Source organism: Aquarana catesbeiana, linkage group LG03 (genome assembly GCF_042186555.1).
Source record: "Aquarana catesbeiana isolate 2022-GZ linkage group LG03, ASM4218655v1, whole genome shotgun sequence".
Classification (NCBI taxonomy): Eukaryota; Metazoa; Chordata; class Amphibia; order Anura; family Ranidae; genus Aquarana; species Aquarana catesbeiana.
In genome coordinates, this window is record NC_133326.1 from 715,235,038 (window position 1) to 715,506,717 (window position 271,680).

The 271,680-nt window shown below is 47.5% G+C and overlaps 1 long non-coding RNA gene across 4 annotated transcripts; it reads right to left on the minus strand.

Annotated features, from left to right (window-relative positions):
* Positions 1–1,856: 1,856 nt before the first annotated feature.
* Positions 1,857–239,815, minus strand: LOC141133686 (uncharacterized). 4 transcript variants are annotated; one of them, XR_012243109.1, is made up of 6 exons: positions 239,531–239,815; positions 183,539–183,735; positions 137,241–137,335; positions 123,178–123,374; positions 47,858–48,054; positions 1,857–1,951 (listed from the first exon to the last, which is right to left on the minus strand). It is a non-coding gene; the product is annotated as an uncharacterized lncRNA (long non-coding RNA). The 4 variants fall into 4 exon arrangements; XR_012243106.1 differs by lacking the exon at positions 137,241–137,335 and having other exon boundaries at positions 239,531–239,763; XR_012243107.1 differs by lacking the exons at positions 1,857–1,951; positions 137,241–137,335 and adding an exon at positions 29,451–29,865 and having other exon boundaries at positions 239,531–239,763.
* Positions 239,816–271,680: the final 31,865 nt, after the last annotated feature.

Genomic DNA, 271,680 nt, shown 5'->3' on the forward strand with positions numbered 1-271,680 from the left:
GTTTCGGTCCCCCTTCCCAATTCGATTGGAGGATGGAAACAATGTCTATTGCTCTTCTAATTTGGTCTGGTCCCTGTCTCCCTGGTATGAAACCAACCTGGTCCTTGTGTATAAAGAGATTAATAAAAGATGAGAGGCGGTCGGCCAGGATTTTGGTGAGGATTTTGAGGTCATTATTAATCAGGGAGATCGGCCTGTAATTTTCAACTTCCTCGTGATTTTTGTTTGGTTTGGGGATGACCGAGATAAATGCAGTGTTCAGTTGTGTGTCGAGGGGATTACCTGTTTTAATGGAATTGAAAAATTTAGCCAGGTACGGAGCTAGGATTTCTCCATATTGTTTGTAGTAAGGGACCGAGAAGCCATCTGGCCCTGGGGCCGATCCGGGCTTTAAGCCTTTTATAACCGTCCTTACCTCCTCTACTGAAAAGGCTCCTTCCATTAGGTCTCTGCAATCTGTGGAGATCGAAGGGATCTGCAGATTGTCTAGAAAGGCCGTGGTTAAAGGGCCCTTCCCTGATTGTGGGGATTTGTAGAGATTTTCATAGAAATCATGGAAGGCTGACATTATTTTACTGGGGTTCGCCGTTGGGGGATGACCTGCGATTCTAAGTTTAGGGAAAGAAGAGGATCGGAATCTCGGGGTGAGTTTGGAGGCTAGCATTGAGCCGAATCTGTCCCTTTGGCAATAAAATTTGGCTCCACTCCACCTGATGTTTTTCTCTGCTTTGGCCATTAAGGTGAGGTTCAGCTCAAGTCTAGTCGCATCTAACCTTTCTAAAAGGACCCTGTTCGGGTGTTTTTTGTGTTCAGCTTTTAATGTGAGGAATGTTTTTTCAAGTCGTTGAATATCTATTAAGCGCTCCTTTTTGTATTGAGTCGCGATCCTGATTAGGGTGCCTCTGATGGTTGCCTTGTGGGCAGCCCACAAGGTCTCTGGGGAGATATTGTCTATGTCATTAAGGGTAAAGTATTCTTTAATGGAGTCTGCTATCTCCTTACAGTAGCGGGGGTCAGAGAGCAGGGATTCGTTTAGTCGCCAGTAGGAGCCACCTCGTCCCGAGATGACGTTTCTCAGGGTAAGGAGGACCAAAGAATGGTCCGACCAGGCTGTGTCCAATATTGTGGCTTTTTTGGAGAGGGGAATTAATGAGGAAGGGATCAGTATGTGGTCAATCCTGGCGTAAGATTGGTGGGGGGCGGAGAAGTGAGTGTAGTCCCTACTTCTGGGGTTTAGTTCCCTCCAGATGTCTATAAGACCATGAGTATGTAGCAGTTTAGCTATTTTAGTGCTTAATTTCGTGGGGCGCGTGAGCTGGTCCTTGGGGGGTCTAGTTTTGTCCAATCTCTGGTCAAACGCCACATTAGAGTCTCCTCCCATAATGACCTTCCCTTCCAGAAGGGGTTCTATTGTACCTAGGAGTCCCTGGAAGAAGGATGCTTGACCCTTATTCGGGGCGTAGTATGAGATGATTGTGTATAGAACTCCTTCCAGGGTCCCCTTCACCACTAGAAATCTTCCCTCCGGATCCTTATAATCTGAAATATAGGAGAATTTGCTATTCTTGGAAAATAGGATTGCCACCCCCTTAGTCTTGTTAGGGGCATTCGCTAGGAAGAAGGATGGATAGTACGAGTGGAGGAACTTTGGGGTGTACCGGATGGGAAAGTGAGTCTCTTGAAGAAGAACTACATCGAGTCTTAAGGATTTATAGTGATCCAAGGCCAGTCTCCTTTTTCTAGGTGAATTTAGTCCCTGGACATTGTGAGAGGCCACCTTGAGATCAGTTCCTAGAGTAAGTGCGTCAGACATCTGAGCAGAGGGGAGGGGGACTCAAGATCAAGCAGCCACTCACCAATGGAAGTCTTCCATGCGTTTCGGGGCAAGATACGTATTGGGCGTCTTCTGTGTTTATCTCTGGGGGGCGCGAGGCTCCTACCCGCAGGACGGCTGGAAAAAAGAAGGGGGGTGAGAGGAAATAAAGAAAAGAAAAGGGCAAACAGACACATAAGAGCAATAATAGTAACAACATGGGTCTCAAAATATGACCCTTGGGATCTTGTGGAAAATTTCCCACAACAAACCCAAAACAAATCTTCAGTCCAGCTGGGAGGCCGACTGAAGTCCCAAGTCCAAAGGACACTTAGGTTCTTTAGAAATGGGAGGAGGCACATGGTATCCACCCCGGACCCTATCTTTATCACTGTAAAACATGGAAACATACACACTAACGTTAAAGTGCAACTGAAATAAAATTCAAACAGCCCTTAACTCATGGCACTACTTGCCAGGTTAAGTGGTACTATACCTTAATATTTAAATGAAAAAGGAGAACACCCCACCCGCCTCAGCACTTCCACCCCCCTCCCAACCCCAAATATGAGATGTCAGGGATCCTGGATGACCCTGGTTCTACTTTGTAGAGGGAGAAAAGAAAAAAAAAAAAAAAAATGTACTTTGGGTCATCATTAGCTAGACATATGAGTAATCTTGCCCTGAACTAGAGCGGGGTTAGGAACCAAAATCCCATTATTACTCAAACCAATCTACAGTCCGCTTATGCCTAAAGTCCCGGCAATCCGAACTTCTTCCGGGGAGCGTCTGAGTCCGCTGGACAGTTCCGCTGAAGGGAAGAATGTAGAAAATCTGGTGATGGCCGGGTACTTTCTATTCCCTGTGGGGGGGGTTTTCGTTGTGGAAAAATAGTGCTATGAAGTGCATTGAGGGGTGTAGTTCTGAAGATGGGCTTATCAAGCCTTTGAGCCGTGGTGGGGTGTGGAGCTCCAGCTCCGGCAACTGTGTGGACCAGCACCCCGAACAAAAGTCCCTGCTGGGACATAGAAAGGAGAAGAGGCCAGCCTGGCCTTATGATGGTTTTCCCTCCTTGCTCCTCTTGGACGTATTCTTATTCCATAAGGGGGAGACAGGACTGCCTGGTGGGGGGCGTTTTGTCGAGCCTGATGAGGATGCAGAAAAGTCCATTGGGGCTTCCTGTGAGATGAGTTTAAGGGAAAGAAGCAGTTTTTCACCTTCTGAGAAGCTGGAAAAGGAGTGGGTTTTACCCTGCAGCGTGAATTTGACTGCGAAAGGGAAGGTCCAGCGATATTTAACGTCCCTTTGTGATAGGTTCAAGAGAAGAGGTTTCAGGGTTCTGCGTCTCTGGATAGTGGAGGGTGCTAAATCCGCGAAAATCTGGATCTGATGGCCCCGGTGTTGCAGTTTGGGGTTCTGACGGGATTGTCGCATGACTTCCTCCTTGGTCGCAAAAAAGTGTGCTTTCACAATTATGTCTCTGGGTGAGCCGTCTTGTCTGGGGGGACCGAGGGATCTGTGAGCCCTGTCTAATTCGAGACGCTGGGAGGGGATATTAGGAATGATTTCAGAGATAATGTCCTGAACCGTGGAGGGAATATCCGTGAAGGTTTCAGGGAGGCCTCTAATTCTGAAATTATATCTCCTGGACCTGTTCTCGAGTTCGTCTATCCTGGAAAGGGCCACATCTAGTTGTTCCTGAACAGACTGAAGGTGGGCTGCATTTTGGTTCGTTTTGGAGACCGTGCACTCCACTTTTTCCTCTATTGCTTCTATTCTCGAGCCTATATTTGATAGGTCAGCTTTGATAGTGTTAGTGATCTGATGTGCTGTGGTGGCCAGACCTTTCTCCAGCAATGAGGAGAATTTAAGAAACATTTCTTCTTGCATTTGGGTTAAGTCATTTAATGAAAAGCCTGAGGGCTGATGAGCTACCCCTGAGAGCTGGGCCTGTATGGGGAGGGCCTGGGGAGACATCTCCTGGAGCGCCCCATGTTTGTGGAGCCTGTGGAGGCCTTTGCAGCGGCCTGAGGTTTCTGGGAGCTCTGATAGGGAGACTGAAGGGCAGGTGAGGGCCCCTGTGTAGCCTGGGCATAAGTGAGAGTCGGTGGGGTAAGTACTGGCCTGTGTTCCGGAGCCTTGGGGTGCTGAGCCGCGTGTGGCTGTGTGGATTCCGTGCTGGCGGCCATCTTGGGAATCCCATCCGCTCCCGCCGTATCGAAAAGCGGGCCGAGATCTCTCCTCACCGGGGGGCCGGACATCTCCGCTGGCTCCTCGGAGGGTCCTTGACACGGGAGAGTTAGCTGGAAGCGGCGGGGAGGGCTGTATTCGCCGTAGTGCGGCTCTGCGGTCCGGGGTGGAGCGGAGCTCCTGGCTCAAGCAGCCATATTGGAACTCCCGCGCATGCGCCTTTTGCTCCAGTCATCTCTATGGCCTAAGAAACCGGAAGCTACGAGCATTTCATGAATTAGATTTCGCCGGATATAAACAGCGCCATTGGGAAATTGGGAAAGCATTTTATCACAACGATTTTGGTGTGATCAGATGCTTAGAGGGCAGAGGAGAGATCTAGGGTCTAATAGACCTCAATTTAAAAAAAAAAAAAAAAAAAAGAGTACCTGCCACTGCCTATTGCTATCATAGGGAATATTTACATTCCCTGAGGTAACAATAAAAATGATAAAAAATAAAATAAAAATTAAAGTAACAGTTTAAAAATAAAATAAAGCAAAAAAAAAAAGAAGAAGCACCCCTGTCCCCCCGCGCTCACATGCAAAAAGGCGAACGCAAGCGTCGGTCTGGCGTCATATGTAAACAGCAATTGCACCATGCATGTGAGGTATCACCGCGAAGGTCAGATCGAGGGCAGTAATTTTAGCAGTATAGCTCCTCTCCAAATCTAAAGTGGTAACCTGTAAAAGCTTTTTAAAAATGTATGTAGTTTGTCGCCGCTGCACGTTTGTGCGCAATTTTAAAGCATGTCGTGTTTGGTATCCATGTACTCGGCATAAGATCATCTTTTTTATTTCATCAAACATTTGGGCAATATAGTGTGTTTTAGTGCACGCAAATACTGTTAAAAAAAAATGCAACACCCACCATTTTAATCTGTAGGGCCTTTGCTTTAAAAAATATATAATGTTTGGGGATTCAAATTAATTTTCTTGCAAAAAAAAAATATTTTTTCATGTGAACAAAAAGTGTCAGAAAGGGCTTTGTCTTCAAGTGGTTAGAAGAGTGAGTGATGTGTGACATAAGCTTCTAAATGTTGTGCATAAAATGCCAGGACAGTTCAGAACCCCCCCAAATGACCCAATTTTGGAAAGTAGACACCCCAAGCTATTTGCTGAGAGGCATGTCGAGTCCATGGAATATTTTATATTTTGCCACAAGCTGCAGGAAAATGACAATATTTGTATTTATTTTTTGTACAAAGTTGTCACTAAATGATATATTGCTCAAACATGCCATGGGAATATGTGAAATTACACCCCAAAATACATTCTGCTGCTTCTCCTGAGTATGGGGATACCACATGTGTGAGACTTTTTGGGAGCCTAGCCGCGTACAGGACCCCGAAAACCAATCACCGCCTTCAGGTTTTTTAAGGGCGTAAAATGGTGATTTCACTTCCTTGCACACAGTTACGGAGGCCATGAAATGTCCAGATGGCACAAACCCCCCCAAATGACCCCATTTTGGAAAGAAGACACTTCAAGCTATTTGCTGAGAGGCATGTTGAGTCCATGTTATATTTTAAATTTTGCCGCAAGTTTCTGGGGAAAATTTTTTTTTACAGAAAGTTGTCACTAAATGATATATTGTTCACACAGGCCATGGTTATATGTGGAATTACACCCCAAAATACATTCTGCTGCTTCTCCTGAGTACGGGGATACCACATGTGTGAGACTTTTTCAGGAGCCTAACCGGGTACGGGACCCCGAAAACCAATCACCGCCTTCAGGCTTTCTAATGCCGCGTAGGAATCATTCCATCAGACATTCCGATCGTGTGTGGGCTTCATCGGACTTTTTCTTTCTAAAATTCTGACGGATCTAGAAATAGAACATGTTTCAAATCTTTCTGACGGAATCAGTTCCTATCGGGAAAACCTCTCGTCTGTATGCTATTCCGACGGACCAAAAATGACGCAATGGCAGCTATTGGCTACTGGCTATTGAACTTCCTTTTTCTAGTCCCGTCGTATGTCATCACGTTCTAAACGATCGGACTTTGGTGTCATCGTGTGTAGGCAAGTCCGTTTCAGCGGAACTCCGTCGAAAAAACCCGTCAGAGTTCATTCTGATGAAAAAAACGGTCGTGTGTACGCGGCATTAGGGTGCAAATTTTTGATTTCACTCCTCACTGCCCATCACAGTTTTGGAGGCCATGAAATGCCCATATAGCACAACCCCCCCCCCAAATGACCCCATTTTGGAAAATAGACACCCCAAGCTAATTACAAAAAAGAGAGGTATGGTGAGTATATTGCAGATCTCGCTTTTTGTCACAAAGTTTTGAAAATTGAAAAAAGAAAAAAAAAATTTTTATTTTCTTAATTTTCAAAAACAAATGAGAGCTGCAAAATACTCAGCATGCCTCTTAGCAAATAGCTTGGGGTGTCTACTTTCCAAAATGGGGTCATTTGGGGGGTTTTGTGCCATCTGGACATTTCAGGGCCTCCAAAACTGTGATAGGCAGTGAAGAGTCAAATCAAAAATTTACACCCTTAGAAATCCTGAAGGCAGTGATTGGTTTTCGGGGTCCTGTACGCGGCTAAGCTCCCAAAAAGTCCCACACATGTGGTATCCCCATACTCAGGAGAAGCAACAGAATGTATTTTGGTTAGACATCAAAGAAATTTAGGACAGCCGCACTCCAAAAATATTTGCCTTTATTCAATAGGGTGTTATCTAAAATACAGGTCACAGCAAAGTGGAACAAAGCTTACGCGTTTTGCACTACAAGGAGTTCTTAGTCATAGCTTAATGTATTTTGGGGTGTAATTCCACATATAACCATGGCATGTTTGAACAATATATCATTTAGTGACAACTTTGTGTATTTTTTTCTTTTTTTTGTAATTTTTCAATCACTTGTGACAAAAAATAAAATATTCAATGGGCTTAACAAGCCTCTCATTTCCTTGGGGTGTCTACTTTCCAAAATGGGGTCATTTGGGGGGGTTTTGTACTGCCCTGCCATTTTAGCATCTCAAGAAATCAGATAGGCAGTCATAAACTAAAAGCTGTGTAAATTCCAGAAAATGTACCCTAGTTTGTAGATATAACTTTTGTGCAAACCAATAAATATACACTTATTGACATTTTTTTACCAAAGACATGTGGCCGAATACATTTTGGCCAAAATGTATGACTAAAATTGAGTTTATTAGATTTTTCTTATAACAAAAAGTAGAAAATATCATTTTTTTTTCCCAAATTTTCGGTCTTTTCCGTTTATATCACAAAGGCAATCAAATACCATCAAAAGAAAGTTCTATTTGTTGGAAGAAAAGGACGCAAATTTTGTTTGGGTACAGCATTGCATGACCTCGCAATTACCAGTTAAAGCAGCGCAGTTCGCGCCCCCCCCCCCCCCAAAAAAAAACAGCCACCACTGTCATAGACTGATAGATAGATTGATAGATAGACGGCGTTGTGCTGCATTTTGCAGAGCAGAGTAGGGACTGGCCAGAGAGGGATTATTTTGAAGCAGTTGACCGGCATAAAACTTACATTGCAATGAATGTGAACTAAAAATCCCTGTTTTTTGTGAAAAGTTTACTAGAAAGCATAGTAGTGTGCATCAGAGGGTTCAACCAGAATTTATAGCGGTCACTTTCATTTAGCACCTGATGGGTTATATATATGTATACACTATTGGCACTATATACACTGGATATTCCATAGAGGGCACTATATACACTGGATATTCCATAGGGGCACTATATACACTGGATATTCCATAGAGGGCACTATATACACTGGATATTCCATAGAGGGCACTATATACACTGGATATTCCATAGAGGGCACTATATCCACTGGATATTCCATAGAGGGCACTATATACACTGGATATTCCATAGGGGCACTATATCCATTGGAAATTCCATAAAGGGCAGTATATACACTGGATATTCCATAGAGGGCACTATATACACTGGATATTCCATAGAGGGCACTATATACACTGGATATTTCATAGGGGCACTATATACACTGGATATTCCATAGGGGCACTATATACACTGGATATTCCATAGGGGCACTATATACACTGGAGCATTTGCATATTGCAGAGCAGAGTAGGGACTGGCCAGAGAGGGATTACTTTGACGCAGTTGGCCGGCTTAAACATGTATTGCAATGTAATGGGATATTTTTAAAAAAAAATGTACATTCTTTTTTAAAAAAATTAAAAAAACCCCTACATAACTAAGGGCTCATTCTCACAGGTAATCTGGCTGTGTGAATGAGTATTTTTTTTTTTCATGCCGCTGGAGCCGCCTGTCAGACTTACCTACAGGTGTTATCATGAGTGAGCGCGTTTCCACATGTAGGGCAGCCTATTCATGTCAATGGGCAGCCCTAAGAGTCAGAAACACAAACAGTCCTTGTTGTGTAGGGGTGATATTAAAAACTAACGACAGCGTCGCGTTGCTTGCTAAACAGCAGCGCGTTTCTATGAGTGTCGGGAAAGGGTGCAATTTTTGCACGTGTCCCTGACACGCATTGATGTGAATGTAGGATTACTCTATGGAGATGCAGCGGCTGTACAAACACGGCTGCAGGCTCTAATCTGACTGGTGTGCAGGTGAGCGGCCCCAAATACACACTGTCTGTGTTCGGGGACTTACACATGCTGGACGGGCCCCTGTCAGGTAAGTTGTACGGGGCCCTGTGATTTCTAACAGCAGTCCCGGCTGTTCCGCAGCTTCTCATTTCCCGACGACCAATGGAAGACAATACAGGAGCCAGAAAGAGGAAGAAAGAGGAAGAAAGTTCCACCATCACCAACCAGATCTGTTCCAATAAATATTTCATCTTACGTCTACTCCTCTCCTTTTCTGTTTATTTTACAAACTGACTCCAATCCCTCCGATATTAATCAGCGACCTCCTGGTGTATGTGCAGCTTTCACTGCGGGGGGAGGGGGGATCACAATACTTACCACACAGAACTACAGGTAGAGAAAAACATTTTTGATTGGTACAATGACCCCCCTAATCCTAACTCTTACCCCCCCCAACCCCATCCTCAACTACTACCCTGTAATCCTGACCCCCATCCCCTAAACCCTGAACCTAACCCACTACCCAATCACAGTCATTTGTGGTCCGTTAGAGGAGATTTTCTACAAGTTATTATTGGACAGGAACCTCCGATCGCGCTATTGTTACAAAATTGGCGACAGTTTCCGATCTTAACCAATCCTTCCTCAGGCCGAGCAAACTCTACAATCCCGGTAATATATTTGATTGATACAAATAGTACCGGAAATTGCCGAAATATTGATAACAATTTTGGAGGAGATTTACTAAAACTGGGTTGTGCAAAATCTGGTGCAGATGTGCATGACAGCCAATCAGCTTCTAGCTTCCGCTTGTTCAATTAAGCTTTGACAAAGAAACCTGGAAGCTGATTGGTTTCTCTGCAGAGCTGCACCGGTTTCTGCACTCTCCCCTATAACTCTCACTAATCCCTAATTCAGATAAAAGGTAAGTTCTCCTTATAATGAGAAATGAAAAGGTGAACTTACTCCAAATATCCCGCCCACCCCTCCGGGACATGCTGTATCCATCCTAATGCTCACAATGCCAAGTGGTGATTGGACGGCACAGCCATGTGACCCTGCTGACCAATGAGAAGTGACTCTGAAGCTTCTTCTTCCTGTAAGGTGTCCCAATAGAAAAAAGAGCTTCAAATATCCCGCCCCCCCCTCCGGACCCCGATGTACCCATCCTAATGCTTGTCATAGAAAGCCCTCATCACCATGTGACCAGGCTAACCAATCGGCAACCTGGGGCGTCGGCAATAAAGCGGCGCTTTACCATCGTATTTGCGGGGGGGGGGGGGGGGGGGGGGAGGTATTCAGCCCCTAGTGGGGCACTTTTAACCCCTGCTAGCGGCCGAAAAAGGGTTAAAACCACCCGCAAAGCGCTGCCGGCAGTATAGCCGCGCTGCCCACTGATTTCAATGAACAGGGGCGGTGGAGGAGCAGTATATACATCACTCCTTCACCGCTCCAAAGATGCTGCTAGCAGGACTTTTTTTAACGTCCTGCTAGCGCACCGCTCCAGTGTGACAGCCCTCGGGGCTTTCACACTGGAGAGACAGGAGCGGCTCTTTCAGATCACTTTGCAGGCGCTATTTTTAGCGCTGTAGCGCCTCAGTGTGAAAGGGGTCTAACGGAAGTGACGTTCTAAACAAAAAATACTTACTGAGCATGCGCCATGTTTTCCAACATGACCGCTACTCGTTCCAATAAGTTTCTAATCTGACAGAACACGAAGACAGCAGCGGACATTTTCTTACACCCAGGCAAGCAGGCAGAAGGTGGCGTCGGCCATCTTGGTACACCCAGCACTGCTCAGCGGTGAATTTGTCTATTTCAGTATATAAGGTGAGTTAACTGCTAGAATAATGCCCCGTACACACGGTCGGACATTGATCGGACATTCCGACAACAAAATCCATGGATTTTTTCCGACGGATGTTGGTTCAAACTTGTCTTGCATACACACGGTCACACAAAGTTGCTGTCAGATTAGGAAACCTATTGAAACGCATAGCGGCCATGCTGGAACGCACAGTGCATGTGCAATTTTTTTTCGCAACATCACTTCTGTTACATTTTCTGATGGGTGACGGTATTCTGATAGAACAACGGCACTGCTTTACTTTAACTGACAATTGCGCGGTCGTGCGATGTTGTACCCAAATAAAATTGACGTCCCTTTTTTCCCACAAATAGAACTTTCTTTTGGTGGTATTTGATCACCTCTGCAGTTTTTATTTTTTGTGCTATAAGCAAAAAAAGACAGACAAAAAAAAAAAGAACAGACAAAACAAACAATATTTTTACTTTCTGCTATAAAACATATCCGATAAAAAAAAAAAATGTTTTCATCAATTTAGGCCAATATGTATTCTGCTACACATTATTGGTAAAAACAAAAAACAAAAACCCCAGTAAGTGTATACTGATTAGGTTGCTCAAAAGTTATCGTGTCTACAAACTATGTGATATAGACTGGAATTTTTTTTTTTACTAGTAATGTCATTGATCAGCGATTTATAGTGGGGCTGCAATGTTGCGGTGAACAAATCGGATACTAACTGACACGTTTTGGTAACCAGTGACACCAATACAGTGATCAGTGCTAAAACAATATGCACTGTCACTGTACTGATGACACTGGCTGGGAAGGGGTTAACATCAGGGGTGATCAAAGGGTTAAATGTGTGCCTAGCCAGTGTTTGTGTACTGTGGGGGGAGGTGCTTTTACTAGAGGAAGACATGGATCCATGTTCCTGTTTTGCAGACACAGGATTCATGTCTTCCCTCCTGACAGTGCCGGCAGACATCAAGTCCGCATACCCGCTGATCGGCTTCCGCTGTGCATAATCGTAGCCAGTAGCGTAACTAGAACCTTCAGGGCCCCGGTGCAAGAAACCATGAAGGGCCCCCTGAACCTCAGCCGGGGGCCTTCCCTCCGAGTCCGGTGGTGGAACTCCAGGGCCCGGTTACAGGTATGACCTTTGTGAGCCCTGTAGTTCCTCCACTGGTATCAGTAGTTTATTTTTTACCATTTTTTAGGAGCCCCGTTGGGGGGCTTTGGTGAGATATCAGAGGTCTAAACAGACCTCTGATGTTCCACCTTTGAGACAAAGAGGAAGACTGAGGACAAAGCCCCCAATCCAAGTCTCTGCAGCCTCAGCTACATAGAATGAATGGACAGGAATAGCTCTGTACAGAGCTTCCTGTCCGTTCATAAAACTGAAGCATAGTAACACAGTTTACTATACGCCACAGTTATGAATGGACAGAGTCAGTGATCGGTACAGATCACTGACTCTCAATTCAGAAAAAGAAGGAGCGGTAAATTACACATTTACCGGCCCATTTCCCACTCTCTGTCCTGACAAACTCCCAGCAGCAACCAGCAGGGGAGGGGGTGGGGGAACCTGGCAGAGCCCACAAGGGGGTTGGGGAAAGAGCACACAGGGGCTGGAGCGTACACCTTGCTGGTGCTGTACCCGCCCCCATCTCCAGTGACCGCACGCTGGTACCCCCCCTATCCTCCAGCCAGGGGAGATGGAGTCCCTGTCCCCAGGAGAGATAGGGTCCTTTTTCCAGGGCAGATGGCGTTCCTGCCCCCAGGTGAGATGGGGTCCCTGTCCCCAGTTGTCACTAAATGATATATTGCTCACACATGGCATGGTTATATGTGGAATTACACCCCAAAATACATCCTGCTGCTTCTCCTGAGTACGGGGATACCACATGTGTGAGACTTTTTCAGGAGCCTAACCGCGTACGGGGCCCCGAAAACCAATCACCGCCTTCAGGCTTTCTAATGCCGCGTACGAATCATTCCGTCGGACATTCCGATCGTGTGCGGGCTTCATCGGACTTTTTCTTTCTAAAATTCTGACGGACCTAGAAATAGAATGTTTCAAATCTTTCTGACGGAATCAGTTCCTATTGGGAAAACCTCTCGTCTGTATGCTATTCCGACGGACCAAAAACGACGCAATGGCAGCTATTGGCTACTGGCTATTGAACTTCCTTTTTCTAGTCCCGTCGTATGTCATCACGTTCTAAACGATCGGACTTTGGTGTCATCGTGTGTAGGCAAGTCCGTTTCAGCGGAACTCCGTCGAAAAAACCCGTCAGAGTTCATTCTGACGAACAAAGGGTCCTGTGTACGCGGCATTAGGGTGCAAATTTTTGATTTCACTCCTCACTGCCCATCACAGTTTCGGAGGCCATGGAATGCCCATATAGCACAACCCCCCCCCCCCCCCCAAATGACCCCATTTTGGAAAATAGACACCCCAAGCTAATTACAAAAAAGAGAGGCATGGTGAGTATTTTGCAGATCTCGCTTTTTGTCACAAAGTTTTGAAAATTGAAAAAAGAAAAAAAAAATTTTTATTTTCTTAATTTTCAAAAACAAATGAGAGCTGTAAAATACTCAGCATGCCTCTTAGCAAATACCTTGGGGTGTGTACTTTCCAAAATGGGATCATTTGGGGGGTTTTGTGCCATCTGGACATTTCAGGGCCTCCGAAACTGTGATAGGTAGTGAGGAGTCAAATCAAAAATTTACACCCTTAGAAATCCTGAAGGCGGTGATTGGTTTTCGGGGTCCCGTACGCGGCTAGGCTTCCAAAAAGTCCCACACATGTGGTATCCCCGTACTCAGGAGAAGCAACAGAATGTATTTTGGTTAGACATCAAAGAAATTCAGGACAGCCGCACTCCAAAAATATTTGTCTTTATTCAATAGGGTGTTATCTAAAATACAGGTCACAGCAAAGTGGAACAAACTTACGCGTTTCGCACTACAAGGAGTGCTTAGTCATAGCTTAATGTATTTTGGGGTGTAATTCTACATATAACCATGGCATGTTTGAACAATATATCATTTAGTGACAACTTTGTGTATTTTTTTCTCTTTTTTGTAATTTTTCAGTCACTTGTGACAAAAAATTAAATATTCAATGGGCTTAACAAGCCTCTCATTTCCTTGGGGTGTCTACTTTCCAAAATGGGGTCATTTGGGGGGGGGTTGTACTGCCCTGCCATTTTAGCATCTCAAGAAATGACATAGGCAGTCATAAACTAAAAGCTGCGTAAATTCCAGAAAATGTACCCTAGTTTGTAGACGATATAACTTTTGCGCAAACCAATAAATATACGATTATTGCCATTTTTTTTTTTACCAAAGACATGTGGATGAATACATTTTGGCCTAAATGTATGACTAAAATTGAGTTTATTGGATTTTTCTTATAACAAAAAGTAGAAAATATCATTTTTCCTCCAAATTTTCGGTCTTTTCCGTTTATATCGCAAAAAATAAAAATCGCAGAGGCAATCAAATACCATCAAAAGAAAGCTCTATCTGTGGGAAGAAAAGGACGCAAATTTCTTTGGGTACAACATTGCATGACCCCGCAATTACCAGTTAAAGCAGCGCAGTTCGCGCCCCCCCCCCCCCCCCAAAAAAAACAGCCACCACTGTCATAGACTGATAGATAGATTGATAGATAGACGGCGTTGTGCTGCATTTTGCAGAGCAGAGTAGGGACTGGCCAGAGAGGGATTATTTTGAAGCAGCTGACCGGCATAAAACTTACATTGCAATGAATGTGAACTAAAAATCCCTGTTTTTTGTGAAAAGTTTACTAGAAAGCATAGTAGTGTGCATCAGAGGGTTCAACCAGAATTTATAGCGGTCACGTTCATTTAGCACCTGATGGGTTTTATATATGTATACACTATTGGCACTATATCCACTGGATATTCCACAGGGGCACTATATACACTGGATATTCCATAGCGGGCACTATATACACTGGATATTCCATAGAGGGCACTATATACACTGGATATTCCATAGCGGGCACTATATACACTGGATATTCCATAGGGGCACTATATACACTGGATATTCCATAGAGGGCACTATATACACTGGATATTCCATAGAGGCACTATATAGACTGGATATTCCATAGAGGGCACTATATCCACTGGATATTCCATAGAGGGCACTATATACACTGGATATTCCATAGCGGGCACTATATCCACTGGATATTCCATAGAGGGCACTATATACAATGGATATTCCATAAAGGGCACTATATACACTGGATATTCCATAGAGGACACTATATACACTGGATATTCCATAGAGGGCACTATATACACTGGATATTCCATAGGGGCACTATATACACTGGATATTCCATAGAGGGCACTATATACACTGGATATTCCATAGAGGCACTATATACACTGGATATTCCATAGAGGGCACTATATACACTGGATATTCCCCTAGGGGCACTATATACACTGGATATTCCATAGAGGCACTATATCCACTGGATATTCCATAGAGGGCACTATATACACTGGATATTCCATAGAGGCACTATATACACTGGATATTCCATAGAGGCACTATATACACTGGATATTCCATAGGGGCACTATATACACTGGATATTCCATAGAGGCAATTTATACACTGGATATTCCATAGAGGGCATTATCTACACTGGATATTCCATAGAGGGCACTATATACACTGGATATTCCATAGAGGGCACTATATACACTGGATATTCCATAGAGGCACTATATTCACTGGATATTCCATAGAGGCACTATATACACTGGATATTGCATAGAGTCACTATATACACTGGCTATTCCATAGATTCACTATATCAATTGGATATTCCATAGAGGGCACTATATACACTGGATATTCCATAGAGGGCACTATATACACTGGATATTCCATAGGGGCACTATATACACTGGATATTACATAGAGGGCACTATATACACTGGATATTCCATAGAGGCACTATATCCACTGGATATTCCATAGAGGGCACTGTATACACTGGATATTCCATAGAGGGCACTATATACACTGGATATTCCATAGAGGCACTATATCCACTGGATATTCCATAGAGGGCACTATATACACTGGATATTCCATAGAGGCACTATATACACTGGATATTGCATAGAGTCACTATATACACTGGATATTCCATAGAGGGCACTATATACACTGGATATTCCATAGGGGCACTATATACACTGGATTTTCCATAGAGGCACTATATAGACTGGATATTCCATAGAGGGCACTATATCCACTGGATATTCCATAGAGGGCACTATATACACTGGATATTCCATAGCAGGCACTATATCCACTGGATATTCCATAGAGGGCACTATATACAATGGATATTCCATAAAGGGCACTATATACACTGGATATTCCATAGAGGACACTATATACACTGGATATTCCATAGAGGGCACTATATACACTGGATATTCCATAGGGGCACTATATACACTGGATATTCCATAGAGGGCACTATATACACTGGATATTCCATAGAGGCACTATATACACTGGATATTCCATAGAGGGCACTATATACACTGGATATTCCCCTAGGGGCACTATATACACTGGATATTCCATAGAGGCACTATATCCACTGGATATTCCATAGAGGGCACTATATACACTGGATATTCCATAGAGGCACTATATACACTGGATATTCCATAGAGGCACTATATACACTGGATATTCCATAGAGGCACTATATACACTGGATATTCCATAGGGGCACTATATACACTGGATATTCCATAGAGGACACTATATACACTGGATATTCCATAGAGGGCACTATATACACTGGATATTCCATAGAGGGCACTATATACACTGGATATTCCATAGAGGGCACTATATACACTGGATATTCCATAGAGGCACTATATTCACTGGATATTCCATAGAGGCACTATATACACTGGATATTGCATAGAGTCACTATATACACTGGCTATTCCATAGATTCACTATATCAATTGGATATTCCATAGAGGGCACTATATACACTGGATATTCCATAGAGGGCACTGTATACACTGGATATTCCATAGAGGGCACTATATACACTGGATATTCCATAGAGGCACTATATCCACTGGATATTCCATAGAGGGCACTATATACACTGGATATTCCATAGAGGCACTATATACACTGGATATTGCATAGAGTCACTATATACACTGGATATTCCATAGAGGGCACTATATACACTGGATATTCCATAGTGGCACTATATACACTGGATATTCCATAGAGGCACTATATACACTGGATATTGCATAGAGTCACTATATACACTGGATATTCCATAGAGTCACTATATCCACTGGATATTCCATAGGGGCACTATATACACTGGATATTCCATAGAGGGCACTATATACACTGGATATTCTATAGAGGCACTATATCAACTGGATATTCCATAGAGGCACTCTATCCACTGGATATTCCATAGGGGCACTATATACACTGGATATTCCATAGAGGGCACTATATACACTGGATATTCCATAGAGGGCACTATATACACTGGATATTCCATAGAGGCACTATATACACTGGATATTGCATAGAGTCACTATATCCACTGGATATTCCATAGAGTCACTATATCCACTGGATATTCCATAGGGGCACTATATACACTGGATATTCCATAGAGGGCACTATATACACTGGATATTCCATAGAGGTACTATATCCACTGGATATTCCATAGAGGCACTATATCCACTGGATATTCCATAGAGGCACTCTATCCACTGGATATTCCATAGAGGGCACTGTATACACTGGATATTCCATAGAGGGCACTATATACACTGGATATTCCATAGAGGCACTATATCCACTGGATATTCCATAGAGGCACTATATACACTGGATATTCCATAAAGGCACTATATACACTGGATATTCCATAGAGTGCACTATATACACTGGATATTCCATAGAGGGCACTATATACACTGGATATTCCATAGAGGCACTATATCCACTGGATATTCCATAGAGGCACTATATACACTGGATATTCCATAGAGGCACTATATACACTGGATATTCCATAGAGGGCACTATATACACTGGATATTCCATAGGGGCACTATATACACTGGATATTCCATAGGGGCACTATATACACTGGATATTCCATAGGGGCACTATATACACTGGAGCATTTGCATATTGCAGAGCAGAGTAGGGACTGGCCAGAGAGGGATTACTTTGACGCAGTTGGCCGGCTTAAACATGTATTGCAATGTAATGGGATATTTTACAAAAAATGTACATTCTTTTTAAAAAAAAATGTAAAAACCCCTACATAACTAAGGGCTCATTCTCACAGGTACTCTGGCTGTGTGAATGAGTATTTTTTTTTTCATGCAGCTGGAGCCGCCTGTCAGACTTACCTACAGGTGTTATCATGAGTGAGCGCGTTTCCACACATAGGGCAGCCTATTCATGTCAATGGGCAGCCCTAAGAGTCAGAAACACAAACAGTCCTTGTTGTGTAGGGGTGATATTAAAAACTAACAACAATGCCGCGTTGCGTGCTAAACAGCAGCGCGTTTCTATGAGTGTCGGGAAAGGGTGCAATTTTTGCACGTGTCCCTGACACGCATTGATGTGAATGTAGGATTACTCTATGGAGATGCAGCGGCTGTACAAACACGGCTGCAGGCTCTAATCTGAGTGGTGTGCAGGTGAGCGGCCCCAAATACACACTGTCTGTGTTCGGGGACTTACACATGCTGGACGGGCCCCTGTCAGGTAGGTTGTACGGGGCCCTGTGATTTCTAACAGCAGTCCCGGCTGTTCCGCAGCTTCTCATTTCCCGACGACCAATGGAAGACAATACAGGAGCCAGAAGGGGGAAGAAAGAGGAAGAAAGTTCCACCATCACCAACCAGATCTGTTCCAATAAATATTTCATCTTACGTCTACTCCTCTCCTTTTCTGTTTATTTTACAAACTGACTCCAATCCCTCCGGTATTAATCAGCGACCTCCTGGTGTATGTGCAGCTTTCACTGCGGGGGGGAGGGGGGATCACAATACTTACCACACAGAACTACAGGTAGAGAAAAACATTTTTGATTGGTACAATGACCCCCCTAATCCTAACTCTTACCCCCTTCAACCCCATCCTTAACTACTACCCTGTAATCCTGACCCCCCCATCCCCTAAACCCCGAACCTAACCCACTACCCAATCACAGTCATTTGTGGTCCGTTAGAGGAGATTTACTACAAGTTATTATTGGACAGGAACCTCCGATCGCGCTATTGTTACAAAATTGGCGACAGTTTCCGATCTCAACCAATCCTTCCTCAGGCCGAGCAAACTCTACAATCCCGGTAATATATTTGATTGATACAAATAGTACCGGAAATTGCCGAAAAATTGCTAACAATTTTGGAGGAGATTTACTAAAACTGGATTGTGCAAAATCTGGTGCAGCTGTGCATGACAGCCAATCAGCTTCTAGCTTCCGCTTGTTCAATTAAGCTTTGATAAAGAAACCTGGAAGCTGATTGGTTTCTCTGCAGAGCTGCACCGGTTTCTGCACTCTCCCCTATAACTCTCACTATTTCCTAATTCAGATGAAAGGTAAGTTCTCCTTATAATGAGAAATGAAAAGGTGAACTTACTCCAAATATCCCGCCCACCCCTCCGGGACATGCTGTATCTATCCTAATGCTCAAAATGCCAAGTGGTGATTGGACGGCACAGCCATGTGACCCTGCTGACCAATGACAAGCGACTCTGAGGCTTCTTCTTCCTGTAAGGCGTCCCAATAGAAAGAAGAGCTTCAAATATCCCGCCCACCCCTCCGGACCCCGATGTACCCATCCTAATGCTTGTCATAGAAAGCCCTCATCACCATGTGACCAGGCTAACCAATCAGATCTTTCTATTCTGAACATTATGATGGATACTTACTATGTATTGCGATAAACTGACCGGCACGCCGGCAGCACTGGGTGGCCGTTATGTGCAAGAGTCCGGAGGGATGGTCAGGATATTAACCACTTCACCTCCAGAATATTTAGCCCCCTTCATAACCAGGCCATTTTTTTGCGATACGGTGTCCTGTCAGAATACCGCTACCCATCAGAAAATGTAAGGCCCCTTTCACACTGGGGCGTCGGCAATAAAGCGGCGCTTTACCATTGTATTTGCGGGGGGGTATTCAGCCCCTTTTAACCCCTGCTAGCAGCCGAAAAAGGGTTAAAACCACCCGCAAAGCGCTGCCGGCAGTATAGCCGCACTGCCCACTGATTTCAATGGGCAGGGGCGGTGGAGGAGCGGTATATACACCACTCCTTCACCACTCCAAAGATGCTGCTAGCAGGACTTTTTTTAACGTCCTGCTAGCGCACCGCTCCAGTGTGAAAGCCCTCGGCCATGCTGGAACGCACAGTGCATGCGAAATTTTGTTCGCAACATCACTTCCGTTACATTTTCTGATGGGTGACGGTATTCTGATAGAACAACGGCACTGCTTTACTTTAACTGACAATTGCGCGGTCGTGCGATGTTGTACCCAAATAAAATTGACGTCCCTTTTTTCCCACAAATAGAGCTTTTTTTTGGTGGTATTTGATCACCTCTGCAGTTTTTATTTTTTGTGTTATAAGCAAAAAAAGACAGACAAAAAAAAAAAGAAAAACAAAACAAACAATATTTTTACTTTCTGCTATAAAACATATCCAATAAAAAAAAAAAAATGTTTTCATCAATTTAGGCCAATATGTATTCTGCTACACATTTTTGGTAAAAACAAAAAAAACAAAAACCCCAATAAGTGTATACTGATTAGGTTGCTCAAAAGTTATCATGTCTACAAACTATGGGATATAGACTGGAATTTTTTTTTTTTTTTTTTTTACTAGTAATGTCAGTGATCAGCGATTTATAGTGGGGCTGCAATGTTGCGGTGAACAAATCGGACACTAACTGACACGTTTTGGTAACCAGTGACACCAATACAGTGATCAGTGCTAAAAAAATATGCACTGTCACTGTACTGATGACACTGGCTAGGAAGGGGTTAACATCAGGGGTGATCAAAGGGTTAAATGTGTGCCTAGCCAGTGTTTGTGTACTGTGGGGGGAGGTGCTTTTACTAGGGAAAGACATGGATCCGTGTTCCTGTTTTGCAGACACAGGTTTCATGTCTTCCCTCCTGACAGTGCCGGCAGACAGAGTCCGCATATCTGCTGATCGGCTACCGCTGTGCATAATCGTAGCCAGTAGCGTAACTAGAACCTTCAGGGCCCCGGTGCAAGAAACCATGAAGGGCCCCTCTGAACCCCAGCCAAGGGCCTTCCCTCCGAGTCCGGTGGTGGAACTCCAGGGCCCGGTTACAGGTATGACCTTTGTGAGCCCTGTAGTTCCTCCACTGGTATCAGTAGTTTATTTTTTACCATTTTTTAGGAGCCCCGTTGGGGGGCTTTGGTGAGATATCAGAGGTCTAAACAGACCTCTGATGTTCCACCTTTGAGACAAAGAGGAAGACTGAGGACAAAGCCCCCAATCCAAGTCTCTGCAGCCTCAGCTACATAGAATGAATGGACAGGAATAGCTCTGTACAGAGCTTCCTGTCCGTTCATAAAACTGAAGCATAGTAACACAGTTTACTATACGCCACAGTTATGAATGGACAGAGACAGTGATCGGTACAGATCACTGACTCTCAATTCAGAAAAAGAAGGAGCGGTAAATTACACATTTACTGGCCCATTTCCCACTCTCTGTCCTGACAAACTCCCAGCAGCAACCAGCAGGGGAGGGGGTGGGGGAACCTGGCAGAGCCCACAAGGGGGTTGGGGAAAGAGCACACAGGGGCTGGAGCGCACACCTTGCTGGTGCTGTACCCGCCCCCATCTCCAGTGACCGCACGCTGGTACCCCCCCATCCTCCAGCCAGGGGAGATGGAGTCCCTGTCCCCAGTTGTCACTAATTGATATATTGCTCAAACATGCCATGGTTATATGTGGAATTACACCCCAAAATACATCCTGCTGCTTCTCCTGAGTACGGGGATACCCCATGTGTGAGACTTTTTCAGGAGTCTAACCGCGTACGGGACCCCGAAAACCAATCACCGCCTTCAGGCTTTCTAATGCCGCGTACGAATCATTCCATCAGACATTCCGATCGTGTGCGGGCTTCATCGGACTTTTTCTTTCTAAAATTCTGATGGACCTAGAAATAGAACGTTTCAAATCTTTTCGACGGAATCAGTTCCTATCGGGAAAACCTCTCGTCTGTATGCTATTCCGACGGACCAAAAACGACGCAATGGCAGCTATTGGCTACTGGCTATTGAACTTCCTTTTTCTAGTCCCGTCGTACGTCATCACATTTTAAACTAACGGACTTTGATGTGATCGAGTTCATTCCGACGGAAAAAATGGTCGTGTGTACGCGGCATTAGGGTGCAAATTTTTTATTTCACTCCTCACTGCCCATCACAGTTTCGGAGGCCATGAAATGCCCAGATGGCACAAACCCCCCCAAATGACCCCATTTTGGAAAGTAGACACCCCAAGCTATTTGCTGAGAGGCATGGTGAGTATTTTGCAGATCTCGCTTTTTGTCCCAAAGTTTTGAAAATTGAAAAAAAAAAAAAATGTATTTTCTTAATTTTCCAAAACAACTGAGAGCTGCAAAATACTCAGCATGCCTCTCAGCAAATAGCTTGGGGTGTCTACTTTCCAAAATGGGGTCATTTGGGGGGGTTTTGTGCCATCTGGACATTTCAGGGCCTCCGAAACTGTAATAGGCAGTGAGGAGTGAAATCAAAAATTTACACCCTTAGAAATCCTGAAGGCGGTGATTGGTTTTCGGGGTCCCGTACGCGGCTAGGCTCCCAAAAAGTCCCACACATGTGGTATCCCCGTACTCAGAAGAAGCAACAGAATGTATTTTGGTTAGACATCAAAGAAATTCAGGACAGCCGCACTCCAAAAATATTTGCCTTTATTCAATAGGGTGTTATCTAAAATACAGGTCACAGCAAAGTGGAACAAAGCTTACGCGTTTCGCACTACAAGGAGTGCTTAGTCATAGCTTAATGTATTTTGGGGTGTAATTCCACATATAACCATGGCATGTTTGAACAATATATCATTTAGTGACAAATTTGTGTATTTATTTCTTTTTTTTGTAATTTTTAAATCACTTCTGACAAAAAATAAAATATTCAATGGGCTTAACAAGCCTCTCATTTCCTTGGGGTGTCTACTTTCCAAAATGGGGTCATTTGGGGGGTTTCGTACTGCCCTGCCATTTTAGCACCTCAAGAAATCAGATAGGCAGTCATAAACTAAAAGCTGTGTAAACTCCAGAAAATGTACCCTAGTTTGTAGATATAACTTTTGCGCAAACCAATAAATATACACTAATTGTCATTTTTTTTACCAAAAGACATGTGGCCGAATACATTTTGGCCAAAATGTATGACTAAAATTGAGTTTATTGGATTTTTCCTATAACAAAAAGTAGAAAATATCATTTTTTTCCCAAATTTTCGGTCTTTTCCGTTTATATCGCAAAGGTAATCAAATACCATCAAAAGAAAGCTCTATTTGTTGGAAGAAAAGGACGCAAATTTCGTTTGGGTACAGCATTGCATGACCTCGCAATTACCAGTTAAAGCAGCGCAGTTCGCGCCCCCCCCCCCCAAAAAAAAAAACAAACAGCCACCACTGTCATAGACTGACAGATAGATTGATAGATAGACGGCGTTGTGCTGCATTTTGCAGAGCAGAGTAGGGACTGGCCAGAGAGGGATTACTTTGAAGCAGTTGACCGGCATAAAACTTACATTGCAATGAATGTGAACTAAAAATCCCTGTTTTTTGTGAAAAGTTTACTAGAAAGCATAGTAGTGTGCATCAGAGGGTTCAACCAGAATTTATAGCGGTCACTTTCATTTAGCACCTGATGGGTTATATATATGTATACACTATTGACACTATATACACTGGATATTCCATAGAGGGCACTATATACACTGGATATTCCATAGAGGGCACTATATACAGTGGATATTCCATGGAGGGCACTATATACACTGGATATTCCATAGAGGGCACTATATTCACTGGATATTTCATAGAGGCACTATATACACTGGATATTCCATAGAGGGCACTATATTCACTGGATATTTCATAGAGGGCACTATATACACTGGAAATTCCATAGAGTCACTATATCCACTGGATATTCCATAGAGGGCACTATATACACTGGATATTCCATATAGGGCACTATATCCACTGGATATTCCATAGAGGGCACTATATCCACTGGATATTCCATAGAGGGCACTATATCCACTGGAAATTCCATAGAGTCACTATATCCACTGGATATTCCATAGAGGGCACTATATACACTGGATATTCCATAGAGGGCACTATATACACTGGATATTCCATAGAGGGCACTATATACACTGGATATTCCATAGAGGGCACTATATACACTGGATATTCCATAGATTCACTATATCCACTGGATATTCCATAAGAGCACTATATCCATTGGAAATTCCATAAAGGGTAGTATATACACTGGATATTACATAGAGGGCACTATATACACTGGATATTCCATAGAGGGCACTATATACACTGGATATTCCATAGAGGGCACAATTTCCCCTTTATATTCCATAGAGGCGCTATATACACTGGATATTCCATAGGGGCACTATATACACTGGATATTCCATAGGGGCACTATATACACTGGATATTCCATAGGGGCACTATATACACTGGAGCATTTGCATATTGCAGAGCAGAGTAGGGACTGGCCAGAGAGGGATTACTTTGACGCAGTTGGCCGGCTTAAACATGTATTGCAATGTAATGGGATATTTAAAAAAAAAAATGTACATTCTTTTTTAAAAAAATTTAAAAAAACCTACATAACGAAGGGCTCATTCTCACAGGTACTCTGGCTGTGTGAATGAGTATTTTTTTTTTCATGCAGCTGGAGCCGCCTGTCAGACTTGGTTCACACCTACAGGTGTTATCATGAGTGAGCGCGTTTCCACATGTAGGGCAGCCTATTCATGTCAATGGGCAGCCTTAAGAGTCAGAAACAGTCCTTGTTGTGTAGGGGTGCTATTAAAAACTAACGACAGCGTTGCGTTGCATGCTAAACAGCAGCGCGTTTCTATGAGTGTCGGGAAAGGGTGCAATTTTCGCACGCGTCCCTGACACGCATTGATGTGAATGTAGGATTACTCAATGGAGACGCAGCGGCTGTACAAACACGGCTGCAGGCTCTAATCTGACTGGTGTGCAGGTGAGCGGCCCCAAATACACACTGTCTGTGTTCGGGGACTTACACATGCTGGGCGGGCCCCTGTCAGGTAGGTTGTACGGGGCCCTGTGATTTCTAACAGCAGTCCCGGCTGTTCCGCAGCTTCTCATTTCCCGACGACCAATGGAAGACAATACAGGAGCCAGAAGGGGGAAGAAAGAGGAAGAAAGTTCCACCATCACCAACCAGATCTGTTCCAATAAATATTTCATCTTACGTCTACTCCTCTCCTTTTCTGTTTATTTTACAAACTGACTCCAATCCCTCCGATATTAATCAGCGACCTCCTGGTGTATGTGCAGCTTTCACTGCGGGGGGGAGGGGGGATCACAATACTTACCACACAGAACTACAGGTAGATAAAAACATTTTTTATTGGTACAATGACCCCCCTAATCCTAACTCTTACCCCCCCCAACCCCATCCTCAACTACTACCCTGTAATCCTGACCCCCATCCCCTAAACCCTGAACCTAACCCACTACCCAATCACAGTCATTTGTGCTCCGTTAGAGGAGATTTACTACAAGTTATTATTGGACAGGAACCTCCGATCGCGCTATTGTTACAAAATTGGCGACAGTTTCCGATCTCAACCAATCCTTCCTCAGGCCGAGCAAACTCTACAATCCCGGTAATATATTTAGTGGATACAAATAGTACCGGAAATTGCCGAAATATTGATAATAATTTTGGAGGAGATTTATTAAAACTGGATTGTGCAAAATCTGGTGCAGATGTGCATGACAGCCAATCAGCTTCTAGCTTCAGCTTCTTCAATTAAGCTTTGACAAGGGAAGCTGGAAGCTGATTGGTTACTCTGCAGAGCTGCACCAGTTTCTGCACTCTCCCCTATAACTCTCACTATTTCCTAATTCAGATAAAAGGTAAGTTCTCCTTATAATGAGAAATGAAAAGGTGAACTTACTCCAAATATCCCGCCCACCCCTCCGGGACATGCTGTATCCATCCTAATGCACACAATGCCAAGTGGTGATTGGACGGCACAGCCATGTGACCCTGCTGACCAATGAGAAGCGACTCTGAGGCTTCTTCTTCCTGTAAGATGTCCCAATACAAAGAAGAGCTTCAAATATCCCGCCCATCCCTCCGGACCCCGATGTACCCATCCTAATGCTTGTCATAGAAAGCCCTCATCACCATGTGACCAGGCTAACCAATCAGATCTTTCTATTCTGAACATTATGATGGATACTTACTATGTATTGCGATAAACTGACCGGCACGCCGGCAGCACTGGGTGGCCGCCATATGCAAGAATCCGGAGGGGTGGTCAGGATATTAACCACTTCACCTCCAGAATATTTAGTCCCCTTCATAACCAGGCCATTTTTTTGCGATACGGTGTCCTGTCAGAATACCGCTACCCATCAAAAAATGTAAGGCCCCTTTCACACTGGGGCGTCGGCAATAAAGCGGCGCTTTACCATCGTATTTACGGGGTGGTATTCAGCCCCTAGTGGCCCTAGGGGCACTTTTAACCCCTGCTGGCAGCCGAAAAAGGGTTAAAACCACCCGCAAAGCGCTGCCGGCAGTATAGCCGCGCTGCCCACTGATTTCAATGGGCAGGGGCGGTGGAGGAGCGGTATATACACCACTCCTTCACCGCTCCAAAGATGCTGCTAGCAGGACTTTTTGTAACGTCCTGCTAGCGCACGCTCCAGTGTGAAAGCCCTCGGGGAGACAGGAGCGGCTCTTTCAGAGCGCTTTGCAGGCGCTATTTTTAGCGCTGTAGCGCCTCAGTGTGAAAGGGGTCTAACGGAAGTGACGTTCTAAACAAAAAATGCTTACTGAGCATGCGCCATGTTTTCCAACATGACCGCTACTCGTTCCAATAAGTTTCTAATCTGACAGAACACGAAGACAGCAGCGGACATTTTCTTACACCCAGGCAAGCAGGCAGAAGGTGGCGTCGGCCATCTTGGTACACCCAGCACTGCTCAGCGATGAATTTGTCTATTTCAGTATATAAGGTGAGTTAACTGCTAGAATAATGCCCCGTACACACGGTCCGACATTGATCGGACATTCCGACAACAAAATCCATGGATTTTTTCTGACGGATGTTGGTTCAAACTTGTCTTGCATACACACGGTCACACAAAGTTGTCGGAAAATCCGATTTTTCTGAACGCGGTGACGTAAAACACGTACGTCCGGACTATAAACGGGGCAGTGGCCAATAGCTTTCGTCTCTTAATTTATTCTGAGCATGCGTGGCACTTTGTCCATCGGATTTGTGTACACACGATCGGAATTTCCGACAACGGATTTTGTTGTCGGAAAATTTTATATCCTGCTCTCAAACTTTGTGTGTCGGAAATTCCGATGGAAAATGTGTGATGGAGCCTACACACGGTCGGAATTTCAGACAACAAGGTCCTATCACACATTTTCCGTCGGAATATCCGACCGTGTGTACGGGGCATTAGTGTGAAAATGAAGACTTGCCTGAGTGTAAGAAGATGTCCGCTGTCACCTTCGTGTTCTGTCAGATTAGGAAACCTATTGAAACGCATAGCGGCCATGCTGGAACGCACAGTGCATGCGCAATTTTTTTTCGCAACATCACTTTTGTTACATTTTCTGATGGGTAACGGTATTCTGATAGAACAACGGCACTGCTTTACTTTAACTGACAATTGCGCGGTCGTGCAATGTTGTACCCAAATAAAATGGATGTCCTTTTTTCCCACAAATAGAGCTTTCTTTTGGTGGTATTTGATCACGTCTGCGGTTTTTATTTTTTGTGCTATAAGCAAAAAAAGAGCGACAAAAAAAAAAACAAAACAAACAATATTTTTACTTTCTGCTATAAAACATATCCAATAAAAAAAAAAAAAATGTTTTCATCAATGTAGGCCAATATGTATTCTGCTACCCATTTTTGGTAAAAACAAAAAACAAAAACCCCAATAAGTGTATACTGATTAGGTTGCTCAAAAGTTATCATGTCTACAAACAATGGGATATAGACTGGAATTTTTTTTTTTTTTTTTTACTAGTAATGTCAGTAATCAGCGATTTATAGTGGGGCTGCAATGTTGCGGTGAACAAATTGGACACTAACTGACACTTTTTGGTAACCAGTGACACCAATACAGTGATCAGTGCTAAAAAAATATGCACTGTCACTGTACTGATGACACTGGCTGGGAAGGGGTTAACATCAGGGGTGATCAAAGGGTTAAATGTGTGCCTAGCCAGTGTTTGTGTACTGTGGGGGGAGGTGCTTTTACTAGGGGAAGACATGGATCCATGTTCCTGTTTTGCAGACACAGGATTCATGTCTTCCCTCCTGACAGTGCCGGCGGACATCGAGTCCGCATACCCGCTGATCGGCTTCCGCTGTGCATAATCGCAGCCAGTAGCGTAACTAGTACCTTCAGGGCCCCGGCCCCTGACGTTTCTGGATTCTGAGTCATGGGGAAAGCAAAATAATTGTCAAAGGATCTGTAGGAAAAAGGAATTTGAACTGTATAAAGATATAAAAGATATCCAAGGAATTGAGCATCCAATCAGCAGTGTTCAAACTCTAATCAAGAAGTGGAAAATTAGGGGTTCTGTTAAAACCAAACCGCAGTCAGGTAGACCAACTAGAAATTCATCCACAACTGCCAGGAAAATTGTTTGGGATGCAAAGAAAAACCCACAAATAACTTCAGGTTCCACTGGTAAGGGGCCGAAATTCTCACTCTGATGTGACGGGGTGTCCTCTGAAAACAGGGGGGGAGATCTCTGATGTGATGACAGTATCTCTGATGTGATAGGGAGATCTCTGATGTGATGAGAGTATCTCTGATGTGATGGGGGACCTTTGATGTGATAGGGAGATCTCTGATGTGATGGGGGTCCTCTGATGTGATGGGGGACCTCTGATGTGATGGGGGGATCCTCTGATGTGATGGGGGATCTCTGATGTGATGGGGGTCCTCTGATGTGATGGGGGAGTCCTCAGATGTGATGGGGTGCTTCTGATGTGATGGGGGACCTACAAAGTGATGGGGGGTCCTCTGGTGTGATGGGGGTGATCTCTGATGTCATGGGATGCTTCTGATGTGAAGGGGGGACCTCTGATGTGATGGGGGTTCTTTGATGTGATGGGGGATCCAATGATGTGATGGGGGGATCACTGATGTGATGGGGGACCAATGAAGTGATGGGGGTCCTCTGATGTGATGGGGGGATCTCTGATGTGATGGGGGATCCTCTGATATGATGGGGGGATCTCTGATGTGATAGGGGATCCTCTGATGTGATGGGGGGTTCTCTGATGTGATGAGGGGTCCTCTGATCTGATGGGGGTACCTCTGATGTGATGGGGGGTACCTCTGATGTGATGGGGGATCTCTGATGTGATGGGGGTACCTCTGATGTGATGGGGGTACCTCTGATGTGATGGGGGGTCCTCTGATGTGATGGGGGGGGTCCTCTGATGTGATGGGGGACCTCTGATGTGATGGGGGGTCCTCTGATGTGATGGGGGGTCCTCTGATGTGATGGGGGGAGCTCTGAAGTGATGGGGAGATCTCTAATGGGATTGGGGAACGCTGATGTGATGGGGGTACCTCTGATGTGATGGGGGTACCTCTGATGTGATGGGGTACCTCTGATGTGATGGGGGTACCTCTGATGTGATGGGGGATCTCTGATGTGATGGGGGGATCTGTAAAGTGTTTGAAAAAGGCCTCTCGCGCTACTTAAACAGTAATCTAAACCAATAAAAAGTACAAGTAAAAATGCAGCAAAATCTTTCAGTGTATCACATGTATCACAGCAGGATCATTTATGGATTATCATCTCCATCAATCCTAACAGCCACAGAATTTCATCACTTTTTATTCACCCTAGGAAGTTTTGGACATTTATTGACACTTATTTTATTTTATTTTTCTTTCTTTCTTTCTTTCTTTCTTTCTTTCTTTCTTTCTTTCTTTCTTTCTTTATTGACTTTTGTTTTTCCTGTACACAAGGTGGTACACACCTATTTTCACATTAGTTTATATTAGGACACATTTTAAGTATACATGGCATGATTGAGAATATATGATCTATGCGTGTAATTTTGTATATTATACATTGTCACTTCACTTGGATGGTTTAAATACACGTATTTTTTTTATTTATTTATATTTATATCCCATTTGGGATGATTTATTTAGAATATTCCATTGCAATTTGCACAAAATCACTTTATTCACCGGGATCTGTAAAGTGATGTGGGGATCTCTGATGTGATGGGGGTTCTCTGATGTGAAGAGGGTTCTCTAATGTGATAGGGGGATCCTCTGATGTGATGGAGGATCCTCTGATGTGATGGGGGGTCCTCTGATATGATGGTGGGTTCCCTGATGTGATGAGAGGATCTCTAATGTGATGGGGGGGGGGTCCTCTGATGTGAAGGGGGATCTCTGATGTGATGGGGGGTCCTCTGATGTGATGGGGGGTCCTCTGACGTGATGGGGGAGCTCTGATGATGGGGGATCTCTGATGTGATGGGTGCTTCTGATGTGACGGGGGATCTCTGATGTGATGGGGGGTCCTCTGATGTGATGGGGGTGATTTCTGATGTGATGGGGTGCATCTGATGTAATGGAGGGTCCTTTGATGTGATGGGGGTGATCTCTGATGTGATGGGGTGCTTCTGATGTAATGGAGGGTCCTTTGATGTGATGGGGGTCCTCTGATGTGATGGGAGTACCTCTGATGTGATGGGGGATCTCAAATCTTATGGGGGGACCTCAGATGTGTTGGAGGGACCTCAGATGTCATGGGAATCTCAGATGCAATGAGGAGTCCTTTCATGTGATGGGGGACCTCTGATGTGCTTAGGGATGTGCCAGGGGACCTCAAATGAGATGAGGGATCCTCTGATTTAATAGGGAGATCTCTGATGTGATGGGGGGGGGGGGGTACTCTCATGTGATGGGGGATCTTCTGACATGCTGGGGGTTCTCTGATGTGATGGGGGGTTTCTGATATGATGGGGGATCTCTAATGTGATGGGGTGCGTCTAATGTGATGGGGGACCTCTGATGTGATGGGGGTCCTCTGATGTGATGGGGGGTCCTCTGATGTGATGGGGGGATCCTCTGATGTGATGGGGGTTCTCTGATGTGATAGGGGATCATATGATGTGATGGGAGGATCTATGATGTGATGGGGGACCTATGAAGTGATTAAGGGTTCCTCTGATGTGATGGGGTACTTCTGATGTGATGGGGGTCCTGTGATGTGATGGGGGGATCTCTGATTTGATGGGAGAAGATCTGATATGATGGGGGACCTCTGATGTGATGGGGGGGGATCTCTAATCTGATGGGGGGACCTCTGATGTGATGGGGGGGTCCTATTATTTAATGGGGGGACCTCTGATGTGCTAGGGGACCTCTAATGAGATGGGGGGATTCTCTGATGTGATGGGGGTGATCCTCTGATGTGATGAGGGGGATCCTCTGATGTGATGGGGGGGCCCTCTGATGTGATGAGGGATCATATTATTTAATGGGGGGACCTCTGATGTGCTAGGGGACCTCTAATGAGATGGGGGATCTCTGATGTGATGGGAGATCTCTAATGTGATAAGGGGACCTGTGATGTGATGGGGGTCCTCTAATGTGATGGGGGGGGGGGTACCTCTGATGTGGTGGGGGACCTCTGTGATGTGATAGGGGATCTGTGATGTGATGGGGGGATCTCTGATGTGATGAGGGGATCTCTGATGTGATGGGGGGTTCTCTGATGTGATGGGGGATCTCTGATGTGATTGGGGACCTCTGATGTGATGGGGGTCCTCTGATGTAATGGGGGATCTCTGATGTGATGGGGGATCTCTGATGTGATGGGGGGAGTCCTCTGATGTGATGGGGGGAGTCCTCTGATGTGATAGGGTGGTTCTGATGTGATGGGGGACCTATGAAGTGATGGGGGATCTCTGATATGATAGGGTGCTTCTGATGTGATGGGGGACCTCTGATGTGATGGGGGACCCCTATGATGTGATGGGGGATCACAAATGTGATAGGGGATCTCTGATGTGATGGGGGGGACCTATGATGTGATGGGGGGGACCTATGATGTGATGGGGGGGGTCCTCTGATGTGATGGGGGGATCCTCTGGTGTGATGGGGGATCTCTGATGTGATGGGGGGGACCTATGATGTGATGGGAGGGTCCTCTGATGTGATGGGGGGGATCCTCTGGTGTGATCTCTGATGTGATGGGAGGTCCGCTTATTTAATGGGAGGTCATTTGATGTGATGGGGAGATCTCTGGTGTGATGGGGGGTCCTCTGATGTGCTGTGGGTCCTCTGATGTATTGGGGGACCTATGAGGTAATGAGGGGTCCTCTGATATGAAAGGGTTACCTCTGATGTGAGCGGGTGACCTCTAAAGTGATGGAGGTATCTCCGATTTGATAGGGGAAGACCTGATGTGATGGGGGGGTCCTCTGATATGATGGGGGTCCTCTGATGTGATGGGGGACCTCAACAGTGATGGAGATATCTCTGATTTGATAGGGAGGTCCTCTGATGTGATGGGGGTCCTTTGATGTGATGGGGGACCTCTAAAGTGATGGGGCGTCCTTTGATGTAATGGGGGTATCTCTGATGTGATGGGGGGTCTTCTGATGTGATGGGGGGCTCTGATGGGATGGGGCTATATCTGATATTATGGTGGGGACCTCTAATGTGATGGGGGATCTATAATGTGATGGGGAGATCTCTGATGTGATGGGGTGCCTCTGATGTGATGGGGGGACCTCTGGTGTGATGGGGGGACCTCTGATGTGATGGGGGACCTCTGATGTGATGGGAAGATGTCTAATGTGATGGGGAGATGTCTAATGTGATGGGGGGTTCTCTGATGTGATGGGGGGATCGCTGATGTGATTGAGGGACCTCTGATGTGATGGAGGACCTCTGATATGAAAATTGTACCTTTGATGTCATCAGTGGAACCTATAAAGTGACAGGGGTACCTCTAATGTGATGGGGGTATCTCTGATGTGATGAGGGGTCCTCTGATGTAATGGGGGGGGGGGGGGGTCCTATTAATAAGGGGGACCTCTGAGGAGATGGGGGATTCTCTGATGTGATGGGTGATTCTCTGATGTGATGGGAGACCTCTGATGTAATGGGGGGACCTCTGATGTAATGGGGGGACCTCTGTTATGTGATTTGGGGGATTTGTAAAGTGATGTGGGGATCTCTGATGTGATGTGATGGGGGTCCTCTGATGTGATGGGGGTCCTCTGATGTGATGGGGGGACCTCTGATATGAAAGAGGTACCTCTGATGTGATCAGGGACCTCTAAAGTGATGGGGGTATCTCTGATTTGATTGGAGAAGATCTGATATGATGGGGGGATCACTAATGTGATGGGGGACCTCTGATGTGATGGGGGGATCTCTAATCTGATGGGAGGACCTCTGATGTGATGAGGGATCATATTATTTAATGGGGGGACCTCTGATGTGCTAGGGGACCTCTAATGAGATGGGGGATCTCTAATGTGATAAGGGGACCTGTGATGTGATGGGGGTCCTCTAATGTGATGGGGGTATATCTGATATGATGGGGGGGGGTACCTCTGATGTGGTGGGGGACCTCTGTGATGTGATAGGGGGATCTGTGATGTGATGGGGGGATCTCTGATGTGATGAGGGGATCTCTGATGTGATGGGGGATCTCTGATGTGATGGGGGTTCTCTGATGTGATGGGGGATCTCTGATGATATTGGGGACCTCTGATGTGATGGGGGACCTCTGATGTGATGGGGGGATCCTATGATGTGATGGGGGGATCACAAATGTGATGGGGGATCTCTGATGTGATGGGGGGACCTATGATGTGATGGGGGGGTCCTCTGATGTGATGGGGGGATCCTCTGGTGTGATGGGGGACCTCTGATGTGATGGGGGAATCCTCTGATGTGATGGGGGATCTCTGATGTGATGGGGGGTCCTCGAATGTGATGGGGGGATCACTAATGTGACGGGGGACCTATGAAGTGATGGGGGGATCTCTAATCTGATGGGGGGACCTCTGATGTGATGAGGGATCATATTATTTAATGGGGGGACCTCTAATGAGATGGGGGATCTCTAATGTGATAAGGGGACCTGTGATGTGATGGGGGTCCTCTAATGTGATGGGGGTATATCTGATATGATGGGGGGGGTACCTCTGATGTGGTGGGGGACCTCTGTGATGTGATAGGGGGATCTGTGATGTGATGGGGTGCTTCTGATGTGATGGGGGACCTACAAAGTGATGGGGGTCCTCTGGTGTGATGGGGGTGATCTCTGATGTCATGGGGTGCTTCTGATGTGAAGGGGGACCTCTGATGTGATGGGGGATCCTATGAAGTGATGGGGGATCCTCTGATGTGATGGGGGGATCTCTGATGTGATAGGGGATCCTCTGATGTGATGGGGGGTTCTCTGATGTGATGAGGGGTCCTCTGATGTGATGGGGGAGTCCTCAGATGTGATGGGGTGCTTCTGATGTGATGGGGGACCTACAAAGTGATGGGGGGTCCTCTGGTGTGATGGGGGTGATCTCTGATGTGATGAGGGGATCTCTGATGTGATGGGGGGTTCTCTGATGTGATGGGGGATCTCTGATGTGATGGGGGATCTCTGATGTGATGGGGGGTCCTCTGATGTGATGGGGGAGTCCTCAGATGTGATGGGGTGCTTCTGATGTGATGGGGGACCTACAAAGTGATGGGGGGTCCTCTGGTGTGATGGGGGTGATCTCTGATGTCATGGGATGCTTCTGATGTGAAGGGGGGACCTCTGATGTGATGGGGGTTCTCTGATGTGATGGGGGATCCAATGATGTGATGGGGGGATCACTGATGTGATGGGGGACCAATGAAGTGATGGGGGTCCTCTGATGTGATGGGGGTCTCCCTGATGTGATGGAGGATCCTCTGATATGATGGGGGGGATCTCTGATGTGATGGGGGATCCTCTGATGTGATGGGGGATCTCTGATGTGATGGGGGGTCCTCTGATGTGATGGGGGGGGGGTCCTCTAATGTGACAAGGGGTCCTCTGATGTGATGGGGGACCTCTGATGTGATGGGGGATCTCTGATGTGATGGGGAGAGCTCTAATGGGATGGGGGAACGCTGATGTGATGGAGAATCCTCTGATGTGTTGGAGGGTCCTCTGATGTGATGAGGGGATCTCTGATGTGATTGGGGGTTCTCTGATGTGATGGGGGGATCTCTTATGTGATGGAGGATCCCTGATGTGATGGGGGGATCTCTTATGTGATGGAGGATCCCTGATGTGATGGGGGGATCTCTTATGTGATGGAGGATCCCTGATGTGATGGGGGGATCTCTTATGTGATGGAGGATCCCTGATGTGATGGGGGGATCTCTTATGTGATGGAGGATCCCTGATGTGATGGGGGGCTTCTGATGTGATTGGTGACCTCTGATGTGATGAGGAATACTCTGATGTAATGGGGGGTCCTCTGATGTGATTGGGGGTCCTCTGATGTGATTGGGGACCTCTGATGTGATGTGAGTCCTCTGATGTATTGGGCGACCTATGAGGTGATGGGGGGTCCTCTGATATGAAAGGGTTACCTCTGATGTGAGCGGGTGACCTCTAAAGTGATAGAGGTATCTCCGATTTGATAGGGGAAGACCTGATGTGATGGGGGGGTCCTCTGATGTGATGGGGGACCTCTACAGTGATGGAGGTATCTCTGATTTGATAGGGGGGTCCTCTGATGTGATGGGGGTCCTTTGATGTGATGGGGGACCTCTAAAGTGATGGGGGGGTCCTTTGATGTAATGGGAGTATCTCTGATGTGATGGGGGTCCTCTGATGTGATGGGGCTATATCTGATATTATGGTGGGGACCTCTAATGTGATGGGGGATCTATAATGTGATGGGGAGATCTCTGATGTGATGAGGTGCCTCTGATGTGATGGGGGACCTCTGATGTGATGGGGGGACCTCTGATGTGATGGGAAGATGTCTAATGTGATGGGGAGATGTCTAATGTGATGGGGGGTTCTCTGATGTGATGGGGGGATCGCTGATGTGATTGAGGGACCTCTGATGTGATGGAGGACCTCTGATATGAAAATTGTACCTTTGATGTCATCAGTGGAACCTATAAAGTGACAGGGGTACCTCTAATGTGATGGGGGTATCTCTGATGTGATGAGGGGTCCTCTGATGTAATGGGGGGGGGGGGTCCTATGATTTAAAGGGGGGACCTCTGAGGAGATGGGGGATTCTCTGATGTGATGGGTGATTCTCTGATGTGATGGGAGACCTCTGATGTAATGGGGGGACCTCTGATGTGATAGGGGACCTCTGTGATGTGATTTGGGGGATCTGTAAAGTGATGTGGGGATCTCTGATGTGATGGGGGTCCTCTGATGTGATGAGGGGTCCTCTGATGTGATGGGGGTCCTCTGATGTGATGGGGGACCTCTGATATGAAAGAGGTACCTCTGATGTGATCAGGGGCCTCTAAAGCGATGGGGGTATCTCTGATTTGATTGGAGAAGATCTGATATGATGGGGTACCTCTGATGTGATGGGGGTATCTCTGATGTGATGGGGGGATCTCTAATCTGATGGGGGGACCTCTGATGTGATGAGGGATCATATTATTTAATGGGGGGACCTCTGATGTGCTAGGGGACCTCTAATGAGATGGGGGATCTCTGATGTGATGGGAGATCTCTAATGTGATAAGGGGACCTGTGATGTGATGGGGGCCCTCTAATGTGATGGGGGTATATCTGATATGATGGGGGGGGGGGGAACTCTGATGTGATGGGGGATCTGTGATGTGATGGGGGGATCTCTGATGTGATGAGGGGATCTCTGATGTGATGGGGGATCTTTGATGTGATGGGGGTTCTCTGATGTGATGAGGGGACCTCTGATGTGATGGGGGGTCCTCTGATGTGACGAGGGGTCCTCTGATGTGATGGGGGTCCTCTGATATGATGGAGGATCTCTGATGTGATGGGGAGAGCTCTAATGGGATGGGGGAATGCTGATGTGATGAGGAATACTCTGATGTGATTGGGGACCTCTGATGTGATTGGGGGGTCCTCTGATGTGATGAGGGGATCTCTGATGTGATGGGGGATCTCTGATGTGATGGGGGGTCCTCTAATGTGATGGGGGGAGTCATCTGATGTGATGGGGTGCTTCTGATGTGATGGGGGACCTCTGATGTGATGGGGGGATCCTATGATGTGATGGGGGGACCTCTGATGTGATGGTGGGATTCTATGATGTGATGGGGGGACCTCTGATGTGATGGGGGGATCCTATGATGTGATGGGGGATCACTAATGTGATGGGGGACCTATGAAGTGATGGGGGTCCTCTGATGTGATGGGGATCCTCAGTGTGATGGGGGATGTCTGATGTGATGGGGGATCCTCTGATGTGATGGGGGGATCTCTGATGTAATGGGGGGGTCCTCTGATGTGATGGGGGGGTCTCTGATTTGATGGGGGTCCTCTGGTGTGATGGGGTGCTTCTGATGTGATGGGGGATCTCTGATGTAATAAGGGGGGGGGTCCTCTGATGTGATGGGGGGGTTCTCTGATTTGATGGGGGATCTCTGATGTGATGGGGGGATCCTGTGATGTGATGGGGTGCTTCTGATGTGATGGGGGTCCTCTGATGTGATGGGGGTCTTCTGATGTGATGGAGGGATCTCTGATGTGATGGGGGATCCTCTGATGTGATGGAGGATCCTCTGATGTGATGGGGGGTCCCCTGATGTGATGGGGTGCTTCTGATGTGATGGAGGATCTCTGATGTGATGGGGGGACCTCTGATGTGATGGGGTGCTTCTGATGTGATGGAGGATCTCTGATGTGATGGGGGGAGGGTCCTCTGATGTGATGGGGGGCTCACTAATGTAATGGGGGACCTATGAAGTGATGGGGGTCCTCTGTTGTGATGGGGGACCTCTGATGTGATGGGGGATCCTCTGATGTGATTGGGAACCTCTGATGTGATGAGGGGATCTCTGATGTGATGGGGTGCTTCTGATGTGATGGGGGTCCCCTGATGTGATGGGGTGCTTCTGATGTGATGGAGGATCTCTGATGTGATGGGGGGACCTCTGATGTGATGGGGTGCTTCTGATGTGATGGAGGATCTCTAATGTGATGGGGGGAGGGTCCTCTGATGTGATGGGGGGCTCCTATGAAGTGATGGGGGTCCTCTGATGTGATGGGGGACCTCTGATGTGATGGGGGATCCTCTGATGTGATTGGGAACCTCTGATGTGATGGGGGGTCCTCTGATGTGATGGGGGATCCTCTGATGTGATGGGGGATCTCTGATATGATGGGGGGATCTCTGATGTGATGGGGGGTGCTCTGATGTGATGGGGGATCCTCTGATGTGATGGGGGTCCTCTTATGTGATGGGGGATCCTCTGATGTGATGGGGGATCCTCTGATGTGATGGGGATTCTCTGATGTGATGGGAGGACCTCTGATGTGATGGGGGCACCTCTGATGTGATGGGGGGTGCTCTGATGTGGTGTGGGTGCTCTGATGTGATGGGGGACCTCTGATGTGATGGAGGTATCTCTGATTTGATAGGGGGGTCCTCTGATGTCATGGGGGACCTCTGAAGTGATGGGGGGGGTCTTTTGATGTAATGGGGGTACCTCTGATGTGGTGGGGGACCTCTGTGATGTGATGGGGGGATCTCTGATGTGATGAGGGGATCTCTGATGTGATGGGGGTCCTCTGATATGATGGGGGGATCCTCTGATGTGATGGGGGATCTCTGTTGTGATGGGGGGTCCTCGAATGTGATGGGGGGAGTCCTCTGATGTGATAGGGTGGTTCTGATGTGATGGGGGACCTATGAAGTGATGGGGGGATCTCTGATGTGATAGGGTGCTTCTGATGTGATGGGGGGATCCTATGATGTGATGGGGGAATCACAAATGTGATGGGGGATCTCTGATGTGATGGGGGACCTATGATGTGATGGGGGGTCCTCTGATGTGATGGGGAGGGTCCTCTGATGTGATGGGGAGGGTCCTCTGATGTGATGGGGGGTTTCTCTGATGTGATGGGGGTCCTCTGATGTGATGGGGGGAGTCCTCTGGTGTGATGGGGGGATCTCTGATGTGATGGGGGTCCTCTGATGTGATGGGGGGAGTCCTCTGATGTGATGGGGGGATCTCTGATGTGATGGGGGTCCTCTGATGTGATGGGGGGAGTCCTCAGATGTAATGGGGTGCTTCTGATGTAATGGGGGACCTACAAAGTGATGGGGGGTCCTCTGGTGTGATGGGGGTGATCTCTGATGTCATGGGGTGCTTCTGATGTGAAGGGGGGACCTCTGAAGTGATGGGGGGGTCCTCTCATGTGATGGGGGATCCTATGATGTGCTGGGGGGATCACTGATGTGATGGGGGACCAATGAAGTGATGGGGGTCCTCTGAAGTGATGGGGGTATCTCTTATGTGATGGGGGATCCTCTGATGTGATGGGGGGTTCTCTGATGTGATGGGGGGGTCCTCTGATGTGACGAGGGGACCTCTGATGTGATGGGGGGTCCTCTAATATGATGGGGGATCTCTGATGTGATGGGGGACCTCTGATGTGATGGGGGATCTCTGATGTGATGGGGAGAGCTCTAATGGGATGGGGGAACGCTGATGTGATGGGGGTCCTCTGATGTGATGAGGGGATCTCTGATGTGATGGGGGGTTCTCTGATGTGATGGGGGGATCTCTGATGTGATGGGGGATCCCTGATGTGATGGGGGGCTTCTGATGTAATGGGTGACCTCTGATGTGATGAGGAATACTCTGATGTAATGGGGGGTCCTCTGATGTGATTGTGGGTCCTCTGATGTGATTGGGGACCTCTGATGTGATTGGGGGGTCCTCTGATGTGATGGGGGGTCCTCTGATGTGATGGGGGGTCCTCTAATGTGATGGGGGGAGTCCTCTGATGTGATGGGGTGCTTCTGATGTGATGGGGGACCTCTGATGTGATGGGGGGATCCTATGATGTGATGGGGGATCACTAATGTGATGGGGGACCTATGAAGTGATGGGGGTCCTCTGATGTGATGGGGGATCTCTGATGTGATGGGGGATCCTCTGATGTGATGGGGGATCTCTGATGTAATGGGGGGGGTCCTCTGATGTGATGGGGGGGTTCTCTGATTTGATGGGGGATCTCTGATGTGATAGGGGGACCTCTGATGTGATGGGGGGATCCTATGATGTGCGGGGGGGATCTCTGATGTGATGGGGGGGGGGGTCCTCTGATGTGATGGGGGGTTCTCTGATGTGATGGGGGATCTCTGATGTGATGGGGGGGGGGGTCCTCTGATGTGATGGGGGGGGGGGTCCTCTGATGTGATGGGGTGCTTCTGATGTGATGGAGGATCTCTGATGTGATGGGGGGACCTCTGATGTGATGGGGGGGTCCTCTGATGTGATGGGGGGATCCTATGATGTGATGGGGGGGTCCTCTGATGTGATGGGGGGATCCTATGATGTGATGGGGGGATCACTAATGTGATGGGGGACCTATGAAGTGATGGGGGTCCTCTGATTTGATGGGGGACCTCTGATGTAATGGGGGATCCTCTGATATGATGGGGGATCTGTGATGTGATGGGGGGATCCCTGATGTGATGGGGGGTGCTCTGATGTGATGGGGGATCCTTTGATGTGATGGGGGATCTCTGATGTGATGGGGGGATCTCTGATGTGATGGGGGATCTCTGATGTTATGGGGGGTCCTCTGATGTGATAGGGGGTTCTCTGATGTGATGGGGGGTGCTCTGATGTGATGGGGGACCTCTGATGTGATGGGGTCCTATGATGTGATCGGGGTGATCTCTGATGTGATGGGGGGACCTCTGATGTGATGGAGGTATCTCTGATTTGATAGGGGGGTCCTCTGATGTCATGGGGGACCTCTGAAGTGATGGGGGGGTCTTTTGATGTAATGGGGGTACCTCTGATGTGATGGGGGGACCTACAATGTGATGGGGGGACCTCTGATATGAAAGGGGAAGCTCTGATGTGATAGGGGAAGCTCTGATGTGACGGGGGTCCTCTGATGTGATGGGGTACCTCTGATGTGATGGGGGATCCTCTGATGTGATGGGGGTCCACTGATGTGATGGGGAGATCTCTAAAGTGATGGGGGAACCTCAGATGTGTTGAAGGGACCTCAGATGTCATGGGAATCTCTTATGCGATGAGGGATTCTTTGATGTGATGGGGGGACCTCTGACGTGATGGGGGGTACTCTAAAGGGTTGGGGCATATCTGATATGATGGGGGGGTTCCTATGATGTGATAGGGGGATCCTCTGATGTGATGGGGGGATCCTCTGATGTGATGGGGGTTCCTCTGATGTGATGGGGGGTCCTCTGATGTGATGGGGGATCCTCTGATGTGATGGGGGGTCCTCTGATGTGATGGGGGATCCTCTGATGCAATGGGGGATCCTCTGATGTGATGGGGGGTCCTCTGATGTGATGGGGGTCCTCTGATGTGATAGTGGCGTGCTCTGATGTGATGGAGGGTCCTTTGATGTGATGGGGGGACCTCAGATGTCATGGGAATCTCTGATGCAATGAGGAGTCCTTTGATGTGATGAGGGGACCTCTGATGTGCTTAGGGATGTGCCAGGGGACCTCAAATGAGATGAGGGATCCTCTTATTTAATAGGGAGATCTCTGATGTGATGGGGGGACCTCTAATGTGATGGGGGACCTCTGACGTGATGGGGCGATCTCTGATGTGATGGGGGGATCTCTGATGTGATGGGGGGGTCCTCTGATGTGATGGGGGGGGGTCCTCTGATGTGATGGGGGATCTCTGATGTGATGGGGGACCTCTGATGTAATGGGGGGACCTCTGATGTGATGGGGGGGGTCCTCTGATGTGATGAGGGGATCTCTGATGTGATGGGGAGACCTCTGATGTGATGGGGGATCTCTGGTGTGATGGGGTGCTTCTGATGTGATGGGGGACCTCTGATGTGATGGGGGGGGTACTCTGATGTGATGGGAGGCACTCTGATGTGATGGGGGGATCTTGGATGTGATGGGGGGATCCTCTGATGTGATGGGGGGTCATTTGATGTGATGGGGGGGTCCTCTGATTTGTTGGGAGGTCCTCTGATGTGATGAGGGGTCCTCTGATGTGATTGGGGGTCCTCTGATGTGATGGGGAGATCTCTAAAGTGATGGGGGGATCTCTGATGTGATGGGGGATCTCTGATGTGATGGGGATCTCTGATGTAATGGGAGTACCTCTGATGTGATGGGGGATCTCAAATCTGATGGGGGGGGGCTCAGATGTGTTTGAAGGGACCTCAGATGTCATGGGAATCTCTGATGCAATGAGGAGCCCTTTAATGTGATGGGGGGGGGATCTCTGATGTGATGGGTGGTACTCTAAAAGGTTGGGGTATATCTGATATGATAGGGGGTTCTCTGATGTGATGGGGGAACCTCTGATGTGATGGGGTGCTTCTGATGTGATGGGGGACTTCTGATGTGATGGGGGGGATCCTCTGATGTGATGGGGGATCCTCTGATGTGATGGGGGGGCCTCTGATGTGACAGGGGGACCTCTGATGTGATGGGGGTCCTCTGAAGAGATGGGGGATCTCTAAAATAAAGATGGGACCTCTGATGTGATGGGGGGTCCTCTGATGTGAGGGGGTCCTCTGATGTGAGGGGGGTCCTCTGATCTGATGGGGGGATCCTCTGATGTGATTGGGGACCTCTGATGTCATGAGGGGGTCCTCTGATGTGTTGGGGGTCCTCTGATGTGATGGGGGTCCTCTGATGTGATGGGGGACCTCTGATGTGATGGGGGTCCTCTGATGTGATGGGGGTCCTCTGATGTGATGGGGGACCTCTGATGTGATGGGGGTCCTCTGATGTGATGGGGGACCTCTACAGTGATGGAGGTATCTCTGATTTGATAGGGGGGTCCTCTGATGTGATGGGGATCCTATGAAGTCATGGGGGATCCTCTGATGTCATGGGGGACCTCTAAAATGATGGGGGGGTCTTTTGATGTAATGGGGGTACCTCTGATGTCATGGGGTGCTTCTGATGTGATGGGGGGACCTCTGATGTGATGGGGGGACCTCTGCTATTAAAGTGTGATAGGGGAAGCTCTGATGTGACGGGGGTCCTCTGATGTGATGGGGTGCCTCTGATGTGACGGTGGGTCCTCTGATGTGATGGGGAGATCTCTAAAGCGATGGGGAGTCCTCTGATGTGATAGAGGGTCATTTGATGTGTTGGGGGGACCTCAGATGTGTTGCAGGGACCTCAGATGTTATGGGAATCTCTGATGCAATGAGGAGTCCTTTGATGTGATGGGGGGACCTCTGATCAGATGGGTATCTCTGATGTGATGAGGGGACCTCTGATGTGCTAGGGATGTGCCAGGGGACCTCAAATGAGATGAGGGATCCTCTGATTTAATAGGGAGATCTCTGATGTGATGGGGGGACCTCTAATCTGATGGGGGACCTCTGATGAGATGGGAAGATATGTAATGGGGGGACCTCTGATGTGATAGGGGGAACTCTGATGTGATGGGGGGACCTCTGATGTGATGGGGGGTACTCTAAAGGGTTAGGGTATATCTGATATGATGGGGGGTCCTCTGATGTGATGGGGGGTTCTCTGATGTGATAGGGGGATCTCTGATCTGATAGGGGAATCTCTGATGTATGGGGGGTCCTCTGATGTGATGGGGTGTCCTCTGATATGAAAGGGGTACCTCTGATGTGATGGGGTGCCTCTGATGTGATGGGGGGACCTATGATGTGATGGGGGGTCCTCTGATATGAAAGAGGTACCTCTGATGTGATGAGAAGATCTCTGATGTGATGGGGGGGGTCCTCTAATGAGATGGGGGATCCTCTTATGTGATAGGTATCTCTGATGTGATGAGGGGGTCCTCTGATGTGTTGGGGGTCCTCTGGTGTGATGGGGGTCCTCTGATGTGATGGGGGGACCTCTCTATGTCAGCATTATAAATAAATTATAGTAACAATGAGTGATTGTGCAAAGCTACGGTACATGTCAGCATTATATGAATCTGTAATAATATTATGTAATTGTACAATGTTACTGAATGTGTCAGTAATATTTAAGTATATATATTAGTAATAACAATAGTAATAGTTTTGAATTGCACAACGCTACAGAATATGTCAACACTATATAAATAAATATGAATAATATGTAAAATTGTACAACACTTTGGTATATGTCAGATCCATATTACATGATCTGGGTTGTTTACCTTATGTGGGCATAAGTGTCAGTTAGTGTCAGTTGGAAGATCAGACTGGCTGGATGTTTGAATAATAATAATATATAATTGTACAATGTGACAGAATAGATCAGAGCTATTTATATATAGATTAGTTATAATAATAGTTTTAAATTGCACAACGCTACAGAATATGTCAGCAATATTTAAATGTTCATGAATAATGAGTATAATTGTACAACACTTTGGTATATGTCTGATCTGTATTACATGATAAGTGCTGTTTACCTGATCTGGGCTGTTTACCATATATGGGCATAAGTGTCACTTGTGGTCATGTGACAGGAAGTGACATCACAGTGGGCTCCCAGCCTATAGTGCAGAGTGTCGGGAAGTAGTAGAGCCAATGTGTATTGGAGACAGACGAGTGCAGACACAGAATTCTGAGCTCTCTATCAGCATTCTATTATAGGAGAATATTCCATATATAACCTTCATATATAGATTGTATATATTGTACACAGCGCAGGAAGAGAAGTTTCTATTATCACTTTACTTTATTATTTCATATTTAATTAAATTATAAAAGCTGCCATGCAGAGAGGACAGGAGATCAGCAGAGAGGAACTTTGCTTTGGAACATCCACAATGTCCAATCAGAGGCGCAGGAAGAGGAGCAGCGAGGAAATCAATTACACAACCAGTGAGGAACTAGAGATGTTTGCAGAGCAGACAGGCCAGGTTCCCAGGAAGAGGAGCAGAAAGGAGGAAGTAGGGAGCTCCGCTGAGCAGACAGGCCAGGCTACCAGGAAGAGGAGCAGAAAGGAGGAAGTAGGGAGCTCCGCTGAGCAGACAGGCCAGGCTACCAGGAAGAGGAGCAGAAAGGAAGAAGTAGGGAGCTCCGCTGAGCAGACAGGCAGGGCTACCAGGAAGAGGATCAGAAGGGAGGAAGTAGGGAGCTCCGCTGAGCAGACAGGCCGGGCTACCAGGAAGAGGAGCAGAAAGGAGGAAGTAGGGAGCTCCGCTGAGCAGACAGGCCGGGCTACCAGGAAGAGGATCAGAAGGGAGGAAGTAGGGAGCTCCGCTGAGCAGACAGGCCGGGCTACCAGGAAGAGGAGCAGAGAGGAGGAAGTAGGGAGCTCGGCTGAGCAGACAGGCCAGGTTCCCAGGAAGAGGAGCAGTGAGGAAGTCTATTACACAAGCAGTGAGGAACTAGAGATGTTTGCAGAGCAGACAGGCCAGGTTCCTAGGAAGAGGAGCAGAGAGGAGGAAGCAGAGAGCTCCACTGAGCAGCCAGGCCAGGTTCCCAGGAAGCGGAGCAGATGTTACACAGCCAGTGAGGATCTCCAGAGCTGTGCAGAGAGGAAAGGAGAGAAGAGGAGATGGTCCCAGGATACAGAATGTGAGAGCAGTCGGAAGAAGAGGAGGAGTAGTGACGGAGGAGGTAAGGATTAGTTGTGAATCTTCATATAGTACATAGGAGAGAACAATGAATTCCTCCACCAACCTCATCCCTAAAGAGGAACTGGGCTCAGAGGAGGAGACATTTGCTCTGTGATAGGGAGCAAATACCAATTTTACTTAATATTAACCAGAGAAATGATCAACTGGACTCCCCCCCTCAAACCCCCCCAAACTGCTAGGTTTGGCACTGAAAATGTAACCCCCCCTATTTTCTTCCCCCACATTGCTGGCCATGTCAGTGAACATTTAACCACCTCATTCCCCAGTGACAGTTTAACTCCCCCATAATCCCCCACATTGCTAGGCATGGCACTTAAAGTTTAAAACCCCCCTCCATAATCTCCCCCCACATTGCTGCAATGGCACTGAAATTTTCACCCACTCTCCTCCCCAATATCTGGCTAAGGCAGCTAAAGATTACCCCCAACCATAATCTCCTTCCTCCATTGCTGGGCATTGCACTGAAGTTTACCCCCCACACCTCCCCCCTCTTCATTGCTGGGCATGGCAGAGAAAGTCTAATCCCCCCCACACTATTGCTTGGCATGACAAGAAAAGTTCAACCTCCCCATAATCTCCCCCGAATTGCCATGCATGGCAGTGAAAGTCTACCCCCCCCCCCTATAATACTGGGAAAGGCAGTGAAAATGTAACCCCACCATATTCTGCCCCCTCCCTCATTGCTGGCTATGGCAGTGAAAGCTCAACCCCCATTACCTCCAATGCTGGGCATTGCTATTAAAGTTTAACCCCCCCCAATGCTGGGAATGGCAGTGAATGTTTAACCCCCCCATAACCTCCCCCCACATTCCTAGGCATGGTGGTGAAAGTTTAACTCCTATAAATTGACCTAGAACACACCTATAGACTTGCTCAAAGCCTGCAGTTAGTCAGTGATTGGATGATAATTTCCCTGTGTAAATATAAACTTCCGGGGTCAGCTCTTCTCTCTGTATTGGAGACTTCAATTACTAATAGAATTCAGTGATAAGACCTGTATGTGGGCGGGGCAATAAACGTTATTTCTCTTTCTTCTCTCTAGCAGACGGCGGGACGACAGAACGTGTAGCGGCCCCTACAAAACGCGTAGCGGCCCCCAGAGGACACAAAGAGACCAACTTGACTCCGGAGAGTTTCATTTACCATAAGATACTTGGATCAGGAGCCTTTGGGACGGTAAGTAAGCAGAGATTAGTAATGAGGGGCCCATAGACACTGGGTGGGGACACAGTGCTGTGGTTTGGCCTAGATACCACTGGGGGGACACATTATGGCCATGTAGGACGGGTGCAGCATAAACATGTACACTCATCCAGCCCAAAAGACCTGAGCAGGGAGGACGGCACACGGTTGGGTCCTCCTCCATTCTGCATGGGGTGATGAATCAGGCGATATCCTTAGCTTAACCTTCAGCGCCCGGTGCTCTCCTCCGTTTTACCGTGACTCTCCAATGCCCCCCCCCCCCATACAATGTGGGACTGCTGTTCATGCATTATATGGGAGCTGTGACCAGTGAAGGAGCGAGACTTCGTCAGGGGTTGTGGTGCTGCGTGGAGGAAGTCTGGTGGAGTAAGGTGAACCTATCACCCTACTCATCATCCTTGGGCTCAGTCAGCAGTGTATAGGGGGGGAACCCCCTGCAAGGGAATGTTTTTTCCTCCCAGAGTGCCCCCATCAGTGCAGCAAACAATCAGAATCCAGCAATCTGACCTCTGCAGAGTGAATTCTGATTGGTAGCTCTGGTTTATGGCCCATAAGATACGGCCTGCTGTGGAAGATGACAGAGGCTCTTTATTAGGTGTGGCTGTCGACCATATTTCCACCAGGACAGAAGGAAGACAATCAGCGTAGTGCACTAGGAATGTTTAGTAATGATTTCAGGTCTTGTTTACATTTGCAATCGAGGGGCGGTAAAACCCTGCCCCTCAACCGCTCCCCCTGTTGCTGGGTGCCTATGAATGCTTTGCTTCGCTGTGGCGGCAGGAACGATACCCCCTTGTCATGCTCTGTGGCCGAATTGACCCATTTGAATAAATGATGCTGTGTTGCAACCCCCCCCCCACAACCATGCACAACACGTGTGGCTCCCCGCTATTGCTGTCTGAAGTGCGATCCGAATGTGGAATGCATGTCAAACAGCAAAACACGTGTGAACCAGGCCTAGCAGTTAGAGCACATGGAAATAGATAAAGTACTAACCGTCTCTCTCTCTCCTACAGGTGGTGCTGGCGACTCACATTGACAGCGGCGTGCTGGTGGCCGTAAAGATCGTTGAGAAGTGGCATGTAGCTTCATACTGCAATAAACTCGCCCTGTGTGAGCGTCTTGCCCTGGAGAAGGTGGGGAGCAGCCATTACTGTATCCACGCCTATGCCACATTCCAGACGGAGGTAAGTCTATTTTTCGAAAGACAGAGAAGTATAGAATGAATGGCGTGCATATAAAATAGTGCAAACATTGCTTCATGACAACTGAATGTCATCATCAGCCCAGTCCGGTGACATCATTGCTGGGTCAGTGATCTCAGCAATGTGATATATATATATATATATATATATATATATATATATATATATAGGTAGATACAGATGGATGGATATAGATACTGTAGAAGGATATAGGTAGATATAGATGGGATATATATAGAAAGTTATAGGTATATATAGATGGATGGATATAGTGTAGGTAGATATAGATGGATGGATACAGTGTAGGTAGATATAGATGGATGGATATAGTGTAGGTAGATATAGATATAGATGGATGGATATAGTGTAGGTAGATATAGATATAGATGGATATAGTATAGGTAGATATAGATGGATGGATATAGTGTAGGTAGATATAGATATAGATGGATATAGTGTAGGTAGATATAGATATAGATGGATATAGTGTAGGTAGATATAGATGGATATAGTGTAGGTAGATATAGATGGTTGGATATAGTGTAGGTAGATATAGATATAGATGGAGATAGTGTAGGTAGATATAGATGGATATAGTGTAGGTAGATATAGATATAGATGGAGATAGTGTAGGTAGATATAGATATAGATGGAGATAGTGTAGGTAGATATAGATGCATGGATATAGTGTAGGTAGATATAGATATAGTGTAGGTAGATGTAGATGGATATATTGTAGGTAGATATAGATATAGATGGATATAGTGTAGGTAGATATAGATGGATATAGTGTAGGTAGATATAGATATAGATGGATATAGTGTAGGTAGATATGGATGGATGGACTGTAGGTAGACGTCATGCAGTATATTTGGGTAGATTTATATAACACGTGACTCTGATTTGGACCTTCTAAGTGAAATGCATTGATTGACCTGTCTGTGTTCCCCCCCCCCCAGAGCCAACTCTTCTATGTCATGGAATATCTGAGCGGAGGAGATCTGATGAGCAAGGCGGAAAGATGTGACATCACCACCCTCAGACTGACTGCAGCGGAGCTCGTGTGTGGTCTGCAGTTTATCCACTCCACAGGTGTCATACACAGGTAAGTACTATTATTTACTGTACAATCCTCCCCCTCCCCCCCTCCCGCTGCCTGAACACCCAATGGTGACCCGTTCCTCCTCCTCCATCCAATGGACGCACACATAAGGAGAGGAGGACGGAGGAATGCAGACCGGATCATAGGAAACGTTGGGTGGTGCTAGGAAAGGGAGCTTTGTGATTGTTCATCCCTCTATGGATCTGTAATTCCCGGGATATATGGGAGGGATCATTGTCTGAACTACAGAACTGACACTCTTTTTTTTTTCTCCACAGAGACCTAAAGCTTGACAACATCCTCATAGATGGCACCGGTCACATCAAAATTGCAGACTTCGGCATTGCAAGTGTCTACACGCCTGAACGCAAGGTAAGTCCAATGTGCCCATACACAGGGCAATTATCAACCATACTAGGCCTGGATTAAACAGAACCTGTATATACAGAGCGATTATCAGATTAGGATTGGATTAATGACCTTGGTCCAGTTACCCATCTGGGTATCGCGTCCAGTCCTGGGGGCCTCATCCAGCCACTATCTGGTTCTGCGGATCCCGTCCAGCTAATACCTGCACCTGGGGGTTCTTCCCAGCTACCATCTGGCCCTGAGGGTCCTGTCCAGTCCTGGGGGGCCCTGTCTAACCATCATCTGGCCTTGGAGGTCCCATCCAGCTACCATCTGGCCCTATGGGTGATGTCCAGTCCTGGGGGTCCTGTCCAGTCCTGGGGGGGCGCCGTCTGACCATCAGCTGGCCCTGGGGGTCCCATCCAGCTACCATCCACCCCTGGGGACTAACATTTACACATTGAAACTGAATACTTGTTGTAATGTTGGTGCTGCTGGTCTCTAGCCTAACTTTTAATCCTTATCCTTCTCTCTCTGATTTCCCCACAGATGCTGCGTCACCCAACCATGGATTATTACTCGTTGGGGGAAACGTTACGTGATCTGGCTTTCGGTACTGAGTCAACCTTTAGTGCACTAGACAATCCCATGAACTGTCTAAGGCCACCGTACCTGATGGACACCGACCCCGACTTCGTGGACCTGCTGAAAAAGGTAAGTAGTGACACAGTTCCAGCGGGACAAGGAGAGTAGCCATATAGGCTCCGCCAAAGAGTCAGTGCACTTCATGAGCCATTACTGTCATCTTATGTTTTTCTGTTTTCTTTTTTTCCCTGTAGCTCGGAGACCATGAGGTGCACAAAGTGACTTACCGCAACATCAGAAAACACCCGTTTTTCAGAGGAATAAACTGGGAGGAGGTGGAGGCGAGAGAGACGCGCCCCCCATTCTTTGTACGTCGAAAGGTATGTATTTGATCAGTGTGTCAATAGGGGTTTTTTTTTGCATTGAAGTCAATGGGACACGATTTTGCATTGAAAATCAATAGGACGCGTCATGCCATTATCGGCACCTTTTTTTTTTTTTCTATCGGCAAAATGCAGATAACCTTATTCTTGGCCGATAATGTTCCGCAGCCAATATATCGGTGCATCCCTACATAGGAGGGGTTTCTCCTAATCATTCATGGATCTCATTGTTCTCTTTTTTCTATTTCAGGGCCTCACAAAAGTTACAAGGCAGAAGATACCACTGGAGGACCTCCTAGACGATGAGAACATTCCAGCCGAGGAGCAATTGCTATTCAATGGCTTTTCATTTGAGAGTGATCAATGGAGAGCCATACAAAAGCTAAACTGAAGCCGAAACACGCCAGGGTGGAGCTTATGGAAATCGGCGTAAAATACTGCGAGGAATTTCACGCCTAGTGTTCTTTCTCAACCATCTACCACCATTGAAATCCAGCAATCATTATATACCCCGAGGAAACAGGACTTCCAGAGAGTACAAAGTCCGATGGACATGCAGCTTCAAGGAAATCCTACCGGATCTAGGAACAGGACACATCATATAAAATAGCTGGACTGGGCTAAGTCCACAAGGGAGCTGGGACAGAGTCAACAAGGGAGCCAGACTGAGACTGTGAGGAAGTCAGAACTGAGCCTACGATGGAGCAGGGAGGAGTGTGCAGAGGAGCAGAGAGGAGTCTGTGGGGGGACAGACGCCTAAAGCTCTCCTGCATTCTCCTCCCCACTCCCTCGTAGACTTAGTCCCCTCTTCTCATCAGTCCCAGCCTGGCTCCGGGAGCTGGGACAGAGACTACAAAGGAGCCGGGACAGAGACTACAAGGGAGCCAGGACAGAGTCTACAAGGGAGTCAGACTAAAACTACAAGGGAGCCAGGACAGAGACTACAAGCAAACCGGGACAGTGACTCCAAGGGACCTGGAACAGAGTCTACAAGGGAGTTAGACAGAGACTACAAGGGAGCCGGGACAGAGTCTACAAGGGAACCAGGAAAGAGTCTACAAGGGAACCAGGACAGGGACTACAAGGGGGCTGGAACAGAGTCTACAAGGGAGTCAGACTGAGACTATAAGGGAGCCAGGACAGAGACTACAAGGGAGTCAGACTTAAACTAACTAAAACTAAAAGGGAGCCAGGACAGAGACTACAAGGGAACCGGGACAGGGACTACAAGGGACCTGGAACAGAGTCTACAAGGGAGTCAGACAGAGACTACAAGGGAGCCGGGACAGAGACTACAGTGGAGCCGGGACAGAGACTACAGTGGAGCCGGGACAGAGTCTACAAGGGAACCGGGAAAGAGTCTACAAGGGAACCGGGAAAGAGTCTACAAGGGAACCGGGACAGAGACTATAAGGGAGCCGGGACAGAGTCTACAAGGGAACCGGGACAGAGACTACAGTGGAGCCGGGACAGAGTCTACAAGGGAACCGGGACAGAGTCTACAAGGGAACCGGGAAAGAGTCTACAAGGGAACCGGGAAAGAGTCAAGGGAACCGGGACAGGGACTACAAGGGGGCTGGAACAGAGTCTACAAGGGAGTCAGACTGAGACTATAAGGGAGCCGGGACAGAGACTACAAGGGAGCCGGGACAGAGACTACAAGGGAGACGGGACAGAGACTACAAGGGAGACGGGACAGAGACTACAAGGGAGCCGGGACAGAGACTACAAGGGAACCGGGACAGAGTCTACAAGGGAACCGGGAAAGAGTCTACAAGGGAACCGGGAAAGAGTCTACAAGGGAACCGGGAAAGAGTCTACAAGGGAACCGGGACAGAGACTACAAGGGAGCCGGGACAGAGTCTACAAGGGAACCGGGACAGAGACTACAGTGGAGCCGGGACAGAGTCTACAAGGGAACCAGGACAGTCTACAAGGGAACCGGGAAAGAGTCTACAAGGGAACCGGGAAAGAGTCTACAAGGGAACCGGGACAGGGACTACAAGGGGGCTGGAACAGAGTCTACAAGGGAGTCAGACTGAGACTATAAGGGAGCCGGGACAGAGACTACAAGGGAGCCGGGACAGAGACTACAAGGGAGACGGGACAGAGACTACAAGGGAGACGGGACAGAGACTACAAGGGAGCCAGACTGAGACTGTGAGGAAGTCAGGACTGAGCCTACGATGGAGCAGGGAGGAGTGTGCAGACGAGCAGAGAGAAGTCTGTTGGGGGACAGACACCTAAAGCTCTCCTGCAGTCTCCCCCTCGCTCCCTTGTCGACTTAGTCCCCTCTTCCCAACAGTCTCAGCCTGGCTCCCTCAAAAATTTTGTCCCGGCTCGCTTGCAGACTCAGCCCAGGAGTCTACGAGGTAGCCAGTCTAAGACTGTGAGGTAGCGGGGCAGAGCCTATGCCCCGATCTGTAGGAAAGCAAGTGGGAGTCTACAGGAAGCAGGGAGGAGTCTGCGAGGGGACAGGGAGAGGTCTGCTAGGGAGAGAGAGAAGTGCGGGAGCGTAGGGAAGTGGAGTGTCAGAGAGCAGGGAGAGACTTTCAGGAAGTGGAGAGGAGTCTGCCAGGAAGAGGGGACTGAGTCTACAATGGAGCAAGGAGCAGTCTGCAGGGAAGCTTTGAGAGTCTGTTTGGCCCCTTTCACACTGGGGCGGGGGGTGGTGTCGACGGTAAAGCGCCGCTATTGTTAGTGGCGCTTTACCGTCGGTATTCGGCCATTAGCGGGGGTGGTTTTACCCCCCCGCTAGCGGCCGAGAAAGGGTTAAAAACCACTGCAAATCGCCTCCGCAGAGGCGCTTTGCCGGCGGTATAGCCGCGCTGCCCCGTTCCCGTTTGTGAGAGGTAAATCTGATGGGGGGGGGGGGGGCAGAACTTCCACTCTGCTCACCTAAGTGGGAGCTGATACCTGTCAGAAATAGGCACCAGCTCCCAGAAAAAAAAAAACTTCTAAAAGTGGTAGAGGAGGGAGGAGGGAGAAGGATGAGCAGAATTTCCCTTTCCAGATGAAGTTTTACTTTAAGGCTAGGTTCACATCTATGCAGAGTGCGGTTGATGCGGCTAGGGCTAGAGTTAGGGGCTAGGGTTATATGCTAGGGTTACAGTTAAATGTTAGGGTTAAGGGCTAGGGTTAGAGTTAAGGGCTAGGGCTATATGTTGGGATTAAGGGCTAGGGTTACAGTTAAATGTCAGGGTTAAGGACTAGGGTTATGTTAGGGTCAAGGACTATTGTTAAGGCTAATTTTTAAAGTTAAGGGTTAGGGTTTGAGGTAATCATTAGGGTTAGGGGCAATTGTTAGGGTTAACATTCTAGTTACTTATCCACATTAATCTATGTGAATGGAGGAATCTGTTCCCCCTTTGCGGGCCGAACAAAAAAAAAAGAACATTACATGTATGCCCGACATTAGAAGAGTGGGTGGATGTGTGGCGGAAGCTTCTAATGTTGGGCATAAAATGCCAGGACAGTTCATATACCCCTCAAATTACCCCTTTTTGGAAAGTAGACACCCCAAAGTATTTGCTGAAAGGCATGTTGAGTCCATGGAACGTAAATCAGCTTTGCAGGAACGCTTATCAGCTGCAGCACTGATCTGTTTATTCTGACAGCAGCAGGGTGCTATTTTCAGAATACATACGCAGTGTCTGCCGCACTGCAGGAGGCGATTTTTCACCTGCAGTTAAAAAAAAAAAAGAATGTGTATGCCCAAGCATGAGGGGCCTGGCATGGTCAGATTGTCCTTATGCTTCGGCATATAATTTTTTTCACTTTTTCTCTGGCAGAGATTTGTTTTTTTCACATTGATCAATGTGAATGGAGGAATCTGTTAGGGCTGGATGAAAAACACAATATTAGGTATGCCCAAAAAGAAGATTCTAATAGTGGTCATACCATACACTTTTTCAGGCAGAGATTTCTTTATTCATATCGATCAATGTAAATGAAGGAATCTGTTCTTTTTTTTGTTTAGCCCACAGGCTCCACAAAAAAAAAAACACATTACAGGCATGCCCAACATTGGTTTGGCATTAACCACTTGCTGACCACCGCACGACGATGTACGTCGGCAGAGTGGCACGGGCAGGCATAAGTATGTCCTTGCCTGCCCGCGGGCGGAGGGTCCGATCGGACCCCCCCCGGTGCCTGCGGCGGTTAGATTCTCGTCAGGGGCGATCAAAGGTGAGGGGGAGGCCACCCATTCGTGGCTCCCCCCTCGCGATCGCTCCTGGCGAATGAAATGCTTCCTCGGCTTCTGTAATGTAAACAGAAGCGGAGGAAGTGATGTCATCTCTCCTCGGCTCGGTATTTTCCGTTCCGGCGCCAAGGAGAGAAGACATCGATGTGAGTGCACAAACACTACACACACAGTAGAACACGCCAGGCATACATTACACCCCGCATCACCCCCCCCCCCCCCCCCGTCACACTGACACCAAGCAGTTTTTTTTTTTTTTCTGATTATTGCATTGGTGTCAGTTTGTGACAGTTAGTGTGGTAGGGCAGTTAGTGTTAGCCCCCTTTAGGTCTAGGGTACCCCCCTAACCCCCCATAATAAAGTTTTAACCCCTTGATCACCCCCCGTCGCCAGTGTCACTAAGCAATAGTTTTTCTGATCGCTGTATTAGTGTCACTGGTGCCACTAGTTCGGGAGGTAAATATATAGGTTCGCTGTCAGCTTTTTATAGCGTCAGGGACCCCCATATACTACCTAATAAAGGTTTTAACCCCTTGATTGCCCCCTAGTTAACCCTTTCACCAGTGATCACCGTATAACTGTTACGGGTGACGCTGGTTAGTTAGTTTATTTTTTATAGTGTCAGGGCACCCGCCGTTTATTACCGAACAAAGGTTTAGCCCCCTGATTGCCCGGCTGTGATATAAGTTAGGTTTTGGGGTCAGATAGGGTCTGCGTCGCCCCAGGCAGCGTCAGGTTAGTGCCAGTAGCGCTAACACCCACGCACGCACCGTACACCTCCCTTAGTGGTATAGTATCTGAATGGATCAATATCTGATCCGATCAGATCTATACTGGCGTCCCCAGCAGTTTAGGGTTCCCAAAAATGCAGTGTTAGCGGGATCAGCCCAGATACCTGCTAGCACCTGCATTTTGCCCCTCCGCCCGGCCCAGCCCAGCCCACCCAAGTGCAGTATCGATCGATCACTGTCACTTACAAAACACTAAACGCATAACTGCAGCGTTCGCAGAGTCAGGCCTGATCCCTGCGATCACTAACAGTTTTTTTGGTAGCGTTTTGGTGAACTGGCAAGCACCAGCGGCCTAGTACACCCCGGTCGTAGTCAAACCAGCACTGCAGTAACACTTGGTGACGTGGCGAGTCCCATAAGTGCAGTTCAAGCTGGTGAGGTGGCAAGCACAAGTAGTTTCCCGCTGCTAACAAGAAGAAGACAAACACAGGCCCGTCGTGCCCATAATGCCCTTCCTGCTGCATTCGTCAATCCTAATTGGGAACCCACCGCTTCTGCAGCGCCCGTACTTCCCCCATTCACATCCCCAACCAAATGCAGTCGGCTGCATGAGAGACATGTCCTCCCGAGTACCCCTACCCAACGAACCCCCCCCAAAAAAGATGTCGTGTCTGCAGCAAGCGCGGATATAGGCGTGACACCCGCTATTATTGTCCCTCCTGTCCTGACAATCCTGGTCTTTGCATTGGTGAATGTTTTGAACGCTACCATTCACTAGTTGAGTATTAGCGTAGGGTACAGCATTCCACAGACTAGGCACACTTTCACAGGGTCTCCCAAGATGCCATCGCATTTTGAGAGACCCGAACCTGGAACCGGTTACAGTTATAAAAGTTACAGTTACAAAAAAAAGCGTTTGCTCCCACGATATGTAAATCAGCAACTCCGGCGCTGTAGGAGGTGATTTCACCACCACAGTTAAAAAAAAAAAAATGGTGCATGTATGCCCATCATTAAAACTGGTGGATGAAGGGCGGCATTCTAATGGTGGGCATACCCACCGATCAATCTCTTTTTTGTGCAGCCCACAGGCTGCATGAAAAAAAAGATTACAATATTTGCCCAACAAGGGCCAGCAACATATTGGTATGCTGCTGGACTTTGAGTGGTTATACCAGAATGATGCCTGCAGGTTTAGGTATCATCTTGGTATCATTCTTTTCAGCCAGCGGTCGGCTTTCATGTAAAAGCAATCCTAGCAGCTAATTAGCCTCTAGACTGCTTTTACAAGCAGTGGGAGGGAACGTTCCCCCCCCACCGTCTTCCATGGTTGTCTCGGGCTCTCCTGTCCAGACAGGGAATCTGAGAATGCACCCGGTGGTTCTGCCAGCTGACCATAGAGCTGATCAGAGACCAGAACGACTCCAGTCATCTCTATGGCCTAAGAAACCGGAAGCTACGAGCATTTCATGAATTAGATTTCGCCGGATATAAACAGCGCCATTGGGAAATTGGGAAAGCATTTTATCACAACGATTTTGGTGTGATCAGATGCTTAGAGGGCAGAGGAGAGATCTAGGGTCTAATAGACCTCAATTTAAAAAAAAAAAAAAAAGAGTACCTGTCACTGCCTATTGCTATCATAGGGAATATTTACATTCCCTGAGGTAACAATAAAAATGATAAAAAATAAAATAAAAATTAAAGTAACAGTTTAAAAATAAAATAAAGCAAAAAAAAAAAGAAGAAGCACCCCTGTCCCCCCGCGCTCACATGCAAAAAGGCGAACGCAAGCGTCGGTCTGGCGTCATATGTAAACAGCAATTGCACCATGCATGTGAGGTATCACCGCGAAGGTCAGATCGAGGGCAGTAATTTTAGCAGTATAGCTCCTCTCCAAATCTAAAGTGGTAACCTGTAAAAGCTTTTTAAAAATGTATGTAGTTTGTCGCCGCTGCACGTTTGTGCGCAATTTTAAAGCATGTTGTGTTTGGTATCCATGTACTCGGCATAAGATCATCTTTTTTATTTCATCAAACATTTGGGCAATATAGTGTGTTTTAGTGCACGCAAATACTGTTAAAAAAAAATGCAACACCCACCATTTTAATCTGTAGGGCCTTTGCTTTAAAAAATATATAATGTTTGGGGATTCAAATTAATTTTCTTGCAAAAAAAAAATATTTTTTCATGTGAACAAAAAGTGTCAGAAAGGGCTTTGTCTTCAAGTGGTTAGAAGAGTGAGTGATGTGTGACATAAGCTTCTAAATGTTGTGCATAAAATGCCAGGACAGTTCAGAACCCCCCCAAATGACCCCATTTTGGAAAGTAGACACCCCAAGCTATTTGCTGAGAGGCATGTCGAGTCCATGGAATATTTTATATTTTGCCACAAGCTGCAGGAAAAGGACAATATTTTTATTTATTTTTTGTACAAAGTTGTCACTAAATGATATATTGCTCACACATGCCATGGTTATATGTGGAATTACACCCCAAAATACATTCTGCTGCTTCTCCTGAGTACGGGGATACCACATGTGTGAGACTTTTTGGGAGACTAGCCGCGTACAGGACCCTGAAAACCAAGCACCGCCTTCAGGTTTTTTAAGGGCGTAAAATGGTGATTTCACTTCCTTGCACACAGTTACGGAGGCCATGAAATGTCAAGATAGCACAAACCCCCCCAAATGACCCCATTTTGGAAAGAAGACACTTCAAGCTATTTGCTGAGAGGCATGTTGAGTCCATGTTATATTTTAAATTTTGCCGCAAGTTTCTGGGGAAAATTTTTTTTTACAGAAAGTTGTCACTAAATGATATATTGCTCACACAGGCCATAGTTATATGTGGAATTACACCCCAAAATACATTCTGCTGCTTCTCCTGAGTACGGGGATACCACATGTGTGAGACTTTTTCAGGAGCCTAACCGCGTACGGGACCCCGAAAACCAATCACCGCCTTCAGGCTTTCTAATGCCGCGTACGAATCATTCTGTCGGACATTCCGATCGTGTGCGGGCTTCATCGGACTTTTTCTTTCTAAAATTCTGACGGACCTAGAAATAGAACGTTTCAAATCTTTCTGACGTAATCAGTTCCTATCGGGAAAACCTCTCGTCTGTATGCTATTCCGACGGACCAAAAATGACGCAATGGCAGCTATTGGCTACTGGCTATTGAACTTCCTTTTTCTAGTCCCGTCGTATGTCATCACGTTCTAAACGATCGGACTTTGGTGTCATCGTGTGTAGGCAAGTCCGTTTCAGCGGAACTCCGTCGAAAAAACCCGTCAGAGTTCATTCTGACGAACAAAGGGTCCTGTGTACGCGGCATTAGGGTGCAAATTTTTGATTTCACTCCTCACTGCCCATCACAGTTTTGGAGGCCATGAAATGCCCATATAGCACAACCCCCCCCCCCCCAAATGACCCCATTTTGGAAAATAGACACCCCAAGCTAATTACAAAAAAGAGAGGTATGGTGAGTATATTGCAGATCTCGCTTTTTGTCACAAAGTTTTGAAAATTGAAAAAAGAAAAAAAAAATTTTTATTTTCTTAATTTTCAAAAACAAATGAGAGCTGCAAAATACTCAGCATGCCTCTTAGCAAATAGCTTGGGGTGTCTACTTTCCAAAATGGGGTCATTTGGGGGGGTTTGTACTACCCTGCCATTTTAGCACCTCAAGAAATGACATAGGCAGTCATAAACTAAAAGCTGTGTAAATTCCAGAAAATGTACCCTAGTTTGTAGACGCTATAACTTTTGCGCAAACCAATAAATATACGATTATTGCCATTTTTTTTTTTACCAAAGACATGTGGATGAATACATTTTGGCCTAAATGTATGACTAAAATTGAGTTTATTGGATTTTTCCTATAACAAAAAGTAGAAAATATCATTTTTTCCCCAAATTTTCGGTCTTTTCCCTTTATATCGCAAAAAATAAAAATCGCAGAGGCAATCAAATACCATCAAAAGAAAGCTCTATTTGTGGGAAGAAAAGGACGCAAATTTCGTTTGGGTACAGCATTGCATGACTGCGCAATTACCAAAGCAGCGCAGTTCGCCGCCCCCCCTCCCCCCCCAAAAAAAACAAAAAAAAAAACAGCCACCACTGTCATAGACTGACAGATAGATTGATAGATAGACGGCGTTGTGCTGCATTTTGCAGAGCAGAGTAGGGACTGGCCAGAGAGGGATTACTTTGAAGCAGTTGACCGGCATAAAACTTACATTGCAATGAATGTGAACTAAAAATCCCTGTTTTTTGTGAAAAGTTTACTAGAAAGCATAGTAGTGTGCATCAGAGGGTTCAACCAGAATTTATAGCGGTCACTTTCATTTAGCACCTGATGGGTTATATATATGTATACACTATTGGCACTATATACACTGGATATTCCATAGAGGGCACTATATACACTGGATATTCCATAGAGGGCACTATATACACTGGATATTCCATAGAGGGCACTATATACACTGGATATTCCATAGAGGGCACTCTATACACTGGATATTCCATAGAGGGCACTATATACACTGGATATTCCATAGAGGGCACTATATACACTGGATATTCCATAGGGGCACTATATACACTGGATATTCCATAGGGGCACTATATACACTGGATATTCCATAGGGGCACTATATACACTGGATATTCCATAGAGGGCACTATATACACTAGATATTCCATAGGGGCACTATATACACTAGATATTCCATAGAGGCACTATATACACTGGATATTCCATAGGGGCACTATATACACTGGAGCATTTGCATATTGCAGAGCAGAGTAGGGACTGGCCAGAGAGGGATTACTTTGACGCAGTTGGCCGGCTTAAACATGTATTGCAATGTAATGGGATATTTAAAAAAAAAATGTACATTCTTTTTTAAAAAAATTTAAAAACCCCTACATAACTAAGGGCTCGTTCTCACAGGTAATCTGGCTGTGTGAATGAGTATTTTTTTTTTCATGCAGCTGGAGCCGCCTGTCAGACTTGGTTCACACCTACAGGTGTTATCATGAGTGAGCGCGTTTCGGCACGTAGGGCAGCCTATTCATGTCAATTGGCAGCCCTAAGAGTCAGAAACAGTCCTTGTTGTGTAGGGGTGCTATTAAAAACTAACGACAGCGCCGCGTTGCGTGCTAAACAGCAGCGCGTTTCTATGAGTGTCAGGAAAGGGTGCAATTTTCGCACGTGTCCCTGACACGCATTAATGTGAATGTAGGATTACTCTATGGAGACGCAGCGGCTGTACAAACACGGCTGCAGGCTCTAATCTGACTGGTGTGCAGGTGAGCGGCCCCAAATACACACTGTCTGTGTTCGGGGACTTACACATGCTGGATGGGCCCCTGTCAGGTAGGTTGTACGGGGCCCTGTAATTTCTAACAGCAGCCCTGGCTGTTCTGCAGCTTCTCATTTCCCGACGACCAATGGAAGACAATACAGGAGCCAGAAGGGGGAAGAAAGAGGAAGAAAGTTCCACCATCACCAACCAGATCTGTTCCAATAAATATTTCATCTTACGTCTACTCCTCTCCTTTTCTGTTTATTTTACAAACTGACTCCAATCCCTCCGATATTAATCAGCGACCTCCTGGTGTATGTGCAGCTTTCACTGCGGGGGGAGGGGGGGATCACAATACTTACCACACAGAACTACAGGTAGATAAAAACATTTATGATTGGTACAATGACCCCCCTAATCCTAACTCTTACCCCCTCCAACCCCATCCTCAACTACTACCCTGTAATCCTGACCCCCCCATCCCCTAAACCCTGAACCTAACCCACTACCCAATCACAGTCATTTGTGCTCCGTTAGAGGAGATTTACTACAAGTTATTATTGGACAGGAACCTCCGATCGCGCTATTGTTACAAAATTGGCGACAGTTTCCGATCTCAACCAATCCTTCCTCAGGCCGAGCAAACTCTACAATCCCGGTAATATATTTGATTGATACAAATAGTACTGGAAATTGCCGAAATATTGATAATAATTTTGGAGGAGATTTATTAAAACTGGATTGTGCAAAATCTGGTGCAGATGTGCATGACAGCCAATCAGCTTCTAACTTCAGCTTCTTCAATTAAGCTTTGACAAAGAAACCTGGAAGCTGATTGGTTACTCTGCAGAGCTGCACCGGTTTCTGCACTCTCCCCTATAACTCTCACTATTTCCTAATTCAGATAAAAGGTAAGTTCACCTTATAATGAGAAATGAAAAGGTGAACTTACTCCAAATATCCCGCCCACCCCTCCGGAACATGCTGTATCTATCCTAATGCTCACAATGCCAAGTGGTGATTGGACGGCACAGCCATGTGACCCTGCTGACCAATGAGAAGCGACTCTGAGGCTTCTTCTTCCTGTAAGATGTCCCAATACAAAGAAGAGCTTCAAATATCCCGCCCACCCCTCCGGACCCCGATGTACCCATCCTAATGCTTGTCATAGAAAGCCCTCATCACCATGTGACCAGGCTAACCAATCAGATCTTTCTATTCTGAACATTATGATGGATACTTACTATGTATTGCGATAAACTGACCGGCACGCCGGCGGCACGCCGGCAGCACTGGGCAGCCGCCATATGCAAGAGTCCGGAGGGGTGGTCAGGATATTAACCACCTCACCTCCAGAATATTTAGTCCCCTTCATAACCAGGCCATTTTTTTGCGATACGGTGTCCTGTCAGAATACCGCTACCCATCAAAAAATGTAAGGCCCCTTTCACACTGGGGCGTCGGCAATAAAGCGGCGCTTTACCATCGTATTTGCGGGGTGGTATTCAGCCCCTAGTGGCCCTAGGGGCACTTTTAACCCCTGCTAGCGGCCGAAAAAGGGTTAAAACCACCCGCAAAGCGCTGCCGGCAGTATAGCCGCGCTGCCCACTGATTTCAATGGGCAGGGGCGGTGGAGGAGCGGTATATACACCACTCCTTCACCGCTCCAAAGATGCTGCTAGCAGGACTTTTTTTTAACGTCCAGCTAGCGCCCTGCTCCAGTGTGACAGCCCTCGGGGCTGTCACACTGGAGAGACAGGAGCGGCTCTTTCAGAGCGCTTTGCAGGCGCTATTTTTAGCACTGTAGCGCCTCAGTGTGAAAGGGGTCTAACGGAAGTGACCTTCTAAACAAAAAATGCTTACTGAGCATGCGCCATGTTTTCCAACATGACCGCTACTCGTTCCAATAAGTTTCTAATCTGACAGAACACGAAGACAGCAGCGGACATTTTCTTACACCCAGGCAAGCAGGCAGAAGGTGGCGTCGGCCATCTTGGTACACCCAGCACTGCTCAGCGGTGAATTTGTCTATTTCAGTATATAAGGTGAGTTAACTGCTAGAATAATGCCCCGTACACACGGTCGGACATTGATCGGACATTCCGACAACAAAATCCATGGATTTTTTCTGACGGATGTTGGCTCAAACTTGTCTTGCATACACACGGTCACACAAAGTTGCTGTCAGATTAGGAAACCTATTGAAACGCATAGCGGCCATGCTGGAACGCACAGTGCATGTGCAATTTTTTTTCGCAACATCACTTTTGTTACATTTTCTGATGGGTAACGGTATTCTGATAGAACAACGGCACTGCTTTACTTTAACTGACAATTGCGCGGTCGTGTGATGTTGTACCCAAATAAAATTGACGTCCCTTTTTTCCCACAAATAGAACTTTCTTTTGGTGGTATTTGATCACCTCTGCAGTTTTTATTTTTTGTGCTATAAGCAAAAAAAGACAGACAAAAAAAACCAAAACAAACAATATTTTTACTTTCTGCTATAAAACATATCCGATAAAAAAAAAAAAAAAATGTTTTCATCAATTTAGGCCAATATGTATTCTGCTACACATTATTGGTAAAAACAAAAAACAAAAACCCCAATAAGTGTATACTGATTAGGTTGCTCAAAAGTTATCGTGTCTACAAACAATGGGATATAGACTGGAATTTTTTTTTTTTTTTTTTTACTAGTAATGTCAGTGATCAGCGATTTATAGTGGGGCTGCAATGTTGCGGTGAACAAATCGGACACTAACTGACACTTTTTGGTAACCAGTGACACCAATACAGTGATCAGTGCTAAAAAAATATGCACTGTCACTGTACTGATGACACTGGCTGGGAAGGGGTTAACATCAGGGGTGATCAAAGGGTTAAATGTGTGCCTAGCCAGTGTTTGTGTACTGTGGGGGGAGGTGCTTTTACTAGGGGAAGACATGGATCCATGTTCCTGTTTTGCAGAGACACAGAATTCATGTCTTCCCTCCTGACAGCGCTGGCGGACATCGAGTCCGCATACCCGCTGATCGGCTTCCGCTGTGCATAATCGCAGCCAGTAGCGTAACTAGAACCTTCAGGGCCCCGGTGCAAGAAACCATGAAGGGCCCCTCTGTACCCCAGCCGGGGGCCTTCCCTCCGAGTCCGGTGGTGGAACTCCAGGGCCCGGTTACAGGTATGACCTTTGTGAGCCCTGTAGTTCCTCCACTGGTATCAGTAGTTTATTTTTTAACATTTTTTAGGAGCCCCGTTGGGGGGCTTTGGTGAGATATCAGAGGTCTAAACAGACCTCTGATGTTCCACCTTTGAGACAAAGAGGAAGACTGAGGACAAAGCCCCCAATCCAAGTCTCTGCAGCCTCAGCTACATAGAATGAATGGACAGGGATAGCTCTGTACAGAGCTTCCTGTCCGTTCATAAAACTCAAGCATAGGAACACAGTTTACTATACGCCACAGTTATGAATGGACAGAGTCAGTGATCGGTACAGATCACTGACTCTCAATTCAGAAAAAGAAGGAGCTGTAAATTACACATTTACTGGCCCATTTCCCACTCTCTGTCCTGACAAACTCCCAGCAGCAACCAGCAGGAGAGGGGGTGGGGGAACCTGGCAGAGCCCACAAGGGGGTTGGGGAAAGAGCACACAGGGGCTGGAGCGCACACCTTGCTGGTGCTGTACCCGCCCCCATCTCCAGTGACCGCACGCTGGTACCCCCCCATCCTCCAGCCAGGGGAGATGGGGTCCCTGTCCCCAGTTGTCACTAAATGATATATTGCTCAAACATGCCATGGTTATATGTGGAATTACACCCCAAAATACATCCTGCTGCTTCTCCTGAGTACGGGGATACCCCATGTGTGAGACTTTTTCAGGAGTCTAACCGCGTACGGGACCCCGAAAACCAATCACCGCCTTCAGGATTTCTAATGCCTCGTACGAATCATTCCATCAGACATTCCGATCGTGTGCGGGCTTCATCGGACTTTTTCTTTCTAAAATTCTGATGGACCTAGAAATAGAACGTTTCAAATCTTTTCGACGGAATCAGTTCCTATCGGGAAAACCTCTCGTCTGTATGCTATTCCGACGGACCAAAAACGACGCAATGGCAGCTATTGGCTACTGGCTATTGAACTTCCTTTTTCTAGTCCCGTCGTACGTCATCACATTTTAAACTAACGGACTTTGATGTGATCGAGTTCATTCCGACGGAAAAAATGGTCGTGTGTACGCGGCATTAGGGTGCAAATTTTTTATTTCACTCCTCACTGCCCATCACAGTTTCGGAGGCCATGAAATGCCCAGATGGCACAAACCCCCCCAAATGACCCCATTTTGGAAAGTAGACACCCCAAGCTATTTGCTGAGAGGCATGGTGAGTATTTTGCAGATCTCGCTTTTTGTCCCAAAGTTTTGAAAATTGAAAAAAAAAAAAAATGTATTTTCTTAATTTTCCAAAACAACTGAGAGCTGCAAAATACTCAGCATGCCTCTCAGCAAATAGCTTGGGGTGTCTACTTTCCAAAATGGGGTCATTTGGGGGGGTTTTGTGCCATCTGGACATTTCAGGGCCTCCGAAACTGTGATAGGCAGTGAGGAGTGAAATCAAAAATTTACACCCTTAGAAATCCTGAAGGCGGTGATTGGTTTTCGGGGTCCCGTACGCGGCTAGGCTCCCAAAAAGTCCCACACATGTGGTATCCCCATACTCAGAAGAAGCAACAGAATGTATTTTGGTTAGACATCAAAGAAATTCAGGACAGCCGCACTCCAAAAATATTTGCCTTTATTCAATAGGGTGTTATCTAAAATACAGGTCACAGCAAAGTGGAACAAAGCTTACGCGTTTCGCACTACAAGGAGTGCTTAGTCATAGCTTAATGTATTTTGGGGTGTAATTCCACATATAACCATGGCATGTTTGAACAATATATCATTTAGTGACAAATTTGTGTATTTATTTCTTTTTTTTGTAATTTTTAAATCACTTCTGACAAAAAATAAAATATTCAATGGGCTTAACAAGCCTCTCATTTCCTTGGGGTGTCTACTTTCCAAAATGGGGTCATTTGGGGGGGTTTCGTACTGCCCTGCCATTTTAGCACCTCAAGAAATCAGATAGGCAGTCATAAACTAAAAGCTGTGTAAACTCCAGAAAATGTACCCTAGTTTGTAGATATAACTTTTGCGCAAACCAATAAATATACACTAATTGTCATTTTTTTTACCAAAAGACATGTGGCCGAATACATTTTGGCCAAAATGTATGACTAAAATTTAGTTTATTGGATTTTTCCTATAACAAAAAGTAGAAAATATCATTTTTTTCCCAAATTTTCGGTCTTTTCCGTTTATATCGCAAAGGTAATCAAATACCATCAAAAGAAAGCTCTATTTGTTGGAAGAAAAGGACGCAAATTTCGTTTGGGTACAGCATTGCATGACCTCGCAATTACCAGTTAAAGCAGCGCAGTTCGCGCCCCCCCCCCCCCAAAAAAAAAACAAACAGCCACCACTGTCATAGACTGATAGATAGATTGATAGATAGACGGCGTTGTGCTGCATTTTGCAGAGCAGAGTAGGGACTGGCCAGGGAGGGATTACTTTGAAGCAGATGACCGGCATAAAACTTACATTGCAATGAATGTGAACTAAAAATCCCTGTTTTTTGTGAAAAGTTTACTAGAAAGCATAGTAGTGTGCATCAGAGGGTTCAACCAGAATTTATAGCGGTCACTTTCATTTAGCACCTGATGGGTTATATATATGTATACACTATTGGCACTATATACACTGGATATTCTATAGAGGGCACTATATACACTGGATATTCCATAGGGGCACTATATACACTGGATATTCCATAGAGGCACTATATACACTGGATATTCCATAGAGGGCACTATATACAGTGGATATTCCATAGAGGGCACTATATACACTGGATATTCTATAGAGGGCACTATATACACTGGATATTCCATAGAGGGCACTATATACAGTGGATATTCCATAGAGGGCACTATATACACTGGATATTCCATAGAGGGCACTATATACAGTGGATATTCCATAGAGGGCACTATATACACTGGATATTCTATAGAGGGCACTATATACACTGGATATTCCATAGAGGGCACTATATACACTGGATATTCCATAGAGGGCACTATATACACTGGATATTCCTTAGAGGGCACTATATACACTGGATATTCCATGGAGGGCACTATATACAGTGGATATTCCATAGAGGGCACTATATACACTGGATATTCCATAGAGGCACTATATACACTGGATATTCCATAGAGGCACTATATACACTGGATATTGCATAGAGTCACTATATACACTGGATATTCCATAGGGGCACTCTATCCACTGGATATTCCATAGAGGGCACTGTATACACTGGATATTCCATAGAGGGCACTATATACAGTGGATATTCCATAGAGGGCACTATATACACTGGATATTCCTTAGAGGGCACTATATACACTGGATATTCCATGGAGGGCACTATATACAGTGGATATTCCATAGAGGGCACTATATTCACTGGATATTCCATAGAGGGCACTATATACACTGGATATTCCATAGAGTCACTATATCCACTGGATATTCCATAGAGGGCACTATATACACTGGATATTCCATAGAGGGCACTATATACACTGGATATTCCATAGAGGGCACTATATACACTGGATATTCCATAGAGGGCACTATATACACTGGATATTCCATAGAGGGCACTATATACACTGGATATTCCATAGATTCACTATATACACTGGATATTCCATAGAGGGCACAATTTCCCCTTTATATTCCATAGAGGCGCTATATACACTGGATATTCCATAGGGGCACTATATACACTGGATATTCCATAGGGGCACTATATACACTGGAGCATTTGCATATTGCAGAGTAGGGACTGGCCAGAGAGGGATTACTTTGACGCAGTTGGCCGGCTTAAACATGTATTGCAATGTAATGGGATATTTAAAAAAAAAATGTACATTCTTTGTTAAAAAAATTTAAAAAACCCTACATAACTAAGGGCTCATTCTCACAGGTACTCTGGCTGTGTGAATGAGTATTTTTTTTTTCATGCAGCTGGAGCCGCCTGTCAGACTTACCTACAGGTGTTATCATGAGTGAGCGCGTTTCCACATGTAGGGCAGCCTATTCATGTCAATGGGCAGCCCTAAGAGTCAGAAACACAAAAAACAGTCCTTGTTGTGTAGGGGTGATATTAAAAACTAACAACAATGCCGCGTTGCGTGCTAAACAGCAGCGCGTTTCTATGAGTGTCGGGAAAGGGTGCAATTTTCGCACGTGTCCCTGACACACATTACTGTGAATGTAGGATTTCTCTATGGAGATGCAGCGGCTGTACAAACACGGCTGCAGGCTCTAATCTGACTGGTGTGCAGGTGAGCGGCCCCAAATACACACTGTCTGTGTTCGGGGACTTACACATGCTGGGCGGGCCCCTGTCAGGTAAGTTGTACGGGGCCCTGTGATTTCTAACAGCAGTCCCGGCTGTTCTGCAGCTTCTCATTTCCCGACGACCAATGGAAGACAATACAGGAGCCAGAAGGAGGAAGAAAGAGGAAGAAAGTTCCACCATCACCAACCAGATCTGTTCCAATAAATATTTCATCTTACGTCTACTCCTCTCCTTTTCTGCTTATTTTACAAACTGACTCCAATCCCTCCGATATTAATCAGCGACCTCCTGGTGTATGTGCAGCTTTCACTGCGGGGGGAGGGGGGGATCACAATACTTACCACACAGAACTACAGGTAGAGAAAAACATTTTTGATTGGTACAATGACCCCCCTAATCCTAACTCTTACCTCCCCCCCAACCCCATCCTCAACTACTACCCTGTAATCCTGACCCCCCCATCCCCTAAACCCCGAACCTAACCCACTACCCAATCACAGTCATTTGTGCTCCGTTAGAGGAGATTTACTACAAGTTATTATTGGACAGGAACCTCCGATCGCGCTATTGTTACAAAATTGGCGACAGTTTCCGATCTCAACCAATCCTTCCTCAGGCCGAGCAAACTCTACAATCCCGGTAATATATTTGATTGATACAAATAGTACTGGAAATTGCCGAAATATTGATAATAATTTTGGAGGAGATTTATTAAAACTGGATTGTGCAAAATCTGGTGCAGCTGTGCATGACAGCCAATCAGCTTCTAGCTTCAGCTTCTTCAATTAAGCTTTGACAAGGGAAGCTGGAAGCTGATTGGTTACTCTGCAGAGCTGCACCGGTTTCTGCACTCTCCCCTATAACTCTCACTATTCCCTAATTCAGATAAAAGGTAAGTTCTCCTTATAATGAGAAATGAAAAGGTGAACTTACTCCAAATATCCCGCCCACCCCTCCGGGACATGCTGTATCTATCCTAATGCACACAATGCCAAGTGGTGATTGGACGGCACAGCCATGTGACCCTGCTGACCAATGAGAAGCGACTCTGAGGCTTCTTCTTCCTGTAAGGCGTCCCAATAGAAAGAAGAGCTTCAAATATCCCGCCCACCCCTCCGGACCCCGATGTACCATTCCTAATGCTTGTCATAGAAAGCCCTCATCACCATGTGACCAGGCTAACCAATCAGATCTTTCTATTCTGAACATTATGATGTATACTTACTATGTATTGCGATAAACTGACCGGCACGCCGGCAGCACTGGGCGGCCGCCATATGCAAGAGTCCGGAGGGATGGTCAGGATATTAACCACTTCACCTCCAGAATATTTAGTCCCCTTCATAACCAGGCCATTTTTTTGCGATACGGTGTCCTGTCAGAATACCGCTACCCATCAAAAAATGTAAGGCCCCTTTCACACTGGGGCGTCGGCAATAAAGCGGCGCTTTACCATCGTATTTGTGGGGTGGTATTCAGCCCCTAGTGGCCCTAGGGGCACTTTTAACCCCTGCTAGCAGCCGAAAAAGGGTTAAAAGCACCCGCAAAGCGCTGCCGGCAGTATAGCCGCGCTGCCCACTGATTTCAATGGACAGGGGCGGTGGAGGAGCAGTATATACACCACTCCTTCACCGCTCCAAAGATGCTGCTAGCAGGACTTTTTTTAACGTCCAGCTAGCGCATCGCTCCAGTGTGACAGCCCTCGGGGCTTTCACACTGGAGAGACAGGAGCGGCTCTTTCAGAGCGCTTTGCAGGCGCTATTTTTAGCGCTGTAGCGCCTCAGTGTGAAAGGGGTCTAACGGAAGTGACGTTCTAAACAAAAAATGCTTACTGAGCATGCGCCATGTTTTCCAACATGACCGCTACTCGTTCCAATAAGTTTCTAATCGGACAGAACACGAAGACAGCAGCGGACATTTTCTTACACCCAGGCAAGCAGGCAGAAGGTGGCGTCGGCCATCTTGGTACACCCAGCACTGCTCAGCGATGAATTTGTCTATTTCAGTATATAAGGTGAGTTAACTGCTAGAATAATGCCCCGTACACACGGTCGGACATTGATCGGACATTCCGACAACAAAATCCATGGATTTTTTCTGACGGATGTTGGTTCAAACTTGTCTTGCATACACACGGTCACACAAAGTTGTTGGAAAATCTGATTGTTCTGAACGCGGTGACGTAAAACATGTACGTCGGGACTATAAACGGGGCAGTGGCCAATAGCTTTCGTCTCTTAATTTATTCTGAGCATGCGTGGCACTTTGTCCGTCGGATTTGTGTACACACGATCGGAATTTCCGACAACGGATTTTGTTGTCGGAAAATTTTATATCCTGCTCTCAAACTTTGTGTGTCGGAAATTCCGATGGAAAATGTGCGATGGAGCCCACACACGGTCGGAATTTCCGACAACAAGGTCCTATCACACATTGTCCGCTGTCACCTTCGTGTTCTGTCACATTAGGAAACCTATTGAAACGCATAGCGGCCATGCTGGAACGCACAGTGCATGCGCAATTTTTTTTCGCAACATCACTTCTGTTACATTTTCTGATGGGTGACGGTATTCTGATAGAACAACGGCACTGCTTTACTTTAACTGACAATTGCGCGGTCGTGCCATGTTGTACCCAAATAAAATGGATGTCCTTTTTTTCCCACAAATAGAACTTTCTTTTGGTGGTATTTGATCACGTCTGCGGTTTTTATTTTTTGTGCTATAAGCAAAAAAAGTGCGACAAAAAAAAACAAAACAAACAATATTTTTACTTTCTGCTATAAAACATATCCAATAAAAAAAAAAAAAAATGTTTTCATCAATTTAGGCCAATATGTATTCTGCTACACATTTTTGGTAAAAACAAAAAACAAAAACCCCAATAAGTGTATATTGATTAGGTTGCTCAAAAGTTATCATGTCTACAAACAATGGGATATAGACTGGAATTTTTTTTTTTTTTTTACTAGTAATGTCAGTGATCAGCGATTTATAGTGGGGCTGCAATGTTGCGGTGAACAAATTGGACACTAACTGACACTTTTTGGTAACCAGTGACACCAATACAGTGATCAGTGCTAAAAAAATATGCACTGTCACTGTACTGATGACACTGGCTGCGAAGGGGTTAACATCAGGGGTGATCAAAGGGTTAAATGTGTGCCTAGCCAGTGTTTGTGTACTGTGGGGGGAGGTGCTTTTACTAGGGGAAGACATGGATCCATGTTCCTGTTTTGGAGAGACACAGGATTCATGTCTTCCCTCCTGACAGTGCCGGCGGACATCAAGTCCACATACCCGCTGATCGGCTTCCGCTGTGCATAATCGCAGCCAGTAGCGTAACTAGAATTCAGGGCCCCGGTGCAAGAAACCATGAAGGGCCCCCCTGAACCCCAGCCGGGGCCTTCCCTCCGAGTCCGGTGGTGGAACTCCAGGGCCCGGTTACAGGTATGACCTTTGTGAGCCCTGTAGTTCCTCCACTGGTATCAGTAGTTTATTTTTTACCATTTTTTAGGAGCCCCATTGGGGGGCTTTGGTGAGATATCAGAGGTCTAAACAGACCTCTGATGTTCCACCTTTGAGACAAAGAGGAAGACTGAGGACAAAGCCCCCAATCCAAGTCTCTGCAGCCTCAGCTACATAGAATGAATGGACAGGAATAGCTCTGTACAGAGCTTCCTGTCCGTTCATAAAACTGAAGCATAGTAACACAGTTTACTATACGCCACAGTTATGAATGGACAGAGTCAGTGATCGGTACAGATCACTGACTCTCAATTCAGAAAAAGAAGGAGCGGTAAATTACACATTTACCGGCCCATTTCCCACTCTCTGTCCTGACAAACTCCCAGCAGCAACCAGATGGAGAGGGGGTGGGGGAACCTGGCAGAGCCCACAAGGGGGTTGGGGAAAGAGCACACAGGGGCTGGAGCGTACACCTTGCTGGTGCTGTACCCGCCCCCATCTCCAGTGACCGCACGCTGGTACCCCCCCTATACTCCAGCCAGGGGAGATGGGGTCCCTGTCCCCAGGAGAGATAGGGTCCTTTTTCCAGGGCAGATGGCGTTCCTGCCCCCAGGTGAGATGGGGTCCCTGTCCCCAGTTGTCACTAAATGATATATTGCTCACACAGGCCATGGTTATATGTGGAATTACACCCCAAAATACATCCTGCTGCTTCTCCTGAGTACGGGGATACCACATGTGTGAGACTTTTTCAGGAGCCTAACCGCGTACGGGGCCCCGAAAACCAATCACCGCCTTCAGGCTTTCTAATGCCGCGTACGAATCATTCTGTCGGACATTCCGATCGTGTGTGGGCTTCATCGGACTTTTTCTTTCTAAAATTCTGACGGACCTAGAAATAGAACATGTTTCAAATCTTTCTGACGGAATCAGTTCCTATTGGGAAAACCTCTTGTCTGTATGCTATTCCGACGGACCAAAAACGACGCAATGGCAGCTATTGGCTACTGGCTATTGAACTTCCTTTTTCTAGTCCCGTCGTATGTCATCACGTTCTAAACGATCGGACTTTGGTGTCATCGTGTGTAGGCAAGTCCGTTTCAGCGGAACTCCGTCGAAAAAACCCGTCAGAGTTCATTCTGACGAACAAAGGGTCCTGTGTACGCGGCATTAGGGTGCAAATTTTTGATTTCACTCCTCACTGCCCATCACAGTTTCGGAGGCCATGAAATGTCCAGATGGCACAAAACCCCCCCAAATGACCCCATTTTGGAAAATAGACACCCCAAGCTAATTACAAAAAAGAGAGGCATGGTGAGTATTTTGCAGATCTCGCTTTTTGTCACAAAGTTTTGAAAATTGAAAAAAGAAAAAAAAATTTTTTATTTTCTTAATTTTCAAAAACAAATGAGAGCTGCAAAATACTCAGCATGCCTCTTAGCAAATACCTTGGGGTGTGTACTTTCCAAAATGGGATCATTTGGGGGGTTTTGTGCCATCTGGACATTTCAGGGCCTCCGAAACTGTGATAGGTAGTGAGGAGTCAAATCAAAAATTTACACCCTTAGAAATCCTGAAGGCGGTGATTGGTTTTCGGGGTCCCGCACGCGGCTAGGCTTCCAAAAAGTCCCACACATGTGGTATCCCCGTACTCAGGAGAAGCAACAGAATGTATTTTGGTTAGACATCAAAGAAATTCAGGACAGCCGCACTCCAAAAATATTTGCCTTTATTCAAGAGGGTGTTATCTAAAATACAGGTCACAGCAAAGTGGAACAAACTTACGCGTTTCGCACTACAAGGAGTGCTTAGTCATAGCTTAATGTATTTTGGGGTGTAATTTCACATATAACCATGGCATGTTTGAACAATATATCATTTAGTGACAACTTTGTGTATTTTTTTCTCTTTTTTGTAATTTTTCAGTCACTTGTGACAAAAAATAAAATATTCAATGGGCTTAACAAGCCTCTCATTTCCTTGGGGTGTCTACTTTCCAAAATGGGGTCATTTGGGGGGGGGGGGGGGGGGTTGTACTGCCCTGCCATTTTAGCAGCTCAAGAAATGACATAGGCAGTCATAAACTAAAAGCTGCGTAAATTCCAGAAAATGTACCCTAGTTTGTAGATATAACTTTTGCGCAAACCAATAAATATACGATTATTGTAATTTTTTTTTTTACCAAAGACATGTGGATGAATACATTTTGGCCTAAATGTATGACTAAAATTTAATTGGATTTTTCTTAAAACAAAAAGTAGAAAATATCATTTTTCCCCCAAATTTTCGGTCTTTTCCGTTTATATCGCAAAAAATAAAAATCGCACAGGCAATCAAATACCATCAAAAGAAAGCTCTATTTGTGGGAAGAAAAGGACGCAAATTTCGTTTGGGTACAGCATTGCATGACTGCGCAATTACCAAAGCAGCGCAGTTCGCCGCCCCCCCCCCCCCCAAAAAAACAAAAAAACAGCCACCACTGTCATAGACTGATAGATAGATTGATAGATAGACAGCGCCGTGCTGCATTTTGCAGAGCAGAGTAGGGACTGGCCAGAGAGGGATTATTTTGAAGCAGATGACCGGCATAAAACTTACATTGCAATGAATGTGAACTAAAAATCCCTGTTTTTTGTGAAAAGTTTACTAGAAAGCATAGTAGTGTGCATCAGAGGGTTCAACCAGAATTTATAGCGGTCACGTTCATTTAGCACCTGATGGGTTATATATATGTATACACTATTGGCACTATATACACTGGATATTCCATAGAGGGCACTATATACACTGGATATTCCATAGGGGCACTATATACACTGGATATTACATAGAGGGCACTATATACACTGGATATTCCATAGAGGCACTATATCCACTGGATATTCCATAGAGGGCACTGTATACACTGGATATTCCATAGAGGGCACTATATACACTGGATATTCCATAGAGGCACTATATACACTGGATATTCCATAGAGGCACTATATCCACTGGATATTCCATAGAGGGCACTATATACACTGGATATTCCATAGAGGCACTATATACACTGGATATTGCATAGAGTCACTATATACACTGGCTATTCCATAGATTCACTATATCAATTGGATATTCCATAGAGGGCACTATATACACTGGATATTCCATAGCGGGCACTATATACACTGGATATTCCATAGGGGCACTATATACACTGGATATTCCATAGAGGCACTATATACACTGGATATTGCATAGAGTCACTATATACACTGGATATTCCATAGAGTCACTATATCCACTGGATATTCCATAGGGGCACTATATACACTGGATATTCCATAGAGGGCACTATATACACTGGATATTCTATAGAGGCACTATATCAACTGGATATTCCATAGAGGCACTATATCAACTGGATATTCCATAGAGGCACTCTATCCACTGGATATTCCATAGGGGCACACTATCCACTGGATATTCCATAGGGGCACTATATACACTGGATATTCCATAGAGGGCACTATATACACTGGATATTCCATAGGGGCACTATATACACTGGATATTCCATAGAGGGCACTATATACACTGGATATTCCATAGAGGCACTATATACACTGGATATTCCATAGAGGGCACTATATACACTGGATATTCCATAGAGGCACTATATACACTGGATATTCCATAGAGGCACTATATACACTGGATATTCCATAGAGGCACTATATACACTGGATATTCCATAGAGTCACTATATCCACTGGATATTCCATAGGGGCACTATATACACTGGATATTCCATAGAGGGCACTATATACACTGGATATTCCATAGAGGCACTATATACACTGGATATTCCATAGAGGCACTATATAGACTGGATATTCCATAGAGGGCACTATATCCACTGGATATTCCATAGCGGGCACTATATACACTGGATATTCCATAGCGGGCACTATATCCACTGGATATTCCATAGAGGGCACTATATACAATGGATATTCCATAAAGGGCACTATATACACTGGATATTCCATAGAGGACACTATATACACTGGATATTCCATAGAGGGCACTATATACACTGGATATTCCATAGGGGCACTATATACACTGGATATTCCATAGAGGGCACTATATACACTGGATATTCCATAGAGGCACTATATAGACTGGATATTCCATAGAGGGCACTATATACACTGGATATTCCATAGAGGCACTATATACACTGGATATTCCATAGAGGGCACTATATACACTGGATATTCCCCTAGGGGCACTATATACACTGGATATTCCATAGAGGCACTATATACACTGGATATTCCATAGAGGGCACTATATACACTGGATATTCCCCTAGGGGCACTATATCCACTGGATATTCCATAGAGGGCACTAGATACACTGGATATTCCATAGAGGCACTATATACACTGGATATTCAATAGAGGCACTATATACACTGGATATTCCATAGGGGCACTATATACACTGGATATTCCATAGAGGCACTATATACACTGGATATTCCATAGAGGGCACTATATACACTGGATATTCCATAGAGGGCACTATATACGCTGGATATTCCATAGAGGCACTATATCCACTGGATATTCCATAGAGGCACTATATACACTGGATATTGCATAGAGTCACTATATACACTGGCTATTCCATAGATTCACTATATCAATTGGATATTCCATAGAGGGCACTATATACACTGGATATTCCATAGAGGGCACTATATACACTGGATATTCCATAGGGGCACTATATACACTGGATATTACATAGAGGGCACTATATACACTGGATATTCCATAGAGGCACTATATCCACTGGATATTCCATAGAGGGCACTGTATACACTGGATATTCCATAGAGGGCACTATATACACTGGATATTCCATAGAGGCACTATATACACTGGATATTCCATTCAGGCACTATATCCACTGGATATTCCATAGAGGGCACTATATACACTGGATATTCCATAGAGGCACTATATACACTGGATATTGCATAGAGTCACTATATACACTGGCTATTCCACAGATTCACTATATCAATTGGATATTCCATAGAGGGCACTATATACACTGGATATTCCATAGCGGGCACTATATACACTGGATATTCCATAGGGGCACTATATACACTGGATATTCCATAGAGGCACTATATACACTGGATATTGCATAGAGTCACTATATACACTGGATATTCCATAGAGTCACTATATCCACTGGATATTCCATAGGGGCACTATATACACTGGATATTCCATAGAGGGCACTATATACACTGGATATTCTATAGAGGCACTATATCAACTGGATATTCCATAGAGGCACTATATCAACTGGATATTCCATAGAGGCACTCTATCCACTGGATATTCCATAGGGGCACACTATCCACTGGATATTCCATAGGGGCACTATATACACTGGATATTCCATAGAGGGCACTATATACACTGGATATTCCATAGGGGCACTATATACACTGGATATTCCATAGAGGGCACTATATACACTGGATATTCCATAGAGGCACTATATACACTGGATATTCCATAGAGGCACTATATACACTGGATATTCCATAGAGTCACTATATCCACTGGATATTCCATAGGGGCACTATATACACTGGATATTCCATAGAGGGCACTATATACACTGGATATTCCATAGAGGCACTATATACACTGGATATTCCATAGAGGCACTATATACACTGGATATTCCATAGAGTCACTATATCCACTGGATATTCCATAGGGGCACTATATACACTGGATATTCCATAGAGGGCACTATATACACTGGATATTCCATAGAGGCACTATATCCACTGGATATTCCATAGAGGCACTATATACACTGGATATTCCATAGGGGCACTCTATCCACTGGATATTCCATAGAGGGCACTGTATACACTGGATATTCCATAGAGGGCACTATATCCACTGGATATTCCATAGAGGGCACTATATACACTGGATATTCCATAGAGGGCACTATATACACTGGATATTCCATAGAGGGCACTATATACACTGGATATTCCATAGAGGGCACTATATACACTGGATATTCCATAGAGGGCACTATATACACTGGATATTCCATAGAGGGCACTATATACACTGGATATTCCATAGAGGGCACTATATACACTGGATATTCCATAGAGGGCACTATATACACTGGATATTCCATAGGGGCACTATATACACTGGATATTCCATAGAGGGCACTATATACACTGGAGCATTTGCATATTGCAGAGCAGAGTAGGGACTGGCCAGAGAGGGATTACTTTGACGCAGTTGGCCGGCTTAAACATGTATTGCAATGTAATGGGATATTTTAAAAAAAATGTACATTCTTTTTAAAAAAAAATGTAAAAACCCCTACATAACTAAGGGCTCATTCTCACAGGTACTCTGGCTGTGTGAATGAGTATTTTTTTATTTCATGCCGCTGGAGCCGCCTGTCAGACTTACCTACAGGTGTGATCATGAGTGAGCGCGTTTCCACACATAGGGCAGCCTATTCATGTCAATGGGCAGCCCTAAGAGTCAGAAACACAAAAAACAGTCCTTGTTGTGTAGGGGTGATATTAAAAACTAACAACAGTGCCGCGTTGCGTGCTAAACAGCAGCGCGTTTCTATGAGTGTCAGGAAAGGGTGCAATTTTTGCACGTGTCCCTGACACACATTGATGTGAATGTAGGATTACTCTATGGAGACGCAGCGGCTGTACAAACACGGCTGCAGGCTCTAATCTGACTGGTGTGCAGGTGAGCGGCCCCAAATACACACTGTCTGTGTTCGGGGACTTACACATGCTGGGCGGGCCCCTGTCAGGTAGGTTGTACGGGGCCCTGTGATTTCTAACAGCAGTCCCGGCTCTTCTGCAGCTTCTCATTTCCCGACGACCAATGGAAGACAATACAGGAGCCAGAAAGAGGAAGAAAGAGGAAGAAAGTTCCACCATCACCAACCAGATCTGTTCCAATAAATATTTCATCTTACGTCTACTCCTCTCCTTTTCTGTTTATTTTACAAACTGACTCCAATCCCTCCGGTATTAATCAGCGACCTCCTGGTGTATGTGCAGCTTTCACTGCGGGGGGGAGGGGGGATCACAATACTTACCACACAGAACTACAGATAGATAAAAACATTTTTGATTGGTACAATGACCCCCCTAATCCTAACTCTTACCCCCTCCAACCCCATCCTTAACTACTACCCTGTAATCCTGACCCCCATCCCCTAAACCCCGAACCTAACCCACTACCCAATCACAGTCATTTGTGGTCCATTAGAGGAGATTTTCTACAAGTTATTATTGGACAGGAACCTCCGATCGCGCTATTGTTACAAAATTGGCGACAGTTTCCGATCTCAACCAATCCTTCCTCAGGCCGAGCAAACTCTACAATCCCGGTAATATATTTGATTGATACAAATAGTACCGGAAATTGCCGAAATATTGATAACAATTTTGGAGGAGATTTACTAAAACTGGATTGTGCAAAATCTGGTGCAGATGTGCATGACAGCCAATCAGCTTCTAGCTTCCGCTTGTTCAATTCAGCTTTGACAAAGAAACCTGGAAGCTGATTGGTTTCTCTGCAGAGCTGCACCGGTTTCTGCACTCTCCCCTATAACTCTCACTATTTCCTAATTCAGATAAAAGGTAAGTTCTCCTTATAATGAGAAATGAAAAGGTGAACTTACTCCAAATATCCCGCCCACCCCTCCGGAACATGCTGTATCTATCCTAATGCTCACAATGCCAAGTGGTGATTGGACAGCACAGCCATGTGACCCTGCTGACCAATGAGAAGCGACTCTGAGGCTTCTTCTTCCTGTAAGGCGTCTCAATAGAAAGAAGAGCATCAAATATCCCGCCCACCCCTCCGGACCCCGATGTACCCATCCTAATGCTTGTCATAGAAAGCCCTCATCACCATGTGACCAGGCTAACCAATCAGATCTTTCTATTCTGAACATTATGATGGATACTTACTATGTATTGCGATAAACTGACCGGCACGCCGGCAGCACTGGGCGGCCGCCATATGCAAGAGTCCGGAGGGGTGGTCAGGATATTAACCACTTCACCTCCAGAATATTTAGTCCCCTTCATAACCAGGCCATTTTTTTGCGATACGGTGTCCTGTCAGAATACCGCTACCAATCAAAAAATGTAAGGCCCCTTTCACACTGGGGCGTCGGCAATAAAGCAGCGCTTTACCATCGTATTTGCGGGGGGGGACGGTATTCAGCCCCTAGTGGGGCACTTTTAACCCCTGCTAGCGGCCGAAAAAGGGTTAAAACCACCCGCAAAGCGCTGCCGGCAGTATAGCCGCGCTGCCCACTGATTTCAATGGACAGGGGCGGTGGAGGAGCGGTATATACACCACTCCTTCACCGCTCCAAAGATGCTGCTAGCAGGACTTTTTTTAACGTCCAGCTAGCGCATCGCTCCAGTGTGAAAGCCCTCAGCCATGCTGGAACGCACAGTGCATGCGCAATTTTGTTTGCAACATCACTTCCGTTACATTTTCTGATGGGTGACGGTATTCTGATAGAACAACGGCACTGCTTTACTTTAACTGACAATTGCGCGGTCGTGCGATGTTGTACCCAAATAAAATTGACGTCCCTTTTTCCCCACAAATAGAACTTTCTTTTGGTGGTATTTGATCACCTCTGCAGTTTTTATTTTTTGTGCTATAAGCAAAAAAAGACAGACAAAAAAAAAAAGAACAGACAAAACAAACAATATTTTTACTTTCTGCTATAAAACATATCCAATAAAAAAAAAAAAAAAAAATGTTTTCATTAATTTAGGCCAATATGTATTCTGCTACACATTTTTGGTAAAAACAAAAAACAAAAACCCCAATAAGTGTATACTGATTAGGTTGCTCAAAAGTTATCGTGTCTACAAACTATGGGATATAGACTGGAATTTTTTTTTTTTTTTTACTAGTAATGTCAGTGATCAGCGATTTATAGTGGGGCTGCAATGTTGCGGTGAACAAATCGGACACTAACTGACACTTTTTGGTAACCAGTGACACCAATACAGTGATCAGTGCTAAAAAGATATGCACTGTCACTGTACTGATGACACTGGCTGCGAAGGGGTAAACATCAGGGGTGATCAAAGGGTTAAATGTGTGCCTAGCCAGTGTTTGTGTACTGTGGGGGGAGGTGCTTTTACTAGAGGAAGACATGGATCCATGTTCCTGTTTTGCAGACACAGGATTCATGTCTTCCCTCCTGACAGTGGCGGCGGACATCGAGTCCGCATACCCGCTGATCGGCTTCCGCTGTGCATAATCGCAGCCAGTAGCGTAACTAGAACCTTCAGGGCCCCGGTGCAAGAAACCAGGAAGGGCCCCTCTGTACCCCAGCCAGGGGCCTTCCCTCCGAGTCCGGTGGTGGAACTCCAGGGCCCGGTTACAGGTATGACCTTTGTGAGCCCTGTAGTTCCTCCACTGGTATCAGTAGTTTATTTTTTAACATTTTTTAGGAGCCCCGTTGGGGGGCTTTGGTGAGATATCAGAGGTCTAAACAGACCTCTGATGTTCCACCTTTGAGGCAAAGAGGAAGACTGAGGACAAAGCCCCCAATCCAAGTCTCTGCAGCCTCAGCTACATAGAATGAATGGACAGGAATAGCTCTGTACAGAGCTTCCTGTCCGTTCATAAAACTGAAGCATAGTAACACAGTTTACTATACACCACGGTTATGAATGGACAGAGTCAGTGATCGGTACAGATCACTGACTCTCAATTCAGAAAAAGAAGGAGCGGTAAATTACACATTTACTGGCCCATTTCCCACTCTCTGTCCTGACAAACTCCCAGCAGCAACCAGCAGGAGAGGGGGTGGGGGAACCTGGCAGAGCCCACAAGGGGGTTGGGGAAAGAGCACACAGGGGCTGGAGCGTACACCTTGCTGGTGCTGTACCCGCCCCCATCTCCAGTGACCGCACACTGGTACCCCCCCTATACTCCAGCCAGGGGAGATGGGGTCCCTGTCCCCAGGAGAGATAGGGTCCTTTTTCCAGGGCAGATGGCGTTCCTGCCCCCAGGTGAGATGGGGTCCCTGTCCCCAGTTGTCACTAAATGATATATTGCTCACACAGGCCATGGTTATATGTGGAATTACACCCCAAAATACATCCTGCTGCGTCTCCTGAGTACGGGGATACCACATGTGTGAGACTTTTTCAGGAGCCTAACCGCGTACGGGGCCCCGAAAACCAATCACCGCCTTCAGGCTTTCTAATGCCGCGTACAAATCATTCCATCGGACATTCGGATCGTGTGCGGGCTTCATCGGACTTTTTCTTTCTAAAATTCTGACGGACCTAGAAATAGAACGTTTCAAATCTTTTCGACGGAATCAGTTCCTATCGGGAAAACCTCTCGTCTGTATGCTATTCCGACGGACCAAAAACGACGCAATGGCAGCTATTGGCTACTGGCTATTGAACTTCCTTTTTCTAGTCCCGTCGTACGTCATCACATTTTAAACGATCGGACTTTGATGTGATCGAGTTCATTCCGACGGAAAAAATGGTCGTGTGTACGCGGCATTAGGGTGCAAATTTTTTATTTCACTCCTCACTGCCCATCACAGTTTCGGAGGCCATGAAATGCCCAGATGGCACAAAACCCCCCAAATGACCCCATTTTGGAAAGTAAACACGCCAAGCTATTTGCTGAGAGGCATGGTGAGTATTTTGCAGATCTCGCTTTTTGTCACAGTTTTGAAAATTGAAAAAAGAAAAAAAAAATGTATTTTCTTAATTTTCAAAAACAACTGAGAGCTGCAAAATACTCAGCAAATAGCTTGGGGTGTCTACTTTCCAAAATGGGGTCATTTGGGGGGGTTTTGTGCCATCTGGATATTTCAGGGCCTCCGAAACTGTGATAGGTAGTGAGGAGTGAAATCAAAAATTTACACCCTTAGAAATCCTGAAGGCGGTGATTGGTTTTCGGGGTCCCGTACGCGGCTAAGCTCCCAAAAAGTCCCACACATGTGGTATCTCCGTACTCAGGAGAAGCAACAGAATGTATTTTGGTTAGACATCAAAGAAATTTAGGACAGCCGCACTCCAAAAATATTTGCCTTTATTCAATAGGGTGTTATCTAAAATACAGGTCACAGCAAAGTGGAACAAAGCTTATGCGTTTCGCACTACAAGGAGTGCTTAGTCATAGCTTAATGTATTTTGGGGTGTAATTCCACATATAACCATGGCATGTTTGAACAATATATCATTTAGTGACAACTTTGTGTATTTTTTTCTCTTTTTTGTAATTTTTCAGTCACTTGTGACAAAAAATAAAATATTCAATGGGCTTAAGAAGCCTCTCATTTCCTTGGGGTGTCTACTTTCCAAAATGGGGTCATTTGGGGGGGGGGGGGGGGGTTGTACTGCCCTGCCATTTTAGCACCTCAAGAAATGACATAGGCAGTCATAAACTAAAAGCTGTGTAAATTCCAGAAAATGTACCCTAGTTTGTAGACGCTATAACTTTTGCGCAAACCAATAAATATACGCTTATTGACATTTTTTTTTACCAAAGACATGTGGATGAATACATTGTGGCCAAAATGTATGACTAAAATTGAGTTTATTGGATTTTTCTTATAAGAAAAAGTAGAAAATATAATTTTTTTCCCCAAATTTTCGGTCTTTTCCATTTATATCGCAAAAAATAAAAATCGCAGAGGCAATCAAATACCATCAAAAGAAAGCTCTATTTGTGGGAAGAAAAGGACGCAAATTTCGTTTGGGTACAGCATTGCATGACTGCGCAATTACCAAAGCAGCGCAGTTCGCCGCCCCCCCCCTCCCCCCCAAAAAAACAAAAAAACAGCCACCACTGTCATAGACTGACAGATAGATTGATAGATAGACGGCGTTGTGCTGCATTTTGCAGAGCAGAGTAGGGACTGGCCAGAGAGGGATTATTTTGAAGCAGATGACCGGCATAAAACTTACATTGCAATGAATGTGAACTAAAAATCCCTGTTTTTTGTGAAAAGTTTACTAGAAAGCATAGTAGTGTGCATCAGAGGGTTCAACCAGAATTTATAGCGGTCACTTTCATTTAGCACCTGATGGGTTTTATATATGTATACACTATTGGCACTGGATATTCCACAGGGGGCACTATATACACTGGATATTCCATAGAGGGCACTATATACACTGGATATTCCATAGAGGGCACTATATACACTGGATATTCCATAGAGGGCACTATATACACTGGATATTCCATAGAGGGCACTATATACACTGGATATTCCATAGAGGGCACTATATACACTGGATATTCCATAGAGGGCACTATATACACTGGATATTCCATGGAGGGCACTATATACACTGGATATTCCATAGAGGGCACTATATACACTGGATATTCCATAGAGGGCACTATATACACTGGATATTCCATAGAGGGCACTATATACACTGGATATTCCATGGAGGGCACTATATACACTGGATATTCCATAGAGGGCACTATATACACTGGATATTCCATAGGGGCACTATATACACTGGATATTCTATAGAGGGCACTATATACACTGGATATTCCATAGGGGCACTATATACACTGGATATTCTATAGAGGGCACTATATACACTGGATATTCCATAGGGGCACTATATACACTGGAGCATTTGCATTTTGCAGAGCAGAGTAGGGACTGGCCAGAGAGGGATTACTTTGACGCAGTTGGCCGGCTTAAACATGTATTGCAATGTAATGGGATATTTAAAAAAAAATGTACATTCTTTTTAAAAAAAAAATTAAAAAACCCCTACATAACGAAGGGCTCATTCTCACAGGTACTCTGGCTGCGTGAATGAGTATTTTTTTTTTCATGCAGCTGGAGCCGCCTGTCAGACTTGGTTCACACCTACAGGTGTGATCATGAGTGAGCGCGTTTCGGCACGTAGGGCAGCCTATTCATGTCAATGGGCAGCCCTAAGAGTCAGAAACACAAAAAACAGTCCCTGTTGTGTAGGGGTGCTATTAAAAACTAACAACAGTGCCGCGTTGCGTGCTAAACAGCAGCGCGTTTCTATGAGTGTCGGGAAAGGGTGCAATTTTTGCACGTGTCCCTGACACGCATTGATGTGAATGTAGGATTACTCTATGGAGACGCAGCGGCTGTACAAACACGGCTGCAGGCTCTAATCTGACTGGTGTGCAGGTGAGCGGCCCCAAATACACACTGTATGTGTTCGGGGACTTACACATGCTGGGCGGGCCCCTGTCAGGTAAGTTGTACGGGGCCCTGTGATTTCTAACAGCAGTCCCGGCTGTTCTGCAGCTTCTCATTTCCCGATGACCAATGGAAGACAATACAGGAGCCAGAAGGGGGAAGAAAGAGGAAGAAAGTTCCACCATCACCAACCAGATCTGTTCCAATAAATATTTCATCTTACGTCTACTCCTCTCCTTTTCTGTTTATTTTACAAACTGACTCCAATCCCTCCGATATTAATCAGCGACCTCCTGGTGTATGTGCAGCTTTCACTGCGGGGGGAGGGGGGATCACAAAACTTACCACACAGAACTACAGGTAGAGAAAAACATTTTTGATTGGTACAATGACCCCCCTAATCCTAACTCTTACCCCCCCCAACCCCATCCTCAACTACTACCCTGTAACCCTGACCCCCATCCCCTAAACCCCGAACCTAACCCACTACCCAATCACAGTCATTTGTGGTCCGTTAGAGGAGATTTACTACAAGTTATTATTGGACAGGAACCTCCGATCGCGCTATTGTTACAAAATTGGCGACAGTTTCCGATCTCAACCAATCCTTCCTCAGGCCGAGCAAACTCTACAATCCCGGTAATATATTTGATTGATACAAATAGTACCGGAAATTGCCGAAATATTGATAATAATTTTGGAGGAGATTTATTAAAACTGGATTGTGCAAAATCTGGTGCAGCTGTGCATGACAGCCAATCAGCTTTTAGCTTCAGCTTCTTCAATTAAGCTTTGACAAGGGAAGCTGGAAGCTGATTGGTTACTCTGCAGAGCTGCACCGGTTTCTGCACTCTCCCCTATAACTCTCACTATTCCCTAATTCAGATAAAAGGTAAGTTCTCCTTATAATGAGAAATGAAAAGGTGAACTTACTCCAAATATCCCACCCACCCCTCCGAAACATGCTGTATCTATCCTAATGCTCACAATGCCAAGTGGTGATTGGACGGCACAGCCATGTGACCCTGCTGACCAATGAGAAGCGACTCTGAGGCTTCTTCTGCCTGTAAGGCGTCCCAATAGAAAGAAGAGCTTCAAATATCCCGCCCACCCCTCCGGACCCCGATGTACCCATTCTAATGCTTGTCATAGAAAGCCCTCATCACCATGTGACCAGGCTAACCAATCAGATCTTTCTATTCTGAACATTATGATGGATACTTACTATGTATTGCGATAAACTGACCGGCACGCCGGCAGCACTGGGCGGCCGCCATATGCAAGAGTCCGGAGGGGTGGTCAGGATATTAACCACCTCCAGAATATTTAGTCCCCTTCATAACTAGGCCATTTTTTTGCGATACGGTGTCCTGTCAGAATACCGTTACCCATCAGAAAATGTAAGGCCCCTTTCACACTGGGGCGTCGGCAATAAAGCGGCGCTTTACCATCGTATTTGCGGGGTGGTATTCAGCCCCTAGTGGCCCTAGGGGCACTTTTAACCCCTGCTAGCAGCCGAAAAAGGGTTAAAACCACCCGCAAAGCGCTGCCGGCAGTATAGCCGCGCTGCCCACTGATTTCAATGGACAGGGGCGGTGGAGGAGCGGTATATACACCACTCCTTCACCGCTCCAAAGATGCTGCTAGCAGGACTTTTTTTAACATCCAGCTAGCGCATCACTCCAGTGTGACAGCCCTCGGGGCTTTCACACTGGAGAGACAGGAGCGGCTCTTTCAGAGCGCTTTGCAGGCGCTATTTTTAGCGCTGTAGCGCCTCAGTGTGAAAGGGGTCTAACGGAAGTGACCTTCTAAACAAAAAATGCTTACTGAGCATGCGCCATGTTTTCCAACATGACCGCTACTCGTTCCAATAAGTTTCTAATCTGACAGAACACAAAGACAGCAGCGGACATTTTCTTACACCCAGGCAAGCAGGCAGAAGTTGGCGTCGGCCATCTTGGTACACCCAGCACTGCTCAGCGGTGAATTTGTCTATTTCAGTATATAAGGTGAGTTAACTGCTAGAATAATGCCCCGTACACACGGTCCGACATTGATCGGACATTCCGACAACAAAATCCATGGATTTTTTCTGACGGATGTTGGCTCAAACTTGTCTTGCATACACACGGTCACACAAAGTTGTCGGAAAATCCGATTGTTCTGAACGCGGTGACGTAAAACACGTACGTCGGGACTATAAACAGGGCAGTGGCCAATAGCTTTCGTCTCTTAATTTATTCTGAGCATGCGTGGCACTTTGTCCGTCGGGTTTGTGTACACACGATCGGAAATTCCGACAACAGATTTTGTTGTCGGAAAATTTTAGATCCTGCTCTCAAACTTTGTGTGTCGGAAATTCCGATGGAAAATGTGCGATGGAGCCCACACACGGTCGGAATTTCCGACAACAAGGTCCTATCACACATTGTCCGCTGTCACCTTCGTGTTCTGTCACATTAGGAAACCTATTGAAACGCATAGCGGCCATGCTGGAACGCACAGTGCATGCGCAATTTTTTTTCGCAACATCACTTCTGTTACATTTTCTGATGGGTGACGGTATTCTGATAGAACAACGGCACTGCTTTACTTTAACTGACAATTGCGCGGTCGTGCGATGTTGTACCCAAATAAAATGGATGTCCTTTTTTTCCCACAAATAGAACTTTCTTTTGGTGGTATTTGATCACCTCTGCGGTTTTTATTTATTGTGCTATAAGCAAAAAAAGAGCGACAAAAAAAAACAAAACAAACAATATTTTTACTTTCTGCTATAAAACATATCCAATAAAAAAAAAAAAAATGTTTTCATCAATTTAGGCCAATATGTATTCTGCTACACATTTTTGGTAAAAACAAAAAACAAAAACCCCAATAAGTGTATATTGATTAGGTTGCTCAAAAGTTATCATGTCTACAAACAATGGGATATAGACTGGAATTTTTTTTTTTTTTTTACTAGTAATGTCAGTGATCAGCGATTTATAGTGGGGCTGCAATGTTGCGGTGAACAAATTGGACACTAACTGACACTTTTTGTTAACCAGTGACACCAATACAGTGATCAGTGCTAAAAAAATATGCACTGTCACTGTACTGATGACACTGGCTGCGAAGGGGTTAACATCAGGGGTGATCAAAGGGTTAAATGTGTGCCTAGCCAGTGTTTGTGTACTGTGGGGGGAGGTGCTTTTACTAGGGGAAGACATGGATCCATGTTCCTGTTTTGCAGAGACACAGGATTCATGTCTTCCCTCCTGACAGTGCTGGCGGACATCGAGTCCGCATACCCGCTGATCGGCTTCCGCTGTGCATAATCGCAGCCAGTAGCGTAACTAGAATTCAGGGCCCCGGTGCAAGAAACCATGAAGGGCCCCCCTGAACCCCAGCCGGGGGCCTTCCCTCCGAGTCCGGTGGTGGAACTCCAGGGCCCGGTTACAGGTATGACCTTTGTGAGCCCTGTAGTTCCTCCACTGGTATCAGTAGTTTATTTTTTACCATTTTTTAGGAGCCCCGTTGGGGGGCTTTGGTGAGATATCAGAGGTCTAAACAGACCTCTGATGTTCCACCTTTGAGACAAAGAGGAAGACTGAGGACAAAGCCCCCAATCCAAGTCTCTGCAGCCTCAGCTACATAGAATGAATGGACAGGAATAGCTCTGTACAGAACTTCCTGTCCGTTCATAAAACTCAAGCATAGTAACACAGTTTACTATACGCCACAGTTATGAATGGACAGAGTCAGTGATCGGTACAGATCACTGACTCTCAATTCAGAAAAAGAAGGAGCGGTAAATTACACATTTACCGGCCCATTTCCCACTCTCTGTCCTGACAAACTCCCAGCAGCAACCAGCAGGAGAGGGGGTGGGGGAACCTGGCAGAGCCCACAAGGGGGTTGGGGAAAGAGCACACAGGGGCTGGAGCGCACACCTTGCTGGTGCTGTACCCGCCCCCATCTCCAGTGACCGCACGCTGGTACCCCCCCATCCTCCAGCCAGGGGAGATGGGGTCCCTGTCCCCAGTTGTCACTAAATGATATATTGCTCACACAGGCCATGGTTATATGTGGAATTACACCCCAAAATACATCCTGCTGCGTCTCCTGAGTACGGGGATACCACATGTGTGAGACTTTTTAAGGAGCCTAACCGCGTACGGGGCCCCGAAAACCAATCACCGCCTTCAGGCTTTCTAATGCCGCGTACAAATCATTCCATCAGACATTCCGATCGTGTGCGGGCTTCATCGGACTTTTTCTTTCTAAAATTCTGACGGACCTAGAAATAGAACGTTTCAAATCTTTTCGACGGAATCAGTTCCTATCGGGAAAACCTCTCGTCTGTATGCTATTCCGACGGACCAAAAACGACGCAATGGCAGCTATTGGCTACTGGCTATTGAACTTCCTTTTTCTAGTCCCGTCGTATGTCATCACATTTTAAACTAACGGACTTTGATGTGATCGAGTTCATTCCGACGGAAAAAACGATCGTGTGTACGCGGCATTAGGGTGCAAATTTTTTATTTCACTCTTCACTGCCCATCACAGTTTCGGAGGCCATGAAATGCCCAGATGGCACAAACCCCCCCAAATGACCCCATTTTGGAAAATAGACACCTCAAGCTATTTGCTGAGAGGCATGGTGAGTATTTTGCAGATCTCACTTTTGTCACAAAGTTTTGAAAATTGAAAAAAGAAAAAAAAATGTATTTTCTTAATTTTCAAAAACAACTGAGAGCTGCAAAATACTCAGCATGCCTCTCAGCAAATAGCTTGGGGTGTCTACTTTCCAAAATGGGGTCATTTGGGGGGTTTTGTGCCATCTGGACATTTCAGGGCCTCCGAAACTGTGATAGGTAGTGAGGAGTGAAATAAAAAATTTACACCCTTAGAAATCCTGAAGGCTGTGATTGGTTTTCGGGGTCCTGTACGCGGCTAGGCTCCCAAAAAGTCTCACACATGTGGTATCCCCGTACTCAGGAGAAGCAACAGAATGTATTTTGGTTAGACATCAAAGAAATTCAGGACAGCCGCACTCCAAAAATATTTGCCTTTATTCAATAGGGTGTTATCTAAAATACAGGTCACAGCAAAGTGGAACAAAGCTTACGCGTTTCGCACTACAAGGAGTGCTTAGTCATAGCTTAATGTATTTTGGGGTGTAATTCTACATATAACCATGGCATGTTTGAACAATATATCATTTAGTGACAACTTTGTGTATTTTTTTCTCTTTTTTGTAATGTTTCAGTCACTTGTGACAAAAAATAAAATATTCAATGGGCTTAACAAGTCTCTCATTTCCTTGGGGTGTCTACTTTCTAAAATGGGGTCATTTGGGGGGTTTTGTACTGCCCTGCCATTTTAGCACCTCAAGAAATGACATAGGCAGTCATAAACTAAAAGCTGTGTAAATTCCAGAAAATGTACCCTAGTTTGTAGACGCTATAACTTTTGCGCAAACCAATAAATATATACTTATTGACATTTTTTTTTTTACCAAAGACATGTGGATGAATACATTTTGGCCTAAATGTATGACTAAAATTGAGTTTATTGGATTTTTCCTATAACAAAAATTTGAAAAAAAATCAAATACCATCAAAAGAAAGCGCTATCTGTGGGAAGAAAAGGACGCAAATTTCTTTTGGGTACAACATTGCATGGCCGCGTAATTACCAGTTAAAGCAGCGCAGTTCGCCGCCCCCCCCCAAAAAAAAAATTAAAAAAAAAACAGCCACCACTGTCATAGACTGATAGATAGATTGATATATAGACGGCGTTGTGCTGCATTTTGCAGAGCAGAGTAGGGACTGGCCAGGGAGGGATTACTTTGACGCAGTTGACCGGCATAAAACTTACATTGCAATGAATGTGAACTAAAAATCCCTGTTTTTTGTGAAAAGTTTACTAGAAAGCATAGTAGTGTGCATCAGAGGGTTCAACCAGAATTTATAGCGGTCACTTTCATTTAGCACCTGATGGGTTTTATATATGTATACACTATTGGCACTATATACACTGGATATTCCATAGAGGGCACTATATACACTGGATATTCCATAGAGGCACTATATACACTGGATATTCCATAGGGGCACTATATACACTGGATATTCTATAGAGGGCACTATATACACTGGATATTCCATAGGGGCACTATATACACTGGATATTCTATAGAGGGCACTATATACACTGGATATTCCATAGAGGGCACTATATACACTGGAGCATTTGCATATTGCAGAGCAGAGTAGGGACTGGCCAGAGAGGGATTACTTTGACGCAGTTGGCCGGCTTAAACATGTATTGCAATGTAATGGGATATTTAAAAAAAAAATGTACATTCCTTTTTTAAAAAATTTAAAAACCCCTACATAACTAAGGGCTCATTCTCACAGGTACTCTGGCTGTGTGAGTGAGTATTTTTTTTTTCATGCAGCTGGAGCCGCCTGTCAGACTTACCTACAGGTGTGATCATGAGTGAGCGCGTTTCCACACATAGGGCAGCCTATTCATGTCAATGGGCAGCCCTAAGAGTCAGAAACACAAAAAACAGTCCCTGTTGTGTAGGGGGGCTATTAAAAACTAACAACAGCGTTGCGTTGCGTGCTAAACAGCAGCGCGTTTCTATGAGTGTCGGGAAAGGGTGCAATTTTTGCACGTGTCCCTGACACGCATTGATGTGAATGTAGGATTACTCTATGGAGATGCAGCGGCTGTACAAACACGGCTGCAGGCTCTAATCTGACTGGTGTGCAGGTGAGCGGCCCCAAATACACACTGTCTGTGTTCGGGGACTTACACATGCTGGGCGGGCCCCTGTCAGGTAGGTTGTACGGGGCCCTGTGATTTCTAACAGCAGCCCCGGCTCTTCTGCAGCTTCTCATTTCCAGACGACCAATGGAAGACAATACAGGAGCCAGAAAGAGGAAGAAAGAGGAAGAAAGTTCCACCATCACCAACCAGATCTGTTCCAATAAATATTTCATCTTACGTCTACTCCTCTCCTTTTCTGTTTATTTTACAAACTGACTCCAATCCCTCCGATATTAATCAGCGACCTCCTGGTGTATGTGCAGCTTTCACTGCGGGGGGGAGGGGGGATCACAATACTTACCACACAGAACTACAGATAGATAAAAACATTTTTGATTGGTACAATGACCCCCCTAATCCTAACTCTTACCCCCCCCCCAACCCCATCCTTAACTACTACCCTGTAATCCTGACCCCCATCCCCTAAACCCCGAACCTAACCCACTACCCAATCACAGTCATTTGTGCTCCGTTAGAGGAGATTTACTACAAGTTATTATTGGACAGGAACCTCCGATCGCGCTATTGTTACAAAATTGGCGACAGTTTCCGATCTCAACCAATCCTTCCTCAGGCCGAGCAAACTCTACAATCCCGGTAATATATTTGATTGATACAAATAGTACCGGAAATTGCCGAAATATTGATAATAATTTTGGAGGAGATTTATTAAAACTGGATTGTGCAAAATCTTGTTCAGCTGTGCATGACAGCCAATCAGCTTCTAGCTTCAGCTTCTTCAATTAAGCTTTGACAAGGGAAGCTGGAAGCTGATTGGTTACTCTGCAGAGCTGCACCGGTTTCTGCACTCTCCCCTATAACTCTCACTATTTCCTAATTCAGATTAAAGGTAAGTTCACCTTATAATGAGAAATGAAAAGGTGAACTTACTCCAAATATCCCGCCCACCCCTCCGGAACATGCTGTATCTATCCTAATGCTCACAAAGCCAAGTGGTGATTGGACGGCACAGCCATGTGACCCTGCTGACCAATGAGAAGCGACTCTGAGGCTTCTTCTGCCTGTAAGGCGTCCCAATAGAAAGAAGAGCTTCAAATATCCCGCCCACCCCACCGGACCCCGATGTACCCTTCCTAATGCTTGTCATAGAAAGCCCTCATCACCATGTGACCAGGCTAACCAATCAGATCTTTCTATTCTGAACATTATGATGTATACTTACTATGTATTGCGATAAACTGACCGGCACGCCGGCAGCACTGGGCGGCCACAATATGCAAGAGTCCGGAGGGGTGGTCAGGATATTAACCACTTCACCTCCAGAATATTTAGTCCCCTTCATAACTAGGCCATTTTTTTGCGATACGGTGTCCTGTCAGAATACCGCTACCCATCAGAAAATGTAAGGCCCCTTTCACACTGGGGCGTCTGCAATAAAGCAGCGCTTTAACATCGTATTTGCGGGTAGAGGTATTCAGCCCCTAGTGGGGCGCTTTTAACCCCTGCTAGCGGCCGAAAAAGGGTTAAAACCACCCACAATGCGCTGCCGGCAGTATAGCCGCGCTGCCCACTGATTTCAATGGACAGGGGCGGCGGAGGAGCGGTATATACACCACTCCTTCCCCGCTCCAAAGATGCTGCTAGCAGGACTTTTTGTAACGTCCTGCTAGCGCACGCTCCAGTGTGAAAGCCCTCGGGGCTTTCACACTGGAGAGACAGGAGCGGCTCTTTCAGAGCGCTTTGCAGGCGCTATTTTTAGCGCTGTAGCGCCTCAGTGTGAAAGGGGTCTAACGGAAGTGACGTTCTAAACAAAAAATGCTTACTGAGCATGCGCCATGTTTTCCAACATGACCGCTACTCGTTCCAATAAGTTTCTACTCTGACAGAACACGAAGACAGCAGCGGACATTTTCTTACACCCAGGCAAGCAGGCAGAAGGTGGCGTCGGCCATCTTGGTACACCCAGCACTGCTCAGCGATGAATTTGTCTATTTCAGTATATAAGGTGAGTTAACTGCTAGAATAATGCCCCGTACACACGGTCGGACATTGATCGGACATTCCGACAACAAAATCCATGGATTTTTTCTGACGGATGTTGGTTCAAACTTGTCTTGCATACACACGGTCACACAAAGTTGTCGGAAAATCCGATTGTTCTGAACGCGGTGACGTAAAACACGTACGTCGGGACTATAAACAGGGCAGTGGCCAATAGCTTTCATCTCTTAATTTATTCTGAGCATGCGTGGCACTTTGTCCATCGTATTTGTGTACACACGATCGGAATTTCCGACAACGGATTTTGTTGTCGGAAAATTTTATATCCTGCTCTCAAACTTTGTGTGTCGGAAATTCCGATGGAAAATGTGTGATGGAGCCTACACACGGTCGGAATTTCCGACAACAAGGTCCTATCACACATTTTCCATCGGAAAATCCGACCGTGTGTACAGGGCATTAGTGTGAAAATGAAGACTTGCCTGGGTGTAAGAAGATGTCCGCTGTCACCTTCGTGTTCTGTCACATTAGGAAACCTATTGAAACGCATAGCGGCCATGCTGGAACGCACAGTGCATGCGCAATTTTTTTTCGCAACATCACTTTTGTTACATTTTCTGATGGGTAACGGTATTCTGATAGAACAACGGCACTGCTTTACTTTAACTGACAATTGCGCGGTCGTGCGATGTTGTACCCAAATAAAATGGATGTCCTTTTTTCCCACAAATAGAGCTTTCTTTTGGTGGTATTTGATCACCTCTGCGGTTTTTATTTTTTGTGCTATAAGCAAAAAAAGAGCGACAAAAAAAAACCCAAAACAAACAATATTTTTACTTTCTGCTATAAAACATATCCAATAAAAAAAAAAAAATGTTTTCATCAATGTAGGCCAATATGTATTCTGCTACACATTTTTGGTAAAAACAAAAAACAAAAACCCCAATAAGTGTATATTGATTAGGTTGCTCAAAAGTTATCGTGTCTACAAACAATGGGATATAGACTGGAATTTTTTTTTTTTTTTACTAGTAATGTCAGTGATCAGCGATTTATAGTGGGGCTGCAATGTTGCGGTGAACAAATTGGACACTAACTGACACTTTTTGGTAACCAGTGACACCAATACAGTGATCAGTGCTAAAAAAATGCACTGTCACTGTACTGATGACACTGGCTGGGAAGGGGTTAACATCAGGGGTGATCAAAGGGTTAAATGTGTGCCTAGCCAGTGTTTGTGTACTGTGGGGGGAGGTGCTTTTACTAGAGGAAGACATGGATCCATGTTCCTGTTTTGCAGACACAGGATTCATGTCTTCCCTCCTGACAGTGCCGGCAGACATCGAGTCCGCATACCCGCTGATCGGCTTCCGCTGTGCATAATCGCAGCCAGTAGCGTAACTAGTACCTTCAGGGCCCCGGCCCCTGACGTTTCTGGATTCTGAGTCATGGGGAAAGCAAAATAATTGTCAAAGGATCTGTAGGAAAAAGGAATTTGAACTGTATAAAGATATAAAAGATATCCAAGGAATTGAGCATCCAATCAGCAGTGTTCAAACTCTAATCAAGAAGTGGAAAATTAGGGGTTCTGTTAAAACCAAACCACAGTCAGGTAGACCAACTAGAAATTCATCCACAACTGCCAGGAAAATTGTTTGGGATGCAAAGAAAAACCCACAAATAACTTCAGGTTCCACTGGTAAGGGGCCGAAATTCTCACTCTGATGTGACGGGGTGTCCTCTGAAAACAGGGGGGGAGATCTCTGATGTGATGAGAGTATCTCTGATGTGATAGGGAGATCTCTGATGTGATGAGAGTATCTCTGATGTGATGGGGGTCCTCTGATGTGATGGGAGGTCCTCTGATGTAATCAGGGGTCCTCTGATGTGATGGGGGACCTCTGATGTGATGGGGGACCTCTGATGTGATGGGGGTCCTCTGATGTGATGGGGGGTCCTCTGATGTGATGGGGGGTCCTCTGATGTGATGGGGGTACCTCTGATGTGATGGGGGACCTCTGATGTAATCAGGGGTCCTCTGATGTGATGGGGGACCTCTGATGTGATGGGGGGTCCTCTGATGTGATGGGGGACCTCTGATGTGATGGGGGGGGGGTCCTCTGATGTGATGGGGGACCTCTGATGTGATGGGGGGTCCTCTGATGTGATGGGGGGTCCTCTGATGTGATGGGGGGAGCTCTGATGTGATGGGGAGATCTCTAATGGGATTAGGGAACGCTGATGTGATGGGGGTACCTCTGATGTGATGAGGGGACCTCTGATGTGATGGGGGTACCTCTGATGTGATGAGGGGACCTCTGATGTGATGGGGGTACCTCTGATGTGATGGGGGATCTCTGATGTGATGGGGGACCTCTGATGTGATGGGGGACCTCTGATGTGATGGGGGTACCTCTGATGTGATGGGGGACCTCTGATGTGATGGGGGTACCTCTGATGTGATGGGGGTACCTCTGATGTGATGGGGGTCCTCTGATGTGATAGGGGGATCTCTGATGTGATGGGGGTTCTCTGATGTGAAGAGGGTTCTCTAATGTGATAGGGGGATCCTCTGATGTGATGGGGGGATCCTCTGATGTGATGGGGGGTCCTCTGATATGATGGTGGGTTCCCTGATGTGATGAGAGGATCTCTAATGTGATGGGGGGGGGGGGGGGGTCCTCTGATGTGAAGTGGGATCTCTGATGTGATGGGGGGTCCTCTGATGTGATGGGGGGTCCTCTGATGTGATGGGGGAGCTCTGATGATGGGGGATCTCTGATGTGATGGGTGCTTCTGATGTGACGGGGGATCTCTGATGTGATGGGGGGGTCCTCTGATGTGATGGGGGTGATTTCTGATGTGATGGGGTGCATCTGATGTAATGGAGGGTCCTTTGATGTGATGGGGGTGATCTCTGATGTGATGGGGTGCTTCTGATGTAATGGAGGGTCCTTTGATGTGATGGGGGTCCTCTGATGTGATGGGAGTACCTCTGATGTGATGGGGGATCTCAAATCTTATGGGGGGACCTCAGATGTGTTGGAGGGACCTCAGATGTCATGGGAATCTCAGATGCAATGAGGAGTCCTTTGATGTGATGGGGGGACCTCTGATCAGATGGGTATCTCTGATGTGATGAGGGGACCTCTGATGTGCTAGGGATGTGCCAGGGGACCTCAAATGAGATGAGGGATCCTCTGATTTAATAGGGAGATCTCTGATGTGATGGGGGGGGGGTACTCTGATGTGATGGGGGATTCTCTGATGTGATGGGGGATCTTCTGACATGCTGGGGGTTCTCTGATGTGATGGGGGGTTTCTGATATGATGGGGGATCTCTGATGTGATGGGGTGCGTCTAATGTGATGGGGGACCTCTGATGTGATGGGGGTCCTCTGATGTTATGGGGGGTCCTCTGATGTGATGGGGGGTCCTCTGATGTGATGGGGGGTCCTCTGATGTGATGGGGGGATCCTCTGATGTGATGGGGGGATCCTCTGATGTGATGGGGGTCCTCTGATGTGATAGGGGATCATATGATGTGATGGGAGGATCTATGATGTGATGGGGGACCTATGAAGTGATGAGGGGTCCTCTGATGTGATGGGGGACCTCTGATGTGATGGGGGTCCTGTGATGTGATGGGGGGATCTCTGATTTGATGGGAGAAGATCTGATATGATGGGGGACCTCTGATGTGATGGGGGGATCTCTAATCTGATGGGGGGACCTCTGATGTGATGGGGGGGGTCCTATTATTTAATGGGGGGACCTCTGATGTGCTAGGGGACCTCTAATGAGATGGGGGGATTCTCTGATGTGATGAGGGGATCCTCTGATGTGATGGGAGGGGTCCTCTGATGTGATGGGGGGGATCCTCTGGTGTGATGGGGGGATCTCTGATGTGATGGGAGGTTCGCTTATTTAATGGGAGGTCATTTGATGTGATGGGGAGATCTCTGGTGTGATGGGGGGTCCTCTGATGTGATGTGGGTCCTCTGATGTATTGGGGGACCTATGAGGTAATGAGGGGTCCTCTGATAGGAAAGGGTTACCTCTGATGTGAGCGCGTGACCTCTAAAGTGATGGAGGTATCTCTGATTTGATAGGGGAAGACCTGATGTGATGGGGGGGTCCTCTGATATGATGGGGGTCCTCTGATGTGATGGGGACCTCAACAGTGATGGAGGTATCTCTGATTTGATAGGGGGGTCCTCTGATGTGATGGGGGTCCTTTGATGTGATGGGGGACCTCTAAAGTGATGGGGGGTCCTTTGATGTAATGGGGGTATCTCTGATGTGATGGGGGGCTCTGATGGGATAGGGCTATATCTGATATTATGGTGGGGACCTCTAATGTGATGGGGGATCTATAATGTGATGGGGAGATCTCTGATGTGATGGGGTGCCTCTGATGTGATGGGGGGACCTCTGATGTGATGGGAAGATGTCTAATGTGATGGGGAGATGTCTAATGTGATGGGGGGTTCTCTGATGTGATTGAGGGACCTCTGATGTGATGGAGGACCTCTGATATGAAAATTGTACCTTTGATGTCATCAGTGGAACCTATAAAGTGACAGGGGTACCTCTAATGTGATGGGGGTATCTCTGATGTGATGAGGGGTCCTCTGATGTAATGGGGGGGGTCCTATTAATAAGGGGGGACCTCTGAGGAGATGGGGGATTCTCTGATGTGATGGGTGATTCTCTGATGTGATGGGAGACCTCTGATGTAATGGGGGGACCTCTGATGTGATGGGGGACCTCTGTTATGTGATTTGGGGGATTTGTAAAGTGATGTGGGGATCTCTGATGTGATGTGATGGGGGTCCTCTGATGTGACGGGGGGTCCTCTGATGTGATGGGGGGACCTCTGATATGAAAGAGGTACCTCTGATGTGATCAGGGACCTCTAAAGTGATGGGGGTATCTCTGATTTGATTGGAGAAGATCTGATATGATGGGGTACCTCTGATGTGATGGGGGTATCTCTGATGTGATGGGGGTATCTCTGATGTGATGGGGGGATCTCTAATCTGATGGGGGGACCTCTGATGTGATGAGGGATCATATTATTTAATGGGGGGACCTCTGATGTGCTAGGGGACCTCTAATGAGATGGGGGATCTCTGATGTGATGAGGGGATCTCTGATGTGATGGGGGATCTCTGATGTGATGGGGGATCTCTGATGTGATTGGGGACCTCTGATGTGATGGGGGTCCTCTGATGTGATGGGGGAATCCTCTAATGTGATGGGGGATCTCTGATGTGATGGGGGGATCTCTAATCTGATGGGGGGACCTCTGATGTGATGAGGGATCATATTATTTAATGGGGGGACCTCTGATGTGCTAGGGGACCTCTAATGAGATGGGGGATCTCTGATGTGATGGGGGGACCTCTAATGTGATGAGGGGACCTGTGATGTGATGGGGGTCCTCTAATGTGATGGGGGTATATCTGATATGATGGGGGGTACCTCTGATGTGGTGGGGGACCTCTGTGATGTGATAGGGGGATCTCTGATGTGATGAGGGGATCTCTGATGTGATGGGGGATCTCTGATGTGATTGGGGACCTCTGATGTGATGGGGGTCCTCTGATGTGATGGGGGAATCCTCTGATGTGATGGGGGATCTCTGATGTGATGGGGGGAGTCCTCTGATGTGATAGGGTGGTTCTGATGTGATGGGGGACCTATGAAGTGATGGGGGGATCTCTGATGTGATAGGGTGCTTCTGATGTGATGGGGGACCTCTGATGTGATGGGGGACCCCTATGATGTGATGGGAGGATCACAAATGTGATGGGGGGGACCTATGATGTGATGGGAGGGTCCTCTGATGTGATGGGGGGGATCCTCTGGTGTGATGGGGGGATCTCTGATGTGATGGGAGGTCCGCTTATTTAATGGGAGGTCATTTGATGTGATGGGGAGATCTTTGGTGTGATGGGGGGTCCTCTGATGTGATGTGGGTCCTCTGATGTATTGGGGGACCTATGAGGTAATGAGGGGTCCTCTGATATGAAAGGGTTACCTCTGATGTGAGCGGGTGATCTCTAAAGTGATGGAGGTATCTCCGATTTGATAGGGGAAGACCTGATGTGATGGGGGGGTCGTCTGATATGATGGGGGTCCTCTGATGTGATGGGGGACCTCAACAGTGATGGAGGTATCTCTGATTTGATAGGGGGGTCCTCTGATGTGATGGGGGTCCTTTGATGTGATGGGGGACCTCTAAAGTGATGGGGGGTCCTTTGATGTAATGGGGGTATCTCTGATGTGATGGGGGGTCTTCTGATGTGATGAGGGGCTCTGATGGGATGGGGCTATATCTGATATTATGGTGGGGACCTCTAATGTGATGGGGGATCTATAATGTGATGGGGAGATCTCTGATGTGATGGGGTGCCTCTGATGTGATGGGGTGCCTCTGATGTGATGGGGGGACCTCTGATGTGATGGGAAGATGTCTAATGTGATGGGGAGATGTCTAATGTGATGGGGGGTTCTCTGATGTGATGGGGGGATCGCTGATGTGATTGAGGGACCTCTGATGTGATGGAGGACCTCTGATATGAAAATTGTTCCTTTGATGTCATCAGTGGAACCTATAAAGTGACAGGGGTACCTCTAATGTGATGGGGGTATCTCTGATGTGATGAGGGGTCCTCTGATGTAATGGGGGGGGGGTCCTATTAATAAGGGGGGACCTCTGAGGAGATGGGGGATTCTCTGATGTGATGGGTGATTCTCTGATGTGATGGGAGACCTCTGATGTAATGGGGGGACCTCTGATGTAATGGGGGGACCTCTGTTATGTGATTTGGGGGATTTGTAAAGTGATGTGGGGATCTCTGATGTGATGTGATGGGGGTCCTCTGATGTGATGGGGGTCCTCTGATGTGATGGGGGGTCCTCTGATGTGATGGGGGGACCTCTGATATGAAAGAGGTACCTCTGATGTGATCAGGGACCTCTAAAGTGATGGGGGTATCTCTGATTTGATTGGAGAAGATCTGATATGATGGGGGGATCACTAATGTGATGGGGGACCTATGAAGTGATGGGGGGATCTCTAATCTGATGGGGGGACCTCTGATGTGATGAGGGATCATATTATTTAATGGGGGGACCTCTGATGTGCTAGGGGAACTCTAATGAGATGGGGGATCTCTAATGTGATAAGGGGACCTGTGATGTGATGGGGGTCCTCTAATGTGATGGGGGTATATCTGATATGATGGGGGGGGGGGGGTACCTCTGATGTGGTGGGGGACCTCTGTGATGTGATAGGGGGATCTGTGATGTGATGAGGGGATCTCTGATGTGATGGGGGATCTCTGATGTGATGGGGGATCTCTGATGTGATGGGGGTTCTCTGATGTGATGGGGGGATCTCTTATGTGATGGGGGATCCCTGATGTGATGGGGGGCTTCTGATGTGATTGGTGACCTCTGATGTGATGAGGAATACTCTGATGTAATGGGGGGTCCTCTGATGTGATGGGGGTTCTCTAAAGTGATGGGGATCTCTGATGTGATGGGGGATCTCTGATGTAATGGGGGGTCCTCTGATGTGATTGGGGGTCCTCTGATGTGATTGGGGACCTCTGATGTGATGTGGGTCCTCTGATGTATTGGGCGACCTATGAGGTGATGGGGGTCCTCTGATATGAAAGGGTTACCTCTGATGTGAGCGGGTGACCTCTAAAGTGATAGAGGTATCTCCGATTTGATAGGGGAAGACCTGATGTGATGGGGGGGTCCTCTGATGTGATGGGGGACCTCTACAGTGATGGAGGTATCTCTGATTTGATAGGGGGGTCCTCTAATGTGATGGGGGTCCTTTGATGTGATGGGGGACCTCTAAAGTGATGGGGGGTCCTTTGATGTAATGGGAGTATCTCTGATGTGATGGGGGTCCTCTGATGTGATGGGGCTATATCTGATATTATGGTGGGGACCTCTAATGTGATGGGGGATCTATAATGTGATGGGGGACCTCTGATGTGATGGGGGGACCTCTGATGTGATGGGAAGATGTCTAATGTGATGGGGGACCTCTGATGTGATGGGGGGTTCTCTGGTGTGATGGGGGGATCGCTGATGTGATGGGGGGACCTCTGATGTGATGGGAAGATGTCTAATGTGATGGGGAGATGTCTAATGTGATGGGGGGTTCTCTGATGTGATGGGGGGATCGCTGATGTGATGGGAAGATGTCTAATGTGATGGGGAGATGTCTAATGTGATGGGGGGTTCTCTGATGTGATGGGGGGATCGCTGATGTGATTGAGGGACCTCTGATGTGATGGAGGACCTCTGATATGAAAATTGTACCTTTGATGTCATCGGTGGAACCTATAAAATGACAGGGGTACCTCTAATGTGATGGGGGTATCTCTGATGTGATGAGGGGTCCTCTGATGTAATGGGGGGGGGTCCTATGATTTAAAGGGGGGACCTCTGAGGAGATGGGGGATTCTCTGATGTGATGGGTGATTCTCTGATGTGATGGGAGACCTCTGATGTAATGGGGGGACCTCTGATGCGATAAGGGACCTCTGTGATGTGATTTGGGGGATTTGTAAAGTGATGTGGGGATCTCTGATGTGATGGGGGTCCTCTGATGTGATGGGAGTCCTCTGATGTGATGGGGGGTCCTCTGATGTGATGGGGGGACCTCTGATATGAAAGAGGTACCTCTGATGTGATCAGGGACCTCTAAAGCGATGGGGGTATCTCTGATTTGATTGGAGAAGATCTGATATGATGGGGTACCTCTGATGTGATGGGGGTATCTCTGATGTGATGGGGGGATCTCTAATCTGATGGGGGGACCTCTGATGTGATGAGGAATCATATTATTTAATGGGGGGACCTCTGATGTGCTAGGGGACCTCTAATGAGATGGGGGATCTCTGATGTGATGGGAGATCTCTAATGTGATAAGGGGACCTGTGATGTGATGGGGGCCCTCTAATGTGATGGGGGTATATCTGATATGATGGGGGGGGGGAACTCTGATGTGGTGGGGGACCTCTGTGATGTGATAGGGGATCTGTGATGTGATGGGGGGATCTCTGATGTGATGAGGGGATCTCTGATGTGATGGGGGATCTCTAAAGTGATGGGGGATCCCTGATGTGATAGGGGGATCTGTGATGTGATGGGGGGATCTCTGATGTGATGAGGGGATCTCTGATGTGATGGGGATCTTTGATGTGATGGGGGTTCTCTGATGTGATGAGGGGACCTCTGATGTGATGGGGGGTCCTCTGATGTGATGGGGGGTCCTCTGATGTGATGGGGGGATCCTCTGATGTGATGGGGGATCTCTGATGTGATGGGGGGTCCTCGAATGTGATGGGGGAGTCCTCTGATGTGATGGGGGTCCTCTGATGTGATGGGGGGTCCTCTGATGTGATGGGGGGTCCTCTGATGTGATGGGGGGATCTCTGATGTGATGGGGGGTCCTCGAATGTGATGGGGGAGTCCTCTGATGTGATAGGGTGGTTCTGATGTGATGGGGGACCTATGAAGGGATGAAGGGATCTCTGATGTGATAGGGTGCTTCTGATGTGATGGGGGACCTCTGATGTGATGGGGGGATCCTCTGGTGTGATGGGGGGATCTCTGATGTGATGGGGGTCCTCTGATGTGATGGGGGGAGTCCTCTGATGTGATGGGGGTTCTCTGATGTGATGGGGGGATCCTCTGGTGTGATGGGGGGATCTCTGATGTGATGGGGGGAGTCCTCTTATGTGATGGGGGATCTCTGATCTGATGGGGGTCCTCTGATGTGATGGGGGGAGTCCTCAGATGTGATGGGGTGCTTCTGATGTGATGGGGGACCTACAAAGTCATGGGGGGTCCTCTGGTGTGATGGGGGTGATCTCTGATGTCATGGGGTGCTTCTGATGTGAAGGGGGGACCTCTGATGTGATGGGAGGGTCCTCTGATGTGATGGGGAATCCTATGACGTGCTGGGGGGATCACTGATGTGATGGGGGACCAATGAAGTGATGGGGGTCCTCTGATGTGATGGGGGGGTTCTTTGATGTGATGGGGGATCTCTGATGTGATGGGGGGTCCTCTTGATGTGATAGGGGGGTCCTCTGATGTGACGAGGGGTCCTCTGATGTGATGAGGGTCCTCTGATATGATGGAGGATCTCTGATGTGATGGGGAGAGCTCTAATGGGATGGGGGAACGCTGATGTCATGGAGGGTCCTCTGATGTGTTGGAGGGTCCTCTGATGTGATGAGGGGATCTCTGATGTGATGGGGGGTTCTCTGATGTGATGGGGGGTCCTCTGATGTGATGGGGGGGTCCTCTGATGTGACGAGGGGTCCTCTGATGTGATGGGGGTCCTCTGATATGATGGAGGATCTCTGATGTGATGGGGAGAGCTCTAATGGGATGGGGGAACGCTGATGTCATGGAGGGTCCTCTGATGTGTTGGAGGGTCCTCTGATGTGATGAGGGGATCTCTGATGTGATGGGGGGTTCTCTGATGTGATGGGGGGTCCTCTGATGTGATGGGGGGAGGGGGGGCTCAGGTGTGATGGGGTGCTTCTGATGTGATGGGGGACCTACAAAGTGATGGGGGGTCCTCTGGTGTGATGGGGGTGATCTCTGATGTCATGGGGTGCTTCTGATGTGAAGGGGGGACCTCTGATGTGATGGGGGTTCTCTGATGTGATGGGGGGATCCTATGATGTGATGGGGGGATCACTGATGTGATGGGGGACCAATAAAGTGATGGGGGTGCTCTGATGTGATGGGGGGATCTCTGATGTGATGGGGGATCCTCTGATGTGATGGAGGGTCCTCTTATGTGTTGGAGGGTCCTCTGATGTGATGAGGGGATCTCTGATGTGATGGGGGATTCCTGATGTGATGAGGAATACTCTGATGTGATTGGGGACCTCTGATGTGATTGGGGGGTCCTCTGATGTGATGGGGGATCCTCTGATGTGATGGGGGGTCCTCTGATGTGATGGGGGGTCCTCTGATGTGATGGGGGGATCCTATGATGTGATGGGGGGATCACTAATGTGATGGGGGACCTATGAAGTGATGGGGGTCCTCTGATGTGATGGGGGATGTCTGATGTGATGGGGGATCCTCTGATGTGATGGGGGGGATCTCTGATGTAATGGGGGGGTCCTCTGATGTGATGGGGGGGGTCTCTGATTTGATGGGGGATCTCTGATGTGATGGGGTGCTTCTGATGTGATGGGGGGACCTCTGATGTGATGGGGGGATCTCTGATGTAATAAGGGGGGGTCCTCTGATGTGATGGGGGGGTTCTCTGATTTGATGGGGGATCTCTGATGTGATGGGGGGATCCTGTGATATGAAGGGGTGCTTCTGATGTGATGGGGGTCCTCTGATGTGATGGGGGGGTCTTCTGATGTGATGGAGGGATCTTTGATGTGATGGGGGGTCCCCTGATGTGATGGGGTGCTTCTGATGTGATGGAGGATCTCTGATGTGATGGGGGGACCTCTGATGTGATGGGGGATCTCTGATGTGATGGGGGTTCTCTAAAGTGATGGGGGATCTCTGATGTGATAGGGGGATCTGTGATGTGATGGGGGGATCTCTGATGTGATGAGAGGATCTCTGATGTGATGAGGGGATCTCTGATGTGATGGGGGATCTCTGATGTGATGGGGGTTCTCTAAAGTGATGGGGATCTCTGATGTGATAGGGGGATCTGTGATGTGATGGGGGGATCTCTGATGTGATGAGGGGATCTCTGATGTGATGGGGGATCTTTGATGTGATGGGGGTTCTCTGATGAGATGAGGGGACCTCTGATGTGATGGGGGGTCCTCTGATGTGATGGGGGGATCCTCTGATGTTATGGGGGATCTCTGATGTGATGGGGGATCTCTGATGTGATGGGGGGAGTCCTCTGATGTGATAGGGTGGTTCTGATGTGATGGGGGACCTATGAAGTGATGAAGGGATCTCTGATGTGATAGGGTGCTTGTGATGTGATGGGGGACCTCTGATGTGATGGGGGGATCCTCTGGTGTGATGGGGGGATCTCTGATGTGATGGGGGTCCTCTGATGTGATGGGGGGAGTCCACTGATGTGATGGGGGTTCTCTGATGTGATGGGGGGATCCTCTGGTGTGATGGGGGGATCTCTGATGTAATGGGGGTCCTCTGATGTGATGGGGGGAGTCCTCTTATGTGATGGGGGATCTCTGATGTGATGGGGGTCCTCTGATGTGATGGGGGGAGTCCTCAGATGTGATGGGGTGCTTCTGATGTGATGGGGGACCTACAAAGTGATGGGGGGTCCTCTGGTGTGATCTCTGATGTCATGGGGTGCTTCTGATGTGAAGGGGGGACCTCTGATGTGATGGGGGGGGGGTCCTCTGATGTGATGGGGGATCCTATGATGTGCTGGGGGGATCACTGATGTGATGGGGGACCAATGAAGTGATGGGGGTCCTCTGATGTGATGGGGGGGTTCTTTGATGTGATGGGGGATCTCAGATGTGATGGGGGTCCTCTTGATGTGATAGGGGGGTCCTCTGATGTGACGAGGGGTCCTCTGATGTGATGGGGGTCCTCTGATATGATGGAGGATCTCTGATGTGATGGGGAGAGCTCTAATGGGATGGGGGAACGCTGATGTGATGGAGGGTCCTCTGATGTGTTGGAGGGTCCTCTGATGTGATGAGGGGATCTCTGATGTGATGGGGGGTTCTCTGATGTGATGGGGGGTCCTCTGATGTGATGGGGGGGGGGCTCAGGTGTGATGGGGTGCTTCTGATGTGATGGGGGACCTACAAAGTTATGGGGGGTACTCTGGTGTGATGGGGGTGATCTCTGATGTCATGGGGTGCTTCTGATGTGAAGGGGGGACCTCTGATGTGATGGGGGTTCTCTGATGTGATGGGGGGATCCTATGATGTGATGGGGGGATCACTGATGTGATGGGGGACCAATGAAGTGATGGGGGTCCTCTGATGTGATGGGGGGATCTCTGATGTGATGGGGGATCCTCTGATGTGATGGAGGGTCCTCTTATGTGTTGGAGGGTCCTCTGATGTGATGAGGGGATCTCTGATGTGATGGGGGATCCCTGATGTGATGAGGAATACTCTAATGTGATTGGGGACCTTTGATGTGATTGGGGGGTCCTCTGATGTGATGGGGGATCCTCTGATGTGATGGGGGGTCCTCTGATGTGATGGGGGATCTCTGATGTGATGGGGGGTCCTCTAATGTGATGGGGGGAGTCATCTGATGTGATGGGGTGCTTCTGATCTGATGGAGGATCTCTGATGTGATGGGGGGACCTCTGATGTGATGGGGTGCTTCTGATGTGATGGAGGATCTCTGATGTGATGGGGGGACCTCTGATGTGATGGGGGGGGGGTCCTCTGATGTGATGGGGGGATCCTATGATGTGATGGGGGGATAACTAATGTGATGGGGGACCTATGAAGTGATGGGGGTCCTCTGATGTGATGGGGGACCTCTGATGTGATGGGGGATCCTCTGATGTGATGGGGGATCCTCTAATGTGATGAGGGGTCCTCTGATGTGATGAGGGATCTCTGATGTGATGGGGGATCCTCTGATGTGATGGGGGATCTCTGATATGATGGGGGGATCTCTGATGTGATGGGGGATCTCTGATATGATGGGGGGATCTCTGATGTGATGGGGGTCCTCTGATGTGATGGGGGGGTGCTCTGATGTGATGGGGGATCCTCTGATGTGATGGGGGATCTCTGATGTGATGGGGGGATCTCTGATGTGATGGGGGGTCCTCTGATGTGATGGGGGGTCCTCTGATGTGATGGGGGGTCCTCTGATGTGATGGGGGGTCCTCTGATGTGATGGGGGGTGCTCTGATGTGATGGGGGGTGCTCTGATGTGGTGTGGGTGCTCTGATGTGATGGGGGACCTCTGATGTGATGGAGGTATCTCTGATTTGATAGGGGGGTCCTCTGATGTCATGGGGGACCTCTGAAGTGATGGGGGGGTCTTTTGATGTAATGGGGGTACCTCTGATGTGATGAGGGGATCTCTGATGTGATGTGGGTCCTCTGATATGATGGAGGATCTCTGATGTGATGGGGAGAGCTCTAATGGGATGGGGGAACGCTGATGTCATGGAGGGTCCTCTGATGTGTTGGAGGGTCCTCTGATGTGATGAGGGGATCTCTGATGTGATGGGGGGTTCTCTGATGTGATGGGGGGTCCTCTGATGTGATGGGGGGGGGCTCAGGTGTGATGGGGTGCTTCTGATGTGATGGGGGACCTACAAAGTGATGGGGGGTCCTCTGGTGTGATGGGGGTGATCTCTGATGTCATGGGGTGCTTATGATGTGAAGGGGGGACCTCTGATGTGATGGGGGTTCTCTGATGTGATGGGGGGATCCTATGATGTGATGGGGGGATCACTGATGTGATGGGGGACCAATGAAGTGATGGGGGTCCTCTGATGTGATGGGGGGATCTCTGATGTGATGGGGGATCCTCTGATGTGATGGAGGGTCCTCTTATGTGTTGGAGGGTCCTCTGATGTGATGAGGAATACTCTGATGTGATTGGGGACCTCTGATGTGATTGGGGGGTCCTCTGATGTGATGGGGGGTCCTCTGATGTGATGGGGGGATCCTCTGATGTGATGGGGGATCTCTGAAGTGATGGGGGGTCCTCGAATGTGATGGGGGAGTCCTCTGATGTGATGGGGGGATCTCTGATGTGATGGGGGTCCTCTGATGTGATGGGGGGAGTCCGCTGATGTGATGGGGGTTCTCTGATGTGATGGGGGGATCCTCTGGTGTGATGGGGGGGATCTCTGATGTAATGGGGGTCCTCTGATGTGATGGGGGGAGTCCTCTTATGTGATGGGGGATCTCTGATGTGATGGGGGTCCTCTGATGTGATGGGGGGAGTCCTCAGATGTGATGGGGTGCTTCTGATGTGATGGGGGACCTACAAAGTGATGGGGGGTCCTCTGGTGTGATCTCTGATGTCATGGGGTGCTTCTGATGTGAAGGGGGACCTCTGATGTGATGGGGGGGGGGTCCTCTGATGTGATGGGGGATCCTATGATGTGCTGGGGGGATCACTGATGTGATGGGGGACCAATGAAGTGATGGGGGTCCTCTGATGTGATGGGGGGATCTCTGATGTGATGAGGGGTCCTCTGATGTGATGGGGGTCCTCTGATATGATGGAGGATCTCTGATGTGATGGGGAGAGCTCTAATGTGATAAGGGGACCTGTGATGTGATGGGGGCCCTCTAATGTGATGGGGGTATATCTGATATGATGGGGGGGGAACTCTGATGTGGTGGGGGACCTCTGTGATGTGATAGGGGGATCTGTGATGTGATGGGGGGATCTCTGATGTGATGAGGGGATCTCTGATGTGATGGGGGATCTTTGATGTGATGGGGGTTCTCTGATGTGATGAGGGGACCTCTGATGTGATGGGGGGATCCTCTGATGTGATGGGGGATCTCTGATGTGATGGGGGGTCCTCGAATGTGATGGGGGAGTCCTCTGATGTGATGGGGGGATCCTCTGGTGTGATGGGGGGATCTCTGATGTGAAGGGGGTCCTCTGATGTGATGGGGGGAGTCCGCTGATGTGATGGGGGTTCTCTGATGTGATGGGGGGATCCTCTGGTGTGATGGGGGGATCTCTGATGTAATGGGGGTCCTCTGATGTGATGGGGGGAGTCCTCTTATGTGATGGGGGATCTCTGATGTGATGGGGGTCCTCTGATGTGATGGGGGGAGTCCTCAGATGTGATGAGGTGCTTCTGATGTGATGGGGGACCTACAAAGTGATGGGGGGTCCTCTGGTGTGATCTCTGATGTCATGGGGTGCTTCTGATGTGAAGGGGGGACCTCTGATGTGATGGGGGGGGGTCCTCTGATGTGATGGGGGATCCTATGATGTGCTGGGGGGATCACTGATGTGATGGGGGACCAATGAAGTGATGGGGGTCCTCTGATGTGATGGGGGGGTTCTTTGATGTGATGGGGGATCTCAGATGTGATGGGGGTCCTCTTGATGTGATAGGGGGGTCCTCTGATGTGACGAGGGGTCCTCTGATGTGATGGGGGGTCCTCTGATATGATGGAGGATCTCTGATGTGATGGGGAGAGCTCTAATGGGATGGGGGAACGCTGATGTGATGGAGGGTCCTCTGATGTGTTGGAGGGTCCTCTGATGTGATGAGGGGATCTCTGATGTGATGGGGGGATCTCTGATGTGATGGGGGGTCCTCTGATGTGATGGGGGAGTCCTCAGGTGTGATGGGGTGCTTCTGATGTGATGGGGGACCTACAAAGTCATGGGGGGTCCTCTGGTGTGATGGGGGTGATCTCTGATGTCATGGGGTGCTTCTGATGTGAAGGGGGGACCTCTGATGTGATGGGGGTTCTCTGATGTGATGGGGGGATCCTATGATGTGATGGGGGGATCACTGATGTGATGGGGGACCAATGAAGTGATGGGGGTCCTCTGATGTGATGGGGGGATCTCTGATGTGATGGGGGATCCTCTGATGTGATGGAGGGTCCTCTTATGTGTTGGAGGGTCCTCTGATGTGATGAGGGGATCTCTGATGTGATGGGGGATCCCTGATGTGATGAGGAATACTCTGATGTGATTGGGGACCTCTGATGTGATTGGGGGGTCCTCTGATGTGATGGGGGATCCTCTGATGTGATGGGGGGTCCTCTGATGTGATGGGGGATCTCTGATGTGATGGGGGTCCTCTAATGTGATGGGGGGAGTCATCTGATGTGATGGGGTGCTTCTGATGTGATGGAGGATCTCTGATGTGATGGGGGGACCTCTGATGTGATGGGGTGCTTCTGATGTGATGGAGGAGCTCTGATGTGATGGGGGGACCTCTGATGTGATGGGGGGGGTCCTCTGATGTGATGGGGGGATCCTATGATGTGATGGGGGGATAACTAATGTGATGGGGGACCTATGAAGTGATGGGGGTCCTCTGATGTGATGGGGGACCTCTGATGTGATGGGGGATCCTCTGATGTGATGGGGGATCCTCTAATGTGATGGGGGATCTCTGATATGATGGGGGGATCTCTGATGTGATGGGGGGATCTCTGATGTGATGGGGGGATCTCTGATGTTATGGGGGGTCCTCTGATGTGATGGGGGGGTGCTCTGATGTGATGGGGGGATCTCTGATGTGATGGGGGGTCCTCTGATGTGATGGGGGGTCCTCTGATGTGATGGGGGGTGCTCTGATGTGGTGTGGGTGCTCTGATGTGATGGGGGACCTCTGATGTGATGGAGGTATCTCTGATTTGATAGGGGGGTCCTCTGATGTCATGGGGGACCTCTGAAGTGATGGGGGGGTCTTTTGATGTAATGGGGGTACCTCTGATGTGGTGGGGGACCTTTGTGATGTGATGGGGGGATCTCTGATGTGATGAGGGGATCTCTGATGTGATGGGGGTTCTCTGATGTGATGGGGGATCTCTGATGTGATGGGGGTTCTCTGATGTGATGGGGGATCTCTGATGTGATGGGGGGTCCTCTGATGTGATGGGGGATCCTCTGATGTGATGGGGGGTCCTCTGATGTGATGGGGGATCTCTGATGTGATGGGGGGTCCTCTAATGTGATGGGGGGAGTCATCTGATGTGATGGGGTGCTTCTGATGTGATGGGGGACCTCTGATGTGATGGGGGGGACCTCTGATGTGATGGGGGGATCCTATGATGTGCTGGGGGGACCTCTGATGTGATGGGGGGATCCTATGATGTGATGGGGGGATCACTAATGTGATGGGGGACCTATGAAGTGATGGGGGTCCTCTGATGTGATGGGGGATCCTCAGTGTGATGGGGGATGTCTGATGTGATGGGGGATCCTCTGATGTGATGGAGGGATCTCTGATGTAATGGGGGGTCCTCTGATGTGATGGGGGGGTCTCTGATTTGATGGGGGATCTCTGATGTGATGGGGTGCTTCTGATGTGATGGGGGGATCTCTGATGTAATAAGGGGGGGGGGTCCTCTGATGTGATGGGGGGGTTCTCTGATTTGATGGGGGATCTCTGATGTGATGGGGGGATCCTGTGATATGATGGGGTGCTTCTAATGTGATGGGGGTCCTCTGATGTGATGGGGGGGTCTTCTGATGTGATGGAGGGATCTCTGATGTGATGGGGGATCCTCTGATTTGATGGGGGATCTCTGATGTGATGGGGGGTCCCCTGATGTGATGGGGTGCTTCTGATGTGATGGAGGATCTCTGATGTGATGGGGGGACCTCTGATGTGATGGGGTGCTTCTGATGTGATGGAGGATCTCTGATGTGATGTTGGGACCTCTGATGTGATGGGGGGGGGGGTCCTCTGATGTGATGGGGGGATCCTATGATGTGATGGGGGGATCACTAATGTGATGGGGGACCTATGAAGTGATGGGGGTCCTCTGATGTGATGGGGGACCTCTGATGTGATGGGGGATCCTCTGATGTGATGGGGGATCCTCTAATGTGATGAGGGGTCCTCTGATGTGATGAGGGATCTCTGATGTGATGGGGGATCCTCTGATGTGATGGGGGATCTCTGATATGATGGGGGGATCTCTGATGTGATGGGGGGATCTCTGATGTTATGGGGGGTCCTCTGATGTGATGGGGGGGTTCTCTGATGTGATGGGGGATCCTCTGATGTGATGGGAGATCTCTGATGTGATGGGGGGATCTCTGATGTGATGGGGGGATCTCTGATGTGATGGGGGGTCCTCTGATGTGATGGGGGGTCCTCTGATGTGATGGGGGGTGCTCTGATGTGGTGTGGGTGCTCTGATGTGATGGGGGACCTCTGATGTGATGGAGGTATCTCTGATTTGATAGGGGGGTCCTCTGATGTCATGGGGGACCTCTGAAGTGATGGGGTTTTTTTTTAATGTAATGGGGGTACCTCTGATGTGGTGGGGGACCTCTGTGATGTGATGGGGGGATCTCTGATGTGATGAGGGGATCTCTGATGTGATGGGGGTTCTCTGATGTGTTGGGGGATCTCTGATGTGATTGGGGACCTCTGATGTGATGGGGGGGTCCTCTGATGTGATGGGGGGATCCTCTGATGTGATGGGGGACCTCTGATGTGATGGGGGTCCTCGAATGTGATGGGGGGAGTCCTCTGATGTGATAGGGTGGTTCTGATGTGATGGGGGACCTCTGATGTGATGGGGGGATCCTATGATGTGATGGGGGAATCACAAATGTGATGGGGGATCTCTGATGTGATGGGGGGACCTATGATGTGATGGGGGGTCCTCTGATGTGATGGGGGGGTCCTCTGGTGTGATGGGGGGATCTCTGATGTGATGGGGGACCTCTGATGTGATGGGGGATCCTCTGATGTGATGGGGGATCCTCTAATGTGATGAGGGGTCCTCTGATGTGATGAGGGATCTCTGATGTGATGGGGGATCCTCTGATGTGATGGGGGATCTCTGATATGATGGGGGGATCTCTGATGTGATGGGGGGATCTCTGATGTTATGGGGGGTCCTCTGATGTGATGGGGGGGTTCTCTGATGTGATGGGGGATCCTCTGATGTGATGGGAGATCTCTGATGTGATGGGGGGATCTCTGATGTGATGGGGGGATCTCTGATGTGATGGGGGGTCCTCTGATGTGATGGGGGGTCCTCTGATGTGATGGGGGGTGCTCTGATGTGGTGTGGGTGCTCTGATGTGATGGGGGACCTCTGATGTGATGGAGGTATCTCTGATTTGATAGGGGGGTCCTCTGATGTCATGGGGGACCTCTGAAGTGATGGGGTTTTTTTTTTTATGTAATGGGGGTACCTCTGATGTGGTGGGGGACCTCTGTGATGTGATGGGGGGATCTCTGATGTGATGAGGGGATCTCTGATGTGATGGGGGTTCTCTGATGTGTTGGGGGATCTCTGATGTGATTGGGGACCTCTGATGTGATGGGGGGGTCCTCTGATGTGATGGGGGGATCCTCTGATGTGATGGGGGACCTCTGATGTGATGGGGGTCCTCGAATGTGATGGGGGGAGTCCTCTGATGTGATAGGGTGGTTCTGATGTGATGGGGGACCTCTGATGTGATGGGGGGATCCTATGATGTGATGGGGGAATCACAAATGTGATGGGGGATCTCTGATGTGATGGGGGGACCTATGATGTGATGGGGGGTCCTCTGATGTGATGGGGGGGTCCTCTGGTGTGATGGGGGGATCTCTGATGTGATGGGGGTCCTCTGATGTGATGGGGGGAGTACTCTGATGTGATGGGGGTTCTCTGATGTGATGGGGAGTCCTCTGATGTGATGGGGGGATCTCTGATGTGATGGTGGTCCTCTGATGTGATGGGGGGAGTTCTCAGATGTAATGGGGTGCTTCTGATGTAATGGGGGACCTACAAAGTGATGGGGGGTCCTCTGGTGTGATGGGGGTGATCTCTGATGTCATGGGGTGCTTCTGATGTGAAGGGGGGACCTCTGAAGTGATGGGGGGGTCCTCTCATGTGATGGGGGATCCTATGATCTGCTGGGGGGATCACTGATGTGATGGGGGACCAATGAAGTGATGGGGGTCCTCTGAAGTGATTGGGGTATCTCTTATGTTATGGGGGATCCTCTGATGTGATGGGGGGTTCTCTGATGTGATGGGGGATCTCTGATGTGATGGGGGGTCCTCTTGATGTGATGGGGGGGTCCTCTGATGTGACGAGGGGACCTCTGATGTGATGGGGGGTCCTCTGATATGATGGGGGATCTCTGATGTGATGGGGGACCTCTGATGTGATGGGGGACCTCTGATGTGATGGGGGATCTCTGATGTGATGGGGAGAGCTCTAATGGGATGGGGGAACGCTGATGTGATGGAGGGTCCTCTGATGTGATGAGGGGATCTCTGATGTGATGGGGGGATCTCTGATGTGATGGGGGATCCCTGATGTGATGGGGGGCTTCTGATGTAATGGGTGACCCCTGATGTGATGAGGAATACTCTGATGTAATGGGGGGTCCTCTGATGTGATTGGGGGTCCTCTGATGTGATTGGGGGGTCCTCTGATGTGATGGGGGGTCCTCCAATGTGATGGGGGGAGTCCTCTGATGTGATGGGGTGCTTCTGATGTGATGGGGGACCTCTGATGTGATGGGGGGACCTCTGATGTGATGGGGGGATCGTATGATGTGATGGGGGGATCACTAATGTGATGGGGGACCTATGAAGTGATGGGGGTCCTCTGATGTGATGGGGGATCTCTGATGTGATGGGGGATCCTCTGATGTGATGGGGGGATCTCTGATGTAATGGGGGGGTCCTCTGATGTGATGGGGGGGTTCTCTGATTTGATGGGGGATCTCTGATGTGATGGGGGGGTCCTCTGGTGTGATGGGGTGCTTCTGATGTGATGGGGGGACCTCTGATGTGATGGGGGGATCCTATGATGTGATGGGGGGGTTTTCTGATGTAATGGGGGGGTCTCTGATGTGATGGGGGGGTCCTCTGGTGTGATGGGGTGCTTCTGATGTGATGGGGGGACCTCTGATGTGATGGGGGGATCCTATGATGTGATGGGGGGTTCTCTGATGTGATGGGGGGACCTCTGATGTGATGGGGGATCCTCTGATGTGATGGGGGGATCTCTGATGTGATGGGTGGGTCCTCTGATGTGATGGGGGGGTTCTCTGATGTGATGGGGGGATCCTGTGATGTGATGGGGTGCTTCTGATGTGATGGGGGTCCTCTGATGTGATGGGGGGATCTCTGATGTGATGGGGGATCCTCTGATTTGATGGGGGATCTCTGATGTGATGGGGGGGGGGGGGGTCCTCTGATGTGGATGTGATGGGGGGGTCCTCTGATGTGATGGGGTGCTTCTGATGTGATGGAGGATCTCTGATGTGATGGGGGGACCTCTGATGTGATGGGGGGGTCCTCTGATGTGATGGGGGGATCCTATGATGTGATGGGGGGATCACTAATGTGATGGGGGACCTATGAAGTGATGGGGGTCCTCTGATGTGATGGGGGACCTCTGATGTAATGGGGGATCCTCTGATGTGATGGGGGATCTCTGATATGATGGGGAATCTCTGATGTGATGGGGGGATCCTATGATGTGATGGGGGGATCACTAATGTGATGGGGGACCTATGAAGTGATGGGGGTGCTCTGATGTGATGGGGGATCCTTTGATGTGATGGGGGATCTCTGATGTGATGGGGGGATCTCTGATGTGATGGGGGGATCTCTGATGTGATGGGGGATCTCTGATGTTATGGGGGGTCCTCTGATGTGATAGGGGGTTCTCTGATGTGATGGGGGGTGCTCTGATGTGATGGGGGACCTCTGATGTGATGGAGGTATCTCTGATTTGATAGGGGGGTCCTCTGATGTCATGGGGGACCTCTGAAGTGATGGGGGGGTCTTTTGATGTAATGGGGGTACCTCTGATGTGATGGGGGGACCTACAATGTGATGGGGGGACCTCTGATATGAAAGGGGAAGCTCTGATGTGATAGGGGAAGCTCTGATGTGATAGGGGAAGCTCTGATGTGACGGGGGTCCTCTGATGTGATGGGGTACCTCTGATGTGATGGGGTGCCTCTGATGTGATGGGGGGTCCACTGATGTGATGGGGAGATCTCTAAAGTGATGGGGGAACCTCAGATGTGTTGAAGGGACCTCAGATGTCATGGGAATCTCTTATGCGATGAGGGATTCTTTGATGTGATGGGGGGACCTCTGACGTGATGGGGGGTACTCTAAAGGGTTGGGGTATATCTGATATGATGGGGGGGTTCCTATGATGTGATAGGGGGATCCTCTGATGTGATGGGGGGATCCTCTGATGTGATGTCGGGATCCTCTGATGTGATGGGGGGTCCTCTGATGTGATGGGGGATCTTCTGATGCAATGGGGGATCCTCTGATGTGATGGGGGGTCCTCTGATGTGATGGGGGTCCTCTGATGTGATAGTGGCGTGCTCTGATGTGATGGAGGGTCCTTTGATGTGATGGGGGGACCTCAGATGTCATGGGAATCTCTGATGCAATGAGGAGTCCTTTGACGTGATGGGGGGGACCTCTGATCTGATGGGTATCTCTGATGTGATGAGGGGACCTCTGATGTGCTTAGGGATGTGCCAGGGGACCTCAAATGAGATGAGGGATCCTCTTATTTAATAGGGAGATCTCTGATGTGATGGGGGGACCTCTAATGTGATGGGGGACCTCTGACGTGATGGGGCGATCTTTGATGTGATGGGGGGAGCTCTGATGTGATGGGGGGGTCCTCTAATGTGATGGGGGGGTCCTCTGATGTGATGGGGGATCTCTGATGTGATGGGGGACCTCTGATGTAATGGGGGGACCTCTGATGTGATGGGGGGGGGGGGGTCCTCTGATGTGATGAGGGGATCTCTGATGTGATGGGGAGACCTCTGATGTGATGGGGGATCTCTGGTGTGATGGGGTGCTTCTGATGTGATGGGGGACCTCTAATGTGATGGGGGGGGGTACTCTGATGTGATGGGAGGCACTCTGATGTGATGGGGGGATCTTGGATGTGATGGGGGGATCCTCTGATGTGATGGGGGGTCATTTGATGTGATGGGGGGGTCCTCTGATTTTTTGGGAGGTCCTCTGATGTGATGGGGGGACCTCTGATGTGATTGGGGGTCCTCTGATGTGATGGGGAGATCTCTAAAGTGATGGGGGGATCTCTGATGTGATGGGGGATCTCTGATGTGATGGGGATCTCTGATGTAATGGGAGTACCTCTGATGTGATGGGGGATCTCAAATCTGATGAGGGGGGGCCTCAGATGTGTTTGAAGGGACCTCAGATATCATGGGAATCTCTGATGCAATGAGGAGCCCTTTAATGTGATGGGGGGGGATCTCTGATGTGATGGGTGGTACTCTAAAAGGTTGGGGTATATCTGATATGATAGGGGGTTCTCTGATGTGATGGGGGAACCTCTGATGTGATGGGGGTGATCTCTGATGTGATGGGGTGCTTCTGATGTGATGGGGTGCTTCTGATGTGATGGGGGACTTCTGATGTGATGGGGGGGATCCTCTGATGTGATGGGGGATCCTCTGATGTGATGGGGGGGCCTCTGATGTGACAGGGGGACCTCTGATGTGATGGGGGTCCTCTGATGAGATGGGGGATCTCTAAAGTAAAGATGGGACCTCTGATGTGATGGGGGGTCCTCTGATGTGAGGGGGTCCTCTGAAGTGAGGGGGGTCCTCTGATGTGAGGGGGGTCCTCTGATCTGATGGGGGGATCCTCTGATGTGATTGGGGACCTCTGATGTCATGAGGGGGTCCTCTGATGTGTTGGGGGTCCTCTGATGTGATGGGGGTCCTCTGATGTGATGGGGGACCTCTGATGTGATGGGGGTCCTCTGATGTGATGGGGGACCTCTACAGTGATGGAGGTATCTCTGATTTGATAGGGGGGTCCTCTGATGTGATGGGGATCCTATGAAGTCATGGGGGATCCTCTGATGTCATGGGGGACCTCTAAAGTGATGGGGGGGTCTTTTGATGTAATGGGGGGTACCTCTGATGTCATAGAGTGCTTCTGATGTGATGGGGGGACCTCTGATGTGATGGGGGGACCTCTGCTATTAAAGTGTGATAGGGGAAGCTCTGATGTGACGGGGGTCCTCTGATGTGATGGGGTGCCTCTGATGTGACGGTGGGTCCTCTGATGTGATGGGGAGATCTCTAAAGCGATGGGGAGTCCTCTGATGTGATGGAGGGTCATTTGATGTGTTGGGGGGACCTCAGATGTGTTTCAGGGACCTCAGATGTTATGGGAATCTCTGATGCAATGAGGAGTCCTTTGATGTGATGGGGGGACCTCTGATCAGATGGGTATCTCTGATGTGATGAGGGGACCTCTGATGTGCTAGGGATGTGCCAGGGGACCTCAAATGAGATGAGGGATCCTCTGATTTAATAGGGAGATCTCTGATGTGATGGGGGGACCTCTAATGTGATGGGGGACCTCTGATGAGATGGGAAGATATGTAATGGGGGGACCTCTGATGTGATGGGGGGATCTCTGATGTGATGGGGGGGGGTACTCTAAAGGGTTAGGGTATATCTGATATGATGGGGGGTCATCTGATGTGATGGGGGATCTCTGATGTGATAGGGGGATCTCTGATGTGATAGGGGGATCTCTGATGTGATAGGGGGATCTCTGATGTATGGGGGGTCCTCTGATGTGATGGGGTGCCTCTGATGTGATGGGGTGTCCTCTGATATGAAAGGGGTACCTCTGATGTGATGGGGTGCCTCTGATGTGATGGGGGGACCTATGATGTGATGGGGGGGTCCTCTGATATGAAAGAGGTACCTCTGATGTGATGAGAAGATCTCTGATGTGATGGGGGGGGGGTCCTCTAATGAGATGGGGGATCCTCTTATGTGATAGGTATCTCTGATGTGATGAGGGGGTCCTCTGATGTGTTGGGGGTCCTCTGGTGTGATGGGGGTCCTCTGATGTGATGGGGGGACCTCTCTATGTCAGCATTATAAATAAATTATAGTAACAATGAGTGATTGTGCAAAGCTACGGTACATGTCAGCATTATATGAATCTGTAATAATATTATGTAATTGTACAATGTTACTGAATGTGTCAGTAATTTTTAAGTATATATATTAGTAATAACAATAGTAATAGTTTTGAATTGCACAGCGCTACAGAATATGTCAGCACTATATATATAAATATGAATAATATGTAAAATTGTACAACACTTTGGTATATGTCAGATCCATATTACATGATCTGGGTTGTTTACCTTATGTGGGCATAAGTGTCAGTTAGTGTCAGTTGGAAGATCAGACTGGCTGGATGTTTGAATAATAATAATATATAATTGTACAATGTGACAGAATAGATCAGAGCTATTTATATATAGATTAGTAGTAATAATAGTTTTAAATTGCACAACGCTATAGAATATGTCAGCAATATTTAAATGTTCATGAATAATGAGTATAATTGTACAACACTTTGGTATATGTCTGATCTGTATTACATGATAAGTGCTGTTTACCTGATCTGGGCTGTTTACCATATATGGGCATAAGTGTCACTTGTGGTCATGTGACAGGAAGTGACATCACAGTGGGCTCCCAGCCTATAGTGCAGAGTGTCGGGAAGTAGTAGAGCCAATGTGTATTGGAGACAGACGAGTGCAGACACAGAATTCTGAGCTCTCTATCAGCATTCTATTATAGGAGAATATTCCATATATAACCTTCATATATAGATTGTATATATTGTACACAGCGCAGGAAGAGAAGTTTCTATTATCACTTTACTTTATTATTTCATATTTAATTAAATTATAAAAGCTGCCATGCAGAGAGGACAGGAGATCAGCAGAGAGGAACTTTGCTTTGGAACATCCACAATGTCCAATCAGAGGCGCAGGAAGAGGAGCAGCGAGGAAATTAATTACACAACCAGTGAGGAACTAGAGATGTTTGCAGAGCAGACAGGCCAGGTTCCCAGGAAGAGGAGCAGAAAGGAGGAAGTAGGGAGCTCCGCTGAGCAGACAGGCCGGGCTACCAGGAAGAGGAGCAGAAAGGAGGAAGTAGGGAGCTCCGCTGAGCAGACAGGCCGGGCTACCAGGAAGAGGAACAGAAAGGAAGAAGTAGGGAGCTCCGCTGAGCAGACAGGCCGGGCTACCAGGAAGAGGATCAGAAGGGAGGAAGTAGGGAGCTCCGCTGAGCAGACAGGCCGGGCTACCAGGAAGAGGAGCAGAGAGGAGGAAGTAGGGAGCTCCGCTGAGCAGACAGGCCAGGTTCCCAGGAAGAGGAGCAGTGAGGAAGTCTATTACACAAGCAGTGAGGAACTAGAGATGTTTGCAGAGCAGACAGGCCAGGTTCCTAGGAAGAGGAGCAGAGAGGAGGAAGCAGAGAGCTCCACTGAGCAGCCAGGCCAGGTTCCCAGGAAGCGGAGCAGATGTTACACAGCCAGTGAGGATCTCCAGAGCTGTGCAGAGAGGAAAGGAGAGAAGAGGAGATGGTCCCAGGACACAGAATGTGAGAGCAGTCGGAAGAAGAGGAGGAGTAGTGACGGAGGAGGTAAGGATTAGTTGTGAATCTTCATATAGTACATAGGAGAGAACAATGAATTCCTCCACCAACCTCATCCCTAAAGAGGAACTGGGCTCAGAGGAGGAGACATTTGTTCTGTGATAGGGAGCAAATACCAATTTTACTTAATATTAACCAGAGAAATGATCAACTGGACCCCCCCCCCCCTCACACCCCCCCCCAAACTGCTAGGTTTGGCACTGAAAATGTAACCCCCCCCTATTTTCTTCCCCCACATTGCTGGCCATGTCAGTGAACGTTTAACCACCTCATTCCCCAGTGACAGTTTAACTCCCCCATAATCCCCCACATTGCTAGGCATGGCACTTAAAGTTTAAACCCCCCCTCCATAATCTCCCCCCACATTGCTGGCAATGGCACTGAAATTTTCACCCACTCTCCTCCCCAATATCTGGCTAAGGCAGCTAAAGATTACCCCCAACCATAATCTCCTTCCTCCATTGCTGGGCATTGCACTGAAAGTTTACCCCCCACACCTCCCCCCTCTTCATTGCTGGGAATGACAGAGAAAGTCTAATCCCCCCCCACACTATTGCTTGGCATGACAAGAAAAGTTCAACCTCCCCATAATCTCCCCCCAATTGCCATGCATGGCAGTGAAAGTCTACCCCCCCCCCCCTATAATACTGGGAAAGGCAGTGAAAATGTAACCCCACCATATTCTGCCCCCCTCCCTCATTGCTGGCTATGGCAGTGAAAGCTCAACCCCCATTACCTCCAATGCTGGGCATTGCTATTAAAGTTTAACCCCTCCCAATGCTGGGAATGGCAGTGAATGTTTAACCCCCCCATAACCTCCCCCCACATTCCTAGGCATGGTGGTGAAAGTTTAACCCCCATAAATTGACCTAGAACACACCTATAGACTTGCTCAAAGCCTGCAGTTAGTCAGTGATTGGATGATAATTTCCCTGTGTAAATATAAACTTCCGGGGTCAGCTCTTCTCTCTGTATTGGAGACTTCAATTACTAATAGAATTCAGTGATAAGACCTGTATGTGGGCGGGGCAATAAACTTTATTTCTCTTTCTTCTCTCTAGCAGACGGCGGGACGACAGAACGTGTAGCGGCCCCTACAAAACGCGTAGCGGCCCCCAGAGGACACAAAGAGACCAACTTGACTCCGGAGAGTTTCATTTACCATAAGATACTTGGATCAGGAGCCTTTGGGACGGTAAGTAAGCAGAGATTAGTAATGAGGGGCCCATAGACACTGGGTGGGGACACAGTGCTGTGGTTTGGCCTAGATACCACTGGGGGGACACATTATGGCCATGTAGGACGGGTGCAGCATAAACATGTACACTCATCCAGCCCAAAAGACCTGAGCAGGGAGGACGGCACACGGTTGGGTCCTCCTCCATTCTGCATGGGGTGATGAATCAGGCGATATCCTTAGCTTAACCTTCAGCGCCCGGTGCTCTCCTCCGTTTTACCGTGACTCTCCAATGCCCCCCCCCATACAATGTGGGACTGCTGGTCATGCATTATATGGGAGCTGTGACCGGTGAAGGAGCGAGACTTCGTCAGGGGTTGTGGTGCTGCGTGGAGGAAGTCTGGTGGAGTAAGGTGAACCTATCACCCTACTCATCATCCTTGGGCTCAGTCAGCAGTGTATAGGGGGGGAACCCCCTGCAAGGGAATGTTTTTTCCTCCCAGAGTGCCCCCATCAGTGCAGCAAACAATCAGAATCCAGCAATCTGACCTCTGCAGAGTGAATTCTGATTGGTAGCTCTGGTTTATGGCCCATAAGATACAGCCTGCTGTGGAAGATGACAGAGGCTCTTTATTAGGTGTGGCTGTCGACCATATTTCCACCAGGACAGAAAGACAATCAGCGTAGTGCACTAGGAATGTTTAGTAATGATTTTAGGTCTTGTTTACATTTGCAATCGAGGGGCGGTAAAACCCTGCCCCTCAACCGCTCCCCCTGTTGCTGGGTGCCTATGAATGCTTTGCTTCGCGGTGGCGGCAGGAACGATACCCCCTTGTCATGCTCTGTGGCCGAATTGACCCATTTGAATAAATGATGCTGTGTTGCAACCCCCCCCCCCACAATCATGCACAACACGTGTGGCTCCCCGCTATTGCTGTCTGAAGTGCGATCCGAATGTGGAATGCATGTCAAACAGCAAAACACGTGTGAACCAGGCCTAGCAGTTAGAGCACATGGAAATAGATAAAGTACTAACCGTCTCTCTCTCTCCTACAGGTGGTGCTGGCGACTCACATTGACAGCGGCGTGCTGGTGGCCGTAAAGATCGTTGAGAAGTGGCATGTAGCTTCATACTGCAATAAACTCGCCCTGTGTGAGCGTCTTGCCCTGGAGAAGGTGGGGAGCAGCCATTACTGTATCCACGCCTATGCCACATTCCAGACGGAGGTAAGTCTATTTTTCGAAAGACAGAGAAGTATAGAATGAATGGCGTGTATATAAAATAGTGCAAACATTGCTTCATGACAACTGAATGTCATCATCAGCCCAGTCCGGTGACATCATTGCTGGGTCAGTGATCTCAGCAATGTGATATATATATATATATATATATATATATATATATATATATATATATAGGTAGATACAGATGGATGGATATAGATACTGTAGAAGGATATAGGTAGATATAGATGGGATATATATAGAAAGTTATAGGTATATATAGATGGATGGATATAGTGTAGGTAGATATAGATGGATGGATACAGTGTAGGTAGATATAGATGGATGGATATATTGTAGGTAGATATAGATGGACATAGTGTAGGTATATATAGATGGATGGATATAGTGTAGGTAGATATAGATATAGATGGATGGATATAGTGTAGGTAGATATAGATATAGATGGCTATAGTGTAGGTAGATATAGATGGATGGATATAGTGTAGGTAGATATAGATGGATATAGTGTAGGTAGATATAGATATAGATAGATATAGTGTAGGTAGATATAGATATAGATGGATATAGTGTAAGTAGATATAGATGGATATAGTGTAGGTAGATATAGATATAGATGGATATAGTGTAGGTAGATATAGATGGATATAGTGTAGGTAGATATAGATGGTTGGATATAGTGTAGGTAGATATAGATATAGATGGAGATAGTGTAGGTAGATATAGATGGATATAGTGTAGGTAGATATAGATATAGATGGAGATAGTGTAGGTAGATATAGATGCATGGATATAGTGTAGGTATATATAGATATAGTGTAGGTAGATATAGATGGATATATTGTAGGTAGATATAGATATAGATGGATATAGTGTAGGTAGATATAGATGGATGGATATCGCGTAGGTAGATATAGATGGATATAGTGTAGGTAGATATGGATGGATGGACTGTAGGTAGACGTCATGCAGTATATTTGGGTAGATTTATATAACACGTGACTCTGATTTGGACCTTCTAAGTGAAATGCATTGATTGACCTGTCTGTGTTCCCCCCCCCCCCCCCCCCAGAGCCAACTCTTCTATGTCATGGAATATCTGAGCGGAGGAGATCTGGTGAGCAAGGCGGAAAGATGTGACATCACCACCCTCAGACTGACTGCAGCGGAGCTCGTGTGTGGTCTGCAGTTTATCCACTCCACAGGTGTCATACACAGGTAAGTACTATTATTTACTGTACAATCCTCCCCCTCCCCCCTCCCGCTGCCTGAACACCCAATGGTGACCCGTTCCTCCTCCTCCATCCAATGGACGCACACATAAGGAGAGGAGGACGGAGGAATGCAGACCGGATCATAGGAAACGTTGGGTGGTGCTAGGAAAGGGAGCTTTGTGATTGTTCATCCCTCTATGGATCTGTAATTCCCGGGATATATGGGAGGGATCATTGTCTGAACTACAGAACTGACACTCTTTTTTTTTTCTCCACAGAGACCTAAAGCTTGACAACATCCTCATAGATGGCACCGGTCACATCAAAATTGCAGACTTCGGCATTGCAAGTGTCTACACGCCTGAACGCAAGGTAAGTCCAATGTGCCCATACACAGGGCAATTATCAACCATACTAGGCCTGGATTAAACAGAACCTGTATATACAGAACAATTATCAGATTAGGATTGGATTAATGACCTTGGTCCAGTTACCCATCTGGGTATCGCGTCCAGTCCTGGGGGCCTCATCCAGCCACTATCTGGTTCTGCGGATCCTGTCCAGCTAATACCTGCACCTGGGGGTTCTTCCCAGCTACCATCTGGCCCTGAGGGTCCTGTCCAGTCCTGGGGGGCCCTGTCTAACCATCATCTGGCCTTGGAGGTCCCATCCAGCTACCATCTAGCCATATGGGTGATGTCCAGTCCTGGGGGTCCTGTCCAGTCCTGGGGGGGCGCCGTCTGACCATCAGCTGGCCCTGGGGGTCCCATCCAGCTACCATCCACCCCTGGGGACTAACATTTACACATTGAAACTGAATACTTGTTGTAATGTTGGTGCTGCTGGTCTCTAGCCTAACTTTTAATCCTTATCCTTCTCTCTCTGATTTCCCCACAGATGCTGCGTCACCCAACCATGGATTATTACTCGTTGGGGGAAACGTTACGTGATCTGGCTTTCGGTACTGAGTCAACCTTTAGTGCACTAGACAATCCCATGAACTGTCTAAGGCCACCGTACCTGATGGACACCGACCCCGACTTCGTGGACCTGCTGAAAAAGGTAAGTAGTGACACAGTTCCAGCGGGACAAGGAGAGTAGCCATATAGGCTCCACCAAAGAGTCAGTGCACTTCATGAGCCAATACTGTCATCTTATGTTTTTCTGTTTTCTTTTTTTCCCTGTAGCTCGGAGACCATGAGGTGCACAAAGTGACTTACCGCAACATCAGAAAACACCCGTTTTTCAGAGGAATAAACTGGGAGGAGGTGGAGGCGAGAGAGACGCGCCCCCCATTCTTTGTACGTCGAAAGGTATGTATTTGATCAGTGTGTCAATAGGGGTTTTTTTTTGCATTGAAGTCAATGGGACACGATTTTGCATTGAAAATCAATAGGACGCGTCATGCCATTATCGGCACCTTTTTTTTTTTTTCTATCGGCAAAATGCAGATAACCTTATTCTTGGCCGATAATGTTCCGCAGCCAATATATCGGTGCATCCCTACATAGGAGGGGTTTCTCCTAATCATTCATGGATCTCATTGTTCTCTTTTTTCTATTTCAGGGCCTCACAAAAGTTACAAGGCAGAAGATACCACTGGAGGACCTCCTAGACGATGAGAACATTCCAGCCGAGGAGCAATTGCTATTCGATGGCTTTTCATTTGAGAGTGATCAATGGAGAGCCATACAAAAGCTAAACTGAAGCCGAAACACGCCAGGGTGGAGCTTATGGAAATCGGCGTAAAATACTGCGAGGAATTTCACGCCTAGTGTTCTTTCTCAACCATCTACCACCATTGAAATCCAGCAATCATCATATACCCCGAGGAAACAGGACTTCCAGAGAGTACAAAGTCCGATGGACATGCAGCTTCAAGGAAATCCTACCGGATCTAGGAACAGGACACATCATATAAAATAGCTGGACTGGGCTAAGTCCACAAGGGAGCTGGGACAGAGTCAACAAGGGAGCCAGACTGAGACTGTGAGGAAGTCAGGACTGAGCCTACGATGGAGCAGGGAGGAGTGTGCAGAGGAGCAGAGAGGAGTCTGTGGGGGGACAGACGCCTAAAGCTCTCCTGCATTCTCCTCCCCACTCCCTCGTAGACTTAGTCCCCTCTTCTCATCAGTCCCAGCCTGGCTCCGGGAGCTGGGACAGAGACTACAAAGGAGCCGGGACAGAGACTACAAGGGAGCCAGGACAGAGTCTACAAGGGAGTCAGACTAAAACTACAAGGGAGCCAGGACAGAGACTACAAGCAAACCGGGACAGTGACTCCAAGGGACCTGGAACAGAGTCTACAAGGGAGTTAGACAGAGACTACAAGGGAGCCGGGACAGAGTCTACAAGGGAACCAGGAAAGAGTCTACAAGGGAACCAGGACAGGGACTACAAGGGGGCTGGAACAGAGTCTACAAGGGAGTCAGACTGAGACTATAAGGGAGCCAGGACAGAGACTACAAGGGAGTCAGACTTAAACTAACTAAAACTAAAAGGGAGCCAGGACAGAGACTACAAGGGAGCCGGGACAGAGACTACAGTGGAGCCGGGACAGAGACTACAGTGGAGCCGGGACAGAGACTACAGTGGAGCCGGGACAGAGTCTACAAGGGAACCGGGAAAGAGTCTACAAGGGAACCGGGACAGAGACTATAAGGGAGCCGGGACAGAGTCTACAAGGGAACCGGGACAGAGACTACAGTGGAGCCGGGACAGAGTCTACAAGGGAACCGGGACAGAGTCTACAAGGGAACCGGGACAGAGTCTACAAGGGAACCGGGAAAGAGTCTACAAGGGAACCGGGAAAGAGTCTACAAGGGAACCGGGACAGGGACTACAAGGGGGCTGGAACAGAGTCTACAAGGGAGTCAGACTGAGACTATAAGGGAGCCGGGACAGAGACTACAAGGGAGCCGGGACAGAGACTACAAGGGAACCGGGACAGAGTCTACAAGGGAACCGGGACAGAGTCTACAAGGGAACCGGGAAAGAGTCTACAAGGGAACCGGGAAAGAGTCTACAAGGGAACCGGGAAAGAGTCTACAAGGGAACCGGGAAAGAGTCTACAAGGGAACCGGGACAGAGACTACAAGGGAGCCGGGACAGAGTCTACAAGGGAACCGGGACAGAGACTACAGTGGAGCCGGGACAGAGTCTACAAGGGAACCAGGACAGTCTACAAGGGAACCGGGAAAGAGTCTACAAGGGAACCGGGAAAGAGTCTACAAGGGAACCGGGACAGGGACTACAAGGGGGCTGGAACAGAGTCTACAAGGGAGTCAGACTGAGACTATAAGGGAGCCGGGACAGAGACTACAAGGGAGCAGGGACAGAGACTACAAGGGAGACGGGACAGAGACTACAAGGGAGACGGGACAGAGACTACAAGGGAGACGGGACAGAGACTACAAGGGAGCCAGACTGAGACTGTGAGGAAGTCAGGACTGAGCCTACGATGGAGCAGGGAGGAGTGTGCAGACGAGCAGAGAGAAGTCTGTTGGGGGACAGACACCTAAAGCTCTCCTGCAGTCTCCCCCTCGCTCCCTTGTCGACTTAGTCCCCTCTTCCCAACAGTCTCAGCCTGGCTCCCTCAAAAATGTTGTCCCGGCTCGCTTGCAGACTCAGCCCAGGAGTCTACGAGGTAGCCAGTCTAAGACTGTGAGGTAGCAGGGCAGAGCCTACGCCCCGATCTGTAGGAAAGCAAGTGGGAGTCTACAGGAAGCAGGGAGGAGTCTGCAAGGGGACAGGGAGAGGTCTGCTAGGGAGAGAGAGAAGTGCGGGAGCGTAGGGAAGTGGAGTGTCAGAGAGCAGGGAGAGACTTTCAGGAAGTGGAGAGGAGTCTGCCAGGAAGAGGGGACTGAGTCTACAATGGAGCAAGGAGCAGTCTGCAGGGAAGCTGTGAGAGTCTGTTTGGCCCCTTTCACACTGGGGCGGGGGGTGGTGTCGGCGGTAAAGCGCCGCTATTGTTAGTGGCGCTTTACCGTCGGTATTCGGCCATTAGCGGGGTGGTTTTACCCCCCGCTAGCGGCCGAGAAAGGGTTAAAAACCACCGCAAATCGCCTCCGCAGAGGCGCTTTGCCGGCGGTATAGCCGCGCTGCCCCGTTCCCGTTTGTGAGAGGTAAATCTGATGGGGGGGGGCAGAACTTCCACTCTGCTCACCTAAGTGGGAGCTGATACCTGTCAGAAATAGGCACCAGCTCCCAGAAAAAAAAAAACTTCTAAAAGTGGTAGAGGAGGGAGGAGGGAGAAGGATGAGCAGAATTTCCCTTTCCAGATGAAGTTTTACTTTAAGGCTAGGTTCACATCTATGCAGAGTGCGGTTGATGCGGCTAGGGCTAGAGTTAGGGGCTAGGGTTATATGCTAGGGTTACAGTTAAATGTTATGCCGCGTACACACGGTCGGACTTTTCGTCTACAAAAGTCCAACGGACGCCGATGGACTAAAGCTGGCTGGTAATCCGATCGTGTGTGGGCTTCTCCGGACTTTCAGCAGACTTTTTCAGCCTCAAATCCGACGGACTTTAGATTTGAAACATGCTTCAAATCTTTACGTCGTAACTACGACGGACCCCGAAATCCGCTCGTCTGTGTGGTAGTCCGACGGACAAAAACCCATGCTAGGGCAGCTATTGGCTACTGGCTATGAACTTCCTTATTTTAGTCCGGTGTACATCATCACGTACGAATCCGTCGGACTTTTGTGTGGTCGTGTGTAGGCAAGTCCGTTCGTTAGAAAGTCTGCTGCAAGTCCGCCGAAAGTCCGCCGGAAGTCTGTCGGACAGGCTGTCGGACTTTTGTAAACGAAAAGTCCGACCGTGTGTATGCGGCATTAGGGTTAAGGGCTAGGGTTAGAGTTAAGGGCTAGGGCTATATGTTGGGATTAAGGGCTAGGGTTACAGTTAAATGTCAGGGTTAAGGACTTAGGGTTATGTTAGGGTCAAGGACTATTGTTAAGGCTAATTTTTAAAGTTAAGGGTTAGGGTTTGAGGTAATCATTGGGGTTAGGGGCAATTGTTAGGGTTAACATTCTAGTTACTTATCCACATTAATCTATGTGAATGGAGGAATCTGTTCCCCCTTTGCGGGCCGAACAAAAAAAAAAGAACATTACATATATGCCCGACATTAGAAGAGTGGGTGGATGTGTGGCGGAAGCTTCTAATGTTGGGCATAAAATGCCAGGACAGTTCATACACCCCTCAAATTACCCCTTTTTGGAAAGTAGACACCCCAAAGTATTTGCTGAAAGGCATGTTGAGTCCATGGAACGTAAATCAGCTTTGCAGGAACGCTTATCAGCTGCAGCACTGATCTGTTTATTCTGACAGCAGCAGGGTGCTATTTTCAGAATACATACGCAGTGTCTGCCGCACTGCAGGAGGCGATTTTTCACCTGCAGTTAAAAAAAAAAAAAAGAATGTGTATGCCCAAGCATGAGGGGCCTGGCATGGTCAGATTGTCCTTATGCTTCGGCATATAATTTTTTTCACTTTTTCTCTGGCAGAGATTTGTTTTTTTCACATTGATCAATGTGAATGGAGGAATCTGTTAGGGCTGGATGAAAAACACAACATTAGGTATGCCCAAAAAGAAGATTCTAATAGTGGTCATACCATACACTTTTTCAGGCAGAGATTTCTTTATTCATATCGATCAATGTAAATGAAGGAATCTGTTCTTTTTTTTGTTTAGCCCACAGGCTCCACAAAAAAAAAAAACACATTACAGGCATGCCCAACATTGGTTTGGCATTAACCACTTGCTGACCGCCGCACGACGATGTACGTCGGCAGAATGGCACGGGCAGGCATTAGGACTTACCTGTACGTCCTTGCCTGCCCGCGGGCGGGGGGTCCGATCGGACCCCCCACGGTGCCTGCGGCGGTTAGATTCTCGTCAGGGGCGATCAAAGGTGAGGGGGAGGCCACCCATTCGTGGCTCCCCCCTCGCGATCGCTCCTGGCGAATGAAATGCTTCCTCGGCTTCTGTAATGTAAACAGAAGCGGAGGAAGTGATGTCATCTCTCCTCGGCTCGGTATTTTCCGTTCCGGCGCCAAGGAGAGAAGACATCGATGTGAGTGCACAAACACTACACACACAGTAGAAGGCATACATTACACCCCCCATCACCCCCCCCCCCCCCCGTCACACTGACACCAAGCAGTTTTTTTTTTTTTTCTGATTACTGCATTGGTGTCAGTTTGTGACAGTTAGTGTGGTAGGGCAGTTAGTGTTAGCCCCCTTTAGGTCTAGGGTATCCCCCTAACTCCCCATAATAAAGTTTTAACCCCTTGATCACCCCCCGTCGCCAGTGTCACTAAGCAATAGTTTTTCTGATCGCTGTATTAGTGTCACTGGTGCCACTAGTTCGGGAGGTAAATATATAGGTTCGCTGTCAGCGTTTTATAGCGTCAGGGACCCCCATATACTACCTAATAAAGGTTTTAACCCCTTGATTGCCCCCTAGTTAACCCTTTCACCAGTGATCACCGTATAACTGTTACGGTTGACGCTGGTTAGTTAGTTTATTTTTTATAGTGTCAGGGCACCCGTCGTTTATTACCGAACAAAGGTTCAGCCCCTTGATTGCCCGGCTGTGATATAAGTTAGGTTTTAGGGTCAGATAGGGTCTGCGTCGCCCCAGGCAGCGTCAGGTTAGTGCCAGTAGCGCTAACACCCACGCACACACCGTACACCTCCCTTAGTGGTATAGTATCTGAACGGATCAATATCTGATCCGATTAGATCTATACTGGCGTCCCCAGCAGTTTAGGGTTCCCAAAAACGCAGTGTTAGCGGGATCAGCCCAGATACCTGCTAGCACCTGCATTTTGCCCCTCCGCCCGGCCCAGCCCAGCCCACCCAAGTGCAGTATCGATCGATCACTGTCACTTACAAAACACTAAACGCATAACTGCAGCGTTCGCAGAGTCAGGCCTGATCCCTGCGATCACTAACAGTTTTTTTGGTAGCGTTTTGGTGAACTGGCAAGCACCAGCGGCCTAGTACACCCCGGTCGTAGTCAAACCAGCACTGCAGTAACACTTGGTGACGTGGCGAGTCCCATAAGTGCAGTTCAAGCTGGTGAGGTGGCAAGCACAAGTAGTTTCCCGCTGCCAACAAGAAGAAGACAAACACAGGCCCGTCGTGCCCATAATGCCCTTCCTGCTGCATTCGCCAATCCTAATTGGGAACCCACCACTTCTGCAGCGCCCGTACTTCCCCCATTCACATCCCCAACCAAATGCAGTCGGCTGCATGAGAGGCATTTTCTTTATGTCCTCCCGAGTACCCCTACCCAATGAACCCCCCCAAAAAAGATGTTGTGTCTGCAGCAAGCGCGGATATAGGCGTGACACCCGCTATTATTGTCCCTCCTGTCCTGACAATCCTGGTCTTTGCATTGGTGAATGTTTTGAACGCTACCATTCACTAGTTGAGTATTAGCGTAGGGTACAGCATTGCACAGACTAGGCACACTTTCACAGGGTCTCCCAAGATGCCATCGCATTTTGAGAGACCCGAACTTGGAACCGGTTACAGTTATAAAAGTTACAGTTACAAAAAAAAGCGTTTGCTCCCACGATACGTAAATCAGCAACTCCAGCACTGTAGGAGGTGATTTCACCACCACAGTTCAAAAAAAAAAATGGTGCATGTATGCCCATCATTAGAACTGGTGGATGAAGGGCGGCATTCTAATGGTGGGCATACCCACCGATCAATCTCTTTTTTGTGCAGCCCACAGGCTGCATGAAAAAAAAGATTACAATATTTGCCCAACAAGGGCCAGCAACATATTGGTATGCTGCTGGACTTTGAGTGGTTATACCAGAATGATGCCTGCAGGTTTAGGTATCATCTTGGTATCATACTTTTCAGCCAGCGGTCGGCTTTCATGTAAAAGCAATCCTCGCAGCTAATTAGCCTCTAGACTGCTTTTACAAGCAGTGGGAGGGAACGTTCCCCCCCCACCGTCTTCCATGGTTGTCTCGGGCTCTCCTGTCCAGACAGGGAATCTGAGAATGCACCCGGTGGTTCTGCCAGCTGACCATAGAGCTGATCAGAGACCAGAACGACTCCAGTCATCTCCTTTTCAAAATATTTATTGGATTTTTCAAAAAAGAAGTCATATATCGTACATTCGCTGAATCATAAATGCACATTGGTCATATCACATACAGTTAGACCCCTGTGGGGTAGGTATTACAAAAAGAAGAAGTATCACAATCGAAACACAGACAATAAAAGAAAAGAAATAATAAGTGTGAAGGGTTAGGTTCCGGCCTGTGGTTTTAACTGATAATCTAAAGGAACAATACCATTTACCACAGGAAAGGAGCTAAAGAGAGGATAAATCTCTGGGCTAATCAAGGGGCGGCTGTAGGCGGCCACGGGGGTTCCGACGGCACCCCAAAAGGGAACTCACTGTGACCGGCGAAACCTCCATTAGCCCCCCCCCCGACGCCCTGTAAACATTGCTGACAAATAAACAACCAGCTAGAGAACAACATTATAGTATTAGAGCCCCTTATAGCCGGAATCAACAGGGAATAAGAGTGATACTATGACCTTTTGACTGTCTTATTCCAACAGGGAATAAGAGTGATATTAAGACCATCGGACTGTCTGTGGTTCGGAACTTTACGACAGCTGAAAAGCGAGAAAGAAAAGAGTGTAGAAAAGAGAGGGGAGGGAGGGAGAAAGAAGAGAGGAAAGGGAGCCAGCCCGCGGGGAGGCGCCCCGCAACCCCGTAGCAATCAGCTGAGTTGTGGATGCACACCCGGAATCAGGGAGATGCCAACGAAACTTGCCCAGGGTTCCCAAGTAGCCTCAAACCGGTCCACTGAGTTGTCTAGAATGCTAGCCAGCTTCTCTTGGGCCATGATCCAGGAAATTTTCCGGATCGTCGCCTTAAGGGATACTTTGGGTTTCTTCCAAGCCTTGGCTATGGTGAGCTTAGCGCCCAGGAAAATAAAATGTATGAGTTTGCTGGCAAGCTTCGGGACCCTGGGCAAATTGTCATTTAGGAGAGCCATCGAAGGTGTTTTCGGGATATGGACCTTGGTGATTTTCTTTATCAGGAGGAAGATCTTGTTCCAGAATGTCCTCAATCTTGGGCACTCCCAGAATATATGGACCAGTGTGCCCCTAAGTAAACATCCTCTAAAACAACCAGGGTCAGCCGAAGGGAACATCTTGGCTAATCTGTCAGGAGGTAGATACCACCTGGTAAAAACCTTAAGACTAGACTCTATCATGGAAATGTTCTTAATGCCCCTGTATGCCCTGAAAAAGGTGGTCCTCCATTTATCAAGATCCCACTGCATAGACAGGTCTGCTTCCCACGCGAGCATATATGGGGTCTTGGTTGACTGATTGGCGAGTGACTGATATATGACGGAGATGCCTCCCCTCTGCTCAGAAGACCCGCCGCACCAGAGTTCGTAAGGCGTGAATGAGTGGGGGGCCAATTTTGCCTCCCCGTTGTGGACAAGGAAGTGGCGGATTTGGTGAAATCTGAATCTCTCCGAGGTAGGCATCTCCAATTTGCTCACACAAAAGGCCAGGGTAATAGGGCCTAAACTCGTATAGAAGTGTCCAATCCGGTACATCCCCTTATCCAACCACCAACGGAATGCTTTGATGTCTAGACCTGGAACGAAGTCCGGGTTATTAAATATGTGAGCTAGTGGGTGGCAACTGGAGATCAAGCTCCGATTGTTTCTTAGAGAGTCCCATAATTTAAAGGAATGAGAAAGAGTTGGTGAGAGAATCGGGGGGCGTTTTCTAGGAGGGACCCACATTAGGAAGTCTAGGGTGTATGATGGTACAGCCTGTCTCTCTATTTGGATCCAATCTGGTTTTTCTGTCTTCCCATACACTATTGAAAGCTGGGCAAGTCTAGCCGCTTGATAGTACCAGAAAAGTTGAGGGAGACCTAAGCCCCCCTGAGATCTAGACAAGTATAAGGTATTTTGTTGGAGTCTGTGCCCCTTGTCTCCCCAGATAAACTTGATGATTTTCCTTTGGAATGTAGTAAGATGGTCTTTTACAATGCTTATCGGGAGGGCCCTGAAAAGGTAGAGGAGTCTGGGTAGTAAGGTCATTTTAATTGCATGAACTCTACCTAGCCAAGAGATCCCTCCCTTAGCCCAATTGCCCAGGTCTGACTCCAGTTTGCGGTAAATGTGAGGGAAGTTGGCCGAATAGAGTAGCTCTGTTTTCGCGGTGAGCCTGATCCCTAAATAGTCAATAAAAGTGTCGCTCCATCTAAACTCAAAGGCATTCTGGAGGGAGGAGACCACATGTGGTTTGAGGGAAATGTTCAGTGCGGATGATTTGGAGTAGTTTACCTGTAGGCCCGATATCCGTGAGAACTCCTTTAGGAGTTTGCACAGATTTGGTAGGGAAGTGATTGGTGATGTAATGAATAAGAGCATATCATCGGCGAAGAGCCCGCATTTGTGGATTTGTTCGCCACATTTCACCCCAGAAATATTGGGATCCGATCTGACTGCGATTGCAAGGGTTTCAATCGCAATGGCGAAAATTAAGGGGGATAGAGGGCAGCCCTGTCTAGTCCCTCTTGCTATAGATAGAGGTTTGGAGTAATGGCCTTGTAAGCGGATTATTGCTCTTGGGGTGGAGTATAAGGCTTTTAGTGTCCCAAGAAAGCTAGGGCCGAATCCCCATTTCTCCATTAAGGAGAAAAGATAAGGCCACTCGATAGAATCAAAGGCCTTATGGAGGTCCAAGGAGAGGAGGAAACCTTCCTGTTTCGGTCCCCCTTCCCAATTCGATTGGAGGATGGAAACAATGTCTATTGCTCTTCTAATTTGGTCTGGTCCCTGTCTCCCTGGTATGAAACCAACCTGGTCCTTGTGTATAAAGAGATTAATAAAAGATGAGAGGCGGTCGGCCAGGATTTTGGTGAGGATTTTGAGGTCATTATTAATCAGGGAGATCGGCCTGTAATTTTCAACTTCCTCGTGATTTTTGTTTGGTTTGGGGATGACCGAGATAAATGCAGTGTTCAGTTGTGTGTCGAGGGGATTACCTGTTTTAATGGAATTGAAAAATTTAGCCAGGTACGGAGCTAGGATTTCTCCATATTGTTTGTAGTAAGGGACCGAGAAGCCATCTGGCCCTGGGGCCGATCCGGGCTTTAAGCCTTTTATAACCGTCCTTACCTCCTCTACTGAAAAGGCTCCTTCCATTAGGTCTCTGCAATCTGTGGAGATCGAAGGGATCTGCAGATTGTCTAGAAAGGCCGTGGTTAAAGGGCCCTTCCCTGATTGTGGGGATTTGTAGAGATTTTCATAGAAATCATGGAAGGCTGACATTATTTTACTGGGGTTCGCCGTTGGGGGATGACCTGCGATTCTAAGTTTAGGGAAAGAAGAGGATCGGAATCTCGGGGTGAGTTTGGAGGCTAGCATTGAGCCGAATCTGTCCCTTTGGCAATAAAATTTGGCTCCACTCCACCTGATGTTTTTCTCTGCTTTGGCCATTAAGGTGAGGTTCAGCTCAAGTCTAGTCGCATCTAACCTTTCTAAAAGGACCCTGTTCGGGTGTTTTTTGTGTTCAGCTTTTAATGTGAGGAATGTTTTTTCAAGTCGTTGAATATCTATTAAGCGCTCCTTTTTGTATTGAGTCGCGATCCTGATTAGGGTGCCTCTGATGGTTGCCTTGTGGGCAGCCCACAAGGTCTCTGGGGAGATATTGTCTATGTCATTAAGGGTAAAGTATTCTTTAATGGAGTCTGCTATCTCCTTACAGTAGCGGGGGTCAGAGAGCAGGGATTCGTTTAGTCGCCAGTAGGAGCCACCTCGTCCCGAGATGACGTTTCTCAGGGTAAGGAGGACCAAAGAATGGTCCGACCAGGCTGTGTCCAATATTGTGGCTTTTTTGGAGAGGGGAATTAATGAGGAAGGGATCAGTATGTGGTCAATCCTGGCGTAAGATTGGTGGGGGGCGGAGAAGTGAGTGTAGTCCCTACTTCTGGGGTTTAGTTCCCTCCAGATGTCTATAAGACCATGAGTATGTAGCAGTTTAGCTATTTTAGTGCTTAATTTCGTGGGGCGCGTGAGCTGGTCCTTGGGGGGTCTAGTTTTGTCCAATCTCTGGTCAAACGCCACATTAGAGTCTCCTCCCATAATGACCTTCCCTTCCAGAAGGGGTTCTATTGTACCTAGGAGTCCCTGGAAGAAGGATGCTTGACCCTTATTCGGGGCGTAGTATGAGATGATTGTGTATAGAACTCCTTCCAGGGTCCCCTTCACCACTAGAAATCTTCCCTCCGGATCCTTATAATCTGAAATATAGGAGAATTTGCTATTCTTGGAAAATAGGATTGCCACCCCCTTAGTCTTGTTAGGGGCATTCGCTAGGAAGAAGGATGGATAGTACGAGTGGAGGAACTTTGGGGTGTACCGGATGGGAAAGTGAGTCTCTTGAAGAAGAACTACATCGAGTCTTAAGGATTTATAGTGATCCAAGGCCAGTCTCCTTTTTCTAGGTGAATTTAGTCCCTGGACATTGTGAGAGGCCACCTTGAGATCAGTTCCTAGAGTAAGTGCGTCAGACATCTGAGCAGAGGGGAGGGGGACTCAAGATCAAGCAGCCACTCACCAATGGAAGTCTTCCATGCGTTTCGGGGCAAGATACGTATTGGGCGTCTTCTGTGTTTATCTCTGGGGGGCGCGAGGCTCCTACCCGCAGGACGGCTGGAAAAAAGAAGGGGGGTGAGAGGAAATAAAGAAAAGAAAAGGGCAAACAGACACATAAGAGCAATAATAGTAACAACATGGGTCTCAAAATATGACCCTTGGGATCTTGTGGAAAATTTCCCACAACAAACCCAAAACAAATCTTCAGTCCAGCTGGGAGGCCGACTGAAGTCCCAAGTCCAAAGGACACTTAGGTTCTTTAGAAATGGGAGGAGGCACATGGTATCCACCCCGGACCCTATCTTTATCACTGTAAAACATGGAAACATACACACTAACGTTAAAGTGCAACTGAAATAAAATTCAAACAGCCCTTAACTCATGGCACTACTTGCCAGGTTAAGTGGTACTATACCTTAATATTTAAATGAAAAAGGAGAACACCCCACCCGCCTCAGCACTTCCACCCCCCTCCCAACCCCAAATATGAGATGTCAGGGATCCTGGATGACCCTGGTTCTACTTTGTAGAGGGAGAAAAGAAAAAAAAAAAAAAAAATGTACTTTGGGTCATCATTAGCTAGACATATGAGTAATCTTGCCCTGAACTAGAGCGGGGTTAGGAACCAAAATCCCATTATTACTCAAACCAATCTACAGTCCGCTTATGCCTAAAGTCCCGGCAATCCGAACTTCTTCCGGGGAGCGTCTGAGTCCGCTGGACAGTTCCGCTGAAGGGAAGAATGTAGAAAATCTGGTGATGGCCGGGTACTTTCTATTCCCTGTGGGGGGGGTTTTCGTTGTGGAAAAATAGTGCTATGAAGTGCATTGAGGGGTGTAGTTCTGAAGATGGGCTTATCAAGCCTTTGAGCCGTGGTGGGGTGTGGAGCTCCAGCTCCGGCAACTGTGTGGACCAGCACCCCGAACAAAAGTCCCTGCTGGGACATAGAAAGGAGAAGAGGCCAGCCTGGCCTTATGATGGTTTTCCCTCCTTGCTCCTCTTGGACGTATTCTTATTCCATAAGGGGGAGACAGGACTGCCTGGTGGGGGGCGTTTTGTCGAGCCTGATGAGGATGCAGAAAAGTCCATTGGGGCTTCCTGTGAGATGAGTTTAAGGGAAAGAAGCAGTTTTTCACCTTCTGAGAAGCTGGAAAAGGAGTGGGTTTTACCCTGCAGCGTGAATTTGACTGCGAAAGGGAAGGTCCAGCGATATTTAACGTCCCTTTGTGATAGGTTCAAGAGAAGAGGTTTCAGGGTTCTGCGTCTCTGGATAGTGGAGGGTGCTAAATCCGCGAAAATCTGGATCTGATGGCCCCGGTGTTGCAGTTTGGGGTTCTGACGGGATTGTCGCATGACTTCCTCCTTGGTCGCAAAAAAGTGTGCTTTCACAATTATGTCTCTGGGTGAGCCGTCTTGTCTGGGGGGACCGAGGGATCTGTGAGCCCTGTCTAATTCGAGACGCTGGGAGGGGATATTAGGAATGATTTCAGAGATAATGTCCTGAACCGTGGAGGGAATATCCGTGAAGGTTTCAGGGAGGCCTCTAATTCTGAAATTATATCTCCTGGACCTGTTCTCGAGTTCGTCTATCCTGGAAAGGGCCACATCTAGTTGTTCCTGAACAGACTGAAGGTGGGCTGCATTTTGGTTCGTTTTGGAGACCGTGCACTCCACTTTTTCCTCTATTGCTTCTATTCTCGAGCCTATATTTGATAGGTCAGCTTTGATAGTGTTAGTGATCTGATGTGCTGTGGTGGCCAGACCTTTCTCCAGCAATGAGGAGAATTTAAGAAACATTTCTTCTTGCATTTGGGTTAAGTCATTTAATGAAAAGCCTGAGGGCTGATGAGCTACCCCTGAGAGCTGGGCCTGTATGGGGAGGGCCTGGGGAGACATCTCCTGGAGCGCCCCATGTTTGTGGAGCCTGTGGAGGCCTTTGCAGCGGCCTGAGGTTTCTGGGAGCTCTGATAGGGAGACTGAAGGGCAGGTGAGGGCCCCTGTGTAGCCTGGGCATAAGTGAGAGTCGGTGGGGTAAGTACTGGCCTGTGTTCCGGAGCCTTGGGGTGCTGAGCCGCGTGTGGCTGTGTGGATTCCGTGCTGGCGGCCATCTTGGGAATCCCATCCGCTCCCGCCGTATCGAAAAGCGGGCCGAGATCTCTCCTCACCGGGGGGCCGGACATCTCCGCTGGCTCCTCGGAGGGTCCTTGACACGGGAGAGTTAGCTGGAAGCGGCGGGGAGGGCTGTATTCGCCGTAGTGCGGCTCTGCGGTCCGGGGTGGAGCGGAGCTTCTGGCTCAAGCAGCCATATTGGAACTCCCGCGCATGCGCCTTTTGCTCCAGTCATCTCTATGGCCTAAGAAACCGGAAGCTACGAGCATTTCATGAATTAGATTTCGCCGGATATAAACAGCGCCATTGGGAAATTGGGAAAGCATTTTATCACAACGATTTTGGTGTGATCAGATGCTTAGAGGGCAGAGGAGAGATCTAGGGTCTAATAGACCTCAATTTAAAAAAAAAAAAAAAAAAAAGAGTACCTGCCACTGCCTATTGCTATCATAGGGAATATTTACATTCCCTGAGGTAACAATAAAAATGATAAAAAATAAAATAAAAATTAAAGTAACAGTTTAAAAATAAAATAAAGCAAAAAAAAAAAGAAGAAGCACCCCTGTCCCCCCGCGCTCACATGCAAAAAGGCGAACGCAAGCGTCGGTCTGGCGTCATATGTAAACAGCAATTGCACCATGCATGTGAGGTATCACCGCGAAGGTCAGATCGAGGGCAGTAATTTTAGCAGTATAGCTCCTCTCCAAATCTAAAGTGGTAACCTGTAAAAGCTTTTTAAAAATGTATGTAGTTTGTCGCCGCTGCACGTTTGTGCGCAATTTTAAAGCATGTCGTGTTTGGTATCCATGTACTCGGCATAAGATCATCTTTTTTATTTCATCAAACATTTGGGCAATATAGTGTGTTTTAGTGCACGCAAATACTGTTAAAAAAAAATGCAACACCCACCATTTTAATCTGTAGGGCCTTTGCTTTAAAAAATATATAATGTTTGGGGATTCAAATTAATTTTCTTGCAAAAAAAAAATATTTTTTCATGTGAACAAAAAGTGTCAGAAAGGGCTTTGTCTTCAAGTGGTTAGAAGAGTGAGTGATGTGTGACATAAGCTTCTAAATGTTGTGCATAAAATGCCAGGACAGTTCAGAACCCCCCCAAATGACCCAATTTTGGAAAGTAGACACCCCAAGCTATTTGCTGAGAGGCATGTCGAGTCCATGGAATATTTTATATTTTGCCACAAGCTGCAGGAAAAGGACAATATTTGTATTTATTTTTTGTACAAAGTTGTCACTAAATGATATATTGCTCAAACATGCCATGGGAATATGTGAAATTACACCCCAAAATACATTCTGCTGCTTCTCCTGAGTATGGGGATACCACATGTGTGAGACTTTTTGGGAGCCTAGCCGCGTACAGGACCCCGAAAACCAATCACCGCCTTCAGGTTTTTTAAGGGCGTAAAATGGTGATTTCACTTCCTTGCACACAGTTACGGAGGCCATGAAATGTCCAGATGGCACAAACCCCCCCAAATGACCCCATTTTGGAAAGAAGACACTTCAAGCTATTTGCTGAGAGGCATGTTGAGTCCATGTTATATTTTAAATTTTGCCGCAAGTTTCTGGGGAAAATTTTTTTTTACAGAAAGTTGTCACTAAATGATATATTGTTCACACAGGCCATGGTTATATGTGGAATTACACCCCAAAATACATTCTGCTGCTTCTCCTGAGTACGGGGATACCACATGTGTGAGACTTTTTCAGGAGCCTAACCGGGTACGGGACCCCGAAAACCAATCACCGCCTTCAGGCTTTCTAATGCCGCGTAGGAATCATTCCATCAGACATTCCGATCGTGTGTGGGCTTCATCGGACTTTTTCTTTCTAAAATTCTGACGGATCTAGAAATAGAACATGTTTCAAATCTTTCTGACGGAATCAGTTCCTATCGGGAAAACCTCTCGTCTGTATGCTATTCCGACGGACCAAAAATGACGCAATGGCAGCTATTGGCTACTGGCTATTGAACTTCCTTTTTCTAGTCCCGTCGTATGTCATCACGTTCTAAACGATCGGACTTTGGTGTCATCGTGTGTAGGCAAGTCCGTTTCAGCGGAACTCCGTCGAAAAAACCCGTCAGAGTTCATTCTGATGAAAAAAACGGTCCTGTGTACGCGGCATTAGGGTGCAAATTTTTGATTTCACTCCTCACTGCCCATCACAGTTTTGGAGGCCATGAAATGCCCATATAGCACAACCCCCCCCCCAAATGACCCCATTTTGGAAAATAGACACCCCAAGCTAATTACAAAAAAGAGAGGTATGGTGAGTATATTGCAGATCTCGCTTTTTGTCACAAAGTTTTGAAAATTGAAAAAAGAAAAAAAAAATTTTTATTTTCTTAATTTTCAAAAACAAATGAGAGCTGCAAAATACTCAGCATGCCTCTTAGCAAATAGCTTGGGGTGTCTACTTTCCAAAATGGGGTCATTTGGGGGGTTTTGTGCCATCTGGACATTTCAGGGCCTCCAAAACTGTGATAGGCAGTGAAGAGTCAAATCAAAAATTTACACCCTTAGAAATCCTGAAGGCAGTGATTGGTTTTCGGGGTCCTGTACGCGGCTAAGCTCCCAAAAAGTCCCACACATGTGGTATCCCCATACTCAGGAGAAGCAACAGAATGTATTTTGGTTAGACATCAAAGAAATTTAGGACAGCCGCACTCCAAAAATATTTGCCTTTATTCAATAGGGTGTTATCTAAAATACAGGTCACAGCAAAGTGGAACAAAGCTTACGCGTTTTGCACTACAAGGAGTTCTTAGTCATAGCTTAATGTATTTTGGGGTGTAATTCCACATATAACCATGGCATGTTTGAACAATATATCATTTAGTGACAACTTTGTGTATTTTTTTCTTTTTTTTGTAATTTTTCAATCACTTGTGACAAAAAATAAAATATTCAATGGGCTTAACAAGCCTCTCATTTCCTTGGGGTGTCTACTTTCCAAAATGGGGTCATTTGGGGGGGTTTTGTACTGCCCTGCCATTTTAGCATCTCAAGAAATCAGATAGGCAGTCATAAACTAAAAGCTGTGTAAATTCCAGAAAATGTACCCTAGTTTGTAGATATAACTTTTGTGCAAACCAATAAATATACACTTATTGACATTTTTTTACCAAAGACATGTGGCCGAATACATTTTGGCCAAAATGTATGACTAAAATTGAGTTTATTGGATTTTTCCTATAACAAAAAGTAGAAAATATCATTTTTTTTTCCCAAATTTTCGGTCTTTTCCGTTTATATCACAAAGGCAATCAAATACCATCAAAAGAAAGTTCTATTTGTTGGAAGAAAAGGACGCAAATTTTGTTTGGGTACAGCATTGCATGACCTCGCAATTACCAGTTAAAGCAGCGCAGTTCGCGCCCCCCCCCCCCCAAAAAAAACAGCCACCACTGTCATAGACTGACAGGTAGATTGATAGATAGACGGCGTTGTGCTGCATTTTGCAGAGCAGAGTAGGGACTGGCCAGAGAGGGATTATTTTGAAGCAGTTGACCGGCATAAAACTTACATTGCAATGAATGTGAACTAAAAATCCCTGTTTTTTGTGAAAAGTTTACTAGAAAGCATAGTAGTGTGCATCAGAGGGTTCAACCAGAATTTATAGCGGTCACTTTCATTTAGCACCTGATGGGTTATATATATGTATACACTATTGGCACTATATACACTGGATATTCCATAGAGGGCACTATATACACTGGATATTCCATAGGGGCACTATATACACTGGATATTCCATAGAGGGCACTATATACACTGGATATTCCATAGAGGGCACTATATACACTGGATATTCCATAGAGGGCACTATATCCACTGGATATTCCATAGAGGGCACTATATACACTGGATATTCCATAGGGGCACTATATCCATTGGAAATTCCATAAAGGGCAGTATATACACTGGATATTCCATAGAGGGCACTATATACACTGGATATTCCATAGAGGGCACTATATACACTGGATATTTCATAGGGGCACTATATACACTGGATATTCCATAGGGGCACTATATACACTGGATATTCCATAGGGGCACTATATACACTGGAGCATTTGCATATTGCAGAGCAGAGTAGGGACTGGCCAGAGAGGGATTACTTTGACGCAGTTGGCCGGCTTAAACATGTATTGCAATGTAATGGGATATTTTTAAAAAAAAATGTACATTCTTTTTTAAAAAAATTAAAAAAACCCCTACATAACGAAGGGCTCATTCTCACAGGTAATCTGGCTGTGTGAATGAGTATTTTTTTTTTTCATGCAGCTGGAGCCGCCTGTCAGACTTACCTACAGGTGTTATCATGAGTGAGCGCGTTTCCACATGTAGGGCAGCCTATTCATGTCAATGGGCAGCCCTAAGAGTCAGAAACACAAACAGTCCTTGTTGTGTAGGGGTGATATTAAAAACTAACGACAGCGTCGCGTTGCGTGCTAAACAGCAGCGCGTTTCTATGAGTGTCGGGAAAGGGTGCAATTTTTGCACGTGTCCCTGACACGCATTGATGTGAATGTAGGATTACTCTATGGAGATGCAGCGGCTGTACAAACACGGCTGCAGGCTCTAATCTGACTGGTGTGCAGGTGAGCGGCCCCAAATACACACTGTCTGTGTTCGGGGACTTACACATGCTGGACGGGCCCCTGTCAGGTAAGTTGTACGGGGCCCTGTGATTTCTAACAGCAGTCCCGGCTGTTCCGCAGCTTCTCATTTCCCGACGACCAATGGAAGACAATACAGGAGCCAGAAAGAGGAAGAAAGAGGAAGAAAGTTCCACCATCACCAACCAGATCTGTTCCAATAAATATTTCATCTTACGTCTACTCCTCTCCTTTTCTGTTTATTTTACAAACTGACTCCAATCCCTCCGATATTAATCAGCGACCTCCTGGTGTATGTGCAGCTTTCACTGCGGGGGGAGGGGGGATCACAATACTTACCACACAGAACTACAGGTAGAGAAAAACATTTTTGATTGGTACAATGACCCCCCTAATCCTAACTCTTACCCCCCCCAACCCCATCCTCAACTACTACCCTGTAATCCTGACCCCCATCCCCTAAACCCTGAACCTAACCCACTACCCAATCACAGTCATTTGTGGTCCGTTAGAGGAGATTTTCTACAAGTTATTATTGGACAGGAACCTCCGATCGCGCTATTGTTACAAAATTGGCGACAGTTTCCGATCTTAACCAATCCTTCCTCAGGCCGAGCAAACTCTACAATCCCGGTAATATATTTGATTGATACAAATAGTACCGGAAATTGCCGAAATATTGATAACAATTTTGGAGGAGATTTACTAAAACTGGGTTGTGCAAAATCTGGTGCAGATGTGCATGACAGCCAATCAGCTTCTAGCTTCCGCTTGTTCAATTAAGCTTTGACAAAGAAACCTGGAAGCTGATTGGTTTCTCTGCAGAGCTGCACCGGTTTCTGCACTCTCCCCTATAACTCTCACTAATCCCTAATTCAGATAAAAGGTAAGTTCTCCTTATAATGAGAAATGAAAAGGTGAACTTACTCCAAATATCCCGCCCACCCCTCCGGGACATGCTGTATCCATCCTAATGCTCACAATGCCAAGTGGTGATTGGACGGCACAGCCATGTGACCCTGCTGACCAATGAGAAGTGACTCTGAAGCTTCTTCTTCCTGTAAGGTGTCCCAATAGAAAAAAGAGCTTCAAATATCCCGCCCCCCCCTCCGGACCCCGATGTACCCATCCTAATGCTTGTCATAGAAAGCCCTCATCACCATGTGACCAGGCTAACCAATCGGCAACCTGGGGCGTCGGCAATAAAGCGGCGCTTTACCATCGTATTTGCGGGGGGGGGGGGGGGGGGGGGGAGGTATTCAGCCCCTAGTGGGGCACTTTTAACCCCTGCTAGCGGCCGAAAAAGGGTTAAAACCACCCGCAAAGCGCTGCCGGCAGTATAGCCGCGCTGCCCACTGATTTCAATGAACAGGGGCGGTGGAGGAGCAGTATATACATCACTCCTTCACCGCTCCAAAGATGCTGCTAGCAGGACTTTTTTTAACGTCCTGCTAGCGCACCGCTCCAGTGTGACAGCCCTCGGGGCTTTCACACTGGAGAGACAGGAGCGGCTCTTTCAGATCACTTTGCAGGCGCTATTTTTAGCGCTGTAGCGCCTCAGTGTGAAAGGGGTCTAACGGAAGTGACGTTCTAAACAAAAAATACTTACTGAGCATGCGCCATGTTTTCCAACATGACCGCTACTCGTTCCAATAAGTTTCTAATCTGACAGAACACGAAGACAGCAGCGGACATTTTCTTACACCCAGGCAAGCAGGCAGAAGGTGGCGTCGGCCATCTTGGTACACCCAGCACTGCTCAGCGGTGAATTTGTCTATTTCAGTATATAAGGTGAGTTAACTGCTAGAATAATGCCCCGTACACACGGTCGGACATTGATCGGACATTCCGACAACAAAATCCATGGATTTTTTCCGACGGATGTTGGTTCAAACTTGTCTTGCATACACACGGTCACACAAAGTTGCTGTCAGATTAGGAAACCTATTGAAACGCATAGCGGCCATGCTGGAACGCACAGTGCATGTGCAATTTTTTTTCGCAACATCACTTCTGTTACATTTTCTGATGGGTGACGGTATTCTGATAGAACAACGGCACTGCTTTACTTTAACTGACAATTGCGCGGTCGTGCGATGTTGTACCCAAATAAAATTGACGTCCCTTTTTTCCCACAAATAGAACTTTCTTTTGGTGGTATTTGATCACCTCTGCAGTTTTTATTTTTTGTGCTATAAGCAAAAAAAGACAGACAAAAAAAAAAAGAACAGACAAAACAAACAATATTTTTACTTTCTGCTATAAAACATATCCGATAAAAAAAAAAAATGTTTTCATCAATTTAGGCCAATATGTATTCTGCTACACATTATTGGTAAAAACAAAAAACAAAAACCCCAGTAAGTGTATATTGATTAGGTTGCTCAAAAGTTATCGTGTCTACAAACTATGTGATATAGACTGGAATTTTTTTTTTTACTAGTAATGTCATTGATCAGCGATTTATAGTGGGGCTGCAATGTTGCGGTGAACAAATCGGATACTAACTGACACGTTTTGGTAACCAGTGACACCAATACAGTGATCAGTGCTAAAACAATATGCACTGTCACTGTACTGATGACACTGGCTGGGAAGGGGTTAACATCAGGGGTGATCAAAGGGTTAAATGTGTGCCTAGCCAGTGTTTGTGTACTGTGGGGGGAGGTGCTTTTACTAGAGGAAGACATGGATCCATGTTCCTGTTTTGCAGACACAGGATTCATGTCTTCCCTCCTGACAGTGCCGGCAGACATCAAGTCCGCATACCCGCTGATCGGCTTCCGCTGTGCATAATCGTAGCCAGTAGCGTAACTAGAACCTTCAGGGCCCCGGTGCAAGAAACCATGAAGGGCCCCCTGAACCTCAGCCGGGGGCCTTCCCTCCGAGTCCGGTGGTGGAACTCCAGGGCCCGGTTACAGGTATGACCTTTGTGAGCCCTGTAGTTCCTCCACTGGTATCAGTAGTTTATTTTTTACCATTTTTTAGGAGCCCCGTTGGGGGGCTTTGGTGAGATATCAGAGGTCTAAACAGACCTCTGATGTTCCACCTTTGAGACAAAGAGGAAGACTGAGGACAAAGCCCCCAATCCAAGTCTCTGCAGCCTCAGCTACATAGAATGAATGGACAGGAATAGCTCTGTACAGAGCTTCCTGTCCGTTCATAAAACTGAAGCATAGTAACACAGTTTACTATACGCCACAGTTATGAATGGACAGAGTCAGTGATCGGTACAGATCACTGACTCTCAATTCAGAAAAAGAAGGAGCGGTAAATTACACATTTACCGGCCCATTTCCCACTCTCTGTCCTGACAAACTCCCAGCAGCAACCAGCAGGGGAGGGGGTGGGGGAACCTGGCAGAGCCCACAAGGGGGTTGGGGAAAGAGCACACAGGGGCTGGAGCGTACACCTTGCTGGTGCTGTACCCGCCCCCATCTCCAGTGACCGCACGCTGGTACCCCCCCTATCCTCCAGCCAGGGGAGATGGAGTCCCTGTCCCCAGGAGAGATAGGGTCCTTTTTCCAGGGCAGATGGCGTTCCTGCCCCCAGGTGAGATGGGGTCCCTGTCCCCAGTTGTCACTAAATGATATATTGCTCACACATGGCATGGTTATATGTGGAATTACACCCCAAAATACATCCTGCTGCTTCTCCTGAGTACGGGGATACCACATGTGTGAGACTTTTTCAGGAGCCTAACCGCGTACGGGGCCCCGAAAACCAATCACCGCCTTCAGGCTTTCTAATGCCGCGTACGAATCATTCCGTCGGACATTCCGATCGTGTGCGGGCTTCATCGGACTTTTTCTTTCTAAAATTCTGACGGACCTAGAAATAGAATGTTTCAAATCTTTCTGACGGAATCAGTTCCTATTGGGAAAACCTCTCGTCTGTATGCTATTCCGACGGACCAAAAACGACGCAATGGCAGCTATTGGCTACTGGCTATTGAACTTCCTTTTTCTAGTCCCGTCGTATGTCATCACGTTCTAAACGATCGGACTTTGGTGTCATCGTGTGTAGGCAAGTCCGTTTCAGCGGAACTCCGTTGAAAAAACCCGTCAGAGTTCATTCTGACGAACAAAGGGTCCTGTGTACGCGGCATTAGGGTGCAAATTTTTGATTTCACTCCTCACTGCCCATCACAGTTTCGGAGGCCATGGAATGCCCATATAGCACAACCCCCCCCCCCCCCCCCAAATGACCCCATTTTGGAAAATAGACACCCCAAGCTAATTACAAAAAAGAGAGGCATGGTGAGTATTTTGCAGATCTCGCTTTTTGTCACAAAGTTTTGAAAATTGAAAAAAGAAAAAAAAAATTTTTATTTTCTTAATTTTCAAAAACAAATGAGAGCTGTAAAATACTCAGCATGCCTCTTAGCAAATACCTTGGGGTGTGTACTTTCCAAAATGGGATCATTTGGGGGGTTTTGTGCCATCTGGACATTTCAGGGCCTCCGAAACTGTGATAGGTAGTGAGGAGTCAAATCAAAAATTTACACCCTTAGAAATCCTGAAGGCGGTGATTGGTTTTCGGGGTCCCGTACGCGGCTAGGCTTCCAAAAAGTCCCACACATGTGGTATCCCCATACTCAGGAGAAGCAACAGAATGTATTTTGGTTAGACATCAAAGAAATTCAGGACAGCCGCACTCCAAAAATATTTGTCTTTATTCAATAGGGTGTTATCTAAAATACAGGTCACAGCAAAGTGGAACAAACTTACGCGTTTCGCACTACAAGGAGTGCTTAGTCATAGCTTAATGTATTTTGGGGTGTAATTCTACATATAACCATGGCATGTTTGAACAATATATCATTTAGTGACAACTTTGTGTATTTTTTTCTCTTTTTTGTAATTTTTCAGTCACTTGTGACAAAAAATTAAATATTCAATGGGCTTAACAAGCCTCTCATTTCCTTGGGGTGTCTACTTTCCAAAATGGGGTCATTTGGGGGGGGGTTGTACTGCCCTGCCATTTTAGCATCTCAAGAAATGACATAGGCAGTCATAAACTAAAAGCTGCGTAAATTCCAGAAAATGTACCCTAGTTTGTAGACGATATAACTTTTGCGCAAACCAATAAATATACGATTATTGCCATTTTTTTTTTTACCAAAGACATGTGGATGAATACATTTTGGCCTAAATGTATGACTAAAATTGAGTTTATTGGATTTTTCTTATAACAAAAAGTAGAAAATATCATTTTTCCTCCAAATTTTCGGTCTTTTCCGTTTATATCGCAAAAAATAAAAATCGCAGAGGCAATCAAATACCATCAAAAGAAAGCTCTATCTGTGGGAAGAAAAGGACGCAAATTTCTTTGGGTACAACATTGCATGACCCCGCAATTACCAGTTAAAGCAGCGCAGTTCGCCGCCCCCCCCACCCCCCCCAAAAAAAACAAAAAAAAACAGCCACCACTGTCATAGACTGATAGATAGATTGATAGATAGACGGCGTTGTGCTGCATTTTGCAGAGCAGAGTAGGGACTGGCCAGAGAGGGATTATTTTGAAGCAGCTGACCGGCATAAAACTTACATTGCAATGAATGTGAACTAAAAATCCCTGTTTTTTGTGAAAAGTTTACTAGAAAGCATAGTAGTGTGCATCAGAGGGTTCAACCAGAATTTATAGCGGTCACGTTCATTTAGCACCTGATGGGTTTTATATATGTATACACTATTGGCACTATATCCACTGGATATTCCACAGGGGCACTATATACACTGGATATTCCATAGCGGGCACTATATACACTGGATATTCCATAGAGGGCACTATATACACTGGATATTCCATAGCGGGCACTATATACACTGGATATTCCATAGGGGCACTATATACACTGGATATTCCATAGAGGGCACTATATACACTGGATATTCCATAGAGGCACTATATAGACTGGATATTCCATAGAGGGCACTATATCCACTGGATATTCCATAGAGGGCACTATATACACTGGATATTCCATAGCGGGCACTATATCCACTGGATATTCCATAGAGGGCACTATATACAATGGATATTCCATAAAGGGCACTATATACACTGGATATTCCATAGAGGACACTATATACACTGGATATTCCATAGAGGGCACTATATACACTGGATATTCCATAGGGGCACTATATACACTGGATATTCCATAGAGGGCACTATATACACTGGATATTCCATAGAGGCACTATATACACTGGATATTCCATAGAGGGCACTATATACACTGGATATTCCCCTAGGGGCACTATATACACTGGATATTCCATAGAGGCACTATATCCACTGGATATTCCATAGAGGGCACTATATACACTGGATATTCCATAGAGGCACTATATACACTGGATATTCCATAGAGGCACTATATACACTGGATATTCCATAGGGGCACTATATACACTGGATATTCCATAGAGGCAATTTATACACTGGATATTCCATAGAGGGCATTATCTACACTGGATATTCCATAGAGGGCACTATATACACTGGATATTCCATAGAGGGCACTATATACACTGGATATTCCATAGAGGCACTATATTCACTGGATATTCCATAGAGGCACTATATACACTGGATATTGCATAGAGTCACTATATACACTGGCTATTCCATAGATTCACTATATCAATTGGATATTCCATAGAGGGCACTATATACACTGGATATTCCATAGAGGGCACTATATACACTGGATATTCCATAGGGGCACTATATACACTGGATATTACATAGAGGGCACTATATACACTGGATATTCCATAGAGGCACTATATCCACTGGATATTCCATAGAGGGCACTGTATACACTGGATATTCCATAGAGGGCACTATATACACTGGATATTCCATAGAGGCACTATATCCACTGGATATTCCATAGAGGGCACTATATACACTGGATATTCCATAGAGGCACTATATACACTGGATATTGCATAGAGTCACTATATACACTGGATATTCCATAGAGGGCACTATATACACTGGATATTCCATAGGGGCACTATATACACTGGATTTTCCATAGAGGCACTATATAGACTGGATATTCCATAGAGGGCACTATATCCACTGGATATTCCATAGAGGGCACTATATACACTGGATATTCCATAGCAGGCACTATATCCACTGGATATTCCATAGAGGGCACTATATACAATGGATATTCCATAAAGGGCACTATATACACTGGATATTCCATAGAGGACACTATATACACTGGATATTCCATAGAGGGCACTATATACACTGGATATTCCATAGGGGCACTATATACACTGGATATTCCATAGAGGGCACTATATACACTGGATATTCCATAGAGGCACTATATACACTGGATATTCCATAGAGGGCACTATATACACTGGATATTCCCCTAGGGGCACTATATACACTGGATATTCCATAGAGGCACTATATCCACTGGATATTCCATAGAGGGCACTATATACACTGGATATTCCATAGAGGCACTATATACACTGGATATTCCATAGAGGCACTATATACACTGGATATTCCATAGAGGCACTATATACACTGGATATTCCATAGGGGCACTATATACACTGGATATTCCATAGAGGACACTATATACACTGGATATTCCATAGAGGGCACTATATACACTGGATATTCCATAGAGGGCACTATATACACTGGATATTCCATAGAGGGCACTATATACACTGGATATTCCATAGAGGCACTATATTCACTGGATATTCCATAGAGGCACTATATACACTGGATATTGCATAGAGTCACTATATACACTGGCTATTCCATAGATTCACTATATCAATTGGATATTCCATAGAGGGCACTATATACACTGGATATTCCATAGAGGGCACTGTATACACTGGATATTCCATAGAGGGCACTATATACACTGGATATTCCATAGAGGCACTATATCCACTGGATATTCCATAGAGGGCACTATATACACTGGATATTCCATAGAGGCACTATATACACTGGATATTGCATAGAGTCACTATATACACTGGATATTCCATAGAGGGCACTATATACACTGGATATTCCATAGTGGCACTATATACACTGGATATTCCATAGAGGCACTATATACACTGGATATTGCATAGAGTCACTATATACACTGGATATTCCATAGAGTCACTATATCCACTGGATATTCCATAGGGGCACTATATACACTGGATATTCCATAGAGGGCACTATATACACTGGATATTCTATAGAGGCACTATATCAACTGGATATTCCATAGAGGCACTCTATCCACTGGATATTCCATAGGGGCACTATATACACTGGATATTCCATAGAGGGCACTATATACACTGGATATTCCATAGAGGGCACTATATACACTGGATATTCCATAGAGGCACTATATACACTGGATATTGCATAGAGTCACTATATCCACTGGATATTCCATAGAGTCACTATATCCACTGGATATTCCATAGGGGCACTATATACACTGGATATTCCATAGAGGGCACTATATACACTGGATATTCCATAGAGGTACTATATCCACTGGATATTCCATAGAGGCACTATATCCACTGGATATTCCATAGAGGCACTCTATCCACTGGATATTCCATAGAGGGCACTGTATACACTGGATATTCCATAGAGGGCACTATATACACTGGATATTCCATAGAGGCACTATATCCACTGGATATTCCATAGAGGCACTATATACACTGGATATTCCATAAAGGCACTATATACACTGGATATTCCATAGAGTGCACTATATACACTGGATATTCCATAGAGGGCACTATATACACTGGATATTCCATAGAGGCACTATATCCACTGGATATTCCATAGAGGCACTATATACACTGGATATTCCATAGAGGCACTATATACACTGGATATTCCATAGAGGGCACTATATACACTGGATATTCCATAGGGGCACTATATACACTGGATATTCCATAGGGGCACTATATACACTGGATATTCCATAGGGGCACTATATACACTGGAGCATTTGCATATTGCAGAGCAGAGTAGGGACTGGCCAGAGAGGGATTACTTTGACGCAGTTGGCCGGCTTAAACATGTATTGCAATGTAATGGGATATTTTAAAAAAAATGTACATTCTTTTTAAAAAAAAATGTAAAAACCCCTACATAACTAAGGGCTCATTCTCACAGGTACTCTGGCTGTGTGAATGAGTATTTTTTTTTTCATGCAGCTGGAGCCGCCTGTCAGACTTACCTACAGGTGTGATCATGAGTGAGCGCGTTTCGGCACGTAGGGCAGCCTATTCATGTCAATGGGCAGCCCTAAGAGTCAGAAACACAAACAGTCCTTGTTGTGTAGGGGTGATATTAAAAACTAACAACAATGCCGCGTTGCGTGCTAAACAGCAGCGCGTTTCTATGAGTGTCGGGAAAGGGTGCAATTTTTGCACGTGTCCCTGACACGCATTGATGTGAATGTAGGATTACTCTATGGAGATGCAGCGGCTGTACAAACACGGCTGCAGGCTCTAATCTGAGTGGTGTGCAGGTGAGCGGCCCCAAATACACACTGTCTGTGTTCGGGGACTTACACATGCTGGACGGGCCCCTGTCAGGTAAGTTGTACGGGGCCCTGTGATTTCTAACAGCAGTCCTGGCTGTTCCGCAGCTTCTCATTTCCCGACGACCAATGGAAGACAATACAGGAGCCAGAAGGGGGAAGAAAGAGGAAGAAAGTTCCACCATCACCAACCAGATCTGTTCCAATAAATATTTCATCTTACGTCTACTCCTCTCCTTTTCTGTTTATTTTACAAACTGACTCCAATCCCTCCGGTATTAATCAGCGACCTCCTGGTGTATGTGCAGCTTTCACTGCGGGGGGGAGGGGGGATCACAATACTTACCACACAGAACTACAGGTAGAGAAAAACATTTTTGATTGGTACAATGACCCCCCTAATCCTAACTCTTACCCCCTTCAACCCCATCCTTAACTACTACCCTGTAATCCTGACCCCCCCATCCCCTAAACCCCGAACCTAACCCACTACCCAATCACAGTCATTTGTGGTCCGTTAGAGGAGATTTACTACAAGTTATTATTGGACAGGAACCTCCGATCGCGCTATTGTTACAAAATTGGCGACAGTTTCCGATCTCAACCAATCCTTCCTCAGGCCGAGCAAACTCTACAATCCCGGTAATATATTTGATTGATACAAATAGTACCGGAAATTGCCGAAAAATTGCTAACAATTTTGGAGGAGATTTACTAAAACTGGATTGTGCAAAATCTGGTGCAGCTGTGCATGACAGCCAATCAGCTTCTAGCTTCCGCTTGTTCAATTAAGCTTTGATAAAGAAACCTGGAAGCTGATTGGTTTCTCTGCAGAGCTGCACCGGTTTCTGCACTCTCCCCTATAACTCTCACTATTTCCTAATTCAGATGAAAGGTAAGTTCTCCTTATAATGAGAAATGAAAAGGTGAACTTACTCCAAATATCCCGCCCACCCCTCCGGGACATGCTGTATCTATCCTAATGCTCAAAATGCCAAGTGGTGATTGGACGGCACAGCCATGTGACCCTGCTGACCAATGACAAGCGACTCTGAGGCTTCTTCTTCCTGTAAGGCGTCCCAATAGAAAGAAGAGCTTCAAATATCCCGCCCACCCCTCCGGACCCCGATGTACCCATCCTAATGCTTGTCATAGAAAGCCCTCATCACCATGTGACCAGGCTAACCAATCAGATCTTTCTATTCTGAACATTATGATGGATACTTACTATGTATTGCGATAAACTGACCGGCACGCCGGCAGCACTGGGTGGCCGTTATGTGCAAGAGTCCGGAGGGATGGTCAGGATATTAACCACTTCACCTCCAGAATATTTAGCCCCCTTCATAACCAGGCCATTTTTTTGCGATACGGTGTCCTGTCAGAATACCGCTACCCATCAGAAAATGTAAGGCCCCTTTCACACTGGGGCGTCGGCAATAAAGCGGCGCTTTACCATTGTATTTGCGGGGGGGTATTCAGCCCCTTTTAACCCCTGCTAGCAGCCGAAAAAGGGTTAAAACCACCCGCAAAGCGCTGCCGGCAGTATAGCCGCACTGCCCACTGATTTCAATGGGCAGGGGCGGTGGAGGAGCGGTATATACACCACTCCTTCACCACTCCAAAGATGCTGCTAGCAGGACTTTTTTTAACGTCCTGCTAGCGCACCGCTCCAGTGTGAAAGCCCTCGGCCATGCTGGAACGCACAGTGCATGCGAAATTTTGTTCGCAACATCACTTCCGTTACATTTTCTGATGGGTGACGGTATTCTGATAGAACAACGGCACTGCTTTACTTTAACTGACAATTGCGCGGTCGTGCGATGTTGTACCCAAATAAAATTGACGTCCCTTTTTTCCCACAAATAGAGCTTTTTTTTGGTGGTATTTGATCACCTCTGCAGTTTTTATTTTTTGTGTTATAAGCAAAAAAAGACAGACAAAAAAAAAAAGAAAAACAAAACAAACAATATTTTTACTTTCTGCTATAAAACATATCCAATAAAAAAAAAAAAATGTTTTCATCAATTTAGGCCAATATGTATTCTGCTACACATTTTTGGTAAAAACAAAAAAAACAAAAACCCCAATAAGTGTATACTGATTAGGTTGCTCAAAAGTTATCATGTCTACAAACTATGGGATATAGACTGGAATTTTTTTTTTTTTTTTTTTTACTAGTAATGTCAGTGATCAGCGATTTATAGTGGGGCTGCAATGTTGCGGTGAACAAATCGGACACTAACTGACACGTTTTGGTAACCAGTGACACCAATACAGTGATCAGTGCTAAAAAAATATGCACTGTCACTGTACTGATGACACTGGCTAGGAAGGGGTTAACATCAGGGGTGATCAAAGGGTTAAATGTGTGCCTAGCCAGTGTTTGTGTACTGTGGGGGGAGGTGCTTTTACTAGGGAAAGACATGGATCCGTGTTCCTGTTTTGCAGACACAGGTTTCATGTCTTCCCTCCTGACAGTGCCGGCAGACAGAGTCCGCATATCTGCTGATCGGCTACCGCTGTGCATAATCGTAGCCAGTAGCGTAACTAGAACCTTCAGGGCCCCGGTGCAAGAAACCATGAAGGGCCCCTCTGAACCCCAGCCAGGGGCCTTCCCTCCGAGTCCGGTGGTGGAACTCCAGGGCCCGGTTACAGGTATGACCTTTGTGAGCCCTGTAGTTCCTCCACTGGTATCAGTAGTTTATTTTTTACCATTTTTTAGGAGCCCCGTTGGGGGGCTTTGGTGAGATATCAGAGGTCTAAACAGACCTCTGATGTTCCACCTTTGAGACAAAGAGGAAGACTGAGGACAAAGCCCCCAATCCAAGTCTCTGCAGCCTCAGCTACATAGAATGAATGGACAGGAATAGCTCTGTACAGAGCTTCCTGTCCGTTCATAAAACTGAAGCATAGTAACACAGTTTACTATACGCCACAGTTATGAATGGACAGAGTCAGTGATCGGTACAGATCACTGACTCTCAATTCAGAAAAAGAAGGAGCTGTAAATTACACATTTACTGGCCCATTTCCCACTCTCTGTCCTGACAAACTCCCAGCAGCAACCAGCAGGGGAGGGGGTGGGGGAACCTGGCAGAGCCCACAAGGGGGTTGGGGAAAGAGCACACAGGGGCTGGAGCGCACACCTTGCTGGTGCTGTACCCGCCCCCATCTCCAGTGACCGCACGCTGGTACCCCCCCATCCTCCAGCCAGGGGAGATGGAGTCCCTGTCCCCAGTTGTCACTAATTGATATATTGCTCAAACATGCCATGGTTATATGTGGAATTACACCCCAAAATACATCCTGCTGCTTCTCCTGAGTACGGGGATACCCCATGTGTGAGACTTTTTCAGGAGTCTAACCGCGTACGGGGCCCCGAAAACCAATCACCGCCTTCAGGCTTTCTAATGCCGCGTACGAATCATTCCATCAGACATTCCGATCGTGTGCGGGCTTCATCGGACTTTTTCTTTCTAAAATTCTGATGGACCTAGAAATAGAACGTTTCAAATCTTTTCGACGGAATCAGTTCCTATCGGGAAAACCTCTCGTCTGTATGCTATTCCGACGGACCAAAAACGACGCAATGGCAGCTATTGGCTACTGGCTATTGAACTTCCTTTTTCTAGTCCCGTCGTACGTCATCACATTTTAAACTAACGGACTTTGATGTGATCGAGTTCATTCCGACGGAAAAAATGGTCGTGTGTACGCGGCATTAGGGTGCAAATTTTTTATTTCACTCCTCACTGCCCATCACAGTTTCGGAGGCCATGAAATGCCCAGATGGCACAAACCCCCCCAAATGACCCCATTTTGGAAAGTAGACACCCCAAGCTATTTGCTGAGAGGCATGGTGAGTATTTTGCAGATCTCGCTTTTTGTCCCAAAGTTTTGAAAATTGAAAAAAAAAAAAAATGTATTTTCTTAATTTTCCAAAACAACTGAGAGCTGCAAAATACTCAGCATGCCTCTCAGCAAATAGCTTGGGGTGTCTACTTTCCAAAATGGGGTCATTTGGGGGGGTTTTGTGCCATCTGGACATTTCAGGGCCTCCGAAACTGTAATAGGCAGTGAGGAGTGAAATCAAAAATTTACACCCTTAGAAATCCTGAAGGCGGTGATTGGTTTTCGGGGTCCCGTACGCGGCTAGGCTCCCAAAAAGTCCCACACATGTGGTATCCCCGTACTCAGAAGAAGCAACAGAATGTATTTTGGTTAGACATCAAAGAAATTCAGGACAGCCGCACTCCAAAAATATTTGCCTTTATTCAATAGGGTGTTATCTAAAATACAGGTCACAGCAAAGTGGAACAAAGCTTACGCGTTTCGCACTACAAGGAGTGCTTAGTCATAGCTTAATGTATTTTGGGGTGTAATTCCACATATAACCATGGCATGTTTGAACAATATATCATTTAGTGACAAATTTGTGTATTTATTTCTTTTTTTTGTAATTTTTAAATCACTTCTGACAAAAAATAAAATATTCAATGGGCTTAACAAGCCTCTCATTTCCTTGGGGTGTCTACTTTCCAAAATGGGGTCATTTGGGGGGTTTCGTACTGCCCTGCCATTTTAGCACCTCAAGAAATCAGATAGGCAGTCATAAACTAAAAGCTGTGTAAACTCCAGAAAATGTACCCTAGTTTGTAGATATAACTTTTGCGCAAACCAATAAATATACACTAATTGTCATTTTTTTTACCAAAAGACATGTGGCCGAATACATTTTGGCCAAAATGTATGACTAAAATTGAGTTTATTGGATTTTTCCTATAACAAAAAGTAGAAAATATCATTTTTTTCCCAAATTTTCGGTCTTTTCCGTTTATATCGCAAAGGTAATCAAATACCATCAAAAGAAAGCTCTATTTGTTGGAAGAAAAGGACGCAAATTTCGTTTGGGTACAGCATTGCATGACCTCGCAATTACCAGTTAAAGCAGCGCAGTTCGCGCCCCCCCCCCCCCCAAAAAAAAAACAAACAGCCACCACTGTCATAGACTGACAGATAGATTGATATATAGACGGCGTTGTGCTGCATTTTGCAGAGCAGAGTAGGGACTGGCCAGAGAGGGATTACTTTGAAGCAGTTGACCGGCATAAAACTTACATTGCAATGAATGTGAACTAAAAATCCCTGTTTTTTGTGAAAAGTTTACTAGAAAGCATAGTAGTGTGCATCAGAGGGTTCAACCAGAATTTATAGCGGTCACTTTCATTTAGCACCTGATGGGTTATATATATGTATACACTATTGACACTATATACACTGGATATTCCATAGAGGGCACTATATACACTGGATATTCCATAGAGGGCACTATATACAGTGGATATTCCATGGAGGGCACTATATACACTGGATATTCCATAGAGGGCACTATATTCACTGGATATTTCATAGAGGCACTATATACACTGGATATTCCATAGAGGGCACTATATTCACTGGATATTTCATAGAGGGCACTATATACACTGGAAATTCCATAGAGTCACTATATCCACTGGATATTCCATAGAGGGCACTATATCCACTGGATATTCCATAGAGGGCACTATATCCACTGGATATTCCATAGAGTCACTATATCCACTGGATATTCCATAGAGGGCACTATATACACTGGATATTCCATAGAGGGCACTATATACACTGGATATTCCATAGAGGGCACTATATACACTGGATATTCCATAGAGGGCACTATATACACTGGATATTCCATAGATTCACTATATCCACTGGATATTCCATAAGAGCACTATATCCATTGGAAATTCCATAAAGGGTAGTATATACACTGGATATTACATAGAGGGCACTATATACACTGGATATTCCATAGAGGGCACTATATACACTGGATATTCCATAGAGGGCACAATTTCCCCTTTATATTCCATAGAGGCGCTATATACACTGGATATTCCATAGGGGCACTATATACACTGGATATTCCATAGGGGCACTATATACACTGGATATTCCATAGGGGCACTATATACACTGGATATTCCATAGGGGCACTATATACACTGGAGCATTTGCATATTGCAGAGCAGAGTAGGGACTGGCCAGAGAGGGATTACTTTGACGCAGTTGGCCGGCTTAAACATGTATTGCAATGTAATGGGATATTTAAAAAAAAAAATGTACATTCTTTTTTAAAAAAATTTAAAAAAACCTACATAACTAAGGGCTCATTCTCACAGGTACTCTGGCTGTGTGAATGAGTATTTTTTTTTTCATGCAGCTGGAGCCGCCTGTCAGACTTGGTTCACACCTACAGGTGTTATCATGAGTGAGCGCGTTTCCACATGTAGGGCAGCCTATTCATGTCAATGGGCAGCCTTAAGAGTCAGAAACAGTCCTTGTTGTGTAGGGGTGCTATTAAAAACTAACGACAGCGTTGCGTTGCATGCTAAACAGCAGCGCGTTTCTATGAGTGTCGGGAAAGGGTGCAATTTTCGCACGCGTCCCTGACACGCATTGATGTGAATGTAGGATTACTCAATGGAGACGCAGCGGCTGTACAAACACGGCTGCAGGCTCTAATCTGACTGGTGTGCAGGTGAGCGGCCCCAAATACACACTGTCTGTGTTCGGGGACTTACACATGCTGGGCGGGCCCCTGTCAGGTAGGTTGTACGGGGCCCTGTGATTTCTAACAGCAGCCCCGGCTCTTCTGCAGCTTCTCATTTCCAGACGACCAATGGAAGACAATACAGGAGCCAGAAGGAGGAAGAAAGAGGAAGAAAGTTCCACCATCACCAACCAGATCTGTTCCAATAAATATTTCATCTTACGTCTACTCCTCTCCTTTTCTGTTTATTTTACAAACTGACTCCAATCCCTCCGATATTAATCAGCGACCTCCTGGTGTATGTGCAGCTTTCACTGCGGGGGGGAGGGGGGATCACAATACTTACCACACAGAACTACAGGTAGATAAAAACATTTTTTATTGGTACAATGACCCCCCTAATCCTAACTCTTACCCCCTCCAACCCCATCCTTAACTACTACCCTGTAATCCTGACCCCCATCCCCTAAACCCCGAACCTAACCCACTACCCAATCACAGTCATTTGTGCTCCGTTAGAGGAGATTTACTACAAGTTATTATTGGACAGGAACCTCCGATCGCGCTATTGTTACAAAATTGGCGACAGTTTCCGATCTCAACCAATCCTTCCTCAGGCCGAGCAAACTCTACAATCCCGGTAATATATTTAGTGGATACAAATAGTACCGGAAATTGCCGAAATATTGATAATAATTTTGGAGGAGATTTATTAAAACTGGATTGTGCAAAATCTGGTGCAGATGTGCATGACAGCCAATCAGCTTCTAGCTTCAGCTTCTTCAATTAAGCTTTGACAAGGGAAGCTGGAAGCTGATTGGTTACTCTGCAGAGCTGCACCAGTTTCTGCACTCTCCCCTATAACTCTCACTATTTCCTAATTCAGATAAAAGGTAAGTTCTCCTTATAATGAGAAATGAAAAGGTGAACTTACTCCAAATATCCCGCCCACCCCTCCGGGACATGCTGTATCCATCCTAATGCACACAATGCCAAGTGGTGATTGGACGGCACAGCCATGTGACCCTGCTGACCAATGAGAAGCGACTCTGAGGCTTCTTCTTCCTGTAAGATGTCCCAATACAAAGAAGAGCTTCAAATATCCCGCCCATCCCTCCGGACCCCGATGTACCCATTCTAATGCTTGTCATAGAAAGCCCTCATCACCATGTGACCAGGCTAACCAATCAGATCTTTCTATTCTGAACATTATGATGGATACTTACTATGTATTGCGATAAACTGACCGGCACGCCGGCAGCACTGGGTGGCCGCCATATGCAAGAGTCCGGAGGGGTGGTCAGGATATTAACCACTTCACCTCCAGAATATTTAGTCCCCTTCATAACCAGGCCATTTTTTTGCGATACGGTGTCCTGTCAGAATACCGCTACCCATCAAAAAATGTAAGGCCCCTTTCACACTGGGGCGTCGGCAATAAAGCGGCGCTTTACCATCGTATTTACGGGGTGGTATTCAGCCCCTAGTGGCCCTAGGGGCACTTTTAACCCCTGCTGGCAGCCGAAAAAGGGTTAAAACCACCCGCAAAGCGCTGCCGGCAGTATAGCCGCGCTGCCCACTGATTTCAATGGGCAGGGGCGGTGGAGGAGCGGTATATACACCACTCCTTCACCGCTCCAAAGATGCTGCTAGCAGGACTTTTTGTAACGTCCTGCTAGCGCACGCTCCAGTGTGAAAGCCCTCGGGGAGACAGGAGCGGCTCTTTCAGAGCGCTTTGCAGGCGCTATTTTTAGCGCTGTAGCGCCTCAGTGTGAAAGGGGTCTAACGGAAGTGACGTTCTAAACAAAAAATGCTTACTGAGCATGCGCCATGTTTTCCAACATGACCGCTACTCGTTCCAATAAGTTTCTAATCTGACAGAACACGAAGACAGCAGCGGACATTTTCTTACACCCAGGCAAGCAGGCAGAAGGTGGCGTCGGCCATCTTGGTACACCCAGCACTGCTCAGCGATGAATTTGTCTATTTCAGTATATAAGGTGAGTTAACTGCTAGAATAATGCCCCGTACACACGGTCCGACATTGATCGGACATTCCGACAACAAAATCCATGGATTTTTTCTGACGGATGTTGGCTCAAACTTGTATTGCATACACACGGTCACACAAAGTTGTCGGAAAATCCGATTTTTCTGAACGCGGTGACGTAAAACACGTACGTCCGGACTATAAACGGGGCAGTGGCCAATAGCTTTCGTCTCTTAATTTATTCTGAGCATGCGTGGCACTTTGTCCATCGGATTTGTGTACACACGATCGGAATTTCCGACAACGGATTTTGTTGTCGGAAAATTTTATATCCTGCTCTCAAACTTTGTGTGTCGGAAATTCCGATGGAAAATGTGTGATGGAGCCTACACACGGTCGGAATTTCAGACAACAAGGTCCTATCACACATTTTCCGTCGGAATATCCGACCGTGTGTACGGGGCATTAGTGTGAAAATGAAGACTTGCCTGAGTGTAAGAAGATGTCCGCTGTCACCTTCGTGTTCTGTCAGATTAGGAAACCTATTGAAACGCATAGCGGCCATGCTGGAACGCACAGTGCATGCGCAATTTTTTTTCGCAACATCACTTTTGTTACATTTTCTGATGGGTAACGGTATTCTGATAGAACAACGGCACTGCTTTACTTTAACTGACAATTGCGCGGTCGTGCAATGTTGTACCCAAATAAAATGGATGTCCTTTTTTCCCACAAATAGAGCTTTCTTTTGATGGTATTTGATCACGTCTGCGGTTTTTATTTTTTGTGCTATAAGCAAAAAAAGAGCGACAAAAAAAAAAACAAAACAAACAATATTTTTACTTTCTGCTATAAAACATATCCAATAAAAAAAAAAAAAATGTTTTCATCAATGTAGGCCAATATGTATTCTGCTACCCATTTTTGGTAAAAACAAAAAACAAAAACCCCAATAAGTGTATACTGATTAGGTTGCTCAAAAGTTATCATGTCTACAAACAATGGGATATAGACTGGAATTTTTTTTTTTTTTTTTTACTAGTAATGTCAGTAATCAGCGATTTATAGTGGGGCTGCAATGTTGCGGTGAACAAATTGGACACTAACTGACACTTTTTGGTAACCAGTGACACCAATACAGTGATCAGTGCTAAAAAAATATGCACTGTCACTGTACTGATGACACTGGCTGGGAAGGGGTTAACATCAGGGGTGATCAAAGGGTTAAATGTGTGCCTAGCCAGTGTTTGTGTACTGTGGGGGGAGGTGCTTTTACTAGGGGAAGACATGGATCCATGTTCCTGTTTTGCAGACACAGGATTCATGTCTTCCCTCCTGACAGTGCCGGCAGACATCGAGTCCGCATACCCGCTGATCGGCTTCCGCTGTGCATAATCGCAGCCAGTAGCGTAACTAGTACCTTCAGGGCCCCGGCCCCTGACGTTTCTGGATTCTGAGTCATGGGGAAAGCAAAATAATTGTCAAAGGATCTGTAGGAAAAAGGAATTTGAACTGTATAAAGATATAAAAGATATCCAAGGAATTGAGCATCCAATCAGCAGTGTTCAAACTCTAATCAAGAAGTGGAAAATTAGGGGTTCTGTTAAAACCAAACCACAGTCAGGTAGACCAACTAGAAATTCATCCACAACTGCCAGGAAAATTGTTTGGGATGCAAAGAAAAACCCACAAATAACTTCAGGTTCCACTGGTAAGGGGCCGAAATTCTCACTCTGATGTGACGGGGTGTCCTCTGAAAACAGGGGGGGAGATCTCTGATGTGATGACAGTATCTCTGATGTGATAGGGAGATCTCTGATGTGATGGGGGTCCTCTGATGTGATGGGGGACCTCTGATGTGATGGGGGGATCCTCTGATGTGATGGGGGATCTCTGATGTGATGGGGGTCCTCTGATGTGATGGGGGAGTCCTCAGATGTGATGGGGTGCTTCTGATGTGATGGGGGACCTACAAAGTGATGGGGGGTCCTCTGGTGTGATGGGGGTGATCTCTGATGTCATGGGATGCTTCTGATGTGAAGGGGGGACCTCTGATGTGATGGGGGTTCTTTGATGTGATGGGGGATCCAATGATGTGATGGGGGGATCACTGATGTGATGGGGGACCAATGAAGTGATGGGGGTCCTCTGATGTGATGGGGGGATCTCTGATGTGATGGGGGATCCTCTGATATGATGGGGGGATCTCTGATGTGATAGGGGATCCTCTGATGTGATGGGGGGTTCTCTGATGTGATGAGGGGTCCTCTGATCTGATGGGGGTACCTCTGATGTGATGGGGGGTACCTCTGATGTGATGGGGGGTACCTCTGATGTGATGGGGGATCTCTGATGTGATGGGGGTACCTCTGATGTGATGGGGGTACCTCTGATGTGATGGGGGGTCCTCTGATGTGATGGGGGGGGTCCTCTGATGTGATGGGGGACCTCTGATGTGATGGGGGGTCCTCTGATGTGATGGGGGGTCCTCTGATGTGATGGGGGGAGCTCTGAAGTGATGGGGAGATCTCTAATGGGATTGGGGAACGCTGATGTGATGGGGGTACCTCTGATGTGATGGGGGTACCTCTGATGTGATGGGGGTACCTCTGATGTGATGGGGTACCTCTGATGTGATGGGGGACCTCTGATGTGATGGGGGTACCTCTGATGTGATGGGGGATCTCTGATGTGATGGGGGGATCTGTAAAGTGTTTGAAAAAGGCCTCTCGCGCTACTTAAACAGTAATCTAAACCAATAAAAAGTACAAGTAAAAATGCAGCAAAATCTTTCAGTGTATCACATGTATCACAGCAGGATCATTTATGGATTATCATCTCCATCAATCCTAACAGCCACAGAAATTTCATCACTTTTTATTCACCCTAGGAAGTTTTGGACATTTATTGACACTTATTTTATTTTATTTTTCTTTCTTTCTTTCTTTCTTTCTTTCTTTCTTTCTTTCTTTCTTTCTTTCTTTCTTTCTTTCTTTCTTTCTTTCTTTCTTTCTTTATTGACTTTTGTTTTTCCTGTACACAAGGTGGTACACACCTATTTTCACATTAGTTTATATTAGGACACATTTTAAGTATACATGGCATGATTGAGAATATATGATCTATGCGTGTAATTTTGTATATTATACATTGTCACTTCACTTGGATGGTTTAAATACACGTATTTTTTTTATTTATTTATATTTATATCCCATTTGGGATGATTTATTTAGAATATTCCATTGCAATTTGCACAAAATCACTTTATTCACCGGGATCTGTAAAGTGATGTGGGGATCTCTGATGTGATGGAGGGTTCTCTGATGTGAAGAGGGTTCTCTAATGTGATAGGGGGATCCTCTGATGTGATGGAGGATCCTCTGATGTGATGGGGGGATCTCTGATGTGATGGGGGGTCCTCTGATATGATGGTGGGTTCCCTGATGTGATGAGAGGATCTCTAATGTGATGGGGGGGGGGTCCTCTGATGTGAAGGGGGATCTCTGATGTGATGGGGGGTCCTCTGATGTGATGGGGGGTCCTCTGACGTGATGGGGGAGCTCTGATGATGGGGGATCTCTGATGTGATGGGTGCTTCTGATGTGACGGGGGATCTCTGATGTGATGGGGGGTCCTCTGATGTGATGGGGGTGATTTCTGATGTGATGGGGTGCATCTGATGTAATGGAGGGTCCTTTGATGTGATGGGGGTGATCTCTGATGTGATGGGGTGCTTCTGATGTAATGGAGGGTCCTTTGATGTGATGGGGGTCCTCTGATGTGATGGGAGTACCTCTGATGTGATGGGGGATCTCAAATCTTATGGGGGGACCTCAGATGTGTTGGAGGGACCTCAGATGTCATGGGAATCTCAGATGCAATGAGGAGTCCTTTCATGTGATGGGGGACCTCTGATGTGCTTAGGGATGTGCCAGGGGACCTCAAATGAGATGAGGGATCCTCTGATTTAATAGGGAGATCTCTGATGTGATGGGGGGGGGGGTACTCTCATGTGATGGGGGATCTTCTGACATGCTGGGGGTTCTCTGATGTGATGGGGGGTTTCTGATATGATGGGGGATCTCTAATGTGATGGGGTGCGTCTAATGTGATGGGGGACCTCTGATGTGATGGGGGTCCTCTGATGTGATGGGGGGTCCTCTGATGTGATGGGGGGATCCTCTGATGTGATGGGGGTTCTCTGATGTGATAGGGGATCATATGATGTGATGGGAGGATCTATGATGTGATGGGGGACCTATGAAGTGATTAAGGGTTCCTCTGATGTGATGGGGTACTTCTGATGTGATGGGGGTCCTGTGATGTGATGGGGGGATCTCTGATTTGATGGGAGAAGATCTGATATGATGGGGGACCTCTGATGTGATGGGGGGGGATCTCTAATCTGATGGGGGGACCTCTGATGTGATGGGGGGGTCCTATTATTTAATGGGGGGACCTCTGATGTGCTAGGGGACCTCTAATGAGATGGGGGGATTCTCTGATGTGATGGGGGTGATCCTCTGATGTGATGAGGGGGATCCTCTGATGTGATGGGGGGGCCCTCTGATGTGATGAGGGATCATATTATTTAATGGGGGGACCTCTGATGTGCTAGGGGACCTCTAATGAGATGGGGGATCTCTGATGTGATGGGAGATCTCTAATGTGATAAGGGGACCTGTGATGTGATGGGGGTCCTCTAATGTGATGGGGGGGGGGGGTACCTCTGATGTGGTGGGGGACCTCTGTGATGTGATAGGGGATCTGTGATGTGATGGGGGGATCTCTGATGTGATGAGGGGATCTCTGATGTGATGGGGGGGTTCTCTGATGTGATGGGGGATCTCTGATGTGATTGGGGACCTCTGATGTGATGGGGGTCCTCTGATGTAATGGGGGATCTCTGATGTGATGGGGGATCTCTGATGTGATGGGGGGAGTCCTCTGATGTGATGGGGGGAGTCCTCTGATGTGATAGGGTGGTTCTGATGTGATGGGGGACCTATGAAGTGATGGGGGATCTCTGATATGATAGGGTGCTTCTGATGTGATGGGGGACCTCTGATGTGATGGGGGACCCCTATGATGTGATGGGGGATCACAAATGTGATGGGGGATCTCTGATGTGATGGGGGGGACCTATGATGTGATGGGGGGGACCTATGATGTGATGGGGGGGGTCCTCTGATGTGATGGGGGGATCCTCTGGTGTGATGGGGGATCTCTGATGTGATGGGGGGGACCTATGATGTGATGGGAGGGTCCTCTGATGTGATGGGGGGGATCCTCTGGTGTGATCTCTGATGTGATGGGAGGTCCGCTTATTTAATGGGAGGTCATTTGATGTGATGGGGAGATCTCTGGTGTGATGGGGGGTCCTCTGATGTGCTGTGGGTCCTCTGATGTATTGGGGGACCTATGAGGTAATGAGGGGTCCTCTGATATGAAAGGGTTACCTCTGATGTGAGCGGGTGACCTCTAAAGTGATGGAGGTATCTCCGATTTGATAGGGGAAGACCTGATGTGATGGGGGGGTCCTCTGATATGATGGGGGTCCTCTGATGTGATGGGGGACCTCAACAGTGATGGAGATATCTCTGATTTGATAGGGAGGTCCTCTGATGTGATGGGGGTCCTTTGATGTGATGGGGGACCTCTAAAGTGATGGGGCGTCCTTTGATGTAATGGGGGTATCTCTGATGTGATGGGGGGTCTTCTGATGTGATGGGGGGCTCTGATGGGATGGGGCTATATCTGATATTATGGTGGGGACCTCTAATGTGATGGGGGATCTATAATGTGATGGGGAGATCTCTGATGTGATGGGGTGCCTCTGATGTGATGGGGGGACCTCTGGTGTGATGGGGGGACCTCTGATGTGATGGGGGACCTCTGATGTGATGGGAAGATGTCTAATGTGATGGGGAGATGTCTAATGTGATGGGGGGTTCTCTGATGTGATGGGGGGATCGCTGATGTGATTGAGGGACCTCTGATGTGATGGAGGACCTCTGATATGAAAATTGTACCTTTGATGTCATCAGTGGAACCTATAAAGTGACAGGGGTACCTCTAATGTGATGGGGGTATCTCTGATGTGATGAGGGGTCCTCTGATGTAATGGGGGGGGGGGTCCTATTAATAAGGGGGGACCTCTGAGGAGATGGGGGATTCTCTGATGTGATGGGTGATTCTCTGATGTGATGGGAGACCTCTGATGTAATGGGGGGACCTCTGATGTAATGGGGGGACCTCTGTTATGTGATTTGGGGGATTTGTAAAGTGATGTGGGGATCTCTGATGTGATGTGATGGGGGTCCTCTGATGTGATGGGGGTCCTCTGATGTGATGGGGGGTCCTCTGATGTGATGGGGGGACCTCTGATATAAAAGAGGTACCTCTGATGTGATCAGGGACCTCTAAAGTGATGGGGGTATCTCTGATTTGATTGGAGAAGATCTGATATGATGGGGGGATCACTAATGTGATGGGGGACCTCTGATGTGATGGGGGGATCTCTAATCTGATGGGAGGACCTCTGATGTGATGAGGGATCATATTATTTAATGGGGGGACCTCTGATGTGCTAGGGGACCTCTAATGAGATGGGGGATCTCTAATGTGATAAGGGGACCTGTGATGTGATGGGGGTCCTCTAATGTGATGGGGGTATATCTGATATGATGGGGGGGGTACCTCTGATGTGGTGGGGGACCTCTGTGATGTGATAGGGGGATCTGTGATGTGATGGGGGGATCTCTGATGTGATGAGGGGATCTCTGATGTGATGGGGGATCTCTGATGTGATGGGGGTTCTCTGATGTGATGGGGGATCTCTGATGATATTGGGGACCTCTGATGTGATGGGGGACCTCTGATGTGATGGGGGGATCCTATGATGTGATGGGGGGATCACAAATGTGATGGGGGATCTCTGATGTGATGGGGGGACCTATGATGTGATGGGGGGGTCCTCTGATGTGATGGGGGGATCCTCTGGTGTGATGGGGGACCTCTGATGTGATGGGGGAATCCTCTGATGTGATGGGGGATCTCTGATGTGATGGGGGGTCCTCGAATGTGATGGGGGGATCACTAATGTGACGGGGGACCTATGAAGTGATGGGGGGATCTCTAATCTGATGGGGGGACCTCTGATGTGATGAGGGATCATATTATTTAATGGGGGGACCTCTAATGAGATGGGGGATCTCTAATGTGATAAGGGGACCTGTGATGTGATGGGGGTCCTCTAATGTGATGGGGGTATATCTGATATGATGGGGGGGGTACCTCTGATGTGGTGGGGGACCTCTGTGATGTGATAGGGGGATCTGTGATGTGATGGGGGGATCTCTGATGTGATGGGGGATCTCTGATGTGATGGGGGATCTCTGATGTGATGGGGGTTCTCTGATGTGATGGGGGATCTCTGATGATATTGGGGACCTCTGATGTGATGGGGGACCTCTGATGTGATGGGGGGATCCTATGATGTGATGGGGGGATCACAAATGTGATGGGGGATCTCTGATGTGATGGGGGGACCTATGATGTGATGGGGGGGTCCTCTGATGTGATGGGGGGATCCTCTGGTGTGATGGGGGGATCTCTGATGTGATGGGAGGAGTCCTCTGATTTGATGGGGGTTCTCTGATGTGATGGGGGGAGTCCTCTGATGTGATGGGGTGCTTCTGATGTGATGGGGGACCTACAAAGTGATGGGGGTCCTCTGGTGTGATGGGGGTGATCTCTGATGTCATGGGGTGCTTCTGATGTGAAGGGGGACCTCTGATGTGATGGGGGATCCTATGAAGTGATGGGGGATCCTCTGATGTGATGGGGGGATCTCTGATGTGATAGGGGATCCTCTGATGTGATGGGGGGTTCTCTGATGTGATGAGGGGTCCTCTGATGTGATGGGGGAGTCCTCAGATGTGATGGGGTGCTTCTGATGTGATGGGGGACCTACAAAGTGATGGGGGGTCCTCTGGTGTGATGGGGGTGATCTCTGATGTGATGAGGGGATCTCTGATGTGATGGGGGGTTCTCTGATGTGATGGGGGATCTCTGATGTGATGGGGGATCTCTGATGTGATGGGGGGTCCTCTGATGTGATGGAGGAGTCCTCAGATGTGATGGGGTGCTTCTGATGTGATGGGGGACCTACAAAGTGATGGGGGGTCCTCTGGTGTGATGGGGGTGATCTCTGATGTCATGGGATGCTTCTGATGTGAAGGGGGGACCTCTGATGTGATGGGGGTTCTCTGATGTGATGGGGGATCCAATGATGTGATGGGGGGATCACTGATGTGATGGGGGACCAATGAAGTGATGGGGGTCCTCTGATGTGATGGGGGTCTCCCTGATGTGATGGAGGATCCTCTGATATGATGGGGGGGATCTCTGATGTGATGGGGGATCCTCTGATGTGATGGGGGATCTCTGATGTGATGGGGGGTCCTCTGATGTGATGGGGGGGGGTCCTCTAATGTGACAAGGGGTCCTCTGATGTGATGGGGGACCTCTGATGTGATGGGGGATCTCTGATGTGATGGGGAGAGCTCTAATGGGATGGGGGAACGCTGATGTGATGGAGAATCCTCTGATGTGTTGGAGGGTCCTCTGATGTGATGAGGGGATCTCTGATGTGATTGGGGGTTCTCTGATGTGATGGGGGGATCTCTTATGTGATGGAGGATCCCTGATGTGATGGGGGGATCTCTTATGTGATGGAGGATCCCTGATGTGATGGGGGGATCTCTTATGTGATGGAGGATCCCTGATGTGATGGGGGGATCTCTTATGTGATGGAGGATCCCTGATGTGATGGGGGGATCTCTTATGTGATGGAGGATCCCTGATGTGATGGGGGGCTTCTGATGTGATTGGTGACCTCTGATGTGATGAGGAATACTCTGATGTAATGGGGGGTCCTCTGATGTGATTGGGGGTCCTCTGATGTGATTGGGGACCTCTGATGTGATGTGAGTCCTCTGATGTATTGGGCGACCTATGAGGTGATGGGGGGTCCTCTGATATGAAAGGGTTACCTCTGATGTGAGCGGGTGACCTCTAAAGTGATAGAGGTATCTCCGATTTGATAGGGGAAGACCTGATGTGATGGGGGGGTCCTCTGATGTGATGGGGGACCTCTACAGTGATGGAGGTATCTCTGATTTGATAGGGGGGTCCTCTGATGTGATGGGGGTCCTTTGATGTGATGGGGGACCTCTAAAGTGATGGGGGGGTCCTTTGATGTAATGGGAGTATCTCTGATGTGATGGGGGTCCTCTGATGTGATGGGGCTATATCTGATATTATGGTGGGGACCTCTAATGTGATGGGGGATCTATAATGTGATGGGGAGATCTCTGATGTGATGAGGTGCCTCTGATGTGATGGGGGACCTCTGATGTGATGGGAAGATGTCTAATGTGATGGGGGACCTCTGATGTGATGGGGGGACCTCTGATGTGATGGGAAGATGTCTAATGTGATGGGGAGATGTCTAATGTGATGGGGGGTTCTCTGATGTGATGGGGGGATCGCTGATGTGATTGAGGGACCTCTGATGTGATGGAGGACCTCTGATATGAAAATTGTACCTTTGATGTCATCAGTGGAACCTATAAAGTGACAGGGGTACCTCTAATGTGATGGGGGTATCTCTGATGTGATGAGGGGTCCTCTGATGTAATGGGGGGGGGGGGGTCCTATGATTTAAAGGGGGGACCTCTGAGGAGATGGGGGATTCTCTGATGTGATGGGTGATTCTCTGATGTGATGGGAGACCTCTGATGTAATGGGGGGACCTCTGATGTGATAGGGGACCTCTGTGATGTGATTTGGGGGATCTGTAAAGTGATGTGGGGATCTCTGATGTGATGGGGGTCCTCTGATGTGATGAGGGGTCCTCTGATGTGATGGGGGTCCTCTGATGTGATGGGGGACCTCTGATATGAAAGAGGTACCTCTGATGTGATCAGGGGCCTCTAAAGCGATGGGGGTATCTCTGATTTGATTGGAGAAGATCTGATATGATGGGGTACCTCTGATGTGATGGGGGTATCTCTGATGTGATGGGGGGATCTCTAATCTGATGGGGGGACCTCTGATGTGATGAGGGATCATATTATTTAATGGGGGGACCTCTGATGTGCTAGGGGACCTCTAATGAGATGGGGGATCTCTGATGTGATGGGAGATCTCTAATGTGATAAGGGGACCTGTGATGTGATGGGGGCCCTCTAATGTGATGGGGGTATATCTGATATGATGGGGGGGGGGGGAACTCTGATGTGATGGGGGATCTGTGATGTGATGGGGGGATCTCTGATGTGATGAGGGGATCTCTGATGTGATGGGGGATCTTTGATGTGATGGGGGTTCTCTGATGTGATGAGGGGACCTCTGATGTGATGGGGGGTCCTCTGATGTGACGAGGGGTCCTCTGATGTGATGGGGGTCCTCTGATATGATGGAGGATCTCTGATGTGATGGGGAGAGCTCTAATGGGATGGGGGAATGCTGATGTGATGAGGAATACTCTGATGTGATTGGGGACCTCTGATGTGATTGGGGGGTCCTCTGATGTGATGAGGGGATCTCTGATGTGATGGGGGATCTCTGATGTGATGGGGGGTCCTCTAATGTGATGGGGGGAGTCATCTGATGTGATGGGGTGCTTCTGATGTGATGGGGGACCTCTGATGTGATGGGGGGATCCTATGATGTGATGGGGGGACCTCTGATGTGATGGTGGGATTCTATGATGTGATGGGGGGACCTCTGATGTGATGGGGGGATCCTATGATGTGATGGGGGATCACTAATGTGATGGGGGACCTATGAAGTGATGGGGGTCCTCTGATGTGATGGGGATCCTCAGTGTGATGGGGGATGTCTGATGTGATGGGGGATCCTCTGATGTGATGGGGGGATCTCTGATGTAATGGGGGGGTCCTCTGATGTGATGGGGGGGTCTCTGATTTGATGGGGGTCCTCTGGTGTGATGGGGTGCTTCTGATGTGATGGGGGATCTCTGATGTAATAAGGGGGGGGGTCCTCTGATGTGATGGGGGGGTTCTCTGATTTGATGGGGGATCTCTGATGTGATGGGGGGATCCTGTGATGTGATGGGGTGCTTCTGATGTGATGGGGGTCCTCTGATGTGATGGGGGTCTTCTGATGTGATGGAGGGATCTCTGATGTGATGGGGGGATCCTGTGATGTGATGGGGGATCCTCTGATGTGATGGGGGGTCCCCTGATGTGATGGGGTGCTTCTGATGTGATGGAGGATCTCTGATGTGATGGGGGGACCTCTGATGTGATGGGGTGCTTCTGATGTGATGGAGGATCTCTGATGTGATGGGGGGAGGGTCCTCTGATGTGATGGGGGGCTCCTATGATGTGATGGGGGGATCACTAATGTAATGGGGGACCTATGAAGTGATGGGGGTCCTCTGATGTGATGGGGGACCTCTGATGTGATGGGGGATCCTCTGATGTGATTGGGAACCTCTGATGTGATGGGGGGTCCTCTGATGTGATGGGGGATCCTCTGATGTGATGGGGGATCTCTGATATGATGGGGGGATCTCTGATGTGATGGGGGGTGCTCTGATGTGATGGGGGATCCTCTGATGTGATGGGGGTCCTCTTATGTGATGGGGGATCCTCTGATGTGATGGGGGATCCTCTGATGTGATGGGGATTCTCTGATGTGATGGGAGGACCTCTGATGTGATGGGGGCACCTCTGATGTGATGGGGGGTGCTCTGATGTGGTGTGGGTGCTCTGATGTGATGGGGGACCTCTGATGTGATGGAGGTATCTCTGATTTGATAGGGGGGTCCTCTGATGTCATGGGGGACCTCTGAAGTGATGGGGGGGGGTCTTTTGATGTAATGGGGGTACCTCTGATGTGGTGGGGGACCTCTGTGATGTGATGGGGGGATCTCTGATGTGATGAGGGGATCTCTGATGTGATGGGGGTCCTCTGATATGATGGGGGGATCCTCTGATGTGATGGGGGATCTCTGTTGTGATGGGGGGTCCTCGAATGTGATGGGGGGAGTCCTCTGATGTGATAGGGTGGTTCTGATGTGATGGGGGACCTATGAAGTGATGGGGGGATCTCTGATGTGTTAGGGTGCTTCTGATGTGATGGGGGGATCCTATGATGTGATGGGGGAATCACAAATGTGATGGGGGATCTCTGATGTGATGGGGGACCTATGATGTGATGGGGGGTCCTCTGATGTGATGGGGAGGGTCCTCTGATGTGATGGGGAGGGTCCTCTGATGTGATGGGGGGTTTCTCTGATGTGATGGGGGTCCTCTGATGTGATGGGGGGAGTCCTCTGGTGTGATGGGGGGATCTCTGATGTGATGGGGGTCCTCTGATGTGATGGGGGGAGTCCTCTGATGTGATGGGGGGATCTCTGATGTGATGGGGGTCCTCTGATGTGATGGGGGGAGTCCTCAGATGTAATGGGGTGCTTCTGATGTAATGGGGGACCTACAAAGTGATGGGGGGTCCTCTGGTGTGATGGGGGTGATCTCTGATGTCATGGGGTGCTTCTGATGTGAAGGGGGGACCTCTGAAGTGATGGGGGGGTCCTCTCATGTGATGGGGGATCCTATGATGTGCTGGGGGGGATCACTGATGTGATGGGGGACCAATGAAGTGATGGGGGTCCTCTGAAGTGATGGGGGTATCTCTTATGTGATGGGGGATCCTCTGATGTGATGGGGGGTTCTCTGATGTGATGGGGGGGTCCTCTGATGTGACGAGGGGACCTCTGATGTGATGGGGGGTCCTCTAATATGATGGGGGATCTCTGATGTGATGGGGGACCTCTGATGTGATGGGGGATCTCTGATGTGATGGGGAGAGCTCTAATGGGATGGGGGAACGCTGATGTGATGGGGGTCCTCTGATGTGATGAGGGGATCTCTGATGTGATGGGGGGTTCTCTGATGTGATGGGGGGATCTCTGATGTGATGGGGGATCCCTGATGTGATGGGGGGCTTCTGATGTAATGGGTGACCTCTGATGTGATGAGGAATACTCTGATGTAATGGGGGGTCCTCTGATGTGATTGTGGGTCCTCTGATGTGATTGGGGACCTCTGATGTGATTGGGGGGTCCTCTGATGTGATGGGGGGTCCTCTGATGTGATGGGGGGTCCTCTAATGTGATGGGGGGAGTCCTCTGATGTGATGGGGTGCTTCTGATGTGATGGGGGACCTCTGATGTGATGGGGGGATCCTATGATGTGATGGGGGATCACTAATGTGATGGGGGACCTATGAAGTGATGGGGGTCCTCTGATGTGATGGGGGATCTCTGATGTGATGGGGGATCCTCTGATGTGATGGGGGATCTCTGATGTAATGGGGGGGGTCCTCTGATGTGATGGGGGGGTTCTCTGATTTGATGGGGGATCTCTGATGTGATAGGGGGACCTCTGATGTGATGGGGGGATCCTATGATGTGCGGGGGGGATCTCTGATGTGATGGGGGGGTCCTCTGATGTGATGGGGGGTTCTCTGATGTGATGGGGGATCTCTGATGTGATGGGGGGGGGGGTCCTCTGATGTGATGGGGGGGGGTCCTCTGATGTGATGGGGTGCTTCTGATGTGATGGAGGATCTCTGATGTGATGGGGGGACCTCTGATGTGATGGGGGGGTCCTCTGATGTGATGGGGGGATCCTATGATGTGATGGGGGGGTCCTCTGATGTGATGGGGGGATCCTATGATGTGATGGGGGGATCACTAATGTGATGGGGGACCTATGAAGTGATGGGGGTCCTCTGATTTGATGGGGGACCTCTGATGTAATGGGGGATCCTCTGATATGATGGGGGATCTGTGATGTGATGGGGGGATCCCTGATGTGATGGGGGGTGCTCTGATGTGATGGGGGATCCTTTGATGTGATGGGGGATCTCTGATGTGATGGGGGGATCTCTGATGTGATGGGGGATCTCTGATGTTATGGGGGGTCCTCTGATGTGATAGGGGGTTCTCTGATGTGATGGGGGGTGCTCTGATGTGATGGGGGACCTCTGATGTGATGGGGTCCTATGATGTGATCGGGGTGATCTCTGATGTGATGGGGGGACCTCTGATGTGATGGAGGTATCTCTGATTTGATAGGGGGGTCCTCTGATGTCATGGGGGACCTCTGAAGTGATGGGGGGGTCTTTTGATGTAATGGGGGTACCTCTGATGTGATGGGGGGACCTACAATGTGATGGGGGGACCTCTGATATGAAAGGGGAAGCTCTGATGTGATAGGGGAAGCTCTGATGTGACGGGGGTCCTCTGATGTGATGGGGTACCTCTGATGTGATGGGGGATCCTCTGATGTGATGGGGGTCCACTGATGTGATGGGGAGATCTCTAAAGTGATGGGGGAACCTCAGATGTGTTGAAGGGACCTCAGATGTCATGGGAATCTCTTATGCGATGAGGGATTCTTTGATGTGATGGGGGGACCTCTGACGTGATGGGGGGTACTCTAAAGGGTTGGGGCATATCTGATATGATGGGGGGGTTCCTATGATGTGATAGGGGGATCCTCTGATGTGATGGGGGGATCCTCTGATGTGATGGGGGTTCCTCTGATGTGATGGGGGGTCCTCTGATGTGATGGGGGATCCTCTGATGTGATGGGGGGTCCTCTGATGTGATGGGGGATCCTCTGATGCAATGGGGGATCCTCTGATGTGATGGGGGGTCCTCTGATGTGATGGGGGTCCTCTGATGTGATAGTGGCGTGCTCTGATGTGATGGAGGGTCCTTTGATGTGTTGGAGGGACCTCAGATGTCATGGGAATCTCTGATGCAATGAGGAGTCCTTTGATGTGATGAGGGGACCTCTGATGTGCTTAGGGATGTGCCAGGGGACCTCAAATGAGATGAGGGATCCTCTTATTTAATAGGGAGATCTCTGATGTGATGGGGGGACCTCTAATGTGATGGGGGACCTCTGACGTGATGGGGCGATCTCTGATGTGATGGGGGGATCTCTGATGTGATGGGGGGGTCCTCTGATGTGATGGGGGGGGGGTCCTCTGATGTGATGGGGGATCTCTGATGTGATGGGGGACCTCTGATGTAATGGGGGGACCTCTGATGTGATGGGGGGGGGGTCCTCTGATGTGATGAGGGGATCTCTGATGTGATGGGGAGACCTCTGATGTGATGGGGGATCTCTGGTGTGATGGGGTGCTTCTGATGTGATGGGGGACCTCTGATGTGATGGGGGGGGGTACTCTGATGTGATGGGAGGCACTCTGATGTGATGGGGGGATCTTGGATGTGATGGGGGGATCCTCTGATGTGATGGGGGGTCATTTGATGTGATGGGGGGGTCCTCTGATTTGTTGGGAGGTCCTCTGATGTGATGAGGGGTCCTCTGATGTGATTGGGGGTCCTCTGATGTGATGGGGAGATCTCTAAAGTGATGGGGGGATCTCTGATGTGATGGGGGATCTCTGATGTGATGGGGATCTCTGATGTAATGGGAGTACCTCTGATGTGATGGGGGATCTCAAATCTGATGGGGGGGGGCTCAGATGTGTTTGAAGGGACCTCAGATGTCATGGGAATCTCTGATGCAATGAGGAGCCCTTTAATGTGATGGGGGGGGGATCTCTGATGTGATGGGTGGTACTCTAAAAGGTTGGGGTATATCTGATATGATAGGGGGTTCTCTGATGTGATGGGGGAACCTCTGATGTGATGGGGTGCTTCTGATGTGATGGGGGACTTCTGATGTGATGGGGGGGATCCTCTGATGTGATGGGGGATCCTCTGATGTGATGGGGGGGCCTCTGATGTGACAGGGGGACCTCTGATGTGATGGGGGTCCTCTGAAGAGATGGGGGATCTCTAAAATAAAGATGGGACCTCTGATGTGATGGGGGGTCCTCTGATGTGAGGGGGTCCTCTGATGTGAGGGGGGTCCTCTGATCTGATGGGGGGATCCTCTGATGTGATTGGGGACCTCTGATGTCATGAGGGGGTCCTCTGATGTGTTGGGGGTCCTCTGATGTGATGGGGGTCCTCTGATGTGATGGGGGACCTCTGATGTGATGGGGGTCCTCTGATGTGATGGGGGTCCTCTGATGTGATGGGGGACCTCTGATGTGATGGGGGTCCTCTGATGTGATGGGGGACCTCTACAGTGATGGAGGTATCTCTGATTTGATAGGGGGGTCCTCTGATGTGATGGGGATCCTATGAAGTCATGGGGGATCCTCTGATGTCATGGGGGACCTCTAAAATGATGGGGGGGTCTTTTGATGTAATGGGGGTACCTCTGATGTCATGGGGTGCTTCTGATGTGATGGGGGGACCTCTGATGTGATGGGGGGACCTCTGCTATTAAAGTGTGATAGGGGAAGCTCTGATGTGACGGGGGTCCTCTGATGTGATGGGGTGCCTCTGATGTGACGGTGGGTCCTCTGATGTGATGGGGAGATCTCTAAAGCGATGGGGAGTCCTCTGATGTGATAGAGGGTCATTTGATGTGTTGGGGGGACCTCAGATGTGTTGCAGGGACCTCAGATGTTATGGGAATCTCTGATGCAATGAGGAGTCCTTTGATGTGATGGGGGGACCTCTGATCAGATGGGTATCTCTGATGTGATGAGGGGACCTCTGATGTGCTAGGGATGTGCCAGGGGACCTCAAATGAGATGAGGGATCCTCTGATTTAATAGGGAGATCTCTGATGTGATGGGGGGACCTCTAATCTGATGGGGGACCTCTGATGAGATGGGAAGATATGTAATGGGGGGACCTCTGATGTGATAGGGGGAACTCTGATGTGATGGGGGGACCTCTGATGTGATGGGGGGTACTCTAAAGGGTTAGGGTATATCTGATATGATGGGGGGTCCTCTGATGTGATGGGGGGTTCTCTGATGTGATAGGGGGATCTCTGATGTGATAGGGGAATCTCTGATGTATGGGGGGTCCTCTGATGTGATGGGGTGTCCTCTGATATGAAAGGGGTACCTCTGATGTGATGGGGTGCCTCTGATGTGATGGGGGGACCTATGATGTGATGGGGGGTCCTCTGATATGAAAGAGGTACCTCTGATGTGATGAGAAGATCTCTGATGTGATGGGGGGGGTCCTCTAATGAGATGGGGGATCCTCTTATGTGATAGGTATCTCTGATGTGATGAGGGGGTCCTCTGATGTGTTGGGGGTCCTCTGGTGTGATGGGGGTCCTCTGATGTGATGGGGGGACCTCTCTATGTCAGCATTATAAATAAATTATAGTAACAATGAGTGATTGTGCAAAGCTACGGTACATGTCAGCATTATATGAATCTGTAATAATATTATGTAATTGTACAATGTTACTGAATGTGTCAGTAATATTTAAGTATATATATTAGTAATAACAATAGTAATAGTTTTGAATTGCACAACGCTACAGAATATGTCAACACTATATAAATAAATATGAATAATATGTAAAATTGTACAACACTTTGGTATATGTCAGATCCATATTACATGATCTGGGTTGTTTACCTTATGTGGGCATAAGTGTCAGTTAGTGTCAGTTGGAAGATCAGACTGGCTGGATGTTTGAATAATAATAATATATAATTGTACAATGTGACAGAATAGATCAGAGCTATTTATATATAGATTAGTTATAATAATAGTTTTAAATTGCACAACGCTACAGAATATGTCAGCAATATTTAAATGTTCATGAATAATGAGTATAATTGTACAACACTTTGGTATATGTCTGATCTGTATTACATGATAAGTGCTGTTTACCTGATCTGGGCTGTTTACCATATATGGGCATAAGTGTCACTTGTGGTCATGTGACAGGAAGTGACATCACAGTGGGCTCCCAGCCTATAGTGCAGAGTGTCGGGAAGTAGTAGAGCCAATGTGTATTGGAGACAGACGAGTGCAGACACAGAATTCTGAGCTCTCTATCAGCATTCTATTATAGGAGAATATTCCATATATAACCTTCATATATAGATTGTATATATTGTACACAGCGCAGGAAGAGAAGTTTCTATTATCACTTTACTTTATTATTTCATATTTAATTAAATTATAAAAGCTGCCATGCAGAGAGGACAGGAGATCAGCAGAGAGGAACTTTGCTTTGGAACATCCACAATGTCCAATCAGAGGCGCAGGAAGAGGAGCAGCGAGGAAATCAATTACACAACCAGTGAGGAACTAGAGATGTTTGCAGAGCAGACAGGCCAGGTTCCCAGGAAGAGGAGCAGAAAGGAGGAAGTAGGGAGCTCCGCTGAGCAGACAGGCCAGGCTACCAGGAAGAGGAGCAGAGAGGAGGAAGTAGGGAGCTCCGCTGAGCAGACAGGCCAGGTTCCCAGGAAGAGGAGCAGAAAGGAGGAAGTAGGGAGCTCCGCTGAGCAGACAGGCCAGGCTACCAGGAAGAGGAGCAGAAAGGAGGAAGTAGGGAGCTCCGCTGAGCAGACAGGCCAGGCTACCAGGAAGAGGAGCAGAAAGGAAGAAGTAGGGAGCTCCGCTGAGCAGACAGGCAGGGCTACCAGGAAGAGGATCAGAAGGGAGGAAGTAGGGAGCTCCGCTGAGCAGACAGGCCGGGCTACCAGGAAGAGGAGCAGAAAGGAGGAAGTAGGGAGCTCCGCTGAGCAGACAGGCCGGGCTACCAGGAAGAGGATCAGAAGGGAGGAAGTAGGGAGCTCCGCTGAGCAGACAGGCCGGGCTACCAGGAAGAGGAGCAGAGAGGAGGAAGTAGGGAGCTCGGCTGAGCAGACAGGCCAGGTTCCCAGGAAGAGGAGCAGTGAGGAAGTCTATTACACAAGCAGTGAGGAACTAGAGATGTTTGCAGAGCAGACAGGCCAGGTTCCTAGGAAGAGGAGCAGAGAGGAGGAAGCAGAGAGCTCCACTGAGCAGCCAGGCCAGGTTCCCAGGAAGCGGAGCAGATGTTACACAGCCAGTGAGGATCTCCAGAGCTGTGCAGAGAGGAAAGGAGAGAAGAGGAGATGGTCCCAGGATACAGAATGTGAGAGCAGTCGGAAGAAGAGGAGGAGTAGTGACGGAGGAGGTAAGGATTAGTTGTGAATCTTCATATAGTACATAGGAGAGAACAATGAATTCCTCCACCAACCTCATCCCTAAAGAGGAACTGGGCTCAGAGGAGGAGACATTTGCTCTGTGATAGGGAGCAAATACCAATTTTACTTAATATTAACCAGAGAAATGATCAACTGGACTCCCCCCCTCAAACCCCCCCAAACTGCTAGGTTTGGCACTGAAAATGTAACCCCCCCCTATTTTCTTCCCCCACATTGCTGGCCATGTCAGTGAACATTTAACCACCTCATTCCCCAGTGACAGTTTAACTCCCCCATAATCCCCCACATTGCTAGGCATGGCACTTAAAGTTTAAACCCCCCCTCCATAATCTCCCCCCACATTGCTGGCAATGGCACTGAAATTTTCACCCACTCTCCTCCCCAATATCTGGCTAAGGCAGCTAAAGATTACCCCCAACCATAATCTCCTTCCTCCATTGCTGGGCATTGCACTGAAAGTTTACCCCCCACACCTCCCCCCTCTTCATTGCTGGGCATGGCAGAGAAAGTCTAATCCCCCCCACACTATTGCTTGGCATGACAAGAAAAGTTCAACCTCCCCATAATCTCCCCCGAATTGCCATGCATGGCAGTGAAAGTCTACCCCCCCCCCCTATAATACTGGGAAAGGCAGTGAAAATGTAACCCCACCATATTCTGACCCCCTCCCTCATTGCTGGCTATGGCAGTGAAAGCTCAACCCCCATTACCTCCAATGCTGGGCATTGCTATTAAAGTTTAACCCCCCCCAATGCTGGGAATGGCAGTGAATGTTTAACCCCCCCATAACCTCCCCCCACATTCCTAGGCATGGTGGTGAAAGTTTAACTCCTATAAATTGACCTAGAACACACCTATAGACTTGCTCAAAGCCTGCAGTTAGTCAGTGATTGGATGATAATTTCCCTGTGTAAATATAAACTTCCGGGGTCAGCTCTTCTCTCTGTATTGGAGACTTCAATTACTAATAGAATTCAGTGATAAGACCTGTATGTGGGCGGGGCAATAAACGTTATTTCTCTTTCTTCTCTCTAGCAGACGGCGGGACGACAGAACGTGTAGCGGCCCCTACAAAACGCGTAGCGGCCCCCAGAGGACACAAAGAGACCAACTTGACTCCGGAGAGTTTCATTTACCATAAGATACTTGGATCAGGAGCCTTTGGGACGGTAAGTAAGCAGAGATTAGTAATGAGGGGCCCATAGACACTGGGTGGGGACACAGTGCTGTGGTTTGGCCTAGATACCACTGGGGGGACACATTATGGCCATGTAGGACGGGTGCAGCATAAACATGTACACTCATCCAGCCCAAAAGACCTGAGCAGGGAGGACGGCACACGGTTGGGTCCTCCTCCATTCTGCATGGGGTGATGAATCAGGCGATATCCTTAGCTTAACCTTCAGCGCCCGGTGCTCTCCTCCGTTTTACCGTGACTCTCCAATGCCCCCCCCCATACAATGTGGGACTGCTGGTCATGCATTATATGGGAGCTGTGACCGGTGAAGGAGCGAGACTTCGTCAGGGGTTGTGGTGCTGCGTGGAGGAAGTCTGGTGGAGTAAGGTGAACCTATCACCCTACTCATCATCCTTGGGCTCAGTCAGCAGTGTATAGGGGGGGAACCCCCTGCAAGGGAATGTTTTTTCCTCCCAGAGTGCCCCCATCAGTGCAGCAAACAATCAGAATCCAGCAATCTGACCTCTGCAGAGTGAATTCTGATTGGTAGCTCTGGTTTATGGCCCATAAGATACGGCCTGCTGTGGAAGATGACAGAGGCTCTTTATTAGGTGTGGCTGTCGACCATATTTCCACCAGGACAGAAGGAAGACAATCAGCGTAGTGCACTAGGAATGTTTAGTAATGATTTCAGGTCTTGTTTACATTTGCAATCGAGGGGCGGTAAAACCCTGCCCCTCAACCGCTCCCCCTGTTGCTGGGTGCCTATGAATGCTTTGCTTCGCTGTGGCGGCAGGAACGATACCCCCTTGTCATGCTCTGTGGCCGAATTGACCCATTTGAATAAATGATGCTGTGTTGCAACCCCCCCCCCACAACCATGCACAACACGTGTGGCTCCCCGCTATTGCTGTCTGAAGTGCGATCCGAATGTGGAATGCATGTCAAACAGCAAAACACGTGTGAACCAGGCCTAGCAGTTAGAGCACATGGAAATAGATAAAGTACTAACCGTCTCTCTCTCTCCTACAGGTGGTGCTGGCGACTCACATTGACAGCGGCGTGCTGGTGGCCGTAAAGATCGTTGAGAAGTGGCATGTAGCTTCATACTGCAATAAACTCGCCCTGTGTGAGCGTCTTGCCCTGGAGAAGGTGGGGAGCAGCCATTACTGTATCCACGCCTATGCCACATTCCAGACGGAGGTAAGTCTATTTTTCGAAAGACAGAGAAGTATAGAATGAATGGCGTGCATATAAAATAGTGCAAACATTGCTTCATGACAACTGAATGTCATCATCAGCCCAGTCCGGTGACATCATTGCTGGGTCAGTGATCTCAGCAATGTGATATATATATATATATATATATATATATATATATATATATATATATATAGGTAGATACAGATGGATGGATATAGATACTGTAGAAGGATATAGGTAGATATAGATGGGATATATATAGAAAGTTATAGGTATATATAGATGGATGGATATAGTGTAGGTAGATATAGATGGATGGATACAGTGTAGGTAGATATAGATGGATGGATATAGTGTAGGTAGATATAGATATAGATGGATGGATATAGTGTAGGTAGATATAGATATAGATGGATATAGTATAGGTAGATATAGATGGATGGATATAGTGTAGGTAGATATAGATATAGATGGATATAGTGTAGGTAGATATAGATATAGATGGATATAGTGTAGGTAGATATAGATGGATATAGTGTAGGTAGATATAGATGGTTGGATATAGTGTAGGTAGATATAGATATAGATGGAGATAGTGTAGGTAGATATAGATGGATATAGTGTAGGTAGATATAGATATAGATGGAGATAGTGTAGGTAGATATAGATATAGATGGAGATAGTGTAGGTAGATATAGATGCATGGATATAGTGTAGGTAGATATAGATATAGTGTAGGTAGATGTAGATGGATATATTGTAGGTAGATATAGATATAGATGGATATAGTGTAGGTAGATATAGATGGATATAGTGTAGGTAGATATAGATATAGATGGATATAGTGTAGGTAGATATGGATGGATGGACTGTAGGTAGACGTCATGCAGTATATTTGGGTAGATTTATATAACACGTGACTCTGATTTGGACCTTCTAAGTGAAATGCATTGATTGACCTGTCTGTGTTCCCCCCCCCCCAGAGCCAACTCTTCTATGTCATGGAATATCTGAGCGGAGGAGATCTGGTGAGCAAGGCGGAAAGATGTGACATCACCACCCTCAGACTGACTGCAGCGGAGCTCGTGTGTGGTCTGCAGTTTATCCACTCCACAGGTGTCATACACAGGTAAGTACTATTATTTACTGTACAATCCTCCCCCTCCCCCCCTCCCGCTGCCTGAACACCCAATGGTGACCCGTTCCTCCTCCTCCATCCAATGGACGCACACATAAGGAGAGGAGGACGGAGGAATGCAGACCGGATCATAGGAAACGTTGGGTGGTGCTAGGAAAGGGAGCTTTGTGATTGTTCATCCCTCTATGGATCTGTAATTCCCGGGATATATGGGAGGGATCATTGTCTGAACTACAGAACTGACACTCTTTTTTTTTTCTCCACAGAGACCTAAAGCTTGACAACATCCTCATAGATGGCACCGGTCACATCAAAATTGCAGACTTCGGCATTGCAAGTGTCTACACGCCTGAACGCAAGGTAAGTCCAATGTGCCCATACACAGGGCAATTATCAACCATACTAGGCCTGGATTAAACAGAACCTGTATATACAGAGCGATTATCAGATTAGGATTGGATTAATGACCTTGGTCCAGTTACCCATCTGGGTATCGCGTCCAGTCCTGGGGGCCTCATCCAGCCACTATCTGGTTCTGCGGATCCCGTCCAGCTAATACCTGCACCTGGGGGTTCTTCCCAGCTACCATCTGGCCCTGAGGGTCCTGTCCAGTCCTGGGGGGCCCTGTCTAACCATCATCTGGCCTTGGAGGTCCCATCCAGCTACCATCTGGCCCTATGGGTGATGTCCAGTCCTGGGGGTCCTGTCCAGTCCTGGGGGGGCGCCGTCTGACCATCAGCTGGCCCTGGGGGTCCCATCCAGCTACCATCCACCCCTGGGGACTAACATTTACACATTGAAACTGAATACTTGTTGTAATGTTGGTGCTGCTGGTCTCTAGCCTAACTTTTAATCCTTATCCTTCTCTCTCTGATTTCCCCACAGATGCTGCGTCACCCAACCATGGATTATTACTCGTTGGGGGAAACGTTACGTGATCTGGCTTTCGGTACTGAGTCAACCTTTAGTGCACTAGACAATCCCATGAACTGTCTAAGGCCACCGTACCTGATGGACACCGACCCCGACTTCGTGGACCTGCTGAAAAAGGTAAGTAGTGACACAGTTCCAGCGGGACAAGGAGAGTAGCCATATAGGCTCCACCAAAGAGTCAGTGCACTTCATGAGCCAATACTGTCATCTTATGTTTTTCTGTTTTCTTTTTTTCCCTGTAGCTCGGAGACCATGAGGTGCACAAAGTGACTTACCGCAACATCAGAAAACACCCGTTTTTCAGAGGAATAAACTGGGAGGAGGTGGAGGCGAGAGAGACGCGCCCCCCATTCTTTGTACGTCGAAAGGTATGTATTTGATCAGTGTGTCAATAGGGGTTTTTTTTTGCATTGAAGTCAATGGGACACGATTTTGCATTGAAAATCAATAGGACGCGTCATGCCATTATCGGCACCTTTTTTTTTTTTTCTATCGGCAAAATGCAGATAACCTTATTCTTGGCCGATAATGTTCCGCAGCCAATATATCGGTGCATCCCTACATAGGAGGGGTTTCTCCTAATCATTCATGGATCTCATTGTTCTCTTTTTTCTATTTCAGGGCCTCACAAAAGTTACAAGGCAGAAGATACCACTGGAGGACCTCCTAGACGATGAGAACATTCCAGCCGAGGAGCAATTGCTATTCAATGGCTTTTCATTTGAGAGTGATCAATGGAGAGCCATACAAAAGCTAAACTGAAGCCGAAACACGCCAGGGTGGAGCTTATGGAAATCGGCGTAAAATACTGCGAGGAATTTCACGCCTAGTGTTCTTTCTCAACCATCTACCACCATTGAAATCCAGCAATCATTATATACCCCGAGGAAACAGGACTTCCAGAGAGTACAAAGTCCGATGGACATGCAGCTTCAAGGAAATCCTACCGGATCTAGGAACAGGACACATCATATAAAATAGCTGGACTGGGCTAAGTCCACAAGGGAGCTGGGACAGAGTCAACAAGGGAGCCAGACTGAGACTGTGAGGAAGTCAGAACTGAGCCTACGATGGAGCAGGGAGGAGTGTGCAGAGGAGCAGAGAGGAGTCTGTGGGGGGACAGACGCCTAAAGCTCTCCTGCATTCTCCTCCCCACTCCCTCGTAGACTTAGTCCCCTCTTCTCATCAGTCCCAGCCTGGCTCCGGGAGCTGGGACAGAGACTACAAAGGAGCCGGGACAGAGACTACAAGGGAGCCAGGACAGAGTCTACAAGGGAGTCAGACTAAAACTACAAGGGAGCCAGGACAGAGACTACAAGCAAACCGGGACAGTGACTCCAAGGGACCTGGAACAGAGTCTACAAGGGAGTTAGACAGAGACTACAAGGGAGCCGGGACAGAGTCTACAAGGGAACCAGGAAAGAGTCTACAAGGGAACCAGGACAGGGACTACAAGGGGGCTGGAACAGAGTCTACAAGGGAGTCAGACTGAGACTATAAGGGAGCCAGGACAGAGACTACAAGGGAGTCAGACTTAAACTAACTAAAACTAAAAGGGAGCCAGGACAGAGACTACAAGGGAACCGGGACAGGGACTACAAGGGACCTGGAACAGAGTCTACAAGGGAGTCAGACAGAGACTACAAGGGAGCCGGGACAGAGACTACAGTGGAGCCGGGACAGAGACTACAGTGGAGCCGGGACAGAGTCTACAAGGGAACCGGGAAAGAGTCTACAAGGGAACCGGGAAAGAGTCTACAAGGGAACCGGGACAGAGACTATAAGGGAGCCGGGACAGAGTCTACAAGGGAACCGGGACAGAGACTACAGTGGAGCCGGGACAGAGTCTACAAGGGAACCGGGACAGAGTCTACAAGGGAACCGGGAAAGAGTCTACAAGGGAACCGGGAAAGAGTCAAGGGAACCGGGACAGGGACTACAAGGGGGCTGGAACAGAGTCTACAAGGGAGTCAGACTGAGACTATAAGGGAGCCGGGACAGAGACTACAAGGGAGCCGGGACAGAGACTACAAGGGAGACGGGACAGAGACTACAAGGGAGACGGGACAGAGACTACAAGGGAGCCGGGACAGAGACTACAAGGGAACCGGGACAGAGTCTACAAGGGAACCGGGAAAGAGTCTACAAGGGAACCGGGAAAGAGTCTACAAGGGAACCGGGAAAGAGTCTACAAGGGAACCGGGACAGAGACTACAAGGGAGCCGGGACAGAGTCTACAAGGGAACCGGGACAGAGACTACAGTGGAGCCGGGACAGAGTCTACAAGGGAACCAGGACAGTCTACAAGGGAACCGGGAAAGAGTCTACAAGGGAACCGGGAAAGAGTCTACAAGGGAACCGGGACAGGGACTACAAGGGGGCTGGAACAGAGTCTACAAGGGAGTCAGACTGAGACTATAAGGGAGCCGGGACAGAGACTACAAGGGAGCCGGGACAGAGACTACAAGGGAGACGGGACAGAGACTACAAGGGAGACGGGACAGAGACTACAAGGGAGCCAGACTGAGACTGTGAGGAAGTCAGGACTGAGCCTACGATGGAGCAGGGAGGAGTGTGCAGACGAGCAGAGAGAAGTCTGTTGGGGGACAGACACCTAAAGCTCTCCTGCAGTCTCCCCCTCGCTCCCTTGTCGACTTAGTCCCCTCTTCCCAACAGTCTCAGCCTGGCTCCCTCAAAAATTTTGTCCCGGCTCGCTTGCAGACTCAGCCCAGGAGTCTACGAGGTAGCCAGTCTAAGACTGTGAGGTAGCGGGGCAGAGCCTATGCCCCGATCTGTAGGAAAGCAAGTGGGAGTCTACAGGAAGCAGGGAGGAGTCTGCGAGGGGACAGGGAGAGGTCTGCTAGGGAGAGAGAGAAGTGCGGGAGCGTAGGGAAGTGGAGTGTCAGAGAGCAGGGAGAGACTTTCAGGAAGTGGAGAGGAGTCTGCCAGGAAGAGGGGACTGAGTCTACAATGGAGCAAGGAGCAGTCTGCAGGGAAGCTTTGAGAGTCTGTTTGGCCCCTTTCACACTGGGGCGGGGGGTGGTGTCGACGGTAAAGCGCCGCTATTGTTAGTGGCGCTTTACCGTCGGTATTCGGCCATTAGCGGGGTGGTTTTACCCCCCCGCTAGCGGCCGAGAAAGGGTTAAAAACCACTGCAAATCGCCTCCGCAGAGGCGCTTTGCCGGCGGTATAGCCGCGCTGCCCCGTTCCCGTTTGTGAGAGGTAAATCTGATGGGGGGGGGGGGGGGGGGCAGAACTTCCACTCTGCTCACCTAAGTGGGAGCTGATACCTGTCAGAAATAGGCACCAGCTCCCAGAAAAAAAAAAACTTCTAAAAGTGGTAGAGGAGGGAGGAGGGAGAAGGATGAGCAGAATTTCCCTTTCCAGATGAAGTTTTACTTTAAGGCTAGGTTCACATCTATGCAGAGTGCGGTTGATGCGGCTAGGGCTAGAGTTAGGGGCTAGGGTTATATGCTAGGGTTACAGTTAAATGTTAGGGTTAAGGGCTAGGGTTAGAGTTAAGGGCTAGGGCTATATGTTGGGATTAAGGGCTAGGGTTACAGTTAAATGTCAGGGTTAAGGACTAGGGTTATGTTAGGGTCAAGGACTATTGTTAAGGCTAATTTTTAAAGTTAAGGGTTAGGGTTTGAGGTAATCATTAGGGTTAGGGGCAATTGTTAGGGTTAACATTCTAGTTACTTATCCACATTAATCTATGTGAATGGAGGAATCTGTTCCCCCTTTGCGGGCCGAACAAAAAAAAAAGAACATTACATGTATGCCCGACATTAGAAGAGTGGGTGGATGTGTGGCGGAAGCTTCTAATGTTGGGCATAAAATGCCAGGACAGTTCATATACCCCTCAAATTACCCCTTTTTGGAAAGTAGACACCCCAAAGTATTTGCTGAAAGGCATGTTGAGTCCATGGAACGTAAATCAGCTTTGCAGGAACGCTTATCAGCTGCAGCACTGATCTGTTTATTCTGACAGCAGCAGGGTGCTATTTTCAGAATACATACGCAGTGTCTGCCGCACTGCAGGAGGCGATTTTTCACCTGCAGTTAAAAAAAAAAAAGAATGTGTATGCCCAAGCATGAGGGGCCTGGCATGGTCAGATTGTCCTTATGCTTCGGCATATAATTTTTTTCACTTTTTCTCTGGCAGAGATTTGTTTTTTTCACATTGATCAATGTGAATGGAGGAATCTGTTAGGGCTGGATGAAAAACACAATATTAGGTATGCCCAAAAAGAAGATTCTAATAGTGGTCATACCATACACTTTTTCAGGCAGAGATTTCTTTATTCATATCGATCAATGTAAATGAAGGAATCTGTTCTTTTTTTTGTTTAGCCCACAGGCTCCACAAAAAAAAAAACACATTACAGGCATGCCCAACATTGGTTTGGCATTAACCACTTGCTGACCACCGCACGACGATGTACGTCGGCAGAGTGGCACGGGCAGGCATAAGTATGTCCTTGCCTGCCCGCGGGCGGAGGGTCCGATCGGACCCCCCCCGGTGCCTGCGGCGGTTAGATTCTCGTCAGGGGCGATCAAAGGTGAGGGGGAGGCCACCCATTCGTGGCTCCCCCCTCGCGATCGCTCCTGGCGAATGAAATGCTTCCTCGGCTTCTGTAATGTAAACAGAAGCGGAGGAAGTGATGTCATCTCTCCTCGGCTCGGTATTTTCCGTTCCGGCGCCAAGGAGAGAAGACATCGATGTGAGTGCACAAACACTACACACACAGTAGAACACGCCAGGCATACATTACACCCCGCATCACCCCCCCCCCCCCCCGTCACACTGACACCAAGCAGTTTTTTTTTTTTTTCTGATTATTGCATTGGTGTCAGTTTGTGACAGTTAGTGTGGTAGGGCAGTTAGTGTTAGCCCCCTTTAGGTCTAGGGTACCCCCCTAACCCCCCATAATAAAGTTTTAACCCCTTGATCACCCCCTGTCACCAGTGTCACTAAGCAATAGTTTTTCTGATCGCTGTATTAGTGTCACTGGTGCCACTAGTTCGGGAGGTAAATATATAGGTTCGCTGTCAGCGTTTTATAGCGTCAGGGACCCCCATATACTACCTAATAAAGGTTTTAACCCCTTGATTGCCCCCTAGTTAACCCTTTCACCAGTGATCACCGTATAACTGTTACGGTTGACGCTGGTTAGTTAGTTTATTTTTTATAGTGTCAGGGCACCCGCCGTTTATTACCGAACAAAGGTTTAGCCCCCTGATTGCCCGGCTGTGATATAAGTTAGGTTTTAGGGTCAGATAGGGTCTGCGTCGCCCCAGGCAGCGTCAGGTTAGTGCCAGTAGCGCTAACACCCACGCACGCACCGTACACCTCCCTTAGTGGTATAGTATCTGAACGGATCAATATCTGATCCGATCAGATCTATACTGGCGTCCCCAGCAGTTTAGGGTTCCCAAAAACGCAGTGTTAGCGGGATCAGCCCAGATACCTGCTAGCACCTGCATTTTGCCCCTCCGCCCGGCCCAGCCCACCCAAGTGCAGTATCGATCGATCACTGTCACTTACAAAACACTAAACGCATAACTGCAGCGTTTGCAGAGTCAGGCCTGATCCCTGCGATCACTAACAGTTTTTTTGGTAGCGTTTTGGTGAACTGGCAAGCACCAGCGGCCTAGTACACCCCGGTCGTAGTCAAACCAGCACTGCAGTAACACTTGGTGACGTGGCGAGACCCATAAGTGCAGTTCAAGCTGGTGAGGTGGCAAGCACAAGTAGTTTCCCGCTGCCAACAAGAAGAAGACAAACACAGGCCCGTCGTGCCCATAATGCCCTTCCTGCTGCATTCGCCAATCCTAATTGGGAACCCACCGCTTCTGCAGCGCCCGTACTTCCCCCATTCACATCCCCAACCAAATGCAGTCGGCTGCATGAGAGGCATTTTCTTTATGTCCTCCCGAGTACCCCTACCCAACGACCCCCCCCAAAAAAGATGTCGTGTCTGCAGCAAGCGCGGATATAGGCGTGACACCCGCTATTATTGTCCCTCCTGTCCTGACAATCCTGGTCTTTGCATTGGTGAATGTTTTGAACGCTACCATTCACTAGTTGAGTATTAGCGTAGGGTACAGCATTGCACAGACTAGGCACACTTTCACAGGGTCTCCCAAGATGCCATCGCATTTTGAGAGACCCGAACCTGGAACCGGTTACAGTTATAAAAGTTACAGTTACAAAAAAAAGCGTTTGCTCCCACGATATGTAAATCAGCAACTCCAGCGCTGTAGGAGGTGATTTCACCACCACAGTTAAAAAAAAAAAAATGGTGCATGTATGCCCATCATTAGAACTGGTGGATGAAGGGCGGCATTCTAATGGTGGGCATACCCACCGATCAATCTCTTTTTTGTGCAGCCCACAGGCTGCATGAAAAAAAAGATTACAATATTTGCCCAACAAGGGCCAGCAACATATTGGTATGCTGCTGGACTTTGAGTGGTTATACCAGAATGATGCCTGCAGGTTTAGGTATCATCTTGGTATCATTCTTTTCAGCCAGCGGTCGGCTTTCATGTAAAAGCAATCCTCGCAGCTAATTAGCCTCTAGACTGCTTTTACAAGCAGTGGGAGGGAACGTTCCTCCCCCACCGTCTTCCATGGTTGTCTCGGGCTCTCCTGTCCAGACAGGGAATCTGAGAATGCACCCGGTGGTTCGGCCAGCTGACCATAGAGCTGATCAGAGACCAGAACGACTCCAGTCATCTCTATGGCCTAAGAAACCGGAAGCTACGAGCATTTCATGAATTAGATTTCGCCGGATATAAACAGCGCCATTGGGAAATTGGGAAAGCATTTTATCACAACGATTTTGGTGTGATCAGATGCTTAGAGGGCAGAGGAGAAATCTAGGGTCTAATAGACCTCAATTTAAAAAAAAAAAAAAAAAAAAAAAGAGTACCTGTCACTGCCTATTGCTATCATAGGGAATATTTACATTCCCTGAGGTAACAATAAAAATGATAAAAAATAAAATAAAAATTAAAGTAACAGTTTAAAAATAAAATAAAGCAAAAAAAAAAAAAAAGAAGCACCCCTGTCCCCCCCGCGCTCACATGCAAAAAGGCGAACGCAAGCGTCGGTCTGGCGTCATATGTAAACAGCAATTGCACCATGCATGTGAGGTATCACCGTGAAGGTCAGATCGAGGGCAGTAATTTTAGCAGTATAGCTCCTCTCCAAATCTAAAGTGGTAACCTGTAAAAGCTTTTTAAAAATGTATGTAGTTTGTCGCCGCTGCACGTTTGTGCGCAATTTTAAAGCATGTCGTGTTTGGTATCCATGTACTCGGCATAAGATCATCTTTTTTATTTCATCAAACATTTAGGCAATATAGTGTGTTTTAGTGCATGCAAATACTGTTAAAAAAAAATGCAACACCCACCATTTTAATCTGTAGGGCATTTGCTTTAAAACATATATAATGTTTGGGGATTCAAATTAATTTTCTTGCAAAAAAAAAATATTTTTTCATGTGAACAAAAAGTGTCAGAAAGGGCTTTGTCTTCAAGTGGTTAGAAGAGTGGGTGATGTGTGACATAAGCTTCTAAATGTTGTGCATAAAATGCCAGGACAGTTCAAAACCCCCCCAAATGACCCTATTTTGGAAAGTAAACACCCCAAGCTATTTGCTGAGAGGCATGTCGAGTCCATGGAATATTTTATATTTTGCCACAAGCTGCAGGAAAATGACAATATTTTTATTTATTTTTTGTACAAAGTTGTCACTAAATGATATATTGCTCAAACATGCCATGGGAATATGTGGAATTACACCCCAAAATACATTCTGCTGCTTCTCCTGAGTACGGGGATACCACATGTGTGAGACTTTTTGGGAGCCTAGCCGCGTACGGGACCCCGAAAACCAATCACCGCCTTCAGGTTTTTTAAGGGCGTAAAATGGTGATTTCACTTCCTTGCACACAGTTACGGAGGCCATGAAATGTCAAGATAGCACAAACCCCCCCAAATGACCCCATTTTGGAAAGAAGACACTTCAAGCTATTTGCTGAGAGGCATGTTGAGTCCATGTTATATTTTATATTTTGCCGCAAGTTTCTGGGGAAAATTTTTTTTTACAGAAAGTTGTCACTAAATGATATATTGTTCACACAGGCCATGGTTATATGTGGAATTACACCCCAAAATACATCCTGCTGCTTCTCCTGAGTACGGGGATACCACATGTGTGAGACTTTTTCAGGAGCCTAACCGCGTACGGGGCCCCGAAAACCAATCACCGCCTTCAGGTTTTCTAATGCCGCGTAGGAATCATTCCATCAGACATTCCGATCGTGTGTGGGCTTCATCGGACTTTTTCTTTCTAAAATTCTGACGGACCTAGAAATAGAACGTTTCAAATCTTTCTGACGGAATCAGTTCCTATCGGGAAAACCTCTCGTCTATATGCTATTCCGACGGACCAAAAACGACGCAATGGCAGCTATTGGCTACTGGCTATTGAACTTCCTTTTTCTAGTCCCGTCGTATGTCATTACGTTCTAAACGATCGGACTTTGGTGTCATCGTGTGTAGGCAAGTCCGTTTCAGCGGAACTCCGTTGAAAAAACCCGTCAGAGTTCATTCTGACGAACAAAGGGTCCTGTGTACGCGGCATTAGGGTGCAAATTTTTGATTTCACTCCTCACTGCCCATCACAGTTTTGGAGGCCATGAAATGCCCATATAGCACAACCCCCCCCCCCCAAATGACCCCATTTTGGAAAATAGACACCCCAAGCTAATTACAAAAAAGAGAGGCATGGTGAGTATTTTGCAGATCTCGCTTTTTGTCACAAAGTTTTGAAAATTGAAAAAAGAAAAAAAAAATTTTTATTTTCTTAATTTTCAAAAACAAATGAGAGCTGCAAAATACTCAGCATGCCTCTTAGCAAATAGCTTGGGGTGTCTACTTTCCAAAATGGGATCATTTGGGGGGTTTTGTGCCATCTGGACATTTCAGGGCCTCCAAAACTGTGATAGGTAGTGAAGAGTCAAATCAAAAATTTACACCCTTAGAAATCCTGAAGGCGGTGATTGGTTTTCGGGGTCCCGTACGCGGCTAGGCTTCCAAAAAGTCCCACACATGTGGTATCCCCATACTCAGGAGAAGCAGCTGAATGTATTTTGGTTAGACATCAAAGAAATTTAGGACAGCCGCACTCCAAAAATATTTGCCTTTATTCAATAGGGTGTTATCTAAAATACAGGTCACAGCAAAGTGGAACAAAGCTTACGCGTTTTGCACTACAAGGAGTTCTTAGTCATAGCTTAATGTATTTTGGGGTGTAATTCTACATATAACCATGGCATGTTTGAACAATATATCATTTAGTGACAACTTTGTGTATTTTTTTCTTTTTTTTGTAATTTTTCAATCACTTGTGACAAAAAATAAAATATTCAATGGGCTTAACAAGCCTCTCATTTCCTTGGGGTGTCTACTTTCCAAAATGGGGTCATTTGGGGGGGGGGGGTTTGTACTGCCCTGCCATTTTAGCACCTCAAGAAATCAGATAGGCAGTCATAAACTAAAAGCTGTGTAAATTCCAGAAAATGTACCCTAGTTTGTAGACGCTATAACTTTTGCGCAAACCAATAAATATACACTTATTGACATTTTTTTACCAAAGACATGTGGCCGAATACTTTTTGGCCAAAATGTATGACTAAAATTGAGTTTATTGGATTTTTCTTATAACAAAAAGTAGAAAATATCATTTTTTTCCCCAAATTTTCGGTCTTTTCCGTTTATATCACAAAGGCAATCAAATACCATCAAAAGAAAGTTCTATTTGTGGGAAGAAAAGGACGCAAATTTCGTTTGGGTACAGCATTGCATGACCGCGCAATTACCAGTTAAAGCAGCGCAGTTCGCGCCCCCCCCCCCCCCCCCCAAAAAAAAAAAACAGCCACCACTGTCATAGACTGATAGATAGATTGATAGATGGACGGCGTTGTGCTGCATTTTGCAGAGCAGAGTAGGGACTGGCCAGAGAGGGATTATTTTGAAGCAGATGACCGGCATAAAACTTACATTGCAATGAATGTGAACTAAAAATCCCTGTTTTTTGTGAAAAGTTTACTAGAAAGCATAGTTGTGTGCATCAGAGGGTTCAACCAGAATTTATAGCGGTCACTTTCATTTAGCACCTGATGGGTTATATATATGTATACACTATTGGCACTATATACACTGGATATTCCATGGAGGGCACTATATACAGTGGATATTCCATGGAGGGCACTATATACACTGGATATTCCATAGAGGGCACTATATACACTGGTTATTCCATAGAGGGCACTATATACACTGGATATTCCATAGAGGGCACTATATACACTGGATATTCCATGGAGGGCACTATATACACTGGATATTCCATAGAGGGCACTATATACACTGGATATTCTATAGAGGGCACTATATACACTGGTTATTCCATAGAGGGCACTATATACACTGGATATTCCATAGAGGGCACTATATACACTGGTTATTCCATAGAGGGCACTATATACACTGGATATTCCATAGAGGGCACTATATACACTGGATATTCTATAGAGGGCACTATATACACTGGATATTCCATAGAGGGCACTATATACACTGGATATTCCAAAGGAGCACTATATACACTGGATATTCCATAGAGGGCACTATATACACTGGATATTCCATAGAGGGCACTATATACACTGGTTATTCCATAGAGGGCACTATATACACTGGATATTCCATAGAGGGCACTATATACACTGGATATTCCATGGAGGGCACTATATACACTGGATATTCCATAGAGGGCACTATATACACTGGATATTCTATAGAGGGCACTATATACACTGGTTATTCCATAGAGGGCACTATATACACTGGATATTCCATAGAGGGCACTATATACACTGGTTATTCCATAGAGGGCACTATATACACTGGATATTCCATAGAGGGCACTATATACACTGGATATTCTATAGAGGGCACTATATACACTGGATATTCCATAGAGGGCACTATATACACTGGATATTCCAAAGGAGCACTATATACACTGGATATTCCATAGAGGGCACTATATACACTGGATATTCCATAGAGGGCACTATATACACTGGTTATTCCATAGAGGGCACTATATACACTGGATATTCCATAGAGGGCACTATATACACTGGATATTCCATGGAGGGCACTATATACACTGGATATTCCATAGAGGGCACTATATACACTGGATATTCTATAGAGGGCACTATATACACTGGTTATTCCATAGAGGGCACTATATACACTGGATATTCCATAGAGGGCACTATATACACTGGTTATTCCATAGAGGGCACTATATACACTGGATATTCCATAGGGGCACTATATACACTGGATATTCTATAGAGGGCACTATATACACTGGATATTCTATAGAGGGCACTATATACACTGGATATTCCTTAGAGGGCACTATATACACTGGATATTCCATAGACGGCACTATATACACTGGATATTCCATAGAGGGCACTATATACACTGTATATTCCATAGAGAGCACTATATACACTGGATATTCCATGGAGGGCACTATATACACTGGATATTCCATAGAGGGCACTATATACACTGGATATTCCATAGAGGGCACTATATACACTGGATATTCCATAGAGGGCACTATATACACTGGATATTCCATAGAGGGCACTATATACACTGGATATTCCATAGAGGGCACTATATACACTGGATATTCCATAGAGGGCACTATATACACTGGATATTCCATAGAGGGCACTATATACACTGGTTATTCCATAGAGGGCACTATATACACTGGATATTCCATAGAGGGCACTATATACACTGGATATTCCATAGAGGGCACTATATACACTGGATATTCCATAGAGGGCACTATATACACTGGATATTCCATAGAGGGCACTATATACACTGGATATTCCATAGAGGGCACTATATACACTGGTTATTCCATAGAGGGCACTATATACACTGGATATTCCATAGAGGGCACTATATACACTGGATATTCCATAGAGGGCACTATATACACTGGATATTCCATAGGGGCACTATATACACTGGATATTCCATAGAGGGCACTATATACACTGGATATTCCATAGGGGCACTATATACACTGGATATTCCATAGGGGCACTATATACACTGGAGCATTTGCATATTGCAGAGCAGAGTAGGGACTGGCCAGAGAGGGATTACTTTGACGCAGTTGGCCGGCTTAAACATGTATTGCAATGTAATGGGATATTTAAAAAAAAAAATGTACATTCTTTTTTAAAAAAATTTAAAAAACCCCTACATAACTAAGGGCTCATTCTCACAGGTACTCTGGCTGTGTTAATGAGTATTTTTTTATTTCATGCAGCTGGAGCCGCCTGTCAGACTTACCTACAGGTGTGATCATGAGTGAGCGCGTTTCCACATGTAAGGCAGCCTATTCATGTCAATGGGCAGCCCTAAGAGTCAGAAACACAAAAAACAGTCCTTGTTGTGTAGGGGTGCTATTAAAAACTAACGACAGTGCCGCGTTGCGTGCTAAACAGCAGCGCGTTTCTATGAGTGTCAGGAAAGGGTGCAATTTTTGCACGTGTCCCTGACACGCATTAATGTGAATGTAGGATTACTCTATGGAGATGCAGCGGCTGTACAAACACGGCTGCAGGCTCTAATCTGACTGGTGTGCAGGTGAGCGGCCCCAAATACACACTGTCTGTGTTCGGGGACTTACACATGCTGGGCGGGCCCCTGTCAGGTAGGTTGTACGGGGCTCTGTGATTTCTAACAGCAGTCCCGACTCTTCTGCAACTTCTCATTTCCCGACGACCAATGGAAGACAATACAGGAGCCAGAAAGAGGAAGAAAGAGGAAGAAAGTTCCACCATCACCAACCAGATCTGTTCCAATAAATATTTCATCTTACGTCTACTCCTCTCCTTTTCTGTTTATTTTACAAACTGACTCCAATCCCTCCGATATTAATCAGCGACCTCCTGGTGTATGTGCAGCTTTCACTGCGGGGGGAGGGGGGATCACAATACTTACCACACAGAACTACAGGTAGATAAAAACATTTTTGATTGGTACAATGACCCCCCTAATCCTAACTCTTACCCCCCCCCCAACCCCATCCTCAACTACTACCCTGTAACCCTGACCCCCATCCCCTAAACCCCGAACCTAACCCACTACCCAATCACAGTCATTTGTGGTCCGTTAGAGGAGATTTTCTACAAGTTATTATTGGACAGGAACCTCCGATCGCGCTATTGTTACAAAATTGGCGACAGTTTCCGATCTCAACCAATCCTTCCTCAGGCCGAGCAAACTCTACAATCCCGGTAATATATTTGATTGATACAAATAGTACCGGAAATTGCCGAAAAATTGCTAACAATTTTGGAGGAGATTTACTAAAACTGGGTTGTGCAAAATCTGGTGCAGATGTGCATGACAGCCAATCAGCTTCTAGCTTCAGCTTGTTCAATTAAGCTTTGACAAAGGAAGCTGGAAGCTGATTGGTTTCTCTGCAGAGCTGCACCGGTTTCTGCACTCTCCCCTATAACTCTCACTATTTCCTAATTCAGATAAAAGGTAAGTTCTCCTTATAATGAGAAATGAAAAGGTGAACTTACTCCAAATATCCCGCCCACCCCTCCGGAACATGCTGTATCTATCCTAATGCACACAATGCCAAGTGGTGATTGGACGGCACAGCCATGTGACCCTGCTGACCAATGAGAAGCGACTCTGAGGCTTCTTCTTCCTGTAAGGCGTCCCAATAGAAAAAAGAGCTTCAAATATCCCGCCCACCCCTCCGGACCCCGATGTACCCTTCCTAATGGGTTCCTAAAAGAAAGCCCTCATCACCATGTGACCAGGCTAACCAATCGGCAACCTGGGGCGTCGGCAATAAAGCGGCGCTTTACCATCGTATTTGCGGGGGGGGGGGGGAGGTATTCAGCCCCTAGTGGGGCGCTTTTAACCCCTGCTAGCGGCTGAAAAAGGGTTAAAACCACCCGCAAAGCGCTGCCGGCAGTATAGCCGCGCTGCCCACTGATTTCAATGGGCAGGGGCGGTGGAGGAGCAGTATATACACCACTCCTTCACCGCTCCAAAGATGCTGCTAGCAGGACTTTTTTTAACGTCCAGCTAGCGCACCGCTCCAGTGTGACAGCCCTCGGGGAGACAGGAGCGGCTCTTTCAGAGCGCTTTGCAGGCGCTATTTTTAGCACTGTAGCGCCTCAGTGTGAAAGGGGTCTAACGGAAGTGACCTTCTAAAAAAAAATGCTTACTGAGCATGCGCCATGTTTTCCAACATGACCGCTACTCGTTCCAATAAATTTCTAATCTGACAGAACACGAAGACAGCAGCGGACATTTTCTTACACCCAGGCAAGCAGGCAGAAGGTGGCGTCGGCCATCTTGGTACACCCAGCACTGCTCAGCGGTGAATTTGTCTATTTCAGTATATAAGGTGAGTGAACTGCTAGAATAATGCCCCGTACACACGGTCGGACATTGATCGGACATTCCGACAACAAAATCCATGGATTTTTTCCGACGGATGTTGGTTCAAACTTGTCTTGCATACACACGGTCACACAAAGTTGCTGTCAGATTAGGAAACCTATTGAAACGCATAGCGGCCATGCTGGAACGCACAGTGCATGTGCAATTTTTTTTCGCAACATCACTTTTGTTACATTTTCTGATGGGTAACGGTATTCTGATAGAACAACGGCACTGCTTTACTTTAACTGACAATTGCGCGGTCGTGTGATGTTGTACCCAAATAAAATTGACGTCCCTTTTTTCCCACAAATAGAACTTTCTTTTGGTGGTATTTGATCACCTCTGCAGTTTTTATTTTTTGTGCTATAAGCAAAAAAAGACAGACAAAAAAAAACAAAACAAACAATATTTTTACTTTCTGCTATAAAACATATCCGATAAAAAAAAAAAAAAAAATGTTTTCATCAATTTAGGCCAATATGTATTCTGCTACACATTATTGGTAAAAACAAAAAACAAAAACCCCAATAAGTGTATACTGATTAGGTTGCTCAAAAGTTATCGTGTCTACAAACAATGGGATATAGACTGGAATTTTTTTTTTTTTTTACTAGTAATGTCAGTGATCAGCGATTTATAGTGGGATTGCAATGTTGCGGTGAACAAATTGGACACTAACTGACACTTTTTGGTAACCAGTGACACCAATACAGTGATCAGTGCTAAAAAAATATGCACTGTCACTGTACTGATGACACTGGCTGGGAAGGGGTTAACATCAGGGGTGATCAAAGGGTTAAATGTGTGCCTAGCCAGTCTTTGTGTACTGTGGGGGGAGGTGCTTTTACTAGGGGAAGACATGGATCCATGTTCCTGTTTTGCAGAGACACAGGATTCATGTCTTCCCTCCTGACAGCGCTGGCGGACATCGAGTCCGCATACCCGCTGATCGGCTTCCGCTGTGCATAATCGCAGCCAGTAGCGCAACTAGAACCTTCAGGGCCCCGGTGCAAGAAACCATGAAGGGCCCCCCTGAACCCCAGCCGGGGGCCTTCCATCCGAGTCCGGTGGTGGAACTCCAGGGCCCGGTTACAGGTATGACCTTTGTGAGCCCTGTAGTTCCTCCACTGGTATCAGTAGTTTATTTTTTAACATTTTTTAGGAGTCCCGTTGGGGGGCTTTGGTGAGATATCAGAGGTCTAAACAGACCTCTGATGTTCCACCTTTGAGACAAAGAGGAAGACTGAGGACAAAGCCCCCAATCCAAGTCTCTGCAGCCTCAGCTACATAGAATGAATGGACTGGAATAGCTCTGTACAGAGCTTCCTGTCCGTTCATAAAACTCAAGCATAGTAACACAGTTTACTATACGCCACAGTTATGAATGGACAGAGTCAGTGATCGGTACAGATCACGGACTCTCAATTCAGAAAAAGAAGGAGCGGTAAATTACACATTTACCGGCCCATTTCCCACTCTCTGTCCTGACAAACTCCCAGCAGCAACCAGCAGGAGAGGGGGTGGGGGAACCTGGCAGAGCCCACAAGGGGGTTGGGGAAAGAGCACACAGGGGCTGGAGCGCACACCTTGCTGGTGCTGTACCCGCCCCCATCTCCAGTGACCACACGCTGGTACCCCCCCATCCTCCAGCCAGGGGAGATGGAGTCCCTGTCCCCAGGAGAGATAGGGTCATTTTTCCCAGGGCAGATGGCGTTCCTGCCCCCAGGTGAGATGGGGTCCCTGTCCCCAGTTGTCACTAAATGATATATTGTTCACACAGGCCATAGTTATATGTGGAATTACACCCCAAAATACATCCTGCTGCTTCTCCTGAGTACGGGGATACCCCATGTGTGAGACTTTTTCAGGAGCCTAACCGCGTACAGGGCCCCGAAAACCAATCACCGCCTTCAGGATTTCTAATGTCGCGTACGAATCATTCCATCGGACATTCCGATCGTGTGCGGGCTTCACCGGACTTTTTCTTTCTAAAATTCTGACGGACCTAGAAATAGAACGTTTCAAATCTTTTCGACGGAATCAGTTCCTATCGGGAAAACCTCTTGTCTGTATGCTATTCCGACGGACCAAAAACGACGCAATGGCAGCTATTGGCTACTGGCTATTGAACTTCCTTTTTCTAGTCCCGTCGTACGTCATCACGTTTTAAACTAACGGACTTTGATGTGATCGAGTTCATTCCGACTGAAAAAATGGTCGTGTGTACACGGCATTAGGGTGCAAATTTTTGATTTCACTCCTCACTGCCCATCACAGTTTCGGAGGCCATGAAATGCCCAGATGGCACAAACCCCTCCCCCCAAATGACCCCATTTTGGAAAGTAGACACCCCAAGCTATTTGCTGAGAGGCATGGTGAGTATTTTGCAGATCTCGCTTTTTGTCACAGTTTTGAAAATTGAAAAAAAAAAAAAAAAAAATGTATTTTCTTAATTTTCAAACACAACTGAGAGCTGCAAAATACTCAGCATGCCTCTCAGCAAATAGCTTGGGGTGTCTACTTTCCAAAATGCGGTCATTTGGGGGGGGGGGGGGGGGGTTGTGCCATCTGGACATTTCAGGGCCTCCGAAACTGTGATAGGCAGTGAAGAGTGAAATCAAAAATTTACACCCTTAGAAATCCTGAAGGCAGTGATTGGTTTTCGGGGTCCCGTACGCGGCTAGGCTCCCAAAAAGTCTCACACATGTGGTATCCCCGTACTCAGGAGAAGCAACAGAATGTATTTTGGTTAGACATCAAAGAAATTCAGGACAGCCGCACTCCAAAAATATTTGCCTTTATTCAATAGGGTGTTATCTAAAATACAGGTCACAGCAAAGTGGAACAAAGCTTACGCGTTTCGCACTACAAGGAGTTCTTAGTCATAGCTTTACCAGTTAAAGCAGCGCAGTTCGCGCCCCCCCCCCCCCCCCCCAAAAAAAAAAACAGCCACCACTGTCATAGACTGATAGATAGATTGATAGATAGACGGCGTTGTGCTGCATTTTGCAGAGCAGAGTAGGGACTGGCCAGAGAGGGATTATTTTGAAGCAGCTGACCGGCATAAAACTTACATTGCAATGAATGTGAACTAAAAATCCCTGTTTTTTGTGAAAAGTTTACTAGAAAGCATAGTAGTGTGCATCAGAGGGTTCAACCAGAATTTATAGCGGTCACTTTCATTTAGCACCTGATGGGTTTTATATATGTATACACTATTGGCACTATATCCACTGGATATTCCATAGAGGGCACTATATACACTGGATATTCTATAGAGGGCACTATATACACTGGATATTCCATAGAGTCACTATATTCACTGGATATTCCATAGAGGGCACTATATCCACTGGATATTCCATAGATTCACTATATCCACTGGATATTCCATAAGAGCACTATATACACTGGATATTACATAGAGGGCACTATATACACTGGATATTCCATAGAGGGCACTATATACACTGGATATTCCATAAGAGCACTATATCCATTGGAAATTCCATAAAGGGCAGTATATACACTGTATATTACATAGAGGGCACTATATACACTGGAAATTCCATAGAGGGCACTATATACACTGGATATTCCACAGGTGGCACTATATACACTGGAAATTCCATAGAGGGCACTATATACACTGGATATTCCATAGAGGGCACTATATACACTGGATATTCCATAGAGGCGCTATATACACTGTATATTCCATAGAGGCACTATATACACTGGATATTCCATAGGGGCACTATATACACTGGAGCATTTGCATATTGCAGAGCAGAGTAGGGACTGGCCAGAGAGGGATTACTTTGACGCAGTTGGCCGGCTTAAACATGTATTGCAATGTAATGGGATATTTAAAAAAAAAATGTACATTCTTTTTTAAAAAAATTTAAAAAACCCCTACATAACGAAGGGCTCATTCTCACAGGTACTCTGGCTGTGTGAATGAGTATTTTTTTTTTCATGCAGCTGGAGCCGCCTGTCAGACTTGGTTCACACCTACAAGTGTTATCATGAGTGAGCGCGTTTCCACACATAGGGCAGCCTATTCATGTCAATGGGCAGCCCTAAGAGTCAGAAACACAAAAAACAGTCCTTGTTGTGTAGGGGTGCTATTAAAAACTAACAACAGTGCCGCGTTGCGTGCTAAACAGCAGCGCGTTTCTATGAGTGTCGGGAAAGGGTGCAATTTTTGCACGCGTCCCTGACACACATTGATGTGAATGTAGGATTACTCTATGGAGATGCAGCGGCTGTACAAACACGGCTGCAGGCTCTAATCTGACTGGTGTGCAGGTGAGCGGCCCCAAATACACACTGTCTGTGTTCGGGGACTTACACATGCTGGACGGGCCCCTGTCAGGTAAGTTGTACGGGGCCCTGTGATTTCTAACAGCAGTCCCGACTCTTCTGCAACTTCTCATTTCCCGACGACCAATGGAAGACAATACAGGAGCCAGAAGGGGGAAGAAAGAGGAAGAAAGTTCCACCATCACCAACCAGATCTGTTCCAATAAATATTTCATCTTACGTCTACTCCTCTCCTTTTCTGTTTATTTTACAAACTGACTCCAATCCCTCCGATATTAATCAGCGACCTCCTGGTGTATGTGCAGCTTTCACTGCGGGGGGAGGGGGGATCATAATACTTACCACACAGAACTACAGGTAGATAAAAACATTTTTGATTGGTACAATGACCCCCCTAATCCTAACTCTTACCCCCCCCCCAACCCCATCCCTAACTACTACCCTGTAATCCTGACCCCCCCATCCCCTAAACCCCGAACCTAACCCACTACCCAATCACAGTCATTTGTGGTCCATTAGAGGAGATTTTCTACAAGTTATTATTGGACAGGAACCTCCGATCGCGCTATTGTTACAAAATTGGCGACAGTTTCCGATCTCAACCAATCCTTCCTCAGGCCGAGCAAACTCTACAATCCCGGTAATATATTTGATTGATACAAATAGTACCGGAAATTGCCGAAATATTGATAACAATTTTGGAGGAGATTTACTAAAACTGGGTTGTGCAAAATCTGGTGCAGCTGTGCATGACAGCCAATCAGCTTCTAGCTTCCGCTTCTTCAATTAAGCTTTGACAAAGAAACCTGGAAGCTGATTGGTTTCTCTGCAGAGCTGCACCAGTTTCTGCACTCTCCCCTATAACTCTCACTATTTCCTAATTCAGATGAAAGGTAAGTTCTCCTTATAATGAGAAATGAAAAGGTGAACTTACTCCAAATATCCCGCCCACCCCTCCGGGACATGCTGTATCTATCCTAATGCTCACAAAGCCAAGTGGTGATTGGACGGCACAGCCATGTGACCCTGCTGACCAATGAGAAGCGACTCTAAGGCTTCTTCTGCCTGTAAGGCGTCCCAATAGAAAGAAGAGCTTCAAATATCCCGCCCACCCCTCCGGACCCCGATGTACCCATCCTAATGCTTGTCATAGAAAGCCCTCATCACCATGTGACCAGGCTAACCAATCAGATCTTTCTATTCTGAACATTATGATGGATACTTACTATGTATTGCGATAAACTGACCGGCACGCCGGCAGCACTGGGCGGCCGCCATATGCAAGAGTCCGGAGGGATGGTCAGGATATTAACCACTTCACCTCCAGAATATTTAGTCCCCTTCATAACTAGGCCATTTTTTTGCGATACGGTTTCCTGTCAGAATACCGCTACCCATCAGAAAATTTAAGGCCCCTTTCACACTGGGGCGTTTGCAATAAAGCAGCGCTTTAACATCGTATTTGCGGGTAGAGGTATTCAGCCCCTAGTGGGGCGCTTTTAACCCCTGCTGGCGGCCGAAAAAGGGTTAAAACCACCCACAAAGCGCTGCCGGCAGTATAGCCGCGCTGCCCACTGATTTCAATGGACAGGGGCGGTGGAGGAGCGGTATATACACCACTCCTTCACCGCTCCAAAGATGCTGCTAGCAGGACTTTTTTTAATGTCCTGCTAGCGCATCGCTCCAGTGTGAAAGCCCTCGGGGCTTTCACACTGGAGAGACAGGAGCGGCTCTTTCAGAGCGCTTTGCAGGCGCTATTTTTAGCACTGTAGCGCCTCAGTGTGAAAGGGGTCTAACGGAAGTGACGTTCTAAAAAAAAAATGCTTACTGAGCATGCGCCATGTTTTCCAACATGACTGCTACTCGTTCCAATAAGTTTCTAATCTGACAGAACACGAAGACAGCAGCGGACATTTTCTTACACCCAGGCAAGCAGGCAGAAGGTGGCGTCGGCCATCTTGGTACACCCAGCACTGCTCAGCGATGAATTTGTCTATTTCAGTATATAAGGTGAGTTAACTGCTAGAATAATGCCCCGTACACACGGTCGGACATTGATCGGACATTCCGACAACAAAATCCATGGATTTTTTCTGACGGATGTTGGTTCAAACTTGTCTTGCATACACACGGTCACACAAAGTTGTCGGAAAATCCGATTGTTCTGAACGCGGTGACGTAAAACATGTACGTCTGGACTATAAACGGGGCAGTGGCCAATAGCTTTCATCTCTTAATTTATTCTGAGCATGCGTGGCACTTTGTCCATCGGATTTGTGTACACACGATCGGAATTTCCGACAACGGATTTTGTTGTCGGAAAATTTTATATCCTGCTCTCAAACTTTGTGTGTCGGAAATTCTGATGGAAAATCCGACCGTGTGTACAGGGCATTAGTGTGAAAATGAAGACTTGCCTGGGTGTAAGAAGATGTCCGCTGTCACCTTCGTGTTCTGTCACATTAGGAAACCTATTGAAACGCATAGCGGAAAGGCTGGAACGCACGGTGCATGCGCAATTTTTTTTCGCAACATCACTTTTGTTACATTTTCTGATGGGTAACGGTATTCTGATAGAACAATGGCACTGCTTTACTTTAACTGACAATTGCGCGGTCGTGCGATGTTGTACCCAAATAAAATTGACGTCCTTTTTTCCCCACAAATAGAACTTTCTTTTGGTGGTATTTGATCACCTCTGCAGTTTTTATTTTTTGTGCTATAAGCAAAAAAAGACAGACAAAAAAAAACAAAACAAACAATATTTTTACTTTCTGCTATAAAACATATCCAATTAAAAAAAAAAAATGTTTTCATCAATTTAGGCCAATATGTATTCTGCTACACATTTTTGGTAAAAACAAAAAACAAAAACCCCAATAAGTGTATACTGATTAGGTTGCTCAAAAGTTATCGTGTCTACAAACAATGGGATATAGACTGGAATTTTTTTTTTTTTTTTACTAGTAATGTCAGTGATCAGCGATTTATAGTGGGACTGCAATGTTGTGGTGAACACATTGGACACTAACTGACACTTTTTGGTAACCAGTGACACCAATACAGTGATCAGTGCTAAAAAAATATGCACTGTCACTGTACTGATGACACTGGCTGGGAAGGGGTTAACATCAGGGGTGATCAAAGGGTTAAATGTGTGCCTAGCCGGTGTTTGTGTACTGTGGGGGGAGGTGCTTTTACTAGGGGAAGACATGGATCCATGTTCCTGTTTTGCAGAGACACAGGATTCATGTCTTCCCTCCTGACAGCGCTGGCGGACATCGAGTCCGCATACCCGCTGATCGGCTTCCGCTGTGCATAATCGCAGCCAGTAGCGTAACTAGAACCTTCAGGGCCCCGGTGCAAGAAACCATGAAGGGCCCCCCTGAACCCCAGCCGGGGCCTTCCCTCCGAGTCCAGTGGTGGAACTCCAGGGCCCGGTTACAGGTATGACCTTTGTGAGCCCTGTAGTTCCTCCACTGGTATCAGTAGTTTATTTTTTAACATTTTTTAGGAGCCCCGTTGGGGGGCTTTGGTGAGATATCAGAGGTCTAAACAGACCTCTGATGTTCCACCTTTGAGACAAAGAGGAAGACTGAGGACAAAGCCCCCAATCCAAGTCTCTGCAGCCTCAGCTACATAGAATGAATAGACAGGAATAGCTCTGTACAGAGCTTCCTGTCCGTTCATAAAACTCAAGCATAGTAACACAGTTTACTATACGCCACAGTTATGAATGGACAGAGTCAGTGATCGGTACAGATCACTGACTCTCAATTCAGAAAAAGAAGGAGCGGTAAATTACACATTTATCGGCCCATTTCCCACTCTCTGTCCTGACAAACTCCCACCAGCAACCAGCAGGAGAGGGGGTGGGGGAACCTGGCAGAGCCCACAAGGGGGTTGGGGAAAGAGCACACAGGGGCTGGAGCGCACACCTTGCTGGTGCTGTACCCGCCCCCATCTCCAGTGACCGCACGCTGGTACCCCCCCTATACTCCAGCCAGGGGAGATGGCGTTCCTGCCCCCAGGTGAGATGGGGTCCCTGTCCCCAGTTGTCACTAAATGATATATTGCTCACACAGGCCATGGTTATATGTGGAATTACACCCCAAAATACATCCTGCTGCTTCTCCTGAGTACGGGGATACCACATGTGTGAGACTTTTTCAGGAGCCTAACCGGGTACGGGACCCCGAAAACCAATCACCGCCTTCAGGCTTTCTAATGCCGCGTAGGAATCATTCCATCAGACATTCCGATCGTGTGCAGGCTTCATCGGACTTTTTCTTTCTAAAATTCTGACGGACCTAGAAATAGAACGTTTCAAATCTTTTCGACGGAATCAGTTCCTATCGGGAAAACCTCTCGTCTGTATGCTATTCCGACGGACCAAAAACGACGCAATGGCAGCTATTGGCTACTGGCTATTGAACTTCCTTTTTCTAGTCCCGTCGTACGTCATCACATTTTAAACGATCGGACTTTGATGTGATCGAGTTCATTCCGACGGAAAAAATGGTCGTGTGTACGCGGCATTAGGGTGCAAATTTTTTATTTCACTCCTCACTGCCCATCACAGTTTCGGAGGCCATGAAATGCCCAGATGGCACAACCCCCCCCCCCCCAAATGACCCCATTTTGGAAAGTAGACACCCCAAGCTATTTGCTGAGAGGCATGCTGAGTATTTTGCAGATCTCGCTTTTTGTCAACGTTTTGAAAATTGAAAAAAGAAAAAAAAATGTATTTTCTTAATTTTCAAAAACAACTGAGAGCTGCAAAATACTCAGCATGCCTCTCAGCAAATAGCTTGGGGTGTCTACTTTCCAAAATGGGGTCATTTGGGGGGGGGGGTTTGTGCCATCTGGACATTTCAGGGCCTCCGAAACTGTGATAGGTAGTGAGGAGTGAAATCAAAAATTTACACCCTTAGAAATCCTGAAGGCGGTGATTGGTTTTCGGGGTCCCGTACGCGGCTAGGCTCCCAAAAAGTCCCACACATGTGGTATCCCCATACTCAGGAGAAGCAACAGAATGTATTTTGGTTAGACATCAAAGAAATTTAGGACAGCCGCACTCCAAAAATATTTGCCTTTATTCAATAGAGTGTCATTCAAAATACAGGTCACAGCAAAGTGGAACAAAGCTTACGCGTTTCGCACTACAAGGAGTGCTTAGTCATAGCTTAATGTATTTTGGGGTGTAATTCTACATATAACCATGGCATGTTTGAACAATATATCATTTAGTGACAACTTTGTGTATTTTTTTCTCTTTTTTGTAATTTTTCAGTCACTTGTGACAAAAAATTAAATATTCAATGGGCTTAAGAAGCCTCTCATTTCCTTGGGGTGTCTACTTTCCAAAATGGGGTCATTTGGGGGGGGGGGGGGGGTTGTACTGCCCTGCCATTTTAGCACCTCAAGAAATGACATAGGCAGTCATAAACTAAAAGCTGTGTAAATTACAGAAAATGTACCCTAGTTTGTAGACGCTATAACTTTTGCACAAACCAATAAATATACGCTTATTGACATTTTTTTTTACCAAAGACATGTGGATGAATACATTTTGGCCTAAATGTATGACTAAAATTGAGTTTATTGGATTTTTCTTATAAGAAAAAGTAGAAAATATCATTTTTTTCCCCAAATTTTCGGTCTTTTCCATTTATATCGCAAAAAATAAAAATCGCAGAGGCAATCAAATACCATCAAAAGAAAGTTCTATTTGTGGGAAGAAAAGGACGCAAATTTCTTTTGGGTACAACATTGCATGACCGCGCAATTACCAGTTAAAGCAGTGCAGTTCGCCGCCCCCCCCCCCCCCAAAAAAAACAAAAAAACAGCCACCACTGTCATAGACTGACAGGTAGATTGATAGATAGACGGCGTTGTGCTGCATTTTGCAGAGCAGAGTAGGGACTGGCCAGAGAGGGATTATTTTGAAGCAGTTGACCGGCATAAAACTTACATTGCAATGAATGTGAACTAAAAATCCCTGTTTTTTGTGAAAAGTTTACTAGAAAGCATAGTAGTGTGCATCAGAAAGCAAACTCTACAATCCCGGTAATATATTTAGTGGATACAAATAGTACCGGAAATTGCCGAAATATTGATAATAATTTTGGAGATTTATTAAAACTGGATTGTGCAAAATCTGGTGCAGCTGTGCATGACAGCCAATCAGCTTCTAGCTTCAGCTTCTTCAATTAAGCTTTGACAAAGAAACCTGGAAGCTGATTGGTTACTCTGCAGAGCTGCACCGGTTTCTGCACTCTCCCCTATAACTCTCACTATTTCCTAATTCAGATAAAAGGTAAGGTAATAAGAAATGAAAAGGTGAACTTACTCCAAATATCCCGCCCACCCCTCCGGAACATGCTGTATCTATCCTAATGCTCACAATGCCAAGTGGTGATTGGACGGCACAGCCATGTGACCCTGCTGACCAATGAGAAGCGACTCTGAGGCTTCTTCTTCCTGTAAGGCGTCCCAATAGAAAGAAGAGCTTCAAATATCCCGCCCACCCCTCCGGACCCCGATGTACCCTTCCTAATGCTTGTCATAGAAAGCCCTCATCACCATGTGACCAGGCTAACCAATCAGATCTTTCTATTCTGAACATTATGATGGATACTTACTATGTATTGCGATAAACTGACCGGCACGCCGGCAGCACTGGGCGGCCGTTATGTGCAAGAGTCCGGAGGGGTGGTCAGGATATTAACCACCTCCAGAATATTTAGTCCCCTTCATAACTAGGCCATTTTTTTGCGATACGGTGTCCCGTCAGAATACCGCTACCCATCAGAAAATGTAAGGCCCCTTTCACACTGGGGCGTCGGCAATAAAGCGGCGCTTTACCATCGTATTTGCGGGGTGGTATTCAGCCCCTAGTGGCCCTAGGGGCACTTTTAACCCCTGCTAGCGGCCGAAAAAGGGTTAAAACCACCCACAAAGCGCTGCCGGCAGTATAGCCGCGCTGCCCACTGATTTCAATGGGCAGGGGCGGTGGAGGAGCGGTATATACACCACTCCTTCACCGCTCCAAAGATGCTGCTAGCAGGACTTTTTTTTAACGTCCTGCTAGCGCACCGCTCCAGTGTGACAGCCCTCGGGGCTTTCACACTGGAGAGACAGGAGCGGCTCTTTCAGAGCGCTTTGCAGGCGCTATTTTTAGCGCTGTAGCGCCTCAGTGTGAAAGGGGTCTAACGGAAGTGACGTTCTAAACAAAAAATGCTTATTGAGCATGCGCCATGTTTTCCAACATGACCGCTACTCGTTCCAATAAGTTTCTAATCTGACAGAACACGAAGACAGCAGCGGACATTTTCTTACACCCAGGCAAGCAGGCAGAAGTTGGCGTCGGCCATCTTGGTACACCCAGCACTGCTCAGCGATGAATTTGTCTATTTCAGTATATAAGGTGAGTTAACTGCTAGAATAATGCCCCGTACACACGGTCGGACATTGATCGGACATTCCGACAACAAAATCCATGGATTTTTTCTGACGGATGTTGGTTCAAACTTGTCTTGCATACACACGGTCACACAATGTTGTCGGAAAATCCGATTGTTCTGAACGCGGTAACGTAAAACACGTACGTCGGGACTATAAACGGGGCAGTGGCCAATAGCTTTCGTCTCTTAATTTATTCTGAGCATGCGTGGCACTTTGCCTGTCGGATTTGTGTACACACGATCGGAATTTCCGACAACGGATTTTGTTGTCGGAAAATTTTATATCCTGCTCTCAAACTTTGTGTGTCGGAAATTCCGATGGAAAATGTGTGATGGAGCCTTCACACGGTCGGAATTTCAGACAACAAGGTCCTATCACACATTTTCCGTCGGAAAATCCGACCGTGTGTACGGGGCATTAGTGTGAAAATGAAGACTTGCCTGGGTGTAAGAAGATGTCCGCTGTCACCTTCGTGTTCTGTCACATTAGGAAACCTATTGAAACGCATAGCGGCCATGCTGGAACGCACAGTGCATGCGCAATTTTGTTCGCAACATCACTTCTGTTACATTTTCTGATGGGTAACGGTATTCTGATAGAACAACGGCACTGCTTTACTTTAACTGACAATTGCGCGGTCGTGCGATGTTGTACCCAAATAAAATTGACGTCCCTTTTTTCCCACAAATAGAACTTTCTTTTGGTGGTATTTGATCACCTCTGCGGTTTTTATTTTTTGTGCTATAAGCAAAAAAAGACAGACAAAAAAAAACCAAAACAAACAATATTTTTACTTTCTGCTATAAAACATATCCAATAAAAAAAAAAAAAATGTTTTCATCAATGTAGGCCAATATGTATTCTGCTACACATTTTTGGTAAAAACAAAAAACAAAAACCCCAATAAGTGTATACTGATTAGGTTGCTCAAAAGTTATCATGTCTACAAACAATGGGATAGAGACTGGAATTTTTTTTTTTTTTTTTTACTAGTAATGTCAGTGATCAGCGATTTATAGTGGGGCTGCAATGTTGCGGTGAACAAATTGGACACTAACTTTTTGGTAACCAGTGACACCAATACAGTGATCAGTGCTAAAAAAATATGCACTGTCACTGTACTGATGACACTGGCTGGGAAGGGGTTAACATCAGGGGTGATCAAAGGGTTAAATGTGTGCCTAGCCAGTGTTTGTGTACTGTGGTGGGAGGTGCTTTTACTAGGGGAAGACATGGATCCATGTTCCTGTTTTGCAGACACAGGATTCATGTCTTCCCTCCTGACAGTGCCGGCGGACATCGAGTCCGCATACCCGCTGATCGGCTTCCGCTGTGCATAATCGCAGCCAGTAGCGTAACTAGTACCTTCAGGGCCCCGGCCCCTGACGTTTCTGGATTCTGAGTCATGGGGAAAGCAAAATAATTGTCAAAGGATCTGTAGGAAAAAGGAATTTGAACTGTATAAAGATATAAAAGATATCCAAGGAATTGAGAATTCCAATCAGCAGTTTTCAAACTCTAATCAAGAAGTGGAAAATTAGGGGTTCTGTTAAAACCAAACCACAGTCAGGTAGACCTACTAGAAATTCATCCACAACTGCCAGGAAAATTGTTTGGGATGCAAAGAAAAACCCACAAATAACTTCAGGTTCCACTGGTAAGGGGCCGAAATTCTCACTCTGATGTGACGGGGTGTCCTCTGAAAACAGGGGGGGAGATCTCTGATGTGATGAGAGTATCTCTGATGTGATAGGGAGATCTCTGATGTGATGAGGGGATCTCTGATGTGATGGGGGACCTCTGATGTGATAGGGAGATCTCTGATGTGATGGGGGACCTCTGATGTGATGGGGGTCCTCTGATGTGATGGGGGGTCCTCTGATGTGATGGGGGACCTCTGATGTGATGGGGGTACCTCTGATGTGATGGGGGTACCTCTGATGTGATGGGGGGTCCTCTGATGTGATGGGGGTACCTCTGATGTGATGGGGGTACCTCTGATGTGATGGGGGACCTCTGATGTGATGGGGGTACCTCTGATGTGATGGGGGACCTCTGATGTGATGGGGGGAGCTCTGATGTGATGGGGAGATCTCTAATGGGATGGGGGAACGCTGATGTGATGGGGGTACCTCTGATGTGATGGGGGTACCTCTGATGTGATGGGGGATCTCTGATGTGATGGGGGGATCTGTAAAGTGTTTGAAAAAGGCCTCTCGCGCTACTTAAACAGTAATCTAAAGTAATCTAAAAAGTACAAGTAAAAATGCAGCAAAATCTTTCAGTGTATCACATGTATCACAGCAGGATCATTTATGGATTATCATCTCCATCAATCCTAACAGCCACAGAATTTCATCACTTTTTATTCACCCTAGGAAGTTTTGGACATTTATTGACACTTATTTTATTTTATTTTTATTTCTTTCTTTCTTTCTTTATTTTTTGACTTTTGTTTTTCCTGTACACAAGGTGGTACACACCTATTTTCACATTAGTTTATATTAGGACACATTTTAAGTATACATGGCATGATTGAGAATATATGATCTATGCGTGTAATTTTGTATATTATACATTGTCACTTCACTTGGATGGTTTAAATACACGTATTTTTTTTATTTATTTATATTTATATCCCATTTGGGACGATTTATTTAGAATATTCCATTGCAATTTGCACAAAATCACTTTATTCACCGGGATCTGTAAAGTGATGTGGGGATCTCTGATGTGATGAGGGGACCTCTGATGTGATGGGGGATCCTCTGATGTGATGGAGGGTTCTCTGATGTGATAGGGGGATCTCTGATGTGATGGGGGTTCTCTGATGTGAAGAGGGTTCTCTAATGTGATAGGGGGATCCTCTGATGTGATGGGGGGATCCTCTGATGTGATGGGGGGTCCTCTGATATGATGGTGGGTTCCCTGATGTGATGAGAGGATCTCTAATGTGATGGGGGGGGGGTCCTCTGATGTGAAGGGGGATCTCTGATGTGATGGGGGGTCCTCTGTGATGGGGGGTCCTCTGATGTGATGGGGGAGCTCTGATGTGATGGGTGCTTCTGATGTGACGGGGGGGGGTCCTCTGATGTGATGGGGGTGATTTCTGATGTGATGGGGTGCATCTGATGTAATGGAGGGACCTCTGATGTGATGGGGGGACCTCTGATGTGATGGGAAGATGTCTAATGTGATGGGGGGTTCTCTGATGTGATTGAGGGACCTCTGATGTGATGGAGGACCTCTGATATGAAAATTGTACCTTTGATGTCATCAGTGGTACCTATAAAGTAACAGGGGTACCTCTAATGTGATGGGGGTATCTCTGATGTGATGAGGGGTCCTCTGATGTAATGGGGGGGTCCTATTAATAAGGGGGGACCTCTGAGGAGATGGGGGATTCTCTGATGTGATGGGTGATTCTCTGATGTGATGGGAGACCTCTGATGTAATGGGGGGACCTCTGATGTAATGGGGGGGGTCCTATTAATAAGGGGGGACCTCTGAGGAGATGGGGGATTCTCTGATGTGATGGGTGATTCTCTGATGTGATGGGAGACCTCTGATGTAATGGGGGGACCTCTGATGTGATGGGGGACCTCTGTGATGTGATTTGGGGATTTGTAAAGTGATGTGGGGATCTCTGATGTGATGGGGGATCTCTGATGTGATGGGGGGTCCTCTTATGTGTTGGAGGGTCCTCTGATGTGATGAGGGGATCTCTGATGTGATGGGGGGTTCTCTGATGTGAAGAGGGTTCTCTAATGTGATAGGGGGATCCTCTGATGTGATGGGGGGATCCTCTGATGTGATGGGGGGTCCTCTGATATGATGGTGGGTTCCCTGATGTGATGAGAGGATCTCTAATGTGATGGGGGGGGGTCCTCTGATGTGAAGGGGGATCTCTGATGTGATGGGGGGTCCTCTGATGTGATGGGGGGACCTCTGATGTGATGGGGGACCTCTGTGATGTGATTTGGGGGATTTGTAAAGTGATGTGGGGATCTCTGATGTGATGTGATGGGGGTCCTCTGATGTGACGGGGGTCCTCTGATGTGATGGGGGGTCCTCTGATGTGATGGGGGGACCTCTGATGTGATGGGGGGGTCCTCTGATGTGATGGGGGGGTCCTCTGATGTGATGGGGGGACCTCTGATATAAAAGAGGTACCTCTGATGTGATCAGGGACCTCTAAAGTGATGGGGGTATCTCTGATTTGATTGGAGAAGATCTGATATGATGGGGTACCTCTGATGTGATGGGGGTATCTCTGATGTGATGGGGGGATCTCTAATCTGATGGGGGGACCTCTGATGTGATGAGGGATCATATTATTTAATGGGGGGACCTCTGATGTGCTAGGGGACCTCTAATGAGATGGGGGATCTCTGATGTGATGAGGGGATCTCTGATGTGATGGGGGGACCTCTAATGTGATAAGGGGACCTGTGATGTGATGGGGGTCCTCTAATGTGATGGGGGTATATCTGATATGATGGGGGGTACCTCTGATGTGGTGGGGGACCTCTGTGATGTGATAGGGGGATCTCTGATGTGATGAGGGGATCTCTGATGTGATGGGGGATCTCTGATGTGATGGGGGTTCTCTGATGTGATGGGGGATCTCTGATGTGATTGGGGACCTCTGATGTGATGGGGGGTCCTCTGATGTGATGGGGGAATCCTCTGATGTGATGGGGGATCTCTGATGTGATGGGGGGAGTCCTCTGATGTGATAGGGTGGTTCTGATGTGATGGGGGACCTATGAAGTGATGGGGGGATCTCTGATGTGATAGGGTGCTTCTGATGTGATGGGGGACCTCTGATGTGATGGGGGACCCCTATGATGTGATGGGAGGATCACAAATGTGATGGGGGGGACCTATGATGTGATGGGAGGGTCATCTGATGTGATGGAGGGGATCCTCTGGTGTGATGGGGGGATCTCTGATGTGATGGGAGGTCCGCTTATTTAATGGGAGGTCATTTGATGTGATGGGGAGATCTCTGGTGTGATGGGGGGTCCTCTGATGTGCTGTGGGTCCTCTGATGTATTGGGGGACCTATGAGGTAATGAGGGGTCCTCTGATATGAAAGGGTTACCTCTGATGTGAGCGGGTGACCTCTAAAGTGATGGAGGTATCTCCGATTTGATAGGGGAAGACCTGATGTGATGGGGGGGTCCTCTGATATGATGGGGGTCCTCTGATGTGATGGGGACCTCAACAGTGATGGAGGTATCTCTGATTTGATAGGGGGGTCCTCTGATGTGATGGGGGTCCTTTGATGTGATGGGGGACCTCTAAAGTGATGGGGGGTCCTTTGATGTAATGGGGGTATCTCTGATTTGATGGGGGGTCTTCTGATGTGATGGGGGGCTCTGATGGGATGGGGCTATATCTGATATTATGGTGGGGACCTCTAATGTGATGGGGGGATCTATAATGTGATGGGGAGATCTCTGATGTGATGGGGTGCCTCTGATGTGATGGGGGGACCTCTGATGTGATGGGAAGATGTCTAATGTGATGGGGAGATGTCTAATGTGATGGGGGGTTCTCTGATGTGATGGGGGGATCGCTGATGTGATTGAGGGACCTCTGATGTGATGGAGGACCTCTGATATGAAAATTGTACCTTTGATGTCATCAGTGGAACCTATAAAGTGACAGGGGTACCTCTAATGTGATGGGGGTATCTCTGATGTGATGAGGGGTCCTCTGATGTAATGGGGGGGGGGTCCTATTAATAAGGGGGGACCTCTGAGGAGATGGGGGATTCTCTGATGTGATGGGTGATTCTCTGATGTGATGGGAGACCTCTGATGTAATGGGGGGACCTCTGATGTGATAGGGGACCTCTGTGATGTGATTTGGGGGATCTGTAAAGTGATGTGGGGATCTCTGATGTGATGGGGGTCCTCTGATGTGATGAGGGGTCCTCTGATGTGATGGGGGGTCCTCTGATGTGATGGGGGGACCTCTGATATGAAAGAGGTACCTCTGATGTGATCAGGGACCTCTAAAGTGATGGGGGTATCTCTGATTTGATTGGAGAAGATCTGATATGATGGGGGGATCACTAATGTGATGGGGGACCTATGAAGTGATGGGGGGATCTCTAATCTGATGGGGGGACCTCTGATGTGATGAGGGATCATATTATTTAATGGGGGGACCTCTGATGTGCTAGGGGACCTCTAATGAGATGGGGGATCTCTAATGTGATAAGGGGACCTGTGATGTGATGGAAGTCCTCTAATGTGATGGGGGTATATCTGATATGATGGGGGGGGGGGGTACCTCTGATGTGGTGGGGGACCTCTGTGATGTGATAGGGGGATCTGTGATGTGATGGGGGGATCTCTGATGTGATGGGGGATCTCTGATGTGATGGGGGATCTCTGATGTGATGGGGGATCTCTGATGTGATTGGGGACCTCTGATGTGATGGGGGGTCCTCTGATGTGATGGGGGTCCTCTGATGTGATGGGGGAATCCTCTGATGTGATGGGGGAATCCTCTGATGTGATGGGGGATCTCTGATGTGATGGGGGGTCCTCGAATGTGATGGGGGGAGTCCTCTGATGTGATAGGGTGGTTCTGATGTGATGGGGGACCTATGAAGTGATGGGGGGATCTCTGATGTGATGGGGGTCCTCTGATGTGATGGGGGGAGTCCGCTGATGTGATGGGGGTTCTCTGATGTGATGGGGGGATCCTCTGGTGTGATGGGGGGATCTCTGATGTAATGGGGGTCCTCTGATGTGATGGGGGGAGTCCTCAGATGTGATGGGGTGCTTCTGATGTGATGGGGGACCTACAAAGTGATGGGGGGTCCTCTGGTGTGATCTCTGATGTCATGGGGTGCTTCTGATGTGAAGGGGGGACCTCTGATGTGATGGGGGGGGTCCTCTGATGTGATGGGGGATCCTATGATGTGCTGGGGGGATCACTGATGTGATGGGGGACCAATGAAGTGATGGGGGTCCTCTGATGTGATGGGGGGGTTCTTTGATGTGATGGGGGATCTCAGATGTGATGGGGGTCCTCTTGATGTGATAGGGGGGTCCTCTGATGTGACGAGGGGTCCTCTGATGTGATGGGGGTCCTCTGATATGATGGAGGATCTCTGATGTGATGGGGAGAGCTCTAATGGGATGGGGGAACGCTGATGTGATGGAGGGTCCTTTGATGTGTTGGAGGGTCCTCTGATGTGATGAGGGGATCTCTGATGTGATGAGGGGATCTCTGATGTGATGGGGGGTTCTCTGATGTGATGGGGGGGGGGGGCTCAGGTGTGATGGGGTGCTTCTGATGTGATGGGGGACCTACAAAGTCATGGGGGGTCCTCTGGTGTGATGGGGGTGATCTCTGATGTCATGGGGTGCTTCTGATGTGAAGGGGGGACCTCTGATGTGATGGGGGTTCTCTGATGTGATGGGGGGATCCTATGATGTGATGGGGGGATCACTGATGTGATGGGGGACCAATGAAGTGATGGGGGTCCTCTGATGTGATGGGGGGATCTCTGATGTGATGGGGGATCCTCTGATGTGATGGAGGGTCCTCTTATGTGTTGGAGGGTCCTCTGATGTGATGAGGGGATCTCTGATGTGATGGGGGATCCCTGATGTGATGAGGAATACTCTGATGTGTTTGGGGACCTCTGATGTGATTGGGGGGTCCTCTGATGTGATGGGGGATCCTCTGATGTGATTGGGGGGTCCTCTGATGTGATGGGGGATCTCTGATGTGATGGGGGATCTCTGATGTGATGGGGGGTCCTCTAATGTGATGGGGGGAGTCATCTGATGTGATAGGGTGCTTCTGATTTGATGGGGGATCCTATGATGTGATGGGGGGATCACAAATGTGATGGGGGATCTCTGATGTGATGGGGGGACCTATGATGTGATGGGGGGGGTCCTCTGATGTGATGGGGGAGTCCTCAGATGTGATGGGGTGCTTCTGATGTGATGGGGGACCTACAAAGTGATGGGGGGTCCTCTGGTGTGATGGGGGTGATCTCTGATGTCATGGGATGCTTCTTATGTGAAGGGGGGACCTCTGATGTGATGGGGGTTCTTTGATGTGATGGGGGATCCAATGATGTGATGGGGGGATCACTGATGTGATGGGGGACCAATGAAGTGATGGGGGTCCTCTGATGTGATGGGGGGATCTCTGATGTGATGGGGGATCCTCTGATGTGATGGGGGGGTTCTCTGATGTGATGGGGGGTTCTCTGATGTGATGGGGATCTCTGATGTGATGGGGGGTCCTCTGATGTGATGGGGGAGTCCTCAGGTGTGATGGGGTGCTTCTGATGTGATGGGGGACCTACAAAGTCATGGGGGGTCCTCTGGTGTGATGGGGGTGATCTCTGATGTCATGGGATGCTTCTGATGTGAAGAGGGGACCTCTGATGTGATGGGGGGATCTCTGATGTGATGGGGGGATCCTCTGATATGATGGGGGTTCTCTGATGTGATGGGGGATCCTCTGATGTGATGGGGATTTCTCTGATATGATGAGGGGTCCTCTGATGTGATGGGGGGGTTCTCTGATGTGATGGGGGATCTCTGATGTAATGGGGGTCCTCTAATGTGACAAGGGGTCCTCTGATGTGATGGGGGACCTCTGATGTGATGGGGGTACCTCTGATGTGATGGGGGTACCTCTGATGTGATGGGGGTACCTCTGATGTGATGGGGGACCTCTGATGTGATGGGGGTACCTCTGATGTGATGGGGGATCCTCTGATGTGATGGGGGTACCTCTGATGTGATGGGGGACCTCTGATGGGATGGGGGTACCTCTGATGTGATGGGGTACCTCTGATGTGATGGGGGTACCTCTGATGTGATGGGGGATCTCTGATGTGATGGGGGGATCTGTAAAGTGTTTGAAAAAGGCCTCTCGCGCTACTTAAACAGTAATCTAAACCAATAAAAAGTACAAGTAAAAATGTAGCAAAATCTTTCAGTGTATCACATGTATCACAGCAGGATCATTTATGGATTATCATCTCCATCAATCCTAACAGCCACAGAATTTCATCACTTTTTATTCACCCTAGGAAGTTTTGGACATTTATTGACACTTATTTTATTTTATTTTTATTTCTTTCTTTCTTTCTTTATTTTTTGACTTTTGTTTTTCCTGTACACAAGGTGGTACACACCTATTTTCACATTAGTTTATATTAGGACACATTTTAAGTATACATGGCATGATTGAGAATATATGATCTATGCGTGTAATTTTGTATATTATACATTGTCACTTCACTTGGATGGTTTAAATACACGTATTTTTTTTATTTATTTATATTTATATCCCATTTGGGATGATTTATTTAGAATATTCCATTGCAATTTGCACAAAATCACTTTATTCACCTGGATCTGTAAAGTGATGTGGGGATCTCTGATGTGATGGGGGGTCCTCTGATGTGACGGGGGATCTCTGATGTGATGGGGGGGTCCTCTGATGTGATAGGGGGATCTCTGATGTGAAGAGGGTTCTCTAATGTGATAGGGGGATCCTCTGATGTGATGGGGGGTCCTCTGATATGATGGTGGGTTCCCTGATGTGATGAGAGTATCTCTAATGTTATGGGGGGGTCCTCTGATGTGAAGGGGGATCTCTGATGTGATGGGGGGTCCTCTGATGTGATGGGGGAGCTCTGATGATGGGGGATCTCTGATGTGATGGGTGCTTCTGATGTGATGGGGGATCTCTGATGTGATGGGGGGTCCTCTGATGTGATGGGGGTGATTTCTGATGTGATGGGGTGCATCTGATGTAATGGAGGGTCCTTTGATGTGATGGGGGTGATCTCTGATGTGATGGGGTGCTTCTGATGTAATGGAGGGTCCTTTGATGTGATGGGGGTCCTCTGATGTGATGGGAGTACCTCTGATGTGATGGGGGATCTCAAATCTTATGGGGGGACCTCAGATGTGTTGGAGGGACCTCAGATGTCATGGGAATCTCAGATGCAATGAGGAGTCCTTTCATGTGATGGGGGACCTCTGATGTGCTTAGGGATGTGCCAGGGGACCTCAAATGAGATGAGGGATCCTCTGATTTAATAGGGAGATCTCTGATGTGATGGGGGGGGGTACTCTGATGTGATGGGGGATTCTCTGATGTGATGGGGGGATCTTCTGACAGGCTGGGGGTTCTCTGATGTGATGGGGGGTTTCTGATATGATGGGGGATCTCTGATGTGATGGGGTGCGTCTAATGTGATGGGGGACCTCTGATGTGATGGGGGTCCTCTGATGTTATGGGGGGTCCTCTGATGTGATGGGGGGTCCTCTGATGTGATGGGGGGTCCTCTGATGTGATGGGGATCCTCTGATGTGATGGGGGTCCTCTGATGTGATAGGGGATCATATGATGTGATGGGAGGATCTATGATGTGATGGGAGGATCTATGATGTGATGGGGGACCTATGAAGTGATGAGGGGTTCTCTGATGTGATGGGGTACTTCTGATGTGATGGGGGACCTCTGATGTGATGGGGGTCCTGTGATGTGATGGGGGGATCTCTGATTTGATGGGAGAAGATCTGATATGATGGGGGACCTCTGATGTGATGGGGGGATCTCTAATCTGATGGGGGGACCTCTGATGTGATGGGGGGGGTCCTATTATTTAATGGGGGGACCTCTGATGTGCTAGGGGACCTCTAATGAGATGGGGGGATTCTCTGATGTGATGAGGGGGGGCCCTCTGATGTGATGCGGGGATCCTCTGATATGATGGGGGGGGGTCCTCTGATATGAAGGGAGGTCCGCTTATTTAATGGGAGGTCATTTGATGTGATGGGGAGATCTCTGGTGTGATGGGGGGTCCTCTGATGTGATGGGGAGATCTCTGATGTGATGGGGGGTCCTCTGATGTGATGTGGGTCCTCTGATGTATTGGGGGACCTATGAGGTAATGAGGGGTCCTCTGATATGAAAGGGTTACCTCTGATGTGAGCGCGTGACCTCTAAAGTGATGGAGGTATCTCCGATTTGATAGGGGAAGACCTGATGTGATGGGGGGGTACTCTGATATGATGGGGGTCCTCTGATGTGATGGGGGACCTCAACAGTGATGGAGGTATCTCTGATTTGATAGGGGGGGTCCTCTGATGTGATGGGGGTCCGTTGATGTGATGGGGGACCTCTAAAGTGATGGGGGGTCCTTTGATGTAATGGGGGTATCTCTGATGTGATGGGGGTCCTCTGATGGGATGGGGCTATATCTGATATTATGGTGGGGACCTCTAATGTGATGGGGGATCTATAATGTGATGGGGAGATCTCTGATGTGATGGGGTGCCTCTGATGTGATGGGGGGACCTCTGATGTGATGGGGGGACCTCTGATGTGATGGGAAGATGTCTAATGTGATGGGGAGATGTCTAATGTGATGGGGGGTTCTCTGATGTGATTGAGGGACCTCTGATGTGATGGAGGACCTCTGATATGAAAATTGTACCTTTGATGTCATCAGTGGTACCTATAAAGTGACAGGGGTACCTCTAATGTGATGGGGGTATCTCTGATGTGATGAGGGGTCCTCTGATGTAATGGGGGGGGTCCTATTAATAAGGGGGGACCTCTGAGGAGATGGGGGATTCTCTGATGTGATGGGTGATTCTCTGATGTGATGGGAGACCTCTGATGTAATGGGGGGACCTCTGATGTAATGGGGGGACCTCTGTGATGTGATTTGGGGGATTTGTAAAGTGATGTGGGGATCTCTGATGTGATGTGATGGGGGTCCTCTGATGTGACGGGGGTCCTCTGATGTGATGGGGGGTCCTCTGATGTGATGGGGGGACCTCTGATATGAAAGAGGTACCTCTGATGTGATCAGGGACCTCTAAAGTGATGGGGGTATCTCTGATTTGATTGGAGAAGATCTGATATGATGGGGGGATCACTAATGTGATGGGGGACCTATGAAGTGATGGGGGGATCTCTAATCTGATGGGGGGACCTCTGATGTGATGAGGGATCATATTATTTAATGGGGGGACCTCTGATGTGCTAGGGGACCTCTAATGAGATGGGGGATCTCTAATGTGATAAGGGGACCTGTGATGTGATGGAAGTCCTCTAATGTGATGGGGGTATATCTGATATGATGGGGGGGGGGGTACCTCTGATGTGGTGGGGGACCTCTGTGATGTGATAGGGGGATCTGTGATGTGATGGGGGGATCTCTGATGTGATGGGGGGATCTCTGATGTGATGGGGGATCTCTGATGTGATGGGGGATCTCTGATGTGATGGGGGATCTCTGATGTGATTGGGGTTCTCTGATGTGATTGGGGACCTCTGATGTGATGAGGGGTCCTCTGATGTGATGGGGGTCCTCTGATGTGATGGGGGAATCCTCTGATGTGATGGGGGATCTCTGATGTGATGGGGGGTCCTCGAATGTGATGGGGGGAGTCCTCTGATGTGATAGGGTGGTTCTGATGTGATGGGGGACCTATGAAGTGATGGGGGATCTCTGATGTGATACGGTGCTTCTGATTTGATGGGGGATCCTATGATGTGATGGGGGATCACAAATGTGATGGGGGATCTCTGATGTGATGGGGGGACCTATGATGTGATGGGGGGGTCCTCTGATGTGATGGGGGACCAATGAAGTGATGGGGGTCCTCTGATGTGATGGGGGTCTCCCTGATGTGATGGAGGATCCTCTGATATGATGGGGGGGTTCTCTGATGTGATGGGGGATCTCTGATGTAATGGGGGTCCTCTAATGTGACAAGGGGTCCTCTGATGTGATGGGGGACCTCTGATGTGATGGGGGATCTCTGATGTGATGGGGAGAGCTCTAATGGGATGGGGGAACGCTGATGTGATGAAGGGTCCTCTGATGTGTTGGAGGGTCCTCTAATGTGATGAGGGGATCTCTGATGTGATTGGGGGTTCTCTGATGTGATGGGGGGATCTCTTATGTGATGGGGGATCCCTGATGTGATGGGGGGCTTCTGATGTGATTGGGGACCTCTGATGTGATGAGGAATACTCTGATGTAATGGGGGGTCCTCTGATGTGATTGGGGGTCCTCTGATGTGATTGGGGACCTCTGATGTGATGTGGGTCCTCTGATGTATTGGGGGACCTATGAGGTGATGGGGGGTCCTCTGATATGAAAGGGTTACCTCTGATGTGAGCGGGTGACCTCTAAAGTGATAGAGGTATCTCCGATTTGATAGGGGAAGACCTGATGTGATGGGGGGGTCCTCTGATGTGATGGGGGACCTCTACAGTGATGGAGGTATCTCTGATTTGATAGGGGGGTCCTCTAATGTGATGGGGGTCCTTTGATGTGATGGGGGACCTCTAAAGTGATGGGGGGGTCCTTTGATGTAATGGGAGTATCTCTGATGTGATGGGGGTCCTCTGATGTGATGGGGCTATATCTGATATTATGGTGGGGACCTCTAATGTGATGGGGGATCTATAATGTGATGGGGAGATCTCTGATGTGATGGGGTGCCTCTGATGTGATGGGGGACCTCTGATGTGATGGGGGGACCTCTGATGTGATGGGGAGATGTCTAATGTGATGGGGGGTTCTCTGATGTGATGGGGGGATCGCTGATGTGATTGAGGGACCTCTGATGTGATGGAGGACCTCTGATATGAAAATTGTACCTTTGATGTCATCGGTGGAACCTATAAAGTGACAGGGGTACCTCTAATGTGATGGGGGTATCTCTGATGTGATGAGGGGTCCTCTGATGTAATGGGAGGGGTCCTATGATTTAAAGGGGGGACCTCTGAGGAGATGGGGGATTCTCTGATGTGATGGGTGATTCTCTGATGTGATTGGTGATTCTCTGATGTGATGGGAGACCTCTGATGTAATGGGGGGACCTCTGATGTGATAAGGGACCTCTGTGATGTGATTTGGGGGATCTGTAAAGTGATGTGGGGATCTCTGATGTGATGGGGGGGTCCTCTGATGTGATGGGGGGACCTCTGATATGAAAGAGGTACCTCTGATGTGATCAGGGACCTCTAAAGTGATGGGGGTATCTCTGATTTGATTGGAGAAGATCTGATATGATGGGGGGTATCTCTGATGTGATGGGGGGATCTCTAATCTGATGGGGGGACCTCTGATGTGATGAGGGATCATATTATTTAATGGGGGGACCTCTGATGTGCTAGGGGACCTCTAATGAGATGGGGGATCTCTGATGTGATGGGAGATCTCTAATGTGATAAGGGGACCTGTGATGTGATGGGGGCCCTCTAATGTTATGGGGGTATATCTGATATGATGGGGGGGGGGGGGAACTCTGATGTGGTGGGGGACCTCTGTGATGTGATAGGGAATCTGTGATGTGATGGGGGGATCTCTGATGTGATGAGGGGATCTCTGATGTGATGGGGATCTTTGATGTGATGGGGGTTCTCTGATGTGATGAGGGGACCTCTGATGTGATGGGGGGTCCTCTGATGTGATGGGGGGTCCTCTGATGTGATGGGGGATCTCTGATGTGATGGGGGGTCCTCGAATGTGATGGGGGAGTCCTCTGATGTGATAGGGTGGTTCTGATGTGATGGGGGACCTATGAAGTGATGAAGGGATCTCTGATGTGATAGGGTGCTTCTGATGTGATGGGGGACCTCTGATGTGATGGGGGGATCCTCTGGTGTGATGGGGGGATCTCTGATGTGATGGGGAGTCCTCTGATGTGATGGGGGTTCTCTGATGTGATGGGGGGATCCTCTGGTGTGATGGGGGGATCTCTGATGTAATGGGGATCCTCTGATGTGATGGGGGGAGTCCTCTTATGTGATGGGGGATCTCTGATCTGATGGGGGTCCTCTGATGTGATGGGGGACCTCTGATGTGATGGGGGGATCCTCTGGTGTGATGGGGGGATCTCTGATGTGATGGGGGTCCTCTGATGTGATGGGGGGAGTCCTCTGATGTGATGGGGGTCCTCTGATGTGATGGGGGGATCCTCTGGTGTGATGGGGGATCTCTGATGTAATGGGCATCCTCTGATGTGATGGGGGGAGTCCTCTTATGTGATGGGGGATCTCTGATCTGATGGGGGTCCTCTGATGTGATGGGGGAGTCCTCAGATGTGATGGGGTGCTTCTGATGTGATGGGGGACCTACAAAGTGATGGGGGGTCCTCTGGTGTGATGGGGGTGATCTCTGATGTCATGGGGTGCTTCTGATGTGATGGGGGACCTCTGATGTGATGGGGGGGTCCTCTGATGTGATGGGGGATCCTATGATGTGCTGGGGGGATCACTGATGTGATGGGGGACCAATGAAGTGATGGGGGTCCTCTGATGTGATGGGGGGGTTCTTTGATGTGATGGGGGATCTCTGATGTGATGGGGGGTCCTCTTGATGTGATAGGGGGGTCCTCTGATGTGACGAGGGGTCCTCTGATGTGATGGGGGTCCTCTGATATGATGGAGGATCTCTGATGTGATGGGGAGAGCTCTAATGGGATGGGGGAACGCTGTCATGGAGGGTCCTCTGATGTGTTGGAGGGTCCTCTGATGTGATGAGGGGATCTCTGATGTGATGGGGGGTTCTCTGATGTGATGGGGGGTCCTCTGATGTGATGGGGGGGGTCCTCTGATGTGACGAGGGGTCCTCTGATGTGATGGGGGTCCTCTGATATGATGGAGGATCTCTGATGTGATGGGGAGAGCTCTAATGGGATGGGGGAACGCTGATGTCATGGAGGGTCCTCTGATGTGTTGGAGGGTCCTCTGATGTGATGGGGGTTCTCTGATGTGATGGGGGGTTCTCTGATGTGATGGGTGGTCCTCTGATGTGATGGGGGGGGGGCCTCAGGTGTGATGGGGTGCTTCTGATGTGATGGGGGACCTACAAAGTGATGGGGGGTCCTCTGGTGTGATGGGGGTGATCTCTGATGTCATGGGGTGCTTCTGATGTGAAGGGGGGACCTCTGATGTGATGGGGGTTCTCTGATGTGATGGGGGGATCCTATGATGTGATGGGGGGATCACTGATGTGATGGGGGACCAATGAAGTGATGGGGGTCCTCTGATGTGATGGGGGGATCTCTGATGTGATGGGGGATCCTCTGATGTGATGGAGGGTCCTCTTATGTGTTGGAGGGTCCTCTGATGTGATGAAGGGATCTCTGATGTGATGGGGGATTCCTGATGTGATGAGGAATACTCTGATGTGATTGGGGACCTCTGATGTGATTGGGGGGTCCTCTGATGTGATGGGGGATCCTCTGATGTGATGGGGGGGTCCTCTGATGTGATGGGGGATCTCTGATGTGATGGGGGGTCCTCTAATGTGATGGGGGGAGTCATCTGATGTAATGGGGTGCTTCTGATGTGATGGGGGACCTCTGATGTGATGGTGGGATTCTATGATGTGATGGGGGGACCTCTGATGTGATGGGGGGATCCTATGATGTGATGGGGGATCACTAATGTGATGGGGGACCTATGAAGTGATGGGGGTCCTCTGATGTGATGGGGGATCCTCAGTGTGATGGGGGATGTCTGATGTGATGGGGGATCCTCTGATGTGATGGGGGGATCTCTGATGTAATGGGGGGGGGTCCACTGATTTGATGGGGGGGTCTCTGGTGTGATGGGGTGCTTCTGATGTGATGGGGGGACCTCTGATGTGATGGGGGGATCTCTGATGTAATAAGGGGGGGTCCTCTGATGTGATGGGGGGGTTCTCTGATTTGATGGGGGATCTCTGATGTGATGGGGGGATCCTGTGATATGATGGGGTGCTTCTGATGTGATGGGGGTCCTCTGATGTGATGGGGGGGGTCTTCTGATGTGATGGAGGGATCTCTGATGTGATGGAGGGATCTCTGATGTGATGGGGGGTCCCCTGATGTGATGGGGTGCTTCTGATGTGATGGAGGATCTCTGATGTGATGGGGGGACCTCTGATGTGATGGGGGGATCCTATGATATGATGGGAGATCTCTAATGTGATAAGGGGACCTGTGATGTGATGGGGGCCCTCTAATGTGATGGGGGTATATCTGATATGATGGGGGGGGGGGAACTCTGATGTGGTGGGGGACCTCTGTGATGTGATAGGGGGATCTGTGATGTGATGGGGGGATCTCTGATGTGATGAGGGGATCTCTGATGTGATGGGGGGTCTCTGATGTGATGGGGGTTCTCTAAAGTGATGGGGGATCTCTGATGTGATAGGGGGATCTGTGATGTGATGGGGGGATCTCTGATGTGATGAGGGGATCTTTGATGTGATGGGGGTTCTCTGATGTGATGAGGGGACCTCTGATGTGATGGGGGGTCCTCTGATGTGATGGGGGGTCCTCTGATGTGATGGGGGGATCCTCTGATGTGATGGGGGATCTCTGATGTGATGGGGGGTCCTCGAATGTGATGGGGGAGTCCTCTGATGTGATAGGGTGGTTCTGATGTGATGGGGGACCTATGAAGTGATGAAGGGATCTCTGATGTGATAGGGTGCTTCTGATGTGATGGGGGACCTCTGATGTGATGGGGGGATCCTCTGGTGTGATGGGGGGATCTCTGATGTAATGGGGGTCCTCTGATGTGATGGGGGGAGTCCTCTTATGTGATGGGGGGAGTCCTCTTATGTGATGGGGGATCTCTGATGTGATGGGGGTCCTCTGATGTGATGGGGGAGTCCTCAGATGTGATGGGGTGCTTCTGATGTGATGGGGGACCTACAAAGTGATGGGGGGTCCTCTGGTGTGATGGGGGTGATCTCTGATGTCATGGGGTGCTTCTGATGTGAAGGGGGGACCTCTGATGTGATGGGGGAACAATGAAGTGATGGGGGTCCTCTGATGTGATGGGGGGGTTCTTTGATGTGATGGGGGATCTCTGATGTGATGGGGAGAGCTCTAATGGGATGGGGGAACGCTGATGTGATGGAGGGTCCTCTGATGTGTTGGAGGGTCCTCTGATGTGATGAGGGGATCTCTGATGTGATGGGGGGTCCTCTGATGTGATGGGGGGGGGCCTCAGGTGTGATGGGGTGCTTCTGATGTGATGGGGGATCTACAAAGTGATGGGGGGTCCTCTGGTGTGATGGGGGTGATCTCTGATGTCATGGGGTGCTTCTGATGTGAAGGGGGGACCTCTGATGTGATGGGGGTTCTCTGATGTGATGGGGGGATCCTATGATGTGATGGGGGGATTTCAGATGTGATGGGGGACCAATGAAGTGATGGGGGTCCTTTGATGTGATGGGGGGATCTCTGATGTGTTGGAGGGTCCTCTGATGTGATGAGGGGATCTCTGATGTGATGGGGGATCCCTGATGTGATGAGGAATACTCTGATGTGATTGGGGACCTCTGATGTGATTGGGGGGTCCTCTGATGTGATGGGGGATCCTCTGATGTGATGAGGGGTCCTCTAATGTGATGGGGGGAGTCATCTGATGTGATGGGGTGCTTCTGGTGTGATGGGGGGACCTCTGATGTGATGGGGGGATCCTCTGATGTGATGGGGGATCTCTGATGTGATGGGGGGTCCTCGAATGTGATGGGGGAGTCCTCTGATGTGATAGGGTGGTTCTGATGTGATGGGGGACCTATGAAGTGATGAAGGGATCTCTGATGTGATAGGGTGCTTCTGATGTGATGGGGGACCTCTGATGTGATGGGGGGATCCTCTGGTGTGATGGGGGGATCTCTGATGTAATGGGGGTCCTCTGATGTGATGGGGGGAGTCCTCTTATGTGATGGGGGGAGTCCTCTTATGTGATGGGGGATCTCTGATGTGATGGGGGTCCTCTGATGTGATGGGGGGAGTCCTCAGATGTGATGGGGTGCTTCTGATGTGATGGGGGACCTACAAAGTGATGGGGGGTCCTCTGGTGTGATGGGGGTGATCTCTGATGTCATGGGGTGCTTCTGATGTGAAGGGGGGACCTCTGATGTGATGGGGGAACAATGAAGTGATGGGGGTCCTCTGATGTGATGGGGGGGTTCTTTGATGTGATGGGGGATCTCTGATGTGATGGGGAGAGCTCTAATGGGATGGGGGAACGCTGATGTGATGGAGGGTCCTCTGATGTGTTGGAGGGTCCTCTGATGTGATGAGGGGATCTCTGATGTGATGGGGGGTCCTCTGATGTGATGGGGGGGGGCCTCAGGTGTGATGGGGTGCTTCTGATGTGATGGGGGATCTACAAAGTGATGGGGGGTCCTCTGGTGTGATGGGGGTGATCTCTGATGTCATGGGGTGCTTCTGATGTGAAGGGGGGACCTCTGATGTGATGGGGGTTCTCTGATGTGATGGGGGGATCCTATGATGTGATGGGGGGATTTCAGATGTGATGGGGGACCAATGAAGTGATGGGGGTCCTTTGATGTGATGGGGGGATCTCTGATGTGTTGGAGGGTCCTCTGATGTGATGAGGGGATCTCTGATGTGATGGGGGATCCCTGATGTGATGAGGAATACTCTGATGTGATTGGGGACCTCTGATGTGATTGGGGGGTCCTCTGATGTGATGGGGGATCCTCTGATGTGATGAGGGGTCCTCTAATGTGATGGGGGGAGTCATCTGATGTGATGGGGTGCTTCTGGTGTGATGGGGGGACCTCTGATGTGATGGGGGGATCCTCTGATGTGATGGGGGATCTCTGATGTGATGGGGGGTCCTCGAATGTGATGGGGGAGTCCTCTGATGTGATAGGGTGGTTCTGATGTGATGGGGGACCTATGAAGTGATGAAGGGATCTCTGATGTGATAGGGTGCTTCTGATGTGATGGGGGACCTCTGATGTGATGGGGGGATCCTCTGGTGTGATGGGGGGATCTCTGATGTAATGGGGGTCCTCTGATGTGATGGGGGGAGTCCTCTTATGTGATGGGGGGAGTCCTCTTATGTGATGGGGGATCTCTGATGTGATGGGGGTCCTCTGATGTGATGGGGGGAGTCCTCAGATGTGATGGGGTGCTTCTGATGTGATGGGGGACCTACAAAGTGATGGGGGGTCCTCTGGTGTGATGGGGGTGATCTCTGATGTCATGGGGTGCTTCTGATGTGAAGGGGGGACCTCTGATGTGATGGGGGAACAATGAAGTGATGGGGGTCCTCTGATGTGATGGGGGGGTTCTTTGATGTGATGGGGGATCTCTGATGTGATGGGGAGAGCTCTAATGGGATGGGGGGACGCTGATGTGATGGAGGGTCCTCTGATGTGTTGGAGGGTCCTCTGATGTGATGAGGGGATCTCTGATGTGATGGGGGGTCCTCTGATGTGATGGGGGGGGGGCCTCAGGTGTGATGGGGTGCTTCTGATGTGATGGGGGATCTACAAAGTGATGGGGGGTCCTCTGGTGTGATGGGGGTGATCTCTGATGTCATGGGGTGCTTCTGATGTGAAGGGGGGACCTCTGATGTGATGGGGGTTCTCTGATGTGATGGGGGGATCCTATGATGTGATGGGGGGATTTCAGATGTGATGGGGGACCAATGAAGTGATGGGGGTCCTTTGATGTGATGGGGGGATCTCTGATGTGTTGGAGGGTCCTCTGATGTGATGAGGGGATCTCTGATGTGATGGGGGATCCCTGATGTGATGAGGAATACTCTGATGTGATTGGGGACCTCTGATGTGATTGGGGGGTCCTCTGATGTGATGGGGGATCCTCTGATATGATGAGGGGTCCTCTGATGTGATGGGGGATCTCTGATGTGATGGGGGGTCCTCTAATGTGATGGGGGGAGTCATCTGATGTGATGGGGTGCTTCTGATGTGATGGGGGACCTCTGATGTGATGGGGGGACCTCTGATGTGATGGGGGGATCCTATGATGTGATGGGGGGACCTCTGATGTGATGGGGGGATCCTAGGATGTGATGGGGTACCTCTGATGTGATGGGGGGATCTCTGATGTGATGGGGGATCTCGGATATGATGGGTGGATCTCTGATGTGATGGGGGGGATCTCGAGTCTAATGGGGGAACCTCAGATGTGTTGGAGAGACCTCAGAAGTCATGGGAATCTCTGATGCGATGAGGGGTCCTTTGATGTGATGGGGGACCTCTGATCTGATGGGTATCTCTGATGTGATGGGAGGACCTCAGATGTGACGGTATCTCTGATATGATGGGGGGTCCACTGATGTGATGGGGGGTCCTCTGATGTGATGGGGAGATCTCTGATATGATGGGGAGATCTCTGATGTGATGGGGAGATCTCTGATGTGATGGGGGGATCTCTGATGTGATGGGGGATCTCTGAAGTGATGGGGGGGGGGGGTCTCTGATGTGATGGGGGGGATCTCTGATGTGATGGGGGGGATCTCTGATGTGATGGGGGGGGGGATCTCTGATGTGATGGGGAGGATTTCTGATGTGATGAGGGGAACCTCAGAGGTGATGGGTATCGCTGATGTGATGAGGGGTCCTATGATTTAATGGGGGGACCTCTGATGGGGGGGATGCTGATGTGATGGGGGGGGGACACTGATGTGATAGGGGGGTACCTCTGATGTGATTGGGGGATCTCTCATGTGATGAGGGGAACGCTGATGTAATGGGGAGATTTCTAATGTGATGGGTGGATCTCTGATGTGATGGGGGATCTCAAATCTAATGGGGGAACCTCAGATGTGTTGAAGGGACCTCAGAAGTCATGGGAATCTCTGATGCGATGAGGGGTCCTTTGATGTGATGGGGGGACCTCTGATCTGATGGGTACCTCTGATGTGATTAGGGGAACTCTGATGGGGATGTGCCAGGGGACCTCAAATGAGATGAGGGATCCTTTGATTTAATAGGGAGATCTCTGATGTGATGGGGGGATCTCTGATGTAATGGGGGTATATCTGATATGATGGGGGGGGGTTCTCTGATGTGATGGGGGTTTCTCTAATGTGATGGATATCTCTGATATGATGGGGGTCCACTGATGTGACGGGAGCTAAGTGGTATAAGTGTAGCGCTAAAAGTGAAAAACGAAAGCAAAACTTTAGATGAATAATGTGAATAAGGGTGGAGGATAAAAAGTAGTCAATCTACATCTGAAAAGACGAGTGACCCCGTTTGATCCTAGACCCAAAGAATATGTATGATGAGTGATTATGAAAATAAGTTTAACCACATCTAAAGGCACGTGAGACCCTCTTTCTTCTTAGAGAAAGTACAAAAAAAAAATCACAATGTATATGGTAGATCGTGACAATAAATTCTATACTGGAATATCCAGATTTGTGAAAATAAATTTGCATAAATAGTAACAAAAAGTGTCCGCAATGTTGGTGGGGAGATATGACTCCCAAGTGAACAACATAAATCTGACGAATTAGTCCATATAATGCAAACAGTAATTGGCCCAACTTGAATCCAAAGCAGATATCATCACCATAGACATCCGGATCAAAGTAAGGGATAAATTACTCTTACCGACTTCGGTGGACTCACAGGCCGTGGGCGGTGAGTCAAATAGGCTTGTACTGTCTTAGGATGGATGACAGTATGAGAATGGCTTGTACATCAGATGGAGGACTGGGGACCGACCCAGACGATTTCCACGGTCAGCGTCTTTGTCAGCAAACATGGACCACGTGTAAAGAGAAAACAGGGAGCCTCCACATAGTGTAAATCCAAAGATTATTGACAAATGATGTTTATTAGATCACTTAAGATCGTCAAACAGTCCATAAAAAATTGTAGAATCGATTCAAATTGTAAAGATGGGTATGAGAACAATAAGCGTGGTATAGGTGGCTGGGTATAGCCAGGTATAGGTAGGTATAGGTATGTGACGGGAGGTCCTTTGATTTGATGGGGGGTCCTCTTATGTGATGGGGGGTCCTCTGATGTGATGGGGGTTCTCTGATGATAATGGGAGGTCCTCTGATGTGATGGAGGGACCTCTGATGTGATGGGGTCCTCTGATGTGATGGGGGTCCTCTGATGTGATGGGGGGTCCTCTGATGGGATGGGGGGTCCTCTGATGTGATGGGGGGTCCTCTGATGTGATGGGGTATATCTGATATGATGGGGGTATATCTGATATGATGGGGGGTCCTCTGATGTCATGGGTATCTCTGATGTGATGGGGGGTCATACGATTTGATGGGGGGACTTCTCGTGCTAAGGGACCTCTAATGTGATGGGGGGGATCTCTGATGAGATGGGAGTCTCTGATGTGATTGGGGGGGGTCCTCTGATGTGATAGGGGGGTCCTCTGATGTGATTGGGGGGTCCTCTGATGTAATGGGGTTCTCTGATGTGATGAGGGGACCTCTGATGTGATGGGGGACCTCTAAAGTGATGGCGGTATCTCCGATTTCATAGGGGTAGCTCTGATGTGATGGGGGGATCTCTGATGTGATAGGGGTCCGCTGATGTAATGGGGGATCTCTGATGTGATGGGGGATCTCTGATGTGATGGGGGATCTCTGATGCGCTATATAAAATGTATAATATTTGTAATAATGGGTAATTGTAAAAAGCTATGGTATATGTTAGCGCTATATAAAATGTATAGTAATAATGCGTGATTGTACAATGCTACGGTATATGTTCGTGCTATATAAATATAAAAGTAAAAAATAAGTGATTGTACAATTCTACGTTTAAAGTCAGTGCTATATAAAATGTATAATAATAATGTGTGATTGTACTACGCTACAGTATATATCAGTGCTATATAAAATGTTTAATTTTAATAATAACAATGAGTGATTGTACAACGTTACAGTAAATGTCAGCGCTATATAAAATATATAATAATAATGTGTGATTGTACAACGCTATATATAAATCTGTAATAATATTATGTAATTGTACAATGTTGCTGAATGTGTTAGTAATATTTATATATATATTAGTAATAACAATAATAAAAGTTTTGAATTGCACAGCGCTACAGAATATGTCAGCACTAATATAAATGTATATAAATAATGTGTAAAATTGTACAACACTTTGGTATATGTCAGATCCATATTACATGATCTGGGTTGTTTACCTTATGTGGGCATAAGTGTCAGTTAGTGTCAGTTGGAAGATCAGACTGTGGCTGGATTTTTGAATAATAATAATATATAATTGTACAATGTAACAGAATAGATCAGAGCTATTTATATATAGATTAGTAATAATATTAGTTTACGATTGCACAACGCTACAGAATATGTCAGCACTATATAAATGTATATGAATAATGTGTAAAATTGTACAACACTTTGGTATATGTCAGATCTGTATTACATGATCAGTGCTGTTTACATGATCCGGGTTGTTTACCTGATCTGGGCTGTTTACCATATATGGGCATAGGTGTCAGTTGTGGTCATGTGACAGGAAGTGACATCACAGTGGGCTCCCAGCCTATAGTGCAGAGTGTCGGGAAGTAGTAGAGCCAATGTGTATTGGAGACAGACGAGTGCAGACACAGAATTCTGAGCTCTCTATCAGCATTCTATTATAGGAGAATATTCCATATATAACCTTCATATATAGATTGTATATATTGTACACAGCGCAGGAAGAGAAGTTTCTATTATCACTTTACTTTATTATTTCATATTTAATTAAATTATAAAAGCTGCCATGCAGAGAGGACAGGAGATCAGCAGAGAGGAACTTTGCTTTGGAACATCCACAATGTCCAATCAGAGGCGCAGGAAGAGGAGCAGCGAGGAAATCAATTACACAACCAGTGAGGAACTAGAGATGTTTGCAGAGCAGACAGGCCAGGTTCCCAGGAAGAGGAGCAGAAAGGAGGAAGTAGGGAGCTCCGCTGAGCAGACAGGCCAGGCTACCAGGAAGAGGAGCAGAGAGGAGGAAGCAGGGAGCTCCGCTAAGCAGACAGGTCAGGCTCCCAGGAAGAGGAGCAGAAAGGAGGAAGTAGGGAGCTCCGCTGAGCAGACAGGCCAGGCTACCAGGAAGAGGAGCAGAAAGGAGGAAGTAGGGAGCTCCGCTGAGCAGACAGGCCAGGCTACCAGGAAGAGGAGCAGAGAGGAGGAAGTAGGGAGCTCCGCTGAGCAGACAGGCCGGGCTACCAGGAAGAGGAGCAGAGAGGAGGAAGAAGGGAGCTCTGATGAGCAGACAGGTCAGGCTCCCAGGAAGAGGAGCAGAAAGGAGGAAGTAGGGAGCTCCGCTGAGCAGACAGGCCAGGCTCCCAGGAAGAGGAGCAGAAAGGAGGAAGAAGGGAGCTCTGCTGAGCAGACAGGCCACGCTCCCAGGAAGAGGAGCAGATATTACACAGCCAGTGAGGATCTCCAGAGTTGTGCAGAGAGAAAAGGAGAGAAGAGGAGATGGTCCCAGGATACAGAATGTGAGAGCCATCTGAGGAAGAAGAGGAGGAGTGACGGAGGAGGTAAGGATTAGTTGTAAATCTTCAAGTAGTACATAGGAGAGGAGAACAAGGAATTCCTCCACCAAATTCATCCCTAAAGAGGAACTGGGCTCAAAGGAGGAGACATTCGCTCTGTGATAGCGAGCAAATACCAATTTTACTTATCATTAACAAGAGAAATGATCAACTGGACTCCCCCCACATCCCCTCTCCTTACCCCCCCAAACTTCTAGGTCTGGCACTGAAAGTTTAACCCCCCCATTATCTCCCCCTACATTGCAGGCCATGTCAGTGAAAGTTTAACTACCCCATTCCCCACCCTCCCCCACCCATATTGCTAGGCAAGACAGTGACAGTTTAACTCCATCATAATTCTGACCCCCCCCCCCCCCCCCATTGCTAGGCATGGCACTTCAAGTTTAACCCCCCCCATAATTTCCCCCTAAATTCCTGGCAATGGCACTGAAATATCCCCCCCCCCATTTGCTGGCTAAGGCAGTTAAAGATTACCCCCAACCATAATCTCCATTGCTGGGCATTGCACTGAGAGCTTAACCTCCCCCCTATACCTACACCTCTTCATTGCTGGACAATGCGCTGAAAGTTTAACCCCTCCATACCTCTCCCCTCTTCATTGTCGGGCATGGCAGAAAAAGTCTAACCCCCCCCCACCATTGCTTAAGCATGACAAGGAAAGTTCAACCTTCCCATAATCTCCCTCCCTCCCCCAATTGCTGTGCATGGCACTAAAAGTCTAACCCACCCCCCTATATTATTGGGCAAGACAGTAAAAGTTTAACCCCACCATATTCTGCCCCTCTCCCTCATTGCTGGCTATGACAGTGAAATCTCAACCCCCCCATTACCCCTAATGCTGGGCATTGCAATTAAAGTTTACCCCCCCCCCCTCAATGCTGGGAATGACAGAGAACATTTAACCCCCCTCCCACATCCTAGGCATGGTAGTGAAAGTTTAACCCCCATAAAATGATCTAGAACACAACTATAGACTTGCTCTAAGCCTGCAGTTATTCAGTGATTGGATGAATTTCCCTGTATAAATGTAAACTTCTGGGGTCAGCTCTTCTCTCTGTATTGGAGACTTCAATTACCAATAGAAATCAGTGATAAGACCTGTATGTGGGCGGGGCAATAAACTTTATTTCTCTTTCTTCTCTCTAGCAGACGGCAGGACGACAGAACGCGTAGCAGCCCCTACAGAACGCGTAGCGGCCCCCAGAGGACACAAAGAGACCAACTTGACTCCAGAGAGTTTCATCTTCCATAAGAAACTTGGATCAGGAGCCTTTGGGACGGTAAGTAAGCAGAGATTAGTATCGAGGGGCCCATACACACTGGGGGGATCACAGTGCTGTGTTTTGGCCTAGGCCAACAAGGCCCAGGCCTAGGGTGGCGGCAAAAAAGCTGCCCCCCGCACAAAAAAAAAAGGCACCCGCACCCTCCTCCCATATCCCGCACGCAGAGCCGACAGGGGAGTACAGCTGAATCCCGAAGCCCAGTGCCACAACAAGTTCCGGCACTGAGCTCCAGTAACTGGCCGGACAGGATTGTGCTAGAGTGGGCACCTGGGACATCTGCCGCCCGTGGTCCCGCAAGCGGCGATCGGCTTTCCGTAGCAGCCGACACCTCTCACCCACCGACAGCCACACACACTCCTCTTTTAAAACCCTGCCCCTAAACTGCTCCCCCTGTTGCTGGGGGCGTACGAATGCTCTCCTTCACCGCTGCGGCGGCAGGAATGATACCCCCTTGTCATGTTCTGTGGCCAGAACTTGACCCATTTGAATAAATGATGCTGTGTTGCAACCGCCCCCCCCCCCCCCCCCCACAACCATGCACAACATGCGTGATTCCATGGTATTGCTGTCTGAAGTGCGATCCGAATGCGGAATGTATTTCAAACAGCAAAACGCGCGTGAACCAGAGCTAACAGTTAGAGCACATGGAATAAGATAACGTACTAACCGTCTCTCTCTCTCTCTCTCCTACAAGGTGGTGCTGGCGACTCACATTGACAGCGACGTGCTGGTGGCCGTGAAGATCGTTCAGAAGTCGCATGTAGCTTCATACAGAAATGACTTAGCCCTGTGTGAACGTCTTGCCCTGGAGAAGGTGGGGGGCAGCCATTACTGTATCCACGCCTACGCCACATTCCAGACGGAGGTAAGTCTATTTTTCGGAAGAGAGAAGTATAGAATGAACGGCGTGTATATAAAATAGTGCAAACATTACTTCATGACATCTGGATGTCATCATCAGCCCAGTCCAGTGACATCATTGCTGGGTCAGTGATCTCAGCAATGTGATGTACATAGAAGGATATAGGTAGATATAGATATGGATGGATATAGTGTAGGTAGATATAGATATAGATGGATATAGTGTAGGTAGATATAGATATAGATGGATATAGTGTAGGTAGATATAGATGGATGGATATAGTGTAGGTAGATATAGATAGATATAGTGTAGGTAGATATACTGTAGATATAGATAGATATAGTGTAGGTAGATATAGATTTAGATGGATATAGTGTAGGTAGATATAGATATGGATGGATATAGTGTAGGTAGATATAGATGGATGGATATAGTGTAGGTAGATATAGATTTATATGGATATAGTGTAGGTAGATATAGATAGATATAGTGTAGGTAGATATAGATTTATATGGATATAGTGTAGGTAGATATAGATAGATATAGTGTAGGTAGATATAGATGGATATAGTGTAGGTAGATATAGATATAGATGGATATAGTGTAGGTAGATATAGATATGGATGGATATAGTGTAGGTAGATATAGATGGATGGATATAGTGTAGGTAGATATAGATGGATATAGTGTAGGTAGATATAGATATAGATGGATATAGTGTAGGTAGATATAGATATAGATGGATATAGTGTAGGTAGATATAGATGGATGGATATAGTGTAGGTAGATATAGATTTAGATGGATATAGTGTAGGTAGATATAGATATAGATGGATATAGTGTAGGTAGATATAGATGGATGGATATAGTGTAGGTAGATATAGATATAGATGGATATAGTGTAGGTAGATATAGATATAGATAGATATAGTGTAGGTAGATATAGATTTAGATGGATATAGTGTAGGTAGATTTAGATGGATATAGTGTAGGTAGATATAGATATAGATGGATGGATATAGTGTAGGTAGATATAGATATAGATGGATATAGTGTAGGTAGATATATATAGATGGATATAGTGTAGGTAGATATGGATGGATGGACTGTAGGTAGACGTCATGCAGAATTTGGTTAGTTATATATAACATGTGACTCTGATTTGGACCTTCTAAGTGAAATGCATTGATTGACCTGTCTGTGTTCCCCCACAGAACCATTTCTTCTATGTCATGGAATATCTGAGCGGAGGAGATCTGATGAGCAAGGCGGAAAGATGTGACATCACCACCCTCAGACTGACCGCAGCGGAGCTTGTGTGTGGTCTGCAGTTTATCCACTCCACAGGTGTCATACACAGGTAAGTACTATTATTTACTGTACAATCCTCCCCCTCCCCCCCTCCCGCTGCCTGAACACCCAATAGTGACCCGTTCCTCCTCCTCCATCCAATGGACGCACACATAAGGAGAGGAGGACGGAGGAATGCAGACCGGATCATAGGAAACGTTGGGTGGTGCTAGGAAAGGGAGCTTTGTGATTGTTCATCCCTCTATGGATCTGTAATTCCCGGGATATATGGGAGGGATCATTGTCTGAACTACAGAACTGACACTCTTTTTTTTTTCTCCACAGAGACCTAAAGCTTGACAACATCCTCATAGATAGCACCGGTCACATCAAAATCGCAGACTTCGGAGTTGCAAGTATCTCCACACCTGAAAGCAAGGTAAGTCCAATGTGCCCATACACAGGGCAATTATCAACCATACTAGGCCTGGATTAACCAGAACCTGTATATACAGAACAATTATCAGATTAGGGTTGGATTAATGACCTTGGTCCAGTTACCCATCTGGTTCTGGATATCAAGTCCACTCTTGGGGGCCTCATCCAGCCACTATCTGGTTCTGGGGGTCCCGTCCAGCTAATACCTGCACCTGGGGGCTCTTTCTAGCTACCATCTGGCCCCAAGGGTCCGGTCCAGTCCTGTGGAGGCCCTGTCTAACCATCATCTGGCGCTGGGGGTCCTGTCCACTCCCGGGGGGCCACATCCGGCTACCACCCACCCCCGAGGACTAACATTTACACATTGAAACTGAATACTTGTTGTAATGTTGATGCTGCTGGTCTCTACCCTGACCTTTTATCCTTATCCTTCTCTCTCTGATTTCCCCACAGATGCCGTGTGACCCATCCATGGATTATTACATGTTGGGGATCACTTTATGTGAGCTGGCCTTCGGTACTTTTTCAATCTATATTCCACGTGACAATGCGGCCTACACCGACTTTAAGGACCTGCTAGAAGAGGTAAGTAGTGACACAGTCCCAGCGGGACAAGGAGAGTAGCCATATAGGCTCGACCAAAGAGCCAATGCGCTTCATGAGCCAATACTGTCATCTTATGTTTTTCTGTTTTCTTTTCTCCCCGTAGCTCCAGTGCTCAGACAAAGAGTTGCGCAAAGCGGCCTTCAGGAACATCAGAAAACACAAGTTTTTCGAAGGAATAAACTGGGAGGAGGTGGAGGCGAGAGAGACGCGCCCCCCATTCTTTGTACGTCGAAAGGTATGTATTTGATCAGTGTGTCAATAGGGGGCATTTTTGCATTGAAGTCAATAGGACGCGATTTTGCATTGAAATCAATGGGACGTGTCATGCCAATATCGGCACTTTTTTTTCTATCGGCAGAATGCAGATAACCTTATTCTTGGCCGATAATGTTCCGCAGCCGATATATCGGTGCATCCCTACATAGAGGGGTTTCTTCTAATCATTCATGGATCTCATTGTTCTCTTTTTTCTATTTCAGGGCCTCAGAAAAGTTACAAGGCAGAAGATACCACTGGAGGACCTCCTAGACGATGAGAACATTCCAACCAAGGAGCAATTGCTATTGGATGGCTTTTCATTTGAGAGTGATCAATGGAGAGCTATACAGAAGCTAAACTGAAGCCCAAACACGCCAGGATGGAGTTCTGGAAACCGACATAAAACAGTGCGAGGGATTTCACATCTGGTATTCCTTCTCAACCATCTACCACCACAAGGGAGCCGTGACGTAGTCTACAAGGGAGTTAGATGGAGACTGCAAGGAAGTCAGGACTGAGCCTACGATGGAGCAGGGAGAAGTGTGCAGAGGAGCAGAGAGGAGTCTGTGGGGGGACAGACTCCAAAGCTCTCCTGCAGTCTCCTCCCCGCTCCCTCATAGACTTAGTCCCCTCTTCCCAACAGTCCCAGCCTGGCTCCGGGAGCCAGGATGGAGACTACAAGGGAGCCGGGACAGAGACTACAAGAGAGTCAGGACAGAGACTACAAGGGAGCCGGGACAGAGACTACAAGGCAGCCGGGATGGAGACTACAAGGGGGTCGAGAAAGACTCTACAAGGGAGCCGGGACGGAGACTACAGGGGAGCCTAGACAAGAGTCTACAAGGGAGTCGAGACAGAGACTATAAGGGAGCCGAGACAGACTCTACAAGGGAGTCGGGACGGAGTCTACAAGGGAGCCAGGATGGAGACTACAAGGGAGCCGGGATGGAGACTACAAGGGAGCCGCGATGGAGACTACAAGGGAGCCGCGATGGAGACTACAAGGGAGCGGGGACGGAGTCTACAAGGGAGCCGGGATGGAGACTACAAGGGAGCCGGGACGGAGACTACAAGGGAGTCGGGACGGAGTCTACAAGGGAGCCGGGATGGAGACTACAAGGGAGTCGGGACGGAGTCTACAAGGGAGCCGGGATGGAGACTACAAGGGAGCCGGGATGGAGACTACAAGGGAGCGGGGACGGAGTCTACAAGGGAGACGGGATGGAGACTACAAGGGAGCCGGGGCGGAGTCTACAAGGGAGCCGGGATGGAGACTACAAGGGAGCCGGGACGGAGTCTACAAGGGAGCCAGGGCGGAGTCTACCTAGAAACTGGGACAGACACTACAAGGGAGCCGGGACAGAGTCTACAAGGGAATCAGACTGAGGCTGTGAGGAAGTCAGGACTGAGCCTACGATGGAGCAGGGAGGAGTGTGCAGAGGAGCAGAGAGGAGTCTGTTGGGGGACAGACGCCTAAAGCTCTCCTGCATTCTCCTCCCCCGCTCCCTCGTAGACTTAGTCCCCTCTTCCCAACAGTCTCAGCCTGGCTCCTTCATAGACTTTGTCCCGGCTCCCTTGCAGACTCAGCCCAGGAGTCTACGAGGGAGCCAGTCAAAGACTGTGAGGTAGCCGGAGCAGAGCCTACGCCGAAGCAGGGAAGAATCTGTAGGAGAACAAGGGGGAGTCTATAGGAAGTGGGGAGGAGTCTGCGAGGGAACAGGGAGAGGTCTGCTAGGGAAAAAGAAGTGTGCGGGAGTGCATGAAAGAGTGTCAGAGAGCAGCGGGAGACTTTCAGGAAGTGGAGAGGAGTCTGCCAGGAAGCGGGGACTGAGTCTACAATTGAGCAGAGATAAGTCTGCAGGAAAGAGATGGGAGTCTGTATGGGAGCAGAGAGGAGTCTGCCAGGGAGGGAGGGGTGCATGGTGTGCAGACTCCTCTCTGCTCCTTAACAGATTCCTACTGCTTCCCTGCAGACTCCTCCCTGCTCTGTTGTAGACTCAGTCCCCATCTCCTGGCAAGCTCCTCCCCACTTCCTGAAATTGCTCTCTTGCAAACTCCTCCCTGCACTCCCGCATACTTCTCTCTCCCTAGCAGATCTCTCCCTGTTCCCTTGCCGACTCCTCCCAGCTTCCTATAGGTTGCACCTTGCTCTCCTACAGATTCTTCCCGGCTTCGGCATAGGTTAAGACCTAGGGTTAGGGTTGAGGGCTAGGGTTAAATGTTAGGGTTAAAATTTAGGGTTAGATTTAAGGACTAGGGTTAGGGTTATAGGTTAGGGTTAGAGTTAAGGGCTAGGGTTGGGGTTAAAGGCTATTAATAGGCTTCAAAATAGGGTAGGCTCGGGACGCAGAGCATTGCGTCTGGAGCCCACCCAGGTGTGTTGCAACAGCGAATGAATATGCCCGGCCAATTGGGAAGCGGGTCTGATACCCGTCACTCGATTGGCTGAAAAGACAGGCGATCCTATTGGATGCCTAGGAGGAGGGGAGGAGACGCAAGGTGGAGGCGAGGAGGAAAAGACACAGAAGCCGTGGCCCGATGCTTGCCGCAGCCTGATGTCCGCCGATGCCCCAATCCCCGCCGCTGCCCGATGTACCCACTGCTGCCCCTGCCCGACGTGCCCACCGCTTCCCTATCCCCGATGTGCCCTCCGCTGGCCGATCCCTAAATGGTGTAGGTGCCGGTGGACCGGCACACAGCGATGGGGGGAGAGGGGGGTTTGAGGTGCCGCCACTGCCATAGACTGGCCACATTGATAGATAGAGGGCGCCGTGCTACATTTTGCAGAGCAGAGTACGGACTGGCCAGAGAGGGATTACTTTGACGCAGTTGGCGGCCTTAACCACTTCAATACAGGGCACTTATACCCCTTCCCGCCCAGACCAATTTTCAGCTTCTCAAAAAAACAAACAAAAAAAAAAAAAAAAAAACCTGCAAGACAAAGGCATAATGAGCTAGTATGCATCGTATACTAGCTCATTATGAAATACTTACCTAAGATCGAAGCTGCTGGAGCGGTCCCCGCATACCGATGTGACCGGCGACAAAAAAGAGTGAAAATTTTGAAAAACAAACTACTCTCATCAGCTGTGAAAACTCTTTGGGACATGATGGCATTACTGATGACGGGCCTGTGTGACGGTACTGATGGCAGTACTGATGACGGGCCTTTGTGACGATACTGATGGTGGGCCTGTGTGACGGTACTGATGGCAGTACTGAGGACGGGCCTTTGTGACGATACTGATGGTGGGCCTGTGTGACGGTACTGATGGCAGTACTGACGACGGTCCTGTGCGACGGTACTAATGGTAGTAGGTTCTCTTTATTGGGGGGGGCGTGCTGTGCACAGTAAGGTGTAAGAAATGACAGATTTCCACTCACAGATCTCCTGCTCTCTCCTCACATGATTGGTGTGTGAGAGAGGAAGCAGGGATTGCCTGGAAACAGCTCTGTTGTTTATACTTGTGACCGACTATGATTGGACACAGCCGATCACGTGGTCAACAGCCAATTTCATTGTCTGTTTACCCTGATTGGGTATGCGCTGTGTCCGAGGGACAAGCGTCATCCCCGATCGCCATGGGGCGCATCCTGCCCGACTTTATATGACGTTCGCTCAGGATAATTTAACCACTTTGCGCACGTCATTTTGTTATATGACCGGGGGGCAATGGTTATACTTGCATTGAAATGAATGTGAACTAAAAATCCCTGTTTTTTGCAAAAGGTTTGCTAGAGAGCATAGCAGTGTGCAGCAGAGGGTTCAACCAGAATTGTTATAGTGTTAGAAAGTGGTCACACCCCTCTAGCACCTGATGGGTTAAATAAATATATATATATGTACTATATCCACTGGATATTCCATAGGGGGCACTATATACACTGGATATTTAATCCATGGAGTGAACTATATACACTGGATATTCCATAGAGGGCACTGTATCCACTGGATATATATCCAGTGGATATAGTGCCTCCCATAGAATATCCAGTGTATATAGTGCCCTCCATGAAATTCAGTGTATATAGTGCCCCCTATGGAATATCCAGTGTATATAGTATGGGCAGCACAGTGGTGTAATGGGTAGCACTTTCGCCTAGCAGTAGAGTCGTTGGTTTGCATCCCAACCACGGCACTACCCGCCTGGAGTTTGCATGTTCTCCCTGTGCCTGCGTGGGTTTCCTCCGGGTACTCCGGTTTCCTCCCACACTCCTAAGACATGCTGGTAGGTTAATTGGCTTCTGTCTAAAATTGGCCCTAGTATATGAATGTGAGTTAGGGACCTTAGATTGTAAGCTCCATGAGGGTAGGGACTGAGAGCACTATATACACTGGATATTACATAGAGGACGCTATATCGACTGGATATTCCATGGGGAGCACTATATACACTGGATATCCCAGAAAGGGCACTATATACACTGAATATTCCACAGAGGGCACTATATACACTGGATATTCCATAGAGGGCACTATATACACTGGATATTCCATAGAGGGCACTATATACACTGGATATTCCATAGAGGGCACTATATACACTGGATATTCCATAGAGGGCACTATATACACTGGATATTCCATAGAGGGCACTATATACACTGGATATTCCATATGGGCACTATATACAGTGGATATTCCATAGAGGGCACTATATACACTGGATATTCCATAGAGGGCACTATATACACTGGATATTCCATAGAGGGCACTATATACACTGGATATTCCATAGAGGGCACTATATACACTGGATATTCCATAGGGGCACTATATACACTGGATATTCCATAGGGGCACTATATACACTGGAGCATTTGCATATTGCAGAGTAGGGACTGGCCAGAGAGGGATTACTTTGACGCAGTTGGCCGGCTTAAACATGTATTGCAATGTAATGGGATATTTTGAAAAATGTAAAAAAATAAAAAGAAATTGTTAAAAAAACCCCTACATAACGAAGGGCTCATTCTCACAGGTACTCTGGCTGTGTGAATGAGTATTTTTTTTTTCATGCAGCTGGAGCCGCCTGTCAGACTTGGTTCACACCTACAGGTGTGATCATGAGTGAGCGCGTTTCGGCACGTAGGGCAGCCTATTCATGTCAATGGGCAGCCCTAAGAGTCAGAAACACAAACAGTCCTTGTTGTGTAGGGGTGCTATTAAAAACTAACGACAGCGCCGCGTTGCGTGCTAAACAGCAGCGCGTTTCTATGAGTGTCGGGAAAGGGTGCAGTTTTCGCACGTGTCCCTGACACACATTACTGTGAATGTAGGATTTCTCTATGGAGATGCAGCGGCTGTACAAACACGGCTGCAGGCTCTAATCTGACTGGTGTGCAGGTGAGCGGCCCCAAATACACACTGTCTGTGTTCGGGGACTTACACATGCTGGGCGGGCCCCTGTCAGGTAGGTTGTACGGGGCCCTGTGATTTCTAACAGCAGTCCCGGCTGTTCTGCAGCTTCTCATTTCCCGACGACCAATGGAAGACAATACAGGAGCCAGAAGGGGGAAGAAAGAGGAAGAAAGTTCCACCATCACCAACCAGATCTGTTCCAATAAATATTTCATCTTACGTCTACTCCTCTCCTTTTCTGTTTATTTTGCAAACTGACTCCAATCCCTCCGATATTAATCAGCGACCTCCTGGTGTATGTGCAGCTTTCACTGCGGGGGGAGGGGGGGAACACAATACTTACCACACAGAACTACAGATAGATAAAAACATTTTTGATTGGTACAATGACCCCCCTAATCCTAACTCTTACCCCCCCCAACCCCATCCTCAACTACTACCCTGTAATCCTGACCCCCATCCCCTAAACCCCGAACCTAACCCACTACCCAATCACAGTCATTTGTGGTCCGTTAGAGGAGATTTTCTACAAGTTATTATTGGACAGGAACCTCCGATCGCGCTATTGTTACAAAATTGGCGACAGTTTCCGATCTCAACCAATCCTTCCTCAGGCCGAGCAAACTCTACAATCCCGGTAATATATTTAGTGGATACAAATAGTACCGGAAATTGCCGAAATATTGATAACAATTTTGGAGGAGATTTACTAAAACTGGATTGTGCAAAATCTGGTGCAGCTGTGCATGACAGCCAATCAGCTTCTAGCTTCAGCTTGTTTAATTAAGCTTTGACAAAGAAACCTGGAAGCTGATTGGTTTCTCTGTAGAGCTGCACCGGTTTCTGCACTCTCCCCTATAACTCTCACTATTTCCTAATTCAGATAAAAGGTAAGTTCTCCTTATAATGAGAAATGAAAAGGTGAACTTACTCCAAATATCCCGCCCACCCCTCCGGGACATGCTGTATCCATCCTAATGCACACAATGCCAAGTGGTGATTGGACGGCACAACCATGTGACCCTGCTGACCAATGAGAAGCGACTCTGAGGCTTCTTCCTCATGTAAGGCGTCCAGTAGTGTATTTAGGTTTTGTGCTGCCCTGTGCCTGATTAAACTCGTGCACACCCTAATTTAAATATGACCCACCCCTTCCTGTCAAGACCACACCCCTTGCTGTTTAAGATCCGCCCCGATATTTTGGGTATGGGGCAGGAAGTGAAGGAAAATCTCTGCAGTGGGACAGGGATGGTAAAAAATAAACTGACAGGGGCTATAAGCCTCCCTTATTCTGTCCAAAATGAAAAAAAAAAAGTGTTGCCTATAGTTCTACTTTAAGCACAAATTTCTGATAATTTTATGGAGAGGAGTAAGAAGATATAACCATACCAATGGTGCAGCAGAAAACATAGAGTACAGTGAGGAAGGTTTGTGGTCCAGGATGATAGGGCAGTCAAAATTAGAAGCGGCGCCCCCCCCCCACAGTTGCAGAATGCCGGCCACCCGCATACCAGAAGCAGTGCGGCCGCTTTATGGGGGCCCTAGACTAATTTGCCTCTCAGCCCAGTCCGCCCCATAAGACTGGCGCTACACTAACAGTGTAGCCCAAGCTGGCGGGGACTCTTTCCGTGCTGCCCCTCTGCAAAGTGCTGCCCTAGGCCTGGGCCTTGTCGGCCTAGGCCAGGATACAGCCTTGAAGGCGTCCCAATAGAAAGAAGAGCTTCAAATATCCCGCCCACCCCTCCGGACCCCGATGTACCCTTCCTAATGCTTGTCATAGAAAGCCCTCATCACCATGTGACCAGGCTAACCAATCAGATCTTTCTATTCTGAACATTATGATGGATACTTACTATGTATTGCGATAAACTGACCGGCACACCGGCAGCACTGGGCGGCCGCAATATGCAAGAGTCCGGAGGGGTGGTCAGGATATTAACCACTTCACCTCCAGAATATTTAGCCCCCTTCATAACTAGGCCATTTTTTTGCGATACGGTGTCCTGTCAGAATACCGCTACCCATCAGAAAATGTAAGGCCCCTTTCACACTGGGGTGTCGGCAATAAAGCGGCGCTTTAACATCGTATTTGCGGGTAGAGGTATTCAGCCCCTAGTGGGGCGCTTTTAACCCCTGCTAGCGGCCGAAAAAGGGTTAAAACCACCCGCAAAGTGCTGCCGGCAGTATAGCCGCGCTGCCCACTGATTTCAATGGACAGGGGCGGTGGAGGAGCGGTATATACACCACTCCTTCACCGCTCCAAAGATGCTGCTAGCAGGACTTTTTGTAACGTCCTGCTAGCGCACCGCTCCAGTGTGAAAGCCCTCGGCCATGCTGGAACGCACAGTGCATGCGCAATTTTGTTCGCAACATCACTTCCGTTACATTTTCTGATGGGTGACGGTATTCTGATAGAACAACGGCACTGCTTTACTTTTTCTTTCAGATCGCTTTGCAGGCGCTATTTTTAGCGCTGTAGCGCCTCAGTGTGAAAGGGGTCTAACGGAAGTGACGTTCTAAACAAAAAATGCTTACTGAGCATGCGCCATGTTTTCCAACATGACCGCTACTCGTTCCAATAAGTTTCTAATCTGACAGAACACAAAGACAGCAGCGGACATTTTCTTACACCCAGGCAAGCAGGCAGAAGTTGGCATCGGCCATCTTGGTACACCCAGCACTGCTCAGCGATGAATTTGTCTATTTCAGTATATAAGGTGAGTTAACTGCTAGAATAATGCCCCGTACACACGGTCGGACATTGATCGGACATTCCGACAACAAAATCCATGGATTTTTTCCGACGGATGTTGGTTCAAACTTGTCTTGCATACACACGGTCACACAAAGTTGTCGGAAAATCCGATCGTTCTGAACGCGGTGACGTAAAACACGTACGTCGGGACTATAAACGGGGCAGTGGCCAATAGCTTTCATCTCTTTCTTTATTCTGAGCATGCGTGGCACTTTGTGCGTCGGATTTGTGTACACACGATCGGAATTTCCGACAACGGAAAATTTTATATCCTGCTCTCAAACTTTGTGTGTCGGAAATTCCGATGGAAAATGAAAAACACGGTCGGAATTTCCGACAACAAGGTCCTATCACACATTTTCCGTCGGAAAATCCGACCGTGTGTACAGGGCATTAGTGTGAAAATGAAGACTTGCCTGAGTGTAAGAAGATGTCCGCTGTCACCTTCGTGTTCTGTCACATTAGGAAACCTATTGAAACGCATAGCGGCCATGCTGGAACGCACGGTGCATGCGCAATTTTGTTCGCAACATCACTTCCGTTACATTTTCTGATGGGTAACGGTATTCTGATAGAACAACGGCACTGCTTTACTTTAACTGACAATTGCGCGGTCGTGCGATGTTGTACCCAAATAAAATAGACGTCCTTTTTTTCCCACAAATAGAGCTTTCTTTTGGTGGTATTTGATCACCTCTGCGGTTTTTATTTTTTGTGCTATAAGCAAAAAAAGAGCGACAAAAAAAAAACAAAAACAAAACGAACAATATTTTTACTTTCTGCTATAAAACATATCCAATAAAAAAAAAAAAAATGTTTTCATCAATTTAGGCCAATATGTATTCTGCTACATATTTTTGGTAAAAAAACAAAAACAAAAACCCCAATAAGTGTATATTGATTAGGTTGCTCAAAAGTTATCATGTCTACAAACTATGGGATATATACTGGAATTTTTTTTTTTTTTACTAGTAATGTCAGTGATCAGCGATTTATAGTGGGGCTGCAATGTTGCGGTGAACAAATTGGACACTAACTGACACTTTTTGGTAACCAGTGACACCAATACAGTGATCAGTGCTAAAAAAATATGCACTGTCACTGTACTGATGACACTGGCTGGGAAGGGGTTAACATCAGGGGCGATCAAAGGGTTAAATGTGTGCCTAGCCAGTGTTTGTGTACTGTGGGGGTGATGCTTTTACTAGGGGAAGACATGGATCCATGTTCCTGTTTTGCAGAGATACAGGATTCATGTCTTCCCTCCTGACAGTGCCGGTGGACATCGAGTCCGCATACCCGCTGATCGGCTACCGCTGTGCATAATCGCAGCCAGTAGCGTAACTAGAACCTTCAGGGCCCCGGTGCAAGAAACCATGAAGGGCCCCCCTAAACCCCAGCCGGGGGCCTTCCCTCCGAGTCCGGTGGTGGAACTCCAGGGCCCGGTCACAGGTACGACCTTTGTGAGCCCTGTAGTTCCTCCACTGGTATCAGTAGTTTATTATTTTTTACCATTTTTTAGGAGTCCTGTTGGGGGGCTTTGGTGAGATATCAGAGGTCTAAACAGACCTCTGATGTTCCACCTTTGAGACAAAGAGGAAGACTGAGGACAAAGCCCCCAATCCAAGTCTCTGCAGCCTCAGCTACATAGAATGAATGGACAGGAATAGCTCTGTACAGAGCTTCCTGTCCGTTCATAAAACTGAAGCATAGTAACACAGTTTTCTATACGCCACAGTTATGAATGGACAGAGACAGTGATCGGTACAGATCACTGACTCTCAATTCAGAAAAAGAAGGAGCGGTAAATTACACATTTACCGGCCCATTTCCCACTCTCTGTCCTGACAAACTCCCAGCAGCAACCAGCAGGAGAGGGGGTGGGGGAACCTGGCAGAGCCCACAAGGGGGTTGGGGAAAGAGCACACAGGGGCTGGAGCGCACACCTTGCTGGTGCTGTACCCGCCCCCATCTCCAGTGACCGCACGCTGGTACCCCCCCTATCCTCCAGCCAGGGGAGATGGGGTCCCTGTCCCCAGGAGAGATAGGGTCCTTTTTCCCAGGGCAGATGGCGTTCCTGCCCCCAGGTGAGATGGGGTCCCTGTCCCCAGTTGTCACTAAATGATATATTGCTCACACAGGCCATGGTTATATGTGGAATTACACCCCAAAATACATTCTGCTGCTTCTCCTGAGTACGGGGATACCACATGTGTGAGACTTTTTCAGGAGCCTAACCGCGTACAGGGCCCCGAAAACCAATCAACGCCTTCAGGCTTTCTAATGCCGCGTACGAATCATTCCGTCGGACATTCGGATCGTGTGCGGGCTTCATCGGACTTTTTCTTTCTAAAATTCTGACGGACCTAGAAATAGAACGTTTCAAATCTTTTCGACTATCAGTTCCTATCGGGAAAACCTCTCGTCTGTATGCTATTCCGACGGACCAAAAACGACGCAATGGCAGCTATTGGCTACTGGCTATTAAACTTCCTTTTTCTAGTCCCGTCGTAAGTCATCACGTTTTAAACTAACGGACTTTGATGTGATCGAGTTCATTCCGACGGAAAAAATGGTCGTGTGTACGCGGCATTAGGGTGCAAATTTTTTATTTCACACCTCACTGCCCATCACAGTTTCGGAGGCCATGGAATGCCCAGATGGCACAAACCCCCCCCCCCCAAATGACCCCATTTTGGAAAGTAAACACCCCAAGCTATTTGCTGAGAGGCATGGTGAGTATTTTGCAGATCTCGCTTTTTGTCAACGTTTTGAAAATTGAAAAAAGAAAAAAAAAATGTATTTTCTTAATTTTCAAAAACAACTGAGAGCTGCAAAATACTCAGCATGCCTCTCAGCAAATAGCTTGGGGTGTCTACTTTCCAAAATGGGGTCATTTGGGGGGTTTTGTGCCATCTGGACATTTCAGGGCCTCCGAAACTGTGATAGGTAGTGAGGAGTCAAATCATAAATTTACACCCTTAGAAATCCTGAAGGCGGTGATTGGTTTTCGGGGCCCCGTACGCGGCTAGGCTCCCAAAAAGTCTCACACATGTGGTATCCCCGTACTCAGGAGAAGCAACAGAATGTATTTTGGTTAGACATCAAAGAAATTTAGGACAGCCGCACTCCAAAAATATTTGCCTTTATTCAATAGGGTGTCATTCAAAATACAGGTCACAGCAAAGTGGAACAAAGCTTACGCGTTTCGCACTACAAGGAGTGCTTAGTCATAGCTTAATGTATTTTGGGGTGTAATTCCACATATAACCATGGCATGTTTGAACAATATATCATTTAGTGACAACTTTGTGTATTTTTTTCTCTTTTTTGTAATTTTTCAGTCACTTGTGACAAAAAATAAAATATTCAATGGGCTTAAGAAGCCTCTCATTTCCTTGGGGTGTCTACTTTCCAAAATGGGGTCTTTTGGGGGGGGGGGGGTTGTACTGCCCTGCCATTTTAGCACCTCAAGAAATGACATAGGCATAAACTAAAAGCTGTGTAAACTCCAGAAAATGTACCCTAGTTTGTAGACGCTATAACTTTTGCACAAACCAATAAATATACGCTTATTGACATTTTTTTTTACCAAAGACATGTGGATGAATACATTTTGGCCTAAATGTATGACTAAAATTGAGTTTATTGGATTTTTCTTATAAGAAAAAATAGAAAATATCATTTTTTCCCCCAAATTTTCGGTCTTTTCCATTTATATCGCAAAAAATAAAAATCGCAGAGGCAATCAAATACCATCAAAAGAAAGTTCTATTTGTGGGAAGAAAAGGACGCAAATTTCTTTTGGGTACAACATTGCATGACCGCGCAATTACCAGTTAAAGCAGTGCAGTTCGCCGCCCCCCCCCCCCCCCCCCCAAAAAAAACAAAAAAACAGCCACCACTGTCATAGACTGATAGATAGATTGATAGATAGACGGCGTTGTGCTGCATTTTGCAGAGCAGAGTAGGGACTGGCCAGAGAGGGATTATTTTGACGCAGTTGACCGGCATAAAACTTACATTGCAATGAATGTGAACTAAAAATCCCTGTTTTTTGTGAAAAGTTTACTAGAAAGCATAGTAGTGTGCATCAGAAAGCAAACTCTACAATCCCGGTAATATATTTAGTGGATACAAATAGTACCGGAAATTGCCGAAATATTGATAATAATTTTGGAGATTTATTAAAACTGGATTGTGCAAAATCTGGTGCAGCTGTGCATGACAGCCAATCAGCTTCTAGCTTCAGCTTCTTCAATTAAGCTTTGACAAAGAAACCTGGAAGCTGATTGGTTTCTCTGCAGAGCTGCACCGGTTTCTGCACTCTCCCCTATAACTCTCACTATTTCCTAATTCAGATAAAAGGTAAGGTAATAAGAAATGAAAAGGTGAACTTACTCCAAATATCCCGCCCACCCCTCCGGAACATGCTGTATCTATCCTAATGCTCACAATGCCAAGTGGTGATTGGACGGCACAGCCATGTGACCCTGCTGACCAATGAGAAGCGACTCTGAGGCTTCTTCTTCCTGTAAGGCGTCCCAATAGAAAGAAGAGCTTCAAATATCCCGCCCACCCCTCCGGACCCCGATGTACCCTTCCTAATGCTTGTCATAGAAAGCCCTCATCACCATGTGACCAGGCTAACCAATCAGATCTTTCTATTCTGAACATTATGATGGATACTTACTATGTATTGCGATAAACTGACCGGCACGCCGGCAGCACTGGGCGGCCTGCCATATGCAAGAGTCCGGAGGGGTGGTCAGGATATTAACCACCTCACCTCCAGAATATTTAGTCCCCTTCATAACTAGGCCATTTTTTTGCGATACGGTGTCCTGTCAGAATACCGCTACCCATCAGAAAATGTAAGGCCCCTTTCACACTGGGGCGTCGGCAATAAAGCGGCGCTTTACCATCGTATTTGCGGGGTGGTATTCAGCCCCTAGTGGCCCTAGGGGCACTTTCAACCCCTGCTAGCGGCCGAAAAAGGGTTAAAACCACCCACAAAGCGCTGCCGGCAGTATAGCCGCGCTGCCCACTGATTTCAATGGACAGGGGCGATGGAGGAGCAGTATATACACCACTCCTTCACCGCTCCAAAGATGCTGCTAGCAGGACTTTTTTTTAACGTCCTGCTAGCGCACCGCTCCAGTGTGACAGCCCTCGGGGCTTTCACACTGGAGAGACAGGAGCGGCTCTTTCAGAGCGCTTTGCAGGCGCTATTTTTAGCGCTGTAGCGCCTCAGTGTGAAAGGGGTCTAACGGAAGTGACGTTCTAAACAAAAAATGCTTACTGAGCATGCGCCATGTTTTCCAACATGACCGCTACTCGTTCCAATAAGTTTCTAATCTGACAGAACACGAAGACAGCAGCGGACATTTTCTTACACCCAGGCAAGCAGGCAGAAGTTGGCGTCGGCCATCTTGGTACACCCAGCACTGCTCAGCGATGAATTTGTCTATTTCAGTATATAAGGTGAGTGAACTGCTAGAATAATGCCCCGTACACACGGTCGGACATTGATCGGACATTCCGACAACAAAATCCATGGATTTTTTCTGACGGATGTTGGTTCAAACTTGTCTTGCATACACACGGTCACACAAAGTTGCTGTCAGATTAGGAAACCTATTGAAACGCATAGCGGCCATGCTGGAACGCACAGTGCATGCCCAATTTTGTTCGCAACATCACTTCTGTTACATTTTCTGATGGGTAACGGTATTCTGATAGAACAACGGCACTGCTTTACTTTAACTGACAATTGCGCGGTCGTGCAATGTTGTACCCAAATAAAATTGACATCCTTTTTTTCCCACAAATAGAGCTTTTTTTTTGGTGGTATTTGATCACCTCTACAGTTTTTATTTTTTGTGCTATAAGCAAAAAAAGAGCGACAAAAAAAAAACAAAAACAAACAATATTTTTACTTTCTGCTATAAAACATATCCAATAAAAAAAAAAAAAATGTTTTCATCAATGTAGGCCAATATGTATTCTGCTACACATTTTTGGTAAAAACAAAAAACAAAAACCCCAATAAGTGTATATTGATTAGGTTGCTCAAAAGTTATCATGTCTACAAACAATGGGATATAGACTGGAATTTTTTTTTTTTACTAGTAATGTCAGTAATCAGCGATTTATAGTGGGGCTGCAATGTTGCGGTGAACAAATTGGACACTAACTGACACTTTTTGGTAACCAGTGACACCAATACAGTGATCAGTGCTAAAAAAATATGCACTGTCACTGTACTGATGACATTGGCTGGGAAGGGGTTAACATCAGGGGTGATCAAAGGGTTAAATGTGTGCCTAGCCAGTGTTTGTGTACTGTGGTGGGAGGTGCTTTTACTAGGGGAAGACATGGATCCATGTTCCTGTTTTGCAGACACAGGATTCATGTCTTCCCTCCTGACAGTGCCGGCAGACATCGAGTCCGCATACCCGCTGATCGGCTTCCGCTGTGCATAATCGCAGCCAGTAGCGTAACTAGTACCTTCAGGGCCCCGGCCCCTGACGTTTCTGGATTCTGAGTCATGGGGAAAGCAAAATAATTGTCAAAGGATCTGTAGGAAAAAGGAATTTGAACTGTATAAAGATATAAAAGATATCCAAGGAATTGAGAATTCCAATCAGCAGTGTTCAAACTATAATCAAGAAGTGGAAAATTAGGGGTTCTGTTAAAACCAAACCACAGTCAGGTAGACCAACTAGAAATTCATCCACAACTGCCAGGAAAATTGTTCGGGATGCAAAGAAAAACCCACAAATAACTTCAGGTTCCACTGGTAAGGGGCCGAAATTCTCACTCTGATGTGACGGGGTGTCCTCTGAAAACAGGGGGGGAGATCTCTGATGTGATGAGAGTATCTCTGATGTGATAGGGAGATCTCTGATGTGATGAGGGGACCTCTGATGTGATGGGGGGGGTCCTCTGATGTGATGGGGGGGTCCTCTGATGTGATGGGGGGTCCTCTGATGTGATGGGGGACCTCTGATGTGATGGGGGTACCTCTGATGTGATGGGGGTACCTCGGATGTGATGGGGGGTCCTCTGATGTGATGGGGGTACCTCTGATGTGATGGGGGTACCTCTGATGTGATGGGGGACCTCTGATGTGATGGGGGGAGCTCTAATGGGATGGGGGAACGCTGATGTGATGGGGGTACCTCTGATGTGATGGGGGACCTCTGATGTGATGGGGAGATCTCTAATGGGATGGGGGTACCTCTGATGTGATGGGGTACCTCTGATGTGATGGGGGTACCTCTGATGTGATGGGGGATCTCTGATGTGATGGGGGGATCTGTAAAGTGTTTGAAAAAGGCCTCTCGCGCTACTTAAACAGTAATCTAAACCAATAAAAAGTACAAGTAAAAATGCAGCAAAATCTTTCAGTGTATCACATGTATCACAGCAGGATCATTTATGGATTATCATCTCCATCAATCCGAACAGCCACAGAATTTCATCACTTTTTATTCACCCTAGGAAGTTTTGGACATTTATTGACACTTATTTTATTTTATTTTTCTTTCTTTCTTTCTTTCTTTCTTTATTGACTTTTGTTTTTCCTGTACACAAGGTGGTACACACCTATTTTCACATTAGTTTATATTAGGACACATTTTAAGTATACATGGCATGATTGAGAATATATGATCTATGCGTGTAATTTTGTATATTATACATTGTCACTTCACTTGGATGGTTTAAATACACGTATTTTTTTTATTTATTTATATTTATATCCCATTTGGGATGATTTATTTAGAATATTCCATTGCAATTTGCACAAAATCACTTTATTCACCGGGATCTGTAAAGTGATGTGGGGATCTCTGATGTGATGGAGGGTTCTCTGATGTGATGAGAGTATCTCTAATGTTATGGGGGGGGTCCTCTGATGTGATGGGGGGTCCTCTGATGTGATGGGGGGTCCTCTGATGTGATGGGGGAGCTCTGATGGGGGGATCTCTGATGTGATAGGGTGCTTCTGATGTGATGGGGGACCTCTGATGTGATGGGGGACCCCTATGATGTGATGGGAGGATCACAAATGTGATGGGGGGGACCTATGATGTGATGGGAGGGTCCTCTGATGTGATGGGGGGGATCCTCTGGTGTGATGGGGGGATCTCTGATGTGATGGGAGGTCCGCTTATTTAATGGGAGGTCATTTGATGTGATGGGGAGATCTTTGGTGTGATGGGGGGTCCTCTGATGTGCTGTGGGTCCTCTGATGTATTGGGGGACCTATGAGGTAATGAGGGGTCCTCTGATATGAAAGGGTTACCTCTGATGTGAGCGGGTGACCTCTAAAGTGATGGAGGTATCTCCGATTTGATAGGGGAAGACCTGATGTGATGGGGTGGTCCTCTGATATGATGGGGGTCCTCTGATGTGATGGGGGACCTCAACAGTGATGGAGGTATCTCTGATTTGATAGGGGGGTCCTCTGATGTGATGGGGGTCCTTTGATGTGATGGGGGACCTCTAAAGTGATGAGGGGTCCTTTGATGTAATGGGGGTATCTCTGATTTGATGGGGGGTCTTCTGATGTGATGGGGGGCTCTGATGGGATGGGGCTATATCTGATATTATGGTGGGGACCTCTAATGTTATGGGGGATCTATAATGTGATGGGGAGATCTCTGATGTGATGGGGTGCCTCTGATGTGATGGGGGACCTCTGATGTGATGGGAAGATGTCTAATGTGATGGGGGGATGTCTAATGTGATGGGGGTTTCTCTGATGTGATGGGGGGTTCTCTGATGTGATTGAGGGACCTCTGATGTGATGGAGGACCTCTGATATGAAAATTGTACCTTTGATGTCATCAGTGGAACCTATAAAGTGACAGGGGTACCTCTAATGTGATGGGGGTATCTCTGATGTGATGAGGGGTCCTCTGGTGTAATGGGGGGGGGGGGTCCTATTAATAAGGGGGGACCTCTGAGGAGATGGGGGATTCTCTGATGTGATGGGTGATTCTCTGATGTGATGGGAGACCTCTGATGTAATGGGGGGACCTCTGATGTAATGGGGGGACCTCTGTTACGTGATTTGGGGGATTTGTAAAGTGATGTGGGGATCTCTGATGTGATGTGATGGGGGTCCTCTGATGCGATGGGGGTCCTCTGATGTGATGGGGGGTCCTCTGATGTGATGGGGGGACCTCTGATATAAAAGAGGTACCTCTGATGTGATCAGGGACCTCTAAAGTGATGGGGGTATCTCTGATTTGATTGGAGAAGATCTGATATGATGGGGGGATCACTAATGTGATGGGGGACCTATGAAGTGATGGGGGGATCTCTAATCTGATGGGGGGACCTCTAATGTGATGAGGGATCATATTATTTAATGGGGGGACCTCTGATGTGCTAGGGGACCTCTAATGAGATGGGGGATCTCTAATGTGATAAGGGGACCTGTGATGTGATGGGGGTCCTCTAATGTGATGGGGGTATATCTGATATGATGGGGGGGGGGTACCTCTGATGTGGTGGGGGACCTCTGTGATGTGATGGGGGGATCTCTGATGTGATGAGGGGATCTCTGATGTGATGGGGGATCTCTGATGTGATGGGGGTTCTCTGATGTGATGGGGGATCTCTGATGATATTGGGGACCTCTGATGTGATGGGGGACCTCTGATGTGATGGGGGGATCCTATGATGTGATGGGGGGATCACAAATGTGATGGGGGATCTCTGATGTGATGGGGGGACCTATGATGTGATGGGGGGGGTCCTCTGATGTGATGGGGGGATCCTCTGGTGTGATGGGGGGATCTCTGATGTGATGGGGGATCTCTGATGTGATGGGGGACCTATGAAGTGATGGGGGGATCTCTAATCTGATGGGGGGACCTCTGATGTGATGAGGGATCATATTATTTAATGGGGGGACCTCTAATGAGATAGGGGATCTCTAATGTGATAAGGGGACCTGTGATGTGATGGGGGTCCTCTAATGTGATGGGGGTATATCTGATATGATGGGGGGTACCTCTGATGTGGTGGGGGACCTCTGTGATGTGATAGGGGGATCTCTGATGTGATGAGGGGATCTCTGATGTGATGGGGGATCTCTGATGTGATGGGGGTTCTCTGATGTGATGGGGGATCTCTGATGTGATTGGGGACCTCTGATGTGATGGGGGTCCTCTGATGTGATGGGGGAATCCTCTGATGTGATGGGGGATCTCTGATGTGATGGGGGGAGTCCTCTGATGTGATAGGGTGGTTCTGATGTGATGGGGGACCTATGAAGTGATGGGGGGATCTCTGATGTGATAGGGTGCTTCTGATGTGATGGGGGACCTCTGATGTGATGGGGGACCCCTATGATGTGATGGGAGGATCACAAATGTGATGGGGGGGACCTATGATGTGATGGGAGGGTCCTCTGATGTGATGGGGGGGATCCTCTGGAGTGATGGGGGGATCTCTGATGTGATGGGAGGTCCGCTTATTTAATGGGAGGTCATTTGATGTGATGGGGAGATCTCTGGTGTGATGGGGGGTCCTCTGATGTGATGTGGGTCCTCTGATGTATTGGGGGACCTATGAGGTAATTAGGGATTCCTCTGATATGAAAGGGTTACCTCTGATGTGAGCGGGTGACCTCTAAAGTGATGGAGGTATCTCCGATTTGATAGGGGAAGACCTGATGTGATGGGGTGGTCCTCTGATATGATGGGGGTCCTCTGATGTGATGGGGGACCTCAACAGTGATGGAGGTATCTCTGATTTGATAGGGGGGTCCTCTGATGTGATGGGGGTCCTTTGATGTGATGGGGGACCTCTAAAGTGATGGGGGGTCCTTTGATGTAATGGGGGTATCTCTGATTTGATGGGGGGTCTTCTGATGTGATGGGGGGCTCTGATGGGATGGGGCTATATCTGATATTATGGTGGGGACCTCTAATGTTATGGGGGATCTATAATGTGATGGGGAGATCTCTGATGTGATGGGGTGCCTCTGATGTGATGGGGGGACCCCTGATGTGATGGGAAGATGTCTAATGTGATGGGGGGATGTCTAATGTGATGGGGGGTTCTCTGATGTGATGGGGGGATCGCTGATGTGATTGAGGGACCTCTGATGTGATGGAGGACCTCTGATATGAAAATTGTACCTTTGATGTCATCAGTGGAACCTATAAAGTGACAGGGGTACCTCTAATGTGATGGGGGTATCTCTGATGTGATGAGGGGTCCTCTGATGTAATGGGGGGGGGGGGTCCTATTAATAAGGGGGGACCTCTGAGGAGATGGGGGATTCTCTGATGTGATGGGTGATTCTCTGATGTGATGGGAGACCTCTGATGTAATGGGGGGACCTCTGTTATGTGATTTGGGGGATTTGTAAAGTGATGTGGGGATCTCTGATGTGATGTGATGGGGGTCCTCTGATGCGATGGGGGTCCTCTGATGTGATGGGGGGTCCTCTGATGTGATGGGGGGACCTCTGATATAAAAGAGGTACCTCTGATGTGATCAGGGACCTCTAAAGTGATGGGGGTATCTCTGATTTGATTGGAGAAGATCTGATATGATGGGGGGATCACTAATGTGATGGGGGACCTATGAAGTGATGGGGGGATCTCTAATCTGATGGGGGGACCTCTGATGTGATGAGGGATCATATTATTTATTGGGGGGGCCACTGATGTGCTAGGGGACCTCTAATGAGATGGGGGATCTCTAATGTGATAAGGGGACCTGTGATGTGATGGGGGTCCTCTAATGTGATGGGGGTATATCTGATATGATGGGGGGGGGGGGGGTACCTCTGATGTGGTGGGGGACCTCTGTGATGTGATAGGGGGATCTGTGATGTGATGGGGGGATCTCTGATGTGATGAGGGGATCTCTGATGTGATGGGGGATCTCTGATGTGATGGGGGTTCTCTGATGTGATGGGGGATCTCTGATGATATTGGGGACCTCTGATGTGATGGGGGACCTCTGATGTGATGGGGGGATCCTATGATGTGATGGGGGGATCACAAATGTGATGGGGGATCTCTGATGTGATGGGGGGACCTATGATGTGATGGGGGGGGTCCTCTGATGTGATGGGGGGATCCTCTGGTGTGATGGGGGGATCTCTGATGTGATGGGGGACCTATGAAGTGATGGGGGGATCTCTAATCTGATGGGGGGACCTCTGATGTGATGAGGGATCATATTATTTAATGGGGGGACCTCTAATGAGATAGGGGATCTCTAATGTGATAAGGGGACCTGTGATGTGATGGGGGTCCTCTAATGTGATGGGGGTATATCTGATATGATGGGGGACCTCTGATGTGATGGGGGTCCTCTGATGTGATGGGGGTCCTCTGATGTGCTGTGGGTCCTCTGATGTATTGGGGGACCTATGAGGTAATGAGGGGTCCTCTGATATGAAAGGGTTACCTCTGATGTGAGCGGGTGACCTCTAAAGTGATGGAGGTATCTCCGATTTGATAGGGGAAGACCTGATGTGATGGGGTGGTCCTCTGATATGATGGGGGTCCTCTGATGTGATGGGGGACCTCAACAGTGATGGAGGTATCTCTGATTTGATAGGGGGGTCCTCTGATGTGATGGGGGTCCTTTGATGTGATGGGGGACCTCTAAAGTGATGGGGGGTCCTTTGATGTAATGGGGGTATCTCTGATTTGATGGGGGGTCTTCTGATGTGATGGGGGGCTCTGATGGGATGGGGCTATATCTGATATTATGGTGGGGACCTCTAATGTTATGGGGGATCTATAATGTGATGGGGAGATCTCTGATGTGATGGGGGGACCTCTGATGTGATGGGGAGATGTCTAATGTGATGGGGGGATGTCTAATGTGATGGGGGGTTCTCTGATGTGATGGGGGGATCGCTGATGTGATTGAGGGACCTCTGATGTGATGGAGGACCTCTGATATGAAAATTGTACCTTTGATGTCATCAGTGGAACCTATAAAGTGACAGGGGTACCTCTAATGTGATGGGGGTATCTCTGATGTGATGAGGGGTCCTCTGATGTAATGGGGGGGGGGGGTCCTATTAATAAGGGGGGACCTCTGAGGAGATGGGGGATTCTCTGATGTGATGGGTGATTCTCTGATGTGATGGGAGACCTCTGATGTAATGGGGGGACCTCTGATGTAATGGGGGGGCCTCTGTTATGTGATTTGGGGGATTTGTAAAGTGATGTGGGGATCTCTGATGTGATGTGATGGGGGTCCTCTGATGCGATGGGGGTCCTCTGATGTGATGGGGGGTCCTCTGATGTGATGGGGGGACCTCTGATATAAAAGAGGTACCTCTGATGTGATCAGGGACCTCTAAAGTGATGGGGGTATCTCTGATTTGATTGGAGAAGATCTGATATGATGGGGGGATCACTAATGTGATGGGGGACCTATAAAGTGATGGGGGGATCTCTAATCTGATGGGGGGACCTCTGATGTGATGAGGGATCATATTATTTAATGGGGGACCTCTGATGTGCTAGGGGACCTCTAATGAGATGGGGGATCTCTAATGTGATAAGGGGACCTGTGATGTGATGGGGGTCCTCTAATGTGATGGGGGTATATCTGATATGATGGGGGGGGGGTACCTCTGATGTGGTGGGGGACCTCTGTGATGTGATGGGGGGATCTCTGATGTGATGGGGGGATCTCTGATGTGATGGGGATCTCTGATGTGATGGGGGATCTCTGATGTGATGGGGGATCTCTGATGTGATTGGGGACCTCTGATGTGATGGGGGTCCTCTGATGTGATGGGGGTCCTCTGATGTGATGGGGGAATCCTCTGATGTGATGGGGGATCTCTGATGTGATGGGGGGTCCTCGAATGTGATGGGGGGAGTCCTCTGATGTGATAGGGTGGTTCTGATGTGATGGGGGACCTATGAAGTGATGGGGGGATCTCTGATGTGATACGGTGCTTCTGATTTGATGGGGGATCCTATGATGTGATGGGGGATCACAAATGTGATGGGGGATCTCTGATGTGATGGGGGGACCTATGATGTGATGGGGGGGTCCTCTGATGTGATGGGGGACCAATGAAGTGATGGGGGTCCTCTGATGTGATGGGGGTCTCCCTGATGTGATGGAGGATCCTCTGATATGATGGGGGGATCTCTGATGTGATGGGGGATCCTCTGATGTGATGGGGATTTCTCTGATATGATGAGGGGTCCTCTGATGTGATGGGGGGGGGTTCTCTGATGTGATGGGGGGTCCTCTGATGTGATGGGGGAGTCCTCAGATGTGATGGGGTGCTTCTGATGTGATGGGGGACCTACAAAGTGATGGGGGGTCCTCTGGTGTGATGGGGGTGATCTCTGATGTCATGGGATGCTTCTGATGTGATGGGGGTTCTTTGATGTGATGGGGGATCCAATGATGTGATGGGGGGATCACTGATGTGATGGGGGACCAATGAAGTGATGGGGGTCCTCTGATGTGATGGGGGGATCTCTGATGTGATGGGGGATCCTCTGATATGATGGGGGGATCTCTGATGTGATAGGGGATCCTCTGATGTGATGGGGGGTTCTCTGATGTGATGAGGGGTCCTCTGATGTGATGGGGTGGTTCTCTGATGTGATGAGGGGATCTCTGATGTGATGGGGGGTTCTCTGATGTGATGGGGGATCTCTGATGTGATGGGGGGGTCCTCTGATGTGATGGGGGAGTCCTCAGATGTGATGGGGTGCTTCTGATGTGATGGGGGACCTACAAAGTGATGGGGGGTCCTCTGGTGTGATGGGGGTGATCTCTGATGTCATGGGATGCTTCTGATGTGAAGAGGGGACCTCTGATGTGATGGGGGATCCAATGATGTGATGGGGGACCAATGAAGTGATGGGGGTCCTCTGATGTGATGGGGGGATCTCTGATGTGATGGGGGATCCTCTGATATGATGGGGGGATCTCTGATGTGATGGGGGATCCTCTGATGTGATGGGGATTTCTCTGATATGATAAGGGGTCCTCTGATGTGATGGTTGGGTTCTCTGATGTGATGGGGGATCTCTGATGTAATGGGGGTCCTCTAATGTGACAAGGGGTCCTCTGATGTGATGGGGGACCTCTGATGTGATGGGGGATCTCTGATGTGATGGGGAGAGCTCTAATGGGATGGGGGAACGCTGATGTGATGGAGGGTCCTCTGATGTGTTGGAGGGTCCTCTAATGTGATGAGGGGATCTCTGATGTGATTGGGGGATCTCTTATGTGATGGGGGATCCCTGATGTGATGGGGGGCTTCTGATGTGATTGGTGACCTCTGATGTGATGAGGAATACTCTGATGTAATGGGGGGTCCTCTGATGTGATTGGGGGTCCTCTGATGTGATTGGGGACCTCTGATGTGATGTGGGTCCTCTGATGTATTGGGGGACCTATGAGGTGATGGGGGGTCCTCTGATATGAAAGGGTTACCTCTGATGTGAGCGGGTGACCTCTAAAGTGATAGAGGTATCTCCGATTTGATAGGGGAAGACCTGATGTGATGGGGGGGTCCTCTGATGTGATGGGGGACCTCTACAGTGATGGAGGTATCTCTGATTTGATAGGGGGGTCCTCTAATGTGATGGGGGTCCTTTGATGTGATGGGGGACCTCTAAAGTGATGGGGGGGTCCTTTGATGTAATGGGAGTATCTCTGATGTGATGGGGGGCTCTGATGGGATGGGGCTATATCTGATATTATGGTGGGGACCTCTAATGTGATGGGGGATCTATAATGTGATGGGGAGATCTCTGATGTAATGGGGGGACCTCTGATGTGATGGGAAGATGTCTAATGTGATGGGGAGATGTCTAATGTGATGGGGGGTTCTCTGATGTGATGGGGGGATCGCTGATGTGATTGAGGGACCTCTGATGTGATGGAGGACCTCTGATATGAAAATTGTACCTTTGATGTCATCGGTGGAACCTATAAAGTGACAGGGGTACCTCTAATGTGATGGGGGTATCTCTGATGTGATGAGGGGTCCTCTGATGTAATGGGAGGGGTCCTATGATTTAAAGGGGGGACCTCTGAGGAGATGGGGGATTCTCTGATGTGATGGGTGATTCTCTGATGTGATGGGAGACCTCTGATGTAATGGGGGGACCTCTGATGTGATAAGGGACCTCTGTGATGTGATTTGGGGGATCTGTAAAGTGATGTAGGGATCTCTGATGTGATGGGGGTCCTCTGATGTGATGGGAGTCCTCTGATGTGATGGGGGGTCCTCTGATGTGATGGGGGGACCTCTGATATGAAAGAGGTACCTCTGATGTGATCAGGGACCTCTAAAGTGATGGGGGTATCTCTGATTTGATTGGAGAAGATCTGATATGATGGGGTACCTCTGATGTGATGGGGGGTATCTCTGATGTGATGGGGGGATCTCTAATCTGATGGGGGGACCTCTGATGTGATGAGGGATCATATTATTTAATGGGGGGACCTTTGATGTGCTAGGGGACCTCTAATGAGATGGGGGATCTCTGATGTGATGGGAGATCTCTAATGTGATAAGGGGACCAGTGATGTGATGGGGGCCCTCTAATGTGATGGGGGTATATCTAATATGATGGGGGGGGGGAACTCTGATGTGGTGGGGGACCTCTGTGATGTGATAGGGGATCTGTGATGTGATGGGGGGATCTCTGATGTGATGAGGGGATCTCTGATGTGATGGGGATCTTTGATGTGATGGGGGTTCTCTGATGTGATGAGGGGATCTCTGATGTGATGGGGGGTCCTCTGATGTGATGGGGGGGTCCTCTGATGTGATGGGGGATCTCTGATGTGATGGGGGGTCCTCGAATGTGATGGGGGAGTCTCCTCTGATGTGATAGGGTGGTTCTGATGTGATGGGGGACCTATGAAGTGATGAAGGGATTTCTGATGTGATGGGGGGTCCTCTGATGTGATGGGGGGTCCTCTGATGTGATGGGGGATCTCTGATGTGATGGGGGGTCCTCGAATGTGATGGGGGAGTCCTCTGATGTGATAGGGTGCTTCTGATGTGATGGGGGACCTCTGATGTGATGGGGGGATCCTCTGGTGTGATGGGGGGATCTCTGATGTGATGGGGGTCCTCTGATGTGATGGGGGGAGTCCTCTGATGTGATGGGGGTTCTCTGATGTGATGGGGGGATCCTCTGGTGTGATGGGGGATCTCTGATGTAATGGGGATCCTCTGATGTGATGGGGGGAGTCCTCTTATGTGATGGGGGATCTGTCTGATCTGAGGGGTCCTCTGATGTGATGGGGGAGTCCTCAGATGTGATGGGGTGCTTCTGATGTGATGGGGGACCTACAAAGTGATGGGGGTCCTCTGGTGTGATGGGGGTGATCTCTGATGTCATGGGGTGCTTCTGATGTGAAGGAGGGGGACCTCTGATGTGATGGGGGGGTCCTCTGATGTGATGGGGGATCCTATGATGTGCTGGGGGGATCACTGATGTGATGGGGGACCAATGAAGTGATGGGGGTCCTCTGATGTGATGGGGGGGTTCTTTGATGTGATGGGGGTCTTGATGTGATGGGGGGATCCTCTGATGTGATAGGGGGGTCCTCTGATGTGACGAGGGGTCCTCTGATGTGATGGGGGTCCTCTGATGTGATGGGGATCTCTGATGTGATGGAGGATCTCTGATGTGATGGGGGAACTCTGATGGGATGGAGGGACCGCTGATGTGCATGGAGGGTCCTCTGATGTGTTGGAGGTCTCTGATGTGATGGGGGGATCTCTGATGTGATGGGGGGTCCTCTGATGATGGGGGTCCTGATGGGAGGGGGGGTCCTCTGATGTGACGAGGGGTCCTCTGATGTGATGGGGGTCCTCTGATATGATGGAGGATCTCTGATGTGGATGGGGGGAACGCTGATGTCATGGAGGGTCCTCTGATGTGTTGGAGGGTCCTCTGATGTGATGGGGGTTCTCTGATGTGATGGGGGGGTTCTCTGATGTGATGGGGGGTCCTCTGATGTGATGGGGGGGGGGGCCTCAGGTGTGATGGGGTGCTTCTGATGTGATGGGGGACCTACAAAGTGATGGGGGGTCCTCTGGTGTGATGGGGGTGATCTCTGATGTCATGGGATGCTTCTGATGTGAAGGGGGGACCTCTGATGTGATGGGGGTTCTCTGATGTGATGGGGGGATCCTATGATGTGATGGGGGGATCACTGATGTGATGGGGGACCAATGAAGTGATGGGGGTCCTCTGATGTGATGGGGGATCTCTGATGTGGGGGATCCTCTGATGTGATGGAGGGTCCTCTTATGTGTTGGAGGGTCCTCTTATGTGTTGGAGGTCCTGATGTGATGAGGGGATCTCTGATGTGATGGGGGATTCCTGATGTGATGAGGAATACTCTGATGTGATTGGGGACCTCTGATGTGATTGGGGGGTCCTCTGATGTGATGGGGGATCCTCTGATGTGATGGGGGGTCTGTCCTCTGATGTGATGGGGGGTCTCTGATGTGATGGGGGGGTCCTCTAATGTGATGGGGGGGAGTCATCTGATGTAATGGGGTGCTTCTGATGTGATGGGGGACCTCTGATGTGATGGTGGGATCCTATGATGTGATGGGGGGACCTCTGATGTGATGGGGGGATCCTATGATGTGATGGGGGGATCACTAATGTGATGGGGGACCTATGAAAGTGATGGGGGTCCTCTGATGTGATGGGGGATCCTCAGTGTGATGGGGGGATCTCTGATGTAATGGGGGGGGTCCTCTGATGTGATGGGGGGGTCTCTGGTGTGATGGGGTGCTTCTGATGTGATGGGGGGACCTCTGATGTGATGGGGGGATCTCTGATGTAATAAGGGGGGGGTCCTCTGATGTGATGGGGGGGTTCTCTGATTTGATGGGGGATCTGTGATGTGATAGGGGGATCCTGTGATATGATGGGGTGCTTCTGATGTGATGGGGGTCCTCTGATGTGATGGGGGGGTCTTCTGATGTGATGGAGGGATCTCTGATGTGATGGAGGATTCTCTGATGTGATGGGGGGTCCCCTGATGTTATGGGGTGCTTCTGATGTGATGGAGGATCTCTGATGTGATGGGGGGACCTCTGATGTGATGGGGGGATCCTATGATGTGATGGGAGATCTCTAATGTGATAAGGGGACCTGTGATGTGATGGGGGCCCTCTAATGTGATGGGGGTATATCTGATATGATGGGGGGGGGGGGGGGGACTCTGATGTGGTGGGGGACCTCTGTGATGTGATAGGGGGATCTGTGATGTGATGGGGGGATCTCTGATGTGATGAGGGGATCTCTGATGTGATGGGGGGTCTCTGATGTGATGGGGGTTCTCTAAAGTGATGGGGGATCTCTGATGTGATAGGGGGATCTGTGATGTGATGGGGGGATCTCTGATGTGATGAGGGGATCTTTGATGTGATGGGGGACCTCTGATGTGATGGGGGGGGGGTCCTCTGATGTGATGGGGGGTCCTCTGATGTGATGGGGGGATCCTCTGATGTGATGGGGGATCTCTGATGTGATGGGGGGTCCTCGAATGTGATGGGGGAGTCCTCTGATGTGATAGGGTGGTTCTGATGTGATGGGGGACCTCTGATGTGATGGGGGGATCCTCTGGTGTGATGGGGGGATCTCTGATGTAATGGGGGTCCTCTGATGTGATGGGGGAGTCCTCTTATGTGATGGGGGATCTCTGATGTGATGGGGGTCCTCTGATGTGATGGGGGGAGTCCTCAGATGTGATGGGGTGCTTCTGATGTGATGGGGGACCTACAAAGTGATGGGGGGTCCTCTGGTGTGATGGGGGTGATCTCTGATGTCATGGGGTGCTTCTGATGTGAAGGGGGGACCTCTGATGTGATGGGGGGGGGTCCTCTGATGTGATGGGGGATCCTATGATGTGCTGGGGGGATCACTGATGTGATGGGGGAACAATGAAGTGATGGGGGTCCTCTGATGTGATGGGGGGGTTCTTTGATGTGATGGGGGATCTCTGATGTGATGGGGAGAGCTCTAATGGGATGGGGGGAACGCTGATGTGATGGAGGGTCCTCTGATGTGTTGGAGGGTCCTCTGATGTGATGAGGGGATCTCTGATGTGATGGGGGGGTCCTCTGATGTGAAGGGGGGGGGCCTCAGGTGTGATGGGGTGCTTCTGATGTGATGGGGGATCTACAAAGTGATGGGGGGTCCTCTGGTGTGATGGGGGTGATCTCTGATGTCATGGGGTGCTTCTGATGTGAAGGGGGGACCTCTGATGTGATGGGGGTTCTCTGATGTGATGGGGGGGATCTCTGATGTGTTGGAGGGTCCTCTGATGTGATGAGGGGATCTCTGATGTGATGGGGGATCCCTGATGTGATGAGGAATACTCTGATGTGATTGGGGACCTCTGATGTGATTGGGGGGTCCTCTGATGTGATGGGGGATCCTCTGATGTGATGGGGGGTCCTCTGATGTGATGGGGGATCTCTGATGTGATGGGGGGTCCTCTAATGTGATGGGGGGAGTCATCTGATGTGATGGGGTGCTTCTGATGTGATGGGGGACCTCTGATGTGATGGGGGGACCTCTGATGTGATGGGGGGATCCTATGATGTGATGGGGGGACCTCTGATGTGATGGGGGGATCCTATGATGTGATGGGGGGACCTCTGATGTGATGGGGGGATCCTATGATGTGATGGGGTACCTCTGATGTGATGGGGGGATCTCTGATGTGATGGGGGATCTCGGATATGATGGGTGGATCTCTGATGTGATGGGGGGGATCTCGAGTCTAATGGGGGAACCTCAGATGTGTTGGAGAGACCTCAGAAGTCATGGGAATCTCTGATGCGATTTAAAGTCAGTGCTATGTAAAATGTATAGTAATAATGTGTGATTGTACTACGCTACAGTATATATCAGTGCTATATAAAATGTTTAATTTTAATAATAACAATGAGTGATTGTACAACGTTACAGTAAATGTCAGCGCTATATAAAATATATAATAATAATGTGTGATTGTACAACGCTATATATAAATCTGTAATAATATTATGTAATTGTACAATGTTGCTGAATGTGTTAGTAATATTTATATATATATTAGTAATAACAATAATAAAAGTTTTGAATTGCACAGCGCTACAGAATATGTCAGCACTAATATAAATGTATATAAATAATGTGTAAAATTGTACAACACTTTGGTATATGTCAGATCCATATTACA